Consider the following 216,042-nt stretch of genomic DNA (forward strand, 5'->3'; position numbering starts at 1 on the left):
AGTGCAATAGAGCACTGTACCCAGGGCTGCCACAGGTTCAAGTGGTAAAAAATAGGGACTTGGGGACCTCTTTTCAGTCGAAAAAGGGACCTCTCTAGGGACCATTCTGAATGCAAAATGGACCCCAAAACTCAGTTTTCAGAAAACTTTTGAAAGAAAAAGTAGTGATACAACGACAAATGACACTTGACAAAGGAAAATCAATAGGAATGATCATTTGCAGACATCTCTCCACGATCAGAGGCCAAGTGATATTTAAGAAACAGACCACCTGAGCTTCGATTAAAAAATTAGCGAACTTAGTTCGCCCGAAGGAGAAGTTTTTGACCACTGTATTTGTGAACATTTTTCCATATACATCTGCTATTCCGTCTGGGATTTCCCAGAATAGTCAGACTCAATCAAATATATTGCTCAATCAATAACAATTGAGCCGCGGAGTTAACGAAAAAATAAAAATATTGAAAAGGGGGAAGAGGCTCCTAATAGGAAGGATACGGAGCTTTAAACCAAATCAAGAAAAGGGACTTCAGGGACTTTTATAAATTTAAGAGACCAATAGGGACCTTCACTTGATTTTAGGGACTTTTTGGCAGCCCTGTGTACCTAATCCATCAATTATTTGGTACCTCACAGCTCTGCAGAATACCACAGGCTCATTATACAATTAACCTGTCGTGATGACGAGGTCACCTGTTGGTACAAGGTGTATTTCAGGGGACGATTGTCTTCTCAATAGATGTCGCTGTAAAACAAAAAAAAAAAAAAAAAAAACATAAACTGACATGAAACATCAAAGAATTTGACGCAAAGCAGTAAAGTACAATAATTTATCCTTTAAACTTTTAAAGTGTTCAGTTCCGAACCACCATTATAAAAACCGATTTCTTACCTGCGCTAATCATTCATCAGAACACTAGCAGATTCACCGGAAAGTATTACTCGACTGTTAGATGGCGGAATTTCGAATAAAATTTTTTCTCGGGGAAGATGGCGAATTTAAATAAAGGTTATGACTGTCACTGACCGGAACTAGTTTTCTACTCGACTTTCGGGCATTACTTGAGGTCTTCGTCTAATTGATTTCTCACTAAAATCTTGGGAATAAGCTTTGAAATTTTTAGAACACTGAGTGATGAATGTGACGATTTTCATTTTTATTGCATTACGTAGCCTTCGAAGTGTCTTATACTAGTTCAGGTATTTTTACGAACAACCGATCATTTGTTGAATAGCAAGTGCCGATTGATTGTCTTTACAAAAATTACCGCAACGCATATTGATGATAGTGAAATTTTTTTGTTTTGCACCAGACACCCAATCTGACTTCATTTTCTGTCTCAGCTTGTCATTCTGCATCGGAATCATACTTCATTTCAAGAAAAACGGTCGGATACTAAAATTATATTTTTTTCGGAAAACTTAAAAAAATCGCATTAAAAGCCAAAAAACGGTTATTTTGCGTCGACTCAGAATAAGCGAAAATGGATATGTTGTTCAGTTTTTTTTTTCTCTGCAAGACGGTGTAAAAATCATTTCTGTTGCAATTTGTTTCGGGTCAAACCTCCTTTTGCCTGTACTAAAAGTCATTGTTAATCCAAAGTTCTTGATAAACAAATCTGTTCTCATGACTTGATTAACAATGAGTTTGCTAGAAAAGGTCTAAAATATTCATCCACGTTACGTTATACCGTGTCCTCCAAAGCGGAATCTGATCACCAGAGCCAATTTGAACTTCTTTTACAACCTAGCTTCAAACTATTGACCAGTCTTTAATTACATCTAATCGAAGCCAGTAAAAGCATTATACCAATTGCTCCTTTTTCATACAAGCCTTTTAATAAAGAGTGCATGAAAAATAAATGGTTAAAAACGAAACAACCCTTAAGTATGTGAAAAAGAAAATTATTGTCTAGTTTTTGTAATTTGTCAAGCATATTTCGAACTTGAAACATTTTAAAACACAATTAATTGACTCGTTTTAGAGGTTATACAGTCCTTGCCTAAAGATACATTGGGCCTGTAATTTATAAATTACATAAGGTTCCAACTCTCTTACCTTCTTCTTCCAATTAGTTGATTATCTGATCTGTTTACTCTCTTTATCGAAACGTGCAATTACAATATGTGATGAACGGAAGCCGAGTCCCAGTCTCGCGAGTAAAAGCCGAGTGGCGATTCGCCACTGAATTCTGATGACACTATCAGACAGCCTGATATTTAGCCAAGCAGTTAAGCATTATGCAAATACCCAATATATTAGATAATTTCATAATTTGATTTGGACAGTATTTGACTGACTGCGAACTGCTCCGTCCATGGCTAGTGCAGTGTCTTACTTAAAAAAAAAAAAAATCCAATTTCTTATAATATAAACCGCGCAATTATTTCCTAGGATTTTCTTTATTAAAGCTTGATCAAGATAAATTAAGACACACTTCTAAGATTTTCTCTTGTTAAATTGTTTTTCTTGCTCCTTGTTAAATTCTTTTTCAAAATTTACACTACTTTTTTTTTACCATAGCAATTTTCTTTATCCAAGTTATTATCCAAAATGAATTTGAGATATTAATAAGTAATTTTAAACTAATACGGGACCCAGAGCCCGAACGAACTCAGCAGCAGTAACCCAACGCAGGGTCCAGAATTTAATTCCAGTGAGGAGATTATGCGAACCTGTCTCAATAACATTTTAAACAAGAAGAAGAAGAATATTGTAAACGGAACCACGAAATGGTTCCGTTGTTCTTCCTGCTGTTAAATAGAAAAAGAAGAAGAAGAAGAAATATTCATTTTAAAAAATTCATGGTTTTCCCCCAAAAACAAAAACAAACTAAAGCCTGTAGGGTAGGCATTCGATACAAGCACGGGAATGAGATAAAACCTGAATATCAAAAATTCTGCAAACCTTACTCAGTCCCGGGTGCACCAACAAAAAAGTACATTAAAAAAGTTTATTAAAAGTAAACTGAAACCGTAGCTGCTTTCACAAGTCTGTTTTCTGATCTCAATTTCCTTTTTGAAATTGAGAATTACTAGTTTGTCAAAAAAATTTAACAAACAATAGCTATGTCTCTCTTCTCTATAACACTTTATTGAAATAAACTTCTCTATTCTTTTGGTTAGCCCCAGCCCCCTCTCTTTCATAAAATTCTTAACACCAACAGTAAATCAACTGTGACTAAGACCCTGATGTTTTCATCTTTATTATTATTATTTTTTTTTTGCTGCTAGACAACTTAAGTTAAACTTCTCAAAATATGTATACCCTTTTACACAGGAGATAGACGCACAAATGACAGTAGAGCCATTTCTTATTTTTGTAAGTTTGCAGAGAGAGTTCAGATGAGATTCACTAGTGCACGCACACTAGCAACGTATAGCTAAGAGATATTAGGTAGAATTCTCTTAACAATAAAAGATGCGTTAACCCTCGTCTTGCTTGACATACATTCACCTTGCCAGCAGCCTTTTTTGGAGGTGAATCGTTTTTTTTAACAGCCAGCTACGACAGGACAGTCAATATGATTTGACAGCCTTCAGAATTTTCGAAGGCTATAAACGATTGTCTAGTCGAAGCCGGTCTTGCTGCTGGCAGGGTGAATGATGTCGTTCAAGACCAGGCTTTAAGATAGCCACTAATAAGAAATACTACCATAAAATCTGTCATTACTCAAGATAATAGTTTAGATTTTATCGATATAAATTGCGCTTTCTTCTGTACTTCTGTAATAAAAATATTTATTTTGCTTTAACTTCCAACAACAATTCTTAAAAAATTTGCTCATAAAATTAAAAATGAAACGATTTTCTCAGAAAAAACCACAGGCGAAAATGCAATAAATTTTATATCTTTGCTTAGAAATTCTCCTAGAAAAATCGTACATGAAAAATAGCTTAGAGCAGCTAACTACGATTGTAAGTGAAATCACGACTGCTAGAGATTCAATTTATTTTTCAAATATAAAACAAACAATCGGAATCCTTCTTGGTCCTCCTGGAAGAAGAAGAATGAGAAATTAACTTCCCTTTAATATTTCCAAAGCAAGAATTCACGAATCGCTTGAGCTTTCTTGGGATTAATTGCAGCAATTTCGGAGATAGAAGCATCGGAGCTGAAATATAAAATTCGAAGTTAATTAAGAATTAAAAATATAGAATTCAAGTTGTAGAAGGTCTTGGCAAGCATTTTAAGAGCCACTTTCATTCAACTTCAGCACTATCTTAGTCTAATCATTGTTGCAGCGACCACTGTAACCTAGTAAAGGACTACATCCGGCCGATAGTAGCAGAAAATTTAAAAACGCTTTTTGAAAATGAGCGTTGCTTTCAGGCCACTTAAGGATTACCTTAGTCTAATTATGAAAGAAAAAACCTAGAAAGAACACAGTTCAGCCCATAGTAACCGAAAACTTGAAAATGCTTTATGAAAAATAAAACTATCAATTGAGAAAAAATTGCCCTTTGAAGCTGATTCAAAAATGGTAACTATGATTTCGATTAATCTTATTGGTAAAATTTATTGCGAAAACAAATTTATGTGAATTTCGAAAGATAGCATTAAAAACCCTGACGAATGGTGTCAGATCAACATGGAAATCGCATTATTCAAATCACCATTGTCGAAAACTCCATACAGAAAAATCACAACCCCCCATCTTGAACAACAAGGAACAGCATTTTTTTTTTTTGCATCGTAGACTGAAGTGTCCTCTTTCTTTCTTGGTTATTACTTTTCAAAGCAATAGGCGTTAACGCCAGCCTTTTCATTAAATGTATTTTTAAGATATTACCTACACAATATAAAATTAAAATACAGAAAAAGCAAATAATTTCGAGCTACAATAGCTTATCTACACTAATAGTCTTTCAGTGTATCAAAATCCCTCGTGAATTAAGAAAGGAAACAGTTGACTGGCAAATTATTCAGTTGCCTAAGACACCATAAACTTAAGGTTGATTTGATTCTCTGCTAGGGCACTATTTATTAAATATTCGGATCTGTTTTGGCATTAGATTTGATGACTTCAACTTTTTTTTGGGGGGGGGGGGATTGAAAAATATTCCTATTCTCAGAAAAGCATATTGCTTCTTGTTACATCATAATGATGCAACTAAAAGTGACATAACTAGAAGTAAATAGAATGATGTGACTATATTCAATTACATTATAGCAATATAACTGAATATAGTTCCTGGCGCTTTTCATCTTACGGGGGTAAGATGTAGTAAAAGACCAGATCTTACTTGCAACATGAATCCTCGAAAGTTTGAGGATTATTCTAACTTTGACGAAGAAGTAAGAAAAGAAGTGAAGGATTAATTTTAATTCCACAGGGGATGATATTCCACGTCATTCCTGACAGACTTGAATGACACCAAAAACGCGAAGGACTACCACAAAAGAATATGATAAAAGAGATAACTCAAGTTCAATTCCCAGAAAACAAAAGATTATGCTCAACCCTGAACAATACAAAATACAAATACAAAAGACAATATACAAAATACAAACATACAAACACAATCCTGAAACAAATACAAAAGAATATGATAAAAGACAAAACTCAAGTCCAATTCCCTGGAACCAAATCAAAAGACGAGAAATCAAAATACAAATACAAAAGACAATATACAAAATACAATATACAAATACAAAATACAAATACAACCCTGAAACAAATACAAAAGAATACGAATAAAAGAGAGAACTCAAGTTCAATTCCCTGAAAAAAAAATACCCATCACAATCTAGCGCTCCTTACAAATAAAGCAAAGTTAATTATAAAAACATAAACTAATGTATTTATTTGTAAAACTAATGTATTTATTTTAGCGCTTTCCCACAAATGAAATATGGTTCACGTTCATGTTCATTTATTTTTCTATCATACATACATAACATTCTAAATACACAAATATCTGGCAGAGAAACAAGATTGCTTTGTAAAAATAAAACAGTAGTACAGAAACAAATGGATATTCAATCAAAATGAAGGGCTGGACATTTGAAGGTTAATTAATCACCACTCCACACCAGACACCCCATCAGATGATGCATACAAACATTATCAAAAAGCAATGAGACAAAAAAAAAGGAAAATCAAGGCTCGGGAGAAACTCCCTCAAAAATAGAAAATAGTAAATAACTAATAACTATCCAAAAGGAATCATTTATTTTATTTTTAAAACTCCAAACGATATATAGATAGATAGATGGATAGATAGTTAATTTCAGCCCACCATTAAAAAAAAAACATGATGGAGTATAAGACACAAAAAAGAAAAAAAGGAACAATTCGAAAAATGCTACTTCAAGAAGATTAAACTATATACACTACACACACTCATAGCTCCTATATTACATGCAACGGCAGAAAATCATATAGGCGCTCAAATGCCTCTATACTAACATTGTTTTTCTGCTCTGCCACAAGTTCAACTGAAAGTGGAATTGGATGCTGATTCTAGAGGAGCGTACTCCTCCGGAAAAGCGGTATGCGTACCAAAACTTTAAATATTTACATAACACGGACCGAATAGTCAGCCGTTCTGTTTCAGTAAACTATTCCCAAAATGGGGAAAGGTAGAGAACATGAGGCCACTGCTCTATTTAGCCTTGCCAACATTTGCCGGTTGTACGAATACTTCAGCGGGGCCAGATTACCGTAACTCACTTACAAATTTGACACAAGGGTATCAATGCAAAGAATTCTAGCTGTTTTCTTTTCTCGGCTTTGTGGAAGACCTAAATGTTTGAGCGAAAGAGATGGCGTGATGTTAGCATCATCTATGGAGACAGATGACACTGGTTCATTTCCTTTTGAAGAGTTGAAAACCAGAAGTTTAATTTTTAGGCGATTACTTTTTGGACCAAAAGCACTATTTCCAGATACAAGCTTATTTAAATTATCTTGCAGTATATTTAAAGAGAAACTCAACATAAGTAAATAATCAGCGTAGATTATCAGACTCAGATCACAAAGATCAAGGCTTAGCCCACCACAAATTCGTTTTGTAACCTTAGAAGTCAAAGTGTTAAATAGTACCGGACTTAAAACAAAATTTTGTCGGAGTCCTCTCTTTAGTTTAACTGGTGCACTAAGTCTTTCAAGTCCAAGTTTCACTCTTATATAGCTATTGGAGTACCAACATGATAACACAGCTACTATATGGACGTTCACACCGGCTCCAGCAGGATCTGGAAAACAGCAGATCGGATACTGAGTCAAAAGCAGCAGAAATATCGACACTACATATATAGACAGATAACTCAAGTGATTTGGCCTTGGCAAGGATATGCTTTAGAAGTATGTGGGCAAAAGCACAGCTGAGGTGTCGATATAACGTGGCTAGGAACCAATCTTTCCAATATTTTACTCAACATAATTTAAACACTAATCGGTCTGTAACCACCACACTCATTTGCGGTTTATCCTTCCTTTCGAATGTTTGTAACTACCCCGATACAATACGAGTTTGGGACTGTGGCACTATCAATACAGATCTGAAAAAGCAATCGCAGATGTTGAAGCAAAAGCGGGGAACCATTACACAGATGATTACCATTGACACCATCCAAACCGGGAACCTTACTACCCTTCAACTGGCGAACAGCCCTCAAAACGCCCCTCTTAGATACCACAAAATAATTTCTCTTCTTCAAATGCGGATCAAGACGCGATTTAAGCGATTAATCATGTTCCTTTCCAAAGGAATATCTTTTGACCCAAAAACCTTCAAATAATGTTTTAACCACTGCTCCTCAGGTATCGTGGCACAAGACTTCCGCTGCATTTTCAAACTTTTGAACTTTTTCCACATTTTTCGAGGGTCACGGATCGTCTCTTCCGAAGCAGTATTGCTTCTTTCACTTTCAGCTCATCCGCATATTCTTTGTATTCTCTTTTTGTTTTACGAAAGAGATTGAAGATCTCTTGATGGGGACGGTGGCACTATCAATACAGATCTGAAAAAGCAATCGCAGATGTTGAAGCAAAAGCGGGGAACCATTACGCAGATGATTACCATTGACACCATCAAAACCGGGAGACTTATTACCCTTTAACTGGTGAAAAGCCCTCAAAACGTCACTCTTAGATACCACAAAATAATTTCTCTTCTTCAAATGTGGATCAAGACGCGATTTAAGCGAGTTATTATGTTCCTTTTCCAAAGGAATATCTTTTGATCCGAAAACCTTCAAATGATGTTTTAACCACTGCTTATCAGGTATCGTGGCACAAGGCTTCCGCTGTATTTTAAAACTTTTTCCACATTTTTCGAGGGTCACGGATCGCCCTCTTCCGAAGCAGTTTCTACTTCCTTCACTTTCATCTCATTCACAAATTTTTTGTATTGTCTTTTTGTTTTACGAAAGAGGTTGAAGATCAAACCAGCCCTCGCTTGCTGGATTCACGCCACACAGAATACCACATCCAGGACATCTTTTTCGCATGATTCACTTAAGGAAAGCCACTCCATCCCCTTTTCCTTGTACCTTCCCTGATAAGTGCACTAGGTACAGCTACAGACTCAGCAGTTTTTTGCGCGTGAGTGATTTCAGCACAGTATGCATTGAGTATAATCGTGTCACCGAACCCATGAACAAGGAGCTGAAACGGGACTTTTATTTTGCACAGAATTTCGTCACACTTCGACTGGTACAAACTGAGGTTAACCTTTTCCCACTCGCGTCTTTTTCTGTAAACTGGGCTTTTTGATTTCTCAGCGCGACCAAAAGCAACATGAAAATTGAAACTAAGATGATCGCTTCTGGTATATACTGAATCCACATGGATAGGCGAGGGAATGGTAAAGTTGGAAAAGACATGATCAATATTGCTTGTGCTTCCCGAATTGCGAATGAGCGTGAAGTTTTGATCTTTAATGTAAGGGGATCATTCAGTTGGAATAGATGCCTGAAGCACGTCTTGTAACTTTCCTTTCCAGAAAGGATCACACTGAAAATCACCGCAGACTAAAAAGCGTGAACTTCCCAGCTTAGAGAGTAGCCTTCCAAGTCGAGCGCAAGCCCCAGCATATCGTTTTTCACTACGATCCATGTTCATGTTAGTCGATAAGTAGACATTGACTCGCGCGAAAGCACTGGGACCTGGGAACTCGACTGCTATATAGAAATTGCACGAATCAAGTTTGTAACAGTCGATTGTTTCGTCAACAAATATCGCAAGTCCGCCACTAGGGTGACCCCTAGCGCTGGAACGCTTTGCCTCGTGAATATACGCAGATTTATTCAGAATTACCTGTAACACTCCGAAGTTATCGGTAGTTAACATTTGTTCTTGGACGAAAACAATAATATATGTGAGGCACAGGCTCTTGACGTAGTCCAATGTGGTAGCATTATGGCCGTAAACATTTCGGAAAAATATAGACAGTTCTTTCCTTTTCTGGACTGAGGATAAGCTTTCTGAATTGCTCGTCGGATTGATAAACACTGTAGACTAAAGCTAGGATGGGTGTTGTTAGGCTCGACGTACAGAGCGCACTTTACTGTTTGCATTGTGCCCTTTTTCTGTGTTTTTTTTTCACAATTTAACACTTTGTTGTTTTGTCAATAATCAATAGTATATTAATATGAACGCTCGAGTTTTCCAGGGGCTACATTTAATCTCTAGAGATCACTGATGAGTCCCTGGAGTTGTGTTTTATTTGTGTGTTTATATTCAATAAAGTCAAAGTTCAAAGAGAATGGCATGAATTTTCTCTATCGTTCTCGTGGGGTCCAGCAGACCTGGAGCATCGCATGCTGCTAGTGCAAGAATCATGACAATTGGAACATATGGACGTTCGGAACATTTGGAACATATGAAACTTTTGGAACATGATAATTTGTAACCTGGGAAAGCATTTCTTGCGTAATCGGAGATGCTGCCAGAATTCAAAATATTTGCGAAATGGAACTGCAAAGGTCAATAGCGCAGGGAAACGTAAAATCTTTTTTCAACTGTCCCCATTGTTACCGAAAATTTCCGTTATTAAGAATTCTTGAAAACAAATTAATTAGGTGGCAAAATAAAAATAGGACCTTCAAATGTAAGTATTTAAAACTGCATATCAAATACAAAAGATGTAAACATATAAAAGAGGATAATTGAAGCTATCCCTTCGATTTTTTATATTTCATGCTAAAAATATATCAACAATTTCCTCCAAAAGGATTCTGAAACTTCAGAGAATTTTGACCTGTTAGAAGAAAATCCAAAGTCGTTTAAGTCCAATCGGTTTATTCTATCCATCAAGACGCATGTGGCGAATCAATGACGTTGAATTGGGTAGAAAGCCATTATATATATTTTTTTGCCCCCTCTGTTGAAATATTTGTACCCAGTCGTTGAATTATTAAACCCCCAGTTTGCTCAATTCAGAACAATCCAGACAAACTATAGGTTCTTTACTGAATTATGCAAGCTTGAGGCTTGAAAATAAACTACTTTGGGTAAAAGGACATTTTTAAAGATTCAGCTTATATTCTACATACTAACTCAGACCAAACAATATAACAGTGACAAAAATAGTCCAGAAAACCAAAAGAACTTGCCAAATTGTATAGTGGATACTAACAAGACGCCCTCAACTAGCTGCGGCCTATTAAATTTGACGTTGTCAAAAGACAAACGTCATTATGGCATATTAGCGACTAATGGAAAGCTACTAAACCTATATTTGTAACAGGAGCCTAATTTGATATGGGGCAGGGATGGGGGCAATTGCCCCTCTCAGATCTCCTCCCCCCCACAGACCTCAGTTTTCCCCCCAAGCCACATCCGCAAAAACGAGTCAGTTTTCTTTATTATATTTTTACCTTTATGGTATATATGGCTTATTTTTCAGTTTTCACTGTCATTTTAACTTAATTTGGAAAAATTGGCCCAAACCTTGCCCCTCCCCCAGGATTTTGACGAAATTGCGCAACTGATTTGCAAGCTGGCAAGACTGGCTATACTTGGAAATCGAATCAATACTGCATAGGCTTCCAGTGAAAGATACTTCTAGCCAGTATCCTTCGAATACGTATCCTTATGGCTTTACAGAAGTCTTGGAATTTCACTGCTTTCTTTATTACGTAAACCAAAACTTTACGAAATTTAAAACATTTTTGAAAATACTACACAATCATAACTGAAACATAACTACTAGTAATGCCAGTTTATTGATGCAATTTGATAAAGGCAATGAAGGCATGACCAGATTCCAAATAATATACGTTTTCAAGTTTTATTCGTGAGAGTTTTCCTTAGATTCCCCTAAAAGTTAGCTCACTTTTCATTGGATGTTTGAAAAACTGGGTTTAATTTTCCAAACCTTATATCCCAATTATTTGTCTCAAAAACAGCGTTTTCATTAAGAACTCATCCATTATTTTAGTTGATTAATTATGATCACTTTTTTTTTTATCTATGGCCATTTTTTTTGGCCCATTTGTGATACTTATTTGAGCTCTATTTTCTTTTTAACTTTTGCACAATCCTTTCTTTAATTGTAAATATTATTTTGACTGTTAATTGACATTTTGACTTCAATTGATTTTTTTATTTTTACAGTATTTGACTTAGAATACGAATTCGGTTATTTTTTCCTTTTAGCATATGACAATTGTTTGCAATAAAATATTTTCGTTTTATACCCCCCCCCTCTTCTTCTGTTTTTATTTTGCCACTAATCACATAAAATCCATTTTAGTTCTTGGACATGGATTATTTTTAATGCGTTAAAATTATATTGACCAATTTTATGCTTGATTGATATTTCTTTTGCCTTAGTTTGTATTGGTTGTTTGTTGTTTTTTTGACATTTTTATGTGGCTGCAATTTATTTTCTAAATTTTGTTGTGTCCTTCCTACATAAAATTTAGCAAAAGAACACGGCATTTTTTATGCACTCCTTTTTATGTTTTTTTTTGGAATCCTATCTTTTCCATAATTCAGTAAAGAACCTATAGTTTGTCTGGATTTTTCTGAATTGAGCAAACTGGGGGTTTAAAAATTCAACGACTGGGTACGAATATTTCAACAGAGGGGGCAAAAAAACAATATAAAATGGCTTTCTACCCAACTCAAAGTTATTGATTTGCCACTTGCGTCTTGATGGATAGAATAAACCGATTTGACTTAAACGACTTTGGATTTTCTTCTAACAGGTCAAAATTCTCCGAAGTTTCATGTTCCTTTTGGAGGAAATTGTTGATATATTTTGAGAATGAAATATAAAAATCCAAGGAATAGCTTCATCTATCCTCTTTTAGATGTTTACATCTTTTGTCTTTGATCTTCAGTTTTAAATACTTACATTTGAAGGTCCTATTTTTATTTTGCCACCTAATTAATTTGTTTTCAAGAATTCTTAATAACGGAAATTTTTGGTAACAATGGGGACAGTTGAAACAGATTTTACTTTTCCCTGCGCTATTGACCTTTGCAGTTTCATTTAGCAAATATTCTGAATTTTGAATTCTGGCAGCATCTCCGATTACGCAAGAAATGGGCGACCCCTAGCGCTGGAACGCTTTGCCTCGTGAATATGCGTAGATTTATTAAGAATCACCTGTAACACTCCAAAGTTATTGGTAGTTAACATTTGTTCTTGGACGAAAATAATAATATGTGCGAGGCACAGGCTCTTGACATAGTCCAATTTGGTAGTATTATGGCCGTAAACATTTCGGAAAAATATGGACAGTTCTTTCCTTTTCTGGACTGAGGATAAGCTTTCTGAATTGCTCGTCGGACTGCTAGACACTGTAGACTAAAGCTAGGATGGGTATTGTTAGGCTCGACGCACAGAGCGCACTTTACTGTTTGAATCGCATGCTGCTAGTGCAATCTTTGGCAAGATGATCAAATGACTGACACAGCGCCAGGGAATCTGTCTGAATGGAAAGACTTTTATGTGAGTAATCAATGAATGATCCACATTTGATTGCTGCTTTTTGTGAATCGGCATCAGCAAAGGTAAGTTTGATTGTCTCAGATCGTTTTGCACTGACTAGTTTGGGGTTAACAGAGAGGATATCATATTCTGTTGTGGCAAAGGGCACAAACTTGGCGATCACAAAGAACTTTTCCTCACGAAAAGAAGCACTTATATCAGGAAAGCATTTGAGGGAGTTGGCGAGTGTAGCTGCCGACTTAGGACTGTTTATGTAAGCAACCAGACCGGACTTAGTCTGTTGGATATTATCAATGCCTCCGTCACTAGCGTGTCTTTCAACAAATTACTTCTGCTTGGAATAGGAGTTTATTTCCGAGGTAGGTATATTGGCGATGAAAACCCGGTGTAAAGATTTTGCGGGTTGTGGGAGAGGGGGCCAAACGTTCTGAGACGGAAGCATAGATTTACACTGTTCCATAACGCTGTCAATCTTATCCGTGCATTCTTTAACTTTCACACACAAAGTTGTAAATGTCTTGTGGACTTTTCGGTATTTCGGATAATTTCCAGACGGTGAAGTGCGTCTTAAACTCAGGGAGAGAGCTCAATACTCTCACAGTATCATACATGTCACTTACTGGCGTTTCTCTCGAAGCTTGACTACGTCTTTCTTTCACATACTGTTCACCTAACCTATCTCCTATCTCGCTCAGTTTTTCGTGGCCTTCACGAATAGCCTCCCTCGTAAAAAACTTCACCGCTGTAATTACTGTTGCATCTTTCGTTACAGCATCTTGATGTCGCAATGCCGTTTCTATAAAGTTCAATACCGGCACATAAACATAAATGTACCCAGCCATGGTTACGTCACTGCCGTATCTATTCCGTAATCAGTCCGTTAGCAAGCACAAGTTGTTATCCGTAGGGCAAGTTAATAATTATCCAAGAGTGTATAATTATCTACAGAGCAGGGGAAGCGACGATTCCCGTTCACCTAACCCCCGCAGTTTAAGGAAGGTCCCTGCCGGCGGGTAAACCGGCTCTTGCGACGGGCAACCGTCCCTCTTCTGCCCGCTGGGTAGGAAAATGACCCTCTCTTTTTTTCGGGTATTTCGTCTCAAATTAGGGCAAACCGAAAAATATAGCACTGACGATGTTGTATCGGCCACACTGCGTAGATAGCCAATTACTGACAGCGTCGCAATGATAATACAAATCCTTCCCATAGGACAATGACAAACTAAAAGTAACTGCTAGGAAGAATATTCAATATACAATTTATACACTTCGTAGAGTACTTAGTGAGAAAAGACGCTGGGAAGGAAGAAAACTATAACGAAGTGCCTAATTTTCTTGCCTCTGAAGCTGAATTAAATGTGATCTGAAAGGATTCAAGTAAATAAGTGGACAGTAATTTAGTAACAAGAGCAAAATAAATAGAACGCAGAGCTTCAAGCATCAAAATGAATTCTTACGGTGCATAATACCCACATTCCTTCCAAGCTTCCACCCAACACTATTATTATGTAGCTTCTAACTTAAGTTTGAGTCAACTAGCACACCTACTTAAAACTTAAGAAAGCTTTTTCGCGTTTGCGTTGCAAAGGTAACAATCTTCTGATTCAATGCCTTCAGCCGGGAGCGCAATGCGTGGTTAGGGGCAAATCATTCGACACGTCCCGGGTTTTCCCCCTATATTTCTTCATGTACCTATTTAGAGTTGGGTCGACAGTGGATGAGCTTCCAGAGTCAAATTATTGACCTCCGTTCAAGACTGAATAACCAGCGACACCAGGACTCAAACCCCTGACCTCAGAATTTCAAGTCTGGAGCGATAGCCACTCAGCTAGGACGGCTACAGCAAACCTAGATAACCAATAATATCAACACGTTATATCTCTGTACTTGACACAGAATACTTAATCAGCTTTAGACATGAAAGTGCCCGTGGTGTAGGCAAATATACCATAGCCGAAGTTTTCGAAGTCTTCAGAGCTAGCCTATTTGCTTTAAACCATGCTAATAGTCTATAGAATGCCGAATTGACGCGGTCTTCATCATTTCCGGAAACAGTAGAGGCTGTGTCAAAAGCGAAGAGAAGGGTCAGCCCTAGATACACGACTGAATTACTAATATCATTAACATGGATTAAAAACAACAGAGGGCCTAGAATTGAACCTTAGGGTATTCCAATTTGAATTGACTGGTTCGAGGACGGTGATATAACTTCGCCCCCCCCCCCCTCAATAATCTGAAATCTATCACTTAAATATGACAAAATTATCGATTTAGCCCGATCACATATAGCATAATTCGACAATTTTTCACTTCAAATCATACTGCAGATAGTATCGAACGCTTTCCGTAAATCCACGAATATAGAAGCAACAATCTCATCCTGCAATTTTAGATACTTACATTTCAAGGTCCTTTTTTATTTTGCCACCTAATTAATTTGTTTTCAAGAATTCTTAATAACAGAAATCGTTGGTAACAATGGGGACATATGAAACCGATTTTACTGTTCCCTGCCGTATTGACCTTTGCAGTTTCATTTAGCAAACATTCTAAATTTTGAATTCTGGCAGAATCTCCGATTAAGCAAGAAATGCTTTCCCAAATTACAAATTATCAAGTTCAAAAGTTTCATATCTTCCAAATGTTCCGAATCTCCATATATTCCAATTGCCATGGTTCCAAATTTTTCAGGATTAAATTTCAAATTTTTTCTCTTTAATAGCTAAAATGTATAGAATAAAAATTATATGTTTAATGCAAAGGGTCCATGGTTGATCTAGCAAAGAAACATGCAGAAAAATTCCCTAGAGGCCTTGCAACTTAGAACCAAATTTAAAATTGTTCCTAGGCTTTTGGCATACTTGTTTAGACGGAAATTCAGCGAAAGGACGATAGCGGCAATTCAGCGAAAGGACGATAAGAGACAAACTCGATTCAGCATATATATAGACATATAGGCATATATACATAGTGTATATATGAATATGTATATAGGCACACGTGTTAGCCAAAATACAAAATTGCAAAAGCAAATCAGAGAAACTACTGGCAAATTAAGCAAATAAACAACAATTATAAATCAAAAAATTACCTTGCCAAAAATGCTTTAATCGACTTGAAATATTTGACTAAAGACAGAGCTGTAATAAAAGGTACACCGGGAATACAGAGGAAAAAATTAACCATATATTCTTCTTTGCCAGATAAGGAAAAATCCTTGGTACCATAACCTTTGTGACTTTCACGCTTTGCTAAGAAGCCTATAATAGCAGCAGATTCATCTATAAATGAAGAAAAAATACTTTATTTCCCGAGAAGACGAACATCAGAGAGTTCATATTAAGGAGCTAGCATAGATTTATGCTTTTTTCAGGTTTTTCAGGTTTACATTACGTATTTTATTAGGCAGTTTTTTTGTACCTTTTTTTTCAGTTTTCACTTGCTACGGGGGGTGAAAAACAGGTGAAAAATGGTGAAAAACAGATTTTTCAGGTTTACAGCATTTCTTTAGATATTTTTTTTTCTCTGGCCATTTTTTTAGTTTTCCCTTGCAACTAGGAATGAAAAACTGGTGAAAAACGGTGAAAAACAGCTTTTTTCAGGTTTGAGGCATTCTATTAGGTTTTTTTTTCAGTTTTGACTTGCTACAGGGAGTGATAAACAGGTGAAAACAGTGAAAACAGATTTTACAGATTTACGCCATTTTATTAGTTTTCTTTCACGGAGTTTTTTTTTCAGTTTTCACTTGTTACAGGGGGGGGGGGTGAAAAATACGTGAAAACAACTTTTTCAGGTTCACGGCATTTTATGCTACGGGGGGGGGGGGAGGGACAGGTGAAAAACTTAAAAACAATTTCGGGTTTACGGCATTTTATTAGGTAATTTTTTTCATGACATTCTTTTTATTTTTTATTTTTTGTTTTCACTTGCTACGGGGGATGAAAAACAGGTGAAAAACAGCTTTTTCAGATATAAGGCATTTTATAAGGAAGTTTTTTCACGACGGTTTTTTTAGTTTTCACTTGCTACGGGGAGGGGGGAGTATATAAGAGGAGGAATAGTGAACCTCCAGCTAAGGATATTCTACCATTTAGATTAGAATAGTGTCTTCGCTATGCTTCCCAGCCATTCCATTCCAGAAAAGGTGACAACAAAGTGCCATTTACGTAGGAGTTGTAAGACGAATTTATAAGAGGCAATAGCTTTTAGTCAAACCAGTAAACATCTTTCGGCGATCCTGCGGTATCCTCCAAGCCCTAGTAAGAGAAAATTTAAACTTAGCAAACTATGTAATGCTAAGGGTTATTGCTGAATGTTTTTTTTTTAGTAATGATTGATTTGAATGTCCTTGCATCCTCCCACCCCATTTGGGGACGACCTGCTTTTCGTTTGGCTCTGGACGGTTCACCGACAAGGACAGTCTTTGGCAATCTGTCATCCTACATCCACAGAACATTTCATAGCCATCTCAACCTTTCTCACATTATAGCCCTATAAGGCGGGACTGAACCACATTTTTCGTAGAGGTTACTGTTTGAGATACGGTCAGTCAGTCGGATAACCAAAGCAATCCCTAGGCAATTTCTCTGGAAAACATCTAACAAATCCACCTCCATTTTTGGAGCACTTCATGCTTTGGAACCATACTTAACTCCCGTCACCACTTTAGCTTCCAATATTCTAATCTTGGTTTGCAGAATTATATGCCTATTCTTCCAAACTTTTTTCAACTGTGAAAAAACACCCCGGGTCTTGGCTAGGAAAGCAAAGCTGTCCAAATGAACAATCTTCTTGTTACCCAACATCATCTTTTCACTTTCACTTAGTCCTAGTCTTAGCAATTTATTCTTCTTGACATTAATTTTCAAACCTATTTGCACCTTGAACTCACAAAACCCTTAAAACTTCATTCATTTTTCTAATAATTTCATATAGGATGCTTAAATCACCAGTAAAATCTAAGTCTAGGAAAGTTTTACTTCCCCATTTGACACTGTGTTCTCCCATTACCTTTACTGTGTTAATTAGAACATCGTCCATCAAAATGATCCATACAAATGGGTATAGAACTCAACCCTGCTTAACTCCTGATTTAATAGAAAACCAGCTACTGAACTCATTTCCTGCCTTGGCCGCAGCAATTTTAGTCTTCAAAATTCTTGTTGAAACTAAGATAAGCCTGCATAATTCAAGCATTCAAACAAACGGGTCAGTTTTCTTTAGCGTATCTTTACCTTTATGGTACTATATGGCTCATTTTTCAGTTTTCACTGTCATTTTCACCTGATTTGGAAAAATTGGCTCCAACTTAACCCCCCCCCCTTCGGATATTGACGAAGTTACGCCACTGGTTTTCAGATTATTTTCAAAACCAATAAATTTGTTTTCGTAATAAAGTTTTTACAATAGACATATCGAAATAATATTTATCATGCCTGAATAAGTAATTAATGGTAATTTTCTAACTAGACAGTTTTTTTTTTCAAAACGTGTTTTTAAACTTTTGGTTACTTATTGGCCGTGGTTCGGATTTTACTAGGCTGCAGCTATTGCTACAACCATGATAGCGGGTCTAGATAGATCATTATGAATGTAATGAAAAGTTCACACACACTGGTAAAATGGTCTCTCAGCCAGCAAAAGGGCCATGGAAAAACGGTGAATGGTCAAAATAGTATACTCTATGGAGTACTGTATAAAAGGAATAGTGATATATTAAAAGCCCATTATAATAGTATAATAAATCAATAGAATATAATAGCAAAAGAATGTAACGATAAACATTAGAGAAATGGTTTACATAAATATCAACATGTAAAACCATGATGAAAAAAAAAAGATTCATGATTTTTTGCTTGATTGGGGAGAAAAGGTTCATATTAGTACTTTTCAAGTCAAGTAAATGTTTTAACGAATGGGGGTACTGAACATGCCATAAATGATAATTGAAATTCATTGTAAGCTTGCTAACTAAATGTACAGGAGTAAGGATAACGGGGAGAAAGAGGAAAGAGACCCGTTAAGATGTGATTTCAGGTAAAGATATTTTTAAACACGACACCTATGTAACCGTAACTTCAAACAATGTTTAAGATTCCAAAAAGTCCAAAGAGTGCGAAGAAAAGATAGGGAAGAAAAAACAGTCAAAGACATTTACTTTTACTCCGTAAAATCCTAAATTTACTCCTTAAAACATAAATTTAAAATGGGTTGTATTTTTTTTAATTCATTTTCACCATTTTATTTCACGCTGAGCCAAAAATACAAGAACAACTCTGACAAAAGGCCTTATTTGGGAATTTATTGCGCATTTTTAAATCAGCCTATTTCTGCATACTGACCTAGCTAGGCCTGTTTTATTTTTTTATATAACACAGTTTTAAAACAGAACAATCCGAAAAAACAGAAAAGAAAGATGAAAAAATCGAACAGCTTTGTTAAGAGGACCCATTGCCTCTGTAGCTCTAAGAGAACGATGAATCTATGCAATCAATTATAAAATCTCTATTGCAAATAAAACAATAAAATGCTAATTAAAGTGACACAGTTTTCTGAGCAGCAGAGGAAGCGAGGGAAAACTAAGTCAGGCCTCTCTTTAGATGAAGCAACAGAAAAGAAAGATAAAAAATCGAACAGCTTTATTAAGAGGACCCATTGCCTCTGCAGCTCTAAAAGAACGATGAATCTATGCAATCAACTATGAAATCTCTATTGCAAACAAAACAATAAAATGCTAATTAAAGCCACAGTTTTCTGAGCAGCAGAGGAAGCGAGGGAAAAATAAGTCAGGCCTCTCTTTAGATGAAGCAACAGAAAAGTAAGATAAAAAATTCGAACAGCTTTATTAAGAGGACCCATTGCCTCTTCAGCTCGATGAGAACGATAAATATAAGCAATCAACTATAACATCTCTATTGCAAATAAAATAATAAAATGCTAATTAAAGCGACACAGTTTTCTGAGCAGCAGAGGAAGCGAGAGAAAAATAAGTCAAGCCTCTCTTTAGATGAAGCAACAGAAAAGAAAGATAAAAAAATCGAACAGCTTTATTAAGAGGACCCATTGCCTCTGCAGCTCTATGAGAACGATGAATCTATGCAATCAATTATAAAATCTCTATTGCAAATAAAACAATAAAATGCTAATTAAAGCGACGCAGTTTTCTAAGCAGCAGAGGAAGCGAGGGAAAAATAAGTCAGGCCTCTCTTTAGATGAAGCAACAGAAAAGAAAGATAAAAAAATCGAACAGCTTTACTAAGAGGACCCATTGCCTCTGCAGCTCTAAGAGAACGATAAATCTATGCAATCAACTATAAAATCTCTATTGCAAATAAAATAATAAAATGCTAATTAAAGCGACACAGTTTTCTGAGCAGCAGAGGAAGCGAGGTAAAAATAAGTCAGGACTCTCTTTAGATGAAGCAACAGAAAAGTAAGATAAAAAAATCGAACAGCTTTATTAAGAGGACCCATTGCCTCTGCAGCTCTAAGAGAACGATGAATCTATGCAATCAACTATAAAATCTCTATTGCAAATAAAGTAATAAAATACTAATTAAAGCGACGCAGTTTTCTGAGCAGCAGAGGAAGCGAGGGAAAAATAAGTCAGGCCTCTCTTTAGATGAAGCAACAGAAAAGAAAGATAAAAAAATAAAACAGCTTTATTAAGAGGACCCATTGCCTCTTCAGCTCTAAGATAACGATGAATATATGAACTAAATTATAAAATCTCTATTGCAAATAAAACAATAAAATTCTAATTAAAGCGACTCAGTTTTCTGAGCAGCAGAGGAAGCGAGGGAAAAATAAGTCAGGCCTCTCTTTAGATGAAGCAACAGAAAAGAAAGATAAAAAAATCGAACAGCTTTATTAAGAGGACCCATTGCATCTGCAGCTCTAAGAGAACGATTAATATATGAAATCAATTATAAAATCTCTATTGAAAATAAAAAAATAAAATGATAATTAAAGCGACGCAGTTTTCTGAGCAGCAGAGGAAGCGAGGGAAAAATAAGTCAGGCCTCTCTTTAGATGAAGCAACAGAAAAGAAAGATAAAAAAATCGAACAGCTTTATTAAGAGGACCCATTGCCTCTGCAGCTCTAAGAGAACGATTAATCTATGCAATCAACTATAAAATCTCTATTGCAAATAAAATAATAAAATGCTAATTAAAGCGACACAGTTTTCTGAGCAGCAGAGGAAGCGAGGGAAAAATAAGTTAGGCCTCTCTTTAGATGAAGCAACAGAAAAGAAAGATAAAAAAATCGAACAGCTTTATTAAGAGGACCCATTGCCTCTGCAGCTCTAAGAGAACGATGAATCTAAGCAATCAATTATAAAATCTCTATTGCAAATAAAACAATAAAATGCTAGTTAAAGCGACTCAGTTTTCTGAGCAGCAGAGGAAGCGAGGGAAAAATAAGTCAGGCCTCTGTTTAGATGAAGAAACAGAAAAGTAAGATAAAAAATCGAACAGCTTTATTAAGAGGACCCATTGCATCTACAGCTCGAAGAGAACAATGAATCTATTCAATAAACTATAATATCTCTATTACAAATAAAGCAATAAAATACTAATTAAAGCGACGCAGTTTTCTGAGCAGCAGAGGAAGAGAGGTAAAAAAAAGTCAGGCCTCTGTTTAGATGAAGCAACAGAAAAGTAAGATAAAAAATTAAAACAGCTGGATTAAGAGGACCCATGGCCTCTGCAGCTCGATGATACCGATGAATCTATCCAATCAATTATAAAATATCTATGGCAAATAAAACAATAAAATGATAATTAAAGCGACGCAGTTTTCTGAGCAGCAGAGGAAGCGAGGGAAAAATAAGTCAGGCCTCTGTTTAGATGAAGCAACAGAAAAGAAAGATAAAAAAAAATCGAACAGCTTTATTAAGAGGAACCATTGCCTCTGCAGCTCTAAGAGACCGATGAATCTATACAATCAACTATAAAATATCTATTGCAAATAAAATAATAAAATGCTAATTAAAGCGACACAGTTTTCTGAGCAGCAGAGGAAGCGAGGGAAAAATAAGTCAGGCCTCTCTTTAGATGAAGCAACAGAAAAGAAAGATAAAAAAAATAGAACAGCTTTATTAAGAGGACCCATTGCCTCTTCAGCTCTAAGAGAACGATTAATCAATGCAATCAACTATAAAATCTCTATTGCAAATAAAAAAATAAAATGCTAATTAAAGCGACGCAGTTTTCTGAGCAGCAGAGGAAGCGAGGGAAAAATAAGTCAGGCCTCTCTTTAGATGAAGCAACAGAAAAGAAAGATAAAAAAAAATCGAACAGCTTTATTAAGAGGACCCATTGCCTCTACAGCTCTAAGAGAAAGATTATTCTATGCAATCAATTATAAAATCTCTATTACAAATATAACAATAAAAGGATAATTAAAGCGACGCAGTTTTCTGAGCAGCAGAGGAAGCGAGGGAAAAAAAAGTCAGGCCTCTCTTTAGATGAAGCAACAGAAAAGATAGATAAAAAATCGAACAGCTTTATTAAGAGGACCCATTGCCTCTGCAGCTCTAAGATAACGATGAATCTATGCAATCAATTATAAAATCTCTATTGCAAATAAAACAATAAAATGCTAATTAAAGCGACGCAGTTTTCTGAGCAGCAGAGGAAGCGAGGGAAAAATAAGTCAGGCCTCTCTTTAGATGAAGCAACAGAAAAGAAAGATAAAAAAATCAAACAGCTTTATTAAGAGGACCCATTGCCTCTGCAGCTCTAAGAGAACGATGAATCTATGCAATCAATTATAAAATCTCTATTGCAAATAAAACAATAAAATGCTAATTAAAGCGACGCAGTTTTCTGAGCAGCAGAGGAAGCGAGGTAAAAATAAGTCAGGCCTCTCTTTAGATGAAGCAACAGAAAAGAAAGATAAAAAAATCGAACAGCTTTATTAAGAGGACCCATTGCCTCTGCAGCTCTAAGAGAACGATGAATCTATGCAATCAACTATAAAATCTCTATTGCAAATAAAATAATAAAATGCTAATTAAAGCGACACAGTTTTCTGAGCAGCAGAGGAAGCGAGGGAAAAATAAGTCAGGCCTCTCTTTAGATGAAGCAACAGAAAAGAAATATGAAAAAATAGAACAGCTTTATTAAGAGGACCCATTGCCTCTGCAGCTCTAAGAGAACGATGAATCTATGCAATCGACTATGAAATCTCTATTGCAAATAAAATAATAAAATGCTAATTAAAGTGACACAGTTTTCTGAGGAGCAGAGGAAGCGAGGGAAAAATAAGTCAGGCCTCTCATTAGATGAAGCAACAGAAAAGAAAGATAAAAAAATCGACCAGCTTTATTAAGAGGACCCATTGCCTCTGCAGCTATAAGAGAACGATGAATCTATGCAATCAATTATAACATCTCTATTGCAAATAAAAAAATAAAATGCTAATTAAAGAGACGCAGTTTTCTGAGCAGCAGAGGACGCGAGGGAAAAATAAGTCAGGCCTCTCTTTAGATGAAACAACAGAAAAGAAAGATAAAAAAATCGAACAGCTTTATTAAGAGGACCCATTGCCTCTTCAGCTCTAAGATAACTATGAATCTATGCAATCAATTATAAAATCTATATTTCAAATAAAGCAATAAAATGCTAATTAAAGCGACGCAGTTTTCTGAGCAGCAGAGGAAGCGAGGGAAAAATAAGTCAGGCCTCTCTTTAGATGAAGCAACAGAAAAGAAAGATAAAAAAATCGAACAGCTTTATTAAGAGGACCCATTGCCTCTGCAGCTCTAAGAGAACGATGAATCTATGCAATCAATTATAAAATCTCTATTGCAAATAAAACAATAAAATGCTAATTAAAGCGACACAGTTTTCTGAGCAGCAGAGGAAGCGAGGGAAAAATAAGTCAAGCCTCTCTTTAGATGAAGCAACAGAAAAGAAAGATAAAAAAATCGAACAGCTTTATTAAGAGGACCCATTGCCTCTGCAGCTCTAAGAGAACTATGAATCTATGCAATCAATTATAAAATCTCTATTGCAAATAAAACAATAAAATGCTAATTAAAGCGACGCAGTTTTCTGAGCAGCAGAGGAAGCGAGGGAAAAATAAGTCAGGCCTCTGTTTAGATGAAGCAACAGAAAAGAAAGATAAAAAAATCGAACAGCTTTATTAAGAGGACCCATTGCCTCTGCAGCTCTATGAGAACGATGAATATATGCAATCAATTATAAAATCTCTATTGCAAATAAAGCAATAAAATGCTAATTAAAGCGACGCAGTTTTCTGAGCAGCAGAGGAAGCGAGGGAAAAATAAGTCAGGCCTCTCTTTAGATGAAGCAACAGAAAAGAAAGATAAAAAAAATCGAACAGGTTTATTAAGAGGACCCATTGCCTCTGCAGCTCTAAGAGAACGATGAATCTATGCAATCAACTATAAAATCTCTATTGCAAATAAAATAATAAAATGCTAATTAAAGCGACACAGTTTTCTGAGCAGCAGAGGAAGCGAGGGAAAAATAAGTCAGGCCTCTCTTTAGATGAAGCAACAGAAAATAAAGATAAAAAAATCGAACAGCTTTATTAAGAGGACCCATTGCCTCTGCAGCTCTAAGAGAACGATGAATCTATGCAATCAACTATAAAATCTCTATTGAAAATAAAAAAATAAAATGCTAATTAAAGCGACACAGTTTTCTGAGCAGCAGAGGAAGCGAGAGAAAAATAAGTCAGGCCTCTCTTTAGATGAAGCAACAGAAAAGAAAGATAAAAAAAATCGAACAGCTTTATTAAGAGGACCCATTGCCTCTGCAGCTCTAAGAGAACGATGAATCTATGCAATCAATTATAAAATCTCTATTGCAAATAAAACAATAAAATGCTAATTAAAGCGACACAGTTTTCTGAGCAGCAGAGGAAGCGAGGGAAAAATAAGTCAGGCCTCTCTTTAGATGAAGCAACAGAAAAGAAAGATAAAAAAATCGAACAGCTTTATTAAGAGGACCCATTGCCTCTGCAGCTCTATGAGAACGATGAATCTATGCAATCAATTATAAAATCTCTATTGCAAATAAAACAATAAAATGCTAATTAAAGCGACGCAGTTTTCTAAGCAGCAGAGGAAGCGAGGGAAAAATAAGTCAGGCCTCTCTTTAGATGAAGCAACAGAAAAGAAAGATAAAAAAATCGAACAGCTTTATTAAGAGGACCCATTGCCTCTGCAGCTCTAAGATAACGATAAATCTATGCAATCAACTATAAAATCTCTATTTCAAATAAAATAATAAAATGCTAATTAAAGCGACGCAGTTTTCTGAGCAGCAGAGGAAGCGAGGGAAAAATAAGTCAGGCCTCTCTTTAGATGAAGCAACAGAAAAGAAAGATAAAAAAATCGAACAGCTTTATTAAGAGGACCCAATGCCTCTGCAGCTCTAAGAGAACGATTAATCTATGCAATCAAATATAAAATCTATATTGAAAATAAAACAATAAAATACTAATTAAAGCGACGCAGTTTTCTGAGCAGCAGAGGAAGCGAGGGACAAATAAGTCAGGCCTCTCTTTAGATGAAGCAACAGAAAAGAAAGATAAAAAAATCGAACAGCTTTATTAAGAGGACCCATTGCCTCTGCAGCTCGAAGAGAACGATGAATCTATGCAATCAATTATAAAATCTCTATTGCAAATAAAACAATAAAATACTAATTAAAGCGACGCAGTTTTCTGAGCAGCAGAGGAAGCGAGGGAAAAATAAGTCAGGCCTCTCTTTTGATGAAGCAACAGAAAAGAAAGATAAAAAAATCGAACAGCTTTATTAAGAGGACCCATTGCATCTGCAGCTCTAAGAGAACGATGAATCTATGCAATCAATTATAAAATCTCTATTGCAAATAAAACAATAAAATGCTAATTAAAGCGACGCAGTTTTCTGAGCAGCAGAGGAAGCGAGGGAAAAATAAGTCAGGCCTCTGTTTAGATGAAGCAACAGAAAAGAAAGATAAAAAAATCGAACAGCTTTATTAAGAGGACCCATTGCCTCTGCAGCTCTAAGAGAACGATGAATCTATGCAATCAACTATAAAATCTCTATTGCAAATAAAATAATAAAAAGCTAATTAAAGCGACACAGTTTTCTGAGCAGCAGAGGAAGCGAGAGAAAAATAAGTCAGGGCTCTCTTTAGATGAAGCAACAGAAAAGAAAGATAAAAAAATCGAACAGCTTTATTAAGAGGACCCATTGCCTCTGCAGCTCTAAGAGAACGATGAATCTATGCAATCAACTATAAAATCTCTATTGCAAATAAAAAAATAAAATGTTAATTAAAGCGACGCAGTTTTCTGAGCAGCAGAGGAAGCGAGGGAAAAATAAGTCAGGCCTCTGTTTAGATGAAGCAACAGAAAAGAAAGATAAAAAAATCGAACAGCTTTATTAAGAGGACCCATTGCCTCTGCAGCTCTAAGAGAACGATGAATCTATGCAATCAATTATAAAATCTCTATTGCAAATAAAACAATAAAATGCTAATTAAAGCGACGCAGTTTTCTGAGCAGCAGAGGAAGCGAGGGAAAAATAAGTCAGGCCTCTCTTTAGATGAAGCAACAGAAAAGAAAGATAAAAAAATCGAACAGCTTTATTAAGAGGACCCATTGTCTCTGCAGCTCTAAGAGACCGATGAATCTATGCAATCAACTATAAAATCTCTATTGCAAATAAAATAATAAAATGCTAATTAAAGCGACACAGTTTTCTGAGCAGCAGAGGAAGCGAGGGAAAAATAAGTCAGGCCCCTCTTTAGATGAAGCAACAGAAAAGAAATATAAAAAAATAGAACAGCTTTATTAAGAGGACCCATTGCCCCTGCAGCTCTAAGAGAACGATGAATCTATGCAATCGACTATGAAATCTCTATTGCAAATAAAATAATAAAATGCTAATTAAAGTGACACAGTTTTCTGAGCAGCAGAGGAAGCGAGGGAAAAATAAGTCAAGCCTCTCTTTAGATGAAGCAACAGAAAAGTAAGATAAAAAAATCGAACAGCTTTATTAAGAGGACCCATTGCCTCTGCAGCTCTAATATAACTATTAATATATGCAATAAATTATAAAATCTCTATTGCAAATAAAAAAATAAAATGCTAATTAAAGCGACGCAGTTTTCTGAGCAGCAGAGGAAGCGAGGGAAAAATAAGTCAGGCCTCTGTTTATATGAAGCAACAGAAAAGAAAGATAAAAAAATCGAACAGCTTTATTAAGAGGACCCATTGCCTCTGCAGCTCTAAGAGAACGATGAATCTATGCAATCAATTATAAAATCTCTATTGCAAATAAAACAATAAAATGCTAATTAAAGCGACGCAGTTTTCTGAGCAGCAGAGGAAGCGAGGAAAAAATAAGTCAGGAATCTCTTTAGATGAAGCAACAGAAAAGAAAGATAAAAAAATCGAACAGCTTTATTAAGAGGACCCATTGACTCTGCAGCTCTAAGAGAACTATGAGTCTATGCAATAAACTATAAAATCTCTATAGCAAATAAAATAATTAAATAATAATTAAAGCGACTCAGTTTACTGAGCAGCAGAGGAAGCGAGGGAAAAATAAGTCAGGCCCCTCTTTAGATGAAGCAACAGAAAAGAAAGATAAAAAAATAGAACATCTGTATTAGGAGGACCCATTGCCTCTGCAGCTCTAAGAGAACGATGAATCTATGCAATCAAGTATGAAATATCTATTGCAAATAAAATAATAAAATGCTAATTAAAGCGACACAGTTTTCTGAGGAGCAGAGGAAGCGAGGGAAAAATAAGTCAGACCTCTCTTTAGATGAAGCAACAGAAAAGTAAGATAAAAAAAATAGAATAGATGTATTAAGAGGACCCCTTGCATCTGAAGATAGATGAGAACTATTAATAAATGCAATCAATTATAACATCTCTATTGCAAATAAAGAAAGAAACTATTATTAAAAGCTACGAAGTTTTCTAAGAAGAAGAGGACGAGAGGAAAAACTAAGACAGGCCTCTGTGTTGATGAAACAACAGAAAAGAAAGATAAAAAAATCGAACAGCTTTATTAAGAGGACCCATTGCCTCTGCAGCTCTAAGAGAACGATGAATCTATGCAATCAATTATAAAATCTCTATTGCAAATAAAACAATAAAATGCTAATTAAAGCGACGCAGTTTTCTGAGCAGCAGAGGAAGCGAGGGAAAAATAAGTCAGGCCTCTCTTTAGATGAAGCAACAGAAAAGAAAGATAAAAAAATCGAACAGCTTTATTAAGAGGACCCATTGCCTCTACAGCTCTAAGAGAACGATGAATCTATGCAATCAATTATAAAATCTCTATTACAAATAAAACAATAAAATGCTAATTAAAGCGACGCAGTTTTCTGAGCAGCAGAGGAAGCGAGGGAAAAATAAGTTAGGCCTCTGATTAGATGAAGCAACAGAAAAGTAAGATAAAAAAATCGACCAGCTTTATTAAGAGGACCCATTGCCTCTTCAGCTCTAAGAGAACGATAAATATATGAAATCAACTATAACATATATATTGCAAATAAAGCAATAAAATGTTAATTAAAGCGACGCAGTTTTCTGAGCAGCAGAGGAAGCGAGGGAAAAATAAGTCAGGCCTCTCTTTAGATGAAGCAACAGAAAAGAAAGATAAAAAAATCAAACAGCTTTATTAAGAGGACCCATTGCATCTGCAGCTCTAAGAGAACGATGAATCTATGCAATAAATTATAAAATCTCTATTGCAAATAAAACAATAAAATGTTAATTAAAGCGACGCAGTTTTCTGAGCAGCAGAGGAAGCGAGGGAAAAATAAGTCAGGCCTCTCTTTAGATGAAGCAACAGAAAAGAAAGATAAAAAAATCGAACAGCTTTATTAAGAGGACCCATTGACTCTGCAGCTCTAAGAGAACGATGAATCTATGCAATCAATTATAAAATCTCTATTGCAAATAAAATAATAAAATGCTAATTAAAGCGACACAGTTTTCTGAGCAGCAGAGGAAGCGAGGGAAAAATAAGTCAGGCCCCTCTTTAGATGAAGCAACAGAAAAGAAAGATAAAAAAATAGAACAGCTTTATTAAGAGGACCCATTGCCTCTGCAGCTCTAAGAGAACGATGAATCTATGCAATAAACTATTAAATCTCTATTGAAAATAAAATAATAAAATGCTAATTAAAGCGACACAGTTTTCTGAGGAGCAGAGGAAGCGAGGGAAAAATAAGTCAGGCCTCTCTTTAGATGAAGCAACAGAAAAGAAAGATAAAAAAATAGAACAGCTTTATTAAGAGGACCCATTGCCTCTGCAGCTATAAGATAACGATGAATCTATGCAATCAATTATAACATCTCTATTGAAAATAAAACAATAAAATGCTAATTAAAGCGACGCAGTTTTCTGAGCAGCAGAGGAAGCGAGGGAAAAATAAGTCAGGCCTCTCTTTAGATGAAGCAACAGAAAAGTAAGATAAAAAAATCGATCAGCTTTATTAAGAGGACCCATTGCCTCTGCAGCTCTAAGAGAACGATGAATCTATGCAATCAATTATAAAATCTCTATTGCAAATAAAACAATAAAATGCTAATTAAAGCGACGCAGTTTTCTGAGCAGCAGAGGAAGCGAGGGAAAAATAAGTCAGGCCTCTCTTTAGATGAAACAACAGAAAAGAAAGATAAAAAAATCGAACAGCTTTATTAAGAGGACCCATTGCCTCTACAGCTCTAAGAGAACGATGAATCTATGCAATCAATTATAAAATCTCTATTGCAAATAAAACAATAAAATGCTAATTAAAGCGACACAGTTTTCTGAGCAGCAGAGGAAGCGAGAGAAAAATAAGTCAGGCCTCTCTTTAGATGAAGCAACAGAAAAGAAAGATAAAAAAATCGAACAGCTTTATTAAGAGGACCCATTGCCTCTGCAGCTCTAAGAGAACGATGAATCTACGCAATCAATTATAAAATCTCTATTGCAAATAAAACAATAAAATGCTATTTAAAGCGACGCAGTTTTCTGAGCAGCAGAGGAAGCGAGGGAAAAATAAGTCAGGCCTCTCTTTTGATGAAGCAACAGAAAAGAAAGATAAAAAAATCGAACAGCTTTATTAAGAGGACCCATTGCATCTGCAGCTCTAAGAGAACGATGAATCTATGCAATCAACTATAAAATCTCTATTGCAAATAAAAAAATAAAATGCTAATTAAAGCGACTCAGTTTTCTGAGCAGCAGAGGAAGCGAGGGAAAAATAAGTCAGGCCCCTCTTTAGATGAAGCAACAGAAAAGAAAGATAAAAAAATCGAACCGCTTTATTAAGAGGACCCATTGCATCTGCAGCTCTAAGAGAACGAAAAATATATGCAATCAACTATGAAATCTCTATTGCAAATAAACAAATAAAAAACTAATTAAAGCGACACAGTTTTCTGAGCAGCAGAGGAAGCGAGGGAAAAATAAGTTAGGCCCCTCTTTAGATGAAGCAACAGACAAGAAATATAAAAAAATCTAACAGCTTTATTAAGAGGACCCATTGCCTCTTCAGCTCTAAGAGAACGATGAATCTATGCAATCAATTATAAAATCTCTATTGAAAATAAAACAATAAAATGCTAATTAAAGCGACACAGTTTTCTGAGCAGCAGAGGAAGCGAGAGAAAAATAAGTCAAGCCTCTCTTTAGATGAAGCAACAGAAAAGAAAGATAAAAAAATCGAACAGCTTTATTAAGAGGACCCATTGCCTCTGCAGCTCTAAGAGAACGATGAATCTATGCAATCAATTATAAAATCTGTATTGCAAATAAAATAATAAAATGCTAATTAAAGCGACACAGTTTTCTGAGCAGCAGAGGAAGCGAGGGAAAAAAAGTCAGGCCTCTCTTTATATGAAGCAACAGAAAAGAAAGATAAAAAAATCGAACAGCTTTATTAAGAGGACCCATTGCCTCTGCAGCTCTAAGAGAACGATGAATCTATGCAATCGACTATTAAATCTCTATTGCAAATAATAAAATAAAATGCTAATTAAAGCGACACAGTTTTATGAGCAGCAGAGGAAGCGAGGTAAAAATAAGTCAGGCCTCTCATTAGATGAAGCAACAGAAAAGTAAGATAAAAAAATCGACCAGCTTTATTAAGAGGACCCATTGCCTCTGCAGCTCTAAGAGAACGATGAATCTATGCAATCAACTATAAAATCTCTATTGAAAATAAAAAAATAAAATGCTAATTAAAGCGACTCAGTTTTCTGAGGAGCAGAGGAAGCGAGGTAAAAATAAGTCAGGCCTCTCTTTAGATGAAGCAACATAAAAGTAAGATAAAAAAATCGAATAGCTTTATTAAGAGGACCCATTGCCTCTGCAGCTCTAAGAGAACGATGAATCTATGCAATCAATTATAAAATCTCTATTGCAAATAAAACAATAAAATGCTAATTAAAGCGACGCAGTTTTCTGAGCAGCAGAGGAAGCGAGGGAAAAATAAGTCAGGCCTCTCTTTAGATTAAGCAACAGAAAAGAAAGATAAAAAAATCGAACAGCTTTATTAAGAGGACCCATTGCCTCTACAGCTCTAAGAGAACGATGAATCTATGCAATCAATTATAAAATCTCTATTGAAAATAAAATAATAAATTTCTAATTAAAGCGACGCAGTTTTCTGAGCAGCAGAGGAAGCGAGGGAAAAATAAGTCAGGCCTCTCTTTAGATGAAGCAACAGAAAAGAAAGATAAAAAATTCGAACAGCTTTATTAAGAGGACCCATTGCCTCTGCAGCTCTAACATAACGATGACTCTATGCAATCAATTATAAAATCTATATTGCAAATAAAACAATAAAATGCTAATTAAAGTGACGCAGTTTTCTGAGCAGCAGAGGAAGCGAGGGAAAAATAAGTCAGGCCTCTCTTTAGATGAAGCAACAGAAAAGAAAGATAAAAAAATCGAACAGCTTTATTAAGAGGACCCATTGCCTCTGCAGCTCGAAGAGAACTATTAATCTATGCAATCAACAATAAAATCTCTATTTCAAATAAAACAATAAAATGCTAATTAAAGCGACGCAGTTTTCTGAGCAGCAGAGGAAGCGAGGGAAAAATAAGTCAGGCCTCTCTTTAGATGAAGCAACAGAAAAGAAAGATAAAAAAATCGAACAGCTTTATTAAGAGGACCCATTGCCTCTGCAGCTCTAAGAGAACGATGAATCTATGCAATCAACTATAAAATCTCTATTGCAAATAAAATAATAAAATACTAATTAAAGCGACACAGTTTTCTGAGCAGCAGAGGAAGCGAGGGAAAAATAAGTCAGGCCTCTCTTTAGATGAAGCAACAGAAAAGAAAGATAAAAAAATAGAACAGCTTTATTAAGAGGACCCATTGCCTCTGCAGCTCTAAGAGAACGATGAATCTATGCAATCAACTATGAAATCTCTATTGCAAATAAAATAATAAAATGCTAATTAAAGTGACACAGTTTTCTGAGCAGCAGAGGAAGCGAGGTAAAAATAAGTCAGTCCTCTCTTTAGATGAATCAACAGAAAATAAAGATAAAAAAATAGAACAGCTTTATTAAGAGGACCCATTGCCTCTGCAGCTCTAAGAGAACGATGAATCTATGCAATCAATTATAACATCTCTATTGCAAATAAAACAATAAAATGCTAATTAAAGCGACACAGTTTTCTGAGCAGCAGAGGAAGCGAGGGAAAAATAAGTCAGGCCTCTCTTTAGATGAAGCAACAGAAAAGAAAGATAAAAAAATCGAACAGCTTTATTAAGAGGACCCATTGCCTCTGCAGCTCTAAGAGAACGATGAATCTATGAAATCAATTATAACATCTCTATTGCAAATAAAACAATAAAATGCTAATTAAAGCGACGCAGTTTTCTGAGCAGCAGAGGAAGCGAGGGAAAAATAAGTCAGGCCTCTCTTTAGATGAAACAACAGAAAAGAAAGATAAAAAAATCGAACAGCTTTATTAAGAGGACCCATTGCCTCTACAGCTCTAAGAGAACGATGAATCTATGCAATCAATTATAAAATCTCTATTGCAAATAAAACAATAAAATGCTAATTAAAGCGACACAGTTTTCTGAGCAGCAGAGGAAGCGAGGGAAAAATAAGTCAAACCTCTCTTTAGATGAAGCAACAGAAAAGAAAGATAAAAAAATCGAACAGCTTTATTAAGAGGACCCATTGCCTCTGCAGCTCTAAGAGAACGATGAATCTATGCAATCAATTATAAAATCTCTATTGAAAATAAAACAATAAAATGCTAATTAAAGCGACGCAGTTTTCTGAGCAGCAGAGGAAGCGAGGGAAAAATAAGTCAGGCCTCTCTTTAGATTAAGCAACAGAAAAGAAAGATAAAAAAATCGAACAGCTTTATTAAGAGGACCCATTGCCTCTGCAGCTCTAAGAGAACAATGAATCTATGCAATCAATTATAAAATCTCTATTGCAAATAAAACAATAAAATGCTAATTAAAGCGACGCAGTTTTCTAAGCAGCAGAGGAAGCGAGGGAAAAATAAGTCAGGCCTCTCTTTAGATGAAGCAACAGAAAAGAAAGATAAAAAAATAGAACAGCTTTATTAAGAGGACCCATTGCCTCTGCAGCTATAAGAGAACGAAGAATCTATGCAATCAACTATAAAATCTCTATTGCAAATAAAATAATAAAATGCTAATTAAAGCGACACAGTTTTCTGAGCAGCAGAGGAAGCGAGGTAAAAATAAGTCAGGCCTCTCTTTAGATTAAGCAACAGAAAATAAAGATAAAAAAATAGAACAGCTTTATTAAGAGGACCCATTGCCTCTGCAGCTATAAGAGAACGATGAATCTATGCAATCAACTATAAAATCTCTATTGCAAATAAAAAAATAAAGTGCTAATTAAAGCGACGCAGTTTTCTGAGCAGCAGAGGAAGCGAGGGAAAACTAAGTCAAACCTCTCTTTAGAAGAAGCAACAGAAAAGAAAGATAAAAAAATCGAACAGCTTTATTAAGAGGACCCATTGCCTCTGCAGCTCTAAGAGAACGATGAATCTATGCAATCAACTATAAAATCTCTATTGCAAATAAAACAATAAAGTGCTAATTAAAGCGACGCAGTTTTCTGAGCAGCAGAGGAAGCAAGGGAAAACTAAGTCAAACCTCTCTTTAGAAGAAGCATTGTGTTATGTAGCACTTTAATATTTTATAATATTTAATATTAAAATATTTAATATAATATTTTAATATTTTATGTGACGATTCTTTGACTAGATTAAACTGTTTTCAAGTACTATAAAATATTTAATCTTATCTTTACCTTTATAGTACTATAAAAACTACTATAAAGATAAAAATTAATCTTTAAACAGTCCTTTGGCTTCCTCCTTTACCTTCATACTCTGTACCTCTATGCCTCAAAATGTGTCATCAGATACATCATCAAAATATGTCTATTAAATCTAAAACTTCCAAGATTTTCTTTATTGAGGGATTAGAATCAAATATGTATTAGAACCAACTTGGAAAAAACTAAATCAAAACTTTATCAACCATTAAGGAGGGTGATATTAATAAGGAGGTTCCACTATTAAGGAGGGTGGCTTCATTTAATTTAAATCGTATGAAAATAACAGGCGCATACTAAAAATTTGAAGAAATAAGAAAAACGCAAAGAATTTCCACTTTAAAAGATCTGAGGCCGAACTGGCCAGCCATGACAGAAAACACAAAGAAAAAAAAATTAATAAGAGAAACGGGTCTATGGCCAGTAAATGAAAACGAAGAAAAAAAACAAACAAAAATATTTCGCCCGTATCAAACAAGGCGTCTTCAGCAGTTATTTTTGTGAGGTGGTTCCACGAAGGTAGCTCCAAATTCTAAATTTTAAGCAATTGTATAATATATTTTTAGATGAGTCTACTTTAGTTTTATGTATATTTTTTAGTTTTAGTTTATTTTTTTCTCTACGCTTACGACGCCTTGTTTGATACGGGCGAAATATTCGTTTTTTTTCTTCTTTTTCATTTACTGGCAATAGACCCGTTTGTCGTATTTATATTTTTTGTTCTTTGTGTTTTTAATTTCCACTTTGAATGTCATCCACATGTCTTCAAGAGAATCCCTGGATAAAAATAGTTCTTAGAGTTCCAATCATACCGCCCCCCCGCCCCCCCAAATTAAGCAAAGAGACGCTGTTTCCTTATCAGCAGAGGAAGGGTGGGAAAACTATTTCAAACCCAACATATGATGTATTGAACAATATTTAACAGTTTACAATTTTATGTGATAATTACTTATTTAGAAGAAACTTGCTTTAAGGAAAATATAATGTAGAACTGCTTAATATTTGAAGAGGGATTTCCCCACTTACACCTTCACCACTATACTTTGTATCTCTATACCCTAACATCAAAACACTGCTATTAAATTTAAAATTGTTAAGATTCTTGGTTTACTGAGTGATCAAAACCAATAATGTATTAGAACAGAGTATGTAAAAAAAAAATACAAGAAATTTACCACCCACCAAGCAGGGCCGACTTTTGTTTAATTTACATCTTATAAAAATAACTGGGTCACACCAAAAATTTGAAGAATTAAGTAAACGCAAAGGATTCCCCTTTAAAATGATATCCACATGTCTCCACAAAACTTCGCGGATAAAAAATAGGTCTTAGAGTTCCAATTACACCCCCGCCACCACCAAATTAATTTCCAAAATTCGGCAACAATTTTACGGCAGGTGGATGGCAATTCATTAAACTTAGAATTGAGATCGAACGGCTGAAATTAACTTACGAGCTAGAATAGAAATAACGAGTATTTGCACTGCCAAGTTTGCATTTAGTTAGTTAAGAGCTTCATTTATATCCCCCTCCCACCCCCCATCGAATTAATTTCCAAAATTCGGGTACAAGTTTATAGCTTATGTCCATATAGAAATACACTAAACTTTATGCTTAGAATTAAGACTGAACAACAAAATATACCTTGCGAGCTAGAATGGAAGATACGAGTATTGGCACTGCCAAGTTTTGTATTTAGTTTTGCCAGGTACTTTGTTAAGGGTTTCATCTTGGGCTTGTTTTTAGGGTCTTTGGAGCGTTCTAGTTCTACCAACAATATAGGTCTTTCAAACTGCATATTCAATTTCTTCACTTCATCAGCCATCCAAGTCACAGATTGAGGCGAACCGTTTGAAAAATCTATAAAAAGCAAAAACGAAATCATCACAATATCTAACTTCGTATAATCAGTAATGTCAGTAACTCACAGCGAGTCAAAACCTGAGAGCAATCAAGTGATGCCATGCTACTGGTGACTAAGAAGCTTCAAAGATACAACAATCTAACCTAAAGCATCAATATGTTTATAGGTGTTTCATTAGGTATTCTGTTATCAACAGAAATACATTTTGTTTCTTTTTTTATGTCTGAAAGAAAACAGACATTCCTTATTATTAGCGAGTCAAAACCTGAGAAAAATCAAGTGATGCCATGCTACTGGTGACTAAGAAGCTGCAAAGATACAACAATCTAACCTAAAGCATCAATATGTTTATAGGTGTTTCATTAAGTATTCTGTTATCAACAGAAATACATTTTGTTTCGTTTTTTATGTCTGAAAGAAAACAGACATTCCTTATTATTAGCGAGTCAAAACCTGAGAACAATCAAGTGATGCCTTGCTACTGGTGACTAAGAAGCTTCAAAGATACAAAAATCTAACCTAAAGCATCAATATGTTTATAGGTGTTTCATTAGGTATTCTGTTATCAACAGAAATACATTTTGTTTCGTTTTTTATGTCTGAAAGAAAACAGACATTCCTTATTATTAGCGAGTCAAAACCTGAGAACAATCAAGTGATGCCATGCTACTGGTGACTAAGAAGCTTCAAACACAACAACTGGTGACTAAGAAGCTTCATACAACAATCTAACCTAAAGCATCAATATGTTTATAGGTCTGTCATTAAGTATTCTGTTATCAACAGAAAATACATTTTGTTTCGTTTTTTATGTCTGTTTTTTTTTTCGTCAACGCTAAAGGGGCTTCATTAATAGCTAATTTTTATTTCTCCGTAATTTTTGTAACAAGGTGCAATTTTTTACAAAAACTGCATCTTTATATACCAGGTGATATAACTCACCTATTTCACAAGAGATGATACAATTTGAACAGTTGTTTTTCTAGAAATGACGTACCCTATAATAGTTCTACACTATCATCAACAACTGAAATAAATCATTTTTATACATCTTTACAAGGCCGTACCCAGGCAGGAGGGGGGGACCCCCCCCCAAAAAAAATGTTTGTCTGACGCGTAAAAATGTAACAAAAAGCAATTTTTTATGCGTTTTTTGAGTTTTTGTTTTTTAGCATAAAACCCCCTGAAAAAAAATCTTCGAGTACCCCCCCCTCCCCAACCGGGAAAAAAAAACCTGGACACGGCCTTGTATCTATCAGTAGCAGCAGTGGTAGTAGCAGTGGTAGTAGCAGTAGTAGTAGCAGCAATAGTAGTAGTAGATCTGGGAGTTCCAACTTAATACCCTCAGCAGTTCCTGAGATATTGCTGATACGCTCTTTCGACAACCTGCAAGCACAACCTCCATTTGGAAGTAGTTTTCTATTCCCAAATACTTGCCCTAACAATTTCCACATACTATCTCATTCTGTTCCTGAAAAATTCAACTTTTTGATATGAAAAAACGTTATACCTTCAGGCTAAAGATTTTGGATAACCTAAATTCATAAAAAAAAAACAGAGACATTACCCGAGAAGGATACCCTGGTTATACCCATTCGTTTGCTGACTATAATATCGCTGCCATCAAGTGGGACAACTTTAACATCACAACCATTTTTGAACTGCAAATCTGAGACCAATCCAGGGGCACGGCAACTTAAACGACTAGAGACTATCACCAAAGGGGAGTCGCTGATTAAGCTCTTGGTAGCCTAAAAACAAAAGCCTAAAATTCAACGGTGGAAGCAGCAGAGACTAATTACATCAAAGCTTAGTTAAAACGAAACTAATTTAAGTACAATAGTTATCTAAGTTACATGGTCGATACTAAGTTTTACTGATTAAAATTTATTATTTATTAGTTATTAGTAATTTATTTATTAGTTTTATAATTGTATTTAATAGTAATTTATTTAAGAATTAAGAATTCTCGTTATTTATTGTGGGAAAACAATGCAGCATAACATTTAAGGCAACGTAGGTTCCACCTGGTTCTTTAGGCTTTGATCAAGGAAATAAAATGCATTATTAATAAATCATAATATATTATAATATCCTAATATATATTAGGATTCATAAATGTTAATAATAATATATATTAATAATATATAATAATATATTATAATCTCCAAATAAATATCACTTGTTAATCTCCTTATATATATTAGTATATATTAATAACAATAATATATATAAATAATACATAAAAATAAAACTAATGTATATTAATAATCTCTTAATACAGGTTTACCCGCGTAATATTTTTGTTCATACGAGACAAATAAATAAACAGCGTTTTCAGTCTCGGGCGAAGTTCCTGTTAATACAGGAAATAAAAACACCCAAGTTCAAAATTCAAATCGCTTTTGTAATATTTGAGATGGTGTGACATTATTGAAAAAGTAAGCAGGTAAACAACTAATAAATAATTTATGCGTGACTAAAGCATAAAATATTTTCAGTTTCAGGAATGTATGTGATTCAACCCTCCCCCCCCCCAAAAAAAAAGAAGTGGGATCAATTGTCATATTGAACTTGTGTCGTGGCATACAGCGGGATCAATCATTATGTAATATTTATATCATGCCATACAGTGGGATCAATTGTCATGTATTAATTTTACTCAAAAAGTCTTTCAATGATGAAGTACTTAGTAAGTGAATTGGGGATTGTTATTTTATATAATTTATTTGTGCTTCGACCATATATAACATACTTTGTTTGGCTCAAATTGGTTTGACAGATTGCCAAAGATTGTACTTTTCGGCCAACCGTCTTGGGCTAAACGGAAAGTAGGTCGTCCTCGGTTGGGGTGGAAGGATGTCGCAAGGAAATATTTAAGGGAAATGGAAACTTCTTGGAAGGGTGTAAAGGGGGAGGCTTTAAACAGATTGGGATGGAGGAGGAGCATGCGTAGCTGTGTTGACCTCAGGCGGCTTGATGCTGCAATGAGATGTTAGTAACAGTAGCACTAGTTTTTCTCAGATTAGAGGCTTGTCTTCAAGCAATAAGCCAATTCAAAATTTGGCACTGGCGATGGTAAGTTTATCAAGGGGTCATTTTTAGAAGAGGCATCGGCAGTAAATATTCTCAATGAAGAAAATAATTTGGCCATTAAAAAAAAAAAAAAAATAAAAAATTAGAGAATTCACTAGAATAAATGGAAAAACAATATAGGCAAACAAATAGAACGTTGAGAAATCATTTATATTATGCATGAACAAGGAAGTAAATTTAGTCCATATCCTTTTTTTGTACAGAAAATGCCCAAGTAAACTGTAAAAGATTTAAAACACCATAAAAAAAGTGTCTTTTAGACATTTTTGAATCTTCAAGCCTTTTATAAGTTTCCAATGCTTGCAACTTTGACTATAACTAATATTCGCCCCAACTTTAAAATACTAATTACACACAATAATAACGAAATTTATAAAATCCTTGTTACTTATAACTTAGTGCATTTCCAAGATCTTATTTCCGATAGAAAGATTGATTCACTTTCACATGAAACCCTAACATTTAATGTTTTTCCGCAAAGCATTTCTGAGATACACCCGAAAGGGCCTGTGTACGGTCAGTTGAAGATGATATTTTAGTATCTTCTTCCCAATACCAATAAAAATCTTAAAAAAAAAAAAAAAAAAAAAAAAAAAAAAAAAAAAAACTTTATTTTTATCCAAGTAAAAATTCATTTTAGGAATTTTTATTTTTTTAAAGGTTTTTTTAATGTTAATAAAAGATCAGCGACATAGTTAAAGACTACTTACAATAATGGGTGAAAAATTTATTGTATTTTTTATATCTGATATAAAATTCACTTCTTTATTCCTACTGGTTTCTCCTTCATTCCAACTGCTTTCAGTGGTGCTATTTTCGCCTGAAATTAATTTGGCATCTAGGGGCCTTGTTCTGTCTTCCAGTCCAGACTTGCTCACTTCCCTTTGTATACTTTGTCTAAACTTCTGTTGGAGGTCCTTCTGCCTTTTGAGACGTTGTTGTCGAGCTTCAAGAAAATTTGCAGAGGAGTTCAAAATGGGCGAAATCTTGGAATTGTTACCTAAATTTCTTTGAACGTTCGATTCACTTCCCTGTTTCTCACTATCACTCTCTGGAAAATAAGAAATAGTAAGATGAACGCCTTGGCTTAGTTGGACGTAGATATGCAGATTCAATTAAGCCCAACAATACTTATTCCTCCATGTTACTACCACCGTTCAATAGAGTCTTATCTGCAGAAGTACTCCGTGAGATTCAAGCTCTAACTGTCCAATTCAGAAGTAAATAGGAAATATCAAATAGTTCCTGATACCGATACCGATGTCAATTGATCCCCAGAGTCTCAATTCGGGTGCGATTCCTGATTTCAGCTCTTAACCGAAGTGAATGTGCTACACTATCTAAGTATTTTTCTTTGTCAACCTTTAGTAGGGATTGCGGGAGGTGAGAGCCCCTTCTAATAAAGATTCATTCTAAATCGCTTTAAGCTTAATTATTATATACTTTTATATTTACTTACCCTGTTATAGCACTGTGAATTGATGGCAATACGAGGCATATTTTGACAATATGGGGGCCCGGTGTTCGATCCCCGCCGCAATAAGGCTCGATCCGTATACGCCAGTAATGCCTCTGAAGGATCTATAACCTTTTTTAATCCTTTCTATTTACTTAAACATTTGCCTTTCTGATTCCCCGATCAACAGGAAAAATAAGTTCTTAATCAAGTAAAATTCGTATGTCAAAAAATTGCATTTTCTCCTTAAATTTGGTAACAACTAGAATTTCCACCGCAATCCTTTGCGGTGGATATTCGTAATCCTTTGCGGTGGATATTTAAACCCTATACTGCATACTAAAACCCTAAAAATCCTCTCTTAAAGCAATTCGAGGCAGACATACAGAGACCATCGATTCAATCAAATTAGAATATTAAATTTAGAAAAATGGGGAGGGGAAATGGCATAGAACGAGATGAAGAGGGATAAGATAAATAGAAATAGAAAGAAACAAAGAAATAGAAAAATATAAAGAAACAGAGATAGAACAAAGAAGGAGGAAGATAGAGGGAAAGAGAGATAGAAAGAGGGAAAGAAAGAGACAGAGAGAAAAGGGAAGAAAAACAGAGAGAAAGAGAGATAGAGAGAGAGAGGGGAGAGAGATAGAGAGAGAGACCTAGAGAGAGAGAGAGAGAAAGGGGGAGAGAAAGAGAGAGAGAGAGAGAGAGAGAGAGAGAGAAACAAAAGGAAGTAGAAAGTCACTTTGGTTTCCACGACCTAAAGATAGGTCCAAAAGCGCAGGCATACAGTATTAAAGCTCTATTTTATGGATGATTTTCACCCCTTTTACGATACGCCGTTGACATGTCCCTTATACTTCAAGAAATATAACCAGGTACGAAGCTATATGCTTCAAACTTAGGATATTTAAAAAAAATCACAATTGTTATATCTTTGACACTTTGTTCTTTTCTTGAATGAATATTTGCCTGTTTTCTCCGTCTAGAATACTTTGCCCATTGTGTAAAAAGAGATTTTATCCTTATGTAGTAGACAGCTTTCGGGTTCTAACTCTACAACTTGAGCATTTATAGCATATTCCTTACTCTCAAAACCGGTAATTATATTCATTATTTATTTTTCAATATAAAAAATAGAAAATATTTTTAAATATTGTCAGTAAAGGCCAGTGACTCTCCTTTACTCTTTAATCACCAACTATGATTTTTAGTTTATTTTCAAATCTGATTTTAAGTGATAATCATGCCTTATGCTTCAAACACCATTTTTGTCTCTTTAATCACCTTTTTTTGAATCTCCTGTTTTTATTTACTCTCACTTTGATTAATATTGCCTCATCCTGCAAGGAATTTTGACCAACCAAACCACACCTTCCCTTTCCAACACTAATCAATTTAGATGAATTTCATATTTTTCATTTATCTTTCTTTTTCCAAATACTAATGAAAGCAATGAGATTAACAAGACAGACAAAGAGAATCTCAATAAAAAATTTCAGCGTATTCAAAACCATAAAAGGATAAAATAACTCACCTCAGACAGTCCAAGAAGGCCTTAAGTCATAAAACGAGACATTAACCCATAATTCAAGAACGAAACACAAATATAGAAACTGAACACCCTTAACCTACCAAAGAATATCTAGAATATGAAACTCAGTGTGCCAGGCGCTAGATTCACTAAATTCAAACAAGCAATCACACTGAAAGCCGAAATCTCCCAGCTTTATACAGGAAAGTCTAAAAATTCATTTTCACAAAAGACCACAAAAAAAAAACCCATCAAGTTAACACGAGTGAAAAAAGAACGACTGTCACAGGCAAAAAAAGACACACTCCTCCTCCAAAGCAGGCGATTTAAGCAAAACAAGGTTACGGATATAACTCAACATACCACAAGCCCTGACCTATGTATGCTCCTGTTCTGCCTCTCAATTTTGTTGACTATTTTAAACAATAATTATACATCTCATAACTAAGAAGGTTGACACACCTAACATGATTCACCCAAACACTTTGATCATCTTATATGACTTTCATTTTATCCTTTATCCTTATGACTTTCATTTATCCTTTTTTAATACTATAGAAGCAATGATAGTAGTCGGATCGATATAGGGAAACCAACATACATAATACGGACAACTCAACAAAACATAATCTTAGCCTACCCAAGCCAAAAAAGGACAAATTAACGCAATGCAGGCAACTCCATTCCAGTCAAATCCTTCACATTTCAAGAGTCTCAAAAATTTTACACCTAAAAATTCTTAGACTGTTAACTTTCACCATTCAACAAGTATACCATTACAGTTACAGTAACAAGTAATTTAGATTTTAATTGAAATTGTAATTTCAATATTTCAACAAGTTATAGCATTAACATTTCAAGAAATTCAACTTTTCTACATTTTCATGATTTTTAGACTTAATTTTTACAATTCTACATTTCAATGCCTTCACATTTCAAGGATCCTAACAGTTTTCGAAATTCCATAATACTTATACCTCAGATTTCCACAAGTTGACAATTCAAAGACTAAACCTATTCAAGAACATCGCCGAAATCTGAGATTCAAGAGCCTTTCACTCGAATTTTCATAATTCCACGTCTCAATGCTATCACATTTCTAGAATCCCAACAATTTTCCAAAATTCCACAGTACATACACTTCAAATTTCCTGCCTTCTTTACATAAAAAAAAAGTAAAGCTGGACTTCAACCAGCATAGGTTCCTAGGCCGAATGAATGAAACTAAGGAGCAAAACACATGCATGCTCAGTCAAATGACCGGCACGAAATCCATACTGGAATTCATGGAGGAGCTGTTTCGCATCAAGAAAGCTTGGAAGTCTTGATATTATGACCTATTCAAAAATCTTGTTGAACAGTGACAGGAGAGAGACTGGTTTTAATTTGAAGGATCATTTCTTGAACCACCTTTAAAAAGAACTACTGCCCTTGTATTTATATGTGAATCAAAAGAAGTTGGAACAACTCCAGTTAACGTTGAAAGAATAGCAGGTAAAATTAACTTGATAGCATTAGCACGAATATCGTTGAACCTGGCGATGAAGTACCCTATAGGGAAGAGAGATCTTGCAGATTTCGGACCCAATTACAGGACTCAGTGCCATTGATTTTAGACTAGCCAGAGGTAAATAAGACTTGTATTCTGGATCAGAAGGTGATGGAAAAATAGGCGCTACAATGGTTTTCCCAACAGCAGAGAAATAAGACCGTAGCTGACGTTCAGAAACTTCTTTACCAGATAGCGACTGGCCGTTGATCAGATAAAACTGAATAGGGAGAGCCAGATTTCAGAACTGAATTAAGTCTCCAGCTCTTTTTAACATCATTCTCGTATTTAGAGAACTTTCTAAAATAAAAATCTGACGTCACACGACAAATAAAATATAGGTTCCTGTAACTCTTGTATTCATCCAGATGACAGAATTGAGAAGAAGCGTTCCACTTTTTCCAAAGATAATTGCTTCTTTGCCATCTCTAGAGCAAACCGGGTGTCATCCAAGGGTTTAAAGGCTCTATTTGTTTCCGACACCTCAAAGTTGTCGGGTAGCAAGCTTGGAGTAATGCAGTTTTCACTGAATCATAAAACAAATCAAAATAGGCATTAAATCTGATACAGAGTCAGAATCACCACACGCTTCTTCAAACAAACATAGTTTTAAAAATTGTAAATTCTTTACGGTAAAACAATAAGAAATACTCATTTGCAATGCAGTTGTATTAGACAAACACTAAGCAAGGATTAAGTTCGAAAAAATAGAAAAGGTGTCTGAAATGCCGCTTATCAAGACAAAGCTATGAAGAATGGGTAAAGACAAAGAGTATTATCGATTAGAGAAGCTGCTGTCTAAGTTACTACAGTAAGCATAAACATCTTTGGCAGCATACAATAAGATAGCAATACAGCGAGAAAGTCTATTGACATAGAAGAATCATCCAAAGCATTCAAGTTAAAATCACCAATGAAACCCTTACCAAATGGTTGGTTTTGGACCAACTCTATTCGTTTTGTTAACATTACTTTGGAAAACTGGAATGCGACCACATGGAGCGCGATAAACCTCTACAATAAAAAACTTTTTTCCTTGGACTGAAGTTTCGATAAACGATGACTTAAAAACTCCTTCTAAGAAGGATCTTCTAGAACTCCATTCCAAGAAGGATCTCTAGGAATAAAATACGTGAAATTATCCAAAACATATAGAGCAAAAGCTCCCAATCCTGTCTGGAAAGACAGGAAAGGGAGTAATCTCATTTCCTGTCTGGAAATAAAAAAACTCCTTCTACATTCCAAGAAGGATCTCTAGGAATAAAATATGTGAAATTATCCGAAACATATAGAGCAAAAGCTCCCTTTCCTGTCTGGAAAGACAGGAAAGGGAGTAATCTCATTTCCTGTCTGGAAATAAAAAAAACTCCATCTACATTCCAAGAAGGATCTCTAGGAATAAAATATGTGAAATTATCCGAATCATATAGAGCAAAAGCTCCCTTTCCTGTCTGACCCCGATTGAGAAGTTCAGAAAAATAACAAGGTCTATCCAGAAGTGAATAGTTCGAACCATCCAAAAAAGTGTCATTCAGGCCAACAATATGTGGGGTAGTGGCAGTAAATCCTCTGTTAAAATCTAAGTTGGTCAAAAGATGAGATTAGCCCTTGAGTATTTAGCTGAAGCACCCAGGCCCCCATCTCCTCCAGTAAAATGAAAATCTATTATATTGAGTGAGGAAAGCAAGTTAAATTTATCACTTTATCTTTACTCCAAATCAGATTATTTAATAACCCATCCACATCTCTTACGAACACAAAATTCTTTTACGAACACAAATTCGGTTCAATACGAACACAAATTTGGTTCGGCTGGTTTCTCTTACGAACGCGAATTCGGTTCAATAGCACAGTTGGATCATCATGGTCAACATGACTAAACATGGAACATTACTTCGCTAAGCTGCTCCAGAGCTCCACCTCACATAAACAGAGAGAATTACTGAAATAAAGCCAGCCATCAAAAGTTTATATTTTTTAAAGAAAAATATAAATAATAAAATAATAACAATAATAATTGTTAAATTTAGTTCAGTTCACCTTTATTTACAGCCAAAAAGGACATTCAACTAAGCAGCCAGTACCCCCCCCCCCCCGAAAGAAAGAAAATAAAACTAAACACAAAGAAAATATAAACGAAAAAAACATATGACAAGTCCCTCATCAACTGATGATAAAAATAATACGAAATAAGAATAAAAAAACTAGTTATGTCAACTAATATTATTTATTAATTACAAATTATAAACTTATTATAATAATATTATAAACGAAACAAAAATTACTAATAACAATTATATTATAGTAATAATGTGAACACAAAAGAAAGAGAAAAAGAAAGGATGATAAAACAACAATTCAGTAGAGGAAACAATAAATAAGTTACAGCGAAAAACATTCTATAATTCTGAGGTTCCCTGGTAGACGACCAGAAGTAATTTTATCAAGTTTAAGGATGACCATGTCTTCTGCAGACAGTTCTAGCAATAACACGTTGACCGAATTTAAAAAGGTGTTAAAACTAAAACTAGTGAATTTAAAAACTACCGAGTGCCTGAATTTAACGAGTAAATCGAGGGTTCCTTCCGCCAGGACCCTGAACAGGTAGGCGATTCTATAGTTCAAGACAAATTAGGCTGCTTACGTTAGCTGCTAAAGTTAGAACGTTTGAACATCTACTATAGTAACCAGCACACTTATGACAAATAGCTGGAAATATACAGTCACAGGCGAAGTGGCCAAATCCTTGGCAATTATAACAGTGTTTCGGTTTTACCATCGGCATGGTAACACGGAAAAGACAATCCACAATTTTAACACCGATTTTGATAGCCTTGTCCAAATTATTTTTGGACCTGAACTTTAGTTGAACAACTCTAGAATTACCAAATTTGATTACACTAACCACACTTTCGACAAGGCTAGGAACCTGTGAAATGTCATATTGGGTATCTATTTTAATAATACCAGCGAACTCGGAGCTCAAAACTTTGGAGCGGATCTTTGATGCTATAGCAGATCTTTCATCCACTATGTGAACAACATACCTGCGTGCCAAAATGTTTTTTGCTTTGAAAGATATTAAGCCGAACTGGCCAGCCATGAAAAAAAACCAACAAACATAAAAATCTCTAAAAAAAAACAAACAAACGAGACTGTGGCCTGTGTATATAAAATAAAAAAAACAGAAACAAAACAACGCGTATTTTTCGCCTTTATACAAACACGGATTATTAAGCACTAAAGACACAAAAAAAAACCAAAAAAAAAACAAGATAAAACTAAAAAACAATAAAACCACCAACAAAAAAAAAAAAAAAAAAATGTAAAAGCGGCGCAAACAAATCCACGTAGGGAAAAGATGCTAATATTGAGTTACTTCAGTGAGGACACTATAGTAACTGAGGAAAAATAAAAAAAACTGTAAATTAATTTAAATATTCAGTTGCGAAATAATACCTTTGTTAGCTATTACTGAAGCAAATCGTTTTGGTCTAGCAGGTAAAATAGTCCCCTGGTGATTATTTAAAATCTTTACTCCCTTATTGACATTTGATTCACTCTTTAGAAGGTTATCATAAATTGGGTCAATATTTAAATTACCCGTGTCCCTATTTATGGAAAGGTTAGCAAACATATGTTTTTTTTTAAAGGTTAGCAAACATATGCCGATTGTACATTTTTGTTTTTTTTTTGGTGGTGGTTTTATTGGTTTTTAGTTTTATCTTGTTTTTTTTTTGTTTTTTTTTGTGTCTTTCGTGCTGAAGACGCCTTGTTGGTATACAGGCGAAATATCCGCGTTGTTTTGTTTCTGTTGTTTTTCTTTTCTCTCCACTGGCCAAAGTCTCGTTTCTGTGTTTTTTTTTGTTTTTTTTTTATTTTTTTTTTTTTTGTAGTTTTTAGAGATTTTTCTCTTTGTTGGTTTTTTGTTTTTTGCTTTAAAAGCGCAACCCAATTCCTGGACGAAATCTTGCTGGTTAGCATGATTTTGCACGTTCGTATTAACAGGGATATTCGTCAACAATATTGGAACAGCAAGGGATTGACAGAATAGTGCAAATAGCCAAACAATCGGGCCCGGAGTACTACTTGTAGTTTCTTGTTTTCCACAAGAAAGTTTAACATTTGAACGTATTCATTGAAGTGTAAGGCAACGATTGCACTTGGTTCACTGGGAATACTCGGGACATTCGAAAGAAAAAAATTACAAATAATAGCAAATACTTACGACACTCCAGAAAACCACTCAATAGCACAGAAAAACTACACCAAAAAACTCGCAACAGGATGCGTACCTCTTTCCTTCGTAAGAACGCCAGAATTCAACGCATTTTTACAGACATCTAGCAACTGCTTAACCGTCTATTTCGTACCGAGTTCCTCTTATTAAATATAGTCTTCCTAGATCAATACCATCGATACAAAATCAGTTTGACAAGACATTGACATTGACAAGAGACATCAATCTCTTTCGCAAAATATTTCGCTGCTATTTGATCACTGTATTTTTAGTCTTGGTTAATTGCTGTTTTAAGAAGTTCAATACAAGACCTTGGTTAATTGTCGTTGTAAAAGTGTTAATACAGGGGGAAAATAAATCGAGCTTGTCATTACGCAATACCTTGCAACCATCGTAGGGCATAATAAAAAAGGATAGTCTATAATCCAAGCAAAATTGTCAGGTAAAGCAATGCTAAAATACTTTCCCCGAATTTTTCTTAACTGAATATAGTTTTTCTCGATCAGTACCATCAATCCAAAATCAAATGTATATAAAATTAGCTCACTAGTTTCAATTGTAAATTCAAAAGTATTTTGCTTTTAATGTATTCCAAACAGGTAAATAGTTAATCCGGATTAACTTTATACAGTTGCTAACTGGCCAAATACTAAGCAGAAATTAAAAATCATAAGACACCATGTGCATCCAAATTGTCACAAGGACATATCAGCAACATCTCTGGATATTCTATGGGTATTAGGTTGAAACTTTTAGAGAATGTTGAGGAGTGTGACAAACAAAATCAAAAGACACTATGTGTATCAAGGTTATAAAAGAAACGCACTTTCAATATCTCAGGAACAGCTAAGGGAATTAAGTTAAAATAATCAGGGAATGTCGAGAGGGACATTAAACTTAATCAAAACTCACTAGGCCTATGTGTATCATGTTAGTCAAAATACCATATATGCAATAGCTTAGAAGGATATATTAAACTAAGTTATAAGACACTACGTACATCAAGCTTGTCGAAAGGGCATATCTGAAATATCTCAGAAGCCTCTAGGGATATTAGGTTGAAATTTTCAGTTAGTGTTGAGACTAGCACTGAGCAAAATCAAAAGACACTATGCGAATCTAATTTTCATTCTTTATTATTATTATTTTATTTTATTGATTGTCTTTCTTTATTTAGTGTTACGACAAATAGGAACACACACCTCTAACCAAAACATTTTTTCAGTAAAGCGCAAATGACGTTATGGTCTTTAGAAAACTTAGAGGGTGTGTTATCCCTACTCCTGTTTGTGGTAATTTCTGTTCCTTTTAAGCTTGACTCGATTATTTATTGTAGTTTCTGATCGTTTTGGGTTTCATTTGTTTATAAATAGCTATTTACGTTCGTTTGAAGTTTGAAATTGTGTCTTTTCGGAGAAAACTCTGAAAAAATAAATCTGGAAGATAGTTCTAACGACTACACATTTTATGATGATGTCAGTGCTGGAGAAAATGCAATGGCTAAGGAAATATGTCGCTTCAAAGAATCGTAGCCGGATCAACCCTGATCTACCCAACATGTAGTATGAAGTTATCTCATAACAAATAAAAATTCAGCTTCACATTGCAAATGTAAAATTATCACAAAACTTAAAGAGACACTCACCTGAGCTGTCATAAGTAATTATCCGCCTTCGCCTTTTCTGAGCTGGAGTTTCTTCTTTTTCTTCATTGTCGCTCCCAACACAAAATGAATCCTGAACAAAAAATTTAACATTTTGTAATTATGATATGTATTCCTACGTAATTCTTAAATAAAACTTATCAAATAAACATAGTTAATAACAGTAACACGTATAGCTTTAAGGAGAGGATACCAAATGAAGAAAGCAAACTGAGGACATCAAATAAGAAAGAAGAATACATAAGTAAAAACAGAAGAGAGATACAAAATAAAACAAATAAAAAGTCAATTCCACTTCCCCATCTAGTTCAAATATCTTCTTTTTCATTGGATTTTGGACTACATGCATGCTAGGTATAGAGTTACAGCGTTCAGATTCGCAATTGAATAAGGAGGACGAGAATCGATGGAAAACGAGCTTGTTTCATTAAGCCAAAAGAGTATTGCTCCACACCCAACGATGGTTCGACTTCCTAGCTCAAAAATTTCTCAGCTAACAAGCTCAAGGCCATGTTCCCCAGAATATTATTAACGTTTTTCTTAGCTTCTTTTCATATAATTCTGGTAATATTTGTTTGTCTGCAATATTAGCCAATACAAACTTAGGAGTGGCACCACTTGAGGAGTGGCTCCTCTCGAAGAAATTATAGCCTATTAAACGACACAGCATTCGCACGGGATTCTGATTAATGGACAATTCTGCTGGGCTTGGTATGTTTTGACGGGCGTCTTAGGGCTGAAAAACCTCTTCTTAGCTGATTTATCTACTATGGGCTGCCTCCCCTTAGTAGCCTAATACTTACCTTGGTAGTATCATTAGTAAAGATGGTGGGATCAGTGAAGATGTTAAAAGTAGAATAGCCAAGGCTCAGGATGTTTTTTCACAGTTAAAAAAAGTTTGGAAGGATAGGAAGATAAGTCTGCAAATCAAGATTAGAATATTAGAAGCTACAGTGATGACAATGGTCAAATATGGCTCTGGAGCATGGAGGCTCCGAAAAGCGGATGAAGATTTGCTAGATGTTTTCCAGAGAAATTGCTTAAGGATTATTCTGAGTACCCGGCTGACTGACCGTATTTCAAACAATAGGCTGTACGAAAAATGTGGTTCAATACCGCTCTCTAGGGCTATAACGAAAGAAAGGTTGAGGTGGCTAGGGCCCGTTGTGCAGATGAAGGATGACAGATTGCCGAAGATTGTTCTTTTCGGCCAACTGTCTAGGGCTAAACAGAAAGCAGGTCACCCTCGTCTGGGGTGGGAGGACGTCAAAAAGAAAGATTTAAAGGAAATGGGAACTTCGTGGGCGGGTGTATAAAGGGATGCTTTGAATAGATTGGGATGGAGGAGGAGCGTCCGTGGCTGTGTTGGCCTCAGGCGGCTTGGTGCTACAGTGAGTTGTTAGTAGTAGTAGTAGTAAAGTTATTCATTTGACATATAATCGCTGTTTCCTTCTGTATGTGGGTTCACGTGTCTGTGTCAGTCAGTGCATGTGTCAGTCTGCATGTTTGTATGTGTGTGTGTGTATGTCAGTTTGCATGTATGTGTGTCTGTCTGCGTGTGACAGACCAAAAAGCAAGGAGAGGGTCCTATTATCCTCCAATCTCTTCTGATTCATAAAGCGGAACTCGTGCACACAATTATCTTTCAAAAGACTTCTTTCTAACATTATATGATCATAAGATCAATTCAAACAGCCTTTGTGGTCGTTTAAGGGGATACAGAGAAAGGAATTATAGGGATTATATACCCCTTTGTGATATAGGACTACATCTGTTCTTATTGTTCAATGTACCCTTGGGCATGGAATTTGGATAATTGCATAGCTTCTTCATTTGCAGAAAAAAGGAAAGGTTCAATGGGTTATAATGTTCTGATGGATCTCAATCTGAACATTCTGAAGTACATAACATTCTCGCTTTTCTAATCCAACTCAATGTTATATTTGAAACTATTCATTCGGATAAAATATGATCGTTTATTCGAAAATTCTTTCGGAAAAGTTTTTCAGGCAATCAGATCCCCACCCCAAGCCCTTTTTGCTGTTCGATAACCCCAATAACCCCCCTTTTTTAAACAATAAAAAGAGTAAAGATCCTTCAGAGCCACTGATGATACACAGGGCGTAGAAAATTATCGAAGTTACAGTTGTCAGTTTTTTTTTTTTTTTTTTTTTTACCAAGCACGGTAGCATGTCTCTCACTGAGTCTTGTGGCAACTGATATTCAGCTCCAGACCCTTTAATGCCAAGAAGAGATAACTCAAGAGCACTTCCACGGGTTAAACCCCCATGAAGCTGGATCAAAATTTAAAGATGGCCATTTAGTCCAAAAATGTCAAAAGTTTTGATTTAAAACGGTAAGAAATTATCACAAATAAGCCCTAAACCTTCTAATCGCCATAGCATCATTTGTGCTTCATTGGAAACAAAATACGCTTCAAAAGTTTGTCTTTTATCAGCCTAACATTGAAGAATAAAAAATTGCGGAGAAGCCCCGAATTGAACACCATTATCAAAGACAGCACTCTTGCAGTTCCTTGCAACCATAGGCCTTCAATGCCTAAACATTTTTTTCTTTCTTTTAAGGCTGGTTTTAGGGCAAAAAGAACTCAAATGAGTTTCGCAACTCTAGTGAATTATTTACCTTCAGCTCTTGACTCAGGTGGGATACCTGCTGCTCTATTATCCAATGTATGAAATGCATTCGACTCATCAACACAAGCGGTTCTTCTTCGGAAGCTGTGAACTATTGGTATAAGAAGTAGCGCTTATTCATGGTTTCTTCCATATTTATCTGGTCAAGTCAACTCGGTTGATCTGCTCATTCGTAACCCTTCCAAAATAGAACTTGGGATTCTACAAGGATCTATCATTATGTTAATGACCTTGTCAATCCAGTTAAAAAATTAAAAACCTACGAATCGATGTGGTCTTTGTCAACCAGGATCTACCACTAACTGTGACTAGAGCTCGTCTTTTTCCGGATGCGCGTATTGCTTTTATTGAAGATACTATCCTTGATACAGCCGAGAGAACTAAGTCTGATCTTTGTTCCAAATATGAAAGCTCTTTTTGAAAGATCTATCCAATGGATCTATCCAATGTCCAATTTTTGAAAGCAAATTACTTTGCTTTCAGTGTTAAAAGGTCGAGCTTCCTTATTTTCACAGTTTCAAAGATTTGCCCTGATCTAAATGAAAAATGCGTATCAGGAGGCTATTTACGTAGAATTATGGATCGATATGCTCGATTCCTAGGCATCTTGCTTGAGTAAATCTTTCATTTAAGTGTCATATTGACCTGATCAACATATGTTCTGACTTCAACCCTCTATTAGCCTGTAATTTGTTCTGGAACACACTCCCAGATTTTCCATGATACCGTATTCCAGGCTATCCTCTGGTAGTCTGTAATATGTTCTGGAAGACACCCCCAGATATTCCAGCTGCTACTCGTTTTGTATCTCCAAAAGGAATGTCAAAGAATTTCAAGTTAGTAATTGCGTTTGTTTATGCTCTTCTCTGGAGTTGATGTCTACGGATTAGGCCCTCCCAGAATGTCCACGCAAATTCCATTCGTATTGTGTCTCCCAAAAGAGTGTCAAAGGATTTTGAGCTAATAATTTGTTTTTCATGATTACCCTGAAGTTGATGTCGATGGATTTAGTTTGGATGTTTTCTTCTTAGTACGAGTTCTTCCGAGTCTTATCGATTGTTTGGTTTCTCAATAGAAGGATATACTGGAAGCAGCAAATTTGCAGAAAGATTGGTAGCTCTTACTTAATGCACTGTGTGTCTTTAGAGAAACTGGCTGACCTAAGATCTAAGGACAAGTTTGTATCTTAGTGGGTATATAGACAGGGTTATGGTTATGGATCTAATTGAAAACAAAAGCATTTTGAAGATTGATTGAATCTATGCGTGTCACTTGGATTTATACGTGAAATTAGGCTAATAAATTTTGCTTTCTAAGACTACAGAAAATTTGCTCTTTGAATATAAAAAGACAAAGTGTGTCCTACACAAAAAACAGCCAATCTATTGGGAGATAAGGGAATATATCCCCCTTCCCCATGTGAAATTGAATCCTTAAAAAATCAGTATATGATTTTGTGATTGTGATTGTGGGAAGAAGAAGATTGTGCCAACCTTATTGAGAATTCAACATAAATTTAAGCAAGAGTAAGGAACTCAAGACTTGGAATGAACTTTCTAGGTCAATGGACCGGTAACATTCAGTGACCCGGAAGTCATTATATTTTTTTCTGTATAAGTATAGTTTGTGTTAATTATAATGTTTTAGTATTTCTGTTGATGATGAAGACTGACTATGTCTTTAAAATATCCAGAACTTTTTTTTCACTGTCTAATAAAAGGACTTATGCCAATTGAAACTCTTATTTGTTTCGTCATAGAAAGGCAAAAAAATTCAACGTCATATATATGGGGATGCAAAAAAAATTCATAACTATAAATTCAGCTATTGAAACTGTTGCTTGTTTCGTCTTAGGACTTATTAAGGACTTTAAGGACTTATTAAGGAAGTCTTAGGACTATTGAAACTCATCCCAATTGAAACTTTTGCTTGTTTCGTCTTAGGACTTATTAAGGACTTTAGGGACGTCTTAGGACTATTGAAACTCATCCCTATTGAAACTCTTGCTTGTTTCGTCTTAGGACATAGAGGATGGCTTGGCGGGGGTGTACCAAATGTAAAAGAAAAACGGAATTTCCAGATATACAAAATACTGGGGGATTAAAAGTAAAGGATTTACCTGTATATAAGAGTCCTCCTGGGTAAACATTTGTGAGCAAAAATCACTGGCTTTTCCACGAAGTTTAGCAAATCTGATGTTTGCAACTCCTACTCTGGGACTCTTGGTGTGCTGTAAGTACACATTTTGAATGCTGGAATGAAAATAAGATAAACATACTTTAACGCAGCTTTTTTATGGATGAAAAGTTACGCCTAGACATGTTACGGAGAGGGGATGAAAACAAAAATCAGCAAGTTCTATCAAAAATGTGAGAAATTATGGCAGAAACAAAGAATATTGAGATTCTGGCCCACAAGAAATTTCCAAGGCCTCTTCCTCTGTGCACGCGTCTGATTGTGCCCACTGAACTTTTTTTTCTGCTTTAAATTAATCTCTTAAAAACTGATATCAAATTGAAATGTATACCTATACAAAAAGAAAAGGCTGAGAAAAATCACCAAAGTCTAGCACAAACACAGGCTTTTAGTATAAGCCGATAATAAGACTCGGTAAAAAGAGAAGAATCTTTTTTTTACTTACGTATCTTTATTTAAATTTATTTTATATATTTTGTTATATTCTTCTTTGCGGTGGTTCAACCACTAAACACGTCCGACCACACTAAAATTACGCCTACTGACAAAAAATGTCTAAATTTACAATTATTCTCGATTTGTCACTGATTGTAACGTCGTTTCTGGGCTACAGAAATGGAAATCAGAATTTGGTAATAAAATAATAATTTTAGAAATTCAACTTATAAAGACTTGTAAGAGACTCATATCTATCTTGAAGTAAATTAAAGAAAAGATCCTGCAAAGATTACACCACAATGCTATTATAGATTCTTCCCAAAAGGATCGGAGAAAAAAGATTAAGATTTAATCAAGGAATCATGCGGGGGAATAAAGATAAAAACCATATTAGATTTAATTAAAACAAATTATTTCAAGTACCGAAAATTTTTTTTTATCGGACTCCAAGTCCACTTTTAGCAAATATTTTGTAGATTGGGTAGAAACTTTGGGTTTAGATTCATATTTTTTAAAGCCAAAAATTTTGGGAAAGGTACGTAGATGATACATTCATTATTTGGAATTATCAAGAACCCAAAATAGAAGGGTTTGTGGAACATTTTTTTTTTGGGGGGGGGGGAGGATTTAGTCTTTACAGTTGAAAGGGGAATAGAAAATAAGTTATCGTTTTTAGCTATGTGGATTCACAGAGATAATAGTAAATTAGCTTTTTATGTATCTTAAAACAACTAATAATAACAGTTTTTATCTTTTAAGTAAGACCATCCTATTCTAATTAAAAGGGGGAGAATTATCCCGAGAAAATTATCCTGAAAAAAGGTAGATCGAGCAACAGAAAAAAGAAAGAAAAATTAACTGAACACTTTGTTATAGAGGAAAATTAAATCGATAGAAAAACATTATATATCTTTACCTATTGTTCCTGTTTTATCACAAAAGTTAACAAAAGAATTGAAACAACAAAATATCAAAGTTGATTTGAAATCATCAAAAACTATAAGATATTTATTAAATACAGGCAAAGACATAATTCCAAAAAACATACAAAGCGGGATACATAGAACGCATTGTTTGCGTGGAAAATTTTATACTGGGAGAACCCAAGGCAGTTTAGAAAATAGTGTCCAACAACACAAAATAGCAATAGATAAATCCTTATATTATAACAAAAAGTCAAAAGCTTTTAATTCAGTAAATGCGGAACATCTATTTGATCTTCCGAATCATAATGTACTGATTGACGAAACAAAAAAAATGTGTAATTTTGTTGGGCTGTTAGAAAGTTCCAGTGAAATTATATAAATTAAAAAAAAAACGTATAAGGGGATTAGTATAAATAAAGACGAAGGGGAATTGCAATTAAATGCAATTTATAATAATTTAATTTTAAAAAATGCCTAAAACCGTATATACTTATGATAGTAAAAAAAAATACTGAGAAATTTTGCACGCTTAGCCTTAAAGATGTTTGAACTTTAATAATAAATATTCTTCATCAGATGAGTTTCTTGTGTGTTGAGTAGCAAGGTATGAATGTTGTTTTAATTAGCTGAGAGTGATAACCTCGCTTGCCCTTTCAAGCTTATTGCCTTTCTTGGCAGGCGAAAGGTGAATAGTGTTTTTTTTTTTTTTTTTTAATAAATGTATATCTCATCTATCTCATCATCTAATAATGAAGTAAAGTTACGGTAGACTTTGAAAAAAGTCAACAAAATTGTGTCAAATTAGCAGTGCAAAAGATTAATTCAACTTTCCAAACATAATAGTTCTTTAACCTGTTTTTGGTTTTGACCTAGGGCATACGTAATATTTTCTAATAAGAAGACTGTTTCCTTTTAACACAATTAGATACCAGAAGATATTTTGAAGTAAATACATAGTATACATATAACAGATATCTTGCTTTGATACCTTAGTGTTTTTGCGCTTTGGTTCTCTGCTATACAGGATTTTGTTTAATTGTGTTTTTTTTCCTTTTTTTTGGTAGCATTTTATTGTTGTTTTTTTTTTCTTCTTCTCCTCTCATATGATCTATTTAGGTAAGTTTTCTCATTGATAAAGGCTTCCGGAAGTGAAGCCGAAATATTTAGATTTTATATTATTTTGTTTCGAAAAAATTTTGTTGTAATTTTTTGCAATGTCTTATTAAGAATTTCACCCATTTTAATACATTTTCATTTCAATTATATTTCACAGTTTTAGCTGAAAAAAATCGTGAATTTCGTTTCAAGAATTTTATGTCCGAAACAAAATGAGAATAAAAACAGCTGAAACAGTATTATTTATCTTGCTCTGGGATCTATTTTTCCAATTCCACTTTTTCCAATTACCAATTTCTTTCGTTTTCCCGAATCCACAAGAAGATTAATTCTGGCAATTAATTCTGTTATTTAAGCGGAACACCCGAACTCACATTAAAGGAGGCCCTGACATTCAACATCCATTGAACTTTTAAACAAGCTAAAAAAAACAGCCCAGCTTAAGGTTTTTGTTCCGTTTGAAAGTTTGGGTACGTTATTTTCTACTCTCGTACTATTTTAATGTCTCAAGAAAAGATGAAAATTTTGCTGTCACACAACAGCTGAGACTCAGTTTTATATAACTACCAAATCGTATTTTTAAACTTTGGTGTACAGTGTCATTAGATTGAAAATAAGATGTAAGTTTGTTAAAAATTGTCGAAAAAAGGAGATTATTCTAATTTTTTTTCAACCAAAGTTTAGATACTTCTCTAGGAAAAATTCCTTGTAGTATTTATAATTCCGTCTTGGTGAATTGATAGAAATGAAACTTTTTGTTCTCACAATTGTCTGAGACCATAAATCTGAGATAGATCTGAGACTTATCTTTTTGGTGCAAGTTACAGCTGCTGGCTTGTCGCGAAAACGCTAGTTTCAGAGGGAAAACATACCTTAAACAACTGAACAAAGCATAACACTATACGCATTAAAATACGAAACATAAGCTCGACACAAGCAGATGTATATAAGATACACAACTAAGAAGTTAGGAAGACAAGCTGAATTTTCTTCAATAAGCGCATTCTTCGAAACTCCCGCAAGTCTTAAGTTAACTAACCACAGAGAAGAACCGCAAGTTTTAAAGTTTAAACAATTATGTATTTTTGGAAAATGATGAAGTAATTTATTGTTTCCAAGGAGATAAAAATAGGCCCCATGAGTACAGTTTTCCCTGAACTTCCAATATATGTTGAATTCATAAACATCTAAGAACGCCACCCTCCCCCGAAGAAAGGCACTCCTGTCTATAATCTGCCATATTCAGTGGGAAATTTTTGGTTTCTAAAAAAAACTCACTATTTTGGTGAAAAAAACCTGCTCAGGTTCATATGTTTATTTAATTGATTTTCATAGGTTTCTCATGGCTAAGAATTTCAAGATGGTTTCCAATTAGCTGAAGTGTAAAAAGAACCATATAAACAATTAAGCTTTTGTAAACAAAGTTTTTCAAGAAAATTTAAAGAACTCTAGAAACTCTTTCTTCTCTCTCTCTCTCTCTCTCTCTCTCTCTCTCTCTCTCTCTCTCTCTCTCTCTCTCTCTCTCTCTCTCTCTCTCTCTCTCTCTCTCTCTCTCTCTCTCTCTCTCTCTCTCTCTCTCTCTCTCTCTCTCTCTCTCTCTCTCTCTCTCTCTCTCTCTCTCTCTCTCTCTCTCTCTCTCTCTCTCTCTCTCGTAATCGAGGATCGTAACTTTTTATAATCTCCTCCCAGTCCAACATTGGTATAAAAACATATTTAATCTCCCTCTGAACTTTTGAGTCAAATCCTTCCGGATATCGGTAAGGACACCACAAGGAAGGGGAGGGGGTAGTTGGAGGGAAAATATACAACGGTAGGTCTAATGGTGATAAAATTCAAGCACTTCAAATGTGTTAATTATCAGTCATAATCTTCATTAAAATACAAATTATTAGTAGATTCGGTATAAGTAGATTCGAGGACAAAGATAGGCAAATTCACAGGACCTAGGACTAAGTGAGGACTAGGACAGGACTAAGTGAGGTTTTTATTGTCTTTCTTTTTCCCAAGATTTGCCACTACCCTCGCTTCTAGTGGTTTCTGCCTGTAGGCACCTTGAGATACAGCCTTTTTGCAGCCTGAGAACACATCCACTACCTAACATGTTCTTTGATTATGTATATACAGAGTAAGCTCAAAGCTCTTCGTTCACAAACAGTTTGCTCACTTAAAACACTTCGGTTACAAAGACATTGTTCACTCACAACCTTTGGTTCGGCACCTCATCATTCAGGTTTACACCCCAGAATTGTCATTTACTTCCTTTCAAACTTCTTGTGAGTCCTCTTCTGGAATTGTCTAGACTTAGCTAAACTCAGTTTCGGACACAAGATTGCCAATTCAGTTTCGTATCGAACAAAACAAAATTCAGTTTCGTTTTTGTTTTTTTTTTCGAGGTTCGAAACAATCTCAGTTTTGAACGAAATCAAGATTACCGGCTTTGTTATTTATAATTTGCATTAAAGTTTTCTTTCTTAATTGACAAATGTTCAACTTGGAAAAGACGAGAATGACTGAGACAACAAGAAGACCGAGAAAATTCAACTTATTTTCCTAATCTTTTGAATAGCAGCTTCGCAATGGTTTGAATCAGTGAAACTGGGTTTTGGGGGCACATATCTATTGTAAAGACATTGCACTCTTTTACCTGCTTTCATAGGTCATCTATGTTCGGCAGTACCAAATGACACCAACTAATCTGCAGTGACTTTGCCCAGAGTTGTTCGAGGTGTGGGTAAGTACATACATCAATCCTGGGTTGCCTGTCACGAGTTCCCACATACTGATAATTTGATGTGCTGTTGACTGATTTCTAGGATGAGTCGCATGCATACTGTTCTATGTTTGTTATTTTTTACCGCAGATTTACCACTTTTAAAGGGTAAAAGTTTTATTTTCAACTTTTAAAGTTTTTCAAAACACATAAATATTCAAAATAAATAAATATTTGTCTATATATTTTCGAAGATATTTTACTGATCGTATGTATAGCAAACCTTGGCCCTTAAAATTGACTTGAAACGAGACCACTCTCAGCATGCCTTCATATACATGGCTTATAATGCTTTTGGCAAATTAGTTTCCAGAAAAATGTGCAAAAAGGCGATAAAGGATCAGGCATCTCCGATTTTTAAGGGGTGGTCTGGACCCGAGTCCAACTCATACCACGGGCAAGTGCCTCCCCCCCCAGACACAACACAGACAACAATTGGCGTATGCAAGTCCTAATCCCCCTTGAAATAGAAAAAATGACCAAAATCACCCAAAAAAGTGCAAGCACACAGCAATAAAGTCAAGATAACTTTTCCCCAAAATGTTAGACCGTCGTGTCTATTGAATGCCAATATTAAGCTTTCAAAGTTGCAACTGCAGCAGGTATACGCCTAGCAATTTTTTCACCAATCTAAGGGCTTTACATTTCAATGTCAGCTGTCCCCTAATACAGAATCATAATCAACCTCTGCCTTTTAGCTGAAATGTAGCAATATTACATCTTGTTTGAGCTAGGAATCATACAAGAATATCATTCTAAATGTTTAGAGGAGTAAAATGAGCATATGGTTCTTCAGAACCACCCCTCTCCTCCCGAATTTTAACCAGCTAAAATAACATGTCCTGCCTTTTTGTAACGAAATCATTTAAGAATTGGGAATCTTAACCATGCCATGCTTTATAATAGATTAATTAAAACAATTTCCGCAAGAAAATTTTTTTAATGAAAAGTAACGGATAAATTAGGCCATAGACAAGCGAAAAAACAATTCAAGCTTAAAAACAGACAAAATTTGGTATCAAAATACAAATAAAATCCAAAACGAACAGATATAACACGGAAAAATCAGTTCAAAATTAAAACGGACAGAAATTACAAGAAATAAGAGTGATAATAGCGCCCCTTGACCTTTCCAAAGACCAGACCGTCATTAGGGATTATAGACATAGACATAGACATAGACATAGGTTTATTAAGATCGAACAGTGTAGCCATGGCTAATTTATGTCGTCTTTACAACAATTTGAAAAAAAAAAAATACAAATAACACTATAAGAACACTAACACGTGAATACAAATAACACTAAGTCTTGTTGTATGCTTCTACGAAAAAGGGGACAAACGTGTTTTTGTAGCGGTTGGTCCTGAAGACCAGGGGTTGTAGCTTTGACTGGGATCTGGTTCTTTGGTTAACAGGAGCATCGGGTGGGAGGATCAGTCTGTCATGGGGCGAAGATAGCACTGACTTACCGAGGGACATGATCAGTGATAATCGTCTGTCGCTGAGAGATTCAAGGTTCAGTTCTTGCAAGAGTTTGTTGTAGTGGTCACTTCTGTTACCAACGATTATGTTAACAGCTCGTTTCTGCAAAGATTTAAGGTCATCGCAAAGGTAGTGGGTGCTCTGGACAAAAGGTCCCCAGACAGCGACGGCGTATTCGAGTAGAGGTCTCACATACGTAATATAGGCATTTTTTAGGCTTTGAGTGTCGCAGCCAAACCTGCGCATCAGGACTAAGGTCTGAAGTGATGCATTGCCAGCCTTAATAACCTTCTCCACGTGTTCGGTGAATGTGCAGTCCATCGATAATGTGACTCCGAGGATTTTTGCAGATGGAACAACAGGGAAAGGGACTTGCGGGAATTCCAGATCACGTTTTAAGGGGCAAAACCTGAGGATCTTTGATTTATCTGCAGTCAGTGTCAGCTTGTAACCTTCACAGTCCTCAGAGAAGGATGCCAGAAGGGTCTCGCTGAACTGACGTTCGATTACACCTTCTCTCACGAGGTATTTGAGGACAAATGATAAATCGTCGACGAATTTGAGTCGCTCTTCGAAATTCTGAAGAAGGAAGTTGATGAGGGAGATAAATATGAAACCAGCAAGTCTTGTACCCTGAGGGGCTCCACAGGCAAGTTTAGACCAGTATGAGATCAAGTCACCTTCAAACAATGGAAATACACACTGCATTCTGTCCTGAAGGAAGCTCATCACTAATGCAAGAGACCGCTTCTGTGCGCCCATTGCTCGCATATTTTTTGCTGCCGTAAGATGACAAACCAGGTCAAATGCCTTCCTGAAATCGGCGAGAGATAGGTCGATGAAGGTACTGCCCTTGTCAAGCCACTTAAAGATAATGTCAACTAGGCGCACGAGGTATATCGAGGTATTGCAACCTTTGAGGCCGCCATACTGGTAACGGTCTATGTTTTCCCGCGTTTTCTTGAGCAATTCACGCAGGATGAATGACTCGGTGACTTTTGCAAAGGTAGATTTGATTGATATCGGTCGTAACTCGTTGCAAGATTTGGGTGTTTTAGTCTTCGGTATAACACGCACAAATGCGCGTTTCCAGCACGACGGGAAAGTTGACTGGGTGAAACATTCTCTGATGATGTGTCCAAGTGGCTTGGCCAGGAAAAGAGAGAACTCTCGTATTAACCTTATAGGCAGCTCTTCAGGAAAAGAGCTACTGGATGGACTCAACTTGTTCAGCTCTTTGAAAACTTGATACTCAACTATTTCGATTTCACCCTCGTCATGGCATATTGACAGTAGATTCTCTATTTCAGTGTTAGTTGGGGCAGGAAAGGATGTACAAATGTCAGTAGAGTAATTGTTGACGTCATTTGCACTCACGAGGGACCCATCATCGTTCAGAATACGGATACTGAATGATACTGTTTTTCCAGTAATCTGCCTTACTAGACGGTGCCATTTACGGGGATCCTTTTTTATTTCAGGGTCCGGAAGGGATTTTCTGAAGGACTTTCTTGCCTTGCGACAAAGGCTAAGGATTTTGTTTCTTAATAATCGTAACGACGTTGCGTCACCACTTGACTGCCTTACAGTGGTTTTTTCGCGAATCAGCTGTTTTATTTTTGGAGTGATCCAGGGCTTGTCAGATTTGCTCACGACAAATTGCTTTTCTGGGAAAACTTCTAAGTATTTCTCATAGAGGAGGGACTGAAATATTTCTGCTTTCCTGTTGACATCGCTTTCGTTGTATACTTCGCTGAAGCAGTGAATACCGACCCACATTCCGAACGTATTAACAGCAGACTTCGTGATAGGTCTCCGGAGTAATTTTATTTTCTTAAGCTTCCTGATTTCACTTTTTGCCTTCATCAGCAGAGTGTGATGGTCCGATTTGGCCAATGGCCCGTTCGAAGACACGTCTTTGTAATATGGAGCAAGGTTTGTAAGAATAAGGTCAAGGGTGCTCCTGGGCACATGGGTGGGTATCTTGACCACTTGTGACATACCCAGCATATTAGCAAGCCATTGTTTCTTTGTTTGGTTGAAGTCACCAGCTATTATGAAGCCCGGGCGGCTATACCGCTGACGTAATGTGTCTAACGTAGACTGAAGGTAGGATACCAACAGCCGTCTGTTCTTGGCGCTTTCAGGATAGTAGATACTTGCGATAATGATGCAAGAGACATCTCGTGGTAAATGTTTTGGCTTGCATAATGCCCAGATCGCTTCATGGTCAGGGTCATTGAAGTTATCTAAATATTTGCAGGGGATATCATCGCGTACATACAGGGCAACACCTCCGCCAATGGCCCGTTCGAAGACACGTCTTTGTAATATGGAGCAAGGTTTGTAAGAATAAAGTCAAGGGTGCTCCTGGTCACATGGGTGGGTATCTTGACCACTTGTGACATACCCAGCGTATTAGCAAGCCATTGTTTCTTTGTTTGGTTGAAGTCACCAGCTAATATGAAGCCCGGGCGGCTATACCGCTGACGTAATGTGTCTAACGTAGACTGAAGGTAAGATACCAACAGCCGTCTGTTCTTGGCGCTTTCAGGATAGTAGATACTTGCGATAATGATGCAAGAGACATCTCGTGGTAAATGTTTTGGCTTGCATAATGCCCAGATCGCTTCATGGTCAGGGTCATTGAAGTTATCTAAATATTTGCAGGGGATATCATCGCGTACATACAGGGCAACACCTCCGCCAATCTTGTCTGTTCTAGTGTTCAAGAAAACCTTGTAACCAGCCATCCTTCCACTTGTTTCGTCGAGCTGCCATTTGTCGGTAATTGCGGCGACATGGATGTTATTCTGACGTAGAATGACATCTAACTCATCTACTTTATTCGTTAGTGAGCGGACGTTGCTCAGAAGGAAGTTTGGAAGTTGGTGTTTACAAGAGAGAACCTGCGGCGATAATACTGGAGGACAATCTGACCCGAAATCATTGGTAGGAGCATTGTTGTCAGGAATCAGCCAGGGCGGTAGGCTCACGCGCGGGATTGAGACTAAACAACTCTCACGCTTAGGCTTTTGGCTGGCCAATCGTTCGTAGGTGACTAACACGTCAATCTTAAATTTCTTTCTGCCACCTCTGCGTCCTCTTCTTGTTCGCTTGCGAACGAAGGGAACGTCATCTATATTTTTATAAATTATCAGTGTGACGAGTGTGGCTATGACAGATGGCGCCAAAACAGCAAAAGAAATGAAAGTGCCTTTTTTGCATTGATCAATCCAGTTTTCAGCAGCAGCCTCAATCACAAAGAATAGCACTATTAATACAGTTTTGATTAATACCACTTTCATCGCAAAGGGAGGAGTATTTCAAGGCACTGAACAAGTTAAACTGGGATAGAATGACTTGCAGCCTCAACGGCGCGAGAGCCATCTATCAGAAGAACAATTGTTCCTTCGAGCAGTCTCTTTTTATTTATCACAATGTCAACAAAAAAAAAGAAATAAAGTCACCACATTAACCATGATTACCGAAAATAACTAATGAATTTAAGACAGTTTAACACTTGAGGACAATCATTCCTGGAAGCCTCTGCTACTAAGGAATTTTTACATTATAAAGTACGCTTATTTTGTTATAAATATATATCTTTATATCTTAAAATATATTTTATTTTCTGTAAAGCGCCAAAGACGCTTCGGTCTTTAGAAAACTCAGGGGCATTAGACCTCCTTCTATTTTTGACAATTTCTGTTCGTTTTCTGTTTGAATCCATTATTCATTGTAATTTCTGTTCGCTTTGGGTTTCATTTATTTGTTGATAGTGATTTATGTTTGTTTCAATCTAAATTGTTATTTGACATTATTTCTGCGCGTCTTTGATTTAATGTAGCTCTACTTTTATATGAAAAAATCCTTTTGTGAAAAGTTTATTCAAGTTAATTTATAATCATTCTAAACTGACACTTTTTCTACTGTTTCATATATGTCCTTTTGACATAAAATATCCTTAGTCGCTCTTAAAATGTTGCAGATAACTACTTTAATAACATAGATCCATACACTGTGTTTTAGTGCAACGTCCCCCTGAACATTTCCCGAAGATTCAACTTGAAATTCTTAAGTGTTCCTGATACATATTACAGATACACCCTTTTCAAAATTGAAATCACGCAGTATCTTTAGATTTAGTTGAACACTCCCCTCAACATTATCTGAAAGTATCAACTTAATGCCCTAAGCTGTTTCCGAGATATTGAAGATACGTCTTTTTGACCACTTGTATGTCTATAGCGTCAATTGATTTAGTTCAACACCTCTTCCCCAAAATTCACTGAAAGTTTCAACTCAATACCCTTAGCCACTCCTGAAATATTGAAGATATTAGACCCCCGACACCACGCCGGTTTTCTTTTGGGCAGAGAATAGATGTTTTTCTCTGGCGGGGCACCGGAGAAAAAATCGGCTGACACCGATTTTTCTTATTAGGAAGGCGTTCAAATCTGTTCTGAACACCCCGAGTGACGTATCGTTCAAATCCAAATAAAATGATTTTTTTAAAGCCCTTAAAACTCCGAGAGCACGTACTAAATAATGACATACGCAAGTTCGAGAAAAACCCAACAGAAGCAACACTAGAACAGTTTTGGTACCAAGAGTCTTTTTCCAGACTTTCGAATCTTTGGCTATTCAATAAACGGTAACGTTCGCTTCCCTCCGTGTCTGTTTTCATGATACCTGTCGTTTTACTCAATAAAACCCAGTAATCACATTATCATTCATTTCAACCCAGTGTGCATCACAAGAGTGAATCAGGTTTTGTTCTTCGTGTGCAGTAGAACACAGAAGAAGGTCAGAACGCATTTGGGGGAGCACTGAACTCATCAGGACTCATTGAGTTCATTTCGGGGAAGAAGAAGAAGAAAAACAACAAACAACAACATCTTGCAAGTACCTTATAGCATTTACATTAGACCCAGCTTAGAGGCCTTAACTAGGACAAACTTTGAACAATGGAAGCCACAATGCATGTTAAAGCCAGTGGATGCTGCTTCCTATCTCCATTCTAGAAGGCAAGGCCGTCACAACGGAGGAGGGGACAGCACCTCCTCCTTTTTTATAAATTCGGTAAAACTTGGAACCAAAGTCCAAAATTATACTGAATCATAGAAAAAATCGGAATAGTTACAGAAGAATCTCAAAGAGTCCAATATTTCAATCCGACTTCAATACCAATTCCATGATCCGGTAGAGATGGTCCAAATTTCAGTGGTGCAATTTATAAATTATGCGAAAGAAGTATCGTAGTGATATGTGTAGTTATCAAATATAGTTAAAGCCGCATCAAAATCTAAAATCGTTCCGCAAATTTAAAAATAGTTGAGGATTTAGTTAAATTTCACACAAGATTTTAATCTTACTCCTTTATCTTTCCAAAATCCAAGTGAATTTTTTGGAACGAATATGGTACACTGCAAAATTCGTTACCGTAGCATTTTTGTACTTTCACCAAATCGTCCCAATTTAAAATAAGAAAGCAAAGTCTGTTTCTGACCTAAAATAATTATTCGCTTACCGTATATACTGCTTTTGCATTGGTGGGACCAATTGTATTTTTTAACTTTTTTCCCCAAAGTTAAACAGCGAGCAATAAGAAGAAGAAGCAAAATTTGGCCTTGGTTGCAAGAGTCCAAGAATATACTTCCAACTCGCGGCTTTTTAGAAATATTCTTTACTTAGAGTCATGGATCTTAGTTAAAGTTCCATCTGTGTTTTAAAACAAAAATAATGACTGAAGGTATTATCCCCCCCCCCCCAGCTTTCAGTATGCAAATTTCGAAACAAATAAAAATGTTGTGGCTTATTCAATCAAATATTCGCGGTAACAAACTGTAAGTAAGGAGTGACTCGGTCCGATAGTTACCGAAAATCTAAAAACAGAATTTTGATAACAATAGATGCATCAAAAGAATTGGTTTTTATGCTGATTCCAAAAATACAAGTGTAAGATTTATTAAGTTTAATGTTACCATTCAAAATCTACAACCCTGAGAAAATTTACCACATTTTCGAAAAAGGAGAAATATCCCCTAAAAGTTAGAGTCTTATTCAAAATTGCACCATCAGATTCAGCGCATCAGAGAACCCTACTGTAGAGTTTGCAAGCTCCTTCAATCAGCGAAAATGTGGAACTTTTCTACGGGGAGGATTTAGTGTTCGATTTGCCTTACTTTCTCTTTGGCGACATAATTTTACATATGGAAATGTTCTGGGGGAATTGACCGGGGGGAAATTTTCGACGGGGTTGGAATTCTTTTGGAAATTTTTCCATGGGGAAGGGGTTTCTCGCGAAAAAAAATCTCCACGGGGGAATTATCACCAGGAGAAATTCTCAAAGGGGAAATTTTACGAGGGAGAAACTATCCATGGAGGAAGAATTTCCTGGAAAAATTTTGCACATAGGGGAGATTTCTGGTATGGCTTGAAAAACGATCAACAATAAAATAAAAAACAAGTCTTTTTTTCAAACAAAAGTATACTAAGGATAATTTTTCAGGCGGAATTATCTGCAATTTTCTGGGGGTAGTTAGCAACGAGGATGGAACTTTCCAAAAGTAACTTCCCAGGGAAAATATTTTACGCGGGAGGAACTTTCCATGGAGGAATTTTTTGTAGGGGGAGAGAAGAGATTTTCCACGGAGGGGAAGGCGGATTTCCCAGCATTATTTGAAAAATGATCAGAAATTAAATACAAAATACAAGTTTTTTAAACTGAAAGTGAGGAGCAAACTAATGTTTCAATTGAATACCATAAGGCATTCATTAGATATTGCATACATGCCATTTGGAAACCTGAATCCATTTCAAGTCTTTTGATTTAGTTCAAAATCCTCCTCAATCCCAAAAAATTTCCATTTAATACCCTTAGTCGTTCGGTACACTATCTTTTATTTTGGTTTAAGATCCCTCTGAACATGCCTTGAAAACCACAGCTTTATATATTAAGTTGTTCCTGAGATATTCCAGATACGCCCTTTTGACAACTTAAATGCACACAGTGTCTTTTGATTTAATTAAACATTCCCGAAAATTGGATACATATAGTGTACTTTCATTTAGTTTTACATTCCCCTGAAGTTTAAAGATATATTAGAGATACATCCTTTTGACAACCCGGATTATTTTAGTGCTCTTCATACCATTAGCTGTTCCAGAGATATGGTAAACACGCCCTTTGCCTTGACAAATGCCCTGACGAGGATAGGCTGGGTATAATAGGTTGGACCTGTTGCGGTGCCGTGAGATGGGTTAGGGTCTCTACTCCTTCATAAGCGTCTTCCCCCATTCCTATCCTCGAAATGAAAAATCCTGCTTGTGTGGCCTCATAGTAGCGTCAGGGTGGACCTTTGACAAATTTCCCTAACAAAAAACGTGACTGGAAGCATCGCTGTAGGGTGACCTAAAGGAGTGGCACCCCTCGAGAGACTTAAAGCCTAGTAAACGGCACAGCATTTGCACTAGATCATGACTGACTTCTTGCTGTCCGGTTTTTAACCGGCTTAAAGGCTTCGTGTAGACTTGAGAAGAAGTGTTGGTCCCCGTCCCGAACTGGTTATGTGACCATTGCTTTTCTTGAGGCCAAAATAATTTAAATGATTTAAACAATATGAAAAGTGCAACTTAGAATGTTGCAACGTTAAAGGCAACTATCGTATTGACGTTTTAAATTACGAATTCAAACGCTTTAAACTGAACTTATTATGAGTTTCAGAAATTCATATTCAACGAGAAGGAATTTGAAATTAGGGGATATAGAATTTATTTACTCGGGCCGGAAGGATGGGGTGTATAAGCATAAAGTAGGGCTCATGATGAATAAGGAGGCGAAAGAACAAAGTTCGAGTCCAAGATTCCTTTGCAAGAGAGGGAAAGCTTCGGAAACAGGACCACAGCAAAGGACAAGGCTTTGCTGAATCTAACTGCCGGTAGTTCTAAGGCCAACCAATCTGAGGAGTGTACAGTTTTAAGCCACAACCCTCATTATGTACCTTTATGTACCTTATGTACCATTATGTACTAAAAAGACACCAAACCGCCACTCTTGCAACGCAAAACAATCAAGCTAACGTCAGATCCAGTGTTACCCATTATTCTGAAAGCAGGGGGGAGGGATTTTGGGTTGAAATATTAAAAACCACCCATATGATTATGCAAAACTTTTTGTTTGTGATTGTCTTTTAATGTGAATTTAGCGGTATTTTTCAAGATTAAATGAATTGAAGACTCCAAATGAAGAAAAGCCACTTTAAGATTATCACGTATGACGTCAAATATGACGCAATATCAGATTATGAGGTTCAGTAGGAAAAAACCCGAGTGAATACGTCAACTCAGCACACCGAATCTCAATTGTTTCGTAAGTTTTCATCCAAAGTAATAATTAGATTGAGTACCAGTACTATCTTCCTTCATTTCTAAGACACCCCCTACTCTCCCCTAAAGGCTATATCTAAGGCCTTAAACTAATTAAAATAATGATCTCCAAATTCTAAAGGATAGTTAAAGACAAGACAGTCTAACTATAAGATTTATATTCCACTTTAATTTTGACACAGTGATCTTAAAAGAATCTTAATCGTTAAAATAAAAATTTACAAAGCAAATAACTTCTGAAGACAAATTTCAACGAAAATGTCGACAAAATTAAAGAGAAAACGATGTAAGAAAAAATAAGTTAAAAATCAAATATTTATAGTCGACTCTTAACAATGATATCCTAAAAAATCAAGGCAGAGAACGCTAAAAGATATGCACGAATAAAATAATTGATCGACCACATCTTCCAATAAAAGTACTGTGGTAAGTTATGGACACTTCTAACTACTGATAAAAAAGGAAGCAGCGGTTTCTTACTCAGCTCCACCAGCTTCACCATCGTCTACAAAACTGGACTCGTAACTAGATCGGGACAATCCATCGAAATCATCATCACTACCGTCCCCCGACTCTTCTGCTTCGTCTTCAATGAAAGCAGTACCTCTTTTTGTTTTCAACTGGAGCTACGAAAAATATATATCAAAATAGAGTTGTCCTTTGCTAAAGGGAAACAATTAGACAAATTGTTTAAAAATCACTATAATTAAGAGCAAATAACGTAAAACAAAAACTACTAATTTTGTATTTTCATTCGGTTGTTTTTTTTTTTTTTTTTTTTTTTTTTTTTTTTTTTTTAACTGGCAGACTTTTCTCAAAGACTGAACTATTCGGTCTTGCTACTATTGCTACTGACAACTTATTGCAGCACAGAGCCACTTGAGGCCAACACAGCTACACATGCTCCTCCTTCGTCCCTATAAATCCGGAAAACTACTGGCCAAATATCCAGCCTTACTATTCAACTAAAATTTGAAATTCTTGTTTCATAGAAGAATTTCCCTTATTCTATATTTGTTTTATGGCGTATATTAAATATGGCTTTGGTTTTACCATTTAATTATCTCACCCCACTTGCACCTCGGTGAGTATCCGTTTGGAAAGGACTTTAACTTGAACAGCCAAGGAGCCAAGGAGCCAAGCCTGGAGCAACTCAGAGCCAAGGAGCTCCTATTCAATGTTTTTTGTAAGGTTTTTGGTGCCGATTAGGATGTGCGATTTGTATTAGTTGTTTCATAATTTATTTAGTCTTGTATTGTTTTTTGGTGTATTTTTGCCACCCTCTCAGAAAAGTTTTTTATTTCTCGGGGTGGCTGTTAACACTGATGTTGTGCTTAATATATTAAATATCTCTTTCTCTCTAATGAATTTTTAGACCACACAAAGTTTCCATTTATGCTTAAAATGAAACGAAAATACTAAAGCAGGTGAGACTGTTAATTAAGGTAGTGAAACAAATTTAAACCAAAAGAACAAACCAAAATTTGTTTATACAACTGCTAATAATCATCCGAATATTTCAGTTTAACATCAAGAAGCCTTTATCAATAGGGAAAAAGAGAAAATACAAAATACAACTAGATTAGACGACTTATCTAATACTAGAAAATAATTTAGATCAATATGAAGAACGAACAAACACTATACAAAGAAATACAAAACGAAATCCATGTGAAAAGCACTAGTCACTACATTTTTTTTTACAAATCAGAATATGGCACAAAACAAATCACAATTTACAAATCACACAAAGGCACAAAACAGGAACACTGATGTGTTACATCGTATTTTTACGTGGTTATCCTGATATACGGTTCTAACAAAACTAAACAATCTTTTAATCAAAAATATTTCGTATATAGAAGGTAAAACTGATTATAAATCAGAAAAGTTCCAAAGTCTTTTAATACTATTATGTTTGAAGTCAAAATAAAGGTAGTGCTAATACCATGACAATGCAACATAACGAAATATAATGAAACATAATGAAATGCCATAATGAAACACAGTCAGATCACAGACTCTTTTAAAACTACACCTTCGGTCCTGGTTCGACAAGAAACCCAACGTATAATTTTTTATTGCAAATAGTGAAACAATTTAATAGCTTCACTCAACATCAGGAAAGCGACTTTTGAAGAGCTAGAAAAAATGTTATGTTAAGTGAACAAAATGTCACAAATCGGTCTATAGCCAAAATTATGCACACAATTAGGCATTTTTAGCTCCTACTCTCACCCCACCCCTCCAAAACACTGACTTTCACGAATTTGGAGAAAATTGTAGTAGGTGAAAATAATTTTCAGAAATATTTCTAAAAACAGAACAAGGGGTTTTGGAAGGAGGTTTAGCACATTACTCAAGAGTCCATTTTTCCAAAAATGCCCGCTTTGTTTGGGGTTTCATATAAGATACAAAGTACATACACAAAACTCTTAACTGATATTAATCGAACCTTTTTAATGTGTGAAATAAAGATCCTCTCTGCCTGAGAAGAGGCCTTAACCAGCGGATGACAAGCTTTTTATAACTCTAATTAAGTGCTTCTTTTAAATCTATCCCTTCTGCCCCCTTTGTCTGGGGTTTCATATAAGACAAGAAATACATACACAAAACTCTAAATTGAGATTAATCGAACCTTTTTAATGTGCGAAATAAAGATCCTCTATGCCTGAGAAGAGGCCTTAACCAGCGGATGACAAGCTTTTTATAACTCTAATTAAGTGCTTCTTTTAAATCAATCCCTTCTGCCCGCTTTAATTGTGGTTTCATATAAGACACGAAATACATACACAAAACTCTAAATTGAGATTGATCGAACCTCTTTAAAGTGTGAAACAAAGATCCTCTCTGCCTGAGAAGAGGCCTTATCCAGCGGATGACAAGCTTTTTATAGCTCTAATTAAGTCCTTCTTTTAAATCTATCCCTTCTGCCCGCTTTGTTTGGGGCTTCATATAAGACACGAAATACATACACAAAACTCTCAATTGAGATTGATCGAACCTCTTTAATGTGGGAAATAAAGATCCTCCCTGCCTGAGAAGAAGCTCTAACCAGCGGATGGCAAGCAATTTATAACTCTAATTAACTGCTTCTTTTAAATCTATCCCTTCTGCCCGCTTTGTTTGGGGTTTCATATAAGACACGAAATACATACACAAAACTCTTAATTGAGATTAATCGAACCTCTTTAATGCGTGAAATAAAGATCCTCTCTGCCTGAGAAGAGGCCTTAACCAGCGGATGACAAGCTTTTTATAACTCTAATTAAGTACTTCTTTTAAATCTATCCATACACAAAACTCTTAATTGAGATTGATCGAACCTCTTTAATGTGTTAAAGAAAGATCATCTCTGCCTCAGAAGAGGCCTTAACCAGCGGATGAAAAGCTTTTCATAACAGTAATTAAATGTTTATCGCCTATCAAAAAGCGAAAGTGATCCACCCTCTACCTCATGCTTCCATTTAATTGCTAGCATAAAAAAAGCTACCTTTTTTCCAAGTTCTAGAGTAGTGCCACAATAAATACTTTCGTTTTTTTCTTCTACTCTTGCTTCGGAGGTGCTTTTTCGAGAGCCTCTGCTTTTCAAATTTATCACTGGACTTTCACTACTCTTTATTACCCCATGAGGCGTTAGCAAGCCTAGCGTTCTTCTCATTTTTCTAGGTGGACTATCAAAAGGATTTTTTGAAACATGTCCAATTGTGGGGTGAACTGAATAACTTGTTCGGGTACTGTGTCCTGGATTAGGTTTATTTATCTGCCGATCTTGCTCCAATGGTAGTCGGGAAGTAGAGGCGACTGACGCGACGTCAAACGATTCTAAATCATCTTCTAAGCTTAATAGCTGTTCAATAAATATATCACCAAGGTTGAAATCTGGCACTTCTTCACTAATGGATATGTCAATTTCACTTCTGTTTTGAGTTGTGTTTGCCATTCTTATAATTTGGGACACAGAATACAAACTTACATTTCCACTCTCACGTATTTCCTGTGTATTTGTTGTAGTTTGGTGTTGAGATTCCAGGAAATAGCAGTCATCAGGATTCATTTCAGCTTCATCCGAATTCTGCTGATTTGAAACTGATGATATTGAATCTCTAGTTATAATTTTACTATCAGGAGTTTTTGAACTATGTGTTTGTGCAATTTTCCTGACAGGCATTGAAGGTATTGCAAAAACGTGTTCGTCAATATCCATGACAGTAGTTGCTTTAGGCCTGGTTCATACATAATTCTCAAGAGAATGGCATGGCGACTTTGCAAAATCGGTCTTTTCAACCTCGTTACTGTTCTCTTGAGGCAACGCGTCATCGTTATTTACAGCATCATTAAGTGATATATCACGACTGTAAAAAGAAGATCCTTCAAGAATATTCATGTCAAGGGGATGATTAGATATACCTTCAACATCACTTATTGGATCTGAACAAACAACTTCCTTACTTTTTTTTAAGAAGCTACTTTCTTCTCTGAGCTCTTTCAAAGAAAATTTTTCAATATCTCTCTGAGAAATATTATTTTTAGTATTCCCATTGCACAGAACTTCCTTTACGCCTATGGATAGCGGATCAAATCCATCGGGAATTTCAACAAATCTTTTATCAACAGGCAGATCAAGGAAAGGGATGTTAGATGGAGAGCGGGCCCTCGCTCTTGTAAAATCAATAAAACTTTGAAAACTCGGGTTACCAAAGTCACCTATTTTGGTTTCCTGGATTATTTCACAATTTACATCGGGGTCAGTAGAATCGTCTACAGTGCATAGCATACCACGTTTATGGTGAAGTTTAATTGGCTTACTGTCGTTAAACTTTGTAGCGTTGGCCCTTGGCTGCTTTGTAGAGGCTAATGGACCTACAAAATTCAATAAGTTAGAAATGAAGCATCATGCCCTAGGGTTAATGGTCAGAATCAACCCCTAGTAACATAAGGATTTAATCTCGCACAAAAATACTTTTACTATCATAACAACTAAAACCATATCTATCATTTTTTCATCTCATGGGGTATTTTTGTGCGCATTGAAGCTTTTCCTTTCTGATCTCACAGAAGAATCACAGCAAAATTCACAGTCAAACTGTTGAATACAATTTTCATGCAGAGAGATTAAGGTCTGCACGGCATTTTTTTTTTTTTTTTTTTTTTTTGAGTATGTCTTCTGGGGAAAATTATCTTATGAGAAAAATTACTCAGCCATTGTATTTCCCTAGCAAGTCTCCGAAAAAAGATAGGTGGCTGATGGAACAACAAAAGAAAAGAAATACGCATACAAAATAATGGTTAGATTTAACACCGAAGACCTGGGATAGAGTCTAACTTTTTTCTAAAGACCCATTCCCATTGGAGGTTAAGTAATACCATATCGAGGAATCTCGGAAATCTAAGAAAGTTCAAACATATTTTTCCCGTCAATTCTTAAAACTTTGTTTCATAATTTAATCCAGTTTTACGTTTCTTATTATCTTACTATATGGATATCAAATTTTCTTCCCGTTTGATATCATCCTATAGGGTATACGACAAAGCAAGAGACATTGTTCTTGAAACAAATAGTTTTGTTAATAGTCTGCTGTTTGCAAGGCCGTATCCAGGATTTTTGTTCTGGGAAGGGGGGGGATATTTTTGTTTGGGATGAGGAGGGTTACTAGAAAACTTTAAAACACACATCAAAAATTTGTTTATATGCATTTTTGTTACGTTTTTGCAAGTCAAAAAAATTTCCACGGGGGGAGGTCCCCTCTCCTGGATACGGCCTTGGCTGCATGATCTGAAGTCAATTCATATTGTTTCGTGTTTGCCTTTCCTTTTCTTCAATTACACGGTGATGTACCTGAAGCCCTCAGGGCTAGTCCATAATACCATGTCTCAAAATTCTACATACTATTTTTGTAACTATGATAAAATTCGTGTTCCATTCAGTTCATCAATCAGATCAGATTTCAATTCCCAAACTACTTCTCAGTCTGCCTGGAATGCTTTGCCTGAGTCGGCTAAAATTGTCACTAGTTGGTATCTTTAAAAGAGATACCAACTGGAAATTTTTTTTATTTCAATGAAATTTTTTCTGGAAATTTTTTTATTTCAATTTTTGTTTGGCTTAGCTTCTTAATTTTTTACTTAATTTTTACATTTTTTTTTTAAATCCATTAACAAATACCTTACTACTATTTGACTCCTTACTATGTTCTATTTTAGAAATCTTTTTCTTTAATCAAGGGTTTTATGCATGCATTATTGTTACATTTGAAGTCTGATGAGGGAACAAAAGGGGAAATTCAATTCAATTCATTTATTACCCACAACTACAAGAGAACAAGTAGTACAAGTGGAGTATAAACATAATAATAAAAACGAAAAAAAGAAAACAAAAAAGAACATCAACCAACACTAGCAATTAATTTCTACTATGAATAAACTGTAAATGACCAATGCCAGGGACAATATTACAAAATGCATATGCAGAAAGCCTTTTGTGTAGGTCACCGAGCCTTTGAGTTACATCCGTAACATAGAAATTTTTAACTAGATATCGATTTCTAGTCCATGGCGGCAGAGAACGAAGAAAATTTGCTAAATTTGAGATATATAACTTTAATCTTTTTCAAACCCTTTAGCTTAAGAACAGAATGAATACCCGAAAAATAAAGTACAGAATGATCAGAAAAAGTCGAGAAATAAGTGCCCAAGGGCTCTTCTGTTATATTTTCCACGGTTTGCTACAATTTTTGAATAACTGAATTGAATTATTCTTACTGCATCAGCAACGATCTGTTTACGGAAAAGAGCTAGAGAATTAGAAACAGTAATACCATGCCACCGAAAGGAAGAGACAGAAAGTACAGAGAATTCATTACATACCAGAGGAGTAGACGAAGACAGATTATAAGATAAGAATTCACACTTGTCAATATTCAGGGATAGACCAATATTTAGAAAAGACTGGGAAACTAAGGAAACCATTGCAGAAAGAGCAGATTTAGCACGACTAATTAACAGAATTTCATCAGCATAGGCAATGTAAGAAATATCAGTAGAACCAGAAAAATAAGTGCCTGAGATCTTTTCCAGAACAGTAGAAATACAAATTTTGAAAAGGGTTGGTGATAAAACACCTCCCGCAAATTGCAGATATGTATTAAACATAGAGCTAAAATGTACAGCTCATTTTTTATTTTGATGCTCTAGAGCCTACAGTTTGTAAAAAAAAAAAACTTTGATACGAAATCACGGTTACAGTGATAGCTACAATCTAGTAAAGAATGAACCCAAGCCCAGAATAACCAAAATGAAAAACACTTTTTAAAAAAGTTGCAAGTAAAGGCTAATAATTTTCAGTTGTAAAAATCAGATCAGATAAAAGAAAATAAGAAAGACAAACACAGTCACAGAGATAAGAATAAAAAAGGTTTTAATAAATGTATTAGGTCACCTTAAACACTAAAAACACTCGCTCATTTTGCACGGATTGTTCTTGGTACCCGGCTGACCGACCGTAGGCTGTACGAAAAGACTGTGACAAACAGTAGGCTGTACGAAAAGGGTGGTGCAATCTCGCTTTCTAGAACTATAAAGAGAGAAAGGTTGAGATGGCAAAGGTACGTTCTGCGGATGAAGGATCACAGATTGCCGAAGATTGTCCTTTTCGGCCAACCGTTTAGGGCTATACGGAAAGCTGGTCGTCCGCGGTTCGGGTGAAAGGATGTCTTAAAGAAAGATTTAAGGGAAATGGTAATTTCTTGGGAGGGTGTAAAGAAGGAGGCTTTGAATAGATTAGGATGGAGGAGGAGTGCGCGTAGCTGTGTTGGCATCAGGCGGCTTGGTGCTGCAGTGAGTTTTTGGTAGTAGCAGGAGTAGTAGTTTTGCACCATCCAGAAAACCAGCGGTTTTTATGGTCTAGATAATTTCGGAGACCACTCTGCCTTTCCATGACGGTAAATAATAGTTCAAATAGGGATAAAATCCTTTTAGTCGACAGTGCTTCACAAACAGTAATAGAAATTAACAAAAATACCAGATATTTCGGTCACATATGCAGTGACCGTCATCAGTAGTAAAACATCAGTTTTACTACTGATGACGGTCACTGCATATATGACCGAAATATCTGGTATTTTTGTTAATTTCTATCACTGTTTGTGAAACACCGTCTATTAAAAGGATTTTATCTCTATTTGAACTATTATTTATCGTTTTTAGAGTCAAACTAAAATTCTGGAATTTACTGCACGAGTTGAATTTTCGCTGAAATGGCAGTCAACAACCATAATTGTATCAAAATCATCACGTGAAAAGAAATCCAAAAAGAAAAATTAATGCATTAAAAAGAAACAGCGGCAGCAGCAACCTAGTAAAGGACAAACCTTGGTCACTAGTAACCCAAAATTAATTATTCTGAAACCAAAGCGGATCAAAAATAAAAAGTACATTATGGAAAACGCTATACCCGAAAATGACATACATAAAATTATAGTCTCCTGGCTTAAATAATGAGGAAATCACTTTTTTGCATAGGTGTCCAATTTTTCAATTTTTTCCTTAGCTGCTAGTAGTGCAACGAAACATCATATAGAGTTGTTGAAGGGATCATATTAAATGGATATATTGCATCTACTCAATTTTGCAATTAAAAAAACATAATATTTAAACTAAAATCAAGTTTTTGACAAAAAACTATACAAGACGGTGAATGACGTCATAATCATTATTACAGCCATAAATGACGCTAAAAGCAAAATATTTGGCAAAAGCGACAAGAAAAAAGGTCAATAGGTGCAAAAACAAAAATTTAACCAGTGAACTACCTGTTTCTTCAATTACGTCATCTGGGTTGAAATATAAGCTCATCTCAGCAGCGTAGTCAACAACATCTATGTTGTCATTAATTACACCAGCTAACTGGAAAATTGATACCATATTTCTTGTTGTTACAGAGTGTTCCACTTCAAAGGTCTTCTGGAACTCCTTTTGCCAGGGATAATAGTCTGATAATTTCATAATATCGGTCCTGTTTGATCCTTCATCTAAAAAAATGAAAACAGAAATAAATTAAGTAAAGTAGCTACGGGGAAATACGGCTACCTTGATTCAACGGATGTATTTTTAAGAAAGGAAATGCTTCACTTCGTTTCAGAAGAGTCCCAGCTAAATACAAAAGCCCTTAATCTAGTTCATAAAACAATCATAAACATTTTTGATAAAACATTCATTCATAAAGCATTCATAACATTAACACCTAATATTACATTATCATTTAAACATTAACATTAGAAATTAACAAAACATTAATTCATAAAACATTCAAAATTCATTTCACAAAACATTCAAACAGTTTATGTGAGACAATTCTTGTTCTCTTTGGAATTGAAAACTGAAAATTCAATTCAAAACAGAAGCAAATGAAGGAAAACTACCACATCATTAATTATTCAACAAATTTGAAAATCAAAATGCAGCATACAGAAGAGAGTTGTATGCTGAACTCTCCATATTTGAGAGTAAGGAAATTGTAAAACTTCATATGCTACAAATATCTCCAAGAGAAACGTTCACGAGTAAAACACATTTCCAAATTTTCAGAGAGTAAAATAAAGAGGAGTAGAAGAGTAAAGAAAAGTAGAGTATAAATAGATCAGTAAAAGAAAGGAAAGAAGCAGAAGAGAAGAGTAAAAGGGTAAAAGAAAAGTAAAATAAAGTAAAAGAACAGTAAAAGTAAAGAAAAGTGGAGTAGAAGTAGAATAGTAAAAGAAAGTGAAGAATTGGAAGAGAGTAGAAGAGATGAGTAAAAGAGTAGAGTAGAAGATTAAAAGAAAAGAGTAAGAGTCCTCTCTAAACGTCCTCTCCATAGACTCGAATAATTTTTTACTATAACCCTAAAGTATCAAAAGGTTTACCCCCTCTTCTCAAAATTGCCTTCTAATTGACTCCAATGGGAGCCCCCTTCATTGTCCAATTAGTTTTAAAGGACGTTTCTAATTTGGGTTATTGACTCTATCTTTAGTGATGTGTGTATTAATTCTTAAGTGTGTCTTAAGATAACTCTAAAGAAAAAAAATGAAAGAAGTGCAAAAAAGCCATGGATATCCCGCAGTCTTTTGGCTAGCATTAAGAGGAGGCATGCATTGTATAAGGTTAGTAAAACTACTGACCGAGAATTAGACCGAAATATTTATAAGAATTATAATAACGCGCTCAATAAATTGTTAAGAAAAGCAAAAAAGGATTATTACTCGAGAATGTTTGAGTCGTGTGGAGATAGCTCTTTGAAGACTTGGAAAGTTATTCGGTCGATAATTGGAGGAATTGATACGGAGCCATGTGGAAGTGAACAATACCTGGCAGATTTTAATGAAAAACTGGCTGATCATTTTACTAGCGCAGGTAATGAAATTAGGCAGTCTGTAAGTATACATAAAAACGAACGGTCGTTTTACCAGTATATTGGACCAGCTAGTAAAAAAAGTATATGGCTGCAAAATACAAATGAAAGTGAAGCTTTAACAGTGATTTCTGGAATAAAGAGCGATTCCGCTGGATCAGATTTTCTATCCCTCCGTTTCCTGAAAGAAATTTTTCCAGTTATTAAGAATCAACTTGTCTAACATATTATTAGGTGTTTTAAGGATGGAATCTTCCCTCGGCCGTTTAAAACTGCAAAAATAGTGCCAATGTTTATGGGTGACCGAGAAGATCCTAGTAACTATAGACCAATATCACTGCTTCCGATTATAGCTAGAATAATGGAGAAGATATTATGCCTAAGGATTGAGACATTTCTAGAGAAGAAAGGATTTTTCTTTAAGAACCAATTTGGTTTCAGAAAAAAACATTCTACAGAGCATGCATTTCAGTTTCTTACAAAGTTGGTTAATGATGGTCTTGATAAATATCTTAAAGTCATAACTGTATTTTTAAATATTTTACATGCGTTCGATTCTGTGGACCATGAAATTCTATTGAGTAAATTAAATAATGCCGGTATAAGAGGACGAGCTCTGAATCTGTTGTAGTCTTACCTAAGTGATAGAAAATTATATTTGAATGATGGAAAACAAGCTACATGTGAATATGATGTCGAGTCTGGAGTCCCACAGGGATCTCCCCTTGGTCCACTATTATTTGCTGTATATATTAATGATCTATGTGGAGTTTTATCTAATATTGTTGATTCAGTAAACAGTGGACACCCAAATGTGATCCCTGTAAAAGCATTAGTTTTATTTGCTGATGATACTAATTTAACGATATGCGCAAGAACTGAAAAAGAGTTGATCCAAGCAGTTGAACATGATATAAGTTTGATTGAAAAGTGGACTAGGTTGAATAAGCTGAAAACAAATTTTAAGAAGTGTAATTTTGTGTTGTTTGCTCATTCTAAAATGTATTACCCTTGGATAGATAAGTTGGTGTGGGAATTCATTTATTAATAGAGTACACTCGACTAGGTATTTAGGCATTATTGTAGATGAGACGCTTAGTTTTTCAGATCATATAAATTGTATAACATCTAAAATTGCCCGTAATGTTGGAATTATTAGGAAATTGAAGCACATTTGTCCAAAAATTGTCCTTAGACTTTTGTAGTTTTCACTTGTCCATTGTCACCTTTTATATTGTTGTTCGGTATGGTCTTCAACTTTTGAATCCCATCTGAAACGACTTAGAGCTCTGCAGAATTCTGCCATTTGGATTTTAGCAAATTATGGACCGAGAGATTCAATGAGAAATGTGTATTTGAAACTGAATATTCTTCCTCTAGCAGGTATATTCCTTTTCTATCGATCTATACTAATGTTTGATATAATTAATAACTTTACCTCAGAGTGTTAATGGCATGTTTATAACTGGTGTGGATCTTCACAATTATAATACAAGAAATGCAGATGCTTTTCGGCGGCCGCAGTGTGAAACAACCCGTCACAATTCTCTGCTCGGCATGTTTTGCCGAGCTCCTGGAGTCATTTACCAATTGGGGTTGTGCGTGAGCATGACCGAAGTATTTTCCGGGGAAAATTGAGGGATTTTTGTAATAATATTTATCAGTTTGTTTGATTTTTGTTTGATTTTTGATTTTTTTAGTAGCGCCATAATGGAATTTTTAATTGCGTTGTTTTGTTTGCCCGTCGGGGGGGGATAATGTTTTGTTTTTGTTTATTTATATTGAACTATGTGTTGGAAGTTGGAGTTGGCCTAACGAACCGAAAGGTTCCTTGGTGTTTGTTTTTTTTAATTTTTGTCTAAATAAAATTATGCTCCTGAAAAAAAAAAAAAAAAAAATATAGGGTATTTGCCAAGGTGTGACACGTAGCTTCACTTACATTTTAATTAATTTTTTTTTTTAATGTGCAGGGAATTATATTACATTTTTTACGTTAACTTGAATTCAAGTACATCACTTTTTTGAAATAAAATTGTATCTTGTATTATATGTCATGTGATGTTTTCCGTCAAATAATATTAAGATCTCCCCTTGACAAAATTTTGACTAAAAATCAAATTTAATTTTCCTAGAACATAATAAAATTTCCCTCCCTCCTAAGCTATTCAGCTTTGATTGATTGATTCACCCCGCTTCTGGATATTTGATTTTTATTACTTAGTTACTTTTTCTTTTTCAACATGTGCAATCTCTCTTACTTATTAGCAGAAACGATAGCGTAAAATGTGTAAAAAAAATAATAAAATTACACGGACCAAAAACAGAAATAAAAAATAACGCGGATTGTTAATTTTCCTTAGCACGGACTGACATATAAAAATGTATTAAAAAAAACAGTAAAGCGTTTCCCTGGAAACAGCTGGAAATCAGCAGAAAAAAACATTGCGCTAGTTTAAAAACATATAAAAAACGAGTCAGTTTTCTGTTTTTGTTACTGTTCAAAAAACATTGTAGCTTAATACCTTTCCATTTAATGTTGTATAGAGCCAGAACTTATACTACAAGGATCGGAGACGGGGGGATAGAACTTGTCTCTGTTGATTTTTTATTTGTCCCTCAGAAACCTAGAGTCTTCTAAGACTCTAGAGTCTTCTACAGTCAAACGGCAGAGACGCTTTGAAAAACCCGTTAATGTTTTTGGTCACTCGGTAAAAAGAAAGAAGTCGGTAAAATTCTTTGTTCGGTTCAATAAAGACCACGAAAATACTGACATGTCATCTACAAAAGTATAAAATTTGTCGGTAAACGCAGCAGTTTTACCAACTCCTGCCGTGATTTTACAGATGGTGCCACAATTTTCCATTAGGTTAAATAAACAGCATTAAAATAGTGACATGGTATGTACCACAATCTGAATTTCGACTCGTGCGGTGATTTTACGTATTGTATTCGAAACGGACATTATGCTAATTTTTGACAAAAAATTAGCATAATGTCCTCTGTTGATTTTTTATTTGTCCCTCAGAAACCTAGAGTCTTCTAAGGAACTCCCTTATTCTCATTTAATTTCGAATAGCATAGGACACAAATAGGTAGATAAAAAATATTGGATTTTTTTTTTTTTTTAAGTAACAATGGGTTTATTTAAAAAAAAAAAAAAAATATATACATCATCGATTCCCTGAAGCAATGCTTGTGCGGGAGAAAACCCAACTAATAAATCAAAAACCAAATAAAAAAAAAAAAAGCAAGAAGTTTAAACTAAAAAAAACACCAGATAAAAAAAAAATTATTAAACTTATATTCATGGTTCAAAACATGAACTTTTTCATTAACTAATACGATTGTGTATTTTGTTAATTAAAAGTTTAATCCAAATGGAAAAGCTGAATTATTGCTCAAACATAATTTGTCTTTATTATTTTAAAAGTGTACCCTTTCAGGCTGTCCTTGAGGCTGAGCCGTCAACACCGTCTCATCTGGTTGTTGGCTGTTTGATATTGGTATAGTTATTTATTTATTTTTTGTTGTTTTTTTTCTGTGTGTAGTGAATTTTATTTCTTTTCCTTATTTTTAATTATTACTCCAGTGTTTTTTACTGTATATGGGTTTCACATAAAAATATCTATACATAGATCAATCCGATAAGCTTACCCAGGTTTATTTATAAAAATAAAGAAAATTAAACGAAACAAGCAGAATATGCTGTAAAAATAATTCTAAAAGTAAACGAACATAAAACCGAACAAATAAAATAATAGTGTCTATATTAAAGAATATCTCAAAATTAAAATAAAAGCAGCATAAAAAAGAAAGAAATTCATCATAGCATCATAGCAGGAAGAACCTATACCTTGGTAGCCAAGTGACATCATCCTTGGTACTCGATCAACCTTCTTTGGCTCTGTTTCTATTTGAAATTTGTGGCCCCATTCCGACATTTCTTCATTGGTGAGATATTCTTCTGGGCCTTTTCTACTTGAATTCCCAGCTTTCCTCATCATTCCAACTAAATAATTTGGTTTGTCCGAGGTAGTAAGAGACCCAACCTTTCTTGAGTTCACATATTTGCCAACATTCATGTGCATTTTGTGGCACACTGGATTTAGACCTGGAACATATTTCCTTTTTTATCAATCTTTATTTTTCGTTAATACGGTACGATACGAATTTATTGTGTCAAATAACTCGAATTAAATGAAACAAAAATACAATTTAAATTTCACTCTTCCTTGTCACTTACTTATTAAAATGAGACACAAAATGTTGTCGAAAAGGCAATATCTATCGGTTGGTAACCGCGGGATTACAAGGCTCCACTTTGTTCTGGTGCCTTGTATCACACCCTGTTCGTGCCAGTTCAGGGAGCAATACAGATGGACATAAAAAAAAATGTATCTAAAAAAAAGTCAAGTGTATATTTTCTGGAAACGGCCATGGCGTGTTGAAAAATATTATAAATAATTCTTTTTAGTTAAAAATGCGGTCTTTCTTGTTGAATTTAAGGTGATTCTATGTTCTTGTCTTAGTTAAACACGGAAAACGATTGATAATCTAAAGAAAAAAATATGTAGAAATATACAAAATAGACATATTACTGAACATTCGGCAAGCATTACCAAGCCTAGAGTACACGTATAACTACAAAAAAAAAAAACAGCAACTATAATTTAGTAATTGAAGATAATTACTTTTAAAAAAAATCGCTGCTGGCCTCAGAACTGAACCCAAGATTCTCTGGTGATTAATTGGAGCTTCTAGCTCTGGATCAACAGATACACCAGGTGATCCTGGTGATCCGAAACGGCCAAGGATATCAGTTTGGAACTTTCAGGGTTTATTTAGGAGATGTTGAACTACATAAAAAAAAAAAAAAAAAAAAAAAAAAAAAAAAAAAACACCATAGACATCCAAGTTGTCAAAAAGGCGCATCTGCAATAGTTCAGGAAATACTAAAGTCATTCAGTTGAAACTTTCAGGGAGTGTTGGGGGGGGGGGGGGAATCTCAACTAAATCAAATGAAACTACACGCATCCAAGCGGTCAAAAGGAGGCCATTGCAAAAAATATCAGGAACGACTAAGGGTATTTAACCGAAACTTTCTTAGACAGATAGAAGAGGATGTTGAACTAGATGGAAGACATTATATAGATCCAGGTTGTCAAAATGGCTTATCTGAAATATTTTTTGAAACAACTAAGGACATTGAGTTGAAACTTTCGGTGCATGTTGAGATAAATCAAGACACACTATGTGCTTCAAGGTTGTCAAAAGGGCGTAACGGCAACATCTCAGGAAGAAGTAAGAATACAAAGTTGAAAATTTCAGGGAATATTGAAGGGGATATAGAGACAAGTCAAAACGTACTATATGCATGCATATTCGCAAAAGGGCGTATCAGCAATATCTCAGGAACGACTGAGGTTATTAATTTAAAACTTTCAGGCTTGTTGAGAAGGATATTAAACAAACCAAAAGACTATACATGCATTCCGGTTGTCAAAACGGCATACCTCCAATATCCCAGGAATGGCTAACAGTATTAAGTTAAAACTTTATTGGCAAGTTGAGGGGGATGAGAAACTGAACCAAAAGACATCGTGTTCATCCTTGTTGTCGAAAATACAAATCTGCAATATCTTACGGACGGCTGAGGGTAATTACGTTGAATCTTTCAGGGAATATTGAGGGAAACTTTGAACTAAATCAAAAGACACTATGTGCAACCAAGTTGTCAAAAGGGAGAATCTACAATATCTAAGAAGTGGCTAAGGGTATTAAGTAGCAAATTTCAGTGCATGATGAAGGGGATGTGAAACTAAATCAGAAATATTACAGGTATCCAGATCCTCAAAAGGGTGTTTTTACATTATCTCAGGAACAGCTAAGGGTATTACGCTGGAAATTTAACGACATTTTGATGGGAATGAAGAGTTAAATCAAAAGGCACTATGTGCAACAAACTGTCAAAAAGGCATATCGGTGTTTCAGGAACGGCTCAAGTTATTAAGTTGAGACTTCCATGACATATTGAAGGAGATGTTGAATTAAATCAAAAGACAATACATTAATACAGGCTGTGAAAAGGGTATATCTGCAATATATCAGGAAAGGCAAAAGATGATATTGAGTTAAAACTTCCAGGGAATTTTGAGAGGGATGAAGAACAGAATAAAAAGACAATATGCAGATCCAGGTGTCAAAAGAACGTGGCAATCTTAGGAACTTTAAAGGAAATTAATTAGGAATTTGAGAATGGTGAGAGGCTTCAAGGAAAAAAAAAATCAAAGTACACTATATGCATCAAGGTTGTAAAAAAGGCGTATTTCCAATTTCTCAGGAATGAAAAAAGGTATTAAGCTGACATTCTCATATAAATATCGATGGGGTATTGAATTAAATTGAAAATAGTAAGTACATCATGGTTGCAAAAATGGCATATATGCGATAACTCGGGAGCAACTAGGGGTATGAAGTTGAAATTTTCACAGAAAGTTGAGGTGGATGTTGAATAAATAAAAAGAAACTATCCATCGGGGTTGTTAAAAAGCATTCTGCAATATCTCAGGAATCACTAATTGCACAAAGTTAAATCTTCGGGGAATGTTGAGGGGATCTTCAACTACATCCCAAAAAAACTGTATCCACCAAGGTTGTCAGAATGGTGTATCTGCAATATTTCAGGAACAACTAAGGTAAAAAGTTGAAATTTCCTAGAAATGTCTAAGGAGACGTTCAAGTAAATCAAAAGTCGCCATGCGCATCCAGATTGTCAAAAGGGCACATCTGTAATATCTTAGGTAAGGCTAAGCGCATAAATTAACAGCTTTATTTTTACTTGGGTGCCAAAAGAGCTTATCAAGGACAAAATAAAATCTTAGAATAAAAATGTTATTTTGATTATTAGCGGGAAATGTTTATTCTTTACATAATATATTTTAAACCTTTTCTCCTTCATAGCGTTAAACAATTCAGAATTACACAAAATTTCGGGAACGAATATCAATATGTATTAAACTATCAATCTACATTCATTAATACTTTTCAATAATTTTGGTTATTATGGTGATATTCTTTCATTTTCTTTTTTGATTTGGATGATGAACAAAGACACACAGCTTGACATAAAAATTATTTTCAGTCAAGTACAAATAATTTTCTAGTCTGTAGACTAAAGCTAAGAGAACGCTATCCCTACTCCTGTTTATGCTACTTTCTGTTTCTGTTTCTAAGGGAGGCTAAGGCTAAGGGAGCGTTATTCCTACTCCTGTTTAGGCTACTTTCTGTTTCTGTTTCTAAGGGAGGCTAAGGCTAAGGGAGCGCTATCCCTACTCCTGTTTATGCTAATTTCTTTTTCTGTTTCTAAGGGAGACTAAGGCTTAGGGAGCGCTATCCCTACTCCTGTTTATGCTACTTTCTGTTTCTGTTTCTAAGGGAGGCTAAGGCTAAGGGAGCGCTATCCCTACCCCTGTTTATGCTACTTTTTCTTTTTTCAACTTTCACTTTATTATTTATTGCAATTTCTCCTTATTTTGGCTTTAATTTACTTATCGATGGTGATTTATCAACGTTTTGAGCTTGGGTTGATATTTAACTTTATTTCTGCACGTCTTTGGTTTAATGTAGCTTTCAACTTTTCTTTGAAAAACTTCTTTTGTAAAAATTTTCGTTCAATTAATTCAAGACAAGAATGATAAGATTTATCTAACTAGATGCTGTTCGAGATTCTTATAAGATTTATTCTTAACTCATATATTGTTAACCAGAAAAACTTTTTTATTTCGCAGAGCCAGAGACGTCAAAGCGGAGGCTAATATTAACCACTAAGGGAGAGGGTTCGAGATACATCTACATCGCCAATAAACACACATTTAAAGTGCTCTTTTTAAAACGATTTCTCATTTGGATAATCAGAATGTGCTATTTGCCAACGTACTTGTTTTGTCATCATGATAAACAATCGCACGAGGAGAGAAAATTAACTGTCAGGAATAATCTTAAATATTTACAGGGCATTTAGAAAACAACCAAACTCTCTCTGCTTTATTGAGCAGAGTGTGTTTCAATATTCTAAAAAACAACATGTGTTTGTTCTCATGAACTTGTATGAATTTTTTAAGCTAATCCATACTTTCTCTTATAGAACTTGGACTTAAATTTTAAAAGACAAAGGAAAAACATACCAAACCCAACTAACAAATATTTGTTAGTTGCTTGTAAACCAAATAACCAAAAAACAAATATTTGCTTGTAAACTTTGGGATGATATTAGGATCTATTCGAGATTGTTTATGCAAAGTATCAAGACAAGAAGATCCCAAGACAAGATTATGTAAAGTAGTTTTTTTCAGTTCCATCAAAGTCAAACTGTGGTACGAGTTGATTTCTTAATTAAATAACAAAGCTGCAAAATAAAGAATGCACAATCATTTCTAACCACTCACAAGCCAGCGACCCTTTCAAGAGGATTCTTAACAGAGACAGGGCTGCATGGGTTCTAAGAACAGCATGGGTTTCGTCTGTCAAATTCAATTTACACCATACTCCTTTGTGGAAGCTAGATCGTTTTTTCAATTCCATATAGAAATTTATGATTGTTTTTTTTATGTAGTCCACATGTTAAGGCTATGGAGTCACTGATTTATAAACATCAGCTGGGACTACAAGATTTTTAGCATTTCCACCTCCGACTCTCATTTCTAAAGCCTTTAGAGAGTCATCTTCAATTTCTTTCATTTTCAAAGAGAAAAGTGACATTATAAACATTTAGGCCCCAAACTAAAACCATTTTTTTAGAAATTTTTTAAAGAATTAAATGTTTACGTATATTGGGATTTAGTGACTAGCAAGGAAAGAGTCTTTTAATAAAAGCCCATGCACTCTATTCTACACTGTATAGAATACATACACTAGAATACATAAAATACATACACTGTATTGAAGAATACAGTATTGAACATACACTGTATTGAACATACACTGTGTGAAGAATACATACATTGTATTCTTTCTTACATAGTAAATAACCTTAATTAAATTCGACTCTAGTGTCTTTGTTTTCCACCCAAAGAAACTGCCCTTCCGCCCAAAAACTGCCACAAAATTAACTTACTTCTACTTGGAAAAAGGCAGGGTCAGCTGTGACAAAATAGGTTTAATAGCTATAAGTCAACTAAATTCAATTTTACGTCTTAATAAGTCTTTTTAATGAGCCGCGAAACATGATATATTAAAAATTTCGGATTTAGTTTTTTTGGCAAAAAACTAAAACAAAATAAAATAGGCGTTTAATGAGATAGAGGTGACATCCTTGTTGTGGTCCCCTAAGAGTAGTGGATTCTAATAGGAGTCTCCTACTGCTAATTTCAGTTATCGTCCTGGAAATAGCCATACTGCCATAATGTCTGACATTGGGTTAGGTTATTTTGTAAAATATGTTGGCGGGATTGGATAGGCTGACATCATACATGCGGGGTCAATCCTTCTAGACATACGGAGAACCAACCCTTAGTAAGCAGATCAAAGGAGGAGAACAGGTCATCTTGCTAGTAGCGGTTCTAAGGTTTCAATACGGCTTGCTGCTGATGACTGGCGAGTCCTGAGTAACACCTCCCCTCTCTTTCCAGGGATGAGTCTTCTGCCCGAGCCGGGTTGAAGCTGGTAGGCAGGGTTCTTGGAATAAAAAAAAACAATGGTAGAAACCTTGACACCAGCATTGAAGGCTCTTCTTTTTTTTAGTTTTTTTTTGGAAAGGTCCGGAGGCAATTAGCCTTTGTGGCCTGAGCCTGTGGCCTTATTACTTAGTTCTATGAGCCAACCAATGATAAAAATGATATAAATATTTAATATATGAGCTTCGCTAAGACTGAATTGGAATACAATTAATTCAGGTTTTACCTTTAGGCACCATTCTCGGTGTTTTCTTGACAAGCTTTGAAGCTAGTTTGTCACTTCCTAGAATTCCAGTCATACTCTTCTGTTTATACAAACTCTGATTGTATGACTGCTCTTCTTTACCTTCTGTTACAAGGACAACAATTCGCCCCTCGCGTTTACGGCCCGTTCGGCCCATTCTCTGTACAAGACGAATAGGAGACTTTCCGGAGTCATAACAAATAATTAAATCCACTTCACCGATATCAAGACCTTCTTCTCCAACACACGTCGAAATTAAAGTATTGTAGCCGCCGTCTCTAAATCTTCTGACAACCTACAAAAGAACAGTAGTTTACAATATTTCTAATATATGTAATACAAAATTTACTAAGCAAAATAGATCTACCAACAGCTCTATAGGGCCAACCTAACATCACCAAGTCTCAAACAACACTGAATGAAGATCAAATAAAAATATTTAAAGGCTATGGGTGGCTCATAAACAAAACAACTAAATATATGGATCGTTACATAACACACGTTAAGAAGACGTGGATTAGTGCAAAACCCTCTACCGGAGATTGGTTCGAAGGAAGACTCCTAAAAAACTGTCCTCTGGAAACATTTTCTCTTTTCTGTCCCTTGAATCGGTGATACTAATAATTCGTGTCACATTTGAAATTAAAAAAAAGGAAAAAATTCGAATTTTTCATCAAAATTAAAGTGTATTCTTCACAGAGCCAAGGCGCTAGTGTATGATTATTAAAGAGCCATATATATCCCATCTGTTATTAAACAAAAACAGTTTTTCAGTAGAAAAAAGATCAGAGCTTAGCCGTTCCTGAGATATTGCACAAGCCCCCCCCCCTCCCCCTTTTTCATCATGAATGTTTGAACAATTGTCCATTTACATTATTTACATCCCCTGCATCCGACCCTGTCAGGGTTATGTCATCCCCGGAGGTCTATTTATTGAATGTTTTTACTATTTTGACCAAATTGGCTATCTCAAAGTTGGATGAGATGTCTTTAGAGGATACGGGGGCCTGATTTAAAAATAAAGGCAGAGGAAGGTATGGTTACCCTTCGCTCACTTCGCTCTTAACAAGTGTACTAGAACTTTTCAATCCCAATCCATTTCAAACTTCAATTTGGATGGGGATTGAATCCCATCCCAAGTTCCTACGACCACCTCTTCCCTTTGAAATGGCTCCAGGGGAAACAAAAGGAAATGAATAAACAAATAATAAATAAAGGCTTATGGTACTTAACTACAGACAACACTACAGACAGCGTTGCCTCTGATAACATGCAAAGTCTTTTTTCGCTTAAATAGTCTTTTTGTATATAGCTTACGCAATTCGCAAGGTTTTTTTTTCTATTAATAAATTTTGTATTTTTGCTTGTGTGCTTACGTGTATTTAATTTTTCTTTATTGACTCCTTTATTAGTACTTGAAATGATTTTTAAAAAGAGTAGACACATGATATTAATTGTAATTTCCTTTAGTTGTTGTGTTGTTGTTAATGTTTTGACAAATAAACAACACACGGCATGAAATATAAATCCCTTTCAGTAAAGCGTAAACGACGCTCAAGCGTTTGAAAACTTCCAAGGAGGTGGTAGCCCCACTCTTATGTGTACTAGTTTCAGTTCGTTTTAATTTTAACTTCCTTCCTCATTCTAATTTTTATCCGTTTTAGGCTTCATCTATTAATGCGATTAAGCATATGTTAGATTATTTTTAATAAAGGTTTTTTTTATTCTTACGAATAATACTTTTTATTTGTTTTTATGAATTAGAACTACAGCGCTCTTTACGCTAAAGTTTGAACTTTTAAAAGAATTTATTATTCTAATTAAACGGCTTTTCGGATTTAAGAGTTAGTCTTAAATAGCTGAAACAAAAAATCTAACTTAAGCGCAAATATTACGATATTGAGCAGGGGACGACCCCCCTCATGAACAATTTCTGTCCGCTTTAAGTTTTAAAGTTACTCCTTACTTTCAATTGAAAAAAAACTTGCTTTTTTATTTAATTTCTGATCGTTTTTAAGTAATGCTAGGAAATCCGGCTCCCCCTCCACGGAAAATTCCGTTCCCCAGGAAAAATTCCTCCATAGAAAGATCCTCCCACGTAACTTTTCCTCCCCTTCACTATAAAAATCTCCCCTGATAAACGTGTGTATACTCTCCAATAACCAATACTATATACAAACAATAGGTAAAGTACATAGCTCGCAGCCCTTCCCCCGGAGACTGTGGGGGGTCAAGTCATCATCAAAGACATAGTTGTTAGATTTTTTTACTATGCTAAAAAAAAGTGACTATCTCAATATTTTGATCGGGCGATTCTGAGGCAAAATTGAGGGTAGGTGGGGGGCTAGCTGCCCTTCAATATTTTGGACACTTAAAAAGGGCACTAGAACTTTATAACTGTTCACTAGAACAAAAAAAAAACAACAAATAAACACGCATCCGTGATCTTTCTTCCTGCAAAAAATACAAAAAATTCCACGTTTTTGTACATAGGAGCTAGAAACCTCAAGAATAGGTTTATCGGGTATGCTGGATCTGATGGTGCCATTTTCATTAAAATCACTTGATTTTTAGGGGTGTGTTCCACCTTTTTCAAAAATTGGACAAATTTTCTCAGGCTCGTAACTTTAGATGGGTAACATTACATTTGATGACTTTTACACATGCTGGATAAGCATCAAAACTCAATTCTTTTGACGAATCTATTGTTATAAAAACTCTGTTTCTTAGAGTTTCGGTTACTATTGAGCCGCATCGCTCCTTATTTTCAGCTCGTTACGAACTGTTTGATTAGTGTTCTAGAACAAATAAAATGATTGATTGACTTAATATACTTTACAGCAAAAAGTAATATGAAAAGCTTGCTTTTTTAACGTCACGCTGTTTATGAATGGGGGAGGGGGGTCTCAGTCATAATAGCTGGCGAATTTAGTAAATCAGAACATGATAAATATATTTAGGTACTGGCAATACTAATCATCAATAATTCGTTAAATATTTGATAATGTTCAAGAATAATAATGAAAACTTCGCAGATTAATCATCATTAATATTTCCAATAAATAATCATAATGAAAAGCTAGGAATAAGACAAAACTCGCCTCCATTTGTTCTTTCTGAGTAAATCCTTTTGATCTTTTAGAAGCTGAGGATTGGCCGACAAAGGACATGGCTCGAATCAGAGGCCGATGCTGCTGCAACATCTTCGTAATCTCTGTGACACTATCACGATACTGAAAAATTCGATATATCGTAAATTGAACATTCAGATAATCAAAAACAAATCCTTGTCATTACGAGTAAATCTATAAATTTCAGAGAAAAGCAAACCATAATCAGAACTAAAAAGAATAAGATTTGTAAAAAGTTTGGCTTCTTCTTAAACGATATTAAAGGACATGAAAAAATGTTCAAACAACGCAAGTCAACATCATCAGCAAGGCCGTGTCCAGGGGAGGGGGGTGTTAGGGGGTTTGAACTCCTCCCAAAATTTTTATCCGACTCGTAAAAAGCGTAACAAAATGAATATAAACAAATATTTGGGGCGTTTTTAACGTTTTTTGTACCCCCCCCCCCCACCCCCGAAAAAACCTTTTGTAAAAAAGTATAAAGTGAAAAAAATTACCTAACCTAACCTTTGCTGCATGAAGAATTGAGATAATAGGCAGGTAGATGTAGCACTTTTGTTTAAAATGAGCCCTTAAAAAGCTGTCATGTTGTAAGGGCGTATCAGCAATCACTCAGGAACAGCTGAGATTATTAAGTTGGAACTTTCAGGGCATGTTGAAGAGTATTCGGAGGACAACCAGCCTCCCTTACCCTTTTTGGATGTCCCTTCCCTCAGCACTGACCAAAATTTTGAAATGGCTATTTTGGACAAAACTGTCAAAAGGTCTAGTAACTATACCTCCGGGGATGCCGTACTCCCCAACAGCCCTGGGGTATGAATCGTAAATTATGCATTTTACCCATATTTTATATGCAGGATTTGTCATTATTTATTTTTTATTTAATTTTTTCACTTTATACCAAGGCAATTCGTATGGAAGGAGTTGTATTGATAACTTTGGAAGGGGCTTATTTGATTGGAAATTGAATGTTCTAGTGCCCTTTTTAAAAGTCAAATGGGATTGGAGGACAACCAGGTAAAGTTTGCCTTTTGTCACAATTCTTTAGGAAAGACTGCTCAAACACAAGGGCCATCGAATTTGAGTGAGAAGTATTTTTAAAGAACTTTAAGATTTTTAGATTAAAGAGCAAGGGTTGAGGAAGGGATAGCCCTTTCATAGACTAAATATTTCTGTTCGCGTTAGGTTTTAATGTTACTCCTTACTTTTAGCTGAAAAAAATATTTTTTTTTAAATTAGTTGTCTATCTAAAATCATTCAGACGGGTGCTTAAACCCATCACTAGACACTTCCTCGGAAACCCAGCTACGAATCCCTGATGTAATAGGCCCTATCCAGGTTTTTTTCGAGGGGGTTTTACAAAAGGTTTTTTCGGAGGGGGTGGGGGGGGGGGTACAAAAAAACATTAAAAAACGCCCCAAAAATTTGTTTATATTCATTTTGTTACGCTTTTTACGAGTCGGATAAAAATTTTCGGAGGAATACAGAGTTATTAGGAGAGGCTGGGTAATGAAATTCAAAATAGGCGATGAATTTCAACTTCGTACATGTAACTTCTGTATACAAAATTGTGTACTTTGAAGTTGAGCAATGAATTTAATGCGTAAAAAAAAAAAAAAAAAAAAAAAATTGACCTTAGGTAATCCACCCTCCAATAAGAGAATAGGGTACTTTTCCTAGTAGATAGTTTTGATTTTGAGATAAAAGGTCTCTTCGTGCTTAATCTCAACTTTGTCCATTTTTTTTATTTTAATTTAAAATTTAGTGTTTTTCACTGAAACATAGTTTCTGTTAACAGAGAGGAGTTGCCCCCCCCCCGGCACCTGTTGCATTGTATTTATTCAACGCATTTTTCCGAATGAAGTGAGGTCAGGCAACCACAGAAACACTTCTTGGATTCTTGGAAATACTACTTGGATTTTGTTGCCATAATCGTGGTTGCAGCGGTTGCTGCAACCTAGAAAAGGACGATATTAAGGTAGAGTAAGTGTTTTGGATTAACAATGATAGATCAGGACCAAGCAGAACCTATGCTCATAGTAATCAAAAATTAAAGACGTAAGAAAAAATCAAGGAAAGTAAGTCAAGTAAGAAAAATTGCAATTAGAAGCTGGTTCAGGAATAGTAAATATGATTTTGATATAATACTAATTAATAGTACTAATTTGATGTGCTATTTTGACTGGTGGCTTAACATTTCAAGTTTGTAGCCTAATCCGTGAAAACATTAATAAACGTAAATGGCTTCAGGAGAGCAGGCTAAACAAAGATAAAACAAGTAAAGTATCAGAGCCGAGCCATCGAAATATCTACTGCAGGTCAAACAGCATTGGATCTACTAAAAAAAATTAAATAAAAACAGGAATAGTTATGAAGACATTAAAAAGATGCTAGAAGATCATAATAGACTTGTACAAAAAATTGCTCATTGCGGCATGGCGGACAAATACAAAGATTTGATATTCTGCAGAGTAGAAAGAGCAGGACGCACATAATTTCAGAATAGTGATTTTAGGATGGGTAGAGAAGTTAAAACTAGGGAAAGAAATGATCAAAAATCTGATGATACAGTTTTTAACTATAAAGAATATGGTAAGAAATCAATTCTTCAAATTCAGGTTCAGCCAAATCCATAATTTAACAACAGGAAAGGGACCTATGAGCAAATATGGTCTTCGAAGTTGGCCCTTGGAGCTCTTTATGGTTTGAAGAAAACTAACAGATACGAAAAAGAACTTTTAATATAGTTTTTTATTTTGCTTTTATGATTACTACAATCACTAAAACTTTTTTTTTATAACCAAAAAAAATCCCGAAGGAAACACAAATCTCGAAGTTACACAAATGAAACACTGGCAGAGATGAAAAAATTAAAAGAAAAGCCACCACAAAAAGAACAAAACAAAACATGTGCCACCAATCATAAAAATTGTAGACTGACGGTTTGCTGCAGATCATCCAGATATGAAAATGCTAGTTTATATGAAAATGTTTTCTCTGACAACACTAGGTGGCACACCTTATCTTTGATTAAATAATGGAATATAAAAAGTGGGGTTTCAAATGAACATCTCTCTGAACCACGTGCGTCGAACATCTTCATCAACATTTTTGCCTGGTTGTGATAGTCAACTAAACTTCTACCCTGTTCATCATCCTGCACTGATGCTGCATGAGGCAGCCCATCAGAAATTATAGCAATTACTGTACTAAGGACCATGTTTCACCACCACTGTGTGCAGTCTAAAATGTTTCTTCGTCTGTTATCTTGGCCTGGGTCATGTGGAAAGCAAGCCTAGGTAAGGATTTGAACTCGATAAACGTTTTCCTCGCAGAATCACTAAAACTTATAGTTCCAAGAAACGAAGGTGCTCTTTTTAATTTTTATGATTTTTAAAAAGACAAAAAAACAATCCTAGAAAAAACTGCCTTAAGGCAGATAATGACGTAATTTGTCAATTGATTTGCTCAATGGAGTTTAATGAAAAAAACTAAACTACTAATTTGACAGCGTCCTATGTAGACTTGGTTGTAGATTTTAAGTTTAAAGCAGTATGCAGACTGACTCAATACTCTATGAGTTTTGTTCTAGGATTCCGGGATTTCCTTGTTGTTATTTTCAGATTATTAGGCTTCATCGCCGTATAGAGTGAGCGTCTTGTTTTCTTTAGTTCATTAAATAAATAAAAAACTTTAACTGAAAGTAAACAGCAACTAAAAGTAAAGTTCTCAGCACTTTAATCAGTATCTCAGCACCTTAAAATATCAGTTAAATTTTAGTTTTATTCAGTTTCAGTGTTAAATGTTTGTTTATGTTTCAATTTTTTGCCCTTTATTTTGCGCTTAATTCATGCTCTATTCTTGTCAGGGTTACTTCAGTTTCAAATACAGTTTGTAGCCAGAGTAACCTTGTTGTCCCAAAAAAATACCGAAAGAAAGTGAGCTTAGTGGAATCAGTGACAATGGTCACTGAAACGACGGAAGCTGTATTTTGCTGGAAAATATCATACTGTTTCAAAAATTTCAAATTTTGCAGTTTCTCTATAATTATGATTTTGTGAGGATAAAGAAAACCTATAATCTTTGGCATAAAGAGCGAGTACCTTAATTTAAAAATAAATGAAGATTAAGGGTTGATGCTAGGTAGCACGAAAACTGACTGATTGGACAGTTTCATTTACCTAGGTAGTATCATTTCTGGGCATGGTTGATGTCAAGGATTCGTAAGAAGTAGAATGGCTTAGGCACTTAGTATTTTATGAGGTTGAACAAAGTTTAAATTGATAGGTACATGTTTTCCAGAGGAATTGCCTAAGGATGTTCGTTCCACTGACCGTGCATCAAACAAGAAGCTGTACAAAGCTGTTCAGAAGCTGTACAGAAGCTGTACAGAAGCTGTAAGAAGCTGTTCGATTCCCACTTTCTAGGGCTACAATGGAAGAAAACTCATCTTGTCATATGGTCGTGAAATATATGGCCATGTTTTACAGATGCAGGATGATCGATTGTCAAAACTCGTTTGTGTTGACGGTCCAGTAGAGACCAAAAACAGTACATCTTCGAATAGGGTAGGAATAAAAACAAGAAATTATTTAGAGGAAGTAGGAGCTTCATAGTAAAATAAGGATTGAAGCTCAGAAGAGCGACAGATAGCGGATGAGAATGATCAGGGGGTTTGGTTTTGTTTTGAATATTCAGTAGTGAGAAACTGCAAGACAAATAGCTTTCTTTCAAAACGTCACGGCCCAGAGCATCGTTGTATTTGGGTCTGGCCAGTTCACAAAAAAAAAATCGCCGGAGTTTTTCAATTACAAATATACAGTCTAAATGGGTCTAGTAGCCTAAATTCTTCTTTAGTTTTACTTGATTACTAAACAAATATTTGAATTGGGATTGACATTAATCGATTATGAGTATTGCTTTACAAACAATCAAATATCTTTGAAAATACTGCAATATGAAAAGACAAGTGATAAAAGTGAAGACAAGTGACAAATGTGATAAAAATGCAGTTTTTTAGTAAAAAGTGATTCTATTTTTAATTTTTTCTTTTGTTTTTTGATTAAAAAAAGGCACTAAAACTTTTGATTTCTCTTCAATTAAGCCCTCTCGCGAAATTCTAGGACATCTGGGTCGATATGATCACCCCTGGTAAAAAGAAAAAGGCAAATAAACACGCATCCGTAATCTTTCTTCTGGCAAAAAATACAAAATTCCACATTTTTGCAGATCGGAGCTTGAAACCTCTAAACCTCTTTTTTTTAAATAAGGCAAATTTTCTTAACTATTGATGGATATGAGTAAAATTGAGGCTTATATATTTAAAGTTGATGTATCTATTGATATTGAAATTCCGTTTTTTAGAGTTTCGGTTACTACTGAGACGAGTCGCTCTTACTATACAGATCGTTACCACAAACTGTTTGGTTCTTTATTATAAATCAGTCTTTAACATGATCTGCGTTACCACGAACTGTTTGATATTTAAAATTTTCAGGAATAATTCTAGTTTCAGTTGACAAATAAGACTTTTTTTCAATGAATCAAGCAGCTAACTAAGTCCAATATAGAATAGAATTTATTGACACAAAAGCCCAAAGGGCCGTGGTCACAAAACAAAGACACCTTCATACAAGCATAAATTGGCACAAAACTATAATCTAAGCTAGTGAAATATCACCCTCATCCCTAATCTTCAAAAAAAAAAAAAACTTTCTCAATGTTCTATACCCATCGTCAGGAACCTTCCGAATCTCTTTATACCTCCCATATCTTTCCGTGCTAATAAATTTATTATCTCATCTCTCGCCCAAGCCTCAACCCCAAACAATTCTTTCCTTAAATCTATTATTTCACTATACTTCTCCACAAAATGAACCAAATCTTCCTCTGTCCCGCACATGGGACAGAAATAAGGACCATGAGCTTGCCTATGGTCCTTACAATGGTATGTTCTTCGAATGATCGTCGTTGAATGTATTAAATAAAAAAAACAAGTTTTTTAAACTGAAAGTAAGGAGCGACATTAAAACTTAAAACGAACAGAAATTATTCCGTATATGAAAGGGGCTGTCCCCTCCTCAACGCCTCGCTCTTTACGCTAAAGTTTTTTATTGTTTTAAAAAATAAAGTTGTGAGACAGAGTCAAACTTTAGCGTAAAGAGCGAGGCGTTGAGAGGACAGCCTTTCATATACGGAATAATTTCTGTTCGTTTTAAGTTTTAATGTCGCTCCTTACTTTCAGTTTAAAAAACTTGTTATTTTATTTAATTTCTGATCGTTTTTTAGTTAATGCAGCTTTTATTTTGGCTCGCCGTCATAGAATAAGTAAACAAAATTTGCATAAAAATTTTACTTTTCTTTTGCTAAATGGCTGTCTCTAAATTTGGTTCTGACGTAATTTACAAATTAACTTACGTAACGAACTTCTATAGTCGTATATTTTTCTTCTGGAAAAAAATACAAAGTTGCAGATTTTCTGATACGCTGAATCTGACAGTGATTTTCATTAAAATTTTTTCTCTTTTAGGGGATGTTTCCCCCTCTTTAAAAAATCAGGTAAATTTTCTCAGGCTCGTAGCCTTTGGTGAGTAATACTAAACTTAACAAAATTTGTATATTTAGAATCAGCATTATAAGCCCATTCTTTTGATACATTTATTGACATCAAAGTTCCGTTTTTAAAATTTTCGCTTACTATTGAGCCGTATCGCTTGTTTTTTTTTTATTGTTTGTTTTTTATTACGTTTATGTTATTACGTATATTATTGGGTTCTCCACTTAGTCAATACCACGCTCTTTACGTTAAAAAGTTAAAAAAAAATTTAATTCACACACCCCTGAATCACAAAGGCTGTTTAATTAGAATAGATAGCTTTTTTGAAAGCACTAAAAAAAAACTGTAGCGTAAAGAGCGAGGTATTGACTTGGGGGAGAATCCCCTCATATACATAATCATTTCTCTTCATTTTAAGTTCTAATGTTGCTTCTTACTTTCAGTTGAAAAAACTTGTTTTTTTTAAATTTAATTTCTGATCGTTTTTTAAATAATGATTGGAAATCCGGCGCCCCCTTCATAGAAATATCCCTTACCCCAAAGAAACATCCTCCACGGAAACATTATTCCGATTAACCCCCTCCTCAAGCCCCCCCCCCCGCCAAAAAAAATTCTTCCTGAAAATGTCTGTATGTACCATGAGTAATATGCGATGTATTTGAAATACCAAAATAAAGTTCCTTTCTAAAGATAATTCCGATTTCTTATAATTAAGCTAAATCTAGTTGCAAAAATTAAAAGTCCTTAATCAGCAAAAAGAGAAATTGCATTTCTAGCTTCAGTCAGACAACGGCGCTAGTCGTTCGAATTTTGCTAAGATAATTGTAGCAAAAAAAATGCAATGCATAATATTTCCAAGGTAGTTTAAAAGACAAAAACTGTGTGAACTTCTGAATCATCTGAAAAATCTTTAAGAGATTATTGGACGAGGATTCACGTACTTGGTGCATGTGAGCCAATGTCAGGCAGTCCCTAGAGCGCAGGACGAAAGAACTGCGTTTGGGAGTGGGGTAAATGTGTTTTTTGATTTTAATATGAAGTCAGACTTAAAACGATTAGTACCGCAAATAATCTCGGTCACCATTTATTGTCCTTGAAGTGACCCATTGCTGTACAACTAAGCATGTAAGTTCAATAAATCTATTGCCTTTTCTATCTTTTTTCTATCATTTTATATGTCTGTATTTAGCCTAGCCTAATGATAGCTAATTAGTTTGCAAATCTCCAAAGGCACATAAAAATTTTTTATCGCTACAAATGGCGCGTGTCGGAAATTGGAGGAAAACTGCGAACTAGTTAGGCTATTTAAACTGTGTAATTCAAATTTAATTGTTGGAGAGATACAGACATATAAATAAAGTGATTAGGCCTATAACCGCTAGGCTACGATAGGAAACCCCTTATATTTCATAGGAGATAATAGCCTCCCCCAATACATATATACTATATTTTTATTTTCTTTAAGTTTTAACTGGTGGAAGTTGAGAAAACTGGGTCGAGTCGACTAAATAAAAAATGGTATATTGAAACAGAAATGGCTTTGTCAAAAGAGGAAGGTAAATGGACTTCGCTTTTAACGTCGCTCGAACCAGCAAAAACTTCAAGCAACTTTGCTTTAACTTTGGCTAGTGGAAATAAATTTGTATCCCCTCAAAGAGTTGGGTACAATAGAAAAAATAGAGAAAAGGCTCAACTAAGAATTGTAAAATGAAAAAAAAAAAATAGTATTCAGTTTTTAACAAGTAGAAGCAAGTGTATAATTAGTAATTTTTTTTAGTGTTAGTAATAAATGCAATGAAGTAGTGCCGTATATTACTAAATAATAAACTGTTTGTACCGTGAATTGAAAGAATAAAATAAAAGAAAGAAAAACAAAATCTAGCTGGACCGATGAAACGTTGATAGAAACAGAAGAATTTTAGGCATAATAGTAGCAAATGGGGTCTGTTATATTCCACCCCCGTTTCTTTTCCTTTCAGATAAGTGACCTATTTTCGTTTCTTTAATTACATTTGTGACCCTTTTGGAAGAATACAAGTAGAGTATTTTCTACAAACTGTGTAGTATTTTCCGTAACCCAGGTAGGGTAGGAATAGAGCTACAAGGCACCGTCATTATTATATTGACAGGGAGGGTTATTACCTCCAAGGAGAGAGTAGAAATTTTCTAGCCGTAACCTAAGGCGGGTATATTTGGCTTTAGAAAGTGGCCATTTGACCACTCGATCGCGTTACCAGACCCTGGGACAGGGTATACTGTAAATAGGGTAGTACCAAACCCGATATTTGCAAAACCGTTGGGGTAAGAGCGGGAATCTCACTAACATTAAGGCCGACAAGGTCTTCTCCCATTCGAGTAAGTGGCATAGCAATCTTTTTGCGTCATTCGAGTAAGTGGCATAGCAATCTTTTTGCGCCATTCGAGTAAGTGGCATAGCAATCTTTTGCGTCATTTTTTGCCTTTAAAAATGGTGACCCCGCACATACACCCCAATAAATGGTGCCAGCGGTAGCTAGCACTACGAACATTGGCGGCAGCGGCATAAGCACACCTCCTAGGAAGCTTAGCAAAAGTCGCCGAAGGAAGCAAAAAAAGAAGAGTTGTTACCCAGCTGTGACTGGAACTCTGCATAAGGCGAGAAATTCGGCGAAAGAAACCGTTAATCACAGAAAAATGGAGGCAGGGGTATAGGTCTTAAAAGGGTCTCCTTTACCTACACAGATGACCTTCATCTGAATAATGGTGATAGAAAAAAATTCAAATTCTGAAGTAGCTCCGCAAAATGAGTGAACAAGAAAATTTGAATTTTGAACCATGGCTGCTTCAGAGCCATGTAGATGTAAAACAAGCCAGTGTTCATGCTTGTTTACAAAGAATAATTAAAAATACATGAATATATTTTTTTTGGGTCGAGTGTCATTTGTATTGCTGGGGTCGACTCCCCTCGCACACGTTAGGTCCCCTAGTGGATAAATATCCGCGTTATTTGCGCTTATTAATTTTATGGGTTATTTGTAATGATGGCAAATATCAGACTTAACTTAATGCTTTTTTTATAAACAGATACCATTCAACACAATTAAGAAAGGTCGTCAAAAGTCTGTCTATTGTTCTTAAAAACTGCTTATTTGAAAATGTCAATTTTCTTTTTATTTTGTTCTATTTATTTAAGAGCGAGAGAGGATGAGCATATGTAGGTTTTATTTTTGTAGCTAGACATAAGACATACCTTAGTACTTCAGTTTAATTAAATCTACGTTCAATGTTTTGTTACAACAAGCATCCTTGATTGCTATACTTCGCGCACCTTAGACTAAATTAGTCTATGTTACTAAGGATTTGATTAAGTTTTGGATGTCTTATTTTTGTTAGTGTTATTTCTATGCCCTTTCAAAGGATAATAGAATTGTTGGAACATAAAACGACCAAGACTAGGAAGATATGGGACTATTAAAGACGCAACCACGTGTTGGACCACGTGGGTGGGTAATCCCGAGTCGTACAAAAAGGCCATGGTGTGTTTTTTGTAGATTTTTTTTTACATAACCGCAATACAGAACAACTTTCAATCATTCAAATACTAGATATTCTTGTTTTAACGAAAACAAATAGTAATCGAAGCAATAATTAACAGTTCAATGGAAACTTCTGCAAATTAGCTAAGTTTTCGTTTTTGGATCAGAATAATTTGTTAGAGAAACAGAGAGTTTACTTTCTTATAGCTCCGAGAAAAAAAAGAGAAAAGCTTTTTAATTTCATTATATAATATCTAGTACGTATGCTGTCTTACAGCTATGTTAACCATTAGTTTCAAAGAGAAACAAAGGAACTTATGTCTTTAGCTCCTTGACGAAAAATTAAATTTCATTAGCTTAAATCTATGACGTATACAATAACAGAGAGATCACCGTTCTATAGTTCTGTGACAAAAATGTTCTTTAATTTCATTGTTTTATCTGTTACATATCTTGTGCTATAATTTTTGTTAAATATTTTCGAAAGTCATTCACTTTATATCTTATATATCCATACTCAGGCCTCCTCTGCTTTTCTATTAAAAATCGACCCAGTTCCAAACAGAAATAAATGTCATCAAAAACAAAAAAAAAATTTTTTACTTATCATTTAGTTTCTAACAATAATAATACTGCAAGGTGATGACGGTGATATCTTTACTAATGGTCTTATACATGGATTAAGACAAGGCGAAATCTCCTCTCTACAACGGTCGTAAGAGTTTTATAATATTTAGAATCCCTACTGAAACTGCCTTCCAATTTAATATTTGAAAAAAAAAAAAAAATTTTTAACTCTTAATAAAATTAATCAAAAGAAAATCAAATATGCCTAAATTGACTTAAAAATTCATATCTAGCAAACTGAGCTATCAAAAGTCATAGCTAGCTAGCAAACATAGCTAGCATAGCATGACACTATTCCTAGCTAGAGCTTGATCTGAATCGTGTTCTTCTCTATTTTTAGGTTTTTAGTGTTTAATGATCCTTTTTACTTGCCGTTTTGTTAATTTTTCTTTCTTAAAATATCAGTCAAATTCTTATTTAACTATTATAATAATCAATTCGTACTCAATTTTTTACTTTAATTATTTATTAAAATATAATTTCTCAATAAGTTATTAATAAAAATTTAATTATCTCAATAAACTATTTAGAACCTGATAACTTAAGTTAGACTAAGGTTTATGTTTAACTTGAAAAAATTGGGCTTCATTTAGTAACCTTCATTTATTTTTTTCAATTTTTTTTCCTGTGTCCCCTTTTTTTTTAGTTCATTTTACATTTATTTGAGAAACATGTATATTAAATTATCCAATTATGATATAGTGACTACCAAAAAGATTTCCTCTTGAAACCTATATTTATTCAACCCCATTATACCCGTACAAATTTCAGCCAGTTTTCAGTATATTTTGATAGAGCTAATTTTTTTTTATTAGCTTAATTAAACAAGACTATTTCGAAGCGTCGGTTATTTTTAAAATAATTTTTTTTTTTAAAATATGCGAATAAGTTGGCTATAACATTATATCTGACATATTTATAAAATCAAAAAAAAAAAACTACCAGTACAGACGCGTCTAATTAGATTAAATATTTTATCGTAGTGCAGATTATAATCACTTTAGGCCTACACATTGCTCATTCATGTGTTTCTTACTCGAGTAATATATGTACCAATAGCCAACTATTGGTAACTATAACCAAACAACCTATTGGTACGTTTATATGTAGAATTGTGGATGTGGAATTATATCTCAGTAATAATATGGAAAATTTTAAAACCATTTGATCAATTAAGAAACATGAACTGAAACCCTGTGTATGTCCAATGGCGACTAAGTAAAACCCACAAGGAATTCCCCATTAACTTGAAGGTGTTTCTCGCTTAACGGATTCTAATAAGACTTTAATATAATATTTATTTATTTAATGCTGAAGGATTTGCTCAAACAATAGCCTTCTAAAAAGATATTGATGTCAGTTCTTCATTACGCTTATATTCTTTGCCGAGCATCAACTGGAATCTACGCGGGCAAGCTTGGAAATCCTGCATCTAATGACCTTATTCGAAAGGCGAATTCGATGCACCAATGTTGACTTGCAATTACGGAAAAATCCTGAGACTAAGAACCTCGGCATTTCAGCCGTTAAACCCGGAGCCCCATAAGAACGTCTAAGCCAAGAAATAGGGAAGACATCAGAAAACTAGTGGGTAGAGAGGTCTCCACTCGTCCTTGTTATGTCTTGTTCCCCCATTGTAGTATCGTGTGCGTAAAACCGTGCGGTTATGACGCTGCACAGGCGTTTCTTAAATAGCACGGACTTGCGTGAACAATGAAGGCATGAAAAATATTGTTAAAGTAGACCTCAAACTTAATAATGTAGGGTAAATTATGTTTATTTAATATCGATATTTTCGTTATCCAAACAAATTGAAGACATTTCTGTTTTAGATTTTCATTGTGAGTGCTAACATTAGTGTATTTATTTAATTCTGTCTCATAGCTAAGAAATTATAACCCAATTAATTAGTGAATTATTGTATGTGTATTTACTTCAAAGAACATGTCAGTCTGGTGCGTTGTTTCTATTGCAGGAAAGTAAATGAACACTTTGTCCATTGAGTATTACAATAAGCTACACAGTACAGATACGAACAAGTAGCATCAATTTTAATCACATCTCAACCAGTGCAGAGTACTCACCAAGACTCAAGGCAATTTCATCCCAGCTTCGTCTGCGAAAACAACAGTTGCCTTCGATCGTCGTTTCTTCGACTATGAACCATATTACGTATCAGGTAACACTATACTTGAACCTCAGTATAAAGTGCTTTAAAGAACTATATAATCGCATAAAAGCTGAGAAACCCATCGGTCAGTACAAGATATAAATACGTAGATATCGCTGCTGATACTCACTATGGACCCCAGAATAATTTGACAGTATAGTGATGATATTTGAAGCTAAACGATATTAAATGATATTTGAAGATAAATGACACTTAAAGACATTTGAAGATATTTGAAGAAGAAATTAAAGACAATTTGAACTTTAACTCTGAGAACACCATCTAGAAGTACAAGACAAACGATATTTAACTATATTCTAAGTTGAAAGATACTTAAAGACATTTGAAGATATTTTAAACTGAAGTTAGAAACAATTTGAAGTTTAACTCTGAAAACCCCATCGAGCAGTACAAGATAAACGATATTTGAAGTCAGATGATAGTTAAAGAGGTTCGAAGTTGAACTTAAATACAATATATTAAAAGAGTCACCATAATATGACGACAACCCGTTTCAAAAGGCACAAATGAACAATTTTACGCAAGAATACATTCTCTATGTGCCCCAAAAATCCTAAAAAAATGATATGCTGAGAAGAAAAAAACCAACACCTATAGTGGGAAGAATCATTTCTCAGTTGACTATTAGAACGATATTTAACGGTTATTTCCCAGTTGACTATTAGGGAAAACTTACCGTGTAAAGACAACTAGACTCGAACTGTTCCATGAAGAAACCATAACGTAAGTGCTTCGAAATTTATGCCAGGACAAAAGGAGTGAAGGAGAGTAATTTACGACAGAAGGGTGTAGTACACTAAGGACACGAAAGGTGATGAATAGATGTGAAGCTACATGTGTTACTTCCTATTAACGTTGGGATTTCAAAAATCCCAATAGTGAAAGTGTTTTATTATCATCAGTGAATGTGTTGAACCAAATATTGTATGTTATAAATCATTCATGTATGTACCACAAGTAGAATTAGGTGTAATATTATCATGTTATTCATTTAACGTTGTGTAGATAGTATGTAGTACGTAATATAGACAGCAAAATCAAAAAAAAATAATTTAAAATTATAATAGTCCCAACCTTATTGGAAAAGTAAAATTAATCAGTTTTAGATGTAGAAAAAAAAAAAAAAAAAAAAAATTTAAAACTCCTAATAGGCAGTTACTAATGACGGGACGTCATTATTTCATGGGAAGGGTGATATGTACCATCAGTAATGTGTGATGTATTTAAAATACCAAAATAAAGTTCCCTTCTAAAGATAATTCCGATTTCTTATAATTAAGCTAAATCTAGTTGCAAAAATGAAAAGTCCTTAATCAGCAAAAAGAGAAATTGCATTTCTAGCTTCAGTCAGACAACGGCGCTAGTCGTTCGAATTTCGCTAAGATAATTGTAGCAAAAAAAATGCAATGCATAATATTTCCAAGGAAGTTTAAAAGACAAAAAACTGTGTGAACTCCTGAATCATCTGAAAAATCTTTAAGAGATTATTGGACGAGGATTCACGTCCTTGGTGCACGTGAGCCAATGGCAGGCAGTCCCTAGAGCGCAGGACGAAAGAACTGCGTTTGGGATTGGGGTAAATGTGTTTTTTTAATTTTAATATGAATTGAGACTTAAGATGGTTAGTACCGCAAATAATCTCGGTCACCATTATTGTCATTGAAGTGACCCGTTGCTGTACAACTAAGCATGTAAGTTCAATAAATCTATTGTCTTTTTATATGTGTTTGTTTCTCCTATATGTCTGAATCTAGTCCGATAATAGGTAATTAGTTCGCCAGTCTCCAAGGTAAATGCTCCCAAAGGAATCTGATCTCCAGATAGCTCAAGAAAAAAGAAGCCACATTTGTATGTCTACATATTCAATTTTCTCTCATTAATTGAGAGAGGCGCTAGCCTAGTTGACACAATCTCCAGCGCTATAAGTGGCACAATAGGAGAAATCTCTATCGCCACGAGCAAACCTTTTCTATTACTACAAATATTTCTTCAATGGTACATGTATACTTCCCAATAACCAATACAATATGCAAGCAATGGGCAAAGTTGCAGCCCTTCCCCTGGGAACTGTGGGGGATTAGGTAATCGTAAAAGACATATTTATCAGATTTTTAACTATTCTAAACCAAATGGCAGTCTAAAAATTTTTATTGGTTGACTTTGAGAAAACAGATAGAGTGGAAGAGGGCCAAGTTGCCATCAATTTTTTTGGTCACTCGAAAAGACCAATAGAAATTTCAATTTCTTTTTCAATGAGCCCTGTTAAAATATTCTCGGATCAATGGATCAATATTATTGCCTCTGGGGAAAAGAACACAACAAAAAACAAACAAATAAACATGACTCCGCGATCATTTTTCTTACAAAAAATGCAAAGTTCCACTTTTTTTCATATAATAGCGTAAAACTTGTGCAGCGGTGTTCTTGTGTACGATGAATAGGAAGTTGTGCTTATTAACTATGTTACATAGTAGTTAGAATGTCTTTCCCCCTTTTTTCAAAAATAATCAATATTTCTTAAGGTGCTTAATTTTTTACTTGTAAAATCACACTTGATAAGACTTATATTTTTAAAGTCAAAAATAAAATTCTATTCTTCTTACGCATCTATTGGTATCGACATTTAGGTTTTTAGAGTTTCGGTTACCATTGAGCCGGGTCGCTCCTTACTTACAGTTCGTTACCACGAACTGTTTGATATTCCTTATGATGAAAACTAACAAAAAATAAAACTAATTTTAAAATTTCCAGGTATTTTTCTAATTTTAATTAAAAAATTAAAATTATTGCTCAGACACCATAAATATTTATGCAGTTTACCTAATAAATTTAGCGACCCTGAACTTAGAACTAAAATAAAATAAAATTATCCTGTCGAGAGATGAACGTGCATAAATATTGCATTCACTTATTTACGTCATAAAAGTTTATAACCTATATACGATTATAACGTCATTCATCAAGCTTATACATGAAAATGCAGTTTTTTTGTCAAAATCATTTCTATTTTAAAAAATATTTTATCGTTAATTACAAAAGGCACTAGATGTAGCAATTGTCTTTAAAATGAGCCATTATACAGCTCTCTATGATTTTCCAGTGCCCAGCTAGCTGAGGAGAAAAATCAAACGGAAAGAAATAAAGATGCCGTCTGTGGAGAATATCGTGGTTACAGCCAATTTTTTTTTATTTTCAAGCCAATATATTTTCCTTGTTATTCAAGCCAAGGGACGATAAGTTTCCTATATATAGGTTTCGGACAAGGCGGTTCTAATAGTGCACTTCTTGTTTTGATCTGAATCTATTTTCAGGAGTTATGGGTTACTTTAGTTTTTACTATGAGGCGTGATCGTCTCTTACTAGGTTGCTAGCTAAGTGAGTTAATTTTTTTTTGTTGTCTTAGACCAGGGCACTTTGTATCGAAGCAGGTGTCGTAGAAACTTCGAAAAGGGCTCATTCGATTGGAAATTGGAGTGCCTTGTGCCCTTTTTAATAGTCGAAAGTGATTGGAAGGCAACTAACACCCCTTCCACAACCACCATTTCCAAATACACATCCAATCAAAATTTTGAGATAGCGATTTTGTTAAGCGTAGTTGATTTCCAGATAGAAATTATGTTTTTGAGGAGGACACTCCCCCACAGCCTTCAGGGCAAGGGTTGTAAGTTATGCCCTGTAGGCATATAAGGTTTTTATAGAAAGCGTTGTCATAGAAACTTGAAAAAAAGCTCATTCGATTGAAAATTCAATGGGCTAGTGCCTTTTTTAATAGTCAGAAATGACTGAAGGGCAACTAACCACCCTCTCACGCCCACCAGTTCTCCAAACACATCCAATCCAAATTTTGAGATAGTCATTCTGTTCAGAGTCATTGAAAGTTCTGGAAATTAGGTCTTTAAGGATGACCCCTCCCCCACCAAAGCCCTATGGGCAAGGGTTGTGTTATTCCCTGAGGGCATATAAGGTTTTTCATAGAAATCGTCGTCGTAGAAACTTCAAAAATGGCTCATTTGATTGGAAATTCAAATGGCTAGTGACCGTTTTAACAGTCGAAAGTGATTGGAAGGCAACTAACACCCCTTCCACGCCCACCATTTATCCAAACACATCAAATCAAAATTGAAAGGTAGCCATTTTATTCAAAGTAGTTGGAAGGTCCGGAAATTATATCTTTTGGAATGACAATCCCCCCACAGCCCTAAGGGTAAGGGTTGTAAGTTATGCCCTGGGGCACATAAGGTTTTTATTGAAAGCTTTGTCATAGAAACTTGAAAAAAGGCTCATTCGATTGAAAATTCAAAGGGCTAGTGCCCTTTTTAATAGTCGAAAATGATTTAAGGACAACTAACCGCCCTCTCACACCCACCATTTCCCCAAACACATCCAATGCAAATTTTGAGATGGTCATTTTGTTCAGAGTAATTGAAAGTTCTGGAAATAGGTCTTTAAGGATGACCCCCCCCCCCACAGCCCTATGGGCAAGGGTTGTAAGTTAGTCCCTGGGGACATATAAGGTTTTTCATAGAAATCGTTGTCGCAGAAACTTAAAAAAGGGCTCATTTGATTGGAAATTCAAATGGCTAGTGACCGTTTTAACAGTCAAAAGTGATTGGAAGGCAACTAACACCCCTTCCACGCCCACCATTTATCCAAACACATCAAATCAAAATTTAAAGGTAGCCATTTTATTCAAAGTAGTTGAAAGGTCCGAAAGTTATATCTTTTGGAATGACAATCCCCCCACAGCCCTCAGGGTAAGGGTTGTAAGTTATGCCCTGGGGCACATAAGGTTTTTAATGAAAGCTTTGTCATAGAAACTTGAAAAAAGGCTCATTCGATTGAAAATTCAAAGGGCTAGTGCCTTTTTTAATAGTCGAAAGTGATTGGAGGGCAACTAACCACCCTCTCACGCCCACCATTTCCCCAAACACATCCAATCCAAATTTTGAGATGGTCATTTTGTTCAGAGTAATTGAAAGTTCTGGAGATTAGGTCTTTAAGGTTGACCCCCCCCCCCACAGCCCTATGGGCAAGGGTTGTAAGTTATTCCCTGGGGGCATATAAGGTTTTTCATAGAAATTGTTGTCGTAGAAACTTCAAAAAGGGCTCATTTGATTGGGAATTCAAATGGCTAGTGACCGTTTTAACAGTCGAAAGTGATTGGAAGGCAACTAACACCCCCTTCCACGCCCACCATTTATCCAAACACATCAAATCAAAATTTAAAGGTAGCCATTTTATTCAAAGTAGTTGAAAGGTCCGAAAGTTATATCTTTTGGAATGACAATCCCCCAACAGCCCTCAGGGTAAGGGTTGTAAGTTATGCCCTGGGGCATATAAGGTTGTTATTGAAAGCTTTGTCATAGAAACTTGAGAAAAGGCTCATTCGATTGAAAATTCAAAGGGCTAGTGCCCTTTTTAATAGTCAAAAGTGATTGGAGGGCAACTAACCACCCTCTCACGCCCACCATTTCCCCAAACACATCCAATCCAAATTTTGAGATGGTCATTTTGTTCAGAGTAATTGAAAGTTCTGGAGATTAGGTCTTTGAGGTTGACCCCCCCCCCACAGCCCTATGGGCAAGGGTTGTAAGTTATTCCCTGGGGGCATATAAGGTTTTTCATAGAAATCGTTGTCGCAGAAACTTCAAAAAGGGCTCATTTGATTGGGAATTCAAATGGCTAGTGACCGTTTTAACAGTCGAAAGTGATTGGAAGGCAACTAACACCCCTTCCACGCCCACCATTTATCCAAACACATCAAATCAAAAATTAAAGTTAGCCATTTTATTCAAAGTAGTTGAAAGGTCAGAAAATTATGTCTTTTGGAATGACAATCCCCCCACAGCCCTCAGGGCAAGGGTTGTAAGTTATGCCCTTGGGGTATACAAGGTTTTTTTTTTATTATAGAAAGCGTTGTCGTAGAAAATTCAAAAAGGGGTCATTCGATTGGAAATTGAAAGGGTTTGTACCCTTTTTAATAGTTGGAAGTGATTAAAGGACAAATAACCCTCCTCTCACGCCCAACATTTCCCCAAACACATCCAATCAAAACTTTGAGATAGCAATTTACTTCAACGTAGTTAAAAGTTCTGGAAATTTGGTCTTTGAGGATGACAACCCCCCAGCCCTCAGGGCAAGGGCTGTAAGTTATGCCCTGGGAGCATATAAGGTTTTTATTGAAAGCGTTGTCGTAGAAACTTCAAAAGGGCTCATTCGATTGGAAATTAAAAGGTCTAGTGCCGTTTTTAATAGTTGATAGTGACTGGAGAACAACTAACGCCCATCTCACGCCCACCATTTCCCAAAACCCATCAAATGAAAATTTAAGATAGCCATTTTGTTCAAGATTGTTGAAAGTTCTAGAAATTAGGTCATTGAGGATGACAACCCCCTCACAGCCCTCAGGGCAGGGGTTGTAATTTATGCCCTTGGGGCATATAAGGTGCTTATAGAAAGGGTTGTCGAACAGATTCAAAACGGGCTCATTTGATTGGAAATGAAAAGGCCTAGTGCCTTTTTTAATTGTCGAAAGTTTTAGGACAGCTTGACATTTTTATAGTAAACATCGATGTGGGTACAAAGTATTATTATTTTTTCTTTTTTTTCGGTTTAGAACAGGGCACTTCGTATCGAAGGAGTTGTCAAAATTTGCACTTTACTGAAAAAAACATAAATGTTTTTACTTTTATAACTTTAATAAATCAAATAATTTTAAAATTTTGATTACTAAATATCAGTATATGTATATTAAACTGACAATTCACATTCATTTGTATTTTTTCAGTAAAGCGCAAATTTTGTTCTGGCCTTGGGAAGGCATAGGGGTTTTGCGCCCAACTTATGTTAATTTCTGCTCGTTTTGAGTTTGACTCGATTATTTATTGTAATTTCTGCTCGTTTTGGGTTTCATTTATTTATCGATGCTGATTTGTGGTAGTTTCGAGCTTGGTAGATTATTTGATTTTATTTTTGCTCATTTTTGTTTAATAGAGTTCTTTACTTTTCTTTGAAAAACTTATTTTGTGGAAAAAGTTTTTTTAATTAATTTCTGTTCGTTTTATATTGACATAGTCTTTTCAGGGAAAAAGAAAATAACATTTTAAATCTTTTCGTTTTTTAAGACTTTGTAGTTTGGCCTGTTATTTGTATGCTGGAAAATTTTCAGCAGGTTTTAACAACATACACCATTTTAAAAATCTGGACACAAATAGTACTGTTTAACTTAGTTTCATACCTCCTCTAGTTGACCTGAAATGGAAAACTTGATACCATTCGCTAACAAATCTGTTTACTTTCTTTGATAGCTTGGATACACTTAAACTATTTTGGTTTGGTTAAATTTTAAGAGCAGAAGTAGCCTCGAAAGTTTGAGCATAATACACTCAGTCGTTCTTGGGATACTACTGAGATGCCTTATTGGGAATTAGCATTATCACAATGCATTTTGATTTAATCTTAAGGCAACATTTAGTTTTTAAACATAATGGGTCAATGGAAGGGTGGGAGTGGAAGGGGGATTAGTTACCCTCCAATCACTTTCGACTATTAAAAAGGGCATCAACCCTTTCTATTTTCATTCGAATGAGCCCCTTTCAAAGTTCCCACGACAACTCCTTCGATACAGAGTGCCCTGGTCTAAACAACAACAACAACAAAAAATATTACTTATCACTTTCGACTATTAAAAAGGGCACTAGCCTTTGAATTTCCAATCGAATTAGCCTTTTTTGAAGTGTCTACGACACCAACTTCTATAAAAAGCTTATATGTACCCAGGGCATAACTTAAAACCCTTGCCTTGTGAGTTGTGGGGAAGTGTCCTTCTCAAAAACATATTTTCTATCTGAAAATCAACTAGCCTACGCTAAAAAAAATGGCTATCTAAAAATTTTGATTGGATGTGTTTGGGTGAATGATGGACGTGGAGGGGGGGCTAGTTACCCTCCAATTAGTGTCGACTATCAAAAACAGCACTAGCCCTTTGAATTTCCAATCAAATGAGCCCCTTTTGAAGTTTCTATGACAACGCCTTCTATAAAAGCCTTATATACCCCAGGACAAAACATAAACCCTTGCCCTGAAGGTAGTTGGGGAGTGTCCTTCTAAAAAACATATTTTCTATCTGGAAATCAACTACACTGAACAAAATGGCTATATCAAAATTTTGATTGGATGTGTTTGGGGGAATGATGGGCGTGGGGGAGGGGCTAGTTCCCCTCCAATCACTTTCAATTATTAAGAAGGGAACTAGCCCTTTGAATTTCCAATGTAATGAGCCTGCTTTGAAGTTTCTACGACAGCGCCTTCCTATAAATCCTTATATGCCCACAGGGCATAACTTAAAACCCTTGCCCTGAGGGTTGTTGGGGAGTGTCCTCCTAAAAAAAACATTTTCTATTTGGAAATCAACTACGCTGAAAAAAATGGTTCTCTCAAACTTTTGTTTGGATGTGTTTGGGGGAATGATGGGCGTGGTGGGGGCTAGTTGCTCTCCAATCACTTTCAACTATTAAAAAGGGCAAATGCCATTTGAATTTCCAATCGAATGAGCCTGTTTTGAAGTTTCTACGTCAACGTCTTCTATAAAAACCTTATATGCCCCCAGGGCATAACTTAAAACCCTTGACCCCGAGGGTTGTGGGGGAGTGTCCTCCACAAGAAGATATTTTCTATCTGATAATCAGCTACGTTGACAATATGCCTATCTCAAAATTTTGATTGGATGTGTTTGGAGGAATGATGGGCGTGGGGGGGGGGGGCTAGTTGCCCTCCAATCACTTTCGAATATTAAAAAGGGCACTAGCCCTTTGAATTTCCAATCGAATGAGCCTGTTTTGAATTTTCTACGACAACGCCTTCTATAAAAGCTTTATATGCCCCCAGGGCATAACTTACAACCCTTGCCCTGAGGGTTGTGGGGGAGTATCCTCCTCAAAAACCTATTTACTATCTGGAAATCAACTACGGTGAACAAATTGGCCATCTCACAATTTTTATTGTATGTCTCTGGGGGCAAGATGGGCGTGGGGAGGGGGGAGGCTAGTTGCCCTCCAATCCCTTTGTACTATTAAAAACGGCACTAGCCCTTTGAATTTCCAATCGAATGAGCCTTTTTTGAAGTTTCTACGACAATGCCTTCTATAAAAACCTTACATTCCCCCAGGGCATAACTTAAAACCCTTGCCCTGAGGGTTGTGGGGGAGTGTCCTCCTCAAAAACACATTTTCTCTCTTGAAATCAATTAAGCTGGACAAAATGGCGACCTCACAATGTTTAGTGGATGTGTGGGGGAACTATGGGTGTGGAGGGGCTAGTTGCCCTACAATCATTTTCACACATTATAACAGGCACTAGCCCTTTGAATTTCCAATTAAATGAGCCTTTTTTGAAGTTTCTACGACAACGAATTCATTAAAAAACTTATATGCCCCCAGGGCATAGCATATACACCATGCCCTGAGGGTTGTGGAGGGTGTCCTCCTAAAAAACATATTTTCTATCTTGAAATCAACAACGCTGAACAAAATGGTTATCTCACAATTTTGATTGAATGTTTTTAGGGGAATGATGGGCAGGGGGGGGGGGCTAGTTGCCCTCCAATCACTTTCGAATATTAAAAAGGGCACTAGGGCGTGGGGGGGGGAAGATGGGCGTGGGGGGGCTAGTTCCCCTCCAATCACTTTCGACTATTAAAAAGGGTACTAGCCCTTTGAATTTCCAAACGAATGAGCCGGTTTTGAAGTTTCTACGAGAACGCCTTCTATAAAAACCTTATATGCCCCAGGGCATAACTTAAAACCCTTGCCCTGAGGGTTGTGGGGGAGTGTCCTCCTCAAAAACATATTTTCTATCAGGAAATCAACAACGCTGAACAAAATGGCTATCTCAAAATTTTGACTGGATGTATTTGGGGGAATGATGTGCGTGGGGGGGCTAGTTGCCCTCCAATCACTTTCGACTATTAAAAAGGGCACTAGCCACTCCGATTTCCAATCGAATGAGCCCTTTTGAAGTTCCAATCACTTTCGACTATTAAAAAGGGCACTAGCCACTCCCATTTCCAATAGAATGAGCACTTTTCGAAGTTTCTACGACAACTCCTTCGATACGAAGTGCCCGGGTATGGAGAAAAAATCAAAAAACAACACATTGTGCCCGCATCGTTCTTTACTTAGGAAGCGCTAGCGCGCTGCCTATGATACCTTCAGACGGTTACTTGAATCCAAGTGCTTTATTTAGGAGGACTGGAAGCACCTCACCTGTGCAAAAATCATTACTCTTGTAGGTTCATTCTTTGCCTTCATCTTTGTAAAATGCTCTAAAACCACTTCACGAAGTTTCTCTAGTTTTGGATGACCAATAACAAATTCTTGGCCAGGGTTTCTTTGAGATAAGCGGAGATCATTTGAGCCAAATTTTGTTTCCAACTCATTAAGAAGAGCTGCAAAGTCAGCATGTTGGAGCAGCTCAGATTTCATTTTTGAAGGCCTTTCGTTTTGTAGGTAGTCTAGAAAAGCAAATTAACTTGTTAGTTTTCATTTTTGAAGGCCTCTCGTTTCGTTGATAGTCTAGAAAAGCAAATTAATTTGTTAGCTTTCATTTTGATGGTCTCTCGTTTTGTAGATAGTCTGAAAAAGCAAATTAATTTGATACCTTTCATTTTTGAAGGCCTACGTTTTGTAGGTAGTCTATAAAAGCAAGTTAATTTGATACCTTTCATTTTTGAGAACCTCTCGTTTTGTTGATAGTCTAGAAAAGCAAATTAATTTTTTAGCTTTCATTCCGATGGCCGCTCGTTTTGTAAGTCTGGAAAAGCAAATTAATTTGATACCTTTCATTTTTGAAAGCCTCTCATTTTTTAGATAGTCTAGAAAAGCAAATTAATTTGTTATCTTTCATTTCGATGGCATCTCGTTTTGTAGATAGTCTGGAAAAGCGAATAAATTTGATACCTTTTCATTTTTGAAAGCCTCTCGTTTTGTAGATAGTCTAGGAAAGTAAATAATAACGCTGCTCTTCACTTTGATTGGAAAAAAATCATTTTATTTTTATTTTATTTAACATTACAATAGGGGCGATGGTATTTTATAATTTTTACATTTTGGTTAAACAAAATTTTCAAGTTTATTATTCCAAAAACCATTTTGAATGCTCATCGTCTTGCTTATATCCTGAGAAATTCTTTTTTTTAGTTTAATATACTTTATGAGCGATTAACCGAAAACAAAATAGACAAAAAAAAAATTGATCAGACATATACACGAAGACACGTAATAACTTCAGGAATACCTAAAAGCCGCAGTAATTTGGCTGGCCCACTGGTATATCAAACAGTTCGTGGTAATAAACTGTAAGTAAGGAGCGACACGGCTCAATGGTGACCGAAACTCTAGAAAACAAGCTCTTTACGCTAAAGTTTGACTTTCTCAAACTCAAAACTTTAGCGTAAAGAGCGAGGCGTTGAGGAGGGGACAGCCCCTTTCATATACGGAATAATTTCTGTTCGTTTTAAGTTTTAACGTCGTTCCTTACTTTCAGTTGAAAAAAACTTGTTTTTTTTATTTGATTACATAACATACACGACACAGAGTATAATTTGACTGTCCCAGGGTACATTTGTGTTATAAATTAAAAAGAGAAAAACAACAAATAATTTCACAAAAGTGGATATCCATTTGGATTCTCTATCTATAAAAATTAGGAAAAAATAACTAAATAAGAAAATAAGCACATATAAAATAATAACAAATAAAACTAAATAAGAATAAGAATATAGGAAGAAGAATAAAAAAGACAATAAGAACAACAAAGCAGAAAAGAGGGAAGTTAAGTCACAGCTTGTATAAACAAACAGAACCAAATAAACGTAAACGAATTAGCCTAAACAAAACCCCTGTAATATTTACAATCCTACCATTCCGTCAAAAAAGAAAAATGAGAGTTTAAAAGTTATCCTGCGTGTGCCAATATCTATATGATTTTTTTTTTTTTTTTTTTTTTTATTGGGTTGTCTTCAGTAAATATTTATGATTATTCGTCATAACTCTCATTAATTTTCTATTTTTAAGCACCTCTTACACTTTAATCTTTGCTAATTGTAATAAGTTTTTTGTTCGGCTTTTTTACTGGTAACAATTGAGTGAGTGAACCATTCTGTTTGTTTTACGCATATTACAAGCCAGAAAAGGGTAAATTTCGTCAGGTGAAAACAACCAAGCACCATCACTATGTGAATTCTCACTGGTATATATGTTTGAAAGCAAAATTTTCGAGGTTTACTTGCTAAAAGCATATTGAAACCCTAGGCTGTATTCAGGGCGTTGAGGGTAGGGATTATTTACCCCTCCCCCCCCCCAAACAAAAAAAAAATTGGGTCCGCTTGTAAAAACGTAACAAAAATGCAAAGCATATCATATATTAAATACGTAACCTAACCTAGGTACCTTCCCCCCCCCAAAAAAAAAACACCAAAAAACAACACTTTAAATATCGTATACGAAATCAAAACTAAGCTATACATTGTATTTCTCTACAGCCGCGTGTTAAATCATCCCGTCAAAACGGGTTTGTTCAACGCGTCTCGAGTTTGAGATATCAAAACAGCAGATATACTAAAGGAGTACCCTAAAAAGAAATATGTAAAACAATATATGCTGTTTTAGCTTGTGCCACTTAAAAACCAAAAAAATTTTCGTGTGAATGGGTGAGAAACAACTTCAGTTTTTTAGCCATTTGTTTCGGTATTTCGTTTATGTAATAAAAAACAAATTTTTGATACGTGTTTTAATTTTTTTTTTTTTTTTACCCACTCAACCCACCCCACCCCCACCCCCAAAAAAACCCTGGATACGACCATGCTGAAAACTAAAAAGGTTTATAATAAATACTTGAAGACTTTCAAGAACTTGATTAAACTTTGTTAGAAACAAATTCATTTTATAAACATTTTTACCAGCGCAAAACAAATCTAAAGAGATGAAAACCGAAGACGTGTCTTTGCATTGGATGACACGAAATCCATGTACTAATGTTCCATGAAATTCGATTTTAACCTGAAATTAGATATAAAAAAAAGTTGTTTTTTTTTTACAGAAAGTGAATTCCGATCCCGAAACTTAAAACAAACCATAATTGTTCCATATGCGAGGGGGATTGCCCCCTCCGCAACCACACGCTCTTTATGCTAAAGTTCTAAAATGCTTCAAAATTAATTCTTAAACCAATTCAAAGGTTCTTTGTGTTTGAGCACTCGTCGCTAAGGAATTAGAACAAAAATCAAAACTTTAGCGTAAAGCGCGGGGGATTGAAGAGGAGGCAGGACCTCTCATATACGGAATAAATCCTTTTGGTTTTAAGTTTCAATTCCCCTCTTTAATTTCACATGAAAAAAAATTTTATTCCTGTTCGCTTTTAATAGGATACTCAGGGTTACCCTAAAGCGTAGAGGGTACAGCAATTTATAATTACCTGAATATTCACTCACTTTATAAGAAATATAAGAAATTTCACATTTTGTAGATGGTGTCTTTAGGGTTCATAAACCTGACTTCATAAATATGATTCCCGAATCGTACCAATAGCTGCATCCTATAAACATGAAGAATTACTAGCATTCCCTCATGACAGTACGTTGGCTACAGATGAAGAATCCCTTATACTAAAGTTACAAACGATAACTGAGAAAGTTTACCATTGGTTTGATAGTAATCGTTTAGCTATGAATGTAAAAAAGTCACACCTACTTATTTTTTTCTCGTATAGGTAAGAACTGTCCTACAGTAATGGAGCTTTTTACTTCAAGAGGTCCTATATGCCGCCCACCTGACCGATAAGTGCGATTCCTTGGACTTCTTCTGGAAAAAAAATCTAACATTCAAGCAGCATATTCAGATGATAAGAGTCAAAGCTTCAAGAGGACTGGGGATGATTAAAAACTTAGACAATTTTTTCCTTTTTCTATTCTCTGTCTTTTATACTCCTCTCTTATTTATCCTTATCTATATATATATATATATATATATATATATATATATATATATATATATATATATATATATATATATATATATATATATATATATATAATGCAAAAATTATGAATATAAAATGAAAAACGTTAAAGTAGGAAAAAATAAAAATGTCAGAAGAGATAAGAAGAATCATCAATAACAGGAAAGAATGAGAAAAGCAACAAATAATTACTCTGTAAGAACAAGTAAAATGGACGTATTCCATGTGTTGTGAGTAGCTCTAGTGCATGCGCCAATGTCATGCAAACAGCAAATTCTCCTTCAATAACACCACATTGCTGGTTCGATAACTCATGAGGTCGATTTTGGCGGAAAGCGTCTCGGGATTTTAATAACTGCAAAAATTATAGTCAGTAACTCAAATCGTACTATTGAAAAAAGGCCTTGGGTAAAACTTTTAAGGAACACAATAGTAAAAAAACTAAAGGAAACTAGCTTAAACTACAATTCAGCGAAATACAAAGATGGGAATATTTCAAGAGACATAAGCAGGTGAATTGGCTAAAGCTGCTTCCCTATAACTAGATTTATCAGCCAGTGGCGTAGCCAGCTCAACTTGCACCGGGACACAATTCCTTTTTAGCCCCCACCTCCCGTTCGAAAACAATTTAACATTATATGTCAGATATACTCACAAATTAATAAATAAAGTGAAATAAATAAAGTCAAGCTAGGCTTTAATTTGAGCTAGAATTTAAAGTTTCAACTAGATTTTAAAGACAGTAATATGAGATATATTGTGCGTTTTACGTCATTTGAAATCCTTGTTCCAGCATAATCTGCGACGTCTACCATTCTATTTCTCCCTTACGGACTATGTATTAAGACTATTCTAAGACCACACTGGCTTTAAATGACGTATGAAGCGAATAAGAAAAAATAATAAATGAAACAAAACGTGGTAAAATAAAATCAAATAGGCGAGAAAAGCGAGAGTAGTATCAGCCAGTGGGCCAATATGAAACGAAAATAAGCAGATATTTCGACAAGGACCTCCGCCAAGTCGTTTTCAGTGCTAAAAAAAAATATTTTTTCTTTAAATAAAAAAATCCAACCTTTTCAAGTAAACCCCACAAGAGCAGATTTCACACTAAATTTTAGGAGTTTTTTTTTCTGAGCATTGAAGATGACTTTGCGGGGGTTCTTGTCGAAATACCTGCTTATTTTCGTTTCATATTGTTCCACTGGCTGACTCTACTCTCGTTTTGCCTATTTGATTTTATTTTTCATTTGTTATTTTTTCTTTTTTGTTTCATATGTATTACAACTATTCTAAGAATTCAGTTATTTTTGTGCATTAAGAGCCAGACATCACAGCCCTCATTACCGCGGTCGTAGCTAGTATATTTTGGGGGATGAGGGTAGCTGGGACTTGACTCTAAGCTACCCCAAGAAATTTCTCAAATAAGTTTGAAGAGCATTAAATCTAGATTTCACTAATGTTGGGTTCTTGGCTCATGTCGCACGGATGATTTTCATAAAGGCTGAATTACACTCCCCTCGCAGTAGGGGCCTCCCACGAGCCACTCAGCGCGTCTCCAGGTGGCAGATAGGGGAAGGCTCTACAGATATATAGGGTACTTCAATTAGGTAGGAGGCGCGGACAAGTGGGGACCTACTCCCTGGGGGTTCATAAAAGAAGCTGGAGCACCCTCGCCCGGGAGTTATAATGTAGGTGGAGAAGGAAGAAGGCCCCTCAAATGTACACTGAGCAGAGCCCACCAGTGTGTGGACATCCCCGTCCGTTACATATCTTTTCCCAGCAATGGGTTAAATTGTATGGTGAAACAGAACACCATCGCGGGAGGGTCCTCTATAGGAGGACAACTGTGGCAGGGCAGAGGATCCTGATTTATGGACAAAGGCCTCTGCAAGGTGGTGGGGAGGAGAGGCTTACCGCCACAACTTATTTAGCCAAGAAACCACTTCTCTTGAAATCATGAAAAAGGGCTTAGCATTGTGCGAATATCTGCTATCGCGTCCGGGTTAATCGACGAACCACCAATTTTGAATGATGATGATGATGCGATCTTACAGAAAACATCTAGCTTTCAAGATGAGATGTCTCCGTCGCATCGCCAGAATCAAATGATTCTGCCCGTATCAAAAATACGGAAGTACGCCAAAGGCTGCGTTCGACTGAAACCATTCTAAGTAACATCAAGAGACTGCAACTGCATCATTTCGGCCACGTCAAGCAATTGAAGTCGAGCCACCTCCCGAAAACCGCACTTGGATGATCTCTGAATGGCCTCCGTCCAGGAGGCAAACCATGCAAGCGATGGATGATGTACTTCAATTTTGACTATGTGAATTTAGCCCAGTTATCACGTACTGCATCTGATAGAATAATGTATAGAGGCCTTACGCATGAGATAGAAGGAGTGGCCACAAAACGGCCAACGAGGATGGTTTGGACCTAAGTAAGTAAGTTAGATTTTTAATATATATAAAGCACCTAGTATAAACGATATCTAGTCATTTTATGCATACACAATGTTTCAAATAACAAAGAAGTAAGATGTTAATGGGGCTATGTCTCATTAGTAGATGTTGGAGGAGTTTTCTGGTGTCCGCGCTCTTTGGATGTTACTGGATTTTATTGACATTCGTTCTTCTAATAAAGTATAGTATATTTTAATCTTTCTAATGAGTAGGTAGTGGCGATGAGCGAGACAAAACGATTTCGGCCCATGGAGCTCAAGGACTACCCGACGTATCATTATTCATCCAAGGTAACAACGTTACAATATCAGGCAAGTACACAGAACACAACTTGGAAACAAACACAAGATATTTGTAAACTACGTGAGAACATACAAGAAACTATGTGGGACAAGTATTCGGGAATTAATTTCGGGAATTAATACGACCAGGGACTCGTAAGCCCCCCCCCCCTTCATTCTGAAGTACCTGAGCAAACATCTCTATAATTTTCATATTTTTATGTTCTAATTTAGATACTCAGGTGACAAATACTCTCACAAAAAACTATTTCACTTTCAGCACCATAATACAAGAGAGGGAAAGTCTCTTGTGAACGTCTTTCTCTTTTATTGTTTCAAAAGTTTTGCCGTATTTTATGAGTCTTCTTCAAACTGTGATAGCTCACTGAATACTCAGTCAATTTAATCAAAGATTAAATTTGATTCGCCAATTGGTTCGCTGCGTTTAAATCAACGTAAGGCAAAGTCAGTTACTTCCATCGGTAAAAAAAAATTGGGTGCCAGAATTCGATAAAGTCAACGAAGGTCTTTTTACCTCATCCAGATTGGCGAAGGTTCTAACGATGATAAAGCATACGAAGTGCTTGAAAAAATGGACATTCGATTGGCGACAGGCCTAGGGGTATGATGGGTAAAGTCATTGAAATTAAATTAGTAATAAGTGAAATATTACAGTTTGAATAAGACTCGTAAAATTTGACAAAACTTATGAAACGAAGGACGTCTTTCTCTATCGAAAGGACGTTTTTCTATTGGGAAGGAAGTTTATCTCTAGCAAAGAGGACATCTTTCTATTGGGAAGGCCATATACAAACAGCATTTTTTGGTAAACAGCAACTGTAAAATAATGCTGATGTCAGTCAAGCTGTCTTAAAATACCTATTGAATCATCAATACCTATTGTCTCAAAATACCTATTGAATCTCAGCTTCATTTTCTCGAGGAAGGATGATTCCTCCTTCTGGACAACTCTTAGTTTCCAATTTTTAACAACTCTTTTTCTTCCTTCATACAACTCCTTCGACTTACTACCCCACAGTAATCCCGTAAAATCATCTTGTGTATCAGTTTTTGCCCAAACAGTTCATAACAGCTAAATAATCCCTCAACTTAGGGGGATTTTCTACTATTTTTTAAATCAAAATTCGCAGAAAAAAAGTTGGCAGTAGACTACCCTCCTAGATTCCAAAGATTCCTAGATTGCGTGTAAGTCTTCGTTTCATGTTTTTCTAAGCTAGATTTTCTCCTGAGCAGCTATTATAGCAAAATTACTTAACAATGGCGGTAACCCAATCATCGTTTGAAAAAGCAATTAAGGACTTGAAGGAACGCCTGATTTCAATTTCTAATGATCAATCTTCGATCAAAGCCCACCAGGCTGGAGTGTCTTCCAAGCTCGATACAGTTATGTCTGACATACAGTCACTTAGGCAAAGCTTAGCAGATAAAGATGCTGAAATAGTTGAACTACGATCTTCTATTGAAAGCCATCAAGCTGAGCGTGTGAAACTCAAAAAAAGGTTGCTTGAACTAGAAGTTAAAGATCGTCAGCTGAATTTAATTATTCATGGCCTGCCAAAAGAGAAATCAGGCCAATCTCTTACTAAAAATATTGAGATTCTATTCGAAGAAAAATTAGAGATTGAAAAAGATATTCCTCTTAAAAAAGTGTACCGTATAAAGAGTGTTAGCCCCATTACAGTTAGAAACAACAAACAAGCTGGAGTATCGCCTGTTCTTATTTTTTGTGCGAATAATTTGGACTTGCAAATGCTATTGGGCAATGTAGGCAAACTTAAAGGAAGCGGTATGAGAATAAGTACTGATTTGCCTTCTTCACTAAATGCCCTACGTAATGAGCTTTTGGTCAAGGCACGTGATCTTAAAGCTCAGCAAATATCCAAGTTCACGCGAGTGAAACAATCCGGGGCCAGACTATTGCTGCAAACTAGAAACGATATTATTGGCCCATGGGTAACACATGACGAATGCTAATATTGGTTGTATATATATCTACAAATGATTTGTCAGATTGATTATGTTTTTTGATTCAGTATATAGTCTATGCTGCTTAGGAATGTGAAGATCGATAAGTAAAGTGTCCTACTTAAAAAAAAGTGTATTTATCTCGTTGTCTGTGTTCTTCTTTATTTTTGTTTCCTTTCTTTTTGCTCTTTTCGTTCCTATGTGCTTTCTTTTTTTCCGTATTTTTCACTTATTTCCACATACCTGCTCATCTATCTCTTAGCTCCTAGGCCTAAATTCATCAAAATTGGGTCAGTTTTCTTGCCGTATATCTTTTGTTGCAGAAATTTTACAAGAACGTACTGCCGATGACTCTTTTCCACTGCGTCACCCCGGCCCACCGCCAAGTGGAGAATACGGGTGAGTAATTTTTTTCTAATTTGAATGGTGTTGGCTGTGGTGGAACTCGCGATAGGTTGAGTGAGTTGGAGGGGAGACCCATGAATTTATCACAGATTCTTTCATGCACTGATAGAGAGGATGAAAACACTTATGATTATTTTATTAATAATTTACCCACGAACAAATACCTTTCTCTTGGAATGATTATGAGTAAACCAACAAAAAAGTGTCTGAGAACAGCATTTCTAAATTGTTGTGGACTTATGAGTAGTTTAGAAAACATTTCACTATTGCTTCCCGACCATAAGATTGATGTTTTTGGTGCATGTGAAACATTTTTAAATGAGCATTCTTCTGAGCTAGCTCATATAAATGGGTATAAGTCGTTATTTAAACATAGAATATTTAGACAGAGAGGAGGGTTGGCTTTTTTGTAAATGATAGTATGCCTGTAAGAAAAGTGAATGATTATGATTACCTTTATGAAGAAATGTCATTTGAATTTTTTGCTATTGAGCTAGATTTAAGTCCTTCGAAAGTATTGTGTTGCGTCTTATATAGACCGCCGAGTTCGGCTGCTAAACAATTTGTAGAAAAGTTCGATGAACTTAGCTCGCTGATGACCCAAAGAAAGTGTAAGTTAATGATGTTGGGTCCGCGGGTTTGCTTCCAACATGCCGGGTCCCGAAGAGAATCAAGGATTCGTCAGCCTCGTTAATTGACAATATTTTCACAAATTACGAGACACTGGGTTGTAACGTTATAGTTGATAATACTTCTGACCATTTTATGATCCTGTGCATGTCCTTTATCAAGCCGGCAAGCTAGGCGTTATATTAAACCAAAGAAACCATGGATTACAGCTACTGTTCTGTCCTCTATCCATACCAAAAATAACCTCTTCAGGAAATTCATGGTAGATCCTACACATGAAAATCAGGCCAAATTTCGGCAGTACAGAAATTGTCTGACAAAGTTAGTGCGACAAGCGAAGCAGTCATATTATCTTCATGAATTTCAAAATGCTTAAGGGTCCCCAAAAAAGACATGGTTGATTATTAATGAATGCCTTGGGAAAAAGAAAATCAAAAACCTTCTGGAAGAGATATTATCACCAAAAGACAAGAAAATTGTTAAAGGAAAGTAAATTGTTGTTGGTGTCCTAAATGAGCACTTCGCAAATATTGGTCACGTAACATCGCTTGAGGCACCAACTCGAAGTTTACCCGATTCAGCATATTCTACTTACATGTCGCCTCCATCGGATTGCTCTCTTTTCCTAACGCCGGTGTCAGCGGACGAATTACTGCAAGTTATATACCAACTGAAGAATGGGTCGTCGGAAGGTACGGATGGCTCGTCGACAAGCCTTTTAAAACGGATAATGCCTGATGTTACAGAATTTTTGGTTCATGTTATCAACTTATGTTTTTCAAGTGGACGTTTCCCAGCTTACTTAAAGTCTGCACGTGTTTTAGCCCTGCATAAGGGTGATGATGTGAAAGATCCAACAAACTACAGGCCAATCTCGATCCTATCTTCATTCGCAAAAGTAATTGAACGATGTGTTTACAACCGCATAGTGAAGTGTTTTGATAAGAGGGGATGTTTTAATGGCCTTCAGTTTGGGTTTAGGAAGGGTCATAGCTCTGAACATACGATTCTGACACCCACACAGTTTATACACGACACTTTGGATAAAAAAGAAATTCCGGCTACTATATTTATAGATATAAAAAAAGCGTTCGATACTATTTGTCATACAATTTTGCTTCGTAAACTGGAAAATTATGGTATACATGGACCTACAAATTCTCCGATTGACTCATATTTAACTGGGCGCAGTCAGTTGGTGGATGGTGGAAATGCTACCTCTTCACTACTTGGTATCACTGGTCAAGTCGGCGTTCCTCAAGGGTCTATACTTGGACCCCTACTCTTTCTTATTTATGTTAACGACATCAACAGGGCGCTGGATGATCTCGGGCTAAATGTACTATTCGCTGATGATACGGCCTGTACAGTGAGCGGTGCTGATGAAATGTCGCTTAAGAAGAATATGTTGGCAGCTTTCGAGAGGATAGAAACTTGGTTTAGTGCAAATAAATTATCTGTTAATATGTCAAAAACCAAGTTCATGATTTTCTCTCGTACTGACCAGTCTTTACCTGAACTTAGTAGACTACCCATTGATGAATATACTTATTTAGAGCGTGTATCTACTATGAGATATTTAGGTGTACTAGTTGTTCAGAATATGAGTTGGAAGGAACACATTGCTAAATTGCGGATGAAGTTGGGAAGGAAAGTTGGAATATTGCGGTATTTGAAATTTATTCTACCTTTTCATGCAATGAGATCGGTATATTTTGCCCTAGTCCATTTTTATCTAAGTTATTGTCTCCTGATTTTTCTGAGTATATTTAAAACCCATATAAAACCACTTCAAAAGCAGCAAAATAAAGCACTGCATATCCCGAAAGCTTTCATCCCCTCCCCAATATCCCTACCATCAAAATCGCCAAATAAAAGTATATATTCTTTCCTTAATATATTACCAGTGGTATTATTATTATCTTTTCATGGATTGATGTTTTGTGTTAAGTATTTTGCTAAAATTCAACCGAAAATTTTCTATGCTATGGATCTATTTAACCAATGTGAGCACGATTATGGAACAAGGGGATCTTCTAAGTATGTTGAACCCCGAGCGTGCAGTGAGATATCGAGGTTCTCACTCAGGCACTGCATAACCAAACTTTGGAATGTGCATGGGTCGGGTCATAATATTGGTCTTTCTGTTGGTACACTGCGGGGTCATTTAAAAACTCTTTTACTAACCCTTCGATCATTTTATTTTATTTTTTTTTTCAATTCAGTTATGGTCTTCCCGCTGGCACATTCTATTGGTAGGGTTTCCCCACGGCTTCACTTCCCTAGTTTTGGTGTTTTATTTTAGTTTGTTCTCCATTTGGCTGCTGGCTTGGGGTGAAGCTTGGTAAGTCATACATTTTTCTTTCTTTTTTATCTATTTACAAAAGAGTGTGATTATGTACAAATACCGATTTATTTGTTATCGGTTGCCTGGTAATTCGAGCTGATTTGTGGCCTGGTAATTCGAAATTTTCAACTGCGTACCATATTCATATACTTGTGGCTATGTAACTGATTGTCCTCTAAATTATTTTCAATTTAGCTTCAGTTTTATTACTAACCTACACATGCTTTTTATTTTTCATTCCCTCTTTTCAGCTTATGATCTGCATGTGATTATGCCTGTGATATGATTTTGTTATATTTAACATTTTAATCTTATTTTTAATTTCTAAAATTTGGTAAGTTGTGCCTGATTATATATTTTGACGACTAGCCTATTTGCACTTTATAATCTCCTTTTTCTCTTTTCATAAAAACTGACTGCTTAACAGCCTGTGAATTACTCTTGATCTTTCAAGCTAAAATTTGGTAAGTTGTGCCTGATTATATATTTTGACGACTAGCCTATTTGCACTTTATAATCTCCTTTTTCTCTTTTCATAAAAACTGACTGCTTAACAGCCTGTGAATTACTCTTGATCTTTCAAGCTAAAATTTGGTAAGTTGTGCCTGATTATATATTTTGACGACTAGCCTATTTGCACTTTATAATCTCCTTTTTCTCTTTTCATAAAAACTGACTGCTTAACAGCCTGTGAATTACTCTTGATCTTTCAAGCTATCTGCCCGATACACATTTTCTAATATAGTCAGATGACATTCGAGTCACTTTAATTTCTATAAAATAATCAGAATTTTTGACTGATTTCTTCTTATGTTATTTTAGACTGAACATCTATAACGCATTCGTTTTTACATTTTTCTGAGTGACAATTTACATATATAAGCTACTTCTGATGGATAGCTCCAAATTTGGAAAATTATTAATTAGCGTAACAATAAAAATTATTATTTTGTTTCATTTATTTTGTTTGAATGTGTTTTATTATGGAATAAGTACTGTTTTGCATTAGGAGGAAGCGGTCACATAAACTTTCACACTCACAGGGGGGCTCACACAAACACTCACTCTCTCACACTCACTTATTCATTCATACTCACTCACTCGCTCACATTCACACTAGCAGTCGCACTTACTCATTCACTTACCCAATTTTCAAGTACAAGAATATGACCAGTCAAAACTGAAGATTTCTATTATATAGGTATATAAAGCCCTTTCAATACAAACGTAAAAAAATAAATAAATAAATAAAAAAAAAGTACCATATATTTAGTTATTGATCCAGGGTCCTTGGCGTACACCAATCTATTTTTCATGATACTTCGGCTAAAGGTTTCCAGAACCTACAAAAAGACAATCGAAATGTGCTGCAGTTAGAAATGACAACAACAAAATCATTACTACACAGTAATGAATACTATGTAAAAGGTTAAAAAAGTTGAATCAAATAATAATAATAATACTTTTATTTTCCCTCAGGATATACTATGAGGAGTACATTCAAAATAAATATAAAGACACAACTTACAATTCGCACGACCAGAACTACCGACAAATACGACCATCCGCGTCAATAGGTTAACATATTAGATGTTTTTCAAAAAACGGGAATAAATGTCTATATTCAAGATAATTTCAAGCCTTTTGAACTAAAAGCTCACACTTACTCTTTATGACATCAAGCGGGTCCTTTATTCCATACATATATTCTAAAGAAGTGTTACGAGCACTTACCGGAAAACCTAGTAGAAATTTAAGATATCTAAAATGCGCAATTTTAATTTGAGATGAAGTAGAAGATGGAAAAGTTTTCAAAATCACCGCAGGAAAGCTAATCAAGGGTAGAACCGTCGACTGATAGCTAATATATCCCTTCTCATATTGCCCCGCAGATGAACAAGGGAACCGAACGTCTTTCTTATCTTAATTTCCAGATGGCATATTATTAAAAGAGGTGATAGTCTTTTTCCAGAAGAATATAGGACATCTAGGTATATCACCGAACAAGGTATATCACCGAGGCCAAAGCATGGAAAATCCAATCATTACCGCAATCGAGAGGAGGAGACCCAAGAGGGTTATTAATCACAAATACAGGCATTTCGCGAGGTTAATTTCTAGACCTTTTTTCTTCAACTCATTTGCTAAAATCTTAAAATTTTCAATCAACATAGTCTTCGACCGACTAAGTAAAATAACGTCATCAGCATAAACCAAATAACTACTTTCAACCGCTAAGTAAATCAGAGAGGTTTTTAATGAGGCAAAACAATCTATTAGGCACAAATTGAAAATAGACGACGATAATATGCCGCCCCCCCCCCCTGTCTAATCCTCCTCCTAACTGCTACTTCGTCAGCGGAATTTATAGATCCCGAGGCAACACAAACTTCAAGGCCAGAAAACCACGAACGAAAAACATTAACCAGGTTATGTGGTAAACCCCATTTTAGTAAGCTTTATGTAGAGCAGATGCATGAGAAGGATTATCGAAAGCTCCTTTAATATCTATTAATAACAATATAACGGGTCTTCTTTAAGCCATAAAGAACTTATAACTTGAAAAGAAAGTAGTATGTGCATGATCTCAACCCGTACCCCTAGTGAACGGATAATCAAGGGATAAGGAAACTGCACGACCGTCAAAAACAAAACAGTAGCAAAAATTAATGAATAAAATCTGATCATCATAATTAAGCTCATATACAACCTAACTTGTAGCAACCAACAATTTTCAAAATCTTCTGGGCTCGGAATGATTCCCGCTCTATAGAAAAGGGACTTGACGACCTGTCAAGGGACTTTTTGATGGCCATTCATGGTCAAAACATTCCTTTGCTCAAACATTCCTAAGAATCATCATATTTACGAGCCTCGGGAAGAACTCATTTTCCCAAGAAAGGGGACATTTGTCTTTGTTTTTCCATTTTCTTTTTGTTCAAACTTTTACTAATGTTTACTTTAAAAAAAGCAGGTTCAAGACTAGAAACAAGTAAAAACATCCCATAAGATTTCAGCTTGAAAGCTAAGTCATTCACCTCCAACTTCTTTGAGAGATTGGTAATGCTCGTTTGGGGACTACGAGTGCATAACATCGACTACCTCAACGACGAAATTGAAAAAGTCCAAAAAAAAGTCTTAAAAATCATCCTAGGAACCAAGTATGCCACCTAAGAATCTGCCCTCGTAGCTCTACGAATCACAATCCTTAAAGAAATGTTTTTACTTTTATAACTTTAATAAATCAAATAATATTAACATTTTGATTACTAAATATCAGGGTACGTATATTAAATTGACAATGCATATTCATTTGTATTTTTTTCAGTAAAGTGCAAATTATGTTCTGGCCTTGGGAAGGCATAGGGGTTTTCAGCCCAACTTATGTTAATTTCAGCTCGTTTTGAGTCTGACTCGGTTATTTATTGTAATTTCTGTTTGTTTTGGGTTTCATTTATTTATCGATGCTGATTTGTGGTAGTTTCCGCTTGGTAGATTATTTGATTTTATTTTTGTTTAATGGAGTTCTTTACTTTTCTTTGAAAACTTATTTTGTAGAAAAAGTTTTCTTAATTAATTTCAGTTCGTTTTATATTAACATAGTCTTTTCAGGGAAAAATAAAATAATACTTTAAATCTTTTCATTTTTTTAGGACTTTATAGTTTGGCCTACTATTTTAATGCTGGAGAATAATTTTCAGCAATTTTTAACAACATAAACTCTTTTAAAAATCTGGACACAAATAGTAGTGTTTAATTTAGTTTCATACCTCCTCTTGTTGACCTGAAATGGAAAACTTGATACCATTCGCAAAAAAATTTGTTTACTTTCTTTGATAGCTTGGATACACTTACGCTGTTTTGATTTGGTTAAATTTTAAGAGCAGAAGTAGCCCCGAAAGTTTGAACATAATACCCTCAGTCGTTCTTGGGATACTGCTGAGATGCCTTATTGGGAATTAGCATTAACACAGGGCATTTTGATTTAATCTTAAGGCAACATTTAGTTTTTAAACATATTGGGCAAATGGGAGGGGAGGGCATGGGAGGGGGATCAGTTGCCCTCCAATCACTTTCAAGTATTAAAAGGGCAACAGCCCTTTCTATTTTCAATCGAATGAGCCCCTTTCGAAGTTCCTAGGACAACTCCTTCGATACGAAGCACCCTGGTCTAAACAACAATAAAAACAACAAAAATAATACATTATACCCACATCAATCTTTACTGCAAAAATTTCAAGACTTCCAATCACTTTCTACTATTAAAAAGGGCACTAGGCCTTTCGATTTCCAATTGAATGAGCCCTTTTTGAGTTTCTACGACAACACTTTCGATAAACACCTTATATGCCCCCTGGGCATAAATTACGACCCTTACAATAAGGGTTGTTAGGGTGGTTGTCATCCTCTAAGACCTAATTTCCAGAAATTTCAACTACGTTAAACAAAATGGCTATCTCAAAATTATGATCGGATGTGTTTGGGGAAATGGTGGGGGTGAGAGGGGCGTTAGTTACTCTCCAATCACTTTCAACTATTAAAAAAGGCACTAAACCTTTTAGTTTCCAATCGAATGAGCCCTTTTGAAGTTCCTACGACAACGCTTTCAATAAAAACCTTATATGCCCCCAGGGCATAACTTACAATCCTTGCCCTGAGGGCTGGGCGGGGGTGTCATCCTCAAAGACCTAATTTCCAGAACTTTCTACTATGCTGAACATTATGGCTATCTGAAAATTTTGATTGGATGTGTTCGGAGGAATGGTGGGCGTGAGAGGGGGGTTAGTTACCCTCCAATCACTTTCTACTATAAAAGGGCATTAGCCCTCTCGATTTCCAATTGAATGAGCGCCTTTTGAAGGTTTTACGACAACTCTATCTATAAAAACTTTGTATGCGCCCAGGGCATAACTTACAACCTTTACCCAGGGGGCTCTGGAGGGTTTGTCATCCTTAAATACAGAATTTCCAGAACTTTCAACTACGTTGAACAAAATGGCTATCTCTAAACTTTGATTGAATGTTTTTGGGGAAATGGTGGGCGTGAGAGGGGTTTAATTACTCTCCGCTCACTTTCGACTATTAAAAAGGGCAATTTCAATTTCTAATCAAATGAGCCCTTTTTGAAATTTCTACAACAACTTTCTATATAAACCTTATATGCCCCCAGGGTATAACTTACAACCCATGCAATGAGGGCTCTGAGGGGGTTATCGTCATAAAAGACCTAATTTCCAGAACTTTCAACAACGTTTAACAAAATGGATATCTCTAAAGTTTGATTGGATGTTTTTGGGAAAATGGTGGGCGTGAGAGGGGGGTTAGTTGCCCTTCAATCACTTTCGACTATTAAAAAGGGAACAAGCTATGTCAATTTCCAATTGAATGAGCCCTTTTGAACTATTTACAACATCGCTTTCCATAAAAACCTTATATACTCCGAGGGTATAATTTACAACCCATGCCCTGATGTCTGTGGGGGGGGGGGGTGTTGTCATCCTTGAAGACCTAATTTCCAAAACTTTCAACTACATTGAATAAAATGGCTATCTAAAAATTTTGATTGGATGTGTTAGGGGAAAAGGTGGGCGTAAGAGGGGGGTTAGTTGCCCTCCGGTCACTTTCGACTATTAAAAAGGGCAATAGCCCTTTGAATTTCAGATTAAATAAGCCCTTTTTTTTCTCTCTAGGACAAAGCATTAAGTAAACACCTTATATGCCCCCAGGGCACAACTTATAACCCTTGCCTTGAAGACTGTGGGGGGAGTGTCCTGCTCAAAGGTATAATTTCCTGAAAGTTAAACTGCGCAGAATAAAATGGTTATCTCAAAATTTTGTATTGATTGGATGTGCTTGGGGAAATGGTGGGCGCGGGAGTCGTGTTAGATGCCTTCCAATCGTTTTCGACTATTAAAAAGGGCCCTAGCCATTTTAATTTCCAATCAAATGAGCCCTTTTTGAAGTTTCTACAACAATGCATTCTATAAAAAACTTATATGCCCCCAGGGCATAACTTACAACCCTTGCCCAGAGGGCTATGGGGGCAGTTGTCATCCTCAAAGACCTAATTTCCAAAACTTAAAACTACATTGAATAAAATGGCTATCTCAAAATTTTGATTAGATATGTTTGGGGAAAAGGTGGGCGTGAGGGGGGGGGGGGTTAGTTGCCCACCAATTAATTTCGACTAATAATAAGGGCACTAGCCCTTTGATTTTCCCATCGAATGAGCCCTTTTTGAAATTTCTATGACAACACTTTCTATAAAAACCTTATAAGCCCCCAGGGCATAACTTTAAACCCTTGCCCTGAGGGTTGTGGGGGAATGACCTCCTCAAAAGCATATTTTCTATCTGGAAATCAACTACGCTGAACAAAATGACTATCTCAAAATTTTGATTGGATGTGTTTCGGAAAATGGTGGGCGTGGAAGGGGTGTTAGTTGCCCTCTATTAACTTTTGACTATTAAAAAGGGCACATGCCCCTCCGATTTCCGATTGAGAGAACCGTTTTCCTAGTTTCTACGAAAACTTCTTCGATACGAAAGGCCCTGGTCTAAAGGAAAAAATTACAAATAATACTTTGTGCCAACATCGTTCTTATATGCCCCCAGGGCATAACTTAAAATCCTTGCCCTGAGGCACGGGCTCTACTGTTACAAGGGTTCGTACTTCTACTGTTACTGCTACTACTACTCCTATGATGCTTGAATTAAACCAAAAGAGTTTAAGTACATCCTGGTTGCTGAATTGGCATAGATGCAATATTCCATGAACAAAATAGAGCATTAAGCTAAAACATTCAGAGAAAGTTAAGGGGAATGCGAAGACCAAATCAAAAGACATTATGTTCACACATGGTTGTCAAAAGGGTGTATATGCTATTTCTCAAGATCGGCTAAGGGTATTAAGTTTAAAATTTTTCAGGGTATGGTGAAGGAGATATTGCACTAATTCAAAAGAAAGAATGTTCATCCGGGTTGTCAAAAGAGTGTACTTGCACTATCTCAGCAAAGATTTAGCGTTTTTTAATTGAAACTTTCAGGGCATATTGAGCGGAATGTTGAACTAAATCAAAAGCATTGTGCATTCAGGTGGTCAAACGGGCATGTCTGCAATATCTCAAGAATGGCTAAGGTTATTAAATTACAATTTTCAGGGCATGTTGAGGGGTAGTGCTCATTGACATTTGTCTATGCATGGGGTTGTAACATGACGGGGATCATAATGGCTTCAGCCCTTTAGAGGCCTAAACATTATGAAGATTTTCGATCCATTTATTTGAATAATATTCCATCCTAATCTCTATAGCACGAATATTATTAAAAATCGATATGAAATTTTGCCCAAAATATAATAGCAATCCACATCTTGATTGTTTTATAATAAATAACCGATCAGACTCAAAACGAGCAGAAATTAAGATAAGTTGGGCTCAAAACCCCTATGCCTTCCCAAGGCCAGAACATAATTTACACTTTACTGAAAAAAATATAAATGAATGTGCATCTTGAACCCTTAAAAGTTTTACAAACATTTCTTTTGTTATTCAATAAATAAAACAATGTCAGTTAAAAAAAATAATATAAACAAAAAAACAAAAAAGTTTTTCAAAGAAAAGTAAAGACCTACATTAAATTACAGACGAGCATAAATAAAGTCAAATAAATATCCAAGCGTAAATCGATCATAAATCGCTATCAATCAATAAATAAAACCCAAAACGAACAGAGGTTAGTGATTTATGGTCATTTTGCACTTAAACCATTATTTTAACTTAATTTCAACTCTTCTTTGCTTTAGTAGCTCTTTACTTTTCTTTGAAAACTTCTTTTACGGAATAGTTTTTTTCTTATTAATAATGTATAAAAAACTCATTATTAACAATGTATTCAAATGATGCATGTATACCTCAAGAGAAACACTAATAGACAATAAAAAGTAGTAATAAATCAAAAACGTGACAAGAGCTTTAAAAAACAGTAATAGTAAATCAAATCGATTTCCATAAGAGGGTTTTAATTTTTTTTTTTTTTTTTTAAGCTGAGAACAAATAACATTAAATTTATACTAAATCAGAAGGGTGCAATAGCTCCATACAAGATGCCAAGTTGCAAACTACTACTTCTTCTACTAGCAACTCACTGTAGCACCAACTGAAGCCAATAGAACTGCCAACGCTCCTCCTCAATCCTAATCTATTCGAAGCTTCCCTCTTTACAGTCTTTCTTATGACCTTTTGGTGCCCCAATCGGGGACACCCTACATTTTGTTTGGCACATAAGGACGTTCTTGGGTCAATGCAAGAAATAGAGTTTAATGAACTAAAATACTATTATATTTTCAATGTAACAATAATGTGAGTTCAGGGTGCTAGTATTGGTTTGAAAATTAATGTTAAGAAGACTAAGTCACTAAGGCTAGGAATAAGAGAAGATGAAAAGGTGACGTTGGGTAATGAAAAGATTGATCAGGTCTGCAGCTTCACTTACCTTGGTAGTATTATTAGTAAAGATGGTGGAAGCAGTGAAGATGTTAAAAGTAGAATAGCCAAGGCTCAGGGTGTTTTTTCACAGTTAAAAAAAGTCTGGAAGAATAGGAAGATAAGTCTGCAAACCAAGAGTAGAATCTTAGAAGCTACAGTGATGACAGTGGTCAAATATGGCTCTGAAGCATGGACGCTCCGAAATGCGAATGAAGATTTGCTACATTTTTTCCAGAGAAATTGCTTAAGTATTGTTCTGGGTACCCGGCTGACTGACCGTATTTCAAACAATAGGCTATACAAAAAATGTTGTTCAATACCGCTTTCTAAGGTTATAATGAAAGAATGGTTGAGGTGGTTAGGGCATTTTGTGCGGATGAAGGATGACAGATTGCCGAAGATTGTTCTTTTCGGCCAACCATCTAGGGCTAAACGGAAAGCAGGTCGTCCCCGTCTGGGGTGGGAGGACGTCATAAAGAAAGATTTAAAGGAAATTGGAACTTCGTGGGCGGGTGTAAAAAGGGAGGCTTTGAATAGATTGGGGTGGAGGAGGAGCGTGCGTAGCTGTGTTGGCCTCAGGCGGCTTGGTGCTGCGATGAGTTGTTAGTAGTAGTAGTAGTAGTAACAATATAGCAATATTTATTTAGTGCAAAAATACGCTATTCGTGCATCAGAAGTTCAGAAATAAACAAAATAAAAGAGATAAATAGAACTATAAATACATTATTATACTGAATCTATCAGCTGTAAAACGAAACGCAAAGACGAAATAATTAAATATTTTACAAAACAGGCTCTTTACAGACCAATTGAGCTCTTTAAAATCAAATTTCGAAAGAATGGTCCGCAAACATGATGTCTTGAAGAATTTTTTTCGCAAAATCACCCTAACTTTTGACTGAAAAAAATAGAAAAAAATTTTATACAGCAACAATAGCAGGGGTGTCGGGATTTCGGAGAGGCCATCAGTGCTCTTTATGAATCCAACAACATATACTAAAAATCGTTGCGAGATTTCTTTTCAAACAAGATTTTCAATCAAAATAGCAACCAACCTACAAAAAACAGCAGGGAGAGGATGGGGCTGTTACTGCTGGTGTGTGTGCGGGGGAGGGGTAGATATTCATTGATCCACTTTGTCTCCCTAATCATACAGAGTGCAAAATATATCAAATCTGAATTTCAGTCTCATTTATGCGAGGAACTGTAGAACACAAGAAGAACAGCACTAAAATCTCTTATATCTCCTACTGACTTTACTAGTGACTTTATCTTTAATAAAGGTAAAGTCCTTGATATCTCCAGTCTTCTCAGAGCCAATGTGATTCCACTGAGGAAAGGAGGACGAAAATTAGTCGACATTCCACCAATAGTGCTCACCATTTCCCCTGAACAAATTAGGTTTTCCCTACCCCCCCCCCCACTCCTAAGCCTCTCTTCTCTCGTTGTGCTTCAGTATCATTTAATCTACATAGAGGTAAGATTCCCATTTTACCCCAATAAAAATTTTCACAGAAAGTTCAAAAAGAAATTTTCTCCCTATATAAAGGAAATGTTTTTTTTTTTTTTACATTCACTGCCTAATCCCGATTTTATCAATTTCTGGACTCGTTATTATTGTGTCTTGTATTTTGCTATATTCTTTCATCTTTATTTTGATCATTTTAAGCAGATGGGATTTTTTTTTATTAGTTGTTAAGGTCTAGTTTTTTTTTTTTTTTTTTTTTTTTTTGTCTTACTATACATTAGAAACGAATTTAAATCGATTTTGTGCTTGTGATAGTCTTTTGGTAGCTTCGGCTACCTTTCTACCCAAAAGTTGGGGGGGGATGATCCTTTAGTTACCCAATCCCACAAAATCAAAATCATTACGCAATTGCCATTGAAACAACATGCAAGAAGCCTTCATTTTAACGGACAGGTAGAGAGTAGGGGGAGGGAGGAGATAGTAGAATTTTAAAGGGGTCAAGGGGTCATTTTGAGCCTCCAGATTGCATTGATTGTAAACTCCTACATGATTCGAAGTCAAAACAAGGTACGATATCTCTGCTTTTCGAAGAGAAACGGTGGGAGGAAGACAGAGGCAGAACTTGAAGTGGCCACAAATCAACACTGGTCCTTCAATAATACTGATCAATTAGCCTTGTGTGATTCTAGTTGAAACAAAATGCCACACACCAAACCTGTTGCTAAGATAACTGGCACTGGGGGTTGGGGGGAGCGGTGAGTAGAAGATACAGGCCCACAAAGGTTTGCCAGTCATAAAGATGGATACCCTTGCATGATTCTGGTTCAAATAAGATGCAACATGCCTACCTTTCTGTTAAAAAAAAAGGTATTAAATCAGAGGAGCAAAAGGAGGGTGAGTGAGAACCCCAGACCAAGTTTTATTCTCCAATCATACAGATTAAAAATTCCTACATGATTCTGGTTCAAACGTGGCTCAATTTGCCTACCTTTGTGCTGGAAAGTTAGTGGTGGGATATCCAGGAAGTCGGAGTGGAGAGGCGAAAGGCTGATTTTGCCCCATCAATAATACACGCTGTAAATGCTTGTGTTATTGAAATTCTTATTGCATCGAACCAGGACATAGGTCGTTTTGGCTCAAAGTTAAAACCCACTCTTTTTTCGAACGTGTACCACAATAATGAATTGTCAATTCCTTGAAATTTTCAGAATTGTATAACTCATAAATGAACTTTCCGCTCTTTCCGCCAAAATTCTTGTTGTGTAATTTTATCAACTCTTCGTAAATTAATAATTAACGTTAAGAATAAAATTATATCTTTAGTAGTCTAAAAGTTGATTTTCCTGTTGTGGACCAACATTCAAATATCACAAATATCACTTTAATGTCTTTGGAGGTTAGAGATGGGGGTAGGCTCAATGGACGCCATGGGAGGGAGTTTGGTTACCCTCTAATCAATTTTTACTCTTAAATTAGACACTAGAACATTCAACTTCCAATCAAATACGTTCTCTACGGCCAAATTGAATTCTCTGCGACCAACCTTACCTTTGAAGTGGCTCTGAAAAAAAAAACTAATACATCAAAGGCTAACGGCTCATACATTAAACGTTAAAGGCTAACGACTATTTACTAGAGGCAACGTTAGATCATTTAATCTTAAACGTGTATGTACTCGAAACTAAGTCCCCCCCCTCCCGCTAACACACACGAAATTAGTTCGACAAGATTAATATTGAAATGACGAGAATGCACACACCTGACCTGAATGATTATTCCATAATTACGTGAAACCTTACTACTCATAACAGGAGAATCAAATGAAAGGAACCCTTTGATCAGGGTTGCCATTAAACTTTCAAAGAGCTTACAGAGAATCGTCCATTCTAGTTTTCTGTTAACCGGCTTCCATACTCCCAGACTTTACCGTATTTGTTCAAATAATTTGTATTGCTTACTCAAATAAATTTAAACTTAAATTTGCCTAAAACTAAAATTGGAAGTCTTATAGAAAAAGTTTTATAGAAAAAGGACAAAAAAATTCTCAAGCAAGCTTTATCTCCAGGGCCGTATCCAGGATTTTTGTTCGGGGGGGGGGGGGGTTACCCGATTTTTTCCCGTGGACTTTGTCTAACATCCTCGAGCAACATTAATTTAGCCCAAGACCGTTAGTACGCCCCTTGCGAACGAGGACGCGTCCACAATAAGGGGCATTTTTTTTTTTTTTTTTTTTTTTTTTTTTTTTTTTTTAAGGAACTCAAAAACAATACAAGTATTTAAATACATTTAAATACTACAAGGTATGTTTTTTTGCGAAAATAAGCCAAATATTAGGCTCGAAGTTGTCCATATATTTTTTAGTTTTTTTTTTTTTAGCTAAAAGTAAGAGCGAAAGTAAGGCATACTTTCGTATCTATAAGGGGCATTTTTTTTTTTTTTTTTTTTTTTTTTTTTTTTTTTTTTTTAGTAACGCAAAAACAAGACAAGTATTTACATACAGTTAAATACTACAAGCTATTTTTTTTTTGCGCAAAAAGAAGCCAAATAGTAGGCTAGAAGTAGTCCATATATTTTTTAGTTTTTTTTTTTTTCTTAGCTAAAAGTAAGAGCGAAAGTAAGGCATACTTTCGTATCTATAAGGGGCATTTTTTTTTTTTTTTTTTTTTTTTTTTTTTTTTTTTTAGTAACGCAAAAACAAGACAATTATTTACATACATTTAAATACTAAAAGCTTTTTTTTTTGCGCAAAAATAAGCCAAATAGTAGGCTAGAAGTAGTCCATATATTTTTTAGTTTTTTTTTTTTCTTAGCTAAAAGTAAGAGCGAATATCGATAAAACTAAATCCAGACGACGATTTTTCTTCCCTGCAAAAATGTCGATGACCTTGTCTGGACAGATGTCAACGTCCCTATGGACTACGAGGAGGACTGAGCCACTCAATCGTTCTACTCCTGTTGAATTTCTCAGCCAGGTTTTGAGCCTTCTGAGCGTTGAGAAACTTCTTTCCGGAGTAGCAATGCTAATAGGTAACGTCGCAAGAACAGCCAGAAAAAGAAAAACATTTGGAAAAAAAGTAGCGGCGCATGCCTGAAGCGAAGACACAGCACAAGTAGGTCTCTCTGATACCGGAACATTCTCCCACTTGATGCGCCATAGCTCAATTTCTTGCTTCAGACAGTCTGGCTCTGAAAGAATATCGCCATACAATTCAACCAATGACTCCAGGTTTAATGCCTTCAGATCGAGAGAAACAATTTTGGCAGGAGAAAGGACGGTGAAATTTGACTGCAGTTTTTGATGAAGCGCGAATTGTGGTTACAAATCGGAAGTAAAGGGGTCCAAGAAAGGACTAAAGAGTAAAACTCCGTTTTGATCGAGAATGCCTTGGTCATCTGTACTTATATTCCGGCCACGTTTAATTCTCGCACAAGTCATCTCAAGCCTTAAGTCACTGGCAAAACGCTGAGGTTCGTCGAAAATAGACGTGAAAGCAGTAGCAGCATTTCCTCGCATTTCCTTTGTTTTTGAAAGGACAGTTTCCACGTGCCTGCATGCATCTGCCAAATCACAGTCAACTGACTGAAGTCTTGCACAATGGAAGCGTAAGGCAGAAAATCTCTTTGACCACATGGAGACACACAACAAATTGCGACTGGTTCATCGTGTCCAGCAACTGCGCCGCTTTTGCCGTAGTTTCTGCATTTCCTTTCTCTTCAAGAGCTTCCAGGGATAGCAGGAATGGTCGCTAAAGCTCAAGAAAACGCACGACTGAATCGTGGCGCTCCACACATCTTGTTTCGCAGAGTCTGGTTAAAGTATGTTTCTTCGAATCCGGTAGTATTTCGTTAATCTTCTCTTTTAAATCCTGTGTCCTGAGTGGGGAAGTATGGTAAAAACTGCAGACTTGTGACAAGACACCGAAGAAATGCTTAAACGCCAGAATAGAGCATACAGAATAGTTGACCAAGTTGAAACTGTGCGCACTACAATGGACGTAAAGTGCCTTCAGATGATTTTCATGTATAACAGCCTGGACACCCCTAAGATGCCCACTCATCGCTGCTCAACCGTCATATCCCTGACCAACCATCTTGTTCAGATTAAGACCAAGACTTTCGAGAAATTGCAGGATTGATGAAACCAGACCTTGCCCAGTCAAATCAGAAACTGGGGTAAAACCAAGGAAGTCCTCATGCAAGTTCCCTTTGAAAGTGCAGCGGACGCAAACAGACAGCTGCTCGGTATTCGAAACGTCCGCCGTTTCATTGGCAAGCCCCGAAAAGCATGGACTTGTGTTTACTCTTTGCATAATAGACTGCTGAAGAAACTCCCCGGATGTGGCGATAATACCATTCTGGATGATGGGAGAAATAAATGTGGCATTTCCGGCCGCAAAAAGAAGGTGGTTCTTCAGAACATCGTCACCGTGTCTCGTCCTCAGCCGCAGTAGTGCTCGGAAGTTGCCATCATTGTGAGAAGGTTCTGGATCCGAGACGGAAATGGGGCCGGACTCGTTGGTACCACGAAGTGCAAGTTGTTGCCACCCACAAAATATCACCGTCTCAACAATTGGTCGCAACTTCTGGCGATTTTCTTGAACCTGCGCTTTCCTCGCCGCGTCTAGTTGGTGCACGATGTTATCCTGCCTTTTCTCCGAGACAGAAATGAAGTTTTCAGCCGATACGATGCAGTTTCTATGAAACTGTGCTTTTTGGTGAGCAGTGAAGCACTCTATCGCATCCTTCCAGTTCCTGAATGGTTTGGTGACTAGATTCCCCAAGCGCTGGTGGCAGCCTTTGCCAGCTGTCTCTGACGAGAACAGAACGCAAAATCTGCAAAAAGCAGCGTCCTCAGACGGAGAGTAGGATAACCAACTGAAACGAGCGAGCCAAGTTAACTGAATCTTCAGGTTCTGTTTTTCGTATACTCGAAAAATCTAGGAGATATCTGGAGTCCAAGGGCTCTTCAGCAAAAGAAGTTTAGAATTTGAATCGAGACTGGATGATTTGTTGACAAAACGACCGATGTCATTTGCAAATAACGACAAAGACTGGGTTGATGCAAGTGCGTGTTTCATCGTGGTTGGTTCCAGTGTGCGTGAGTCAGAAGCTTCAACGATGGCTCCAGTGCCCTTCAGATCCACAGGTGTAGATGAATGCTCCGCAGACGTCCCGCTAATGCCACTGTCAGAAGCATCCCTGGTCCGCTTGGGCGCGAAAAACGACGAAATTTCACACTTCCTCTTCATGTTGAAAATCGCTTTTCTCTTAGCCAAATCCGAAATTGAACTGAACTGAACTGACAATCTTGCACTCTCTTATACCATACCTCGAGCGCCCATTAATCCTAATTTCCTATGCAAGGTCAGGTGAACATGGGGTTACCTAATTGCGTAAGCTGATCAGAGGGCATATTATTAACCCTAATTTACTATGCAAGGTCAGGTGAACATGGGGTTACCTATGGTTACCTAATTGCGTAAGCTGATCAGAACCGTTAACCCACAAAATGCAATAGGATTTAGTATGGGAGCATATTTTTTTTCTGGTAAGGTTTTGTCTTTACAGGTATTTTTTAGATTAATTTTCGACTCGGTCAAAAATTTGGGGGGGGGGTTCAAACCCGGTAACCCCCCCCCCCCTGGATACGGCCTTGTTTATCTCATTGAACTTGTACACACCAGAGGTAACGACAAGTACTTAAATTGTAAAATGTAAATTAATTAATAATAAACTAAAAGTAAAGAACTGAAACTAATTAATCAATTAATTAAAGTCTTAAACTAATTAAAATCAATCAATCAATTAAATCAATTAATTAATCAATCAATTAAAGAACTGAAACTAACTAATTAATCAACCAAGTTAAACCAATAAAAACGAGTATTTTATACCTTAATAAAGCGTCTTTTTACTTCTTCAACTTCTTTTCCAAGTTTGACGACAATTTTTTCAACAGAACGCCCATGAATATAAGGCAGAATATCCTGCGAAGTTTCAGTTCTTACTTCTATGTGCCCTATCCTCAAATTCCCAAGCACAGCTTCCAAAGTTGGAAAATCCGTTCCAGGCGTAGCACTCAATGCTAGTATTCGAAACTGACTGTGGCGACGAGTTAGCTCACGTACCACCTTATAAAACATATTTTATATTAGAAAGAATGTAGACATTATATTTGTTACATAATTAAAATGTTTTAGAATATTCTGCCTCAGAAAAACAAAATTCAAAATACAGATAGAAAACTGAGATTAAAAAAATAAACTAAAAATAGGAGAATTTCTCAACTAGCAATATTAAATTAACGAAGGGGTAGTGACGAAGTTCCCCTTTTGAGCTGTCATAAGTAATTTTCTTAAACTGCGGGTACGTTTGCGTTTGCACGAACACCATATTCAAACATTTCTTTAAAGATGTACAAATAACAATTCAATAGAAATAAATCCCTTTATTTGACAGCGAAACAACAACAACAAAAATCTCTGGATTTTCCAAAACTAAACTAAAAACATTTTTAGGTTTTTTAAACGATTTTTTTTAGTTTATCTGCTGAAGACGGCCTCTGTCCATGTGACCGAAATATCCAGAGATTTTTCGGTTGTTTCTGTCCAATAAAAGGCTTTGTTCCTGTTGAACTGGTATTTGCACGTCATGGAAAGGCAGTGTGGTCTTCGAAAATGCCAGTATATAATCATTATATATAATTTTTTTTACTGTATATGTGACCGAAATATCCAGAGATTTTTCAGTTGTTTCTGTCGAATAAAAGGATTTGTTCCTATTGAACTGTTATTTGCCGTCATGGAAAGGCAGTGTGGTCTACGGAAATGCTTTCTTCAAAGAAAATAAGAAAAAAGCATGGAAACAAGAATGAACTTGATTAAGGTCTTATTTTGAAATTTAATCACAAGGTCAGCGTTAAAGCACAATTGAGCACAACCCATAAATTTGGATGATTTTCCAAAACTAGCACGTTTAAAAGACTGGCCTCTTCCACACTAAATCATAAACTGCAGGACTTCGGCCCACCTCCACATCAAATCATGAATTTATGAGGCCTGAAGTCTGCAAAAGGCAAAGTATCAGGTGATGAGGAGTTTACCTATGCGCCAGTCATTGCGTTGATATATAACAACAATCCTTTAGGACTTACTTTAAAGTCTTTTTCACTTAATTTCAAACTTTAATGTCACCTACACTAATTTAAAAACATCTTTTATTTTTTAATTGGGTAGCCAAACATAATTGATGAAGACAAGGTATGCTACTATAAATATTTAGCGTGAACAATCTTTTTAATAATGAGTATTAGCGTTCTTTATCATTTTCTGTATTTTTATCCTATATTTTCTTTATTTTTTTTCTCTCTTTTCCCCTTTTCTTTTTTTTTAAAGGTAACTCCTTTAAACCTGTCACAGAGTCTTCCTGTCTTTATTTGGGCAAAAATAACATTGTTTTATTAAACTATGACTGCAGAATTTAATTTAATTACTTTTGATCTAATTACTATCTAAGAAACTTATCTGACTAATGAATGGATTTTCATTCGGACAATTTTGTTTTTGGCATTCTTTTGCCAGTATTTTTAGTTTTCGTTGCTTTTTTGCTTTTCCTGTTTTTTTTATTATTCTGAAATTTAAAATTAGCCCTTCGGTGCTTGTGACAGAAATTTCTTGAAATAAGCTCATTATCTCGTCTATCTCCACGCAATCTCAATGTTTTTGCAATCAGTAGAATTTAACTTGCAGTTAAATAGATGGCTTTCTCTTAAGTACCAGTAAAACCTTAGCGCAAAGAGTGGGGGAATTAGGAAGAGTATCCTCATTATGTTCAGGATAATATATATTCTTGTCATTTTTTAACTTCGTTCTTTGCTGTCGTTTGAATAAACTTGTTTTCTCAGTTAAAAAGTAAAGAGTAGTTTTAAATCTTAAGACGCCGAGCAATTACCTATATAGTGACTTTAAAGCTTAGTACGTGTCGAAATTTCCCTAAATATCAGAAGGTTTTTCCTCTCAGAGGCATCAAAATGGCTTAGTGTGCTGCTGGTACTTTTGTTAATAGCCGAAAGCATTTTGGAGATGGGGAACACAATACTTTTATAACTTCTCTGACATCCTGCCTGCATACAGAGGATATATGGAGGAAACATCCCCGGTTTCGAGCCCCCAAGATTGGCATTTAAGATCCTCCATTCTAGAATCCTATTTAGAATCCTATATAACCTACAGTATACAATATTAAATAATGGTGGAGGAAGAATAAGGAAACCAACACCCGAGAAAAATAGATTTTTTTTTTTTCATCTATTTTCAAATTTATTAATCAATCGTCTGGGAATTCTATTTGTCGGATTTTGACTTTTCCATAACATGGCATAAATTGACGTAAAGTAAAATTACAAGTAGATTAGATTAGATTTCTTTTTAGATTTCACTATTTAATTTTTGAGTCTGCGAGTTACAACGGCCATCTCCTTTACAATGGCCATCTCCTTAAACTCTTATCAGTAACATAGTCATGTAATACTTCTTTTGAACCAAAAGACTTTTCCGGTACTCCACCAGAACTATCTGACCCTCACCTTACCGCCAAATTTTAGCTGAAGGTAGGTGTATTGCACCCGGAATTCCGGTATAAGTTTTAACCTGTATGACTTGAGACATGAAAGTTAGAGTATGGCTTCTTCAACACCACCCACCACTGTCAAATCTTCAGCATAAAGGCTGATAATTTTTTTGTATATATTATGACAAATAAGGATCACAATGTTTAAACTCATGTGGCTTTTAGTTTCAATCCATCCCTCTTCCCTCAAAGCGAAGACTGTACAAGAGACCAATAAAACTACAAACAAAAGGAAAGTCAGATACTTCAAATTGATACTCTTCAACTGTCTTTAACACTAAAAAACACCATTTGTTATGATTTTTTCTAAGGTGGGTCTCTTTCCTTATTCTTGTTTTTTTTTTTTTTTTTTTTTTTTTTTTTTTTTTTTTTGCGTGTGTGCTTTGCAGAGTTAAAAATGTTGCAGAGTTAAAAATGTTTTTTTAAATTGTTTTTTTTGCAGAGTTAAAAATGTTGCCATTTTTAATTCTGATTTTATTGGCTCTAACCCTTTTCAAGTGCACGCAGAAATGCATGTTTTTATCACCGTGCTGATTAACCAATTTGGGCTTAAGAGAAATCTTAGAATAAACAGCCTAAGTAACGTGACAACAACCCTTCAATTTTGCTTGATTTTTATTAAGAAAACCTGTCTTTTTCACTACTTCAGGACTATCTAAGTTATGGTTAAAATTTGCTGCGCAAGATTACATAACATTACGTAAAGTCTTAAGTTGTTCTTGCAAGGTTGCATCCAGAAGGGGGGGGTTAGGGGTTTGATCCCTCTCTGAAATGTTTGTCCGACACGTAAAAACGTAACGAACATGAATATAAACAAGTTTTTGATGGGTTTTAAAGCTTTTTTTACCCCTCTCCCCTCTAAAAAAGATCCTGGATACGACCCTGTGTGCTAGTATGAAAGTTTATACGGCGTAGCGAAAACACGTAGTAGCTGAATCCAGTCCGAACTTAACGTATGGTTTTACAAGCATGATACCTTTTGCATTCCCTATTCATAATTTCGTGCATTGAAGTTCAATACTGTTTCAGAACCTGATAAATATTTCAGTTCATTTGATGAAGTTTCGACAGAGTGTTTAGCTGGGGTTCACAGAAGATATAATTAAATTGGGAAGAGTATCATGGGAATGCAGAGGCGACCGAGAGGAAACAAAATGCTTTTTTTCCCGATGAAATCTAATATACGATTTTATAAAGTCTGATAAAACCTAGATTCTTTTAAAACTACGTTTGAAATCCTGTTCCAGTCGATTTACTTCATTTCCTATTGGCAAATCAGCCTCAAACAATGATAAATTACCCAATCAGAAAAATGTAGCAAAGATAAGAAACACGCTTATGCGTAAGAAAAGAAACTCTACTGCTGGGAAAATTTATATTACCAGAAGGTATACCACATATTTAAAAGTCAAGTACAATATTTTACCAACAAAAAACACAACAACTAAACTATTTATTTCTAGGCCCCAAAAATTATGCAAAAAAAGCACTTGCGACGGGACGGCTTCTGTCGGGACAGGACGACTTCTGACATTTTTTAACAAATAATTAACCAAAGAAAAAAATAACAGAACTAAAATAAGGCAATAATTTAATAAAATAGAATAGAATAAAATAGGATAGGAAAATAGGATAGGATAAAATAGGAAAATGCAAATTCTACAACAATGTACTAGTCGTTAAAATAATAGTAAAAATAAATAAATAAAAACTGTGATCCTTTGCCCAATAAATATCTTCTCAATTTACTTCTAAAAACACAAAGTAGTTTAGCTTTTATCGTAATATTGAAGGAAAATAGATTACCTTCTTTTCGCAATATTTTGTTCATATTAAATTGCTATTTTGGAATCATTGTATGTAATCAGAATTTATTTTGCTTGAGACCCCTTATGATTTTCTTTTTGTGTGGGGCTGGCGGCAGATGGGTTATATACGAAGGAAGGTAAAAGGCCTGGGGAGAAGGCGCAAGGCCTGAAATTATGCATCAAAGGGCATATATGCCAAACAACCCTACTTTCAAGCCAATCAAACTTTTTTTTATATCGTATAGATTGTTGCAACACATTCTTACCGAGCAATCTTCATATTGTAAAATTTCTTCTCAAAAGTTTCTTTTCATCGTAGCCTTTTCATTTCCTTTATATTTTGAGGCTTGTAGCCCCATATTCCAAGACATAGACACCAGAAAGTTATAACAAAGAGAAAAGGAGAGATCTTTCATCCCTTGGTTAAAAATGTACTCTAATTTTGTTTTACGGCCTTGATATTTTTTCGTAAACCAATCACATTTTAAAAGTCTCATCGAAGACTTTGGACTTGTCTAGTGTTACTATTTTATTTCCCATATCATATTATTACTATTTTATTTCGGTAACTGTATAAATCATATTGAGAAAAAGGATAGTACTCACAATGGAAAAAATTGATGTATTGCCGACCATTACAATGTAGGTACTTATTTTATATGAAATAGGAACAATAATAAGGGAAAATTTAAAGAAAAAAAATACGTAACAGCTTAAGCATCCAGAGTTGTTGTTTGTATGGAAAAGATTAACGACAACCCTTTTAAACAAAAGGGAAAGAATCGCTATTTACGGTGTTAATTATAATTATGTTAAACTAAAAAATTGTTACGTAAATGCGGCGTCAGGGACTGAACCAGGCTACCTCTGATTATGAAGATTGGACTCTTCCCCCATGCTACCGCAAGGTAACATATTGTATGGTTTTTAAGATAACATATAAAGTTGAAGAAATAAAATGGATCTTTAATCATTTCTTGTTCTCCTATTGGTTTGAAGATTTAGTTAAGTGTAAGGATAGTAAACAGAAAGAAAACGGGGTTCAAAAATTTTCTTAATTAGTGATTAACCTCTCCAGAAGGAAACGCTACAAAATTCTAAAAACTGCTTAAAAGTTTAAAAGTACTTTACTTTTACCGGGAATCATTTCGGAAGAGAGTAAAAATACTTCGGAACAATATAAAAATAGTCAAACTATAGGAATATCCAAAATATACAGGAATTGTAAATATATCAAGGTTTTTTTCCTTGGGGGCGGGGAGGACCATAGCTTCTATTAACGTGCTGGATACTGTGAATGTGCTGTAGTTGTTTTACTGAACATATAACTAAACTAATACTACTTCTTCCACTGTTAACAACTCAATGCAGCGCCAAGAATGCTCATCCTCCAACTTAATCTGTTCAAAATCTGACTCTTTAAACCTTTCCATAAAATTCTAATTTTATTTAGCTCCTCCTCCCCCCCTATGACCTCTTTTCTCTCCATTCCGAACGACTTGCTTTTTTTTGGCCCCAGATGGACGGTCAAAGGGCACAATCTGTAGCAACCTATACTTGACCCATAAACCATGGCTTAGCCTTCTTAACCTATTTTTCATTACAGAATGTTTTTACTTTACATGTTTTCATTCATCAGAGTCCAGAGTTTTACTCATCAATAAATACAAATTGGAAATACAACACTCTTAATCTCCCTCCAAAGCTTCCATGGCCAGGGATACAAGAGGGATACAAAAAAATACAATATAAGAAACAACCAAAAAAAGAGAACAGTTGCAAAATATAATAGCCAAAAAATAAGTCATCATTGAAGACTTATTCTTCCAAATTTTTTTCAAACACCCTGCGCTTTGGCTGTTCTACATTTTACGCCTTCACTAAATCCGCCATTTTTTCCTAATAGTACTACCTAGCAAGGCTGTATCTAGGGGGGGGGGAAGCAACCCCGAAGCAAGGCCGCAACCCCGAAATGTTTGTCTGACTCATAAAAACGTAAAAAAATGGATATAAACAAATTTTGTTTCCGTTTTTTGAGGTTTTTGTGTAACCCCCCCCCTAAAAAAAAAATTGAGTAAAACCTCCTACGAAAGAAAATTCTGGATAGGGCCCTGCTATCCTGGATACGGCCCTGCTGGTTTGTCTAACTATAAAGTTGATCGGTCCTCTTGTTACCTAACATCCTCTCTTCATCTTCATTCATTTATTTCATTCATTTCATTCATTTTGCAAATATTTTTATCTGGGACACTCGAATCGTATGCATAATTTTAGTAAAGAGGTTTAACTTCCCATTCGGTACCTTATTCTCCCAAAGCATTTACCGTGTTCCGTAGTGTGAAATCTACAAAATATTCCACATTAACGGGAATAGCACGCAGCCCTGATTAACTCCTCATTCTGTACCAAACCAACTACTTACTTCACTTCCTACGTTAATTCTACTCGCTTATCCCGTCTTTAAAGAAACTTTCAGTTAAAATTCTCCAATTCTCCACGCAATCTCATTGCTTTCGCAATCAATAGCATTTGAAAAAGTGTCAACCTTTCTCTTCTTACAGAAACACAAAATCAAAGAGCTGCACTTGCTACGTAGAGATTGTGAAGGCAAGTTTAAGTAGCCTCTAAAAGACTAGTGACAACAGGAAACTCTCTGGGGCTCTAGATTTTTAGGGACTATTCTGAACTTGATTTTGTTCTGAAACAAAAAGAAGTAGTCAGCTTGAACTTTTTACCTGGCAATAGGCATGGTTGCCAGTTGCTTTGTGTGCTTCATCAATAACGAGACACTTAACGAGCTCCGCAGGACAAGCCCTACTTGTGAGATCGTTCATCAAAACCTGAGGAGTCAAAAAGAATACACAATTTTCCTTCCACGCAGTAGTTCTGGCTTTGGGTGCCATTGTTCCTAAAAAAAACAAAAACATCAAAACTAGAGGTGCCTAAAAGAATACACAATATTCCTTCCCCGCAATAGTTCTGGCTTTGGGTGACATTATTCCTAAAAAAAACAAAACATCAAAACTTGAGGAGTCAAAAAGAATACATGACTTTCCTTCCACGCAGTAGTTCTTGCTTTGGGTGCCATTGTTCCTAAAAAATACAAAAGCATCAAAACTAGAGGTGTCTAATAGAACAACCGAATTTACTTCCCCGCAACACTTCTGGCTTTGGGTGACATTATTCTTAAGAAACATAAAAACATCAAAACCTGAGGAGTCAAAAATAATACACGATTTTCCTTCAACGCAATAGTTCAGGTGTGGGTGCCGTTGTTATTAAAAATGTTGTGTGCTTCTTTCAAATATGGTTTAGCACTGGAATCAGATATTAAAGCTAAATTGAAACAGCAATTCTTGGCAAGTGGAACCGACAAGGCGACGTAAATTCTGTTTTGTCTTTTTTAAAAATGTTTAAACTCCTTAAAATACTCATATAATAAAAAAAAACACAAGAGTACCTCTATGATTTCCTGCCGTTGCAAGTTATCTACGAGTATATAGTGTATATAGTACTATATACACCATATATGAATGTAATAGTATATAGTACTATATCATGTACTATAGTATGAATGTAATGTATATAGTACTATGAATGTATATAGTGTATATAGTACTATATACACTATATATGACTGTAATAGCATATAGTACTATATAATGTACTATAGTATGAATGTAATGTATATAGTACTATGAATGTAAATAGTGTATATAGTACTATATACACTATATATGAATGTAATGTATATAGTACTATGAATTTATATAGTGTATATAGTACTATATACACTATATATGAATGTAATGTATACAGTATTATGAATGTATATAGTGTATATAGTACTATATACACTATATATGAATGTACTAGTATATAGTACTATAAATGTATATTGTGTATATAGTAATATATACACTATATATGAATATAATAGTATATAGTACCATATCATTTACTATACTATGAATGTAATGTATATAGTGTATATAGTACTATATACACTATATATGAATGTAATAGCATATAGTACTATATAATGTACTATAGTATCCTGTTACCTGTTAGCATTCAGACAGTGAAGGTCTCCGGGTGTGAAATGAATTTGTATTAGCTACGTCACTTGCCCAAAGGACGCTGCTTGGATAAACAATTTGGATAATAAGTTTTGACTGATTGCGATTGCTAAAAGTGGGCCCTAAGTAATATCTGGATATTACAAATTACGGGCCATTGCGATGACTTTTTAAGTTTCCTTTCATGACTTTTTAAGGATTTTCTGAATTGTGCGCCATTATTGTTGAAAAAATGAGAGATGGCTACATCACTAACCAAAGAGCATTTTGACCGGCAAATGGATGAGTTAACTGCTACAATTTCGATGCTACAAAAAGAAAATAAGGTGTTGAAGACAGAAAATAAGTTGTTAAAATTGGAACTGATTAAGGTGAAATCGTCTGCACTTCGAGTGAATTTACATACACGGAGAAACAATATTCTGCTTTACGGGATCGATACACCAAACGAATCTGAAAATCTTCGTGATACAGTAAAAAATTTCTTCGGAAAAAAACTCGGGATTGCAGATCCTGATCAAATAGGTATCAGTGTTACGTATAGGGTCAAAAAATCCACCGCGTCTGGTGATGGTGTTGGTCCTAGTCTGCGGAGCGGTAGGAAAAAAATAGTTGAGCCTATTTTCGTGCAGCTCAAGAATTATGATCACTCATTGATTCTTAAAGAATGTGGTAAACTAAAGAAAACGGACTACAGCGTGTCAACTGATTTACCTGCTGAATTAGGAAAGCGAAGAAAGGAATTATCGGCTCTCGGTTACAAGCTAAAAAATACAAAGGGAGCAGAGAAGGTCAGTGAGACTCGTGTGGTCCAGCGTAACGTGAAACTCTAGCTGGAGACAAAAAAAGTCAAAAAGCTCATAGCAGTGGGTTAAATACGATGATGACTGTTTCGATCCGCTAAAACTGTTTGCCAAAAATGACCCAGAGAAGGTTGTTTCCGACCAGTAGTTTTGTCATTTTTTTCTCCGATATTTAATTTTTATGTACGTGATATCATGAGAAGTTTTTTGAATTACTGCTGAAGCCGCACAGTATTTCTGTTTTAAGTTGTATGACAGTGAAGGATGTAGAGAGAAAATTTTTTTTTCTTCACTTTTTGTTTCATATTTATTCAATTCTTTTTCTTTTTTATCAGCTTCCCAAAATTCAAAGTATCTAGTTTGTTTTTGTTTCATTTCAGTGTTACATCAAGAAGCTAAATCGGGTATGTTCATTGTTTTTTACTCATTGCTCTTCTGGAATTTTCACGACGGACCGCCGATTGCAGTTGGTAAGTGATGACTCTTTCTTCAGCTTCATCCCCGAGAGGTATCAAAGATTTTGAATAAAACAATTTTCGTTGATAAATATGCGTATTTTCATTATTAGGCCAGAAATATATATAGCAGCCCTCGTATAGATAGATTAAAGAATTTAAAAGAGTCTTATTTAAATCTCAAGCTTAATTGATCAAGAAATGGGTCAAGAAAATGATTTCCATTTTATTGATGACAAAAATGTCCTGAAAAGTAAAATGTAATTTCTAATCTAACTAATGGGAGGTCCTCTAATTGTTAGCTTTTTATATTTCATTTGAATTTCCAAAGACTGTATTCCTCATTTTCTGATCTAGAGTCGATATGTCGGGAGCTTAGACCAGATTGTATAGGTCTATGTGAAACATTTATTACACAACAAACCGAAAGCCTTTTGGATATTCCAGGTTACATTAGCCATTTTCTCCACAAAAAACAGATGAAAAGGGGTGGTATAGCAATTTATATCCGCAACACACTCACGGTTCAAATTAGGCAAGACCATACACGAAATAATGAAGTAATTTTCGAGTCGTTGTTTCCTAGAAGTATGGCTGTCCCCAAATAAAAAAATTATTTTGGGTGAAATTTATCGTCCTCCGTCAGGGTCAACGTCTCAGTTTATGGAACATATTGCTCAAGTTCTGGAGCTAGCCCAGTGTCAAAAAATGAGCTTATACTCATGAGAGATTTAAATATTAACCTCAGTATTCTGCTAAGGGCCGAAGCAACATATTTGTTAAATAATATGGCAGGTTCAGGCCTATATCCTGCTGTTACAATTCCGACACGGATTACTGAGAGTACGCATTCACTTATCGACAAAATATTCAGCACCTTGCTCCCAGAGTCGGTGGCAGTCCTCGTCAGCGACACTTCAGACCACTTTCCCAATCATGCAACACTCGGCCATTCAGAACCAGCTAAGATAAGGTCCCGAATCAACCCTATGTTACCGATTATATGTTTAACAGAGGAAAACTTGAAGAATTTAAAACAGGAACTAGAGCAGTTAAACTGGGATAACGTAATGGAGATTCAAGATGTAAACGAAGCATTTGGGTCATTTCACTCGACGTTCTTGGATGTATACAGTAGATGTTGCGTGAGAAACCCGAGAACTAATAAACGAAAAAAAGACCAGCCAATTAGCCCCTGGATGACGGATGGTCTTCTGGCCTGTGTGAATAAGAGAAACCACCTTTGGGGAGAGTATAGACGCTTTCCAAGCTTAGCGCGGCTAGAGGAGCATGAGCAATGCAGGAAAGTCCTTTGGACTGTGTTACGAAGAGCAAAGCGTGGCTACCTGCAGCAAAAGCTGTCGGAAAGCGGGAAGGATGGTCGAAAAGTTTGGCAAATTATCAACTCGGTTCTACGGCCAACCACTAAGTCTTCCAAATTACCAGCGCAGTTGGTCATGAATGGTGAAGAAATTACCGAACCTACACAGGTTGCCGCATTGCTGAGTACACTTCTCGCAAATATCGGTGAAACCAAAGCAAATTTCGTCGAGATACGATCTGAATCATTCAAAGAATACCTTGGCCCGAAGTGTATGAAATCAATGGCAGTGAGTCCTGCAACACCAGGTGAGCTCGAATTAATCGTAAAAAATTTGAAGGGCTCTTCTGCTTCAGGTTTCGACCTGGTCCACACAAAGGCACTGAAAGCAGTAGTGACGACCATTGCTGAGCCGCTAACTTACCTTGTAAATCTTTCATTAGATACAGGGGTTTTTCCTGAAATGTTAAAAAAGGCAAAGATAATACCTCTTCACAAAGGTGGAAGTCATACAGACACAGAAATTATAGACCAATCTCAATCTTATCAGTTTTCTCGAAAGTCTTTGAAACGCCAATGAAAAACCAGCTTTACCAATATTTAGAGGCCAAAGGCTTTTTTAACAGCCGCCAATTCGGGTTTAGGGCTGGCCATTCAACCGAAGACGCCCTTACTTCACTAAGTTTATTCGTAAACAGAATTCTAGATTCGGGTGCTTTACCTGCAGCAGTGCTTCTAGATATTAAGAAAGCGTTTGATAGCACGCGCCAAGAAATTTTACAAAGAAAGCTGCATCATATTAGAATTAATGGCAAAATCCTAGATTGTATTATGTCTTATCTGGAAAATCGTTAAATGTACACAGGAAATGAACATGCGAATTAGGTCGTAGTTAACTGCAGGGTCCCACAGGGCTCTAAATTGGGACCGGTATTGATTCTTGTTCACGTAAATGATCTTCAGCAAGTACTGACTCCTGCAAGTCGTAGCCCTTATTGCTGCAAACAATGTCACCCACAAACGACGCTGGGGTTTATAGTAGAAGCCGAGGACGAACTAACGGTATTTGCGGATGATTCACTTATGGCAAGCTCAGAATGGAACATCAAGTCTCTCAAAACGAAGCTACAAGACATTCTTGTAGAAACGTACCTGTGGATGGACGCAAATCGTCTAGTCATCAACATTGACAAATCGAGTGTCTTATTTTTTTCACGTATAGATTCGCTGGCTCCTGATGTGATTGGTATTGAAACCTCTCGTGGACTTATCAAGAGACCAGAAAAAAGACACGTTCGTTACCTAGGGGTTTTAATCGAAGAAATCCTCTCGTTCAGACACCACATAGCAAGTGTCGAGACGAAGCTTTCAAGGAACCTTGGAATCTTGAGAAAACTCAGTCACCATTTCCCTAAAAAAATACTGATCCTGATTTACAATGCTGTTATAAAGCCTCACATTCAATATCGTTCTACGGTTTGGAAATCTAATTTCAAGACACATTTACAGAGACTAAACTCAGTTCACAATAAAGCACTTCAAATTTTAGGCCCAGCACCGAACAGACTATCAATGACATCCCTTTACAGACTATCTTGCACCGTGTTTTATTTTAAGTATTTTTCAGAAACACTCCCATCACCACTTAAAGGCTTATTCACACTAGCATCATAAATCCATTGTTTAGATACACGATCTTTATCAGACATTTAAATACCCCCGACACCGACAGCTAGGTCGGAATTTTCTCCTAGAATTGCGTGTGCTAGAGAGTGGAATGCACTTCCGCAAGAGCTGAAGTCATATAGGTCTCTCGGCTCTTTTAAAAAGAATGTGAAAAATATCTAAAAGATTAAATATTTATTTACTAGATTTATTTTATTATTATTATGTTTAGAATTTTTCTATATTATTATTAATTATCATATTATAGTTTGATACTTCAAGGGGTGTGAGCGGAGGAGAAGTTGTGTTAAATTTATTGTTATTTCATGGCGGTTCGGGGTGGAAATTGGAGAGGACAGGAGGCCATGCTGTATTTAGAGTGTGCAATTATTACGGGCTCAAACGTGCATCAATGCACAAGGAACTAAGTTAAGTGTATTTTTATATATTTTTTTTTTAATTAAAACCCATATTGAACTGAAACTGAACTGAACTGAATGTAATGTATATAGTACTATGAATGTAAATAGTGTATATAGTACTATATACACTATATATGAGTGTAATGTATATAGTACTATGAATGTATATAGTGTATATAGTACTATATACACTATATATGAATGTAATAGTATATAGTACTGTATAATGTACCATAATATGAATGTAATGTATACAGTACTATGAATGTATATAGTGTATATAGTACTATATACACTATATATGAATGTAATAGTATATAGTACTATAAATGTATATTGTGTATATAGTACTATATACACTATATATGAATGTAATAGTATATAGTACTATAAATGTATATTGTGTATATAGTACTATATACACTATATATGAATGTAATAGTAAATGGTACTATATAATGTACTATAATACGAATGTAATGTATACAGTACTATGAATGTATATAGTGTATATAGTACTATATACACTATATATGAATGTAATGTATATCGTACTATGAATGTTTATAGTGTATATAGTACTATATACACTATATATGAATGTAATAGTATATAGTACTATATAATGTACTATAGTATGAATGTATAGTACTATATACACTAAATATGAAAGTAATAGTATATAGTACTATATAATGTACTATAATATGAATGTAATGTATATAGTGCTATGAATGTTTATAGTGTATATAGTGCTATATACACTATATATGAATGTAATACTATATAGTACTATATAATTTACTATAGTATGAATGTAATGTATATAGTCTATGAATGTACATAGTGTATATAATACTATATACACTATATATGAATGTAATAGTATATAGTACTATATAATGTACTATAGTATGAATGTAATGTATATAGTACTATGAATGATTATAGTGCATATAGTACTATATACACTATCTATGAATGTAATAGTATATAGTACTATATAATGTACTATAATATGAATGTAATGTATACAATACTATGAATGTTTAGAGTGTATAAAGTACTATATACACTATATATGAATGTAATAGTATATAGTACTATATAATGTACTATAGTATGAATGTAATGTATATAGTACTATGAATTGTATATAGTGTATATAGTACTAAATACACTATATATGAATGTAATAGTACATAGTACTATATAATGTACTATAGTATGAATGTAATGTATATAGTACTATGAATGTTTATAGTGTATATAGTACTATATACACTATATATGAATGTAATACTATATAGTACTATATACTGTACTATAGTATGAATGTAATGTATATAGTACTATGAATGTAAATAGTGTATATAGTACTATATACTGTACTATAGTATGAATGTAATGTATATAGTACTATGAAAGTATACAGTCTAATCGTTGTTTCTTGAAGTAGTGTTTTTCGTGCTGTTCTTTTTTTTCGGTACTTCGCCATATTTTTGTGTTAATGGTGGGATAAAATAATATATCTATCTACATATCTATATTCATTTTATAAAAATGAATCAACTAGGTTTTACATTTATTATATAAGTGAATTACCAAAAAAAAAAAAACTCTTTAGGCGGAATAAAAATAAACTAAAAAGCAAGATGTGTTAAACTGTTACGTAACAGTCCAAGAGCGGCAAAATGTACCACTTGGCAAGTTATTACAAGAGTCATAAAGATAAAGGAAGAAAACAACTGCGGTATTAAACTTAACATACTTAGGGCACGTTTATTCTACACAAACGCAAATACTACTTAGATTCTTACAGTTATTTGAAATATGTTAATAGAAAGGGAATGCTTATAATACAAATTACTTACAGAAGAAACATCTCTTATCGCGTTACACATACCGTACATATACTGCGTTACATATACATATACCGTATATACCGTATCCATTAGTGAATGCCTGCAGGATAAGTACAATCAATTTCAGACAGGGAGGGGGGTCATAAAATAAACCCTAACCTTGAAGGTCAATTGTATACAAAAAAATCACCAAGTAAAATACATGAGCAAATTTTAGGATGCCCATATACAGGCACGTTTACTGACAAGCCTTGGAGACTATCTCTTCTTCTTACTCAAAACTAAAAAAATAGAATACTTTCTTTGTGTTTTTTTTTTGTGTTGTTACGAAGATTTGTGCTTAATGTGCTTAAAAAACATGAGCAAATTTTAGGATGCCCATATACAGGAACGTTCTTCTTCCTCAAAATTCAAAAAATAGAAGACTTTCCTAGTGTATTTTTTTGTTTTGTTACGAAGATTTGTGCTAAATTTCCAAAAATATAACTCTTGTTATGCTGCTTAGAGAATCTAAAAATAAAGGCTTCCCGGAAGTAAATTCCACTGTATATACTGCACGGCCGTCCAAAGATAAAAACGCGTATACATAAAAAGTCACTTTCGAATTAGATATATCACTGAATTCGCCTCGAATAGGCGAATCGAATGGTATATGAAACCAAATAAAATCACCTACAAAATTTTTCTGGCAAAAACACGTATCTGCAGCATTTTGCCCATTTTGCCAAAGTTAAAAATTGATATTTAGCAGTGTCAGCAAACTTTGGTACGTATTTTAATTGGATAATTGGAAAGAATACAGTCTAAAACCAATCCTAGCAACTTTTCACTTCAATCCTGGATCTACTGGGGCGCAATAAGTGGTAAAGTGCCGCAAAATTTGAGAAACTATGAAGAAAATTTTTTCGGAATAATGAAAAGTGGGTAAATTTTTCGCAAATCATATTATTGACTTACGAATAAAGTGAATATACCTTTTTTTATGCTCTTTACGAATGTAATAATCACTTCTATCAGAAATTCAAATTTAAGCCCTTTTTGAGCGCTTGAAAATGACAAAAATACAAAAGCCTAACCTAACCAACCTGATAATTTCAGTTCAATTTAAATTTAAAATTGAATTTTGGTAATGCACGACGTTCTTCCGTCAGCTATATTATTTTCGATGTTTCGTCGCATTCTTGAACATTCTTGAACGCATTCTTGAACATTCGGCGTTAAGAAAGAAGAAAACGGCATAATATTGCAAAATTTATTGTTACAAATTTCATTTATCCAACTTAATTGTGGAAAGTCAGTGATTGTGGATTAAAAAAAGGATTTATTATGAAATAGTAAGTTTAAAACAGAAATAGTAGGTTTAAGCCTTTTTACATCCTATATATTTTTATATTTTGTCATTTTCAAGAGCTCAAAAAGGGAATTTCTTAAATTTGAATTTCTGATAGAAGTGATTATTATATTCGTAAAGAGCATAAAAAAGGCATCGAATGATATATTCACTTTATTCATAAGTCAATAATATGATTTGCGAAAAAATTACCGAAAAGTGTATATACCGCGTTTTTACATTTTGACGGCCGTGACATAAAACAAAAAAAAGATAAAACTGAGAACAATGTAGAACTAATTGAGGATGGGACTAAGCCTCAGAACATAACGCTTACACCTTCAATTTACCCGTTAATTCCATTGTATCCCTCATTGGGATGCCCATGATAGAGAAGCAAGCTTCAATTTGTTGAGCAACAAGGGGTCTCGTCGGGGCCATAAAAACTGTCTTTCCTTGAGGATACCATCGATAAAAGTTATACATCACCACAGCTGCTATAAAAGTCTTCCCGAGACCTAAAAAGAAAAGTATTAAAATCAAACCTATCCAAACAAAGCTGATTTGCCACCTCCCCCAGCTCCTCCCATCCTACAGCCATACTGCTGCAACTATTGAACGCCCATATTCTCCAATGGATGGTCATGCGTACATGTAAATGTATTCACATGTAGCTTATCTTTATGATATTTGTTATTAATAGTTGTATTGTGAAAAAATGGTAATAATAACTATAGTCTAATATTTACACATATTCAAAAAAATAATAATGAAGCTCGAAAGCAGCAATTTATAGTGCGTTCAAAAAGGCAAAAATAAACGTATTTGCACAATGAATTAAACATAGAATGCATATAAAAAAAATAAAATGTTAAACTTAATTCAGTTGTGCTAAATTAAAGATGAAGCGTAATAATTTAAACCAAAATAGAACATTTTAACAAAAATAAATTGAAAGACAGTAAAGCAAATAACAAAAGTAAATTAAATTACAAAAATTAAAAAATAATTAAATAATAAAGGAAGTAATTTAATAAATTAAAGAAATTAAAAGTAAAACGATTCCAATGTTATCTTCAGCTAGACTTTTTGTAAATAGATTTTATCAGGCATCAGGATTCATAGGTGTTCAGGTATTCAGGATTTTATCAGGTATTCAGGACTCATAGGTATTCAGACATTTAAGACTTTATCAGGTATTCAGAACTAAAAGGTATTCAGGATTTCATCAGGTATTCAGGATTCACAGGTACTTAGGATTCATATTTATTCAGATATTTAGGATTTTATCAGGTATTCAGGACTCATATGATGTTCAGGTATTCAGAATTTCATGGGGTATTCAGGATCCACAGGTATTTAAAACCTTTTTTGGGGATTATCAATGGCATAACAGCCATATTATCAATGTTGCTAGTTAAAACCTTTAGAAGAACTTGAAACAAATACATACAATCATATATGAAAGCTTCATTACCCATTCCTTGGTAACTGTCACCTTCAAATTGATTCTTCAAAGAAGAAGAGTCTGAAACCACCTCTAGAAGACAGTGTAACCCACGTCGTGAACTCAAGGTATTTTAGGCCTTATAAGTACTTTATAGACTTTATTAGGCCTAGGGCTTTATAACAGCCTAAATGGATCTGGTAGACCCCAACGAAATATAGAATTTAACTTTCCTTCAAGAACAAAACGCCCTCTTCCCCTTGGAAACTTAAAAAATGCTAAGGAAACCACTAAACATGTCATCTTTCTAATTTAAAGACCTTTGGTGCTAGGTAATTTCAAAATTGTATGAATGACTTACGAATGGCATGACGTTAGACAAAACGAGAAAATACAAAAAAGCAATACAAAAATTGTTTTGTTGTGTTTTTTGTTAGTTTCGTACTCTCAGTTTCGCACTGAGAACGGCTTTGGCGGAGGTCCTTGCCGGAAATTTAAGAATATTATAAAAAATATTCTTTTTTTATAAAAAAGAATATTTTATAAAAAAAAAATAAAGAAGGGGGCGGAAGGGTGATGGTGAGCTTCATTTTCCATCCACTATATCAAACCTGAAATTCAAAATGACCTTTCAGATGACTTGAAATCAATGAAAGAAGTTAAGGAGTTTCGTACTTAATTAAAAGATATATGTCTAAATAGTTATCGAAGGATGAACTAAACAAGGTGCAGGTATTTAGGATGGGGAGGGGTGTAAATGTGTGGTACTTGAAGTCTATTTTCCTTGTGGTTCATGCAATTTTTTACCAGACTAAAGGTTTGGGAAGCTGCAAATAAATCTTTATATTATAGTGCTTCAAACAGTAGTAGTTTTATATAACCTGTTAAATAAAATATAAATTAGTAAATTAAAAAAAATATAAATTAAAATATAAATAAAATATTAAATTAAATATAATCTTTTATATAATCTGTTACATAACTTGTTTTGCTTCGTTTTTTCCACTGGCTGAAAATTACCCTCATTTTTTCGTTATTTTCTAATCATATCTTTTTTCTCGTTTTTGTCAAACATTAGATTATTGAACAGTTCGCATGATTTCAACAAGGACATTCAGGGAAGATCATGGTCAGTCGGGCTGAAATAGCTCAAAATATATCATAAATTATTTTTTACAGCATGGATTGACAGACCATTCCTTTAAATAAAACAAGTTTCTATCGAATGGTTGAATTCATTTTCTTCTATCTTTTGTGGGACTGGAGGTATTTAGAAGTTTCCGTTTTCTACCGAATTCATCCCGGCCTCTTTTCTCGTCCACTGAAATAGTTGAAAGAGAGTGCTTTTGATATCACACTTATTTTTGTTATATGCATAAAAAAAAAACATTACAAAACAAGCCTCAAAGTAAAACATAAAATCTAGTTATGGTAATAACTTTAGATAAAATAAAAAAATTTTGTTTTTCAATTTCCTGTTAGTGCAAAAAACCACCTTTCGAATACTAACATCTCTCGAAAAGACCAAATTCCATGCGAAGTACAAAACTTGTAATTTGAAAAAAAAATAAAGAGTAAAACTTGCATTGGTCATGCAATATGAAAGAAAAGCTGCGTATCTCAATTGAGATACGCAGCTACGCCCTTAACTCAATTGATATGCGAGTCATTAGTATTTAATTTCAACTCGATAAGTGTTATTCTAGTTTGTTTTCTTCTTACAGAATATGTTACTCCTTGGCATTAATTTTTATGGTATGGTACTTTCAACCTTATATACAGCTACTATCTGTAGGTATAATCATGGGCACCCATAAAGAGGGGGGCAGCCCCCCCTTATGGGAAGCGGTGTGCCACTGTAGCAGCGGCACACTGCGGTGCGCCAATGGTAGCAGCGGTCTGCCGCTGGCGCTATCATTGTTGACCGCCAACATTTCAGAACCCTTGCATAACACTTGGAATATCTAACAGCTATGTATTGCTAACATAATTAATTATCCAAATTAGTAGTATTTTTTTTTTCATCGAGCAAACGTCACCATCGAGAAGAACTGTCACCATTTACATCACAGCTGGGTTGGTAGGAAAATCTTTCCCCTTAGCTTTCAATCCATAAGGGACATGATAATTATATCCCCGTTCAATCTAGACTGTTTTGATAATGAAAATCTGTGCTCTTAAATACAGACCAATCAAATGCTTTTTAGCCCATGACGATGGTGGCAAATTGCCATGCTCATCAGAGGTTCTAACTCCAACTCCACCATTACCTGCACTGCCATCCTCTCGCCCAATACTTTTAGTACACCCAGTGATTTTGCAGCCATTGTGAAATAGGATATTCACACCTGAACAAGTACAACCACATCCCAGCACCACCAAGAAAACAAAATGCTAGAAGGAAGAAAAGAGGTCAGAACAAAAGTTCTCACTGATACATCAGTGAAATCCAAGATTGAAGCTGCTTTTGCTACAAGGAAGACACAAAAGAGGTGGAAAAGAAAACCGAAGCAACAACAGCAAGAAAAACAAAGAAGCAGGCTGTGAAGAGATTTGGTGACAAGACAGCATTGAGGATGAAAATGAAACTGAAAAGGTTCAGACGGTAACTGTTGATGGAAAATCAGACATTTCTCTTGGTAAGATTGTGAAAAGGAATGTGAACTTAGTTTTGATTTGGGTTGCAGTTGACAACTTTGTAAAAGTCATCAATGAGGGCCATTAGGGAGAAGCCAGAACCTACTGCAGAGGTCAGTGTGACGACTATGGAGTTGTGGGAGAGGTATTGTTGGAAAGTGACTGGAACAGCCAGATCATATCTACTACATGAAAGACGATTTAGGTTAAAAACCCCCAGTACTTAGACAGTGTGTGATCTTGGACAAATATTTTGACTAAAATGTATCTTTCCTAAACAAAGACAGCAGATTCTTAATCTTGGACCTGATGCAGATAGTTGGGATTGGCTGGCTACAATCTTATAGCCAACCCTATTTAAATATGATTACTCTTTTTCACAACACATGTCAATGATTGAATCTGTCCATGATTGAGATACTTCAGATTCTTTGTCCAAGATTGGGCAGTAGCCTATTTTCCAAGATCAGAGTCAAACTAAAAATTTGCAATTACAATTAGGTCTCTACTATTAACTGTCTCTGCATTTAAAATAGTTACCATTGTATATGTGTCAAATATTCAAACTAATGAAATACTTATTAGGAAATTTTTTACAAATTTAGTAGAGAAAAATTAATTTTCTGGGTGGTATAATAGATATAACTATTGAGATGGCGATAAGGATGACCTGCATTTGCTGTTTCCTTCCCATTCATTTCTGCCGATGTCTCAAATAGGTCTCCGTCCTGTAATTCGACATCTCCTAGTTATTACACCTCCAGTGCTTTATGACAAATACGGAAACACATTAATGGTCTTCCATGTTAAATTCAGAATTTAACAGTTAGGAACTTGATAATATTCAGAATCTACCGTTTCAAGTAACGCTGCTATGTCGCGGAATCAAAACCTCAGTATGTATAATTGTCTATTCAATGGATGTGCAGCTGGGGCTAGTGCTGAATAAAAACTCGCCATGGATGCTTAAGGAATTTTCCCAAAATATTTGTTTTCGCACTTGATTGTTTAATTTTGAAAACCGTACATGACTTCTAAGCAGGAAAATTGAAATTCTTAACCACACAAGAAAAGAAAAGCTCCAACATTGCGGTTGACGCAATAAAGAATTGGCTAAAATTAATTCAAAGTCATGCGTTACGACACTTCGGCGGCAGTCGACCGAGCCTTTCGTCGGCGGTGTTCGATGCATGCACCGGCGCGGCACTTGGGTCAATATCCAGTATTAGAAGTACCGATTAGACCAGGTAAGCCTTCGCCCCTAAAATTCAGCTTATAGGCGCCCATGGGTATAATCTAATACAATATAATATACATATAATATAATAAATAGTAGTATAATAACAATATAAATAATAATACAATATACAATCTAATCTAATAGTCTAATATTTGTAGGTATATGCAATATCTGTAAATGCTACAATACCTGTGGGAAGTGACACCATTGTGTTTTCAAACAGAGCCTTTTCAACTATGGCATACTGATAATTTCGAACTGGGTAATTAGTTGGGTATATCCAATCTTTTCCAGCATCTACATCAAAACCAGGAAGAGTTTCGAGGGGATTCGAAACTGGTGTCACTGATGTACCTTCCGACCTGCAAAATAAAATACCTCTTAAAGCATTTACACTTTCTTTTTCTCTCTTACTTAGTTGGCATTATAGTTTTATATCTTCTAATCAGATGAGAAGTTAGTCCTTTCGTATAGCTCCAACCATTCCTTGTGATATAGCTTATGTAGTCATGTTTTTGTAGAATCAGTAGTGAACATAGGAGAAGAATTCTGCCATCTGAGACTGACCTGAAGGACCCTCGCTCCACAACCAAACTGGATATTTGCGTTTTGACTTGCTCCCATCCTCATATAAGAACTTTAGTTCACCTAGGGTTGGAGCAATGTATGCCTATACATAGGTGCATGTTGTATCTTCAAATAAGCACACCGATTTCAATAAGGGTCATAAATTAGGACTGATACATGGGTGTTATACGAAAATTGATGCTTCTTCAGAATATACCTCAATATCTTTCAGCCAGTTGTATTTCGAATGTACACTCAACAGTCTTCATCAATGGATAAAATTTAGAGTCTTTAATATCATTAAAATATCAAGAAAATGTTAAAACAAGTTATAATCGAGGATATTCTAATTCTCATTATGGTTGGATAGTGTATCATCAAATGATGGTTGTTGTGATAACGAGCAAATTCTTTAGTGGTTTATTATGGGTATTAGGGCAACATTCACTTTCAGAGAATGTTGAGGGTGAACTTGATCAAAAGACAATAAGTGCATCGCAGTTGTCAAAAAGAGATACCCACAGTATCTCAAGAACAGCTAATGGCATTTAGTTGAAACTTCTAAGGAAGGATGAGGGGAATGTTTAAATAAATCAAAGGACACTGTTTGCATAGGTTGCCAAAAGGGAGTATATGGAATATCTAAAATGGCTAGGATATTAAGTTCAACTTCCAGGGAATGTTGAGAAGGCTTTTTCACACATCACCTAGCAACGGCTCAGGTTAAAGTCATAAATAAAAGAACTTAAAGGGTCAGAAATAAAGAGAGCGGAGTGTTGTCCCTGATACTTAGTTATTCTTAATTTAAGTTTTCATTATCATGTACTGTTCAGAACATTCTTCCGGGAGGACTTGTTTAGGTATACTCTCTGTGATTTACTGTTGAATTAATTTTTGTTGTTTCTATGCCACTCTCTTTAAAAGATCGAGCCCACTTCTTCCCTTGTTTTTGTTTCTACGCTTGTATAATCGAAAGCCTGTATTCAGTAACATACGTAGGAAGTAGGCAGTACAAAGGTTTGCCCCATGGGCACCGGCAGGGGGGGGGCATGGCCCACCTGGAAATTTGGGACTATAAAGTGATTATAAGGAAGCCAAAAGAAAAAAAGCAGGATATGCAAAAACCATAGAAAAAATGTGTATTGCCCCATTGCTGACTACCTGCCAATAGATTTTGACCCTATAATGAAAGTGTAAGTGTAACATTCGATCAAATAATCAGTTTTTTATGGTGATGCTAAATATGTATTTGTTTGTTAGTAATTAGTGCTGCTATTAGTGCCCAAGAAGGTTCGTATAAATAAAGAAAAGACAAGGAAAACAACTTAATAAGGGGCAATTTTGGTAAAAATATGCCGTAAACTTTTGCTTTTATTGTCCGATTACCCATGAGCTGATATTTGAAGCCATTATAATCAGAAATGTTTCCTCTGAGCGGAATGCTGGGATTTTTTGTATTCCCCCTCCCCCTGAACGGATACGTTTTTTGTGTTTTATTGTCATTTATTTATTTTTCGAGGAGTGATTGTATTTATCTAGTTGTCGCATTGAAAAAGATTTAATTTCTTACAGTTATGAAGTATAAAGGTGCCAAATATATTGGTTTTTGCTATTCAAAATTGAAATTAAAATATTGAACTGAAAATTTTCATTTCATTTTTATTAATCTTAGATTTAATGCTTTACTTTGAACAAACTACTATTTAATGCTTTACTTTGAACAAACTACTTTGATAATGAGTTAATTTTTATAAACAATTGAGTATAAAGGCATTAAGTATTTTGGTGTTTGATAACCAAGTTCAAAACTGTCGATATTGTTAAAAAACATCCGTCCAAGGCTTCGGCATTACTCAACAGAACTGAATGCGGGGAGTTTATATCTTAGTTTTTGCAGGTAGGCTTTTTTTTGTGTAATTTTTTTAATTAATTAATTTTTTCATTCTTATATACTTTTACTTTAATTGACGTTCTTTTTTCATTGTCTTTAGAGAATTGTTTGTATCTAAGCTTCAATAAATAAAAACAAGTTTTTTTGAACAAAAAGCAATTAGCAATATTAAAACATAAAACAAACTAAAATTATTAAGCATATTAGGGAGGTTGCCCCCCTCCTCAATACCTCGCTCTTCACGCTACAGTTTTTCGGCACTTCAAAAAAAATTACTTATTGTTCTAATTAAACGACCCTTGTGTTTCAGTAGTTTTTAAATAATTGGGACAAAACTTGAACCTTAGCGTAAAGAGCGAGGTGTTGAGGAGGGGAAAACCCCCTCATGTACGTAATAATTTCTAATCGTTTTAAATTTTAATGTTGCTCCTTACTTTCAGTTGAAAAAACTTCTTTTTTTTAAATTTAATATCTGATCGTTTTTCTTTAATAACGCCAGGATACCTGGCTCCATCTGCACAGAAGAATTCCCCTCCTCACAAAAACATCCTCTGGACAATTCAATCCTGGCGAAAATTGAACCCGGACAGTTACCCTTAACACCTCCACGCCTAAAGTTGAATCTGTAAAGAAAAACCAAGACATAAAGAACTTTCGTATAGGAATTCTGGCAAATTCACCAAGTGTATAATACTTCCAGCAGAAAATTCTTCCTCTCATCCCCACCCGAAAAATGTATGCACATTCCCAATACCAAATAAAACAATATGTTAGTTTTATAACTTTAAAACCTTCCCCAAGGGCTGTAGGGGGTCATTTTATCTAAGACATAGTTATTGGGCCTTTAAAGTATGCGTAAGAAAAAGGCTATACCAAAATTGTGATCGGACGATTTTGGGAAAAAGGTGGCGTGGGAGGGGGCCTAGTTGCCCTCCAATTATTTTGGTCACTTAAAAAGGGCACTAGAACCTCTGATTTTCATCAAATGAACCCTCTCTCGACGTTCTAGGCCCACTGGGCCGATACGATCACCCTAGAAAAAAAAAAACAAATAAAAACGCATCATTTACTTTTTTATCTGGTAAAAATTACAAAATTTCATATGTTTGCAGATATGCAAAAAGCTTCAAACCTCTATAGTAGGGTTCTTTAATACGCTGAATCTGATGGTGTGATATCAAACAGTTCGTGATAACGAACTGTAAGTAAGGAGCGACCCGGCTCAATAGTAACCGAAACTCTAAAAATACCAATAGATACATCTAAAGAATCAGATTTTTATGCTGATTTCAAATATATAAGTTTCATCAGTTTCATCAGTTCAGTCCTACCCATCAAAAGTACCGCGCCTGAGAAAATTTGCCTTATTTTCGAAAAAAGGGGAAAACAGCCCCTAAAATTCATAGCACTTTAATGAAACTCATACCGCCAGATTCAGCGTATCAGAGAACTCTACTGTGAAAGTTTCAAGCTCCTATCTGCAAAAATGTGAAATTTTGTATTTTTTACCAGAAAAAAGATCACGGATGCGTGTTTATTTGTTGTTTTTTTTTCCAGGGGTGATCGTATTGATCCAGTAGTCCTAGAATATCGTCAGAGGGCTCATTCGAACGGAAGTTAAAAGTTCTAGTGCCCTTTTTAAGTAACCAAAAAAATTGGAGGGCAACTTGGCCCCCTCCCACGCTCATTTTTTTCCCAAAGTCACTCAATCAAAATTTTAAGATAGCCACCTTGTTCAGCATAGTCAAAAATCTAGTAAATATGTCTTTAAGGATGACTTAATCCCCCAGAGTTCATGGGGGAAAGGATGCAATCCATGAACTTTGTTTATACATAGTATTGGTTATTGGAAAGTATACCGACGTTTTCAGGTTTTTTTTTCTGGTGGGGGGGGTCGGAGTAGAAGGTTACAGGGGAGGATCTTTCCATGGAGGATGTTTCCTTGGGTTTAGACTCTGTCTCAAAACTTTATTTTTTAGAACCACAAGAAACTTTAGCGTAAAGAGCGAGGCGTTGAGGAGGGGACAGCCCTTTTCATATACGGAATAATTTTTGTTTTTAGTTTTAATATCGCTCCTTACTTTCAGTTAAACAAAAACTTGTTTTTTTCATTTAATTCATTAAAATTCTATGACTTCAAGGGGGGTCTTTCCCTCTTTTTTAGAATATCAGGCAAGTTTTCTCAGGCTCGTAGCTTTGGATGGGTAAAACTAAACTTAATGAAACTTAGATATCTATAATCAGCACAATAAGTCAATTCTTTTGACATATCAATTGGTATCAAAATTCAGTTTTTTTAGAGTTTCGGTTACTATTGAGCCGGGTCGCTCCGTACTTTTGGATCATTACCACGAACTGTTTGATTGCCCATAAAAATCCAAACAGAGATCATAAAAATATGAAATTATTTTGATTTTCTTTCGCTATTGTATTCTTTCTATGTCTGAATACATAAGGAATTAAGTTCGAGGGGGAGAATTGTCCTGTTGTGAAACATGTACATTTTACATAACTGTTATAAAATCAAAACGTGGTATCTGTACAGGCAGAATAATTTTTTTGAGTATCTCTACTCCCTCTATAAACTATTCTAAGGTGTAGTAAATTGCATAAAGACAAGTCTGCATCTGTTATAATCTACGGAAGCAATATTTCTGTAATTTTGGTTTGAGTTTCGTTCTCTTTTAAGATTAAATGCATAACAAATAAATACATTATTGATTAAATAAATTGATCCCTTTGCCAGGAATCCTTCCGGTTTAAAATTTACTGTATTTTGTTTTATTTTGCACGTAATTTGATTGCTCTTTTTATTACAGAGTTTTTTCCTAAGAGTATTTAAAAATAAACTTATTCCAACGTAAAAAAAAAACCTGAAATATATTCCCTGTCACCCAACCACCGCTGATATTTTTGCATTTGCCCCCCCCCCAGGAAAATTTTCTGCTGGCGCCCTTGGTTTACCCCACCCCTATAAATTTTCCCTGTTTTAGTTTTGTCTACTAGATGTCAATTTTTGTAGAGATTTCTGGCAGAAGAGTCTTCACATTCAATTAAGCACTAAATCCATTTGATTTTGACATCCATACAGTTGTTAAGTTACCAATAAATTGAAACAAATTAATAATGGATCATCTAAAGAAATTCTATGCATAGCAAGATTTATAATTAGATTCTTCTAACTTGTATAAAACCTTAGTTATAATAAGCACCTGAAGGTTTAGTTTAAATTTGAGTCAAATCAAAAACATACATTTATCAAAGATTCTCCCAAAGACTAACAAATACAGGAAAACCCTGATTACAGGTTACAAGTTTCTTTAAGACAATTTAAAACAGTTAATTTTCTGTTTGAAATGACAACAAACTATAATAAGAATTAAAATATCCAGCAAACATCAACACATGTTTTAATTTAGCATATTTTTATTCTTTACACTAGCTTACCCGTCACACTATGACCACAAAAGAAAGAAAATTCAAGGAAAATTTCCCCACGGACTCCCTGCGCTGAAAATTATCCCTCCCTCTAAAAAATCCCCTCGCGAAAAATTCCTCTTCCACGTAAATTTCCCCTAAAAAATTCAGTCCAAAGGAATTTCCCTCCCCACGGTAAATTCTCGCCATGAGAACCCACACCCACGAAAAAATGTCTCTATGCTTCGCAATAAAAAATACTATAAACAAGCAAAGGGCAATTTCACAACTTACAACTCTTTCCCCATGGGCTCTCGGGGCCATTTTAACCCTAAAGACATAGCTATTGGATTTTTCAACTATTCTAAACAAAATGGCTATCTCAAAATTTTGATCAAAGGAATCTGGGGGAAAAGGGGGCGTGGGAGGGAGGTTAGTTTCCCTTCAATCTTTTTGGTCGATTAAAAAGGGCACTAAAACTTTTAATTTCCGTTAGGATCCACCCTCTCCCAATCTTCTAGGACCATTAGTTCGATACGATCACCCCTGGGAAAAACAAACAAATAAACACACATCCATGATCTGGCAAAAAATGAAAAATTCAACATTCCTGTATATAGGAGCTTGAAACTTCAACAAAATAGAATTTCCTGATACGCTGAATCTGATGTTGTGATTTTCATTAAGATTCCTTGACTCTTAGGGGATGTTTTTCCCTTTTTTTTGAAAATCAGGCAAATTTTCTAAGGCTCATAATTTTTGACAGGTAACACTAAACTTGATGAATCTTATACATTTGGAATCGATAATAACCCAATTCTTTTTATGTATCTATCGATATCAAAACTTCGTTTTTTAAAGTTTTGATGGCTATTGAGCCGAGTCAGTCCTTACTTAGGCTACATTTCGTTATCACAAAGTGTGATATTCTCGAAAATGCAATGTAATATCGAAAATATCGATGTAAAATCGATGTAACATCGTAAAATCGAAAATAATGTAAAAATTTGCCTCTCCATGCGTTTCAACTTCTAGGTGAAGTACTAAAATTCTGCTGACTAAGGTAATGACTTATAGGCATAGGAAAGACATACTGATAACTTAAGTAAATATTTAAAATATAAGCATACTCAAATTATACCTTTTAACTTTTTGCTCTTCTTCATCCAAAACAGCCAGTAAGAGCATGTCATCATCAGAGTCTGAACCTTGAGATGGTATTGCATTAGGCTCAATTCTAAAGAAAAAAAAATACAAGTATTGAAGGTAAAAAGTTTATAATTTTTCAATGTAATAAAAAACGGGAAATTGACTAAAATATCTTGTGTTTTCAGTTAAGATTAAAGACATCCTAGCCTTTAGTAGGTTTCAGAGATTAGTAGCATGACTCATATTTGTGGTAATTTATGCTCGCTTTAAGTTTGACTTAATTATTCATTTGATTTCAGTTTGTTTTATTCTTGATTGACAAGGAAATTACAAGATTTTTATATTTTTAAGAGCGGGTGAAAGCCATTTATTTTGAGTTTTTCCACGTGCAAAAACACATATATTTAGGGAAAACAAGAACTAAAACGTTAGTTAACAATATTATGCTTTCATTTTGACTTAAAGAAGCCATTTAAATTACCAAACACTAAGAGATACTTGAAATCGGATATTTTAATTATAAGAAGTTTTGTGTGGTATTCAGCTGAACTGTGGTATTCAGTTTTGTGTGGTATTCAGCTGATTTGGATTTATAATGGTTTGTCTGGTTTTCAAAAAACAACAGGTTTGAGCTGCAAAGCTGAATAAGCTCCAAATATAAGCTTAAAGATCTTGTTGGTTTTGCTTTATTTTCTTCTTCTTTGGAGGGGGAGGGGGTAATCTATAACTTTCACCTTCTCCTTGCTAAAAAACAACTCTCCTGAAACATTTTTTTTTTAATAGTTTCAAAAGTATTAGTACAGGAAAGAAGCAAGGGGGTGATATGTATCAGGTGCCTGGTTGAATTAACTTATAAATTGAACTACCAAAAAGGTTGCTGCGTGATAAACACAAAACACAATTTTATGAATATATTCTAACACTTATCTGAACCACTAATGAAAGTCTGGTGCCAATGCTGTCAAGGATAAAGCAGACTTGTATTTTAAATACAATCTTATGCACACGTAAAATCACTTAACATGTAAAGACACAAAACACACAAAACACAACTTTGTTAATCTATTCTACCACATATCTGAACCACTAAGGAAAGTCTAGAGCGAGTGCTGCCATGGACAAAGCAGACTTGCAGTCTAATCAAATGAGCCCTCTCCCAATCTTCTTGGATCATAGTTCAAAACGAAAACCTCTGGGGAAAACAAACAAAAAAATTTAAAACGCATCCATGATCTTTTTTGGGCAAAAAATGCAAAATTCCACATTTTGTATATAGGAGCTTGAAACCTCTTCAATAGGGTTTTCTAATATGCTGTATTAAACTTAATACATTTTATATATTTTGAGTCAGTATCAAAATTCGATTCTTTTGATGTTCAAGTCTGTTTCATAGAGTGTAGGTCACTATTGATCCGTGTTGCCCTTTACTTACAGTTCTTTCCTACAAACTACTTGATTTGGCAACCATAGATGATAAAGTCATTGGTAATAAATAGCTAAATAGCAAAGGTTAATTTATGCAGCAAAGGTCCTGGTTGCCAGGTAAGGTGAAAACACCCAATGGTACCAATCAGGGAAAGGTGCAACTGGCCTCTCCCCCTAAATTTAAAAATATCCTTTTTGGCACTTTAATTTTGAAAAAACTACCCCCTTCCCCTTCACAGCTTGAATCACACCTTTATTGCATCTTCAATAACATAAAATAAATCTCTGCTCCCTCATAAATTTTTGCAAATTGACACCTCCCCCCCCCCTGAAACGCCTGATTATTACACAAAGTAAGCTACAAATATGTCAGTGATGTGTTCACCCTCACACAAGGGGAATGGAGACAGGAACGCTTCTTAACTAAGATTGGCACAAAGGATTCTCCTTCCCTTCTGAATAAAAGAAGCCTAGAAATACAGTTTCCAGGAATTTCAGATTGCCCCTTGAGACCCTCTCGACTAAATTGAGAGGTAATAATACAGCTTTTTTTGCCTGTATCCATCTATACAGCTGTGCTTTTGAAACTGCTGTGCATGAAACTGCTGTGCTTTTTTTCTTTTAGAATTTTTTTTCTCCTTTTCAGCTACATACTTTTGTATCTGTTTAGAGTGAACAATTCCCAAAGGTCATTGAACTAGTTAAAAAAAGTAAAATAAGGAAAATCCTGAGCATAAAGGGATTTTTACCTAGTACTTCCTCTGCTTGTGGATGGTTGGGATGATATCAGCCAGTCTTGGATTGATTTTTGGCCTTTCATCATTAAAGTTATCACTGTGAAATATCTTTGCTCTTCTTTCAAATTGTTCAATGACTTCTGTGTGCTCTTGACAATTAAATACCATTGGTTGAAGCGTAAATTTCAATCAGCTAAACAAAAGAGGAAAAACTAAACTAGTTTCTGCTTAAAGAGTAGCTGACAGATTACCATAGACATTGATGGTTAAATAATTATTTATGTTTTATTTTTACATTATTTTTATAAAATAAACAAAAGTATGGTTTTTAATTCCTAGAAACATGCTTTTAACTTTTTTTAGAGATCATTAGGCTACTATCAAATAAATAGATGATTATAGAATAGTTTTCTATATCAGATTAAATAGAATAAAAAAAAGTACCAATTCCCTGCTATATCCTCAATGCTTTGCCAAGTGTAATCACTTGGTTTCATACACCTGTTAACATTCACTAGCAACATCTACATAACTTGGTGTCATGAGGGAATTATTTACTACAGTAAAAGAGACAGAAACAAGTTACCATTTTTAGATGTGTGGATTCATACTGAAATAATTAATTAGTTTTGTCAATGTATTTTGAACCCACAAAAAAAACTTAATTTATTCCTTATGTCCCAACACTCTTTTAAGTCATTAGTTGACAGAGTATTAAACTAACATCACCAAAATACATGGATAATGAATTCATTCTCATCAAACGTATTTTCATCAGTAATGGGTATCCTTGACAAAACTTGGAGAATAGACTCAAACATCACAAAATAGCAATATATCCCTCCCTGAAATGTAATAGAACAACAAAACCTATGAATCAGCTGTTCTTTATCTTTCATGCCAGAGTCAAATATTTTATTAAACAAAAATAATTGATTCCTGTTTGGCTGCTACAGGGCTTTAGAAAATCCGTATTATTTAGAAAAAAAAATCTAAAGAGAATAAGTATAAATAGAGATAAGGGAAATACAAATTATACTGTATGTATAAAATGGTAGTATAGTTTAAAACTAGACCAGAACTTCATAGGCTTTGATATGGAAGCATGCCCATTCAACTTTCAACTATATAAATAAAATTCAAAGTAAAATAAACCTTCGGAAAAAGTCAATAAACTTCAAGTTGATCAGTGAAAGTAAAATTCATTCTAGTTTAGAACATAAGGGTATCAAAAGACATTTGACCCTTATCTGTTTTTTCTTAATTTGACCTAGGTTATATGTAGGGTTTGTCATTAAAAAAGATGTTTCCTTTTCCAAGAATATCATACCAGAAGACAGGTCAGATACACAATTATAAATACCAGTGCCCTGTATAGTGATTTGTTCCATGAATTATCGTATTGGGTTTGATTAAAGAAAATAATTTTGTTTACAAAACGTTAGTTTCTTTTGTTTTCCTAGTTGTTCTTTTTTGTAGCACTTTTTTTTTTTTAATTCTGTTGTGAATCTGTTAATTTGTTTAAGCTACTCTTTATGTTTTGTTTTTTTTTTTTTTTTTTTTTCTCTCCCAACTTTTTCCTTTCAACAAGGGCTTTAAAATATGAAGCCAACATATCTAAACTTTTATTGTTAATTGATGAATGCTTAATTTGCCAAATAAAGCACTGTTCTCATTCCTTTTAATATGTGGAATACAGCACGGTGTCATATTTTAGCATGCTTGAAAAGTCAGGAACAGGTTCATATGATTTTTCAGAGAAATGCAGTAAAAGCTGGCAAACTCCTGACTTCAAACAAAACCTTAGCAGTTGCAACTTTTCTATTTGTTTTTATTTGTAACCTTTGCTTGGAGATGCAGAATAAATAAAGTCAGAAAATTTCGAGTTTGAGTTGCCTGTATTGCTTTGTGTGGCCCTGACTTGATTCTAAATCATGTCCTGAGAACATCTATTGAAGCATCCACTCTTCAACTCTTGAAAAGAGGGATTCACCCTCAAGGGCAATTCTAGGATGGCCCTGCTTGGTGTAGGCAAAAAAGTCCTGTCATTTAAATTCTGTAACTTGATAATGTAATGAACGCTTGGATGTCTGAAAAAGTATGATGTTCAAAAAGAATTTGATAGCACTTGGTCTGCCTTAAGTCTTTAGGGAATCGCCTAGAGTGTTTGATGTCAGTCAAGCTTACTAGGTTTTTTGGTACTGCTTACAATCTCATAAATTATAAAACTGTCAAAAAGCTATGAAAATCTGTGCCTTTCAAAAACTAGGCAAGCAGCCTAGTATAGAAGAACAATAGACCCCATAGTAACCAGAAATTTTAAACACATTTTTAAATGACAAGTGAAGAACAATGGCCAGTTGAAGCTGATTGCAGAATGGTAAGTCTTATTTTGAGCAATCCTTATGATGAAAAGTTTGTTGCAAAAACATAACTATAGGTGTTTCAAAAAATAGCCCAAACTACTCAGAATTTGATCTGGATTGAAACGGAAACTGCACCATTGGAATCACTTTTTAACATGGGACGCAGTCTACTTTTTTCCACTAATGGGGTACTGGAATCATGGAGAGATGTTTAAGGACTCACTTGAAAAGAAATTGCTATATACAATGCCTTTTTTAATTAACAAAAGACAACATAAAAATAAATTGCAATTTCTGAACAAAACTGCATGTGACATATATAGTAGCAAAAGGTGAATTTTATTCTGAATAACAGTTTAAAAAAAATCCTTAAGACCCTTTTATATATTAAGCATGGCTATTAGTTTGGCACTTTCTTTTCACTTTAAAACTAGAATCCATATCACATGAAGGAATTCTGTATTTTGACTACATAGTGCTTTGATAATTGCAAATATTCAAAAGATCTGTAGGTCACTGCCCTTTAGAGAGGAAATGGGTCTCCTTCCCTACCTAAAGAGCAGTAACTTTTTATGAATTTGTGCAAACTTTGTGCTATAGCCTAAGTATGTAACTTTCAGAAATAAAATATATAGCAAATACAATGCCCTATTTCATCTACCTGGTGAAACCATTTCTTCAAAATACAAAAATAATTATCCTAAAACAAAATTGTTATTCAGTTTGAAACCATATCATATTGACTAGTCCCTCAAAGACCAAGGCTAGAATGTGCTACACCCTTTTCCACCAAGCAAATAATGTACATAACTTAAAACTAGGCCTAGAGTGAAACTCCAGAAGATAGGCTTTTTGCCATCTTGGAGAATAGCTTCACTAGGCAAACAAAAATCTCAAGACTGAATTGTGAGCCTAAATTATGCCCTGTAAAGTTATTTTCAATCTTCTATCTCTAGACTTTCCCTATATCTAGGGCTGACAACATTGGTATCAATTTAAAAAATGTTGGCAGGGTGCATTTTTAAAATCTTTGACAAGCAGCAATTTTGTTATTTTTCAATGACAATAACACAAAAAAGAATTTTTAATGAAAGTACTCAGAAAGATATTTTTAATATCTATTTGATCTATCCAAAAGACCATTTGATGACCCCAAATACAGGTATAGAATACCTGTGTTAACTTTGGACCATCCCCCTAATGGTTCCAGATATAGCCCTAGGTTTTATGCTAGATAAAAAGAAAATGTATCTTTGTAGTGTATGATCAGTCCTCAACAAAAGACTATAATAAAGCAATTCTTCATAATTTATTAACTTATATTCCTATTTTTCATATCTTCACAAAATTTATATTAAACGTATCTTCTGGGTTGTTTCTGCTTTAATTTACAGTATGTTCCCTTTTCTTAAATATATTGTTTTATTCCTTTTATTGTGAGTATTTGTATTTCAAACTTGTTTTATACCATGACTTACATAAATTTACCCCCTGATGCCTGCCTATGGCTGGGCCCATATTGTTGCAATATTTAAGCTTATTTAATGTTTTTAAATTTTATATATTTTCTAATTTTGTTGTGGATAAATGGTTATTCAATAATTATCTTGTTATCAATTTATTGTTTCTACTTTGAGTTTTCTTTTATTTTCTACTTAAGGTATTTCATATTACTCAACTGTCTTTAATTTTGTAAATTGGTTGTAAATGGATAAACAGTTGAAGGTGTGTCAGAGCGCCAATTCATTAAAATTCAGGTGGGGGATATATTCTCAAGATCACGGGGATTATTAGGGACAAGTTTTGTTCTTATTTGTGTTTTCTAATAAAAAGGGTGTTTTTCAAAAAAAATACCCCAAAAAACTGTTTTCTGAAATCTAGGAGACAATTGCCCCCTTTATGACAATTGCCCCATTTCTTCCCTATTGACACTCTTGGGGTGCCAAGGGTAAATAAATTGCTTTCTGAAAAACCTACGAATCAGTTTACAATTAGACCCGTTGAGAAGGGAAAATGTCCATCAAAATGAACAATTGATTTCCAAAATTGTGAAGTGTTCTAAAAACAATTCCAGTAAACATTGCTTCTGGAGAGAGATCATTTTCCAGGCTAAAACCAATAAAAAAAAGAACCTAATATCAACAATAATAAAGATAGACTAAATAGTTAAGCAATTATGGTCATTAAAAATGAAGACACAGGGAAAATATATTTTAAAACTGTTTTAGAAGCATTTTCAGAACAAAAAGTTAGAAATATGTATATTCAAGTGCCCATATTTGCTGATATAAATTTTAAAAGTCATTTTCATAACATCTAAGGGACTGAAACGCAAATTAAGATAAGCACAAAATGAGCACAAAAAAGAAGAAAAGAGGACAAAACTGTAAGCTCAAAATGAACAAACTGGACTATCAAATGACACAAGATCCAGAGAATAACCTGAGAAATGTAAATGTTCAATGGGTGATAACGAACAACCTAGACTATCAAAAGTGACAAGAGCAATCCAAGCAGCTAAGGCAAAAGGCACAAACAAAAATAAAGATCAAAGAGATATGTAGTTAGAATATTAGCAAAACCAACAATTAGAACAAGTCAAAAAAAATTGAAGAGCATAGAAATATGCAGTTAAAAGATAAGTGGCAGCAAGAATCACAACAACACAAAATTGAAGAACAAACAAAATATGTGGTTACAAGATATACGACAATGAATATCAGAACAAATCAAAATGAAAATGAAGAACAGAGAAATGTGTCGTTAGAAGATATATGACCATGAGAACAAAGAAATTTGCAGTTGAAAGATAATCAGCAGCAAGAATTACAAGCATCAGAACATATCCAATATGAAAGGGAAGAACAAAGGATTGTATGGTTAGCAGACATGCTAAAGTGAGTATCAGAAAGTTTCAAAAATGAAAGTGAAGAACAAAGAACTATGCTGTTAAAGGACAGCAAGAATCAGAACGAGTCAAAAATGAAAGTGCAGAAGAAACAAATATTATGTTAGAATAACAGCACCATCTCAATCTTTGATGCTGACTAACTGTGGCATAAAACCCAGTAAGAACCTATAAAGATGCCGTAAACTATGCAAGAGTTATCTAAAAGTCATTGGTGTAGAATTCTTTGATTCAATAATTTAATTTAGACCCAAGCACCTATAATAAATAAGCACAATAAGCACATAATAAGCACAAGCAGGCAATATAAGCAAAAGCATACACAAATAATACATAAGCAAGCACAAGCACATATAATAGATAATGCTACATCTCCCTTCTTCACACTTAACAAGGTCTATATATCAAGCCGTGTTATTTGTCTAATCACTCTGCCACTGCGGGTCCGGGGCAAGATCACTAATACAGAAGGGAGTGGTGTAACTTCCATATTGCACAGGGAGGTAGGTCTGAGGTTTGCTGATGAGTTTCGTGGCAGTGGCGCCTTTTCTTTGTGTGAATCCTGATCAATTTCATGGGCTTCTTCTGTTGGATAAGAATCAATGGGCGAATTTGCTGCATAAGAGGTGTCCAGATAGGCTGTGTCATTGTTTTTGTTTTGAGTTGTTAGGGTGCCCGGTGATGAGGGGGTAGGGAAACGGCGTCGAGAGATATGGGTTCTGTTTCTTTGCAGCCTAGATCCATCAGCGGTTTCAACAATGTAGGATCTAGGATTTTGATGTCACGAAATGATTTTGGCTTTTGTCCAAGAGCTATTTGCCATTTTCTGGATAAATACTTTTTCACCCATCTGAAGTTCCGGGAGTTGCTTTGCTGATTTGTCACAGTAAGATTTCTGCCTATTCTGTTCAACCAACCTGTGCTGCATGAAATCTTTTGTTGGAACAATTCTGGGTTTTAGCTGTTGGTACGTTGATGGTAGGATTGACCGGAGCTGGCGACTCATTAGAAGCTGGGCTGGAGAAGCATAACTGTCAACTGGGTTATTCCTATATTCCAAAAGAGCAATATGGGGGTCGGTTCCAGCTTCTTTTGCTTTAGTGAGTATTTTCTTGCAGATTTGAACCGACTTTTCTACAAGCCCATTGGATCTTGGGTATATGGGGCTAGATGTTTTCAAGCTGATTCCCCAGGACTGAGCAAAATCTTTGAATTCCTGGGAGAACAGTTGTGGACCGTTGTCAGAGGATATGAGCTGGGGAATCCCAAAACGTGAAAAATGGTTTTCATTTTTTCTATAATTGTGGACGAAGTTTGGCTTGGCAATTTTTCAACTTCAAAAAATCTGCTATAATAATCACTGATTATGAGGTAGCATGCTCTGTTCCACTCAAATAAGTCAATACCGAGGTGTTGCCATGGGATTGATGGTATCTGGCTGCTTCTTAGCAGTTCCTTCTGGTTGTTGGCAGCAACCTTTAAACATATTTCGCAATTATGGACAAACCTCTCTATATCAGCATTCATCTTTGGCCAGTATACAATCATTCTTGCGCGCATTTTAGTTTTGTCTATTCCCAGGTGAGCGTGGTGGAGTTGGTGTAGAATGTTAGTTCTTAGCGTGTGAGGTATGATGATCCGCTGGCCTTTCAATAGCAGACCGTCGTGGACGCTCAGTTTGTGCTGGATATTCCAGAAGGCCAAAACTTCCATTGGGCAAGACTGACGTTTCGACGGCCAACCATCATGTACAAGGGATGCGAGTGTTGCTAATTGGGCATCTTGGCGTGTCTCATGCCGGATTTCCTCAAGTTTAGAGTCGCTCACTGGTAAGAATTTCATCACTGTATTGACATAAACTTCGATGTCGTTCTGTAATTGAGTGTCCATGTCAGGTAAGTGAAGACGTGATAGTGCGTCTGGTATCTGTATTTCTGCTCCAGGTCTGTATCGGACTTCTAAGTCGTATGGCTGAATCTGTATCATCATTCACTGGAGCTGGGCGGGTGCATCATGGAGTGGGCGTGACATGATAGTCTCGAATGGGCGATGGTCAGTTGTAACAAAGACTTTGCGACCATAGATGTAGTGGTGGAAGTGTTTGCATCCAAACACGATGGCAGACAGCTCTTTCTCCATCTGTGAATAGTTCTGTTCTGTCTTGCTTAGCGCCCGGGAAGCAAAACCAAAGATTTTACCTTTCAAGGATAGTTCAGCTCCCAGCCCGTGTTTCGATGCATCGACCTTAAGGTTCAGTGTTTTGCAATCATGTTCAAAAAAAGATAAGCTGTCTGATATAGACCTTTTTATTTCTTCCATCGATGATTCGTGGACCGCTTCCCACTTGAATTCTGTGGCTTTAGTCAGGTCTCTCAATGGCTTGTTCTTTGAAGATAGATCAGGTATGTATTTCAATAGAAGATTCAACATTCCGAGTAACGTCTGAAGCTCGTCTTTTGACTTGGGATTTGGCATATCCCATATCACTTTTATTTTTTCAGGATCAGGCTTTATTCCTTCTTTGCTGATGATATGGCCAAAGTATTTGACCTGATCTTTTGCAAATTCGCATTTGTCTTTATTGAATCGAATTCCTGTTGCTTTAGCTCTGTTTAGAACTGCATAAAGCCTTTCTTCCTGCTCTCTACGGGATTTTCCGTAAATTAAGATATCATCCACAAGTATTCTGATGCCTTTAAGACCTTCAAATGCTTCTTCCATTTTCCTCTGGAATTCATCTTGTGCCAACACTAGGCCAAAAGGATATCTCTTCCACCTGTAACGTCCAAATATTGTGCTGAAGGTTGTTAGGTATGAAGATCGGGTAGAGTGGTAGTATCCAATAGCCTGAGCGAGCATCTAACTTGCTGAAAATAACTGCTCCATCTATCTCGGCAACAGCATCCTCGAAGGTTGGGATAGGGTAGTGTGGGCGTTTTATGGCCTTATTAAGGTCCACGGGGTCAATACATTATCTGACAGTTCCATCCTTTTCCTCAACCATTACCATGGCATTCACCCTATCTGTTGGTTCGCTAACCTTTTCAATAATGTCAAAGGATTCCAACCTATCTAGTTTGTTTTTTAGCTTCTCTTTCATGGCTAGTGGTACTTTTCTAGCTGGGTGTACAGTTGGGGTTGCATTGTCCTTTAGATGAATCTCGCATTCTGTTTCAACTTTCCCTATGCCCTTAAACACGTTAACATTTTCAGCTTCTGGGGACTGTTCAATGTTCAGAACAGGCTTGATCAGGTTCAGGTCTATGCTTGTTTTGAGGCCAAATATGGGTGTGGTATTTGATTTGACTATGTAGAATACATGTGATTGTATAGGTCCATTTTTGTAGCTGCATGACAGGCTGCATACCCCAAGGTAGGGTATGGCTGACCCACAGTAGCTGGTGAGTTGTTGAGTGGCTTTGGATAGCTTTGGCTTTTCTGACAGTTTACTTAAGTATTGTGATGGGAGTATGTTGACCTGAGCACCAGTGTCAACCTTAAATTTGATCTTCAGCTCTCTACTGACAGATATTTCTGCAAGGACTTAATCACTGCTGGAGTCTTTTCCAATTGTATATAGAAATACATCGGTTTCTTCCTGATTTTGCAATTCACTAGTGAAACTAGGGCTCTTTGGGGCACCATTGCCAACAGCATTCACTGCCTTGCTTCTGCAGACTTTGGCGAAGTGGTTACTCTTTTTGCACTTTGAGCATGTTTTTCCTTTAGCAGGGCATATGTGTTGGAGAGAGTAGGTGCCACCACAAAAGTAGCACTGCTTTCTTATGAGGCGGATAGTATTTGCTTTTTGAAATGGCATCCACTTCTTGCTTGATTTTTTTCTGTTCAAATGTTTTGAGTTGCGCTTGGGTCGATTCATGTGCACGACAAATTGTGACAGCTTGGGTAAGTGTGAGAGTGTCACCAATTCCCAAGAGTTTCTCACGCAGTCTAGGATTTGTCACTCCACATACTATTTTGTCTCTCACCATCTCACTTTCATTAGTATATCCAGCTGGTTTGACTAGAATTTTTAGTTCTGTTATGTATTTCTCAATATTTTCAGTGTCTCTTTGGTCTCGCTTTTGGAAGATGTAGCGTGAAAACACTTGGTTTTTCTTAGGGGCTGCATACTCTCTGAACTTTTTCAAATACACCTTGAATTTGTCTTTATCTGCTTCTTTGAGCTCAAATGTTCTGAATTTCTCTCGCCCTTGATTACCAACCCATATGAGAAGGTAGGCACATAGCACTTTCTCTGACTTTTCAGCAAGGGGACCTTCGCGCATCAGTGTTGCATGACTCTCAAACTTGGTCCATTCAGAAGCAAGATCATCGGTGTTCCAGTTGATTGATGGTTGACTTATATCCATGACTTCTGACACCATGTAGAATTCTTTGATTCAATAATTTAATTTAGACCCAAGCACCTATAATAAATAAGCACAATAAGCACATAATAAGCACAAGCAAGCAATATAAGAAAAAGCATACACAAGTAATACATAAGCAAGCACAAGCACATATAATAAATAACGCTACAATTGGGGCCCTTCAACTCTCTACATATTCACTGTGGAGTCCTCCATTATCCTCCAGTACAAGTAGCCAACGAAGATGAGTTACTTGGGGACTGCTGCCTGCTTAGTCAAATTGCATTCCTGCATTAACCATATCCAAATGAATTAGTTTTGCCTATTATAGGTCTTTACTTGCTCTCTAAAGAGTTCCACAAACAAATACAAAACTGGAACTCGTGTTTTGCTTTAACTTTATTCAACACAAGAAATGATCAAACCAAAAATAGTCATAATGCATTAAGCTTCAAAACAGCTGGGCAAATTTATCCCAAAATCAATTTAGCAGCACATCCATAACAGACCCCTAAAGGTGATATATTTGTATATATGTTGGATTTGAATTTTACTTTAAAATTTAATATATAGAGGAGGTGCTGCAAAGAAAATTCCAACTGGGCCCGCACTTAGTAAATCAGGCATTGCACATAAGGTAGGGAGGGGGGGGGATAAAGTATACTGGAAGGCCCTTCAAAATTTGTTAACTATAATTTTCCTGCATTTTATGAAGTAAGGATTATTTTTGGTAAATTTCTAGTTTAGCTACTCTTTGTAGCTGACAAAATCATGAAATAGAAAAAATACATGGGAAATATATAGCCTAGGCCTATATATTTGAACGTAAGGTAGGGGGGGGATCAAGTATACTGGAAGGCCATTCAAAATTTGTTAACTATAATTTTCCTGCATTTTATGATTTTGAATTGAATTTATCAGGTTAGGTTAGGTTAGGTTAGGAACATATAAAATCTGTTATATGTTCAAAATTTGTTAACTATAATTTTCCTGCATTTTATGAAGTAAGGATTATTTTTGGTAAATTTCTAGTTTAGCTACTCTTTGTAGCTGACAAAATCATGAAATAGAAAAAATACATGGGAAATATATAGCCTAGGCCTATATATTTGAACGTAAGGTAGGGGGGGGATCAAGTATACTGGAAGGCCATTCAAAATTTGTTAACTATAATTTTCCTGCATTTTATGAAGCAAGGATTATTTTTGGTCAAATTTTAGTTTAGCTACTTTTTGCTATCTTGGAAAGGGCCTTCCAAGGCCCTCAACCATGTAAGGAACCTTGCCTCACTGAGGTTGGGGGAACATGACGGTCCCAAGTCTGTTAAATGAGGACGGTTGGGCTTTGGGTTTGCAACCCACACCCGGGACCCCGAGGGGCAACCCTCAGGGGAAAAACACCTGCAACTGAAACGCCTACAACAGCCTCGGATGCCTCCCCCCCCAGATAACGACCCCCACATGCCCCTAGAACCAATTTTTGCCTGCGAAATAACACCTAAAGATGGGTTTTTGGAATGTGAGAACAAAGAACCAGATATCCAAGACAGAACAAGTTATTAAAGAGATGAGACAATACCTCATCTATATACTCGTTCTCACTGAAATAAGGTGGACTGCAAATGGATTAGAGAAATTTGATGATGGGTATGCTATGGCATTTAGCGGTCACCCTTCCGTCCACCATGCTGTTGTAGGAATTATAATGTCGCCTCTTGCACTCAAAGCAATGGCAAACTGGACACCAGTTAGCGAACGTATATTGACAGCTCGTTTCGTATCCAATCATACAAAAATGACCATCATCGCCTGCTATGCTCCAACCAACAAAGCTGATGATGAGGAAAAAGATGCTTTCAACAACATGCTACAATCGATCACCAAAGACTTTCCCAGGCACAATATAATCTGTGTTGTTGGCAATCTAAATGCTAAAGTTGGTGCAGATCATCAGTACTGCCCTGAAGTTCTGGGCCAACATGGCATTGGAGACATGAATGAAAACAGTGCACTCCTAATTGACTATGCCCTAAGCAACGACTTGGTGATAGGCGGCTGTATGTTCGAACATAAAACGATACTCGTGTGTGTCCCCGACAGATGGAAAACAAACTGAACCAATAAGGTCCTCCTATTTAAACGCTGGAGATGTGGCCTGCTCTCGAGCAGGTGATTTCAAGGAGCAGCCAAGAATTCCCATCACATTTTGCAGATAGTCGAATTAAGAACTAAACTGAAAGCTCAGAAGCCAAGACCAACGCCACAACACACAAACAGTTCGACACTGATAAGCTGAAAGATCGTGATATCCGCAGAAGCTTCTGCATATCACTACATAATAAATTTGAAGCGTTAAACCTGCTCGATGAAGCTGAAGACTCTAGTGCTGAAGACTCTCAGTGAAAAGTGCATACCATGAAGTCGCGAAGGCCAGCCTTGGCTACAAGAAAAGAAAGAAAGAAAAATGGATATCGGATGACACCTGGAAATGTATCAGTAAACGCAGGAGACCCGGGCGCTTATCCTAAACACGTTGAGCCCTGAACAAAAGGCGCAGTTACAGCTCCGTTACAAAGAAGAGGATAAGGCGGTTAAAAGAAGTGCAAGGAAAGACAAAAGAAAAATTATCGAGAAAAAAGCAGCACTTGCAGCAGAAGCTGCTAAGAAATGAGACTCGAAAATGGTGTATCAACTAACGAATGAGATATTTGGAAAGAAATTAATCCGAACATCCCTGGTAAAAGATGAAAATGGGAATGTAATATCGGATCCACAGAAAGCTGACAAGAGATGAGCCTTGCATTTTGGGAAAGTCTTAAATATACCTAGACCTGATGATCCAGAAGTAGTACCTGACAAACCGTTTATACAAATTGACGTATGTGCTAACCCCCCAAGCACTGAAGAAGTGACGACAGCTGTGAAAAAGCTGAAAAATGGACGGGCACCTGGAGTAGATGGGATCATAGCAGAGATGCTGAAGGCGTCCCTTCGAGCCTGCATGGCCGTTTGGACTACTCTCCTAGTGGCCATCTGGAATAGCAAAAAAGTTCCAAAAGACTGGACCAAAGGTATACTAGTAAAACTCTTCAAGAAAGGCGATGCGCTAGTCTGTGACAACTGGAGGGGCATCAACCTAACGTCTGTGCCTAAGAACAGCCCTAGATACTAGAACGCCTAAGAACAGCCCTAGATTCACACCTCAGAGAAGAGCAACACAGGTTCCACCCTGGTAGGTCTTGCTCTGACCTTATTTTCATTCTAAGGCTGATGATGGAAGAATCAAGAGAATAAACAAAAAGATGTACCTGCTCTTCATTGATTTTGAAAAGGCTTTCTATTCTATTGACCGAGATACTTTATGGAAGATTCTAAATTATTACAGAGTATCTGATAAACTAGTCAAAATGATAATGGCACTATATTAAGATAGTGAATGCTGCGTTTGCACAGAAAATGGGGACACGCGTTTCTTCAAGATAATGTCTGGAGTCAAACAAAGTTATTTATTATCCCCGTTCCTGTTTGTTATTGTAATGGACTATATTCTACGGCAGTCTTCAAGCTGTAGAGTGAAGATTAGCAGCCCGCAGATCTCGGATCTGGACTTTGCAGATGACGTTGTTCTTCTTGAAGAACCGAAACAGCAACTGCAGCTGCTACTCGACGCCATAGATGAAAAGGCCAAGAAAGTGGGACTTGCAGTGAATTTCAGTAAGACAAAAAGCATGGCCACATCTGACTCCCCGCTGATACTAAAATGCAAAGATAAAGCAATTGACCAGGTCAAAGAGCTTAAGTATCTTGGGAGCTGGATTGAATATGATGGTGAAATAGCTAATGAAATTAAGAGGAGAATTGGACAGGCAACATCGGCTTTTAATAAATTGAAACCAGTTTGGTGCAGTAGTAAATACTCTCTGCACTTAACGCTAAGACTCCTAAATAGCAATGTGATGTCCATCCTCCTCTATGCTAGCAAATGCTAGAAATTAAACGTCCAACTGGAGAAACGTGTCCTAGCTTTTGAGAACATATGTCTTAGAAGGGTCCTGAACATATCATGGCAGGAAAAGGTCACCAACATAGAAGTCCGTCAGCGAACCCGTCAGCCATTACTTACTGACCTCTTGATGTGTAGGAGATGGACGTAACTTGGTCACGTCCTTTGTATGCCAGAGGATTGACTCCCAAAAACAATATATGAATGGTGCCCCGAGGGGAGGCGGAAAAGAGGTCGACAAAGACACACCCTACAACGGCAGTACGACAGGGACCTGAGAAGTGCGGAGCTGTCTCTTCAACCACAGCATAAGGACGTCACGCCTGCAGCTCAGTTCCAAGATGTCTGGCAAGGCTTTGTAGATACCCTATGAGTCATTCCTGGCTCTGGAGGATCTAAGATCTAAGGTAAGGTAAAGGGGTTAAGTTAGGAGAAGGAAACTTTCAGTAATGAATCCCAGGCCAAAGACATACTCTGGGAAGGTATTGCCAAGCTTCTATTTGAACCCTCTTCCAATTTCTAAGTCACAGAAATTTGCCTACTGGACAGGTCTAGGGTAAAAGACCTCTTTTTGGGAAAGACCACTTTTCTTTGGCATTCCAAAATTTTATTTTACTAAAACATTATGTTATGTGAGGGTAGTAACAAGAGCCCCAATTTCTAGGTGAAATTTTCACCAATGATTTGTCTACATAAATTAAAAATGCGGTCTCTGTTTTGACAAGCAATTGAGAGGGAAAAAATATTTAATATTTCTTATTTATACAATAACAGCGCACCAAGTGGATTGGTGAGCTGGATTTAGGATCCTTTATCTGAGAGGACAAGGGTTCAAATCCTAGTGTACTCAATTATTTGGTTTGGGATGGGGGTCAGGGGTGTGACTCTGTAAGCTCAGCCAGAGTCGACCCAGCCTTAAATGGGTACCTGGAGAAATATGGGGAAGGTAAACAAGAAGGGTGTGCAAAAGCACAGGATGGTTGGCCCCCCACCCCCCATTGCACTTCTTGGGTGAAGGGCCAAGAAACGGAGATCAGCACTGCCAGTAGGGACTGTAAGGTCCAATGCTGTATTCTTTACCTTTACTTTTATTTACTTGAATAGATATCAAGCAATAAAAGTTACTGTAAAATTCATTCTAGGCCTACTTTAGCTACTTTTTGCTATCTTGGAAAGGGTTTAGGTTAGGAAAATGAAACTTTCAGGGATGGGTCTACAGGCTAAAGTATGTCCCAGGAAGATATTTTGAAGTATCTACCTCCAATCTTTCTCTCTCTAGAGGGTACTGACCTTTGATGACCTTTAAAAACCTGTGTGTAATAAGAGTGAAACCTTGAAAAATAGAGCTTCTGCTTAAATGAAATACAACAAAACTGTTTTCAGCTACACAACTTTGCTCAATCCCAATTTATAACGTTTCAAACATATTGTTTAGTATTTTTCTTTTTTGTATATGGCTTTAAAAGGCTTTGAAATACATATTATTATAGCTCTCTTCTAATGTTGAATAGGTCCTTATCATTGGCAATTTTATTAATTTATTTGAGCAACAGTATTGCCGATTTGGAGTCAGAAAGGAAAAGAATATTCTCCTCCACAATACTATCATTTAAGAGAACATCTAGAGCCCAGCAAATGGCACAAAATTCAGGAGACTAAATAGAAGACCCCAAAGGAAGGGGTGAAAAAAGATTAAAGTTCAGTGATGGGACACATACTCCTGCTCCAGCTCTCACCCCCTGAACAGATCCATCAGAATAGATTTTCCTGGGATTAGGGTACAACTTTGAAATCTGTTCAGCCAGAATAGTCTGAATCTCATGATTTGGAATTTGGTTTTTATTTATTGGAATAAGTTCTGTTTGACAAATAGGTAGACTCATTTCCAATAGCAGAGTGTCAGTAAAGGGGTACGCATAGGGGGAATACTGACTCCAAGATGAATGGCCATCAGTACAAGCTGCCTTCAAAGCAAAGGTATGCTTATGCACAACTTAATCACATAAAAATATTAATCCGCACGAAAATAAGCTTATTTAAGAGGGGTAATTTAGCTGAAGCAAATAAGTTAAGAAAGGAATTAAAAAGTCAAATTAGAAAAGCTGCCCGAGCCTATTATAAAAAATAAAATTAAATACTTGTGCCATGATAAACCAAAGAACTGGTACTCTGAAATAAAAAAACTTACCGGCAAGAGTCAAGAACAACTAAATTTTAATATAAATGAACCTCCAAAGACCACAGCTAATAACCTCAATAAGTTTCTGGCTTCTATTGTCCAGAGTCTTCCACCACTATCTTACAAATTTCCGGATATTCCTGTTCCTTTTTCACTCCCACATATTTCTCCACTTGATGTTGTAAAAAAAATTGAAAAACTAAAACGATCAAGCATTTGCCCTTTAGATATTCCTGTTCCTCTGATTAAAGCTTTCAGTGATTACCTCTCAAAACCCCTATCCACCCTGTTCAATGAAATTACCGAATCTGGACAGTTCCCTCAATATTGGAAACAAGGCTTTATTACCCCAGTCAAAAAGAAAAATGGGAAGCCTGGCTTTGATGGCATTCGTCCTATTACCCTCACCTCGATTTTTTCAAAATTGTATGAAAGTTTTCTCGCAGACTGGCATAAGATGAAAGTCCTCCCCCTCATTGTTCTTAGACAGTTTGGTAATCTCAAATCCACGTCAACCTCTCATTACCTGATCCATCTTGTTGATACCATGGTTAAACTACTTGAAAAACCTAACACTTGGCTTAATCTAATTTCTATTGATCTTCAAAAAGCTTTTGATTTGATTAACCACAATTTAATCATAGATAAACTTATAAATGAATTCCACATTGAAACTTTCCTTGTTAAGCTCGTTGCTTCTTTTCTTTCTAATAGATCTCAAGCAGTTAAATATCTAAATTGTTTGTCAGATCACCTCCCCATATATAATGGAATTCCTCAGGGGACTATTCTAGGCCCTCTCCTTTTTTCTCTTATGGTTAACAGCCTTTCAACCCTTTATGACATTGGGTGGAAATTTGTTGATGACTTGACAGTTTTAGAGATATGTCATAAAACATCTTTAGCAACCCAATGGGCATACTCCAAGATATTGCCTGTGAGGCCTTGACATGACAGTTAACCCTTCTAAATCCGCAATAGTCTCAGTAAGTTTCCTTAAATCCCCTCCCCTTTTTCTTGCTCATAATCCTCCTGAAACCTCTGTCACATCTCTTAATCTCCTTGGTATTACAATTTCTTCCAATTTGAAATGGGATGCCCATATAAATAATATCCTACGACAAGCAAACTCCTCGCTTTCCCTCCTTAAATTTTTAAAGAAATTCAGTGGCCCCCAATCACATTTACTACAAGTATACATTTCTTTTGTGTGTCCCATATTAGAGTACGCTTGTCCTGTGTGGCACCCTCGCCTCTCTAATGAAGCAACGCAAAAAATTGAAAATGTCCAAAAGAGAGCTCTAAGAATTATTTTTAAAGAGGGCAAGATACCCTATCTGTATTTGTTAAATATTTCAAACCTAGAGACCCTCGAGAGACGAAGAAATAATTTGTGCCTCCGTTTTGGTAAGTTGGCACTTTTGAACCCCCGTACTGCGAACCTTTTCCCTGAATACCATGTACTTGATAGAAATCGTCCTACACAAACTGTGTCCCAGCCTATCCCAACCTTATCTCCCATCCTTTGTACTACCTTGCGGTATAACAAATCTTTTATTCCTTTTTTTACTGATTTAATAAATAGTGGTTAATTTGTACATAAATTTTGTTGTTTCTCTTATATAATAAAAGAAACAGCTCGGTTTTCTCTATACTCTTTTTTTTGTTCCCTATCCCCTTTTTATGTTGTTTTTTAAATATTTGTTAATGTGTATATTATTTATTTTTTTTTCAGTTTTATTAGTTTTTATCTTATTAACTAGTTGCCATTTTGAAGTTTTGTGACAAAGGAATCATACAGCATTCCGATATTTGATTATTCATTTATTTTATTTTAATTTTTTTTTTTCATTGGTTGCCAATCTGTAAATTGTTGTGCTTTTGTTATGATTTTCTTGCTTGTTTGTTTTTTTATGGATTTCGAAATTCGAATTCGGCCCTTCAGGGCTTGTGATAGTAATTTCTCGAAATAAATATCTTATCTTATCTTATCTAACATGCTTACTTCCATAAGCTTGAATTTGCAAGAAGTATTTCTTCCTTTGACTGGATGCTTTTTCAGTTAGGGAAACCAAACCAGACAGTTGTTTCAATTTAGACAGAGGAGTATGCCTGTACGAAACCAGAGCAATTCAAATAGCTGAATTTTGTGAAGATTCCAGGGTTTTAAATGCAGATGATGAACAAATTGAGAAGAATTGGATACCATATTCTAAATTAGATCTGATATATAATTTATAAAAATCCAGAATAACCTTAGGGTGGCATCCCCATTTACTTCCAGGAAGTCCCTTTGAAACACAAAGTCTCTGAATAATCATGGATTTTAAAAAATTTATGTGTGCATGCCATAGCATTTTAGAATCAATCCATAGGCCAAGTAGCTTCAATGAGTTACAATATGGAATTTCACTAGAGAAAATTTAAAGAGGATTAGGAGGATCTCTTGAGCAAATATATTGAGACTGGAAAACCAAAAGCTGAAGAGAATCTCTGAACTAATCTTACATCCTGTTGAACAAGATTTTGGAGAATTATGATATCCTTTCCAGACTTCCAAATAATCAGATCATCTGCATAAAGGCCAAACAATGAGTGAGATAATTGGAATTCTGAGACATACAAATTGAACAGAAGGGCACTCAAAACCACTCCTTGAGAAATACCTCTAGTAATGGGGTTCATCTCTCCCTTATACACATTAACATGAACATAAAAACTTCTATCACCTAAAAAGGACTTCATGAAACTTAGAAACAGTGTGAAAAATTCAGGTTAATTAAAAGATCAATCAATTTATCATGGACTACATTTCCATAGGCATCTGACCAGTCAAATAGGACTGCCATTGTAGCCTGTCTGGTTTTAAGAGAATTATAAACATCACTTTCAAGGTGAGTGATGTTATCCACAGAGCTATGTCCTTTTCTGAAGCCTGTTTGTTCACTTGGAAAAAGATTATTAATTTCAGCAAACCATTCAATTCTTGATAGAATAAGCCTTTCAAGGACTATACTGAAAGCTGGTAAAACAGATATAGGTTGGTAAGACTTGGGGTCACAAGATGGGTAAGAAGATTTTAAAGCTGGAAAGACCTGGGCAATTTTCCAAGCATCTGGGAACTTTTGGCTTGACCAAACAAGATTATACAGACTTAAGAGGGCAGTATGGAAAACCTCTCAGGACTCAAAAATCCATTTAATGTAAATACCATCATGAGCCAGGGAGGACTTGATATTAAGAGAATTGAGTGCTGCATTAAATTCATCTAGGGAAAATGGGTTAAATTTGCAGGTGGCACAATAATTTAGTTAGGATAGAAGTGAAAACATCATACGATGCCTTTTTTTATGCTCTTTCACAATACATAAGTTGCTTCTGTTGCAAATTGCATCTTGAGCCCACAAAGGGGCCCCAAAGGTATTTCATTTTTGTAACCACACAAAGAAGTTGTGTGGTTAGTTATTGAAAAGTTGTCAACTATCAACAGTAGTTAAGTTATTGAAAAGTTGTTAAAAACATATTGCTAGTTTATAAATAAGTAGTTCAAGAGTAATATATTCCTTAAATACTTATCATAGGCAGCATGATAGTGCTACCTAAGTAAAGAACAATGTGGGCACAATGTATTCTTTTTTCTTCTCCATACCCAGGGACTTTGTATCAAAGCAGTTGTCATAGAAACTTCGAAAAGGGCTCATTTGATTAGAAATTGGATTGGCTAGTGCCCTTTTCAATAGTCGAAAGTGATTGGAGGGCAACTTGCCCCCCCCCCACACCCATCATTCCCCCAAACACATTCAATCAAAATTTTGAGATAGCAATTTTGTTCAGCATAGTTGATTTCCAGATAGAAAATATATTTTTGAGGAGGACACTCCCCCACAACTCTCAGGGCAAGGGTTTTAAGTTATGGCCTGGGGCATATAAAGTTTTTGTAGAAGGCGTTGTCACAGAAACTTCAAAAAAGGCTCATTCAATTGGGAATTCAAAGGGCTAGTGCCCTTTTCATAGTCAAAAGTGATCAGAGGGCAACTAGTCCCTCTCCCCGCACCCATCATTCCCCCAAACACATCCAATCAAAATTTTGAGATAGCCATTTTGTTCAGTATAGTTGATTTCTAGACAGAAAATATGTTTTTGAGGAGGACACTCCCCTATAACCCTTGGGGCAAGAGTTTTAAGTTATGCCCTGGGGGCATATAGGGTTTTTATAGAAGGCATTGTCATAGAAACTTCAAAAAAGGCTCATTTGATTGGAAATTCAAAGGGCTAGAGCCCTTTTTAATAGTCAAAAGTGACTGGAGGGCAACTAGCCCCCCCACCCATCATTCCCCCAAAGAAATCCAATAAAAATTTTAGAGATAGCCATTTTGTTCATCATAGTTTTAAGTTCTGGAAATTAGGTTTTTGAGGAGTACAATACCCTCACAGCCCTCAGGACAAGAGTTGTAAGTTATGCCAGGGGGGCATATAAAGTTTTCATAAAATGTGTTGTCATAGAAACTTCAAAAAGGGCTCATTTGATTAGAAATTGAAATGGCTTGTGCCCTTTTTAATAGTCAAAAGTAATTGGAAGGCAACTAAAACTCCTTCCATGCCCACCATTTCCCCAAACACATCCAATCAAAATTTTGAGATAGCTATTTTGTCCCACACAGTCAAAGTTCAGGAAATTATACCTTTGAGCAGGACACTCCCCCCACAGTCTTCAGGGCAAGGTGTTATAAGTTATGCCCTGAGGGCATATAAGTTTTTATTGAAATCTTTGTTGTAGAAACTTGAAAAAGGGCTCATTTTATTAGAAATTCAAAGGTCTAGTGCCCTTTTTAATAGTCAAAAGTGATTTGAGGGCAACTAGCCCCCCTCTCTAGCCCACCTTTTCCCCAAACACATCCAATCAAAATTTTTAGATAGCCATTTTGTTCAGTGTTGTGGATTTCCAGATATAAATTATATTTTTGAGGAGGACACTCCCCCACAGCCTTCAGGGCAAGGGTTGTAAGTTATGCCCTGGGGGCATATAAGGTTTTTATAGAACACAGCATCATAGAAACTTCAAAAAAGGCTCATTCAATTGGAAAATGGAACGGCTAGTGCCCTTTTTAATAGTCAAAAGTGATTAGAAGGCAACTAACACCCCTTCCATGCCCACAATTTCCCCAAACATATCCAATAAAAATATTAGGTAGCCATTTTGTTCTATACAGTTAAAGTTCAGGAAGTTATACCTTTGAGCAGGACACTCCCCCCACAGTCTTCAGGGCAAGGGTTATAAATTATGCCCTGGGGGCATATAAGGTTTTTATTGATATCTTTGTTGTAGAAACTTGAAGAAGGGCTCATTTGATTGGAAATTCAAAGGGCTAGTGCCTTTTTTAACAGTTGAAAGTAATTTGAGGGTAATTAACCCCCCTCTCACACCCACCTTTTTCCCAAACACATCCAATCAAAATTTTTAGATAGCCATCTTATTCAACACAGTTGAAAGTTTTGGAAATTAGGTCTTGTACAAATGAATGTGCATTGTCAGTTTAATATACATGTACTGATATTTAGTAATCAAAATGTTAATATTCTTTGATTTATTAAAGTTATAGAAGTAAAAACATTTATATTTTTTTCAGTAAAGTGCAAATTATGTTCTGACCTTGGGAAGGCATAGGGGTTTTGAGCCCAACTTATGTTAATTTCTGTTCGTTTTGAGTTTGACTCGGTTATTTATCGTAATTTCTCTTTGTTTTAGGTTTCATTTATTTAACGATGCTGATTGGGGGTAGATTCATGCTTGGTAGAATATTTTATTTTATTTTTGCTCATTTTTTGTTTAATGGAGTTCTTTACTTTTCGTTGAAAAATTTATTTGCAGTAAAAAGTTTTTTTAATTAATTTATAACAAATCAAACCTCATCTATTAGGCACCACAAATATAAACTGCTTTCCTAGCATATCAAGTTTTCAAATGTTGTTGACAAAAATAGTGCTGAATTTTGCAATTCAAAACTTTGCTGTCAACAATTCAGGATATATTTTTCCACATTAGGAGGGTGGAGGAGGTTAAATTTCATGGTAGCTTTGCAGTAGATCATACAATTTATCTAGGATGAAAGTGAAAACATCATTTGATGTTTTTTTGGTAAATATTTACCAAATCATATTATTGAGTTACAAATAAAGTGAATATACAACTTGATGCCTATTTTTATGCTCTTTACAAATATAATAATCATTTTTGTCAGAAATGATTCTCACCCCACCCATATTTATACAATTCAGAGTATATATTTTCATATTAGGGGGGGGGGGGGGTAAAATTTTATTTCTGATGTAAATGAGAGGTAAGTTTAAACTTTCACCCTACCCTTCTAATTTACAAATATATAGCCTACCCTGAATTGGTATATATAGGGATGGGGGCTAAAATTCATTCCCAACAAAAATGATTATTATATTTGTAAGAACAAAAAAAAGGAATTGAGTGGTGTATTCACTTTATTTGTAACTCAATATTATGATTTGGTAAATATTTAGGCCTACTGCTTTTTTGTGTTCTTTCATAATTCATGAAAAATACATTCAGGGCCCCTTTAAGGACTCAAGATGCAATTTGCAACAGATACAATTATTGAATTATGAAAGAGCATAAAAAATGCAATCAAATGATGTATTCACTTGCATATCCTAGGCTAGATAAATTATTGTGTCACCTGCAAGTTTATCCAAAATGGTTCCATCAAGGACCTTTTATGTAAAGATGTACAATGAAGGATACAAAATGGAGGTTGAGGGTAGCTAATTAGAATCAGAACAATCCTTTTTATAAATATCAGAAAAAATTTTTGATTTCATCTTATCTGAGGAAACTGAAAATCCTTCCTGCATGATACCACATTACGATCATCTTTAGACTGCTTACCACTATTAAGTTGGCTAATGAAGTTATAGGCCAATATCTATGAAATTGGGGTTCTGAAGCTAATAACTGCACTAAAATTGGACCATGTAGACTGTTTAGCTTTCTTACACACCAATTTTATTTTAGCACATGCTTGCTTATATGAAATTGCTGTAGATGGAGAATAATTCTTTTGAAACAATTTACGAGCCTTCCTTTTTACCTGTGCTACAACTCTGCACTTCTCATTCCACTAAAACTGAATATAGCATTTTGAAATTTTAAATTTTGCGCCAAAATAGATAAAATCGACACCAGGTAGCCTACCCTCCAGAGCAAAAAAAATCCCCAGCATCCCGAATAAAAAATTACAAAAAACGCCAAAGTCACTTAAACCTTAGCTCGCTGTTCCTTTTGTAAAATCGATTGAAGTTGATGGCTAACAATGATAGTTTAATAATGACCTATAAGACATGTTGAGGTAAGAGGTAGGGCAAGACTTTTCCCAAAGCTAATCATCTGCTTTAAGAAGAAAGAGAATCAATCTTAAAGCAAAAATAAAATTACGGGCTAAATAGTGTCACTGAAAAGCCCGCCTGCTATTAAATAGAAGAAGAAGAATTACGACGAAACACTTACATTATAGACTAAAAACCTTTTTCTGGGCATAATAAAGCCTTTTTATTTATTTCCCTGCTAGTTTACCTGTTATTTTTCTCAATTTTAATTTTAGCTTTTATCCTGGTGTTCTGTTAAGACAAATGGCCGCAACATTCCTTTTTCATTGACAAATCAAACTCTCATTTGCTTTAAAATCTTTTCACTCCCCATACCTTAGCTGAAATTTTTAATAGTAAGCTCTAGCTTTAATAAACAAAATCCGAATGGTGTCATTTTCTTACATAATTCTTATGTCTGGAAAATTGTTGTGGGTCAAATCTACAATGAAATATCCAACAAACTGTGATAAGCCTTTTCCTCTGGCTCTTTTGATAAAATCCTTCGTGTTTAGCTTTATCACCTTTATATCAGCTTTATCACCCTAATTAGCTTTATCACCTAAGCACTATGACTTGGAGGTATCATACAAAAGAAGGGTCCTGGCAACAAATAAAGGGTATGAGATTGTGTAATCCTACCAGCAAGCAGAAGTTGGCTTCATCATTGATTTTTTTAACAGTAGGCTACTGTCTTTCCTGCCGCAATTTGGCCAAATTCTTATCTTGATCATTTACTGCTGCTGAATGGCAATACAAATTACACACAAGGAAACGTTAAAAACTGGAGAAAATGAACTCTTGAAGCAACTTCTGGCTCAGAAGAAAATATGAACCAAATTCTTCACTTTTCTAAATCTATACACGTTCACAATTGGCTGTGGATCGTCTTACAATTTCGGAACAACAGGAACCACGCCTGTCATTTCACTGAAACGTGGGTGTTGGGGGGAGGAATTTATAGCCATCATGGCCGTTTTTTATTTTGCCTCAAACAGGAATTCCGTTCCGCGAAGAAGAGCCAGATTTTAACTTTTCAAAGAGAAGTGTGAAATGTGTTGGGAAAACATTAACTATTTATTAATGTTTCCAAAAAGAAAGAGAGAAAGATAGTGCAAATGTCTACTCTGCATAAGCAAATTGGTTAAAACTGTGTTTTTACGAAGTGGTAAAAGAAATGAAAAAAACATATTTTGCTAAAAATGTATTAATTGTATATTTTTCCTTTTTATGCGATTATTGAAGACAAAGGAAACAAAATCTAGAGTGCCGCTGGCTTTGTACTTTTCTACATTATGAGAATCGGAATTTATATATTTTACCTTGTACAACTAAAAGCAATCATATCCAAATTCCAGAAAGCAAAAGAAACGTGGATGATCTGGCTTGCATATTATGAATCATATATCAGGTCTCAAACTGAATCTGTAGTGAGTCTATCGTATGAACATGATAAACCAGATCAGGGAGTCTGAAACTGAATGGGGATATATTACCAGCTATGACATATAATAGTTCGACTTATCCTGTGTCTGTATTCTGCACATAAAAAATTCATTCAACTATCAAACTTACCCGCTCGTAGTTCATTTGTTGTAATTATCGGTTAGAAAAACTTCTGAAGTTTAGTGTCAAACCAAAAACAAAATTTAAGTTATGTTCATAACCTAGCATCTTTTTTTTCCTTTTCTTAACTTTTTTTTGAGAGTGTATTCACTTTCTTGAAAAAACATCTACGCTAAAATCGACGTAGGTCTCAATCTTGTGTAGTATAATGTGCTAACGCCTGCTTTAACCGAACAATTTTCTTTTTATCATTTCTATGGCTCTCAGGCTCAATTCGTTGTTAACCAGAATAACACTGAGAAAATAACAGACACTCCAAAAATAACACCATTCCTTTGTACTCCAGAATAAAAAAGAACAAAAAATATGAAAGTCATTGACCATTTGATCTCAGTATGTCAATAAAACTAATCATATATTGAATGCCAACAACTTTTGTAGAAAATCACTAAATTAAATAAAATCACCAACAAAGTAAAAAAGTTCACCGATAATTCTGATTATGAAAATGTTGCTCCACTAACAATTAGGATTATAAGTTCATAATCTAGATTGTAAGTTTGACAGCTATACTTTAAAACAAGATTGGGATTTTGACTGCTGATTTTACACTATCGTGAGTCTGGTTTATAAACTATATTCTTCCACAGGTAGCAATCTGACAATCCAGTCTTGTAAACTTCTTTATTCCACTGAAAATTCTCAATCTTGTTTTGGGAATCTAGTTCGTTAGTGGAAAACACTTCATATCTGGTAATAGACTATTGAGAGCTTCTAAGTTTTTGTTTTATTATTTGCGCGGTACTTAATCAGCTAAAAATAAAATAAAACAAGGAACAAACAGGAAATAAATGAGTCAGTTTGTTTGAGATAGTTTTGTAGACTAATTTAAAATGAAACCTTCAGAAAACTAAGTGTTTCAAAGAAAAGTGAAGAGCCATTTAAAACTTTAGACGAACACAAAATGATCCTATAGCAGTTCAAAATTAGAACAACCATAAATTTCTGCAATAAATAATCGAAATTGGTGGAACATATAGCAATTAAAATAAATAATCACATAAAGAAAAAAGATAACGGGTACTGATATAGATGAATTATTAATCCTAAAACAAGTAAAGATTAAAATGAACAATAAATTCCAACTCAAAACAAACATGAACTAATGCACAGAGGTCCCCCCCCCCCAACCGTAAACCTTCAAAATTGATTCTGTCATTTGTGCTTTACTAAAAATGAGATATATTTAAACTTCAATAGTTATAATTATAACAGCTGAAAAATGTATATAAGAAAAGTTGCTGTTAAATAAAATCTTTAACCATTTATTGCTAAAATTTCCAGGAATTCATACCGTCATACATGTAACATTCAGTTAATCTTCATTAGCTCTTTCCGGGCATTACAATTTTTTTTCGTCGCTATTTTGAGAAATTGAAGCAACAATGATAAATACAAATAGTTTCAATAAACAAAAATTGACCCAGCAGAATTTAAAGAGTTTGTGGTTAGAAGGGGGACTTAGCCACACTCCTATGTTTTGTAAAATCTGTTCATTTAAGTTTGACTTCAAATTCATTTTAACTTTTACCCGTTTTCAGATTGAATTATTCCTGTATGTTACTACCTGTTATCTTTATATTTAATATAGTAATTTTGTTTTAATTTCTGTTGGTTTTAAGTTTGATTTATTATGGAACTTTATTTGTGTTCTTCCTGAATTTAAAATGGCTCTTAACTTTTCTTGGAAAAAGACTTCCGTTCGTAACTAAAATACTCACAAAAATACTCCTAAATCGCCCAAGAAATATGCCAAGACATGTGGTACCTGAGTATCATGTTGGATTCTGGCAACACAAACATACAATAGATCAAATCTTTGTCACCAAACAAAATTTAAGCGGTATTTAGAATATGGCAAAGAAGTGTAGCATCTGTTTATTAACTTCAAGCAAGCCTTCGACCTCATCAGGCGAGATGGTTTCTGGGCAAATTTTGCCTCTTTAAAGAATTCGTTCTGATATTAACATTAGAAGGAATATGTATGAGAAGACGAGAAGCATGGTGCAGACTCACGAAGGACCTACTGAAGAGTTCTGTGCCTCTATAGGAATTTTCCAAGCATGCCTGCTATCACCCAATCTGTTCTGCCTATTCCTAAATTTTGTGCTGGCTCTCCTCCCAAATGAACCGAGGGTATTCTTAAGAGGATACCTCTTCAGCCTGCTCGCATATGCTGATGACTTCTACCGTCTGATTGAAAAAAACAGAGGAGCTCCAAGGCAGTACAAAAACTGTCGACGGCGCAGCTAAATCCTTCGAAATACAAATTACCGCTTGTAAGATCAGGGCGACGAAAGTAGCACAGCAGTCAAAGACAGGTCTGTCTCACACCAACGTCACTATTCAGGGCGAGGAAATCATGATCAATCAGTCAGTTTACCTAAGAGGAGTATTGACATCCAAAAATAACTCTTCAAAGGATATCAAACCTCTCCTGGCTCTCGCCTCTGCATGCTTTGACTCACTGAGCTCTATTCAAAAAAAATAAATACCCGTCCATCGAACTAAAGATACGACCTTACCGTGGTTTAGTAGCTCTGGTTGAAACGTACGGAGCAGAGACATGGACTGTAAAGGCCGATAACAAGCACCAACGAGTGGCTATTGAATCTAAATCACTCAGAAAACTTGCTGGCATCACTTACCAGCATCGAATATCAAATGAACGGGTTCTGTCCTCTTTAAACTACTCTCAAGCCATCATGCAGACCATCCAACTCCAACAGCTTCAATGGTTAGGACACGTCCAGCTTTTGTCGCCAGTTCAATTGCCCAAAAATCTCTTTGACGGAATAATTAATGCCTCTCACCTAAAAGGATGATCTCCCAAGCCTTGGCAAGAAAAGTTTCCAGTCACCCCTTCCCAGTAGCGCTCAGGGCCGTGAGGAATGCGACAAATAGGGAGCACATCAGAAATACTGTTCTCATTCTATCAGATGAGAACAAAATGGCTGTCTTAAAATTTTTACTGGATGTTTTTGTAAAATGAACGGTCTTGGGAGAAGGGCTGCTTATCCTCCAATCTCTTTTTACTCTTAAAAGGGGCATTAGAATTTTTAGTTTTGAGTCGAATTGGCTCCTTTAAAAGTTTTAGTGATATTTCTAGCTATTATAGAGCGGGACTGCCTATGATATTGCTTATATGCCCTTTTGAAAACCTACATGCACACAATTTTATCGTTTAATTGAAACTTCCCCTAAACCTTCCCTAGAAATTTCACCTTCATACCCTTAGCGTCATGAGTTACAGTAACTGTAGTGGCGGTACTAATAGTATACACATAGTGCCTTCTGGCTAGTTCAAAATCCACCAAAAGTTACCTTTAAAGGTCTAACTCAATAATGTGCCTTACGAACTCTTAAAAAGGGCACTATAAGTTCTGATTTTAGATTTCCCTCATCCAGAGAAATTCTGATTTTCCACAGTCCCTGAGGACTGTGGGGAGGTTCCCAAAGACATAACTACTGGATCTTTCAACAATGCTGATCAAAATAGCTCTCTTAAAATTTTTATCGGATGTGTTTTGGGAAACGATAGGCTTGGGGGGGGGGAATGGGTGCCCTCCATTTACTGTTGACTCTGAAAAAGGGCACTATAAATTCTGATTTCCAGTCAAATAACCCCTGGGCTCTGGGGGGTTTTGTCCACCCTGAAGACATTGTTATATACTCTTTGGACTACTGTGAACAAAATGGCTATCTTACAATTTCGATCGGATGTGTTTGGGGGAAAATGGGATGTCAGTGAGGAGAGGGACTAGTTGCCCTCGATAACTTTTGATTCTTAAAAGAGAACTAGAACTAGCCTACACATTTACAATCAAATGAACCTCCTCTAAAGTTTCTCAATGGTATTGAGGCAAACCTCAATATCGTTTAATTGAAACTTCCCCTAAACCCTCCATAGAAATTTCACCTTAATACCCTTAGCGTCATGAGTTACAGTAACTGTAGTGGTGGTACTAATAGTATACACATAGTGCCTTCTGGTTAGTTCAAAACCCACCAAAAATTACCTTTAAAGGTCTAATTCAATAATGTAAGCCGTTTTTTAGATAGTTCTTTGTCAGCTTTTTGAAAATACACATGCTCATAGTTTGTTCTGCTTTAATAGTGATAATAGTAATAATTAAACTGTGTTCTGATTATTATTTTAGTCCAGTCATTGCATTTCAACCTGCTTCAAATTAAACATTTAAAATGTGTTAAAACTTTATCTGATCACAAAGGAACACATGCTCATAATTTTTTGTTGTTGTTTTTATTTAGTTATAATATTAGGTATTTAGTCATAATAATAGTGAGGTTTTATTTTAATAGATAATATGCTAGTTACAAAAATGTTCTGATTATTATTTTAGTCCAGTCATTGCATTTCAACCCGCTTCAAGTTAAACATTTAAACTGTGTTAAAACTTTATCTGATCACAAAGGAACACATGCTCATAGTTCTTTTTTTTTATTTATTTATTGTTTATTTAGTTCAATATCCGCCTAAATATTCCTTAAAAGCTTCACCTTAATACTCTTAGCTTGCGTAATAACAATAGTTGCAGTAGCAATAGTAGCAACATGCGCATATCACCTTTGGTTTCTTCAATATCCCCTTAAACACACGCTGAAAGTTTCAATTTAATGCCATCAACCATTCCTGAAACATTTCTTATGCGTCCTATTGAAAACCTGTGTGGGCGTAGTGTGTTTTGGTTTAGTTCCCTACAGTTTTAATACATTTCAAATGTGTCGCCTTTACACCCTTAGTTTTAATAGCAATAGTAGTAGTAGTAGTAGTAGCAGTAGAATTAATAATAGCAGCCATAGCTTTAGTGGCAGTAGTTGTAGTAGAAGTAGTAATAATAGTTGCAGAAGTGTTAGCATGAGTAGAAGCAGTAGTATTAGGATGCAAATGTTTCCTTTTCGTTAGTTCTTCATCCCCCAGAACAAGCCCTGTTAGTTTCAACTTCACACACCAAACTGTTCCTAAGATATTGCTGCTACAACCTTTTGACAATCTGCATACAGATGCCGTGTTGTGATCCAGTTCATCTTCCCCCTCAAAATTCCTTGAAAATTTCACCTTCGTGCCCTTAGGCATAGGTGAGATGGTAGTCAGAGTAGAAGTATTGGTATTACTAGTAGTAGTATTAATAGTAAACCAAATACAAATGCTCATAAACTTTTGAGTAGGTAGCATTAGTAGCAGCAATAGTATTAACGTTTTGCCTTTTGGTCAGTAGAACATCCCTCTCATCAGGTCCTGGAAGTTTCAACTTAACACAATTAGTTATTGCTATGACATCGCTGATATTTCCTTTTGATAACCAGTTTGTTAATATGTTTCTTGAAATTTCCAACTTAATGATAAAAAAATAAATTCTTGCGATACGCTCTTTTAATAACGTACAAGCACATAGCGTCTTTTGGTTTAGTTAAAGTTTTCCCTCAATATTGCAAATGGGAAATTAATCATTTCCCGAAAGTTCGAAATTAAAATACTCGGTCATTCCTGAGTTACACCCTTTAAACAATCCGTATACACATACCATGTTTTGACTTAGTTCAACACTCTACTCAACATTCTCTGAAAGGCTCGCCTGAATTCCTTTCGTTCTTTATGGAAAATAAAGTTCAAAATATATACTTTTCCCAATAACATGTATCCTACATGTAAACAATGAACGAATTACCCTGAGGACTCTGGGGAGGTTGATATCCCCAAAGACATAACTACTGGATCTTTCAACAATGCTGATCAAAATAGCTCTCTTAAAATTTTGATCGGATGCGTTTTGGGGAACAATAGGCTTGGGGGGGGGGTTGCCCTCCATTTACTGTTGACTCTTAAAAAGGGCGCTATACATTCTGATTTTCAGTCAAATAAGCCCCATCCGCTCCGAAATTTATACAATCACTCGTTCAATAAAAACCTTAAATGCCCCGGGAATAACTTACCACTCTTACCCCTGGGCTCTGGGGGGTTTTGTCCACCCTGAAGACAGAGGTGCCATTTGGAGGGGGGGCAGGGGGGGCATTGCACACCCTAATTTTTCTGGGGGGCCCAAGCTTCCTCTCAAAAAGGCCTTTTTATTTTCTTTTACAAAATATACAGGAACAAAATTACAATTAGCAATTAGTCAAATTTTGAAACTGCTACATTTATATGTAGATTAACTTAGATAATAGTGAGATTAATAGCGCAACTGGGTCGTGCACAGGGTTTCCAACTGGACATATTTTATGTCCAAAGGACATATTTCTGTGCCTGGACATAATGACATAATAGGGTGAAAAATGGACGCATTTTAGACATTTGGGACATAAAGTGGACACATTTTCCAAAATTATTACATAAAACAAATTACTTTCATAAAAAAATGTCATTCATCACCAAATGAGTGCTAATACTTATATCTACTTATTTTGTAAGCTCTGTATTTATTTTCCGGGGTTGCTTGCTCTTCCTTGAAGCAAACTTTCTGAAAATGCCTTCAAAATTCTGCCTGACTCAGCACCCGAACAATCCGTTGTCATCGCTTTGGGTCCTTCGAAGGACGTGGTGGTCGGTCAGACCGAGCTAGTAGAAAACGAGACGACTCAAAGAGACACTGCGCCTGTCACTGCTCAAGAGGCACAATCTGGACGAGATACGACTCGAGATGAAGAGCAACATCGTTCAAGTGGTCCTACTGATATTTCTTCATCCTCCCACGACCATCCATGTCAACCACAGCTGCTACGGTACCCTGCACAGGTTTCAGCAAACGGCAAGCTAAGACAGTCATTTAATATTTCGTATTATGGAAAGCATCCTTGGCTTGAGTACTCAGTTAAGGAAAATTCGGTTTTCTGTTTCTGCTGCAGACACTTTGGCGGCACGTCAACCCTTCGCGGACAGAGAGACGGGGCGAGGCCTTTCATCGAGACCGGCGTTAGAAGATGGAAGGACATCTCAAGCGTTCTAGAAGAGCATGCGAAAGGTGACCGCCACAGGCACAGTACAGTTTCGTGGACGAAGTTCAAAGCTATACAAGCCAAGGAGATGCAACCCATCGCATCTGTTTTCTCAACGGACAGGAATAAGGAGATGAATGAAAACAGGGAACACGTAAAGGCTTTACTGAAAGTAACGGCCCTACTGGGGCGACTGGGTACAGCCTTTCGCGGCCACGATGAGACTGAATCTTCGGCAAACAAAGGATATTTCGTCGAAACTTGCAATCTTCTAGCCAAGTATTCTCCCACGCTTTTCAACAAGCTAAAAAGACGATACGGCCACTATACCTCCCACGAATACCACAACGATCTAATTTCAGTTATTGGATCTAGGGTTCGGTCTACAATATTGTAAGAATCTAAGCATTCTAAATAATTAACTGTTTCCGTTGACGAGACAAAAGATAATTTGAAGAAAGAACAATTCCCAATTCTTTTTAGATAATTTGACGAGGGAAAAGCACGAGAAAGACGAATAGGATGCTACTATATAAAAAGCCTGGGTGCTGAGGGGTTAGCCAGCTTCATTCACGACACAGTGGCGAAACTTGGTCTCGACAGGAACTATTGTGTTGCTCACTGCTACGACGGATCAAGCGTGATGAGCGGGCCCTTCTCTAGTGTTCAAGCGCGACTGAGAGCGAAAGGGCCACAAGCAATATACACTCATTGCCATGCGGATAGACTAAATTTGGTCATTGCAAACTGCGTTGAAGGTGTTGGGACTGTTGGCTCATTTTTTTTGTTAGTCCAAAATCTTTACACGTTCATTTCCAACAGCAACACCAGACATCAGCTTTTTGTCGAGTCCCAAAAGGCTACTCAACTGCCAGTCCTGGAATTGGAAAGGAGAGCTGCGACAAGATAGTCATACTGGTATAGATCAATATCGAAGGTAAGACTCCGATATGAATGTGTTCTGGCTGTACTGTCTGCAGTCAGCGAGGGAGCTGATAGTGAAGCTCGAGCAGAAGCAGCTGGGCTCCAGAGAAAAATGGAATCTTTCACAGTTATATTCCAGTTGCTCTATATGGAAGCAATTCTGAGGATGACAAACTCCCTTTCTGAGCAGCTTCAGGCAGTTGATCTGGTAATGTCTAGGTCCCGCACCTTGATTCAAGTAACAAGGAAGGAAATAGCTGAGCTGCGTTCTGACACTTCATTTGCATCGCTTTTGGAGAACGCAAAAGAGTTTGCTGAAGGTCTTGAAATTGAAGTACCTGACGTGAATGGACCCGCGACCGGATCCTCCTCTGCGGGTCAGAAGGGACGACCTAGAAGAACCCAAAAAATTATCAAACACCTGAAAGAATTCATGACCACTTTGACGTTAGGAAAAAAGTTTGTTGAATCCGACAATAGAGCTCCAACTCTAGCGGAAGAACTGAAAAGAAAATACCTGGAGACTGTAGATCGTCTGATTGCGGAATTCGACAGACGGTTTACAGATAACCTTCCAGTGCTCAGTACACTCGAAGCTCTGGACCCCAGCTCTATCAAGTTCATGGATGCAGGGATCCTCAAGCAATTCTCTGAACTTTATTCTGAAATGGACATTGACCAGGTTCTTCTTGAGACCCAAGCTGGTATTGCAAAGCGGTTTTTGCTCGAGGAGGAGGCAAAGCCGAAGAACTTCAAGGACGTCATAGATAATATTAAGACACTTCCAGTGGCCTATTCAGAAATTATCAAAGTTCTTCATATTGCTGCCACACTTCGTGTCACGACAGCCAGCAATGAACGCTTGTTTTCTGGGCTGGAAATAGTGAAGAACTATCTGCGCTCAACAACAGGAGACGATCGTCTTAGTCACCTGCTTTTGATCTTTGCAGAGAAGGATTTAGTTAAAAACTTGGATTTCGACCAGCTTGTTGACGACTTTGCGAAGATGAAACCACGACGGTTCCCCTTGTTGCCTTGAGTGTTCACTGATCTGTTTCAAAATTTTGTTGTATTTTTTGATTTTGTAAATATACTTGATCGAGCAAAGTTTTGCATCGTCATAGCCGGAGCGTGACTCCGACTTGGATTAAAGTATTTACTGTAAGCAGCGAGCTGAAGAATTCGGCTACAGAATATACTTTAGTCAAAGCATGAGTTTCTACAGAGGTTCGGCTTTCGTCAAGTTATAGGTTCGGAAAAGTGGAAGATTCCCAAACGGCTGTTTTTTAACATCGCACATACCGTTTCCGCTTTCTTCAGTATCTGGCCTTTTCCGTAGACCCCGAAGCCGCGCCGAAAATCGGCGGCGCGCCGCCGAAAAAAAGGCGGCGCGCCGCTGAGCTTGCATCAGCGCGCTGACGCCGCCGCTGATTCTATCGGCGGCGGTGTCACTAATACACCACCGTTTTTTTTTCTTTTTTGGTTATAAATATAGACCTCTGGGCTTCAACCGTCATCCTGGCTAATCTGTTTCTTAAAAATAAATACTGTCATCTTGGGCTCGCCATGTATATCGATTCATAGGAAGGAGAAGATATTTTTCTTGAAAAAAAAATTCTACCTTCCGCTTTAAAATTCTGTTGATTTTTCTTTCTGATTTTTCGGATGAAAAGAGGTAGGTAAAAGAGCATTAGGCAATTCAGGATGTTTTCATAGGCAGCGCAATCGAGCTGTCTAAGTAAATAACAATGTTGGCACAATTTATTATTTTTTTTTTTTAGTTATTTTTTCCATACCAGGGCAATTTGTATCGAAGGAGTTGTCGTAGAAACTTCAAAAAGGGCTCATTCGATTGGAAATTGGAATAACTAGTGCCCTTTTTAATAGTCGAGAGTGATTGGAAGGCAGCTAACACCCCTTCCACGCCCACCCTTTCACCAAACACATCCAATCAAAATTTTAAGATAGCCATTTTGTTCAGAGTAACTGATTTCCAGAGAGAAAATATGTTTTTTGAGGAGGTTACTCCCCCACAACCCTTTGTAGTTATGCTCTGGAGGTATATAAGAACGGTGTTGGCACAATGTATTATTTATTATTTTTTCCTTTAGACCAGGGCATTTCATATCGAAGAAGTTGTCGTAGAAACTTTGAAAAGGGCTCATTCAGTTAGAGATTGGAGTGGCTTGTGCCCTTTTTAATAGTTGAAAATGATTGGAAGGCAACTAACACCCCTTCCACGCCCACCATTTCCCGAAACACAAACAATCAAAATTTTGAGATAGCCATTTTGTTTAACGTAGTTGAAAGTTCTGGAAATTAGGTCTTAGAGGATGACAACCACCCTCACAGCCCTTAGGGTAGTGGTTGTAATTTGTGCCCTGGGGGCATATACGGTGTTTGTAGAAAGCGTTGTCGTAGAAACTAAAAAAGGGATCACTAGTTTGGAAATCAAAAAGCCTAGTGCCCTTTTTAATTATCGAAAGTGATTGGAAGGATTGAAAAATTTATAGTATAGATAGATGTGGGTATAATGTATTATTTTTTTTTTGTTGTTGTTGTTTAGACCAGGGCACTTCGTATCGAAGGAGTTGTCGTGGGAACTTCGAAAGCTCTTATTCGATTGAAAATAGAAAGCGCTGATGTCCTTTTTAATGGTCGAAAGTGATTGGAGCGAAAATAATCCCCCTCCCACGCCTACCCTCCCATTTGTCTTTATGTCTAAAAACTAAAGGTTGCCTTAAGATTAAATAAAAATGCACTGTGTTTATGCTAATTCCCAATAAGGCATCTCAGCAGTATCCCAAGAGCGACTGAGGGTATTATGTTCAAACTTTCAGAGCTTCTTCTGCTCTTAAAATTTGACCAAATCAAAATAGCGTAAGTGTATCCAAGCTATCAAAGAAAGTAAACAAATTTTTTTGCGAATGTTATCAAGTTTTCCATTTCAGGTCAACTAGAGGAGGTATGAAACTAAATTAAACACTATTATTTGTGTCCAGATTTTTACAATGGGTCTATGTTGTTAAATTTTGCTGAAAATTGTTTTCCAGCATACAAATAGCAGGCCAAACTATAAATTCTTACAAAAACGAAAAGATTTAAAGTATGATTTTCTTTTTCCCTAAAAAGACTATGTCAATATAAAACGAACAGAAATTAATTAAAAGAACTGTTTCCAAAAAATAAGTTTTTTCAAATAAAAATAAACAACTCCATTAAACCAAAAATGAGCAAAATAAAAAGCAAATAATATTCCAAGCGTGAAACTACCACAAATCAGCATCGATAAATAAATGAAACCCAAAACGAACAGAAATTACAATAAATAACCGAGTCAAACTCAAACCGAGCAGAAATTAACATAAGTTGGGCTCAAAACTCCTATGTGTTCCTAAGGCCAGAACATAATTTGTACTTCACTGACAAAAATACAAATGAATATGCATTGTCAGTTTAATATACATATACTTATATTTATTAATCAAAATTTTAATATTATTTGATTTATTAAAGTTATTAAAGTAAAAACTTTTGTATTTTTTCAGTAAAGTGCAAATTATGTTCTGGCCTTGGGAAAACATAGGGGGTTTTGAGCCCAACTTATGATAATTTTTGCACTTTTTGAGTTTGACTCAGCTATTTTTGTTCGTCTTGGGTTTCATTTATTTATTAATGCTGATTTGCGGTAGTTTCCCACTTGGTAGATTATCTAGAGCTAGAATAGAAATATATCTATAGAAATGAATTACATTTTTTTGCACAGTTAGCAGAGCCTACTGAAGTTGAAGTAGCCTTAAACTTTGACTTGAAACGTTATATATTGACCACTTCTTTCAGAAAAGAATTTCGGAGGGTTATTCCGTGTTGATAAGAAAAGAGGGTAAAGGTGCAGTTTAGTTCATCCTGTAGTGTAGTGCGCAGGAGCCCTATGGTGAAGGTGCAGGTTTGTTCTCCCTTATAAAACAACTTATTTCAGCAGATACAAAGAAGAAGCCCATTTGCAGCATTCTGTGGGACCCCAAGGTCCTGTACTAGTATCAGATCCTGCGAGTGGCAGTTTACGCTTATCAAGTTCTGGCTTTACTGGCCAAATGTGCCCCAGCTAAACGGCTTTTTAGCACGACAGGACGGATAGTGACTGCAAAAAGATCAATGGCTCCAGGCAGAGTGAACAAACTGACTTTTTGTTACATCAATTGTAACTGAAGTGATGTAACCGCTGATTTAAAATTGTTGGTGTTGTTAAGCCATGGTATCTGATTTGTATACAGTGTTTTTTCGATGTTGTTATTTTTTTTTTTTACTTCCTTTAACAACATAGGTTTCCCTGGGTCTAGTGGCTAAAAATGAGAATTCTACTTGGTCTGATCGACGGTGAACATAAACACTTTCCGCACGGCCCAAAAAATTCTTGTTTTGTCATATTGTTCTTGTATGTTTTTAGCCAACCATTTAAAAATCATTACTAAAATCGAGGTTGAACGTGCTTGGTGAAGTGGATTTTTTATTATTATTTTTAATCATAAAAATGGGCGCGCGGTGGCGCGCCGCCGGTCTAAAATCGGCGGCGCGCCGCCGCCGATACTGAATCACACATTCGCCGCCGTCATTTCGGCGCGGCGCGGCTTCGGGGACTACTTTTCCGAACCTATGGCATAAGAGCGAAAGAAGGAAAGGCAAAGCAATTGAGACAATTTCCTTACTTTTTACGGTAACTCCCACGGAAGGCAGTTTTTTTTCGGATAAAGCTACAGGCAATTATTGTTTATATATACAAGCCTGCTTCGGGGCCCATGTCGATTGCTTGCCCACCCTAAGGTTTGGCTGAAATGGCGCCTCTGCCTGAAGACTGTCTTAGAGTAGTAATTCCTAGTAATTGCAATCACAGTCGCGAGTAGTCATATCCGTAAGTGGTCATAGTTGCAAGTAGTCACCATCACGAGTAGTCTTTGTCGCAGTTGCAGTAGTAATCACAAGTAGTCACAGTCACAAATAGTTGCAGTAGCAATCGTTCTGAATGTTTTAAGTTAATGCCCATACCTCTTCCAAGATATTACAGATATGCCTTTTCAATAACTTGGATACAAAAAATGTCTTTTGATTTAGCACAATATACTCCTTTACATTACCTAAAGTTTTGCCACAATACCATTGGCCTTTTCGGGCATATCCAGGATCAAGCATTCCTCTGTCCGGATGATAAATTATGCATGGAAAAAATGGTCAAATTACATAATTTATATTCCTTACCCCGGGGGTTGTCGGTATCTGCTAAGACATGACTGTTAAGACTTTTTGGCCATTTCGAACAAAATTGCGTTCAAAATTTCTATCAGTCTTGAGGGGGACATCTAAAAAGGGAAATAGGAGGGGGGGTTGCCCTCTGTTCTTTCTTCAACATCCCCATCAACATGCCCTCAAAGTTTCAAGTTAATACTCTCAGCTATTTCTTAGATATCGCTATTAAGCCCTTTTGACAGCCATCCTGTGCATAGTGCGTTCTGAAATATATTTGACCTTCCCACCAACACTCCCTGAAAATTTTATCTTAATACTCTAAGCCTTCTTGGAGAACCAGGATCAAATATGCCCTCTTCTCCCAATAACAAGCGCTACATGTTAGCAATGGATGACTTGCATAGTTTACGGCTCTCACCCTGGCGTCCAATCCTCGGAGGCATAGTTATTTGAACTTTAGCCCATTTTGAATAAGATGGGCATTTCAAAATTTTAATCGGATGTCTTTGGGTAGGGCAGTTAAAATGGACATGGGATGGGCTCTGGGTGCCCTCCATATGATTTTCAACACCCCCCGCCCCTCAACATATCCTAAAAGTTTCAACTTAATTGCCTCAGCCATTCTTAAGATATTGCAGATACACCTTTTTGACAAACTGGATACAAATAATGTCTTTTGATTTGATTCAATATACCCATCAACATTCCCCAAAGTTTCTCCTTAATACTCTTAGCCTTTCCGGATGTTTTCAGGGAGTCAGTTGAAATAAAAAAGCACATTCACCAAAAGGTAGCTCTCAATAGAGACACTGGAGAAATTTTTCTTAGCCTCACGCAAGTTTTCAGGGAGGCAGTTGAAATAAAAAAGCACATTCACCAAAATGTAGCTCTCAATAGAGACACTGGAGGAATTTTTTAAGTCCCATTTATGACAAAATTATTAATTCTGATCGTTTTTACATACATCCACAAAGTTATATTGTGCAATCGAATAGAGTCTCCAATAACAATCAAACTAGAAAGCGATCAGCCTTTAAAAGTGCTTTACTCAAAATGAATTTCTGAAATGCCATTTAGATTTGTTTTTTATTTAGTTACCCTTTCACCGTTACTAGGGAAGGGTCGTCCAATTTTAGTTTTGTGTTTTTATTTTAAGATTTGGTTTTTATATTTTTATCAGTTTTATTCTGCACTGAGGATGGTCAAGCGGAGGTATTTGGATAATTTTTTCACTGGCTGTTAATTGTCCTCGTTTTCTTCCTTTCTTCGCGATTTTTTGTTTTATCTAAAAAGAGCAAGAAAAGGGGCTGGTTGCCCTCAAATCACTCTTCCACGTCCCCCTCAACATACTCTGAAAGTTTCTGTTTAAAACCCTCAGCCATTCCTTAAATATTGCTGATCTGCCCTTACGCACATATTGTGTTTGATTCTCTTGACATCCCTCTAAAAATTCCCATAAAACCAACAATCATAGCTTACAGTCCTTGCCCAGAGTGGCTATGGGGGATTATATTAACCCCGAAGGCATAATTATTTGACCTTTGGGCTATTTTGAAAGAAATGGGTATCTTAAAATTTTGACCGGATGTCAAAAGAGGGTGGGAGGGATCTGGTTGTCCCCGATTATTTTTTACTCTTTAAAAGGGAACTAGAACTTCTGACTTTCAATCCAATGAGCCCCATCCGATCCCAAGTTTCTATGACCACCCGTTCCATGTAAACCTTATATGCTCCGAGACATAGCTTATAAACTTTGCCCCTCGGCTCTGGGTGGTTGTGTCCACCCTGAATGCATTGTTATATGCTCTTTCAACTACTGTGAACAAAATGGCTATCTCACAATTTCGATCGGATGCGTTTGGAGAAAAGAGGGTATCAGGGAGGGGGGGGGGTAATTGCCCTACATCACTTTTGACTCTTAAAAGGGAGATATGGCTTTAAATTTACAATCAAACGAAACTCCTGTAAATTTCACACTACCAACCCTTCCATAAAAACCTCATATACCTCGGGGGCATAGCTTAAACCCTTGCCCCCATACTCTGGGGGTTGTATCAACCCTAAATGCCTTGTTACGTGATGTTTGGACCATTTTGAACAAATGGCTACCTCAAATTTCTATCGGTTGTATTTGGGGAGAATAGGACATGAGGGGAGGGCTAGCTGTCCTCTAATCACTTTGACTCTTAAAAAGGGCACTATAACTTCTAATTTCCCGCCCAATGAGCCGCCTCCGAATTTTATACGACCACCCTTAGGATAAAAACGTTATATGCCATCGGGGCATGACTTACAACCCTTGCCGTGAGGGCTGGGGGAGGGGGGTTGTCATCCTCAAAGATATAATTAATGAACCTTTCAACTACGTTGAACAAAAGTGCTATCTAAAAATTTTGATTGGATGTGTTTCGGGAAATGGTGGGCGTGAGAGGGGGGTTAGTTGCCCTCCAATCACTTTCGACTTTTAAAAAGGACACTAGCCATTTCAATTTCCAATCGAATGAGCCCTTTTTGAAGTTTCTATGACAACATGTTCTATAAAAACCTTACATTCCCCCAGGGCATAACTTACAACCATTGTCCTGAGGGCTGTGGGGGAGTTCCCTCCTCAAAAACATAATTTCCGGACCTTTCAACAACTTTGAACAAAGTGGCTATCTCAAAATGTTGATTGGATGTGCTTGAGGAAATGGTGGGCGTCGAAGGAGTGTTAGTTGCCTTCCAATCACTTTCGACTATTAAAAAGGGAACTAGAGCTTTCAATTTCCAATCGAATGAGCCCCTTTCGAAGTTTCTGCGACAAAACCTTTTATACGAAGTGCCCTGGTAAAAAAAAAAATACATAATGTCCACATTGCTCTTTACTTAGGCTGCAGAAATTATCGGATAAGGACGCTTCATCCTAGTTAGCGTTTTTCCTTTTTTAGGAATACATCATTCCTAGAGCCTTAGGCAAATGCACTAACGATATTTGCTTATGCAATCACGGGCGCCGATTCACGAAAATATAGAGGGGCCAAAATGTATTTTTAAAATCTAGGGATGGGGGGCAATTGCTGTTTTTCGATCCCCCCCCCCATTAAATACACCCAAAAAAGTATATTTTTAAATTTAAAGGGACCATAGAAATCTAGCCTTTCCCTCTCTCAATTGGCCGCCCCAGAATGTAATTGTAG

The 216,042-nt window shown here is 35.7% G+C and overlaps 2 protein-coding genes across 5 annotated transcripts; both read right to left on the reverse strand.

The window, feature by feature from the left end:
* Positions 1 to 3,944: 3,944 nt before the first annotated feature.
* On the reverse strand, positions 3,945 to 73,826 carry LOC148951857 (Fanconi anemia group M protein-like). 2 transcript variants are annotated; one of them, XM_089089369.1, is made up of 9 exons: positions 73,113 to 73,826; positions 70,100 to 70,245; positions 54,419 to 54,551; positions 49,628 to 49,718; positions 39,914 to 40,254; positions 37,699 to 37,858; positions 35,888 to 36,103; positions 16,004 to 16,193; positions 3,945 to 4,115 (listed from the first exon to the last, which is right to left on the reverse strand). In XM_089089369.1, exons 1-9 carry the CDS (start codon positions 73,824 to 73,826, stop codon positions 4,031 to 4,033), a joined length of 2,076 nt encoding a protein of 691 aa, XP_088945495.1. In that variant the 3' UTR covers positions 3,945 to 4,030. The 2 variants fall into 2 exon arrangements, with proteins under 2 accessions (XP_088945495.1, XP_088945494.1); XM_089089368.1 differs by having other exon boundaries at positions 37,675 to 37,858.
* A 24-nt stretch (positions 73,827 to 73,850) lies between these two features.
* On the reverse strand, positions 73,851 to 199,578 carry LOC148951858 (Fanconi anemia group M protein-like). Of its 3 annotated transcripts, none has more exons than XM_089089366.1 (15): positions 199,444 to 199,578; positions 174,914 to 175,094; positions 172,732 to 172,827; positions 165,905 to 166,077; positions 160,742 to 160,909; positions 151,187 to 151,359; positions 143,910 to 144,146; positions 129,325 to 129,405; positions 120,141 to 120,303; positions 116,198 to 116,445; positions 93,020 to 93,151; positions 89,901 to 90,213; positions 83,857 to 84,114; positions 78,430 to 78,648; positions 73,851 to 74,482 (listed from the first exon to the last, which is right to left on the reverse strand). In XM_089089366.1, the coding sequence occupies exons 2-15, from the start codon at positions 174,985 to 174,987 to the stop codon at positions 73,851 to 73,853; spliced, it is 2,967 nt and encodes a 988-aa protein (XP_088945492.1). In that variant the 5' UTR covers positions 174,988 to 175,094; positions 199,444 to 199,578. The 3 variants fall into 3 exon arrangements, with proteins under 3 accessions (XP_088945492.1, XP_088945491.1, XP_088945493.1); XM_089089365.1 differs by lacking the exon at positions 199,444 to 199,578 and adding an exon at positions 197,848 to 197,903; XM_089089367.1 differs by lacking the exons at positions 174,914 to 175,094; positions 199,444 to 199,578 and adding an exon at positions 197,848 to 197,883.
* Between the last annotated feature and the right edge of the window lie 16,464 nt (positions 199,579 to 216,042).

Source organism: Artemia sp. Qi Xiang Cuo, chromosome 5 (assembly GCF_049724085.1).
Source record: "Artemia sp. Qi Xiang Cuo chromosome 5, ASM4972408v1, whole genome shotgun sequence".
Classification (NCBI taxonomy): domain Eukaryota; kingdom Metazoa; phylum Arthropoda; class Branchiopoda; order Anostraca; family Artemiidae; genus Artemia; species Artemia sp. Qi Xiang Cuo.

What these genes read in the sequence shown, in the direction of transcription:
- LOC148951858 (XM_089089366.1), bottom strand. Translation starts at nt 174,987, where the DNA reads ATGATGAAAGGCCAAAAATCAATCCAAGACTGGCTGATATCATCCCAA. An exon ending in GATCAATAACTAAATATATG is followed by an intron (nt 120,304 to 129,324) that starts GTACTTTTTTTT and finishes TAATTTTTGCAG; the next exon opens with TTATTAAAATCCCGAGACGC. An exon ending in GATGTCACTTGGCTACCAAG is followed by an intron (nt 78,649 to 83,856) that starts GTATAGGTTCTT and finishes TCATTTTTTTAG; the next exon opens with ATGAAGGATCAAACAGGACC.
- LOC148951857 (XM_089089368.1), bottom strand. Translation starts at nt 73,826, where the DNA reads ATGGATATTGACGAACACGTTTTTGCAATACCTTCAATGCCTGTCAGG. An exon ending in AACCAGGGTATCCTTCTCGG is followed by an intron (nt 36,104 to 37,674) that starts GTAATGTCTCTG and finishes TGCTTTTTATAG; the next exon opens with ATTTTTCAAACGGTTCGCCT. An exon ending in ATTAAAGCATTTTTGGCAAG is followed by an intron (nt 4,116 to 16,003) that starts GTAATTTTTTGA and finishes TTTATATTTCAG; the next exon opens with CTCCGATGCTTCTATCTCCG.